The sequence below is a fragment of the Rhinolophus ferrumequinum genome, chromosome 21 (genome assembly GCF_004115265.2).
Source record: "Rhinolophus ferrumequinum isolate MPI-CBG mRhiFer1 chromosome 21, mRhiFer1_v1.p, whole genome shotgun sequence".
In the NCBI taxonomy this organism is placed as follows: domain Eukaryota; kingdom Metazoa; phylum Chordata; class Mammalia; order Chiroptera; family Rhinolophidae; genus Rhinolophus; species Rhinolophus ferrumequinum.
Genome location: NC_046304.1, coordinates 29,801,937 through 30,090,294, shown reverse-complemented (window position 1 = coordinate 30,090,294; position 288,358 = coordinate 29,801,937). Strand labels below are relative to the sequence as shown.

Below are 288,358 nucleotides of genomic sequence, written 5' to 3'. Positions count from 1 at the left end.
TGGAGAAGTGGTGAGTGTATTAAGCAATTTGTACTTAAATGCACAGTGACCCAACCCACTAATGAATCTTGTCCAATCAATATCTTGGGCTTGAAATCATTAGTCAGCAAACTACAGGGTTTTCACGCCAAATCCAGCCCACCATTGCTTTGTTTTTATAAATAAAGTTTTATTTGAACACAGTCATGCCCATTGACTTACATATTGTCTATGTCTACTTTCACTCCATGGTAACAAAGATGTATAACTGCTGCAAAGACCATATGGCCTGCAAGGCCCAAAATATTTATTCTCTGGCATTTACCAAAAAAAAAAAAAAGAAGAAGAAGAATTTGTTAATCCCTGCTCTAAGCAGTCAGATTACTAATTACCCTTCCCACGGAAAAACAAGAAAGAGGGTAAGAAGCAAGCAGAGAAGCAAGAGCATTTCCATCCTCTAAGCTCTCTCTCTCTTCTATTTCTTTTACCCCATTGGATTTAACAACCAAGCCTATATCCAATGAGGGGTGTGGCTTCCACCTTCAGGTTCCTCCATGGAACCAACCATCGGATATACATGGGTCTTGGTTTTCTCTCTTTTTCACAAAATGCTTTTAGTGAGACCACAGATTTTTTTTTCCACTTCTGTAAACTATCCTTGGGACATACACAAAGATTTGTATCATAATATTACTTATAATTGTAGACAACATTTGGAGGGAGGGAAGAAATGATACATACAACCATCAGGAAAGAGCAGACCCATGTTACATACCATTGAATAAAGTGTCTTATTCATATTAAAGAAGATATATCATACATTATTCATATTAAAACTCCAAATAAAAGAGTATATATTATTCATATTAAAAGTCTAAATAAAAGGTGGGATATAAAATGATGTAATCAGTGTTTTCAAAATTTTAAAAGCAAACACACATATGACATATATATATATATATACACACACACACACATACATACACACATACACATATGTTAAAGGTAGTTATTGTGTGATGTGATGTCTTTTTTGCACTTTCCAAATTTTCCATAATAAGAATGATTTACCTTTAACATATTCAAATGGCTTTGAGGCATTGCTTCAAGAAACTACTTGAAGGACCCAGAGTGGAATGAAGAAAGCGAAGCATTACATTTCCACCAAACTTTTGCAAACTTTAATTTTAACAAAGGGCTCCAGAGCTAAGAAACAGCTGAAAACCACCATTGTTTAGAGTCATCTCAAAACTTCTCTGTAACATTTTCTAAAACCTCCTCTTCTAGTGCATGGGAGGACAGGAATACATTTGGTCCTAATATTTGGATTAACAACAATGGAAGGTGCTGAGTCCAGACCCTGATGCTCAAATGTTTTAATCCCAAGGGAATGGGGCCAGACTGGTATACAACTCAGAAACTCTCGAGTATCTTATTAGGTTGGTGCAAAAGGAATTGCGGTTTTTGCAATTATTAACCTTTTAAATCGCAATTCCTTTTGCACCAACCTAATAAAATGGAGTGGGATCACAAAAACACGTTTCCTTTGTAGGCATCTCAAAAAGGAAGGGGCTAGGGAAGCTTATCACTTTTTGACCCTTGAATCCTTTCCCAGGACAAAGGAAGGACCATTCCCATGGGCTGTTATAGGTAGAAATTGTTATATCTAGAAAAATTCTCTGCGACAACTTTCTTGTCAGTTTCCATTTTCTCTCTATTTTCTAACTGTATTTTTCCCCTTTTTGTTTTTAATTTCCTTATGATAGAAGGAAAAAACTATGTTTAAGAAATAAACAAACAAAACTCTCAAGTGTTGCTTTGATTATGAGCTGTCCAGACTAATCCTTGGCAAAATCACAGATAATGAAATGCATCCTTTGGGTTGACAATTCGGTGTCACATAAAATTGAGAAGCAATTTGTCTCCACCACAGCTCTCCATGGGTAACTGCTGCCTCAGGAACATGCCAGCTATGCTGAATTCCATTTCCCAGCACTGGCTCATAAACTGACTTCAGTGACAGCCTAGGAAGGTAGGTCCTCCACTTTCTTGTAGAAAGCAAATACGTAAGACGTTGACCATGAGGCCAAAGCCAACTATTTCCCATTAGTCAATCATGATGAATTACTACCTGCACACACATACACACACACACACACCCCTTCCCTTAAAAACTCCCTTCCCCCATTCAAGTTTTAACAAACAGTTATTTTACTTTTTGTGAGTAGTCAGTGCTATACATTAGGATTTCTCTATACTGGTTATCTCCATATCCTGGGATCCTGGCACGCAGAGGAAGTTCAATAAACATTTGTTCAAACAACTCAGGTATAAATTAGCACAGGAGGTTTGGTCTGACTGACAAACATTCTCTAGGAGACGCTGCTACCTCAATTCCGGTCAAAAGTTAGTATCATGAATGAGCTTGCCCATGAGTGAACAGCACAAGAAAGAAAGAATCCAAGGCAGACAATACTCTAGAGTGCAAACAGGTGGGTAGAAGTGAGATGTTCCATCTAAGAATAGCAGGACTGCAGCTATTGGGTAAAGGTTCAGAGGGAGGAATCTGGTTCCTACGATGACTACTAAGGTCAAAGATCAGCGTCTTGTCTGAGGTGGTTCACAGGAAAAGGATTTGGAAAAAAAACAAAGAAATGAAGATAAAAGTGCAATCTCAGGCCTGTGCTTCAATACCTAGAAGAAATTACGCTAAGACTGTGTGGTCAGAACTGGTTAATTCCTTCTGCCTCGGGTCAAGCTTCTTCTGGTATTGGCGTGGGCCTGAATCTCCAAACAGGAATTATTATAGACCTAGAGAGAAGAGGGATGTGGAAGGCAGTAAAACAGGCAAGATGTGCCTCTTGCTCCATTAACATGGGGTACATTAACGTTTAGTTGGAAATTGTTTTATATTATTGCAGATAATCAATATTCCCTTAATTTATCATAGCTCAGTGGATTAATTCCATTAATTCCTTTTTTAAGGACAGCTTCATTTCTCATATATAGTCTTCTTAAGAACTAAACTTACATCCCACAGTGAGCTTGGTTTCTCAGAAAAAGCCCAGAACCTAGTAGGTACACGGACTCTAAGACTTGCATTAATTCCCTCAACTGGGAAAGTAGGTCAAATGTTTAATTTGGTTTCACAACAAAATATGAAAGTAGATATTTCATTCCCATTGTTACTGATGACAAAATTTAACCTTGAAGGAAGGCTATGCAGAGAACAGCTGCAGAGCTTGGATCTGAACCCAGACCTCTCAGATGCCAAAATCTACTTCTGAAATACTCCTCTAAAACTGTTGCAATCCTGTTAACTGGTCACTTGCAGTTTGATACTTTCAATTGAAACAGAACAATTTAAAATGTGTACAGGGAAACAAGCAAAGGAGCCGTATGCGAAAGAAGTCAATGTGAACTCCAGGATTTCCACAATCTCAGAAGGTATTAAAATAATCCATTGAGAAAAGCAAACAGGTTTCTCTCTCCCATCCCCAGCCTCATCTCCTTCTTTTTTTAATCCTAATGAGACGAAGCTTCATCACCCAAAATGAGCCAGCCATAGTTCATACTATGTATATTAATATTATTATAGTGTGTAAATATTTTATGTTCATCAGGGTGTTTTTTTTTAATTATTTTCATTATAAACACCTGAGATTGTGTTCTGTTTTTATATTGTCTTCAAAAAATAAATTTCATCTTTGTTAAACATTGCCTTAAATGTTACATAATGTTTCATTCTAATGGAGATGAAATGCTTTTAGAAATCAGTTCTGATATGGTTTGCATTAGAAAATATTGAAATATATATTTTTCGCTGAAGGTGCTAAAGAGACTATCACATGAAAATTCCAATGAACACCTGAATTTTAAGCCAATGGTAGAAAAGCTGTTTTTAGACGTGTGAAAGTTACCTTCTGTTTAGAAACAATGTTTTAAAAATCTCTTTAAGAAGTGAAAACAAAGAAAGAGAACAGAGAAACAGACATACCCTGTTTCCCCAAAAATAAGACCTAGCCAGATAACCAGCTCTAATGCGTCTGTTGGAGCAAAAATTAATATAAAACCCGGGATTAGATTAGATTAGATTAGACCCAGTCTTATAATGAAAATAAGACCAGGTCTTATATTAATTTTTGCTCCAAAAGACACATTAGAGCTGATTGTCCAGCTAGGTCTTATTTTTGGGGAAACACGATAGGAGGAATTTTCTTCTCTCATCAAAGGTATAAATTGATAAAGGCAAATATGACATCTCCTTAGACCCCTCACAGCATTAAACACATAATCACTGACAGTTTCTTGTAATGTTTGTGTGTATATCATCACATTAAAAATCTAATTTTTTTTTTTTTTTTTTTTTGGTATATGATGTGAGATGAGGATTTAAGGATTTAACTGTATACTAAGTTTACACATACTTGAGGTTTGGGTCACCTAGCCTGTTCATTGATCACTCTTTCTACCTTTGTGCTAGTAGCATACTCTTCTGATTATTGTGGGCTTATGGAAAAGAGTTTTGATAGCTGAGCATCACAGACATTATTCAGCTTTCCTTGTACTGTGACCTTCAGATATACTGATGACAAAACTCCAAATGCAGCCTGAGGAAAGTTATGCAAAATTTTCAGCCCTGATAGCACAGTTTCTTTCAGTTGGCAGTAGGCGGAGGGGAGATTTTGTGAAATTGAATTGTGCATTTGCTTTTTTGACCCCCTGCCGATATGTAATCTTCAACAAAGTGACATTTTGTTACTCCATTCAGATTGCTAATGTAGGAGAGATGTTTTATCATCATCATTCAGCTCCCTGGGATAAGAGCAGCACAGATTTATTAGTGATAGCAAGAGCAGAAGCTGCAGAACTCGCTGCTCAATTCTTGCCTCATAATTCTTGTAAATTTTCAGTCATTATTTCTTTTTAACTCATAAATTTGGTTTTAATGGAAGGGTCATGAAGAAGCTTCTGCTTTTCTCTTATCATCCAATGAAAGACTGTTTCCCAGGCTGGAATGTAAATGAGGGCACACAAACCTTGCTCTCTTATAATAGAATTTCTTGACCAGTGTTTTCCATTCTCTTCTTCCAAAATTATGAACATTTTCTATAACACTGTAAGATAGCCTTTGCCCTTATACTTACAAAAACTATAAATGGTGCTAGGAAGTCAAGTTTACTTTCTGGGCTTTCTAATAAACATTTCAGAAAAGAATCATCTCTCCCATAGGACAAGTCCACAGAGAGGCAACATGTGGGGACCCTGGCATGTTGTGACAGCTTGAATGTCACTTCCAGTGATATGTGTGACCATTCTTGTGGAAATAGAATTTCAGTGGTCAAAATTGACACCTGTCCCTGCACCCAAGTCTACCAGGAACAATTTATTTCCAACCACTTCTCCCATATCAAAAGGATATGGAATATAAGATTGTTTTGCATTATGACTCTGAGACTAGGAAGACCCTACTGCAAGATTTAAGGCTGTTTCTCTCATCTCTGGTGTTAACTTCTACAAGATAAGTTTGCAATGTTTCTTATGCTTAAAGTTATGCAATAATCATGTTTCAGGCCCTCCTCCTTCCCCCTTTCCCCTTCTTCCTAGGCTCTTAAGTCTTTTTCTTCTGATAGTCATGACCTAACATCTTTCTTCCCTGACCTCCAGTTAATTTTCTGCTCCCAAATAAACTTCTTTCACACTGCACACTCATCTTGCTTTCTACTGTTAATTTTTGTCTTTATGCTCATTTAGATTGAATCTGTCCTTCAAGAATGAGCTCAGGTAAAGCCATTCCTGACTTCTCTCACTCACACTGGTTGCTATTAAATGTACAGCTTGAACCACACTACTTTTTATTTAGTTTTATCTACTTTATAATACCATAAAATGTTAGAGCTAGAAGGGATGTTGAAATTATTCTACTCTGGGAAAAAAAAAAGAGTATAGGAAAATGGGAAGTATAATTAGCATCAAATAAGATACAAAGACGTACTAATGTATCAATAATTACAATTCATTAAATGAACTAAACTTGTCAGTTAAAAGATAGATTGTCCGATTGGATTTTTTTTTTCTTTAATTTCAGAAACGGCATAAAAATCGAAAGACAAAAAATACATATACCAGGAAAACACTTTTAAAATTAGTTTGCATAGAGATGTTATCAGACAAAATAAACTTTAAGAAAAAACTTTTATCAGTAACTGACACTACCATTGAGAAAATGTCAACTCATCTAGTTCTAAAGTTGTATCATCCTAATAAAAAATGCCTCAAAATGAACCAGCAAAAAAACAATAAAATTACAGGGAAAAAAATTTAAAAACCACCCTAATATTGGAATATTTCAACACATTTCCCCACACACACACACACATTACCAATAAGCCAAGGACATGAAAACAAAGATACTGAAGATTTGAACAATATAATAACGTGATTGATTAATGGACATATATAAATCAGCACCTGTCAATTTCAAAATATACATTCTTTCCATGCATACTAGGGACAGTTACAAAAATTAGCAGTTATAAATACTGACCATAAATTAAGTCTCAAAAGATTTCAAAAAATTGATATATAGATTGTTTTTCTACCACAATGCAATTACATTAGAAATCAATAATAAAAAGAAAAATTTAAGAATTTCCATACATTTGGAAATTTAAAATACCTCTTTCAATTAACTGAAAAGTTGGGGGAAAATCTTAATGGAAATGTTAAAATACTCAGGAGAAAAATATTACATATCAAAACCTAAAGTGGTATTTAGAAGGAAATTTTAGCTTTAAAATAAGCTTATATTAGAAAAGCAAAAGTCTAAAATTAATGAGTGAAGCATAATAAAATTAGAAATAAGTAATCAACTTAAAAGCAGAAAATAAATGAAATAGAAAACTAAGTCATTAAAGAACATCACTAAAGATAAATTCAACTATTTAAAGAGATAAGCTTGATAATTCTCCAGAAGATTAATCCAGAAAAAGAGACAGAGAGAAAAAACAAATTAAAATGTGATTAAAATTAAGGCATAACTATAGTTACAACAGAGATTTCTTTAAAATGCTAAAAGAGCACGGTAAACAATTTTATGCCAAACATTTTGAAAACTTAGATGAAATGAAAATATACTAGCAAAAATAATAATAATAACTTAACAAAATAGATTTGGGAAGTAGAATAGTTCCATAACTTCTGAAATCTTCACACAAAATCCACACTCAAGTAATAATACAGAAGACTTCCACCAAACTTCCAAGGAATACATAATTTCAAAATTATATAAAATCTTCTAGAAAATAGAAAAATAGGGAAACACTTTTTTAAGATATAATTTTTTCAAATGTTCATCAGTTTTTCAATTTGATCATGTGAAGAATTAAGAACTAGTTACACACTAGTCAGTTTGTAGTAACTCGCTGCCCTTGGAATTTCTTTTTATACTTCTTCATGTTTGCTTATCAATTTTATCTTTCTCCATGTTTACACATAGAAATCTGAAAGCACATTGTTTTGTTAAAGCGGCCAGTTTGAGGTATATAAGTCCCAACTCTTCAAAATAAAATCAAGGATTACAAGTTAAATCACAATTTTTTAGTTAAATTACAATTTTTTAGGAAAATAGAAAGCAATCACAATATTCTGTATCAAATCTTGAAAGAAATGATCGTGTCCCCTGTAAAGCAATCTAAGAAATCATAAAGACGATTGCAGAGTTGTGTGATCATCTAAAATTAAGTCATTTGCAACAAAAAATGAAATTTAAATTAAAAAAAGAAAACCAAAATTATGAAAATATTTGTAGCAAGTTGTTAATTTATCTTAAAGAAAATATCTGAAACCACCAGTAAATAAAATGGGCAATGGATAGGAATAGTCTACTCACAAAAAAGGAGGCTCTAATAAAGAAATACATGGAAATTGTTCAAAAAAAACAAAATAACAAAAAGCTATACCCATGAAGATAGTGCATTAATCTCTGTAACAGCAAATACTTAAAAACAATATATGTGTCTATGTAAATGATGGCACATTAAGTTAACAGAATAATGTAATATTATACTGCCAAAATGTTATTAAGCAGCTATCAAGAAAGATAATGATGAACGCTATATAGCACCATGGGAAGTTTTAATGGTATAATGTTAAGTAAAAGCAGATTATAAATCAGATCACTACCGTGTTTCCCTGAAAATAAGACCTAGCCAGACAATCAGCGCTAATGCTTCTTTTGGAGCAAAAATTAATATAAGACCCAGTATTATTATATTATATTATATTATATTATATTATGTAAGACCCAGTCTTACATATTATATAAGACCAGGTCTTCTAGTAAAATAAAACTGGGTCTTCTTTAATTTTTGCTCCAAAAGATGCATTAGAGCTAATTGTCTGGCTAGGTCTTATTTCCAGTGAAACACGGTAAGAACAACTAGAAAAAAATACAGAGGCTGCCAAAAACATGTGTACATCTTTTAAGAAAGGAAAACTGTATTAAAATTGTAATACTCAATATATACTGATAACAAAAGACGCATACAGGTCACGTTTGACTTCTGCAGCTGCAACAATGCAACAGGCATTGTTACCATCAGTGTCCAGACACTTCTGATTATGGCAAACTACTGCTGGAGGAATGTTGACCAAAGTGTCCACTTGTATACATTTTTTGGCACCCCCCCCTACCCCGGTATGTGCATGAGGAGTTGAAAGGACATCTGAAAACTAGGAAATCAATTATTGGATTAGGATAGTGGCATAGCAAGTGATTTATATTGTTTTAACTTCTTTCATTTTGTTGTAAAAGTTTCTTTATTTTTAAAGGAATTGTTTTAATGAGCAAGACATGATGCAGACTAAACTTTCAAACCCAGGGACTTTGGTGTGGACATTTATCACAGTGAATGGAATTGAAAGATGGCCATGTAGCTGCCAGTGGATTTATATAAAAACAATATCAAAGCATTTGGCCACACTAACATGCTTTTAGTAGCTAATCACTAGAAGTATTTTCCCAGAACTTTTTTCCCTTTTGTTTAATCAATCAAATTCATGTACAAACCAAAGAAACAGCAAGTGCGTTCTCATAAGAGATTTGACATGGATAATGTAAGTTCTGTGATTCATAGAGTGTAGCTACATTTCCTCAACAAGAATCTATTTCACAATTTGCCTGCATTCCAAACATTCCTTGAGATAAATTTTGAATTTTAATATCCAGATCACTTGACCAAATTTAGCCACAGTTGAAAACAACCAAGAATTTCTATTAAAGGTGATTTGATCATTGTAGCCCAAGGACACAGACATGCAAGAAATTACAGAACATATTTGCATTGAATTTGCTTGTTTTATGAGTATGACAGAATCTTTGCCAGCCCAGATCAAATTTCTTGGATATCATGAGAGGCTCTTATAGACCTTCTCCACTTATATTCTGTTTTCTTCTCACCACCTCCTATCCTTTCCGTCACCACATGGAAATCCATATAGGAAGGAAAGAAACTGAAGTATGGTAATAAGAAAGAAGTACCCTTAAAGTATAGGACACCCTCTATGTACGGAGAAGCTCCCCTTCACCACCATTTGACTTCCAGGGACTTCCATATATAACAAAGTATATGCTTTACACTTTATATAGTAGCTGCTTCAAAACTGATGGGGAGTGATGGCAGCCTTTGGCTTCAATTTTGAAAAGTAAATAACTCCTCATGAGATAATCACTGTTAAAATTGAGACACATGACAGTGACAATAACAGGTACGGTTTGTACCACAAGCAACACTACAGAATGCCTCTGCATATATTTCATGTAATTCCTGCAGCAACTTTGCATCCAAATAATATGCTTATTCTCATTTTACAGATGATAGAACTAAGGCTCAAAGAGATAGTAAATGAACCAAACTGTGGGATTTATATGTAAATATCTTTATGTGGAAAAGATGTATGAGTTATGTTTGTCCTCTATAGTTTTGATTCATCTCAACATAATGCAGGTAGGAAGCAGTATTATCAGGATTCAATGATAGGTCTTCCGACTCCAAATCCCATGCTCTTTTGCAAACAGGCATTGATACGCTTCTTAGGGAAGTGTGCCTTTTTCTGATCTTTGGGAAATGAACATGTACGTGTGTCAAGCTGTATAACAGGATAAATTGTCATCTGCAATCCAAAGCTGACTTTGGCTGCTTCTGTGTTTCATGGAGGAAGTAGAAAAGAAGGGTTGAGAGTGTGGCTTAAATCATACCAATTGAAAAATAATCTCCATACACTCATTAAGAGAAGGGAAAAAGGAAACTGAATCTTTTAAAGCCTCTGCCTGTTCTTCTGTTGCCAGTTCTTCTGTTCTGAACGGTTTAGATGACTCTTCAGTTTATTTTAGATTACTCTTCATTTTAGCGAGAGCTCATTAATGGGTCTTTGTATATGCAATAGTAAACCCAAACTCAACAAAAAGGAGGAAAGATCAATTATTCTGCACAATAATGTGAGGAAAATTTAATATAGGGAGAGAAAGGAGACTGTCTGCCAACATGGTAGACAGATTCTCAGAAACATCTAATACTCAGTATTAAGTTTTTTTAAGTTTTTGTCTGCAAAGTGATAATGCTCCATCATCCTGGACCTTCTCACAGGCTGCACACACATATACACTTGCAGATGCACAGGTATGCACATATGTGCACACAGACCTTGCATAAAGGATTTGAGGAGTAAACAAAGAAAAAAAGTTAAATTTCATGTTTGATTCACTGTATAGCAGAAAGAAGAGTCATAGGAGGTAAGTTGCAATTGGATTGAATCACCAATGTGAAAAGGTGACCAGGAGAACATAAGTCCCTGAGAATCTGTAAAAATGTAGGAGAAAGTATTAGACTTAGCTCAGAATTTCAATCTCAAAGGACAGGTTGACTTTACAACCTCTGGGTAAATAACACACTTTTATATAGAAAAGATGTGTATGAGTCTTCCATAGTTTGGTTCATCCATTTATTCTGCAAATATTTACTCAGTGCCTATCAGTTGCTAGGCATTATTGCTAGATACTAAGAATGTCCAGGGGAATAAGACATAGCTCCTTTTCTCAAGAATGGAATGGATTAACGTGAGAGAAAAAGAAGGAAAAGGACAATTTCAATTCAGTGTGGTAAGAACTAAGAAGGAAGTAAGTCACACTAGTATAAAAATATAGAGAAGAGACACCGAACCCAGCCTTAAGATCAAAAAGATTTGATAAACACTCCTCCTAGATTTTCCAGAACAAACTCAATTTCAAATAATTTGCCTCCAGAGACATATTTTAAGGTGCCAGTCCATTTACCCTGATAATGATTCAAAAAATATGGCCACCGCTTCCATAGTCTATCAGGAGTTGATCCATCTTTATATGTTTTTCCAGCTTTAAAATCACCTTAGAAGTACCAGTGCGTGGCAAAATAGAATAAGCTCACTACACAGCCTCTCTCCCACAGCTTACAACTAAAACCTCTGCACAGAATACAAAAAGTGAGTACCTAAGAATTCTGAAAAAATAAAGAGTATCAGAAAACTTAATAAACAACCAATGCAGTGTTGAGTTCTCTGACTTTTCCCTTCATTTTCTTCTTCGATTCCAGTGTAGAAATGCACAGTGGGCTTGAGCAGCAACAACACTGAAAGAAGCATCCTTTTTCTGACTAGAGGACCAAGAAAAGGGGCTCCTGTAAGCCACAGCGTATGCAAGGAAATCTCAGTGGGGATGGCTGTGTGCGCACCTGAAACACTGAGAAAAAAACCTTCTCTCTGGGCAGAGAAAATGAGGAAAAGGACGTTTGTCATGCAAAGAGCATAGGGGAATATCCCGGTTAAGTTTTTCTTTTTCCTCTTACCTCATCACCGCACAGGCAATCCCAGTTGTATAGAATTACAAGATAGTACAAGGGGCTAAAACTCTTAGTTTCTCTGGCAGGAGAAACTAATTTAGAAGCCCCAGGAGTTAAAGAGTACAAGCAGGGCAGGGACTAGGGTGTGGCAAAGTAGGCATAAGACATTAGAACAACAACAACAAAAAAAAATACAGAGCATAAATCTAAGTTCAAAAATTCATGAAAATGGAGTTAAAATATTAGCAAATCAAATTAAGCAAGATATAAAATGGATCATGACCAATTTTGATTTATCCCAGAAATGTAGGTGGTTTCAACATTCAAAAGTCAATTAATATAATTCATCATCTTAACAGACTAACAAAGAAACACCAAACAATTATTTCAATAGATGCAGAAAAGGCAATTGAGAAAATTTATATCCATTGATGATTTAAAAACAAAAAACCTCTCAGCAATTAAGAATGTATGGGAACTTTCTTAACCTTACAAAAATCATCTACAGAAACCACTACAGGTAATATCATACTTAATGGTGAAAGACTAAATGTCAAAATCAGGAAAAAGGTAAGGATGTATGCTTTCACCACACCTATTTAATATTGTGCTAAAAGACCTACGTAATACGTTGAGGTGAAGAAGAAGAAAAAAAAAGCAGATTAGAAAGAAGAAATACACTCCCTGTTTGCAAATGATATGATTGTCTATATAGAAAATCCAAAGGAATCTACAAATGAATTCCTAGAAATATTAAATGAGTTTAGCAATGTGTTAGGATTCACAGTAAAGATACAACAATTAATGATATTTCTATATATTACAATGAATGACTGAAAATCAAAATTAGAAACAGCACCATTTACAATATTACCAAAATAATAAGGTATAAATCTAACAAAACGTGTGCTGGGCAATGTGATGAAAAGTACAAAACACAGATGAAAGAAATGTAAAGAGCTCTAAAGAAATGAAGAAATACACCATATCCATGGATTGGAAGAGTAAGTACTGCTGTCAGTTCTCTCTAATCTGATCTATAGAGTCAATGCAAACCCAATCAAAATCCCAACCCTGTTTTGTAAGTACTGACAAGTAGATTCTAATATTTAAATGGGAAGGCAAAGGTACCAAAATAACCAAATTAATTCTGAAAAAGAAAAAAAGTCAGAAGACTCATATTATCTATTTTCAAGACTTAATATAAAGCTATAGTAATTAAGACAATTTAATACTGGTGAAAGAATAGCCACATAGGTCAACAGAACAGAATAGGGAGTTCACAAATGGTCTATTCATATGCAGATAACTGATTGTTTACCAAATTGCAAAAGGAATTTAATGGAGAAAGGATAGTCTTCTCAGTAATGATGCCAGAACAATGAGATATCCATATGAAAAAAAAGTAAACACAACCTATATCTTACGTTTATATAAAATATTAACTGAAAATAGATCTAAATGTAAAATGTAAAACTATGAACTTTTAGAAGAAAACATAGATCTTTGTGACCTTAGATTGTGCAGAGTTCTTACATAGGACACCAAAAGTCTGATCCATAAAAGGAAAAATCTTCATAAATTGTACATCAAAACATAAAATCTTTGCCCTATGAAAGACATGGTAAAAAGAAGGAAAACAACAAGCCACAGAATAGGAGAAAATATTTCCAATTCACATATCTGACAAAGAACTTGTAAACAGAATGCATAAAAAACCTCTTGAAATTCAACAATAAGAAAATAAATAATGTAATTTAAAAGTGGGCCTAAGATCTGAACAGATATATCATCCAGGAAGATATATCACTGTCAGATAAGCATATTAAAAAGTCGTCAGCATCATTATACTATAATGATGCTATACTATACTTCTATTTAGATGGCTAAAATAGAAAAAGCTAACAATGCAAAGTGTTAATAAGGATGTGAGCAACTGGAATTGTTATACAATACTGGTAGAAACACAAAATGGTTGGAAAACTGTCTGGCAGTTTTTTCTAATTAAACATATACTCATCATAATACCCTGCAATCTCACAGCTAGGTATTTAGCCAAAAAACATGAAAATTTATATTCACACAAAAATTTGAATGTAATTGTTTATGGCATCTTTATTCATAATCACCATAAACAAAATAACAGAGATGTCCTTTAACTTGTGAATGGATAACCAAATTGTGATGTAGCCACACAATGGAATCCAACTCAGCAGTGACAAAGAAGAAAGTATTGATTCACATGGCAACATGGATGAATCTCAAATGCCTCTTGCTAAGCAAAAAAAGCCACACTCAGAAAGCTACATAATGTATGATTTTATTATATGACATTCTGACCAGGCAAAACTATAGGCACAAAAAACAGATTCGTGTTTGCAACAGGTGGGAGCTGGGAGAAGGATTTGACTACAAAGGAGAAGTATAAAAAAAATTGGGGGTAATGGAAATATTTTGTATCAGGACTACGGTATTGGATACACAATTTTAGTCATTTGTGGTGTCAGATACACAACTTTATTCCTTTGTCAAAGAACTGTACACCATGAAGAGTGAATTTTACTGCATATAATTTTTTTAAAAAAACATCTTATAATATATACTCCTGAACACATAGGAAGGTGAAAGACCACTGACAGTTGACCTCTAGAAAGAGTTAATAGGAAACATGCCAAAACACCAAGTACCTAGATCATTATGAAAAAGTTAACAACTATGTTTTGTAAAGGCTTTCATAATGGTATATACTAAATTAACAGCCAGTGTTTCCATACCTAGTTTTCACCTTTAACTCAAAAAGAATGTGATCTCATCAAATGATAAGGCTCATCGTGCAGAGAGCACATTACACACGACCCTCTTAGAATCATTGTGCTTCTGAATAAAATATTTGGAGGCACTTAATGGAAAGGTGGTAAGTTCACTGACTTTGTTATTATTACCATAATTAAGGCAAAATATAGCTAGCTAAAAAGGTCTTGCCAAGATAATGAACATTTCTTAATTACCTGAGTCCTTGCAGCAAGCTAACTTTATGTTAAACTCAATTTCCCCTTGTCACACTAAACACTTAATCAGAGAGAAACTCATAGTGGAATCCTAGAATTTGAAATACAAAAGAAACTACAGGGATCACAGAACCAGACCAAGCCCCACATTTTACAAGCGTGAAATATAGTATTCTACCTTGTAGAATGTGTGACACAGAATTTAAACACTTAGATGATTGCAGATGGTTTTAGGCTAGAATCTGAAGTTTAAGATATCTGTATATGAAATAGGCAGAGAAAAAGAAATGACCTTAATGATCTTAAAATGTATTAATCTAGATTCGCTGATTTCTTGTGAGTTTGTTTTTAAGAATGTATGGATTTTGTTGGAGGGTTTTATAATCACTTCTAGTTTTGTAGACTTAGAAGCCAGGGTGATATTTTCTGAGGAAGAAGCAAGGGAGCTAACAAGCCCCACCACAATCCTATGCCCTCACCCCCCAGTCCAGCCCCAGCTTTGTCTACACCAAGGAGAGAGAAAAGGTGTGGTTTGTCAGGGTCCTAGAAACAAAAGCCCCAGAAGGAAAATGGCAGACAGTCTAAGAGCATATGAGATGACTCTATATATCATATTAATTTCCAATCTTTTCTTTTCTAACAGAAAAAATAGTATGTATCCAAAGGAGTGAGGGCACGGCCCAACGTGGCCCACCATAGGTACCGAATTTCCCTAAAACATTGTTATCTTAAAAATCCATGCAAATTTGCATGCTGCTCCGTAACTTTTTACTGATTATTTTAATACACAAATAAAAATTTCCACAAAACCAAAAATTACTCGTTTCTAGGAAATTCCCTAAATCTTGCTAGACATGAGCAATGGTTAGCTCTTTGTGTCATTCCCCCAAGCGCACATAATGTGATAGACAAAGAAATGTGATAAACTGTGTTATGCATATAAATGCACACTCACACATACACACACTACATGTAATTTGGTGAAAGTGAAATTTTCCTGGCCTGTGGAAGCAGAGGTCGGTCTGGCACACATGCTCACTCACACAAAAGGAATAACATAAAGACTGTACTTTACTCTGCAATGTTTAATCGTTTTCTCTCTTAAGGGAATCCTTCTTCAGTCTACTAGAGACCGGTCACCCTGCAAGATTTGTTACAACTATCAAGATTCACTCCATAAAATTATAAATTTCTTTTCCCAGAAGAAGTGACTGTGAGAACCTAAGAATTTTCGCAGATTAGAAATGACCCTGAATGTCGACACATCTCAAAGTCTCATCCATACATTTCAGGAAACAGAAAGGGGAGCATTAAGATAGGTTAATACTTTCCTTCTTAAAGAGAAAGCGAAAGGACATTTAAGAACCTATCATGTGCCAAGCACGGTGCTCAGCACTTTGCATCCGATACCTTGTTTATTCTCTATTACATCTCTGTGTGTCTGTGTTAACATATTTTCTAGGTAAAGAAACTGAACCTGGGGTGAAAGTCAATGCAGCAGTTTCACAGCGGAGGCAGGGCTGGAACATCCCGTTCTCCCTCACAGCACAGCCTATGTACCTATCACACCATGCTTTCTCCCTGGTTCTTCCACAAGAACACATTTGTTATCACTGCAGGTGAAATAATAAGCGCCTGCCCTGTGTCAGATTCTTTGCCTTCAGAACTAGCTTCAAAAATCAAGCTTGGCTAGGAGTCATTCAAAGCTGCCTGTCGTGATTGTCTTGCTCACATTTTTCGGAGATATCATTTTGACATTATCTAGAAGCATTGAAGATACACATACCATACGACCAATAATTCTACTTTTGGATATATACTCTAGAGAAATGCATACAAACGTTCACTGAGATCCCTGTTTAAGTATGTTGATAACACCCCAAACTGGGGACATAGCCCCAAACTGGGGACAACTCAAAAGTCCATCAGCAATATGACAAATACATAAATCACAGTAATTCACACAACTCCACTCATACAATGGCATACATGCAAAAATAAAAATACATTCATTAGATACATAAGTTCATCTTTCAAATAATGTTGAGCCAAAGAAGCAAGATGTAAAAGAATTCTTACACTAGAATTCATATTATATAAGACTTAAAAACATACAAAACTTAACTATATTATTCAGGAATGCATTCATAAATGGTAAAACAATTTTAAAAGCACAGGGGATTAATTACCATAAAATTAATTATAGAAGATACTCTAAAGGGAGAGAATGTAGTCTGATGGAGGAGTGCCTCTGTGGGTTGAAAGCTCTCATATTCCTTTATTTGGGTTCTAAGTACAAAGTATTCACTCTATGATTTTTATGTACTTTTCTATATAAGTGTTTGATTTCAAAATTGTAAAATGTTTACAAAATTAAACATTAAAAAGTTAAAACTCTTGGGAGGTCATTTTACACTACAATAAACACTGAATTCTAATTTCCTTACCTTCCCGCTCACCTTAATTTTTAGATGCCAAGAAGGTTGAAGTTGCAAATGAGAATAAGGAAGATAGAAATGAGAACAATCAAGTGAAGCACCTCCTAAAATTATTCAAACAATAAATGTAATGTAAGAATGTGTAAGAATTCATGTTTACTGAGTGCCAACTAATGTGATATGACACAAGCACACATATACACATGCAAACTTAGGATCGATACGAGCAACATATCAATCTTCTTTACACAGAGAAGGAAATCATTGTTAAGGTGATTGTATATTATGGATGCTTACCCACAAAGACCTCTAAGAGGTAAGTTTTCATCTGTGTTTTGAAGGTGAGAGGCATGGCTTGATCATGAAAGACAAAGGGACATTCACCGGGGGGAGGTATGTGACGCACATGTCACAGGAGTTAGCAAGCGTTAGCCAAAGAAAACTGAATATGGAAGATTGACTTGGCTGGAGCAGAGAGCCAAAAGAGTAAAGAGTATCAAGTGATATTTGCAATATAAATAGTATAAAAGAGAAGCGAGTGGGAAATACATATGTACATATAACAGAATGCATCAAGTCTTGAACATCGATAAGAAAAAGACAGACATCCCGAATTTACAAAATGCAAAAAAGATTTGAATAGATATTTTACCAAAAAAGGATATCAAATAGCCAATAACATGAAAAAGTGCTCACCTTAATTAGCAAAAATAAATAAACGAAAGCAAAATAAAACTAAAATGAACTACCACCACCCCCCCACTAAGTTGACTAAAATGAAAAAGATCAACAAGGCCAAATACTGAAAAGGATATGGACCGATGGTAGGCATGTAAATTGTGACAACCTTGGGAAATGTTTGGTGGTCTCTACCAAAGCTAAACATATATACACCCTACAACCCTATAATTCCACTCCTGGAGAGGCACTCAACAGAAATAAATGCTATGTCCGTCAAAGACTGGTACAAGAATGTTGATAGAAGTTTTATTCATGATAGCCCAAAACTAGAAATAACCCCAATGTCCATACACAGTGCAATGAGTAAATAAACGTGGACTGTTCATACAATGAAATACTAAACAGCAATGAAAAAGAACAAGCTAGTGATATACATAACCATATGGATGGATCTCACCGATACAATTTTACACAGGAGAAGTCAGACACTAACGAGTCCATGTTTTATGATTCCATTTATTTGACATTTAAAAAATGGACAGAATTTTTTCTATGATAGAAGTCAGAATAGTGGTTAGCCTTCATGAAAGGGAAACTACTGGGTGGGATGGAGATGGAGCCTTCTGGGACCCTGAACGTGTTCTATGCCTGGAGCTGCGTAGTAGTTACACCGGTTTACATATGTACATAATTCATTAATCTGTACATTTAATATCTGTATACTTACTGTATATGTTATGTTCTCAAGAAAAATAAATACAGGGACCAAAATAAAAAGTATCAAGTACAGTAATTTAAAAAGTACATGTCAGTCAAAACCAGTAAATTATTTCTTTTCCCATGAAGAATTAATGTCCCTGTCTCCAAATTTTTTATGTTGATGATTAAAATTTTATAAGTGAATTTTTTTAAAAACATTACATACCTTTTACTTATAACCCAACCATAAAACATGAGCTGTTTTTATTTATCCATATACATTTGTGTACACATTATTATATAAGGAGTCATTCTGGACACAAATCTTATACAGAAAGAAGTCAGGATTTAAAATCAGAGAAAATGATTTGATCTGGATGGGCATTTATTACCTAATCTCTCTAAATCTTTGTTCACTTATAAGAGAGAAGAAAAACATTATCTAACCTCACACAGTTATGAGAATTAAAGTAGATAAAGCACATTTATAAGCACTGCTCAAATGTTTGGTAATTTACATTAATACAGTGATCACAGTGTAGATACAATTCTGAACTCTGCTATACTCTTTTTCTCTATAATTAGCATTTCTGTGACATGTAATCTTCATAGCAGAAGATTTCCATTCTCCACTTTCCACTTTCTCTCTAATTCCCATTCTCCCCTCGTTTCACCAACAGAAACTCAGTTTTATTTGAAGTTGGCAATGTACCCAGCCTTGTGATAAATCATGATTGATCTAAACCAACCCTGAGAAACAGGTATCCTTCTTTCCCAGCCTTCCTTGCAGCAGGGGATGGGATCATGTGACTAAGTTCTGACAATGAAACCTAAAGGAAAACCCACTGGGGGAGGAAAGGGTTTTTCTGGGAAGGCATTCATTTTCCTGGAAAAAGCAACAGATTTTGCTGGCCTTCCCCTTCTCCCTCTTCTTCCTGCCTTGAATCTAGATGTGCTACATAGAGCTTTGGAAGCCACTTTGTGTTTGTGAGAGAAAAGTCTAAGAATTTCAGAGACATTAGCCATGAGACCACCAAGCCCCTGCAACAATTCATGCAGTCACAGACCCCTAGACACCTTATGATATAAGAATAATAAACTCAAGTTTCTAGAAGCCAGTTAGAATTAGTTATTGCAGTTGAAAATATTCCAGACTAGTATGATAGTTTTAATGCCTTTGAAAAAAATTATCAAATTGTTATAATTGAATGAATCATTTACTTTTAGCCAGAAATTTAGATTTAGCTCAACATTTACACACAGTCTCATGTGTTCCGTGTTATTGAATAAATAAGATGCATTCCTTCCCATGAAGGAAATGACTGTGTTTCTAATTTTGCACTATTAAAAAATTCCAAGCTGAAAACCATGATACATGTATTTTTCTTTGGAGTTATGTCCATAAGAAATGATTCTCTTTCTTTCTCTCTCTCTCACCCACTATGCTCCCTGGAACACACCCAGCTCATCCCAACTTAGAAAATCTTCACTAGAGCTCCTTTTGCCCGGACTGTTTTTCCTTCAGGTCAGTGTCTAGCTGGATTTCTCTTGTCATTGATATCTCAACCTAAATGCCACTTCTTCAGAGTGGTCTTCTTCCTGAGACACATAAAAGCAGTCATCCATCATAGATAGCATCCTGTTTTAATTCTTGGCAGAACTCTTATCACAATGTCACCTTTCTTCTTGCTTATTGATTTATTTCTTTATTCAGTGTCTGCTCCCTTACCCCTACCTCATGGCCAGAAGGCAAGCCCCATATAAGAACTTCATTTGTTTTGATCAGCTCTGTACTCCCAGTAGCTAGAATAGGGATTGGCAAACCACAGCCTGTAACCTAATCCATCCATCTGTTTTATAAATAAAGTTTTATTAGAACATGCCACTCACATTCATTTACATATTGTCTATGGCTGCTTTTGCGTTTCGAAGACAGAGTACAGCAGTTACAACAGAGACCAGATGGACCACAAACCTAAAATATTTGCTATCTGCCCTTTACAGGAAGTTTGCTGATTCCCCAATCTAAAAGAATACCTAGCACAAAGTAGGCACTTAATAAATCTCCAAGAAGCATTAAAATTTTGTCTAGAACACTATTGAGAAATCTTACTGGTTTTCCCATTCTATAGATACATTTTTTTTCCTAACGACATATCTAGTCCCATTTCCACAAGATTGTTCTTTACTAGAACTACTTTATAAACCATAATTCCACACCAAACTTCCATAAGGAACAACTCATCACCTTAGAATAGAGGATTAATGTTTAGCTAAACATACCCCTAATCATGAAGGCATGTCACTGGCAGACATCTAATGTCTTTCCCAAATTAACAGGATCAATCAGGCTCCCCTTGCCTTTCTTCATAGAAGCACTTTTGATCTATATTTGCCAACCCAAATTACACTAACTGTCAGTGAAATAAATTTCCTATCACACCCAGTTAACATTGTGTGATATATAATGTCAACATCATTGGTTTTCCAAAAAGTAGAGCACTTTTTAATTCAACTGTTTTCCATGCACTTCTTCAATCTCTGAAAGAACACTGCTCTGAGCCGATGTTAGGGAACCAACACCCATGTCCATTAAGAGTCACTGTTTTGTTTTTGTTTCTCAGGAATATAACTTCAACTATTTAATATAAAAACTTATTAAATGTTTAATACCCAGAGGATTGATTTGGGGAATCTACTTCCCATGATTTTTCTTTCTACTGAGACCTCGGAGTCTTCTACCAGGTGTATCCAGGGCAATTCTAGCCAACTTTATCTTTGGCAGAGCACAGAGATGGGCAGGGTTGAGAAAAAAGTTGTATGCAAAGAAGTTGTATTGTGAACCCTCTTCAACCACCACAGGATCTCTATCAAAACCCCTGGAATTATATCTCAGAGTTTCAGGGTCTCCTTGCTTCGAGATCTATGACTTATATCCCAAGCCAAACTTGCCTGTTCTGTAGTTCTTTTTTTAGAGTCTGCCTCTTTGACATCAACATGATTTATGCCTCTACCAAGTCCCTTCAAATTGAGGTTTGTTTGGTCTCTAGGTCCATTTTAATTCCACAATCTGTGGCCCTCAGGCTAAACTCACCCCATCCCCACATGAAGCCAGGTTCCTGGGTTTCCTAGTCTGTGAGATTTCGTGAGGGAATTACAATGGGCAAATAAATACAATAGAGATATGTGGGAAGCTTACCTAGTCTCCAAGAATAGTTTTGTTTATTGCAGAAGTCCGTTGTCCCATGTGGTAAAAGTAGTAGTCTCATTCTGCTCTTTCCAGAGTGGGAAGAAAACCAATGGAGAAAACTAACCAACACTTCAATCCCTGCCCTTTGTGCACACCTAAACCATGTACAACTCCTGACTGCCTATGATACAAGCTCCAGGTTCTTGAATGGCATTTATCACAATCATCACGGAAACCTCTTGTTTTATTTCTGGCTATGGTTCTCTTTCATTCCATTATCTCCCAGCTTCTGATCTTTATCTCCCATTTTCAGCTCTATTTATGTTATAAATATTGTACTTATGAAAATTAAAATATGAAAAATAAACAAATGAATAAATCAAGCAAGACATTTTCACTACAAAAGCATCCTCTGATGTACTAAAGAATTTTCTAGGTTTTTGTTCTTTAACTTCATCTAATGCACTTCCAATTGTATTGAATTGGAACACATTTTCAGGAGCATTTTAAATGCATAAAGTCAGAAAGAAAAATCTGTCCCACATATAGCATAAAGAAGATAGTCAATGGTATTGTAACAGCTATATAAGATGTCAGAGGGGTGGTAACTTAGGGGAAGGGGGTTATCTCTTTGTGAGGGTTGTAAATGTCTAACTATTATGTTGCTTTATACACCTGAAACTAATTAATATATATATATATATATATATGTATATATATATATAATGCACTATTAAAAAAGAAAAATCTGTCTCACATAATATTCAAAAGAATGGAATATATCAAAACAATGGAATCTCTTGGTGACTCCTTTCAGCCAAAATGAGCTATATTTCAAGAAATGTCATATAAAACTTCAAACTCTCAAAGTAGAATAAATCAATTAGTTGGAAAGATCACGGTCTTAAAAGGTGGTTGGTTTTTTGTCGTTTTATTGCTACTGCATAAATGCATGAGGTTTGAAACTATGATCTTTGATGACAATTCTGTTCAGTGTTTCCATCATTTCTATTTGGCATATCTACATGTGAGTGTATTTCTTTTCTGCTTTCTGCAGTTATTTCAAATACATCCCTAGATCCAATCATTTGGGAATAAGTTATCACTTGGCACAATCTTAGATCATTTTGGTATTTCCCAAAGTAGATTATTACATGGCTCACTAACACTGTGAGATGCTCTAAATCAAAGATAGGCATTCTGTAATCAAATATAGTTAGGAAATACCACTCTCTTAATCGGTACTTATGAAGTTCAATAGTAAAGACATCCGTGCTCTTCTCACTTGTACATATCATGCTCCCAATCTGACAGCTGGGGATAGGGCAGTGGCACGTCACATGACAAGAGTAACACAGGCAGGCATGTAACAATCTTCAACTGTTGTGTTGAACCTGACAGAGTTAAGTTACCACGTATTTTCCAAAAGGAATCAACTCACAGAAACTAAAATAGAAAATCACAGTAGCACTTGTAATAACGTAGGAACTGTCATTATTAAACACCAAAGCCTTTTTATATTATTTATACTGTCACCACAACAACCCTTCAAAATAGGTATTAAATACATTTTTAGATTAAAAATAAAACTGAGCCTGAGAAAGTTTAGACAAACTTTCAAAGCGACACAAATTTTAATAGCTGGGGTATGATAGTCCTGCTTTTTTTTTATACCAAGTTGCCTCTCATGTGCTAAACCTGTGGCTTTGGAATGGAAAAGTAAATTTTTGATCCTGTCATTAGGACATCTCAATATTAAAAATAAGCAAATAATCTCTTACAGTTTAAGTATTGCTTTAAAAATGAAATATGTCATCTTATTTAATCCTACCAATGACTGTGCACAGGAAAGGCAGATTTCAAATTCCCCACATTACAGGGGAAGAATCTCAGACTCAGTGATGAGACTTGTATAAGGCAGAGCCTGGACAAAAACCAAGGTTGTCTAATTTTCATGATTCCCACAACACTGCACAAAAGAAAACATGAGGTAAACACAGAAGAAAATGACTTTGGTTCCCATTTTGCAAATGGACAAAGGACCAGGAAAACCACAAATCACAGGGGGAAAAAGAAAATAAAACCAGTGGCACCTGTGATTATTATGGCTGAGAAAGAGTCACGCAATTCCCACGGACTTCAGACAATTGACGTGTAATAATTATCCTTCTGAATCCTTTACCACTTGGTCACCATTTCACTTTCTTTAGCCTCTGTTTCAAGGCCTCTATTTAAATATTTAAGTTATTACCAACTGAGACATTGTAGGAATAGAATAAACTTCTGTGGACTTATCCCCTGATTATTGATACACAAGACAACTTGGAAGAATCTGAAGGGCATTATGGTGAGTGGGGGAAAAAGCCTATTTCAAAAGGTTACATATTGTATGATTCTACTCCTATACCATTCTAAAAATGACAAAATTATAGTAATGAAAGAGTTTAGTGTTTTCCAAGGGTTAAGAATGGGGGGAGTGGCGGGGAGGTGGGGTAACAATGGATGTGACTGTGAAGATATAGCATGAGGAATTTCTGAGGTGATGGAGCCGTTTCTTGGTTGTGGTGTTTCTAACAGAATCTACATGTGATAAAATTGCACAGAACTACACAAGTGAGTGCACGTGAACAGGTGAACTCTGAATGAGCTCTGTGGATTGTACCGATGCCAACATCCTGAGTTTGATATTATGCTACACAGTTTGTAAGATGTTACTATTGAGGGAAACTGGGTAAAGGTACACAGAAACTCTCTGTATTATTTTTACAATTTCCTATAAATCTGTAATTCACTCAAAATTTAAAAAGAATTTAAGTTCCCTGATCTTGATGGGGGACCCTGCTGGATCCCCAGTGTCTATGACCTCACCAGCCATGCCTTGGGCAAATCTACTCTACTGTCCCCAAAAGTCCCCTCACCTCCAGGAGAAGTGGCAAGGACTCTCAGGGCTGCTGTCAAATGTATCTCAAATCTAATCAGGTCGTTTCTCTTTTTAAAAGACACCCAGAGAATAAAGTTCAAATTCCTCATTTAGCATGACATACAGGCTCATTATAATCCAAATCCTTCTTAGTGGGAAAACTTAGTTGGAAAATTTATTATATGCCCTTCCTCCATTCCCCCCAAAAAAGAAATGCTTTCATGCTTGTGATTCTAATTATGTTCTCTTCCTTCTTTCTGGAATGCCATGGTACTCAGCTGTCAGTCCTCAGCAGCCCAGTAGTATTGCTGGCAGCTGGGGATATGAATATCTCAGGAGATGTCTTGCCTCCCTCAACAGGCTCATAGTGGTGTGTTGTTATTGTTGTTGTTGTTGTTTTTGAGATAGCCTAGCTTTGCTCCCAACAGGCCTTGCAGCTAAGGAGCAGCACAGGGCAAGTCAAAAGCTCGACTCATCAACAGACCCATTGAAGGAGCCTCTCTCCCCAGCCAGGATTCTCAAGCCTGTGTCTTTGCCAAGTACTAAATCCACTGCCCCATTTTTTATAGCTATCCTTCTGTGAGTCCAGAAGCAAAGCCTAACCTAAATTATCCCCAGAGGGAAGCGTGTTGATTTTTCTCTCCCACCATTTCAGGTGTTTACTACCCACCAAATTTTCAAAATAGACATTAGAATGTGGCAATGACAAAAGGTAGCACTAAGATGAGGATATTGAAATAATAAATCAGCTAGACTTTGCCTATATGGGTTACCTCTGAGACGCTGAGAACAAACAGCTTAATTTGCATCACACAACTCCAGGGGTTCATGGGCATCCATTTCAGAAAAGAAAATAATATAACATAGCTGCAAGTTAACCCAATACATGAGCAAGGAGAGTAAGAATAAGCAAAGAAAGTCTGGTGGCATTCCAGAGCCCAGGACTACAGAGCCCCAATCCAGTCACACTGGTGTGTTTATCCTGAGGATTTCTGACTACCTTTATTTTTATTTATTTTTTTTTGCTCCTACCTTTCTATCCTGGTAACTAAGGCCATTGACAAGTAGCAGCCCTCCTGAAGGAGTGTACCTCCTTCCAACAAAGCTATTCTGAGAGGTTAATGAAGAGACACATCAGCATAACAGAGTGGAAATATATTTGTGAGGTCAATTCTTGTCCCACAGAGTACACATTTTTATCAGCTCTGAGCTGATTTTTAACTGAGGGCCACTCTGATTAACTTTATCTCTGAAAATCTCTTCTCATCATAATGGCACCAAGCTAGCTAAATCACCAAGCAATGCATATGGATAAGATAAAGAATTGTCAATCCTTTTAAATAATTCAGCAGCATATTAATCTTTGTGAACTTTGAGGAGCTGTGTTAATGTCAGCTTTACGTTGGTTATCTAGGACCACAGAATATTCAGGACATGTTTCTCACCTCAGGTAAAAAACTACAGATGTTCAGGTTCAAAACAGTGACATAGGATGATCTTGAACTCACCTCCCCCACCTCCACACCCCCAAGGACACACTGAATCTACAGCTACATATGGAACAATTTCCTCTGGGGAAAAAAAGCAAAACTAGCTAAGCAACGACTATGTATCAGGCATATGGGGGAAAAAAACACATCCGACGGGCTAAAGAGAGGCTGAGACAAAAATCTCTCTTTAAACCCCACCACAGCGAGGAGAGGCAATTCACAATTTGAGGAAACTCAAAACACAAAGCTTATCTCTAAGAGACGAAGGGTTTGAACCCCACATCAAGCACCCCAGCTTTTAAGACCCGTACCTGAGAGGAATCCCCAAAACATCTATCTTTGAAAGTCAAAAGTGCTCGCATCATCCACCAGAAACATAAGGCTATAAGCGACCTGAGAAAAAGCTCTTAAAGTACTCAAGCAGTTTGGACTCACCTGCCCCAGGGTCCAGCAGAGATGCTGCTGATGGAAAAGTGCACAGACTTTTTGTGAAAAGTCTTTATTTACTTACCCTAAACTGTCAGCCTGAGGGGCAGGCATCTAATTTCACACACACCGAGAGGCCAGTTGAAAGACTCTTCAGTGCTGTAGGACGGCAGGCGCCATCTTTCCACTCTCCCTCTGCCTTGGTCCAGCTGGAACTTATAACCTCTTCTGGAGGTCTGATTTTTGCAGCTGCCGCCAGAGGGGCACTTCTACATCACCTGGCTCTTGTTACTAGAGGCTTATACTTGCAGATCCCACAGGACTGTAACTGTTACCGGGAATGACGCTTTACCTTAGTTCTTATCTTTTTGAAGGAACAATTCAGTCAAGAAATAGAGTTTGTCCACGCATAAGACAAAAAGAAATTTATTAGTGAAAGTGAGTACACTCTGAGACATGGAGCAGGCTGACCTAAGAGAGGGAAGAAGCTTCCTTTCATTGTGTGCATTTTTATTTCTATGGGTAGAATTGTCTCTCCTCTCCTACTTCAGTATCTTTCTCTCTTTCTGCTGGCTGTCCCGTCCTCCTTTCTTGTTCCCAAGGTTGCTTCATAGAGCACAAGTGTGAATCCATCAATTACCCGTGATTTATTTGAGGAGCTCATGAAAAAGGGGCAAACTAGAATTGTATGGTCCTGAGAAACAGGATGGACATTCTGATAAGCGGGATGTTTTCCCTCCTTCTCTGGCATTTTTTTCTTCTTCCAATAACATATCTTCTTGGTAAGTAGGAGCAGCTGCAAAGGGCCTCCTAAGTGGGCCTAGTTCCCTCCTCCTCCTGCTCATTTCCACCTTTCTACCTACTCTATCATAACCAATGGAGAAAGAGTTCTCTCCCAGGTACCACTCCCAGGACACAGCGAGAGGGAACGTCTGAGGAGCCCAGTCTTCCTGTGAAAGAACCACAGTGGTGTAGGCTCTGAAAAGTGCAAGTGTGAAAGTTAAGCTGGAACATATGTAATCTGTAGCATTTGGAACTGGCCACACATGCTCGTCTGTGGGAGTAGGGCCCTGTTGTGAAGAACGAGGTTCTGAGTCTCCATTTCTTCTCAACCACTTTTCCCACCAGGTAACTAATAACCCGAGAGCTTTGCCCATAACACCTAAAAGAAAAGAAGTCAGAATTGCACACCTGAAATCTATGTAATTTTACTAACAATTGTCACCCCAATAAATTAAAAAAAAAAAAAAGAAAAGGAGAAGATATAGGTGTTGAAGCAGAAGGTTCAACCCCAGTGGGTATAATGGCTCCTGCCTTCCAGCTACTTAGAACTATTTCAGCCAGTCCAGTCCCAGACAGTGAAAGTCACTCAAAGAGATATCAAAGCAATGTAGATGCCTAGAAGTTATCTGGCCAAGGGGATGATCCAAGTTAAGATGTGTTTTAATATAGTCTATCTACGTAGATCAAAATACCAGATCTTGCAGAATCTGCTTAGAAATAAACGACCATAGAGCTCTTAGTCATTTTCTATTTCAGTCAAGTTACACATATTTTAAACTCTAAATGCTCCAACTTTATAATCCATTGACCTCTATCATATATGTGTAGACTTCTACGTAATTGTAAAACATTAAAGCCCCTTATTATTGAGTACAGACATACCTCAGATTATTGTGCCTCCCTTTACTGTCCTTCACAGGTGTTCTGTTGTGTTACAAATTGAAGACAAGGTCCTTCACTAGCAAAAAGATTAGGACTCACTTTATTGTGATACTCACTTTATTATGGTGATCTAGAACCAAACCCACAATACGTCTGCGGAACTCCTATATGCGATTAACCACTTAATCTTAATTTAACCAATTGAAGAATATTCCTAACAAAAATATTTTGATCCTTGCAAAACAGTTTAATCTAATTAATGGCTCAGTTGTACATCCCTTGGAAATGGGTTCAAAGTAAAATAAACCATGCTTTTTACAAGAGCAGCCCTCATTGTCTTCGTGAAGAATCGGCAGGTTATAGGTTCGATTACACACTATTGAATGGTTGTACCCTCAAATTTACCTGATGGAGAATGTTAATAAGAATTAAAGGCTTTTTAGTAGTAAGAATTGATCTATCTTGAGCTTTCTTTAAACATTGTCCTTAGGATGTGGCATGGTCCTCATGATAAGCAAAGGCTCCAAAAACCTTAAACTAGAGGATGGCAACCTGTCTAAGGCAGTATGAAAAGAAGAAGAAACATGCCCACAGGCCACAATCTATTGAAAACATCTGAAAATAAGATGCAGGAAAAAGCAATTTAAAAAAAGGAAAATCCACAGTGCCAGAAATGAGAGATTTGAGGGAAGGGATCAAAAGTCTGAGGTCAGAAGGGGGTTAGATCAGACAAATATTACGTCAGGAACAAGCAAGGAAGATCCAAAGTGCTAACTGAAAAGACTATTCAAGTGTCTGTGGCGTGCTTTTATAATTGCTCAGGTAGAAAGACGTAACCAGCTGGCTTAACACATCAGAAGTAGGCTGCAGAAGCTTTTGATCACACAGATGGAAACAGTGCATGGGTCAATCATCTTGAAATAGGTCATGGACTCTAAATGATTCTTCCAAGCCTTTGTCAAATCACCTCTGTGAAAAATAGATAACAGGGGAATGGGCTCTTGGCACCGTCAATTCAGAACCTAACCAATGTTTTAAAAGTTTAAGACTGTTCTAAACCCTCTACTTTAAAATTTATCCTTGGGATAAAAAGGAAAGTCAGGTGCCTTAATTTTCCCATCACAATGTTAACTCTTCATTTGTGCATCTCCCTCTAAAGTACATGGGTCTCCTTCAATCACTAACACAAAATATTTGTACTTAAGAAAGGAGATGCTGCTATCCACATCATGTTATATTCTACTCATCTAATCTCCAAACTCTTACTGAGATAACGGATATTCTAGAAAGATAGGCTAAGAGATTGCTAAGTATTTATTCCGCTCAATCCTATAAGCTTCATCTCTGAATCAAGTCAAATAGTCAAAAAAGCCATGTATAAGGATTATTATATTAGTTCCCTGTAGAAATGCCTTTACAGACCAGTTTATTAACATTATTAACATTATTGAGAGGATCAAAAATCTGTCATCTCTTGCAAAACTGCTATTGGAAACACTAGTATATTGTATAATGCATACTATATAAAAAATACCAAAAGCAAAATCAGTGCAAGGAAAATATTATATCCCCCGATAAACATGAAGTTTATTAGAAAATCATGGTGTTAAGGGTTTTCACCAAGACATCCAGGAAACTCAAAACTAACATTTTTGTACATTCTCCATTATTAATTTTGTATTCCTCAGCTGAACTTTTTTAGAAAATGATGGCATTGAGGTTTTCCACCAAGACATCCAGAAAACTCAAAATTAACATTTTTGTACCTTCCCCATTATTAATTTTGTATTCCTCTACTCTTGTCTTGTTGGGGGCCCTCTCGAGACATTTTTGAAAAACGGAAGTACATAGATTAGTAGATATTTGAAGTAAATGTCGGAATACTAAAAGTGGAGCAATAATTATACTTTCACTATTGGTTTGATTTTTTTTTATATGAGTGTATAACTCATGGTTAGCTTCATCTATTAATATTTGGTATTGGGAAAGTTCCTGTGGCAGAAACCATGCTATGCATTCACCAATTTCCACTTCATTTTCCTCTTCCTGGACATCCAGGAATATACTTGTTGCCCAAGGATAGTGTAGTTAAGTTGGCACTATATCTGTAGATCTTGACCAATGACATTTAAGTGGAACAAATGGATGTCACTCTAAGCATGACACTTAAAAATATTCCATATTATCTTCTTGCACTCTCTTCCCCTGGTTTAGCAACCCTAGAAATCATGATAAGAAAGCAACAGCACAAACCTTGGTCCCTGAGTGACTATATGGAGTAGTAGCCCTCTACATTCCCATGTGAACATTCAGTATAATAGGTAAATTCATTAAGCGGTCATTTTTGTACTTAATTGTAATTAATTGGAAAATGAATTAGTACCAATTGGTAATTGGTAAATAAATTAATTGTTAAACTTTTTTTTGATTTGGAATAAGTAATTGAGATTTCAGAGTTTTGTTTTGTTTTGTTTTGTTTTTACCATAAAGTCTGTTCTTTCCTGACTAGTTTCTGTGATATGTATAATTCACAGAACCCTCCATAAAAATTCCCACCTTTTACTCTTGGCTTGGATTGCTGACTCAACTACCTTTCTGCTCTATCATTCTGATGAACTGGACTAGAAAACATGCAAAATTATATGTCCTCCTCTTTATATCATTTTTTTTTAATTGTGGCAAAATACACATAAAATTTCCCATCTTAACTATTTTTAACTATATAGTTCAGTAATGTTAAATACATTCACATTGTTGTGCAACCATCACCACCACCCATCTCTAGAATTCTTTTCATCTTCCAAAACTAAAACTCTGTATTCATTAAATAATAACTCTCCACTGTACCCTACTTCCAGCCCTTGGCAATCACTATCCTACATTCAGTCTTATAAATTTGACACTCGGTAACTCATATAAGTGAAATCATATAATACTTGTCTTTTTGTGATTGACTTATTTCACTTGGCATAATATCCTCAAAGTTCATCCATGTTGTAGCATGTGTCCTTTTTTAAACTGAATGATATTCATTGTAAGTATATTACCACAGTCATCCATCAAGGGATACGGGTTGCTTCCACCTTTTGGCTATTGTGAAAAATGCTGCTATGAACATAGCTGTACAAATACGTCTTCAAAACTCTGCTTTCAGTTCATTTGGATAAATACCCAGAATGGAGTCGTTATAGCATATAATAGTATTTCTAGTTTTCTGAGGAAATGCCAAACTGTTTTCCACAGAGGCCACACCACTTCACATACCCAGCAACAGAAGTGCACAAGTGCTCCAATTTCTCCACATCCTCACCAATACTTGTTATTCTCTCTCTCTCTTTCTTCCTGTGTGTGTTATAGTTACCATCCTGATGGATATGAGGTAGTATCATCGCAGTTTTGATTTGTATTTGCCTAAGGATTAGTGGTGTTGAAAATCTTTTCATGTGCTTATTGGCCGTTTGGAGAAATATCTATTCAAGTCCTTTGCCTGTGTTTTCATCGAGTTCTTTCTTTTTGTTGTTGTTGTTGTTGAGTTGCCTACATGGTGTTTATAGCCCAAACCTTAGCAATGAGCACTTTCTTCATCCTTTTCCTTTGGGTCCCTTCAGAACTACTTTTCCCCAGAGATAAAGGCTTAGAAAAAGCGATTTTTTTCCTAAGATAAGCTTTCTCCTTATAGGCAGCTAAAGCTGGGATATTTATTTTCACTAAATGTAGAGACTAAAGTAAATTATATCTGAAGAGGCAAAACTTCTTGAAAAGTTAGAGCGTAGTGTATGTCACAATAAATTAATTGCCAGCAAGGATCTAGGCCAAAATGTGGGGACCTACAGTGAAAGAAAAGTGAGGCAAGATCAACCCAAGACCTGACCATTAAGGCCATATGAAGATAAGCTTAGTCCAAACAAAGATAGCTAAGTTGTCCACAGCACATTTTCCACAGGCTAGAGCTATTTGAGGTGCATTTCCAGAAAGTAATTAAATTCTTATTTGTCTAATTCAGGGAATTAAATCTGTCAATCTAAATCAGGGTGGGGATACCCTCCCCTAAATTGGATTTCTCTAGTGGCTGTACCACTTTCTTGCTTCAGAGAGACTCTCCAGCTGTTTCCATTTCACACCACCCAAGTACAAGTGTAGGAACAAACCTTTTCTCACCATGTCTACCATGACAGGTACTAGGGCTCCTCCCTCTTCTTCTGGGACCCTATCGTAAATGTCTTGGGATCTTACAAAATGGAGCAAGGTGATAGGTTATTCACATAGGACAAGTTGAACAGGAACAGAGCAGTCTCCAAGTACAAAAAGCATCTTCTCGCTGGACGGTCAGTAGACCATGTGCTAATGACGGGTAAAGAGGAATTCTCCCTAGAGGAGAAGGAAATAGAACATAGCCCCTGGGCATAAGTGAGGCACCATGGCCACTGGCAGGGAGACTGGATGATCACCCACACCATTGATGGGTTATGGTCACTTGGTGGGAAACACCACTTGCTCAAATAGGGTCTTTGAAGTATGAGGATTCTGACTCACCAAAAAATCATCCCTTCAGGTGGGCTCCCTTGATTTCAGCCCCAACAAACTTTTCCCCTCTTCACTTCTCCTAGATATCTCTCCCCCAGACCTGGAGAATCCCTTCTATGGGACTGGGAGAAGCCTGGATATTGTTATGCATTCTCCCTAACAATCTGAATGTGAAAAGCACTCTTTCCAGGACTCTTAGAACCTAAACTTAAGAAACTCAAAAGCAGAAAGGGGCATATTTTTTTCTGTACTTTCTGCTAATACATCCCTTGCCTGATAAAAGAAAGCAAAGAAAGACCTGTGTGTCTGAATGAGGGTAGTCAGCTGGTATTATATCCGAAAAGTAAGTCCACAGGCAATTACCATAAACATTTCTATTATTCACATCGCAATCAACACTTGAAATTTGGTTAATTAGCCCAGGAAGTAGCAGAAATGGGTCTTATTTCTGACATATGTAACATATTAAATAGTGCGATAAATGCTAGATATGGAACTCTCTGGGAAAATGTATTTAAGATATGTGGATTGGCTAAAACATTTTAGAGAGATGCTCCACTCTTGCAAGAACAGGCTCCTGACTTTTTCCCTTGCAGATGGCCCCTGTGGATTGATCCCTAAATGGCCTTCTATGAAACCTTACTGAAGAGGCTTCTATTTGACTGATGTCAACTATAAGATGAACAGAATCCTGCCTCTGAAACAATGCTATGTCTGCATCCTACAAGTGATGGACCAAACACCCTAAAATACAGTAAGTAGAGATTTTATGGAGCTTACACAGCAGGTTGTACAAACTGTTATGTGCCTTGTCCATAAACTGATTCTCTAAAAATTTCTGTGTGTGTAGTACAATATGACCTGAAACTTGCTTTCTTAAAAACCTGGCAGAGAGCTTGCAGGAAGTAACTAATCCTCCCTCATTTAAACTCCTTTGGAGGCTATATAAAGAACTTAAGTGTAGAGCATGACTAAATCAGCCAAGAGGGATAATAAAATACCAGAAAAAAATAATTCAGTATTATAAATGTATTTTTTTCTGTTACAGAAATTTTCCAGATTGTAGAGCATGCACCAAAGCAATAACTCACTTCTATAGCCGACAAGGGGTGGCACCAGGAATGAAAAGTTCCAGAACATATATATAGCAACTCAAAGTTATAAAGATGCTCCTCAAGTTACAATAGGGTTACAGAACAGAACATTGTAAGTTGAAAGTACTGTAAGTTGAAAATGCGTTTAGCACACCTAACCTACCAAACACGGTAGCTTAGCCTAGCCTACCTTAAATGGCTCAGAACACTTATGTTAGCCTCCAGTTGGGCGATTATCTGGAGTTTCATCTCAAGAGTAATTGCCTTCCTTTCTTTCTCACCAGAAGCAGCAGACACATACTCATATGGGCATTTTATAAACATGGTGGAATGAGAAAACACAAAACACAATAGTATCCAAAAACACTGGCAACACAGTACACTACGGAGTATCGGTTGTTTACCCGCATGATCTTACGACTGAGTGAGAACTGTGATTCACTGCCACAGCCCAGCATTATGAAAGAGTATCGTACAGCATATCACTAGTCCGGGAAAAGATCAAAATTCAAAATTCGAAGTGTGGTTTTTACTGAATGCTATTGCTTTCACGCCATCGTGAGTTGAACCATTGTTAAGTTGCGTACGGTCGGTATAGGTATATATGGTTAGCCATGGTATGTATGGTTAGTTATTACAGGTGGGAAAAATGACTGAGCTTTCTAATTTACTTCAGGTTTTCAGGAACTTTGGGAGGCCTGGGTCTTCGGGAGTGTTCTGTATATGTACTTGTGGGGAAACTAGGGGAGACAAAGGCAGGAAATAAAACAGAAGCTGACGGTATAGCAGTCTCCTTTTGTTAATAGACAGATACATTTTGTGAACAAATCAGTCTGTGAATGGATATATGGGAATCTTTGGCCAAAACTCAAGTGTGCCAACATATATATACTTCTTTGTTTTTCTATAACTGAGTTAAAATTCCATTTTTAGTAATCCTTCAACCAGGTGATTGTCATGTCCTGCACGACAAAAGTTGTGGGGAGTGAGGAGGGTGGCACAGGGTTAAGAAATACAGTAGCCAAGAATAGTGTGCAAGCGGGGTCAAGGGACTCCAGCCTCAAGAGCTGAGCCCCGAATTGGGCCAACGCATAGCTTTTATTAGTTAGGTGAGGAAGTAAAGGAGATAAAGCTTGTCAATCTCAAGATCTGTGAATCCCATACGTTATAATAGGAAACTGATTCAAACAAATTACCCTTGTCTGCAGGCAGCGGAACCATAAGTCTCAGGATGTACCTATTTCACCAAGGGACAAAACCTTTATGCATATGAATAGATGGAAAGCACATCACTGAGTCACTTCCCCTGCAGGTTGTGGGAAGGAATGCAGCCACAGAGGCAGAGGCTCTCCTTAGGCGGGGGGTGGGGGGGGCTGTGCCCACAACTATCGACCCTACGAGTTCCCCATATGGTCCCCACGCAGCTGTGTCTGGCTTGGGTTGCCCCCGCCCCAGTGGGGAATCTTACCTGTCATTGACTAGCCAGCCACTTTTTGGAGCTAAACAGGGAGACATAAGGTGCAAGCACAAAGGTGAAGCAAAGTCCCTAAAAGGATTCGTCTCACAGACTCTCTTTTCTTTAGGGGCAGGTATGAGGAGACAAGCAGGTAGGCTGCTGCGTGGCAACAGGTGATGAAAACTTTATCTCGGTTATTTTAGAGTGCTTCTTCTTTCCTCAACTTGTGCCAACTTCCAGGAAAATTACAATGTGTCAAGGTTTGGTCCTGTGATGTGGGATGCAGGGTTTACATAGATATGAATGTCTATGTTTGGATTCCCCTAGGAATAGATCTTGATACGAAGATTCCAGTGCCCATAATTCATTTGGAGCTGATCCCAGGAAATGTCGGTATGAGGGTGGAAAGTGAGATGGGGAAGGAAAGCAAAACAGCCGCTATGAGTATGAGATTCTTCCTGCTGGGGAATTCTGAGGGTAAACCAATCAATCCATAAATGGACATATAGTAATCTTAGAATTATCCCACCTGAGCACAGGAGAGGTTAAGTATTTGTATACCAGCTCCCATTATTCTACTGGCTGAGGGGTGGCTGCTGGGGGTGGGGAGTGAAACTAGTTCTCCAGCACTGCTCCAGGGACAGGCGAGGTGATGGGAACTGAGCTTTCTAAGGACCTATCTAGCCAAGATCACTGCCGTTTCCTCTCTGGGGACTTGCCAATGCTCTGAGATTCTATTCCCACAGAGTCTTCCCAGATACACCTGTCATTTTTTATTGAACTCCCCCCCCCCCAAATCAGGCTGAGGAGGTAGGTCAAGGTAGGGATGCCCCTACCCCTGCATTTTCAGGGACTGTTAACAGCTACCCGCACATTGCATTGCTTCGCAGACTTATTTCCACCTCCCAACCTATGGAATCCCTGTCTAGTTTCTCCTTGCCTGATTGCTAGCTCTGACTCATCTTGTCGTCTTCTAACTTTACTGTTTATGCTCTTGAAGGCAAGGCTGTTCTTTTGAAAAAATTCAGAAGTTTTTCTTGGCTTTCTTTTTCATTCCCCATAACCGAAGGCCATGGATCTAGTTGTCCAAGCAAGAACAAAAAGTAAACATACACACACATACATACCTTACACCAAAAACATCAGGAAACGACGACTGTCAACCCTGCTGATTGCTCTTTTGCTTGAAGAACATTTATTCCTTCGTTAAGGGTCAGTCTTCTGCAGACACCCTCAATTTGGGGACAATAAATTCTTTATCTGACTGCTCTATTTCAGGGGCTGTAACAGTATGTACTAACATAGATAACCCTGAAATTTCACAGGTCCTTCTTTTTCATCCAGATGGTGACCAGCACATCAATTTTATCTCTAAATGAGCAGAGTTAACCTTGTTACACTCTCTGGATTTACTGTTGGAGGTCTCAGTGTTTGTCCCTCCTGGTTCCAGATTTGCAAATGAGACAGAGCTGAGTGTTGTCTCACAGCTCATGCAAATTGGATGACAGGAAGGCTGTTGAGAAGGGAAGATGACATCATCTGTCTTGCAAGGGCATTGCCCAGATCGGCAGCCCCACATTTAACTTCCTCGTTTCCTTCCCGTGAACTAATAGCTCAGCTCACCATCCACAATATTGAAATTAAATTCCAGGTATAGTGGGGAGAGCCACTAGACTGAATCTGTCACTTGTTGCCTTTGTTATCCTGGGCTGGAAAGGTCCATACCCTGAAGGGTGGATTCTGCTGAAGGTTTAAGAAAGACTTTCAATGTGACAGATGAAATGGGGAATGTGAGAAAGCAAGAACCCTTCCCTGATTTTCAAATGACTTTATATTTCCACAAAATTTCCACAGCATTTTTCTCTTGGTACACAGTTCTTTGTTTTAGGTGTTCTCTTTACAACCTCGTTGGGGAAAAGGAAGCATATAATTTTTATTACAGCTTATATTCCACAGGTGTTAGCAATGGTAATGCAAAGAACCTTGATTTAGAGCATGTGTGCAAGAGATGAAACTAATGAGACTTTGCTAGTGGATTAGATATGAGGGGTAAAAAAAGGAGAGGAATCAAGGTAAATTCCTCAACTTTGGGCTTGAGCAATAATGTAAATCATTACAAAAGGAAGAGGCCATAGGAGACTTAGAAATTAAGAACTAAACTCCTTAGAAACTAGGGGGTCGTGGAAGTTGGTTATTACTGGTTTAAAAGATTCTGAGCCTTTTGAGCAGGAAGCATATTATATATTTGCGTGTGTCCAGCTACTAACATACTGGTTGCCATTAAAGATGTGTAGAATGTTATAGAGTCAAGCTCAAATAGAAAATTATATTAATGAGGGTGCAGGGTCAATAAATCAAAGAACTATGAATACTATCTGGCATGGCTGGAAAACCAATTCTTGATAAGGTGTAATGTAATTATCTTTACAATCACTAGCATTTGAGTGATTAACTGTCAGTTTTAGAGTACCTTATACGTACTATTTCAGTTATTCTTCCCAGACGCTATGGGGTAGGTCCTGTTATTATACTCATTTTACAGATGAGGAAACTAAGAGAAAAGGTATCCAAACTTGTCCAGAGTCACATGGTTAGAAGTGGCTGAGTCAAAATTGGAACCCACACTGACCATCAAGCCTTGGCTCAGAACCACTAGGCTTACTGTGGACCAGTGCTGTATGATATTCTTCACATTCTTGCCATTCACCACAAGTGAATCAAGAAATTCTGTGGAAATATGCCTCTGATGAAAAAAAGCAGAATTTCAGGGAAGGTAGATGACTCCATCTGAAGTTCAAGACATGGAGAGGTACTCTATGCAGGGCTATGCCCTGACTACTGTACTGGCCACAAGATGGCCCAGTGTATAGGATGGTAAACCATGGCCTCTACAGCTACATTTGGGGCAGACCTATCCACTCAATGGAAACAGTGCCTGCTCTCTCCTTTGGGCTAGTATCTCCGAGATGGAGACTCACAACCCAGGAATGCGTTTATATAGTTTTCCTTTCCTCACTATATTAGAATTCTCCAGATAAATTGAACCAATAGGGCATGTGTGTGTGTGTGTGTGTGTGTGTGTGTGTGTGTGTTTGTGTGTGTGTGATATTTTAAGGCACTGACATTCAATTATGGAAGTGAGTAAGTCCACTGTCTGCAGAATGGACAAGCAACCTGGAGACACACAAATAACCAATGATACAGGTCAAATCCAAAGGCTATCTGCTGGCAAAATTTCTTTTTGCTCAGGGAAGATCAGTCTTTTGTCTTACCATGTTTCCTCGAAAATAAGACCTAACCAGAAAATAAGCCCTAGCATGATTTTTCAGGATGACATCCCCTGAACATAAGCCCTGATGCGTCTTTTGGAGCAAACCTTAATATAAGACCGGGTCTTATTTTCAGAAACACGGTATTTGGGACTTCAACCAATTGGATGAGACCCCCCCACATTTCACAGGGCAATCTAGGATATTTTCCTACGTATTTAAACCTACACTGATGCTTCTTTCTTTGCACTGCTTTGTGCATAATTGCACCTATGCAGTTTAACACTTATTTCTTGTCTCTAAATCAATGTACAGTTGTCCCCTCTAATCTGCGGTTTTGCTTTCCTAGGCTTCAGTTACCATCAATCAACCACAATCCAAAAATATTAAAGGGGAAATTGCAGAAATAAACAATTCATAAGTTCTAAATATGCGCTGTTCTGAGTAGTGTGATGAAATCTTACACCATCTCACTCCATCCTGCCCAGGACATGAATCATCCCTTTTTCCAGCGTGTTCTTGTTGTATATACTACCCGCTCATTGGTTACTTAGTAGCCATCTTGGTTATCACATCAATTCTCACAGTATCGAAGTGCTTCTGTTCAAGTAACCCTTATTGTACTTCATAATGGCTCCAAGGTACAAGATTAGTGATGCTGGCAATTTGGACATGCCAAAGAAAAGCCATAAAGTGTATGTATGTATATATAGGGGAAAACATCAATTATATACACGTTTTGGTACTATTAGCAGTTTCAGGCATTCACTGGGGGTCTTAGAATGTATTCCCCATGGGTAAGGGGGGCTCCTATATTCCTCAGAACCACAGGAAGTTAACAGGGCTTCTGGTCACATGCGATTTGGAATTTATCCAGGTTTCTTTATCCCAGGACTTCTCAGAGCATTTAGTGTAAGTCCATTGAAATCTCTGAATACAATGCGCAACATTTCAAATTTAATTGACCACAGAACTCTTTCTAATCTAGCTCTCCCACCGTTAGCATTCTGCAGCACACTTTTTAGCAAACAACCTCTAATTGTTTTGAATGTGTCAGCCTTGTCTTTCAGGTCAAACCATAAAGTCTGCAAGAGTAGTGAAATAATTGCCTCTTTTGTAGTCCCCACAGCACCAGCATAGTGCAGGAAATAGAGCAGTTCAGTAAATATGTGTTGTTTCATAAAATTATCTTAATTCTTGAATCAGCGTATATTTTCCATTTTGGGGAGTGCCTGCTCTATGCTGGCTGGGTGCCATCCTAGGCACTAAGAAAACCAAAATTAATTAAATACAACCCCTGCCCTCAATAAACATATGGCTCAATAAAGAAGAGAGGCAAGTACATAAATACTTGGAATATTGCTTACTAATTATTATCATGTCATGTTTACAAGGTGTTAGGGTGAAACAAAGAAGGACATAGCTTCATGACAGGAAGCAGAAAATGGATGGAGAGGGAGGGTTGGAAAAAGCCCCGAAAGGTTGGAGACGGTAACAATTGTACTGAAGCTTGAGCATTGAGAAGGAATTCTCCAAAGAGGTCAGGGGTTAAAGGTCATTCCAGGAAAAAGCGAAAGGCATGTCCAAAACCATAGACATAAAAATAGCATGGCTCATTTACGGGTCATGAGAATTCTGTTTGGCTTAAGCATAAAATGCACGTGAGGATGCAGTGGGAGCTGGAGAAGAGGAGCAGGGGGAGGCAGGCCACGGAATGCCTGGTACCCTGCGAGCAGTGTTAAAATGTTGTAACTGTTCTTAAGGTAGTGGAGAGCTAGTGACAGATTTTAGAGGTCCTTGAAAGTGTCAAGGAAGTTACTGAGAGGAAGAGAAAGGGGGAACCGAGGGACCATATACTCAGTGCAGTTATTCCCAACTAGAGAACACTGCTGATGATAACACAGCATGAGGTCTGTGTTTCTTCTTAACTGAGACACATCCCTATCATCTTATTTTGATGATCCCATGATATCTGTATGATTGTTATGTCCCGTTCCAGGTAGACCCTTTTAGAATAATCATGTCCCTCCAGCATGAGGGATGACTACTTATATATTTGACTATTTAAAAAAAAAAGATTAAGTGAAAGCTATGGGGAACTATGAATGATAATATTATAATAAACAGATATCATTTGGAAACCCCATGAGATCTGAAGAAGAGAATTATGTCAACAGCATCCTTGGAGATATTTCAGGTTTATTGATTTTTTAAATTATTCTTTAATATGAGGGTATATATATATAAAAAGATGCTTTGGTTGAAGCATACTCTCTAAATTATGATTCTAGCATGTGGTAACATCAGTAATTAATGCAATTGCTCTTTAGGGAGAACTCAACATACGAAGATCTGACAATTAAGTTTGTGAACTTGTTCCAATGATGTTGCAAACCTTTTTTGATGTCAGAGGGATTATTCATTATGAATTTGTACCAACTGGACAAACAGTTAACCAGGTTTACTATTTGGAAGTGCTGAAAAGGCTACGTGAAAAAGTTAGACGACCTGAACTTTTCGCCAACAATTCATAGCTCTTGCATCACGACAATGCACCAGCTCACATGGCACTGTCTGTGAGGGAGTCTTTAGCCAGTAAACAAATAGCTGTATTGGAACACCCTCCCTAGTCACCTGGTCTGGCCCCCAATGACTTCTTTCTTTACCCAGAGATAAAGGAAATATTGAAAGGAAGACATTTTGATGACATTCAGGACATTAGGGTAATAAGACGACAGCTCTGATGGCTGTTCCAGAAAGAGAGTTCCAAAATTACTTTGAAGGGTGAACTAGGTGCTGGCATCAGTGTATAGCTTCCCAAGGGGAGTACTTCGAAGCTGACTGTATTGATACTCAGAAATGAGGTATGTAGCACTTTTTCTAGGATGAGTTCATAAACTTGATTGTCAGAACTTATATACTTTTAAACATGTTAAAATTTTTATATGATCCTTTAAGGATTCTTTTAGAATAAAGCTCTTAGTTGCGCCGCTCACTTGATAGCATAACTTGAGAGAAGTCTCTGGGCCTTGAGATGGTGCCCCTGTCTTCTTTCCTCTTCTCCCTCAAGCCCCACCGATTATCAATTAGTCCTCCCTGCATTGTACCACTTTATTATCCCATGTGCCGTGAGTGACCAAAAGTCACTGGTGGAGTTTTCAGAGCAACATGATTTCACAGAGATTTTTTCATTCCCTGCATGATGGAGTAAGAAATAAAGAAAATATGCCAGATTCAAAGAGGCTATAACCCATTTGCCATAGGAGTTGGTCATGTTGTGACAGCAGCTTTTTTCATGGGTACAGTACCGGGAGAAGGGAGACCCACGCCAGGAATGACAGCAGGATATGAGATAATTATTAGCTCGGGGAAAACCCTCCTAAAGGAAACAACGAAACGAAATAGGAAAACAGTCAAGCTCAAAATGATCTGATTGTTCCCACAAAGGCGACTAATAAAGGACAAAGGCCTGGCTAATCCCAAGGGCTCTGGCTTGAGAACATTATCAGGGACACAGGCGAGCAGAGGAGGCTGCTGCCCACCTGGAAAAACCCAAAGGGTGCCAGGTGTTCAAAGTCAGCTCTTCATCCTGCATCTCCAAGGGCGGCAGTGGCCACAGGGATCTCAGATCTCTTCCTCAGCTCTGCCAATTCAGGTTCTCATGTTTATCAACCCAAGGTAATCAGGTTCAAAGATTTTAGCACTCCCTAAGTATTTTAAGAGGTAGATTAATAAGTCCATATGTCATTTAGTTGACACACCGGCATGTACTAGGGGGTCCCATAGGGCTGCCTGAATGGCTTCACTCAGACCCCAAGACCTGAAAGTCTGGTTTTATACCATCAGCAGATCTTGCCCTGAGCATAGTACAGGGATTACTGTGATCTACATAACATGACATAAGCATTCCTGAACAACTTCAGGTTTTACAAAATTAATCTTAAAAATAACAAGGCTTATGCAAAATATGGGGTAAGGTCAAACCACTCAAGATCTGTGTAACTTTGTAACCCACGCGCTATGGATAACAAGACTTGGGACCTTGGGGCGGAACTTGGAGAACACAAACAGGCAGATCAGCAGGCTTGCAGAATGCCCCGTGGATACGAAAATGCAGCACAATTTCCCTGACAGCAAGGGATATCGGAGCTTGTGGGGAACAAGCTTGAAGATGGATGTGTGCAGATGTAGGCAGAGCTCCATGTGGAGGTTTATAACATTAGAATGTCTTGTGTGAGGCAAGTACAGGCTGTATAAGTACAGGGGGCTTTTCTAAACCTTCAGCTTTCCTGAGCAAGGGGGGCAGCACAGCAGGCAGTAGGTAAGAAGAAACGAGAATGTGGTGTCATGGAAGCCCAGAGGAAAAGTGTAACAAGAAGAGAAACGCCGACTGTATATAATGCTGTTCAAAGATCAAGTAACAGGAAATCTGTGGATCTGGCAACCTGGAAAATATATTGTTTTGCTTGACAAGAGCAGACATAGTGGAAAGATGGAGACAGAAGCCTGATTGGAATGAACTAAGTGGCGTATGTGTTATGGAGAGTGCAGAGACTTTAGACAAGAGGTAAAAGGGCCAGACAGTAAATACTTTAGACTCCGTGGACCTTAGGCTCTGTCACAACTACTCGACTCTGCCACTGTCGGGTGAAAGCAGCCCCAGATAACATAGAACCAAATGGACATTGCTGTGTTCCAATAAAATTTTATGTGTGGACAATGAAATTTGAATTTTATATAATTTTCACATGTCATGAAATATTCTTTTTTTAAAATTTTTATCCCAATGATTTACACATGTAAAACCTCTTCTTAGCTCGTGAGCCACACAAAAATAATTGTCAGGCCAATTGGACTGTAGGCTATGGTGTGCCAATCCCTGCAATTAACCATTCTTGAGAGGTTTACTGTGAATGGTGTTAAGTAGATGCCATGGGATCTATAGATCAGAAGAGCATGCAAGCTCCATGGAAGAAAAACATTTTCTCTCGTTTTCTAGTCTGTCTTCAGCTTCTAAGAGGGCTTAGCTTATAATAAGGGCTTATTAAATATGTGCTAAATGAATTATTTTAACCTGCATCTGACTATTAAGTCTGTCTACTTTCTACTCTATACTTTCTACTCTATCTCACTACTACACGGGAACACAGATAGCTCAAATTAGAGCCTGCAGAAGTTCTCACCAAATAATATAAGAATAACCTGTCTGTATGGGCTGTGACTTCTTCACTCTTTCTGGAACAGGAGTCAGACACCTGTCTGCCAAACTATCTGCCTGCTTACTTGGTCTCCTTGGCACCCACTGACATCCGCCTGTGTGCTCAGGCTTTAACTCTGCAAACTCATTAGAGACTATATGCCCTGTTCTTTGAATACAGCCCTGGTTCAGGGAGGAAATTCCCCACCTGAATTCTGATGTTCGTTTTCTTTTTCATGAAGAATCGTTTTAGTTAACAGAGATACCTACCTAGCTAAATGAAAATAACAAGGCTTATGCAAAATGTGGTGTTAGGGCAAACCACTCAAGATGTATGCAACTTTGTAACCCGAGTGCTATGGATAACAATAATTGGGACCGCAGGATGGAACATGGAGAACCCAAACAGGAAGATCAGCAGGCTTGCAGAATGCCTCAGTGGATACGAAAGTGCACCACAAAATAAAAAAGGTCCAACCAAGAAGATGTAGATAGATAGATAGATATAGACAGATAGATAGATAGATAGATAGATAGATAGATAGATAGATAGAGATAGATAGGCATAGATATACACATATATACATATATACACACATAAATATGCACATACCTACATGTACACAAATATATACATAGACACACATACATATACGTATTTTTTCTTTGCTCTGTCTTCCCCCCGCCCCCGTCTCCTTAGAGCCCTGTTATCTTGTCTTTGTCACAAAAGGCCTCTGAGCTGCTTTACTTGATAAGCCCATGAATGAGTGAGCCCTTCCAGACTCCTCCAGCGTCTCTGGCCACGATGCTAGCTAAGGGAGCAGATAACCCTGGGTTTGAGGAATAACAAAATTTTACTTGACCCAACAGCTGATCGGCTAAGCTGTCTGCTACACACACATCCAGGGTCTGTGTTTTCAAAGATCACTCGGAGAGGCAGAGCCGGGGAGAGTCACTGTCAGCCTAGAATTTCCACTACAAAAATGACACAAGGCACAAGTGCTCACGTTGCTTTCTCCCTCCTCTGAACTTGCATCGCTTGCAGTGTAAGCCACTTGGAATTTAATCACACAGTGCACTGGGCTATTAAAGCCCTCCGCCCAACTTTTCAGTCTTATCATTCTTTCCACACTCTTTTTGATCCCCTGCAGCCTATATTTCAGTCACACTGAATCTTCTGCTGTTTTCGAGCAACCCGTTTTCCTCCACTTTATTGTTTCGCTCGTTTTGTGGCCTACAACCTACCCGTCACCTACTTCTCCCAGTCCTCATTTCTTTCTCTCAAAGTCTTACCCATCCTTCAGGCTTTATTATAACTATCTTTCTTCCAGGAAGTTTTCTCAGGTGCCCATGGTGGTGGCATTCTCATCTCCAAGCCCCACTACACATTTTACTTCATTTTCTCCTGTATGGCAACATCTGCCACAGATAGTGGGTTTTGATGGAGCGAGCTTGTGCTCTAGTTAGACGAATGCAGTTCAAATCTTCCCTCTGTCAATTACTCACAAAGGAATCTTAGTGAAGTCAGCCTCTCTGAGCTTCTGTTTTTCCGTTGATAAAATGACTACATGTTTCCAAGTTTGCTTGAGTAGGATATGAGATCACTAATGGAAAGCACATGGCATAGACAGTTACCAGTTTGCCCCTTCATCCCACTCCATTCTGTAAAGAATGACTTGATCTACACAACTTCCATATTTGCTCCTACTCAAGTATTTCCCATAAGCGATCTGGCCTATTTTCTCAAGAGGAAAGTAACTAAATGGAAGTGCCTCTCACCATCCTCTCAAGTTAAACAAAAATAGAGTCAGGGAGGTAGAGAGTAGAAGGAATCCCGGTACCATTCCTTCTTCCTGGAATACCTGGAGAAAGCATCTGGTACCATTACCTATCTTTAAACAAATCAGAGTTTGTCACCTGGTAGCCATAGGTGTCTGCGCATGGACCCAGCCTACTAGAATCATTGGCCATTATCTGGTGCTAACATTCTAGGCCCACTAAACAGCTTTAGCAAAAGATCTTTTCTCTAGTGCATGTCCCTCCAGGGTGTTGGCTACACCTATAATCATGGCAATACTGCCTTGGTTTGTAACTAAAAAGAAATTCCTGAAAGAAAAAAAAGGCTTTCACCTTATCTGACAGTTCTTACATTTTTATGTTACCAAATCTTTGCTATTTCTGATCCCATCTTTAATTCTCGCTCACCTTTACACATCTCATTTCAAAGTGATGATGATATTGGAACAAGCCTCGCTTCTTCCATTTTGCAAAATGGAAAATGTAGAGTTACAATGGTGAGGACCAGAGGTTCCATTGATCTTCTCTACAATGACCAGTAAGATCTAGAAGCCCAGTTATGGAGTTCCTCGTCAAAGGGTAGGCTCAAGCTTGGCCTGTGGCCATCATTGTCAGGGCATGTCTCACCCCCACCAGACTGAGCTGACATGACACTGGATATGAAGTGCTTAGAGTCGGACATTTTAAATTTGTAATAAAAGAGAAACAAGGGCAGAAGGAGCAAGGCAGGAGTTGATAGCCCCACAAGTTGAAAAAAAAAAAAAGTGCTTTCAAAAAAGGAGATTTACTCAAGAACATGATCACATTGAAAAATTGAATCTCCTCAGGCAAAGCAAACTGTGTGCCAGTAAAGGTCAGTTATTTCTCCTCGATCAGAGTTGCTGCAACCAACTATTTGTTTTCAAGTGAGTTCTTTGATGTTTGTGTTTACATAGTCCCTCTCATGTAGGGAGACTACTAAAGGAGGGGAAAAAAAAAAAAAAAAACAGAAACATTTCCTATGACCCATGGTTGGGAATATTAAATGGTGCTTGGCTATGTAAATATGCTGTTTGTACTGGATTCAAAGTGCATTATCATTATCTTACTTGTCAGCTGATGTTGAAACACTTAGCCAAATGGTTAATGCCCAGAAAAACTATGTTGGACCTCCACAGCTGTTGCTTAAAAACAGGTAACGTCAGAATTTTTTTAGTAGCTCTTAACTTAACTCTTGGTCATCCAGCATGAAGTAAATAATGCCTACAATAGTCCCTAAATTGTAGAGCCATCATTGAATAGCAAAGGAAAAAATATACCAGGAACCTGCTTAGGTGATACCCTAAAGGAAGTTTAAAACTTTTAATAAGTTTGACAAAAGGCTAAGAGGGGATTAAGGGTTCTGTACGCAGTTCCCCTGGGGGGTGGGGGAGTTCCCCCACCAACAAGCAAGGCTCTGATGCCAGCTGCGTGTCCCACAATTCAACTCAGTTCTGACACTATTTACCTGAAGATACTGTCAGATTCCACAGGTTAAGGGCTCAGTCCGATATGACTGCCCCCTCCCCTGCCACTTCAGAAGCCAATCACAAGTCCAGTTTATCACCTGTGCTTGTCACCAACTGGCTATGAATTGGAGGTTTCAACAATCTTTGTCCTTGGGTTCCATTATTTCTAGCGTGGCTCACAGAACTCAGGGAAATATTTTACTTGGGAAGGAGCCAGGTTAATAACTATAACATCATATGTGCATCGTGTAAGGCCCTGCAATAGGGGTTATACATACCTCATACCATTTTATCCTCATAATACTTCTGCAAGGTAAGAATTATTTTCTCCACTTTATAAAGGGGTGGAGGCCCCAGGGTTGAATGAACTTTTCTGAGGTGACACAGCTTGTTAAGTGGCAGCGATGTGAACTCCATTTGTACAGTGCCTAAGCGAACGTACTTACCACCAAGCACCCCAGACTCCCCAGAAGGTCAGAGATAGGAGGCTTAGAGGCACACAAGGGGCCAAAAAAGCCAAAACCAAGAGTAGAATTAACACATCTATCAGTTGATGTGTAAATATTCCATGTAGTGATAGAAAGTAAAAAGTGAGATCTCACAGTTTGTCCTGGATTGCCTATGCATTTACTTCTACCCTTGTCTTCACGATCCCTTTAGCTTCATCCACAATCCCTGGTTTTCAGTATAAGTTTCTGTCTCCCTGACAGGTCTAGGAACCTTTCTAAACTCCCTTATCTGGAATGGTTATCTCTACCCTGTAAGATCTCTTGGTCCTACTGTCGCTGGCAGTTCCTATGAGATATACCCACTCCACCAGCCTACTTAGAAACTTAAGTACACAGATCAGCCCTGACTTCTCTGATTTCCTTCCACCTGCTGCCCCTGAACTCCATCCCTCCTAGCCCACCAGTGGTGTGGGATTAAGACTCAAGCAGGAGGTCACAGTGACCAAAACAACAGTAAAACTTTGGGCTAAACAAAAATTCCAATTCTAAGAAGACATTTTAATGATGGTGAGTTCAAAAATCTCTTATCCCTTTTTCTTTGGTCCCAAAGAGGCTACAAATCAGCCTTGTCAAACACCTATACAGATTCCACCTGTTAAGTGGCAGATAAAAAGAGCAAGGACCCTTTTCAGACACTCAGGATTGAGTGGAAATTTGCACTGCTGGTCTTCAGGCCATCACTGAGAAAACATTTTTCTCTCCGCCAGAAAATACTGGCAACCCTCCTTCTCAGGTTCTGTTTTCTGATTCAGTGGATGCACCAATACCTTTCTTCTTAGGACCAACCTGTCAGCTACCTAGCTCTTTCTGGTTTTTCCTGGATTCCACATTTTGCTCAGGAAGTGCTTAATTGGTGCTTTAATACTGGCTTAGTTCTCCCTCCATTATTCCCTGAACTCTGACAGCCCCGTTGCATTTCTCCCGTTTAATGTTTAATGCTCTGATGACTATTACTGATTAGGACTAAATGTTACCCTAGGATGCCCAGGGAATAAATGTTTTTATTAAGAGTACAAGAGAGGGAAAGCCATTCTGAAAAATAGAAAAGATTCCCGTGATTTCCCTCTTGAGACTCATTGAGCGCAGAGCAGAGCTGGCTTGTGGTTATTATTTGATCAGCTAGAGCTAATCTGTGTTGATGCCTCCTGCCAAGTCCTGCCATTTGTGTGTGATTTCTCACCTACTAATACATAATGTATAGATCTGAATATAGGCAAATCAATTATCCTGCTTCAAGAAAGCAAAGCCAAACTAATGGCAACATTAGCCTAAGATTTGAGGAAAATTGGAGAATTGAAGACCCAGGTGTGTGTATTTTATAAGTATGCGGGGAACTTTCAAAGAGACAGGAGGCAGGGAAAGGGGAGCAGAGAGCAAAGAAGAGAGGAAATAAGGGACAACATTTCTTTTCTTGTGGCCAAAATAACCTGGCTATTCTGTATAGAGAATATCTGACTGTAACAGCAAAGATTCACGTAAAACAACACCCCACCGATTCTAGGACTCTTGGCTTTCTTGTGTTAAATTATCAGATGCAAAAAGATATGTATTTAGCTCTATTGAGCCAACTGAAGGATTGTCATGAACAGATACTAGAGAAATGATAAGTAAAAGGGTGTTCTAGGGGAAGATTGTCTCTGCCATGATTGAATTCTTCAGTTACCAAGGAATCTGAAAATTGCTGGCACAGACATGGTGTCTTCATATCCATGGGGGGTTAGAGGATGTGAAATTAGAAGGGGTTGGGGATACTCCTGAAGTCTGGCTGAACAGTAAGTACTGAGGGCTTGTGACGCTAATTTAAATCCATCTCTCTCCAGAGATGGATTTTTAAAACTTTTAAAACATGCCCTATATCTTTACAGCTATTTACATGTAAAAATGTTCCTGACATGTCATTATTTTTCAGAAAATAAAGATTTTCCAGGTAAAGTTAATCCAGAATTGTATGACTTAAGATACTTGTCAGAAACAATTTTATATACCACTAAGAATTCCTCGTACTGAGCACAGTGACTAGTGTGCAGTAGGTACTTGAGAAATGTTTAAATGGAAAAATAGATGAGTGAGTGAACGAAGAAAGGTATCATATGCATTCAGCTAAAGCATCCTATATGCATGTGGGTGTAGGCCGATAATGACATTAAAATATTGTAAAGTTGTAAGAACATTTTTACAAACTTTTTAAATGACTAAGACCACCTTCCAATATTTAATAGTGAGTTACCTGTCTCTGAATGAAGCAGAAACCAGATGAGCACCGTATATTTGTGACTAGAATACAGGAAAGACAGGTCCCCACTGTGTGAGCTTTTCACTTGGAAAGTTATAATCTGTACAGTTGGTAGACGATTCAGCTGTATAACACAGTTTATGTAAGACTCAGCTATAGAACACACCATTAAGAAAATTCAAGTGAAGCAAACATCAGGAGATGCAAAACGGTCTGAGAATCCATTCCTGATGAGCGGGGGAAATTCAGGGTGGTTCGCATGATACCAAAAGCCAAATTTTCTCTAAAACAAATATTGCAATTACATGGTGGCCTGCAACACTCAGTACCTTACTTTTTGTAAGACAGAATACCCTGATGATGTGAACACAGACATAGAAATGAATACATTTTGATTCTACCACTACTAGCAGCTGCTATTTGTATTGAAGGCCCTGTGCTATGCACGTTGTGTGACTCATTTAACACTCAAAACAGCCTGAAGCTGTTTGTCATTTACCTCCATTTTATAAATGAGCAAATTGACGTACAAAAGGTAAAGTAACCTTCCTAGATAACATAGCCAGGATGTGACAGAGTTGAGATTTGGACCCAAGTCCATCTGACTCCAAAACCTAGCCTTTGATCCCCCAAGAACCACTGCATTCTGTTTTTAGAAGGATGAATGGATACAGAAAATTCATGTTTTGTTAGTTTGCATTAATCCAGACATCAATTTAACACATACCTTCATATCCCCAGTGCCTGCAGAAACAGGTCCTATGCTGGGTACTAGGGACATGAAAGTGCATAAAGCATAGTCCCTGCCCTTAATAAACTTATAATCTAAGCATGAGAAATAGACACAGGCTCAAGGAAATGTAACAGAGAGACCCAAGAGTTGTACTGGTGATACAACTGAGGAAGTAATTGCCTATGTTGGGAAGAAATCCAAATGAATATTTTTGCAAAGAATTATGCGTATTCCTAACTGGCATAATCAATAATAATATTAAGTACTGAAGTGAGCACAAAGTGTTATGCCCAATGATGTAAGTTTCTAATTCTGTTATTCATGAATTTTTTTTCTCTATAGAGCTCTATATGATGATGAAATATTTTATGAAATATACCATGTCAAAAATGAAGCTGTCAGGAAAGATGCCTTGCAAAACTGAAACAGAAAAGCAAGAATATATTTAATAACACAATAATAGTTATTTCTAACAATAAAATGTCACCATTTTGCTTAATTAGATTAGTCCCTCAGGAAATACAGCATTCTCCGTCATGGAGCGGATTCTGTCCTTATATAAAATAAAAAGAGAAAATGGCTGTGATTTTCAACATGTCATTTAACTACAGGCTAATATAGTTATAGATAAGTATTTTAAAAAGCAATATAGGTCAGAAAACATAAAATACCTTGTTGGAACAGAAAATAAGCTCATGGTATTGACTAGACAAAAGAACTCTCTGCCTACTTTAGTACCTAATGGTGAATCACATGCATAATGATAATACCTAAAGATGGCTCTATGAACAGAGAAATTCTCATTAGGAAAAGAATGCTGTGAATGAAAATAATTCTGTTTAGAAAGATTTATTTTATGTATAAGAGATTTATCTTGAACACATGTGCACAGATGTACATTTCAAGAAAGTTTTGAAGCCATGAAGAACTTCTCTCCAGGTTTTGTAAAGAATTATTGTCCTTATCAAAGAACATTGGGCAACAAATTCTTAGCTAGGCACAAAAAGCATACACTATCAAAAAAGTGTGATTTTTAAAAATCTGATTTCACCAAAATTAAAAACTTCTCCTTGAAGAACACTGTTAAGAAAATGAAAAGAAAACCACCAACCAAGAGAGAATATTTGTAAAACATATATCAGATAATGGGCTGATATATATATTCATACATCTCAATAATAAAAAATAACCTAGTTAATGATGGAAGAGATTTGAATAGACATATCATCAAGGAAGATGTACAGATGGCAAATAAGCACGTAGAAAGACGCTCAATGTCTTGTGTTTATTGCATACCTACTAATAACTAATAACATCATTAGTTGTTAGGGAAATGTAAATTAAAGCCACAATGAGATATTACTACACACCTATTAGAATGGCTAAATTAAAAAGACCATGCATTGGAGAGGACGTAGAATGACTGGAATTTTCCTACACCAGTAATTAGAATGTAAAATGGTCCACCACTTTAGAAAGCATTTTGGCAATTTCTTAAAAAGCTAAATATATACTAACCACATAACCCAACCATTCCACCTCTAGGTAATTACCCAAGAGAAATAAAAATATATGTGTACACAAAGACTTTTCTGTGAATGTTCATAGGACCTTTACTTATAATAGCCAAAAACTAGTGGGGGCCGGGGGGGATATCCATCACTGTGTATCACCTTGTGAATGAATAAACAACTGAAATAGTATGTAGCAATGAAAAGGAACAAACTCTTGATACCTGCAACAAAGATGACGCTCAAAAGCTTTATGCTAAGTGAAAGAGACCAGATTTAAAAGGCACATGCTCTAAAGAGTCCACCTGTTTCCCCGACAATCAGCTCTCATGCGTCTTTTGGAGCAAAAATTAATGTAAGACCCGGTCTTATAGTAAAATATTTTTGCTCCAAAAGACACATTAGAGCTGATTGTCCAAGTAGGTCTTATTGTCGGGGAAACAAGGCATTTATATGACATTTTGGGAAAAGGCAAAACTAATGTAAAAGAAACACATTAGTAATTACCAAGTCTGGTGGGCAGAGGGGGGAAGAAGATTGACTACAAAGGGGCATAAAGAAAGTTTTGGGGATGATGGAACTAACTATGGATATCTTGATTGTGGTAGTGGTTACACCACTGTATATCTGTATATGTAAAAATTCATAGAACTATACACCAAAAGGGAGTAAATTTTCCTGTATGCAAATTATATCTCAATCAACTTGACTTTAACAAAAGAATATACATGAAATACTTATGTCATTTACCTTTAAATTTTAGTAATAGAAAGCATTTTACACAACTTAGACTAAAAATAGAATTGTCACAGGTAAGAAATCATAGACTATCATTTATTCAACAGTAGAAACAAATTGCTACTTGAATTTACTCATAAATGTGTTTATATTTTTTTAAACATAATCAACCATGAGCTACTGAACCTTAAAAATTCCTCACCTATAAAAGAATGTCTATTAAACTGATTATAGGTTTTTCCATTACACACTTTGGAGTTAATCATTCTTAGCTAATTTTTGTCATCTTCAAAAAGCACCAAATTAATACTTCCCTCAAGGATTATAAAAAGCAGATATCTGAACTGGACTGATATCTGAAATGGACTCCACTGGTGACATTGCTGCTTTCTCACAATGAACAAAATACAGTAATTAGTAGGAGTGCCCTTCACGTAATTTTAAGGATTATTTCAACCTGCATGCATGACACGTTACCTCTCGTCTATAGCACACTCTCTAATGAGCAGTACTGAAAGAAGAATTACACTTTCAAGGGTGAACCTCCTGAATAACTGCCGTAAATGCACACACATGAAAGCTGACATCCGTGAGACGATTCCAGCTTACAGTGTGCAATCTGAAACTCAGCAATTGCCTCTGACTGACAAAGAGTATAACTTCATATTATTGTTTCTGAGCTTTCTGAAACAGGGTGTCTGGCTTGGCACATGATAGATATACTTCTCTCTCAGTTTATTTTCTTCTCATTGTATGGAATATTTCCCACAGAGAACTCACAAGGGGGAAATGCAGGAAATTCAGAGGAAAATGCTTCAGGCACTGGTGGAATGGGCTGATCATTTAATTTTTTTTGTAGAGAGCTCAAGGAGGCACTCATATCAAGGGAGGAACTGTAGCTGCCCTCCACAGCTGCTGGTGCTTAGCCTGGCACTAGGGTGACACATCCATACATCTTAATAAAGCACCATGCATTAATCTATTAGTAGCAACTCAAGGAAATACTCCAGGGGCCAAAGCAGAGTGGATATGTTGTAAAGACTAACAAGATGGAAGAGAGGAAAGTATTACAAAGAAATGTAGTGATAATGTTTTCTGTCCCACCCACACAAAAAAATTTCTATCTTCAAAATTAAGAAGAATGCTTCGTCGTAAAGGAATTGCTCTTGGAAGAATCGATGGGGTATGATGGGAATTGAAGGACAAGGGAGCCGCTCAAGCAAGCCAGATGTGTATTGAGGTTTTTTGTCCCTGCTGATACACGGGGAACCAGTAGACACAGCAACTGTCAGCTTCTACAGAATATCAGCAACAGGAAAAAAAAAAAAAAACACAAAAAAGCAATGGAGATGCAATTATAAGAAATGTTACTTAATTTTTAAAAGATGTAAAAGCATTATACAAGCCAAAGGTTGGGGAGACAGATAACAGCCAGCTGACTAGCTTCGTTCAGCTGTAGAGTCAAACCTGTTTGCATGCAATGGTTGAGGTCAACTGGACGGAAGTTACCAGCGGTACCACAGCAGGAATGCTGGGCTTAGAATCAAAAGATTTTCATTTGAATCTCCACTTCTGCCCCTTGCTAGCAGAGTGACCTTTGGCAAGTGACTGAACTTCTCTGGAATTAAGTGAAATAATGAATATGAAAGTGCTTGGCACTAGCAGACACCAAAAAGAGTGGAATTGTGCTTGATCTGTTCATCTATTGTGGAGATTTGAATGCATGCAGTTCAGCCTCATGTGATAAACATTTCTTTTTAAAATTTTATTGTAAACAGTTCAGTAGCATAAGACTCATCAGTCAAGATGTCGATATGTTTCTTGAGTACGCCCACCCAAGTGGGGTCTCTCTCTCCGTTGACCCACCTAAATCCTTAGCATATACTGCCTGCATTTTTGTGTACTTGCCGATAAATGACTTTGTAAGCATTCTTATGTCTGTTCATGTGTGCATGCCCTGTCTACTCAATTAGGATTATCGACTTATTGAGCCATAAGGCATTTTAGAAACGAGTTTAGACCAAAATCTTCATTGTACTGGTGGGAATATCAAGGTCCAGTGACTTCAGTGACTCAAGTCGTACATCGATTGGTGACTGAGTCAGTATTAGGAGCAAGTTCTCTTCACTCCCTGGCCAATGCTTCTTTCTCCCACATTCTCACCACAAACTGTTCTAAAAATAAGCATCTGAGGACAGGATCCAATTTTGCTGTTATTATTGTTTATCCCTAGAATGCAGTACACATTCATACAACCTAAATGAGCAGGGACATTTGAAACTTGATGTTTATAAATTGTTACATTCAGAATACCAGAAGTATTCTTCTAGTGATCAATTTATTCTGTAAATACCATTCTTTCTTCATAAGGTTAATAATGCTATTATAGATATCTTTATGGTTTATAAAACTTTTCTATCTATTGTCAGATTCCATCAGTTTGAAAATCATGTGGAAAAGTCAGAGTAGGTCATATGATCCCCATTTCACAAGTGAAGAAATGAAGGGCCAGAGAGGTTAAGTAATTTTCCTAACTACACACAGCAACTCACTCCAACCAACTCAGGTTTTCTGGCTTAATAATCTAACCTCCTCCCATTGTACTATGCTATATCACATTGATAGGTACACTTTTATAATAAAATATTAACTTCGAGTATTTGTACTGGATTGGTCAGAATTCTTTAGGATGTAAGTGACTAAAACCCAATCAAACAAAGTTAAGGTTTTTTTTATTTTGTTTTAAGGCAGGGGAGTGGGAGGGTTGGCAGGGGATGTGAAATACATTGGCTTAACATAACTAAACCATACTGTGGGGACAGAGCCAGGAGTGCAGTTTCCAGGCTCTCGGCCTCACGTGGAAAGGTGCTGGCTCAGGTAGTAAATGGCCATCAACTGTGATTGGATGGCCATCAGCTGTGGCTAGTTGGCCGTCAGCTGTAACCAGTGAGCCATTGGTCACTAATATAACTGCTGTGGCTACATTAGCAGAAAAATGGGGGCTGGCAAGAAGATGGTGGCTGAGCTAGCAAGAGCGGATTGCAGTTAGCAAGTGGGGTTGTTTGGCTGGCAGAGAGAAGCAGACGGCAGGTTGCAGATTGTGTGGCACCTGCTTCCTGTGTCTCCAACCCAGCCACCAGTGAGACTATAGCGGTATGACTTCCCTATCTATGGCTCCGTGGATGTTCCTTTTTGGCCTCACCATATCCTGCGTTCTTATGTGGGGAGCAGGACCAGAGACCCCGCCTGACACCACACATGACACATACGGAAGGCAAAAGTGGAGCAGCCTTAAGGAACAGCCCTAATTCTAATCTTCATAGTTTAAACAGCAGGAGAACGGGGGCCCGCAGGACAAGGATTTCCAGCCTCCTTTGGAAATCCTAAACAACAGCTCAGCTAGGGATCAGGGGTCAACCTGTATCATATGTTTATTTGTTAGAGTCTTAGACCAATCTTTGCATCCAGAATCTGTTGTCAAAACATTGGGGAATGGACAACTAGGCAGGAAAAAAACAGTACTTGTCTACCCATTGAACAATAACATTGGAACAACTGACTCTGGCAAAACAAGACAAACAAAATACCTGATTTGTGTAATTGGCTGCTTTCTATGGTGTAAATATTCCCACCATGGCTGACTTCAAGTTACCAACATGACATCAACCAGATCATGAAATTCCTGAAATTTTAGCAGTTGGTTCTTGTGAACCAGTAGGAACCAGACTTAACACACCACAGTCATGGAGCATTGGTTAACCATACTCAGACCTGAACAGGTCAGGACATCCATAGGAGCTATCACTTCATGGCAGGTGTTCCTTCCCACCCCTGGAAAGGAGAAACAACTCAATGTATTGACTATGTACTAAATGTCAGGCATTGGGCTTGTCAATAAGAGGATTAAAAGATATATTACCACCCTCAGGGATTTCATACTCTAGAAGGAAGACAGACCAACTAAAGAGTAGATGAAAATGTGAGACGTACTCTAAGAGAAACATCAATTCATTCCTTCTCAAAGAGTTATGATGCATGTATTAAGTGCTAAGTATTATGCTTACATTCAAATGAGAAAGCTAGACGGTTAATACAAAAGTCCTCATGGGGTAGAAGGAGCATAGCAGTAGAAAGTTAATAACAGTTGAGGTCGGAGAGGAGAGCAGGGGCCGTAGGATATGGAGCAGCTGTTTTTAAAGTGTGGCCCCCACACCAGCAGCACCAGCCTCACCTGGGAACTTGTTAGAAATGCAAATTCTCCACCACACTCCAGAGCTACTGAATCAGAAACTCTGGGGTGAGGCCCAACATTCTGGAGGTTGACTAGATCCCACAGGTAATCATGATGCATGCTCAAACTTGAGAACCATTAGTATACAGTTTTATAGATTAGATAGGTATTATAGATTTTAATCTAAAGTATGGGGTCAAACCACTAATGCTTCTAAGCTGTGGAGAGAGGATGTGTGACATACTTGTGTTTTTAAAAGATTACTCTCTGTGGCTTTGCAGAGAGTGGAACACAGAGATGCAATGAATTAGGAGGATTTTTAAGCCTATAAATTAGGGTATCTTAGATTAGTGTTACAGAGATTGGAGAAGGAGGAAAGTAAATAGATTTAGGATATGTTTTGAGGATCCACAGTACTTACTGATGTGGCAGGTGAAAGAGAGTAAGAAATCAAGATTAATGCCCATGTTTGGGTCCCAAGCAACAAGACAGATTGTAATGCCATCAACGGAAGTGAAGAAGATCGGAGGAGAATACTTGGGGGGTGAAAACCAAAAGTCCCCTTTTTGGCCATGTTATGTTTGAGATGGTGTGGGGACAGAGCCCCAAAAAGCAGTTTCCAGGCTCTCGGCCTCACATAGAAGGGTGCTGGCTCAGGTAGTAAATGGCCATCGACTGATCAAATGGCCATCAGCTGTGGCTAGTTGGCCGTCAGCTGTAACCAGTGAGCCATTAGCCATGAATATAACTGCCGGGGCTGGGCTAGCAGAAAAAAGGGGGAGCTAGCAAGAAGATGGTGGCTGAGTCTGCAAGTGGCACAGTGAGGGTTGAGAATTGTGTTGCTCCTGGTTCCTGTGTCTCCAACCCAGTCGCCAGTGAGAGTATAGTGGTGTGACTCCCCTACCTATGGCTCCGTGGGTGTTCCTTTTTGGCCTCACCATGTCCTGCGTTCTTATGTGGGGAGCGGGACCAGAGACCCCGCCGGACGCCCCGCGTGACACTTGGCGAAGTCGGCAGGATCCCCTGCACTACACATGGCGCAGCGAGCAGGGTACGGTGTCGGCCAATGCTCTCCGAAGGACGGTGGAGCAGTTTGGGCCTATGAACACTCTGTTGCAGGAAGACCAGGAGGAGCAGCTGCCTGAGAGCTGGACCCCGTGGAGGGGTGGGAAGACGTGGACGGTTCCCCAACCAGCAGAGGCCGGAGAAAGCGAAGGTTGTTGCGGCCCCGTGGGCTGGAAAGTGCTTGCTGAGGCAGCCCGGATGCAGGACTAGGGGTCCCAGGAGGAAACGCTTGCTGAGTCCTCCGTGGGAGCTGAGGGTGAGGTCAAGGTCATCCCTCACCCCCAGGACAGCCCTGGCGAATGACTATGGACTATGGGGAATTGCCTTCCATCCCTAATTTAATGGACCACTTGACTGTTTGGGAACATACCACCATGTAGTGGAACTGGCGGATGTTTGCTATTGTGTCTTGACCGGCCACCATCGAGAATATGTAAGCACCTTGACTGTGAGTCGCTATTGTTCCAGCACGGTACCCTGAGAGGCCCAGAGAGAGTGGCAGTGCCCTGAGAAACCCTGGCTGTGCCCGGGGAGACTAGTGGTACCCTAAGAAGTCCAGGAAGTCTGGCTGTGCCCAGGAGTACTGGTGGTGCCCTGAGAAACCCTGGCTGTGCCCGGGGAGACTAGTGGTACCCTAAGAAGTCCAGGAAGTCTGGCTGTGCCCAGGAGTACTGGTGGTGCCCTGAGAAACCCTGACTGTGACCAGAGAGCTTGGCTGTGTCCAGGAAATAGCATTCACCTCCAGGTTCCTCGCACAGGGCCCCTCGCGGAAGACGCTTGTCGCGTAGATTGTGAGGCGAGAGCCTGTAGGGGTGGAGTGTGGGGACAGAGCCCCAAAAAGCAGTTTCCAGGCTCTCGGCCTCACATAGAAGGGTGCTGGCTCAGGTAGTAAATGGCCATCGACTGATCAAATGGCCATCAGCTGTGGCTAGTTGGCCGTCAGCTGTAACCAGTGAGCCATTAGCCATGAATATAACTGCCGGGGCTGGGCTAGCAGAAAAAAGGGGGAGCTAGCAAGAAGATGGTGGCTGAGTCTGCAAGTGGCACAGTGAGGGTTGAGAATTGTGTTGCTCCTGGTTCCTGTGTCTCCAACCCAGTCGCCAGTGAGAGTATAGTGGTGTGACTCCCCTACCTATGGCTCCGTGGGTGTTCCTTTTTGGCCTCACCATGTCCTGCGTTCTTATGTGGGGAGCGGGACCAGAGACCCCGCCGGACGCCCCGCGTGACACTTGGCGAAGTCGGCAGGATCCCCTGCACTACAGATGGCTAATAACATTTCTACGGATGTGTCAATTAGGCAGTTTGATAGAAGAGTCTGGAGTTCTGAAAAAAGGACGCACAGATATGTTTTTGGAGTAATCTATACATTGATTGTGCATAAATTCATGGGATTGAATGAGGTCACCTGGAGAGAGTATATAGATTAGAAAAGAGGGTCCAGAACAGAGCCCTGGGGCATCTAACATTTACAGATCTGAGGTATGGCAGGGCCGTCAAAAACAAAAAGCAAAGAAAAGAAAGGAATCATCCATGAGAGGAGCAAGCTAAGAAACTAACTTTATGGTGTCATGGAATCAAGTGAATAAAATGTTTCTATAAAAAAAAAGCATCTGCTGCTTTGAATGTTGCCCGGGGAACAATTAAGATAAGACAAAGGAGTGACCGATGAACCATCCTAGATCATTGGAGACCTTGATGAGAGGTTTCCATGCAGTGATAGGAAAGAAACCACTGAGAATGGTTTGAGAAGAGAATGTGAGATAAGGGGAGGAGAGAAAGAGAACGTAACTCTGTGTGAAGGGGGACAAAGAAATGGAAGGATTAAGGCAGGTTTGCACATTCCAGGCACTGTGGTAGAGAGAGTGCCCGTCTCAGATAGTTTTACCACACATCAGACAAGTCGGGTAAGAAGAAAATAATACCCTGAAATCTCATCCATTACCACTGTGATAAATGCATAGAACAGAATAATGTTTACTGAGCACCTATGACGGGTAAGGTACTGTGGAGATATACAGAGAGTAATCAAAATGGAAAAATTAATGCAATGCACAGTTAGATGATTAAAAGCCAGCGTGTGATAACTCTACAGCAGAGGTACAAAGTGCTTTGGGATCAAAGAGAAAAAAGAATTGATTTTGTCTGAACTGTTCCTAATCTTCAAGAAAAACAGAGGATTGAGACTGTTTCATTGAAGGATAGAGAAGAATTAGCTTCTAATATAGAGGGGCTAGTTTGCTAGAGACTAAGAGAATGGCGAGTGAAGCTGTAAAGTGGAAACATATTTAGCTCCAATTATATTCCAAGGAATAATAACTAATATGTAATTTCTGACTTTTTAAATGTCTTTATATTTTTGTTCTCCATATTATGGAAAATAGAAGGGCTGGATAGCTGGAGAGAGAGAGAGAGAGAGAGAGAGAGAGAGAGAGAGGAAGAGAGGAGACAATAGGAAAGAAATGGAAATCTGAAAGGAAGGAAATATATTTATTGAGCATCTATTAGCCTATTACATGCCAGCCTTTGTTGTGATATTTTCACATCCATCATCTCATCAAATCCTTGGCCACCTTTGTTTCAGTACTAATTGGGAAACATTTACTCCTTGCATGGTTGGAGAAAATTACATACAGTGTCTTCTAAAAATGTCTCTCAGTGATTTTATTTCCTCTCCAAATAAATAAATAACAGATTGCATTCCTTCCACAGTTATTAGTTGGGCAACTATCATTTGCAAAAATCTTCACTGGAGGAAAACTATATTTTTCATTCAAAGGATTTTTAAACATTGAGAGACTACAAAAGGTAATCTTGCATAGTGGTTTCCTAGTCCAGCTGTACATCTGAATCTGGGGGAAGCTTCTGGAAAAGGTAGATTCCTAGACCCCACACCCAGAGATTGTGATTCTGTTGATCAGACGTGCAGGTAAAAAGCTGCAGTGTGTAAAAGATCCCCGGGTGATTGTGATGTGAAGCCACTTGTGGAAAGCACACCCTGACACAGGCAGTTCTCTTGCAATTTATATTTTCATAACATGGTTCGGTTATAATAAGATTGAAAAATTAGGGAACACTATTTGCATTGCAAGGATAAGTATTGATATAAAGAGATGGTGAGGAACTCACAGTGGCAGTAGGGAGAAAAACATCTGTCATCCACATGGTACGGTGCAAATGCTTTTGCTGACCTATTGCAGCTACTCTGTGTGACAGATCCTGAGCTTTATTTTGCAATAACAATGGATAAAACAAGACTGAAAGAGAGGAGTGTAAGAGATGCTCTGCTAATAAGGATGCTGGTGGTGAAAGAGAAAGAAGCCATTTCACTTGAGAAAATTAAATGCTGGATCTGCTCAGTAATATTTGAGGTTTATAATTACATGCTTTCTATAGAATCACCCTCATTGAAACTTTTCAGGAAAAATAATCCATTTTATTCCATTTAAACAGTTGTTTTGGTAAAATTTTTACTTTATTTTTTAAAAAACTTTTTTTTTACATAGCACCATAATTCTTTAAGTAGTGCAACTCGTATTTAATAGCAGACTAGACTGTAATCTCTGCCCATGAATAGGTATCACAACAAAAATGAAAATATGCAAATGTACACTAGAAGTAAACACCTAATACTGCTCAGGAGGTCTTAAAAGATTGGGACGACTTAAGCTGACAAAGTAGGGGGCATATTTTTAAAAAACGACTATTGCATTTGTTTATCTTTACCTTTGAGGTGTTAAAGAGAATTTCCACTATCTTTGTTTATTCTACAGTCTCACCACGGTACTAATTAGTAAGTTTTTCTTGAATGCTGGGAATCCCTCCTTATGTAACTCCAACTCATTCCCAAGAAGGTGTTTTTGCTAATAGAAATCCTGCTTGTGGAACAGCACTTGGATGGTTTGGTTTTCCTATAGAGGCGGGTATTGACAGGGACTCAAGGCTCCTTCCTTCTACCCAGACCCTCATCTGACTCCTTCCCAAGAAAGAGGCAAGGTTAGGGGGAAGACACAGCAGCCCTCAAGGGGCAGAAGGGCTGATCAGGGTGACAGACTGAGGGCTGTGCTTTTACGAGGTAGAATTCCAAAGTGTTAAAATGTCACCTTATTAGCATGGTCTTCGCCTTCTTTCTGTAGATTTCCTTTAGTCACCACCTACAGTCAGGACTGCTTCCAAATGTTAGGAGGCTAACCAGCTCTGTCATTTCTGATGTCCCCTTTTCCAAAGGGTAGGCCAGGATAAAACCAGGGCAAAGAGAGACATGTTTGCGTTGGGGCAAAGGGATTTTTTTTTTTTTTTTTTTGCACTCGAGCTCTCTTGGCATGGCTTTTTCTCTCAACAATGGGACCAAGTTCCAAAATTAGAAATAAACTTAGGGAGGAAAAATTGGCCATTTTTCCAGCTTTGGTTCTAGGTTCTTAATGAAGCCAAAGAGGGAACTATCTAGAGTTTCACCCTCTCTAGAGTTTTGCATTGAGGTTTGAGGACAAACGCTACTAAAAATAAAGTGTTGGTTTATTCTCCTTTACATCCATTGTGTTGATTTCATCCCAAGGGAGTTTGCTGAAGTCGTTCCAGGTGACGCAGCCCAATAACCTGCCCATTCCTTCTCTTTGGAGCACCCCAAGTCACCCTCCTCTCTCCAACAGAAAGCACAAGGCCAAACTAGGATCTGTGTTTTCAGTCTCTGTTTCTTTCCTTAAAAAATGCTACTCCAGGTAACTAAAACATTCCGGGTTGTACTTCCTGTTTTCTAGTAGCAAGTGTCTTAGTCAATTACTGACAAGACTTCAGGACCCAACACCTGCCTATTAATTTGCTATGACCCACCTACAACATCTGTCAAGTCTTCCCATGACTTAATAGGTCTGTAATTAAAATCCAGCAGCGAGCTTAAAAATTAATTAGGACAGGAAACTGCCATGTGAGCAGCATGGAACATAGCTTTCTTTGAAGAAAAGACAAGCTGCCTGTAAAACAAGGGTATACAGAAAGCCTTGGTCCTTCTCTGCATCGGTGGGTCCCTGAACTGCCTTTTTCTGATCTCTCACCTCATTGTAAAAGTGCCTACTAGGAGACTACCACATAGGGGGCATCAATACATCGCATTAACTGTCTGACTTGTTGCTACAAATATAATTTAGAGAGCCTGTTTCTCCCGCTTACAGGACAAAAGGAAAATTAGAGGGATCAAATATCTCGGATGCTCACACCTGGATTTTCTTCTTCAGATCTTCACACTCTGTGCATAGGGAGTTCTTTTAAGTTTTCTGGAGCCTGAGCTCACGGGCACAATGCTGAGGAAGCAGGATGGTGTAGTAGTTGCACGCCCTGGAGTCAAAGGTATCTGCGACGTACTGTGAGACCTCGGGTAAATTATCAGTACTCTGTGCCTTGGTGTCTATACTCTGCACATGGCAGGTTTGCAAATCTTAGGTTATAACGCGGTTTGGTTCCTGAGAGAATGATCATAGCAATGACATCTATTTTCACCTGCTCTCAAGAGGAGATAACGAAGGGACTCATATCAGTAACTTCACTGTCCTTTCAGACCTATAAGAAACAGTTCACAAAAGGAGAGTGCCATGTTTTATGCAAAGTTTGGCAATTGGCTCAACATTTTTTTTTTAAATAATAAATCGGAGAAATAAAATACCCTTCAGCATAGCTGTGAAAGGAGATAGATACAGCAACAAATCCCCAAATTCACCTCTTCAAAAATAAAATATCTTTCTACCTGAATAGCTGCAAAATTGCACCTCCTCTCCCATACGGTGGAAATAAAGGACAAAAATTTCTTCCAAACTCTGTTATTTTAAGATTGGCAGCCAGAGAGGGGGACCATAAAGCACTGTCAGAGATGACAAAGGTTGAATTAAATTCCAGGGACTGTTTAAGAGCCATGTGAAGGACTCATCTCGGGCCAGAGATAACTGGACATAAAAGTGTATCGATTAATAATGTAACCTTCCTTTAAACCCATTCCCAAGCAGCCCAAAGTCCTTGGCTGCACTCAGGTGAGAAATCTGAAAAGGTTTGCGCAAGATCCTCAATAGAAGTAACAACTGGAATAAACTAGACTTGTCATGGAACAGTTTCCAACAGATGGAGTCCTAATGCCTCGCTGAGCAGCACTGGAGGGTCTGAAGGGGATACACGTTCGTGCTTGTTCTTCATCAAATTCCCCCAGAGAAAATGTCTGTGCATTTCCAGGGAAGTTCGAAGGAGGCTTGCTCAATTCATCCAAGACTCGACATAAAGTATCAAACGAATGATTAACAGAGAAATCTCCTCACCTAGCCAATATTTGGTGATGAATATTTGATATACAACTCTAGTTCCCACCCTACAGGCACTGGAGAGTGTTTGCTAGGCTCTTTGAAGTTATCAGAAATAGAGATTCATGAAGGTTACCTCTAGCCGTGAGGATATACGCGGAAATTAGAACAATAGAAATCCCCCAGGAACCCAGCAATGGCTAGACTGAAGCTGGAATACACTTTAAAAACTCTTAAGATTTCTTTTTTTTTTTTTTTTCAGGACACTCAATTCCTAAGATGCAGTGTCATGTCAGAAATTCCAAAAATTTGACAACCTCCACCAATGGTAATCTCAGATTCTCTACTATTAATGTCAGTGGCCAAATACCCCATCCTCTACTTGGATATCATTTTTATATCTTTTGGTTTACTGAAACCTTCTGAGTAGTCTTGGCTCCTGCTGCAAATGACCGACCATTCATTCCTACTAACATTCATTCCTTCACTTATCACACGTTATTGAACTTGATCATACAGAGGCACAATATGAACTCCTCAGCTACTGAGAGAAACTGTCTAGTAAATAATTGCAATTCAGTCTAAGCTAGCTGTCATCTATTTATCGTCTATCTATAATTCATCTATCTATCTATCTATCTATCCATCTATCCTCTAACTCTAATTGGTACAAAGTTCTCATGCCAGGTCCTTTCCAAGCCTTCTTGTCACCTTGAAACTAGCTAATAGGTTTGCTACCCTTACTTCAGGTGCTTTCTTCTAGTCCAATCAGCTAAAATGCTAGAATCAAATGATTTAGAAGCGAGATCTGCAAAGTATGGCCCACAAGCCAAATCTGGTCTGCCACATGCTTTTTGTACTTTGCTTCATTTATATGTTGTCACTGGCTGCTCTCACACTACAAGGGCAGGCAGCATTGAGTAGTTGCCCGCAAAGCCTAAAATATATACTATATGGCATTTTACAGAGAGTGTCTGCTAATCGCTGATTTAGTATTAGGTTGGTGCAAAAGTAATTGCGGTTTTTGCAATTATTTTTAACCTTTTAAACCGCAATCACTTTTGCACCAACCTAATACATAGCCAAGTGTTCAAAGCAAGTAAATGGCTGTAAATAGGTTTTCCAAGGAAGGGTTCAGGAGGATAGCAGGGATTCTGAGGCATCTTAAGGAATCCTTGGGTCTGTATGCACACTATAGACTAAATGAACATGCATACATTCAAATGCATATAGATAATTTTGTTGTGAATAATATATAAATTAGTTCACTTAAACGTGATGTTTATCCCATACTATCTCTTTAGTAACTTTTTTTTTCTCTCCATGAATTGGAATATACCTCAAGCATATTGGGAAGCCCTGATAGAGATATGTCAAAACAGTACATGATCTGAAAAGCGTTTCTATTTAGCTCTGGAATGAAGTTCATGTTGTTGTTTTGCTCTGTTTTTGTAAGGAACACGGTTGGACATTCACCTTATAACTTGGGGCTGAGACTAAAATGATATCCTATGATTTCTACCACTTCCATCCCAGCCATTCTGAAACTCACCCTGATCCTTTTACGATAAGAGGCCACTGAGGAAAATAAATGATCACTAGATTCAAGGACTTGATGAAACGTGAAGTTTCTGTCCATCGGCATAAAAAAATTAACTTTGCCCACTAAGTTAAGAGTTCTTCTTTACTTGACAGTGGGCACATGGAGTGCAGACATTGAATTTAACCCCCTTCACATACCAATGATTCCTACCAGAGTGATTGGAGTATTTGAGGGGTCTCGTTCTGTGTTTGTAAAATGAACCAGTGACGGCTGCCATAGGTTCTCATAGCTCAGTCCGCATGGCTGACCCAGAAGGACCTTGAACTGCAAAGGCAATTGGGCACACCTTCCTAACTGCTATCACCCCAACAGAGATGGACAAGCACTTAAAGTAAAAGTTCTCCCTATAAAGGAGTCAGGGGCAGAGTTTGTGAGATCCAGACTCACTAGAGCTCTGGTCCCCTCCTGGTCATTGCACTGTTTGTGCTCAGGCCCTGCACTAACAGACCTGGCTCCAACCCTATCTGCCCAGACCTTCCACCTGTGCTGGCAAAGTTAGTCCCCACTCTGTGCTCCCATGATAATGTGTCCGTGTCTTTATTTACCACTTCGCCTGAATTGCAATGATCATTTATTAGACAGTTTCTCTCACTAGCTAAGGAGTTTATATAGTGCCTCTGTATGATGAAATTCAATAATGTGTGATAAGGGAAGGACTGAATGGATGCACGATCTAATAAGGATGTAAAATAGGTTTGAACCTCTCTTGTCTCCCTGACCATCTATGCTAATTGATCATGACACACTTCCTTTGCTGGACCCACCTGAAGCCTCACACCTTTCTTAAGGGTGTAGCCTCTCTAAGTGGCCTCTGTGTTTCAAAGTTTGCACAACTAGAAGTGTGTATTTGTCGTCCAGAGGTTCAAATCGCAGACCTGACTTACTAATCGGTTTCCTTTGGCCGCCACCTAATTCCTAATTGATGCATATCAATCTCATTAAACCACCACCTCCCCTAGGCCTCCTTTCTGCCTGCTGAATAAAGAATACCAGGTTTTACTGCCAATGGGAGACTCCAGGAAGACAAAACCATGAGCAGCAATCAGTGTGCTTCCCTGCAGAGCAGGTAGCCCTGAGCAGCAAAACACCCTGGAAAACACAGCTGACTGGAACTCCTGGAGCCCTCCTCCCTGTCCAGTGGCTCATTCTGCCAGAGTGTGGCTGCCCAGCTAGGCCTTTGGGAGAATGTGATAAGTTAATCAAGGCTGCCCTCTCATGGTTAAAACAATATTACCTGTATAAAATAAAATGCTTTCTATTTTCCACACACTAGAAATCCGGGGCACTCTGTGGAAAACATGAGTAACACATATCTTTTTAAAAGCAGATAATTTGAAATACACTGCAGTCAACTTCTAAGATAAAATTAATGATAAGTAAAATTGTAAGTATATACACTGTTTAAAAATCTCCTCTAGATTGAATTATCATCTAGACTGAATTATCATCAAGAATGCCTTACTGGTTCCAGAATTTAAAGGCAGATGAAATAATTACCTAACACTCGGGATTTCTTTCATAGGTGATTTATTGTAATGTAGTTGCTTTCTATAGCAGTAACACTAGTTCCATTCATATATTCATTAATTGAGCAAATATCTGTAAAGTAATACTAGAGAATTTCAATAATTCTAAGATACTCTTTTTTTTTTTTAATACTTTAACATTTCTGATAAATTTCACAACCTGGGATGTTGAAGGGGACCAAAAGTTCTGCCTTCTTAGGTACTGATTTAAAACTGGTTATGAAGAAACAAAAGACTCAGAAAGAACCTTTGACCTTCCCCACCTTTCCTGTCCAAGAGATTCCCACAGAAGAAGGAATGAGATCTTAGGATGTTCACTTTCGCCTAATTTGAATTAAGTGTGGTAAAACAGCAGAGCTTCAGGCTGGGGCCTGTTGGCATAGATAGCCCCTGTGTCCCACTGTTTCTGAGTTGCCCAGCAAGAATTGCCTGCCATGTATGTTCCTTCTTCCTGAACTGCATGTAAATCGACCATTCTCACTTCTGTAATCTAATACCCTATTTCCTCCTTTCTTCTCTGTCCAAAAATGACAACACCCAATGTTACCTCACTGACTCTGGAATTTACATGCTTAGGTGGATTCCCCATGCACATATATTTAAATTTTGATTTTCTCCTGTTAATCTGTCTCTGTTAATTTGATCATTAGCCCAACTTCAAAGGTGGGAGGAAAAGTATTAATTTTTTTTTATTTTTAGCCCCCACAGTGTGTTGTAATTTGTCGCCTGGAAGCAGCAGAAATGTAAATATAGTTGTAATTGCCTGGGCATGTGCAATCTGCTCATTACTGCTGGTGGCTGACAAGACAACGGCACCCCTTGATGTTTCAGTCCCAAATCTATTTAAGGACTATTTGGAGATGGAAAACAGTCCTGCTCCGTGTCTGAAAAACCTTTCATTGACACTTCCTGGTAAGATTAAGAAAGCACCACCTTCAAAACTTGCAAAACGGGTGTCAACAGCTTACTTAGGAGAAAATATTGGGAGCCAGTTGCAGAGCACTCTAAGAAATGCTGCATCTCCAAAGCCCATGATGGGACAAAGAATGACATGGTGCTGAAAAACACTTTGACGCAGTGATAGCCCTGAATCCCTGACGCAGGGAGTGAGTCAGAAGAGTTGGATCCTGTATGGGAAAAAAACATATCTTTGTTCATTTATTTTGCTTACATTTTTCTTCTCCTGTGTAAGAACAGGAGTCATATGTGCCCACAAAATCTAAGTCTAATAAGTCTCCAAGGGTTATTTAAATAAATATAAAATAAGAATTATAAGTGATAAGGAAGCAGTATGTCACAATTTAATTGGAAACATTTTATCTTTTAATAGTCCCTAAGATAATAGTACATCTTACAACAAAAGGAGTTTTATATTCATTGAACCACGGAAGGTACTAGCAGAATTGCAGTCACTGACTAATGCAGCGGTGAACAAAACAGAACTTTCTCTGCCCTCAGAGCCAGATGAGGTGGGTAACAACTACAAACATGCAAAAAAAGAAATGACACCATTTCCAATAGTAAGTGTTATGAAGACAATAAAACAGAATAATAGGATAAAGAAGGCCAGAGCAGACAGTGAGGCTTTAGTTGAAGTTCAGGAGAGTGCCTCTTTGTATCCTAAGAGGTAAGAGAAGAAATGTATTCAAGAAATAGGCAGAGGCAACTGTGACAATGGTATCAGGAGGGAAAATGAGGTGCGTCAGAGGCCCTTCCTTAGTATTGGAAAGACTAGGTCCTTTCAAAGGGACCTCACAGCTGGACTAATGTGGGTTGAAGAAGAATGGGAGGTGTGGATGTGGCGAAGCAAATGTGCACCATTGGGGAGTATGTCTGCTCTCAGGGGTTCAGAGAAACTGCCTCACGAGTCTTACGTGCAGGCAATGGAGAGTTAACCAGAGGGTATGTTTGGCAGTGTGAGCGGGGCAATATTAAGTCTTGCAAACAGGTAACAAGTAAACGAATAAATTACACAAAACTATTGCAGAGTATAATCAGTGTGATAACAGGCATAACCAAGGTGATGGGATAGACAGTAGGGAATGGGAGCCTACTATAGGCTTTGAGCTTTAACAGTGACAGAGCACCAGTGATACGCCAAGGCCGTTGTTAAAAGGGTTCAAATGTTGTGCCATTTAATCTTAAGACCCACTTTTTGAGAAATGTACAATTAGCTCCTTTGCTAGAAAGAACTCTTCTGAAAGGATGAGTTGCCTGTCAAAGGTCACAGTGATTGGCAGGGCAGGGATTTGAACTAAAGGGGACCAGACTTTTGCCACCCCAAAACTTTGCCTTTGGGGATGGTATTGATTTTAAACTGGCTATTAAGAAACAAAAGTCTCAGAAAGAACCTTTGACCCTCCCTCTTTCCTGCCTAAGAGATTTAGGTGGAAAGCCTGCTCCAGGAAGGGAATCTTAGCATATTCACCTTAGTATTAGATTGGAAGGTTCCTGGCAGGGGCCTGGTAGCTAGATGCCCCGCTGTGTCCCATTGTTTCTGGGTTGCCGAGCAAGAATTTGCCTGCCACGTGTGTCCTGCTCTTCCTCAGCTACTTGTAAATTGCACATTTCCTTAGAAAGCTCAGACCCATACCACGCTTTCTCCTTAGTCCATAATGGCATATAAACCTCAACTGTCAGATGTGTTTTTAGTCTCATTCTTATGGCGCCCCAACAAGCATTCACATAAACTTTGTACATTTTCTAATGTTAATCTATCTCTGTTAATTTGATTATTATCCCAACTAGAAGAACTTAGAAGGTGGGAAGAAAAGTTGGGTTTTTTTTGAAGCCCTCACAGAACCAAGTTTGACATCTAAATTAAGTGTGTCTGTTTACCTTACTGCCCGGCCCTTCTTTCAACATTCTCCTGCAGAAACCTTCCAGCTGCATTCTTCTTGGCCTGCCCTTCCCCCACTCCAGCCCAAATCCCACCTCTCAGGTTTTTCAGAGCCCCATTCCTACAAGACCTTTTTCCAAGTAAATTGTTCAACAAATCACACATTATTCATAAAATGCTAATAGAAACTAAATGTCTGACTGGTGTAATTCTAGTGGTGCTGATAGGACCTTCTTTTCCCAAGCAGGTAACACCTACATATTTAAATAGTGGCTTTTAGGGACATTTGCCAAACCTCAAAGGCTATTTCCTAATAGAAATTTCTACCACTTGGTAGGCTGAAAGGAGAAAATGATACCTAGTGAATATTTACTGAGCTTTATTATATGCCAAGCACCATTCTAAGTGCTATACATACATCATTTCATTATTTTTCAAAACAACCCTATCGATTTGGAATTATTTTTATCACCTGAGAGCTGGAATTTGAACCCTGGTGACCTGACTTGCAAATCTAAGCCAGATTTCCAAAGGAACACATAGGAATTAAACTACAAATCCCAAATGAGTTAAGTGTGAACTGGTTAGGTCCTGAAACCGACAGAAAGCTAGTTAGCTTAGGTTATAAACATACTGGTTTCCTTCGTTTATCTTCCAGATAATACTTTGGTTTTAAGCTTCAGAGGAATCCTTTGAGATGACAAATGTAACCAATGGTAACCTTTAGTCCCAGATCCCAATGGTGCTTCTTCATCATTGGGATGATGAGGGCAACTAATGAAAGCATTTGCATGGTTGAAAAGTTCATTATTGGAGGAAGGGTAAATGGTTAAGGTCAAATCAGTAAACTTCCATTTGGTATTGCTGGATGAGAAGAACTGAAATCGGAGGCCAAATGAGTCTGGAGCTCATGCTGCCTGCGCCGCTCAGCCAATAGACTGACACAGGAGTTGGCTCATAGAATAAGCGTTTATTATCAGAGCTCCGGTGGTCTGAGAAGGCAGCGGGTCAACACCTCCAAAAACTGCCTCAACATTCTCAGACCAGCCTGGGACATTTAAGGGAAAATCTGGACATTCCTCCAGAGGCTACGTGATGGTTCTGGGGGTCTGCATGGAGTCTTCCCTCTGGCGATGTGGCTCTCCAGTGTGGTCACCAACCCAGGAACAGTGATGACAGTAACCTGGAAAGAATGCTAGGCCATAGAGATTGTAATCAGTAAGCATGGGGTATTGTGATCATAAGCAAGCACAAGTTTCAAGGTAATTATCTAAAGCAAGGAACTGGACAGGGGACATTTCAAGCTCAAACCGCAAGGAGGGGGTTTTTCAATTGTTAAGCTGTAGGGCAGGCAGAGGTGAGGCCGGGGACATTGCAAGGCCTCTTTTGTGGGGATCCCATTCGGGCCCTGTTTTTGCACTAGGCTGGATGCCGCAGGTACTCCCCGAAATCAATGACATGATCTTGCTGTGGGTGCAGCAAGATGAAATTGGAAAAGGGCCGAAGCTTTAAAATGAAGCAAACCCAAATTCATCTCCTGATTCTGAGTGACTTTAGGCAATCAAGTTGGTAAAATGGAAATAATGATTCTTAGTTTATAAGATTGTTATGAGGTTTATCAGAGATAGCAAAGCATTTTGTACAGTGGCTGGCACAGTAGGAAGTACATAGTATTTGTTCCCATCACTCTTCCTGTGCCGTGTCCTCTCTCAGGTCTCTGAGTTTAGTGAAAGCCCACAGAGATGGAACAAAATGGCCCTTGGGGTGCAGGTTGGGGAGAGAAGCCCTTTCACGTGAAGCTGATAGAGGTGATCCCAAGAGCAGGAAGACAGGGAAGGCTGAGCTTTGAAGTTCATTTCCAGAATCAGGAGTTGCCAAGATTTAATATATTAAAAAATAAGTGGAAATAAAGTCAACATTTGTCTTTGCACATAATGGTTTTAAAAAATAATGGGCAAAATCATTGTATAAAAGAGGGTCAATTTTAAAGATAAATAATATGTCTTTAGATGCACAGGGTCTTGGTTGTTTGGGAAAATCCAAGCTTCAGTCCAATTTCATCCCTAAACAGTATTAAGGCTTATGCCATTTAAGAACTGATGGATTGAGCACTGTCCATAGAGGAAGGAGAGAGATAAAGAACACAGAGGAATCCGGAACTGACTGGAAGGAAAGAGTTGGGTATAACTTCAAAATTTTTTATTTGGGAAATTGTGGTACCATTAGCCCGTTCAAAGACCTTTAAAGATCTTGATGCCCTTGGTGCATCCCAGGCTCATTAAATCAGAATCTCTGAGGGTGGGACTGAAGCATCAGTAGTCTTTACAGCATCCCCTGTGATTCCAATATATCAATAATCACGCCCACCAAAACAAGTCAGGTAGGATATTGAGATCATAGAGGAAGGAGATGAGTATAGTAAGTGTAGCTATGTCGAGGTCAAGGTTCCAACAGGGCATCCAGGAGGGAATTAAGAACTGGAGCTCAAGATTTTGGAGAGCCATGCATGCATTCAATAAGCATCCCTTACGGCCTGTTAAGTGCCTGGATACCAAGTCTAACGAATAGGGTCCTATTTCCTTGAGAGGCTTCTATCTAGGAGGCAGCAAACAGATTGCTAAACAAAGAAGTAGAATAATGCGTTGTGAGTTCTAAGAAAGAAATCTATATGGAGGACAAGAGAGGAGGGCTCAGTTCTCTTGGGAGTCTTCAGAAGAGGTGTCATAAAGAAGGGCCAACAGGCAGGTCCCTGAGGAAAATGGAAAAAGAGGAAAAGTTAGACTGTGGACCCGTGGGGTGGCTTACTTAGGTTTAGCAGGCTAGGGAGTAAAATTAAGCCAGGTGAAGATCATGAGAAGTAGCAGTCAGAAAATAGGGTATAGGGTAGTCATAATATAGGATAGAAAAGTGACGGAGGCAAGAATGGCTCATAGGAGCGACATCACATACTACAGAAAGGGAAAATAAATAAGGCTGAGGAATGACTGATAGATGTGATGATCATATCACTATGAAAATTAATAATGGGGCAGCTGGGGTACAAAGTGGGTGGCATTTGGAACTGGAACCAACGGAAAAAGTAAAGGATAAGGAGAGGGCTAGAGGAAATACTGTGGGGAAAGTTGGGGGAGCACACTGAAATATTAAAAAAGAGAGGAGATGCCTGTAGTGGTAAAAGTTTGGGACTTAGGGTTAAGCCACTGGGTTGCATCCTTCTAGCCTGGAGCTGGAAGGCCTTGGGCTAGTCACTTCCCTTCTTTGGCTGTCATTTGTTTCATCTATAAGATGAAGGGGATAGAGACTATGATTTCTAAGGTCATATCCAGATCTGACAGTCTAAGAAATTTAGTGGTAAGAACAGAGTTAAATGAGAGAATGAAAAAGAGTCTTCACTGTGTCAAGCCTGAGGATGGGTCAACTTTGTCCTGCAGACGGGTACTTGCCTTGTTCAGTCGCCTCGTTTTCAGGTACATGACCTAGAACCCATTTATTGAAAAGAGTGAACTAGTCAAGGGCTCTACCCATGAGAGTTGCATATTATAAAGGGTAAAGTCACAGTTTCTGGAGTCAGACTTTCTTTGGATTTTCTAATCTGTAAAACTAGTTTCATAGAGTTATTACAGGATTAAAGGAGACACTGCATGTAGTGTATTTAGAACATACCTAGCATATAGTTCTAGAACAGAAAATATTAGCATTCTTGAACAAGTACAAAAGGAATAGCAGAACCCTGTCCCAGCAACATATCTGTCTGCCCCTATTCCTATCTTCTTCAGGCAGTCTCACTTTGAATCAAACAGATCTTTTTAAACAATGAGATGTCATGCTCACTGAGTAGATTCACCTACTGGCAATAATAGAGACTTCAGTATTAGGCAGCCATGATTCAAACTCTATCCAAACTATTTATAAGCTTTATTTTTCTTAATCTCAGATTACATATTTGCAAAAATGAGGTGAATGCTACCTGCCTCCAGGATTGTGACGACTACATTTAGATTTCCACTTCCGGCACTTAGTGTATTTTAAATGAAGGTTCTTTTCTTTGCTTCCAACTAGCATTATGACTTACATATAAATAAACGCTTAGTAAGTGTTCTTGGAATTGAAATTGTGGTGAAATTTTGCTCCTGGTATCCAGAAATTGAACCCTTGTTTCTTTCTGGAAGTCTGTCCCTTCTGTCCTCTTAACTTGGCTATGAATTCTACTGTCCCATTGTCAGACCAGATTAACATTGACTGAGTTGCTTTTCACCCATGGGGAGTAAGGGAATCGTGGAGAAAGTGGCAGAGCATGGACAGTGAAGGCTGTGGCCACCACAACACCCTTGCGGGAACCTGGGGAGAGAAAAGCTTCTCCTCAGGCATAGCTGAGATAGAACACAGATAGTACTCTTTAACCTGGTTCTGTTTACCCAGCCATAAGGTCCTAACTACGCTCCCGGGTGTCCTTTCTCCTGTTCTCAGTGCCTCAATCCCAGAACACCAGAAAATAAAAGCCAAAACAACCTCTCACATCAGAAGTATCAGTTTGTTACAAGTCTTTCTGGATGATTGGTTCCTTCGTAATTCTTATTCGCTGATGAAAGTCCACGGACACCAACCAGCAGCCCTAAAAAAACGCTCAAATTGACTTTCTCTTTAACGTTGCTTGATTGATGGGCTTCAGCGAAGACAAAATATTTTGCTAGAGTCTATGACGTGGAATAGAGATTAGGTTGATGATGTCACAAAGAGGTTTTCAACAATGTCAGCAGAGGCTGTCGTCATGACCAAGGAAGTTGATAAATGGCACCTTCTGAAAGAGCTACTCACCCTGGAATAGCAGGCGGAGAGAATAGTTACAGGTAGGACCAACCCTATTATGAGAAATAACATCACAACAAAAATAGTTCATTCTAGGTTTTAGACTCTCAAGTCACTTAGGTCGAGAAAAATTAAAAATGACAGAATTAGAGAAAAAAAAAGTCGCTTAGCCCCTTGACATGCATGGCAATTGGTTTTGACTTCTATTCTAAAATATGTAAGACTCAGGACATAAGTCAGACCAATCCTCTTTGATCTCTCGTCATCATTTCCAAGGCCAAAGAAGGGCGGTGGAACCAGGCCCAAGTTGACAGCAGGAAGCAAGATCAGGAGGCACAGGGGATCCAATACTTAGCGGCGCCATGTGGTCCCTCAGGAACAGGAGAGCGGCAAAGGACGCCGGCTCCTGAGAGGGCCCCCCCCCAAATCCAAATACATTCCCTCTGCCCATCCATCACCTGCAGCTTTAAAGGGCAAGGAGCACACCTCCCCTCCCGGATCTCCCCGCAAAGGTGGGGGTGGAAGTAAATATTTCTAGTTACTCGATTCATTCAGTGGTTAAATATTTATTTTGTGGGTGCCAGACACGGACCTAAGCGGTTTACGTCCCTAATTCTCACAATAATCCTGAGATCTGTGTTATTAATACCATATTTCTTTCTCTACAATGGGGAACAACAGGCGCAGAGAAAAGCAGCAATTTGCCCAGTAGGCGGCGGAATCAGAGCTGAGATCTCTAATTCCCAGGCTGTGGTTCCGGGGCCCCTAGCTCCGCCCGGGCGAGAAGTCCACCTGGGTCCCGAGCTCGCTCCCTGCGCCCCTCCCGCGGGCTCCACCAGGGGGCCGCCGCTCGCTCATCGCACCTGGAGTCGGGAGCGCAGCAGGTGCGCTGGGGTCCCGGAGCCCCGCCCCGCGGCCCCCGCGCCTGGCGCCCTACTCCAGGTGCCGGGCGCCCCGCAGCGGCCGGGCAAGACGCGCAGCCTCCGCCGGGAGGTCGGGAAGAGCTCGGGCGAAGAGGAGGAGCCAGGGACACCGAGCGGGTGGAGTCGGGAGCCCGAGAGCGGTGGAGGCGGATTTCCTGGGCCCGAATCTCTGGGGCTACCATGGCGTTTGGGAAGAGTCACCGGGATCCTTATGCAACCTCCGTGGGCCTCCTCATAGGTAAAGAGGCGCGGGGGAAGACTCCTGGGCAGGCTTTGGACATCGGGGTACCCTTCCCATTTGACTCCCTTGTCGGCCTGAGACGGACGGAGTTGGTCCAAGTTGGAGGAAATCCTTCCCCTCCCCCTGCAACTTTCCTAAGGCATCCGCATTCCACCCGGCCCCTTTGAGACATTTCTTTATGGCTGACCCTTTCTACTATCGCCCTCCTCAAAATCTACTTCCCTTTTAATGCCTCATGGGCAGTGGAACCGAACAGGTGAGCCACGCATGGGATTCAGGTGTGGAGTGTTTGGGCTTCTGCAAGGGGAGGGCATAGTTCTTGGCCAGGGTAAGGTTATAAGTAAAGTGCCCTCACTGGAGAGCACGTTACTGTTATGTCCGATGTACTGAGAAGGAAAAGAAGGGTCAAGGAGGTTAAGTGATGTGACCTCACGGTGAGAGGCAGGACACTTCAAACCGGTTCTCTCTGGCGCCCGGCCCTCACGACCTGAGTTACTTTTTCTGGGTAAACAAAGAGAATGCATATACAGGAAGGGGAAGAAGAGGAGCCATTTGGGGTCACCAGAGGCCTCTCAAAACACTAGGGACCACGCAGGTACCTGCTTAGCTCATTCTCCTGTGGCTGTACTCTGAATACCTAATGCAGAAGCCCGTGACGTTTACCAGCGCCAGCTCCGTCCTTTTTTGTTGTCCTTGATGCCCCCTTTGGGAACCTGGGGTGGCATCAGTGCATATTGATGCCACGCAAAGCATGATAATGTCAGGAACTTAGTGGGGTGAGGAAATTCCGAGAACCTGGTATGGTGAGGAGGCTCAGATTCGAAGCGTTTGGGCTACAGCCCAGTTATCTGCTGTGTGACATGGAACATACCCCTTACCCTGAACCTTAGTTCCCACGTCTTTTATGAAAGGGAGAATAACTCATTGAGGAGGAAATGCTTTCTAAACCGTTGCTGTCTCTATCCCCATTGGGTATTAAAATGAACCCTGAGCAGAAATGGATTCAAACTGCATCTTCACAGGCTGATTAAGTCTTTTTTTTTTTTAATTTTTATTGGGGAATACTGAGGAACAGTGTGTTTTTCCAGGACCCATCAGCTCCAAGTCAAGTCATTTTGTTTTGTTTTTTTTTTTCAGTCTAGTTGTGGAGGGCACAGCTCACTGGCCCACGTGGGAATCCAATCAGCAACATTGATGCTGTGAGCACTGCGCTGTAACCAACTGAGTCAATCGGTGGCCCCATGATTAATCCGCCCCATGATTAATTCTTTAATGTTGCAAACATTTACTGACTGCTAGCTATATGCCTGGAGCTGGATGAAGCAAAGGTCACACCTGGTCTCAACCCTCAGGGAACGTGCAAACTTGTAGGGAAGATGGACACAATTTTGTAGTAACTGTAGTACAGTCCCTTTACAATGCAAGACAAATGTGAAACACCCAAAACTTGTGCAAAGGGAGAAATTAACTGCCAAGGCTTTTGAAGGGTGAATAGGAGTTTACTAGGAAGATGGGAAGGTGGGAGGAAATGCATGGAATGAAGAGCAAGGGCTCTGGCAGAAGGAATAATACTAGTACATACCTAAACGACACAGGTTTGGTTAGCTTTGTCCATTGAATGCCGAATTCAAATAGTTCTTTTTTCTAGATGGGAAGCAGTGTCCCCAACCAAACCTATATTCTCCGTTATCCTTTTTAATGTTCTTTTCATTCCCCCTAGGACCTGGTATTTTCATGCGGAGGAATCTTCTTGTGGGAAAAATGTTAAGCTCATTCAGGTTGAGTGTTCTGCTACCCTTCCCAGATAGCATTTTGTATTCTCAAGGAGGATGTCTGGAGAAGGAAAAATACCTGATTGTTAAATGATGGCGTTGTAGGTACAGGAGCTGCCTGGTGCAGCCAGCTTTGGTTTGTACAGGTGCTGAGGGTGACCTTGCTCAACTGCTAAAGGACACGGTTTCAGGAGTTCTGATCTCTTTTTTTCTCAGCACCTGCCTCCCCCAGGAGAATAAATGATTTTAAAATGTAATCAATAATGTTGTAAAGATGTTGTAGGGTATCCGATGGACACTTGTCTCGTTAGGGAGACCACCTCAGGGAAGATGTGGATGCCTAATTACTGCACTGTACACCTGAAGCTGAAGCTGAACAATAATGAATGTCAACTACAAGTTTATATATATATATATATGTATATTTACAAAAAGCAGAGTACAGCATTAGGAATAGAGACAGTGGAAATATAATGGCTGTGTGCAATGTCAGAGGGATAGTGGATGGGGGAGGGGGTTTAACACTTTGAGGGGTATAAATGATAAACGTCTAACTTTGTTTTGTGCACCTGAAACTAATAAAAAAATAAATAAATAAAAATAAATAAATTCTAAAACTGGCATGAAACAACTTAGATTTGAATGCTAGTTGGACCTTGTACTGGTTATGTAGCCTTGCATACTTTCCTTATCATGTCTGAACTTCTGTTCCATTATCTCCAACAGCAGGTTAAATGAAATTACATAAGATAAAATACTTAGCACTGTGCACTTCACCTTCTGGGTGGCTAGTCAATATGTATCCGTCTGTCTCTGAAAAGCAGGCAGGCAGATGGAGCTTTAGTCAACCTGTCCCCCATGTCCTAGCCTTGCAGCCAGGTGTTGTGCCTGCAGTTTTTATTAATAGGTCACTCATTACTGTCGCTACAACAGAACTGTGAACTTGGGTTCTGATTGATTCCTGAATTACTGAGGATTGCTCAGAGAAAAAAAATCTCTTGCCCTTTGGTAATATAAACTTAATGGTACTTGCTAGCAAACTCCAGGCAGATTATTTCAGGAAGACCAGACATTTTTTATTCGGTTGCAGCTCAGAGTCAACACCAGCAATTTTTCTTTGCAGAAAAGGCTACATTTGCTGGAGTTCAGACTGAAGATTGGGGCCAGTTCATGCACATTTGTGACGTAATTAACACTGCCAATGATGGGTGAGTACAGTGTGTGGTTCTTGCATTTGCCTCTGATAAGAAGCATCTTGCAAACTCTTTAGTTTTCTTGCTGAACGAGTGCTTTCATCACCCCTTAGGTACCTGCTGCCTTTTGAATACATGTCAGGTTGACGTATTAAAAGAGCTGCTTGTTTCAGCATGTGGAATGTCTGGGAATCCATTATAATTTTTCTCTTTATCCTTAATAGTTTGGAATTTTATCTCTGAGGCTCAAATTCCTTGTTCTTTAAGAGATTTTTTTTTTAAGAGAGATTATTTTCTTCTTTAGGAATTCCCCCTGCTCTGATTGCTGATATTTTATGTTTCTGTAACTGAAAAATATTATCAAGAAGCTAGTGGACTCCTGGGCAGTTGTCATTATTGTAACCAAGAAATAATCTAGCAATTTTTTTTTCCTCTCTGTCACAAGACAATTTTTTTTCCTTAATGCCAGCTTGCCCATGTTCATACTGTGTTTTTAAATGACATACAATCTTTTGTTATACTTGTAAACTTTAAAGAATTGTTTTTTTAAAAAAAATTGTTTAGAAGGCCAACTATTGTGAATTTAGTCTAAATTACAGATTGTTATAAGAGATACAATTCTGCATTTTACTGTGCTTATTAAAGTGATAACTGATAGAAAAAGAGATTTAGTATAGTTATGTTGATGAAGAAAACATTACACTTCATTACTATCAGTGGAAAGTGCTTATGGTTAGTATTTTAAAGTGTTTATGCTTTATGTAATATTGTTTATCATATTTGGTTCCTTTGTGAACCATTTCTTCACTGATAATACTAATTTCTTCACTGATAATACAAAAGGGGAATCACAAAGAAAATTTTTTCTTCCTTCTAAAACAATATCTTTATTCTTTTAAACTTTTCCAGGAGTTCAATTCTAGATTTTATATAGGATTTTTTTTAGAAATATAGATATCTCTGTGTAATGTACTTTACAAACCATGTAAGTATATGTAATGTTATGTCATTATTATCGTATAAAAATACACCTATGCAAACATAGCAATTTGAAGGTAATATGTAAAAAGGACTGGTATCTTTTCTCAGTTTTATTGAGATATAATTGACAAATGGCATTGTATAAGTTTAAAATGTACAGCATAATGACTTGACATGTATATATATATATATATATAGCAAAATGATTACCACAATAACTTTAGTTAACATCCCTCACCTCATAGTTACAAAAATTTGTTTTCCTTGTGATGAGAATTTTTACTGTACTCTCTTAGCAACTTTCAAATATACCACACAGCAGTGTTAACTGTAGTCGTCATGTTGTAGATTACATCCCCGTTACTTGTTTATCTTACCACTGGAAGTTTGTACGTTTTGACCATGTCAAAGTAAATTTGACCCTCTACTTAATACTACATACACAGTTCTGCCTTTTGTAATACAAAATTGTAGCATATCAGAAGCCGACCTAGTTAGTAGTAGTTCCTTCTACATCCCCATGCCTATAGGGTGCTCAGGAAATACAAATAGTCTTAATCAAAATGGGTAACCTCCATTCTTTTGGAAATTACATTTCCTGTAAACTGGTCGTGTGCATTAATAGAGGGATATGGGTGTATTTCACAAAATGTAGTGCTTTCTAAGTAATACTCATATATAAATTTGTGTGTGTGTGTAACTGGTTAAAATTTAATTTTAAATAAACATTTTTTTCAAAACACATTTACATGAGTGATGTAGAGGAAATTTATAAAATACAGATAAATGTAAGAAGATAAAAATCCACAAATGCCTTCACCACCCAACAAAAAAGATAGTTAACATTTTGGAGTATTGATTCATAGCCCACTTCTTTGGCTATTAACATGTAATGAACCGTTTTTGCATGCCATTATTATTCCATTTAATAAGACATTTTGAAAAGCCACAGAATCTTTCTTAATAGGGATTACCACAATTTATCTTTTCAATCCCATATTATTGGATATTTAAGTCTCCTGTTTTTATCGTAAACAGTGCTGTAGTAAATATTTGATTCTAACAAGGAGGTAGGTACTGTTGTCTACCTAGATGTATGAGGAAACAGGTGTGAAAAGGTAAGTGTCACCCAGGGTCACACAGCAGAACCAAAGTCTGGGTCTTCTTAGCCATTCCTTTTTCTACAATGCATATTGCTTTTCAGAGACTGCTTGTTTTCAGCTATGCCTAAATTGGTCACGTCACTGTATTTACTGCTGTAGGCCAAAAGATGCAGTAAAAGCTTTGAAGAAAAGGATTTCCAAAAACTACAACCATAAAGAAATCGAACTTACCTTGTCAGTAAGTACCTTCACGTTATAGTTAAGGCTTTAGGATCTCTCAAGCTATTGTAACGTTTTTGATTCTAGGTAAGAAACATAAATATTCTGAGATAACAGGTTAGCAAAAAGTCATTTACAATATGAATTAAAACTCTTTATTGAGAATTGCAGAATTAAGAGAGTTTAGTTGATGGTAATAGCATTTAATTTTGTGGAAAGAGTGTTCTTGGAAAATGCGTTTTTCCTGGTCAGGATATAGGAACTGGTGGTTAAACATGTAAATACTGAGCTGATCAAGAAGTGTGTGTTAATGTTCCACACCGGGAGAGTTGAAGTCTTGAAAAATGCCTCCCTTTTCGCTTTGTGGTACACTGGAATACCTTTGTAGAATGCTGAGGTGCTCGCAGCTCATTAAGTTTCAACCAGGTTCTGCTGCGTAGTATATTTTGAAGAAAATTCTTTGTTGGTTTAAGCAATGCTGTGCGCCATATTGTCTGCAAATTGGTTATGGACACTTACTTCACCTGTTACCTTTTCCTCCATCCTCGGCCATATGACCTCTTCATTTACTTTGGTGAGTTGCCCTTTGTACTTTGATGTGTTTTGCAAGGCCTGCCTGCTGCCTGAGAGTGAGCTGTGTGGCTTTCTAATTTCTAATTTCTTCTGCATGCCTTTGGATCTCCACCAGCCCCAGGCCACGCATGGTTATGGCACTAATCAGCCAGCATCACACTGCTCTTTTGGGCTTTGGGAGTGTTTATCCAGAGGGCCATGGGGCAGAGGGGATCACAGCTTCTGTGTCCTAGTTTGCCCTGGAAGAAAATTTCTCACATCTTGCTTACCTGGAGAGTAACTGAAGGAGAAGAAATGAATGGAACAGGCTTAAGGATGCCATCACTGAAGAAGTCCTTCAAGTGGGGATCTGAGTATAGTTTATAGGCGTTTTCCTCCTTCACCTTTTTTTTTACCTCTCCCCTATCCTTTACGCATAGCAGCCATCCATGGAGGTCACAAAATAGAGGGAACTCTGGAGAGAGGAGTAAGACACTTCAGTTGGGCTATCAGAAAAATGGGTGGATGATGGAAATAATCCTTTGCTTGACACCTGATGGATCCTCTCTACCCTGTGAAGTAGTTGTACCCTTAACTCCCTTCATATGTGAAGAAACTGAGACTAGTGAGACTGTGATTTTTTTTTCCCCTCCAAGATTTAAGTGGTCTAGGCAAGATATCAACCAAGTCCAAGCTTATAAATCCCATGCCCTTGCCCCATACCACCTTGCTTCTCAGAAGGAATCAAGCCCCTTGCTGTGTTTCATTTGTGTCTTCATTTCCTTCATGCATGGTGCAGGACCCATGTGTTGACGGAATTAATGCTTTAGTGGGGGGGTCCCCCATCCTCCTACCTCTCCTAGTATCCAGGAAGACACAAGAGCTAATGGAAGGTGCTATAGAATTGAGGTAGAAATGCAGCTGTGGGATGAAATGGATCTGGGATATCTTAAGGCTGTCAAGGGTTAGGAGAATTGAGTAAGGAAGATAAAGGCAGAGGATGAATTTATGCCGCTTTCTCTATGTCAGCACATGGTACTATCTCACCTTCTTAAAGTTGTTTGTTCTCTAGAGTGAGTCTGTCTCTTTCTCTTGTACCCAGCCTACTTGACATTTCTGTGGTTGATGCTTATCCCTAGCCATGTCTTCTCCAACGTGGTTCTTTCCTTGTGAGCATGCACCAGGACCCTTCTCTGAGGAAGCTGCGTTATTCTACAGTGTTGTTTTTTGAGGCCCACCATTTCTCCTTGCGTCCCCACCTTTTCTTCTCTTCGGGTAGTCTGATCTCTCAAGCCTTACTATCAGCCAGCTGCCTGTTCTCCTTACCTGTTCCACCTCAAGTAACTGTACATCCTCTACCTTGGGATTTCCACACCAGTACATGAGAACAAGTGACTCTAAAACCTGTGCTAAAATAAGGGTGTGCGTTGCAGGTCGGGGGATCAGAATAGCCCTTCATTGTTAGGGTCAGATTTCACGGAGGTACCTACTTTGACTCTTGATAGCTTCATGCAGATTTCCCCAAGTTGTGTACTTAGTGGCCCAATGACCTCACCTCAGACTACTCATTGCATTGCCCAGGTAGGTGTAAAGCCTCAGAATTGACTTTAATGTTAAGTTAAGCCAGACTTGATTATGAGGGAATGAGTTGCAAAAAGCATTCTCTAGGGTCTGTCCAAGATAATTATATGTTTACCAATAAACTCTTTAAAAATGAATCCCCAAATGTGACATTTCCAGTTTGTTACTCTGAAGTGATGAGAGCCTGTCAAAGTCAGTTATACATGTTCCTTGTATCATCCGTCATTTGCGTTCTCCACGGACTTCTTAGCCTTGATTAAGTCTTTGATGGGATCTGACTAGACTGTGATTTCTGCCATCAGTTAGTGGAGTAGTTTTGTCAAGAAGCCAGTGGTTCTGTTATTTTAAAAGCATTTTGTTACCAGATTTGATAATTCTTTGCCAGAGGCTACCTTTTCTTGAAAGAGTCAATTGTGATAAGTCTGAGAAAGATACGGTTATTGACCAATGGAAAGTGGTTGAACAGGTTCCTGGGAATCAATTAATTAATAGGCCTTCATGGAACATTCTCTAGGCGATGAGCTAGGGGGGCTTCAGAATTAGTGTAAAATGCATTTATTTCTTCAGGAGCTTGTTGTAGAGTGAGCTCAGCCCCCAGGGTGGCCGGACCTTGGTGGTGTCTTCAGCTCTGGATGGCCCCAAAGTCTGGTTTACTGTGTTTGGTTTAGAAATTTACTATGAGAAGTAAAAGTACCAAATAGCTCTTTTTCTTCCAGCTTTCTGAAAAGAATACTTACGTCAGCTAATCAACTCATTCTCTCCTGATATGGAATTGCCCATGGAAGCAGATGATTAAAATAGTTACCAAGCTCTTCATGTACATTATATTTCATTTAAGCCTTACGAGAAGTCTCTTGGGGGGGAGGTGTTGTGCTTGTTTTGCAGGTGAGGAGACTGAAGGATAAGTGATTTGCCTGATCCAAGCTCAAAAGACCGGTGAAGCCCCAAGTCGGGTACACGTCTTAGTTTCTCTTGTTCTCTTGACTCCTAGGTTCTCTCTCCTGCCTGGGATTATGGTTTCTTGGTTGTCCTATTTCCAAAGAATAGGTAATTTAAACACAGTCTCAACAGGTAAATTGTAACAACGCCCAATTTCAAAATGTGTAAAAGCAACATACTTAATTTTTCCAACTTGCCACAGTAGATTTGATTGCTTAATTGAGTAGTCTGGGGGTGAGGTACTGGTGACATAATGGAAGAGGTGATGTAGAAGTAATTGGTCCTGAAATTCTAGATCCCAAAAGGAAAACACGAAGGGCAGGATTTGTGATCTCCAGATGTTAACATTCTCAGTGTTTCACGTTGACTCTGATTTTGTACAGGTGACCTCCTGGGGATGTTACCTGTTATAAAATCTTGGTGCTCCAAAGGTGACAATTGGTTGGTGATATACTGAGCAAGAAATTCACCATTCATTTTATAATTAAGGAAAGTGAGGCTTGGAGGCTACATTACCTTAGATTCCATAACCACTTGGATGAAGTATTTCTCTCAATTCCCATTGAACTAGAGGCATTCCTCTCAGCATTTCACTTAATCAAAACTCATAATAATGCGTAAGCACGAAGTCATTTGTTATTTACCTTTTCAACTTATCTTTCTCTAAGTCATTAACATAGATTCATCTTAGTATGTTTTGGGTTTTGCTTTTATTTTCCTTTGCCTTAAATGTTGTCCCTGTTTGACCCAGCCGCCTCTGGATTTTCTGATTGCCTTCTTAGCCACCTTGCCCTTAAAACTACAGCCCTTATACGTTCTTGTTTGCATTGCCATTCCAGAGACAGAATACAGAGCGTGATGTAAAGGCAGTTTCCAGGGCTTCTTTTCTGTAGGGATGATTATGCTTATCCTGGTCACGTTATGGTTTCTGTGACTTCTCTAACCCAAGGGATAGTAGCAAGGAAACGAGCGATTTAATTTGGTTTTTAGATTACTTTTAGAAATCCACTTTCAGCATGCAGTTCTTCAGTACCAACTAATTCTTAGCCTGACTTCAGCTCATGTTTCTTTATTGAAAATGTTCCCCGCCCCTGCCCCCAAGGCCACTAATGACCCCACTAATCAACAAACCTAGATGAGTGTTTCTCCGACCCTGTTCTTAACTGTTTGACAAACCCTCCTCCTGGAGACTCTGCCCTTTTTTGACTTGACCAACACTTTGTTCTCTTTATTTTATGCTTCAGTTTCTGTTGGTTGCTCCTGGATTGCCCTCACTGAGTTTTCTCCCGGTCTAACAGGTGAACCCCCTTATTGCAGCCATTTCTCCTCTCTGCTCGTCATAGGTGCCTTGATAACTCTCTTCTGGCCTAACACTTTCCTCAACTGGAGCTGTGTGTGTACAGCTCTAAGCTAAGCATCTCTACTTGAATGTCCCACCATCCATTTTGTCTTAGTCGTCGTGGGCTGTTATAACAAAAACACCATAGACTGGGGGCTTCCACAACAGATCATTATTTTGCACAGTTCTGGAGGCTATGAAGCCCGAAGTCAAGGTGCTGGCAGACCCAGTGTCTGTGGAGGGCCCACATTCTGGCTTGTAAGTGGTCATCTCGTTTTATCCTCAGTGTGGCCGAGTGAGCGATCATGTCTTTAGCCCCTTTTTATATGGGCACTAATCTCATTCATGAGGGCTCTGCCCTCATTATGTAATTACGTCTCAAAGTCCCCACCTCCTTAGACCATCACATTAGGGATTAGGGGCTTCAACATGAGAATTAGGGAGAGACACAAACTTTCAGTTCCTGGTACTTTTAAACTCAAAATATCTAAATTTCAACCCATCCTTTTTACCCTAGACCAGTCATACCACCCCACCCTATCCACTTCTCAATTGCCTTCCCAGCTGCCGTCAGTCTCATGCAGAATGACAGCCAGTTAACGTTCAGTCATCTTTTTTTTTTGACCAACAGCCAGTTGTTGAAAGTTCTTCCTTCATAATTCTCACGTCAGTCCCTTCCTGGCACCCACATACCCTAGTTTAGGCCTCTCTGCATCAGGCCTTACTAGTGGGTCCCTAACTGGATTTCTCCGTCATTCCAGGTTCTTTCACCCTCCCATTCCCTTTGTAGAGCGCTACTTGAAAACCTTTCCTGAACCTTACTTTCCACCATTAACCTTTCTCTCCAGTTTAGGATAGAGGGAGGTGTGATGATGGCAGACTGATCAGGACACTTAAGTGGTTCTTAGTGCAATGCCCCTATTCTTTCACGGCCACACAAATATCCCCACCGTCTGCATGATTCCCCTCCAGAGTTGATTTATCCTACCTCCTCAGGGTCCCCACTTTTACCTCATAAAGAAGACTCTACAGACCGAAGTGCTTAGTTTCCTCCCCACAATCCTTATGCCTTGTCACCTGTATATATATTTTTAATATCACTGACCTGTCTGGAATATAGCTCTGCACTCTTTTGTACTTTCCTTAACTATTTTTCAGAGCCCAGTTTAGAACCAGCCTTTTCCAAAGTCTAAGACCACCAGGCCCTACATTATCACATCTGTCTATAAAGGTCTGTAACTTAGGGTGATTATCATCCAGGCCAGGACATGTTTGACAGTGAAAGGGAGAATCATTAATAAAGCCAGGACGACAGGACTCGACCAGGACTTCCCTGGAAAAATTGGAACCAATGTGACCCTGTCTGTAGCCCATGGGTTTTGTTTACACGTCCCACTTATTACCTATGTTAGTATTAATGCTCATAGAATTGTGTCCTGACTCCCCGGGGCGTCTGTCCTCTAAGCAGTGACATTATACTTCCTCACATTTCCCAGAACCTAACATTTTGCTTTGTTTTAGTAGATACTCAGTTCTGCTTGTTAATTAGAATGCTGGTGGAAATCATTCCTTAGCAGTTTGTGTCTTATATTTCAGAGGTGACTTTGCCAAAGAAATTTAATGTTTAACTTTTCTCTCTAATTTAGCTTATTGACATGTGCATGCAGAACTGTGGTCCAAGTTTCCAGTCTCTGATTGTGAAGAAGGAATTCGTTAAAGAGTGTCTAGTTAAGCTGCTGAATCCCAGATACAACTTGCCATTAGACATCCAGAACAGAATCTTGAATTTCATTAAGGTGAGTCTGTTGTACGCCTTATGGGACGGTAAACTTCTGAAATTCGAGGTTTAATTACATACCCGTTGGTTTAGTGATCCCTTACAAACCTTTGATTGAGCCAGATAGCATTTTACCCTTCTACTTTTGTGTAATAATAATTGTTTGGCATTGGTTGGTGCTCTTTTTCTGAAGAATTTGTAGTCATTTTCCTACCCCACTATTAGTTTCTGTTTTATTCACGTCAGGTAGGAAAATGAGTGATGTGTACATTCATTTTGCAGATATGAGAGCTATGTTCTGGAGTCCGTAACTGAGTATTTTCAAAGTTATCTGGCAAAAGAGCTACTGATGCTATTTAAGAATATGTCTATTAGTTCTGGATTTAGGACAGGCATAAACAGTAGTATCTGTTCCGGGGTTTCATTAAAATATTGAGGCGTGGGAGTGTGATGATTAAAAATATTTTATATTATTTTTCCAGTCTCTGAAAATGTACATTTTGTCCTTGGCATTCAAAAGTAGCTTGCTTTCTGTGTGAGCCACATAATTGTCAAGCTCTCATTTTCTATCCCCAGTGTGAGAACTGTGTTTTGTTTTTGCTGCTGCTTTCAGACTTGGTCACAGGGTTTTCCAGGAGGCGTGGATGTAAGTGAAGTGAGAGAAGTGTACCTTGACCTGCTTAAAAAAGGTGTTCAGTTTCCTCCCTCAGATGCAGAGGCTGAAACAGCAGAACAAGAGGTAAGAGGTCCTTCTTTTACTCATGTAGAGTAAGATAGTATATTACGTGGGTCTATTCTCATCAAAAGGGACAACCCTAGCGCTATATTGCTTACCCAAGAGATGAATTAGTTATTAGAAGGATATTGTAGTATCTGATAGAATAACCGAGCCACAAAAAGGTTGGTGTTAGCTAGATCCCTCGGACAACAGCAAAGCCAGCACTCAAGCCTTATTCCTTGTCTATTTCTGTGTGATCCTCAGCTTCATTCCTCTCTCTTATTGCAGACTAGCTTTTTCCACATAGTGGATAACCGCTCCCAATTTTTCATGTGATACCTTTAGCTTTTTCAGATTAAAACCTGGAGAGGGGTCTCCCTGAACCGACTGGGGTCAGTTTCCTATTTCTGCCCCAATCAACTGAAGTCTAAGAACACGATGGCTCCAAATAGAAATCATGTGGCTAAGGAGAGGGCCGCTTTCAAAAGCAAGGATTGTTGCCTAGACAAAGGGTCTTTACCTTAGGTAGTCTTATCCTTGTTTATTATTAAACTGTGCCCATGGGACAGTTTCTAGATGTTCCCATGTATTCTCATCTTTGAAAATAACTTTCAACGTTTTGAACTGTAACACTTTGAATGGCTGATTGTAATTCACCTCCTAAGTTTCTATAAAGATAAGAAAACAGTAGAACTACTGTTTCCTTCTGTAGATTGCTGAGTCCTGCCGTGGTGAAATAAGGAAGTCTTCCGGTGTATACCAGAAGACTGATCTTCATGGAGGCTTTGTCCTGAGGGCTAATTCTTTTACTTGTGCAGGCTGTTCCTGGCCATTAGCCTTCTGCCCCATCCTTTTATTCTGCCCTTGAACCTGCTTACCATGCCCCTTTTGTTCTTTCTTCCATGCGCAGTGTAGTATAGCAGTGGCCTCGAAACTTGCTACTCAAAGTATGATTTAGGGTATAATCTGGGAGCACATTAGGTATATTTAACCTTAGATTAAATCGGAGTCTTATTTTTACAAGATTTCTCTCCACCGTAAAGTCAAGAAGCACTGGTCTCGAGCCCTGTGCTTGGGCCCTCCTCCCAAGGTTGTAAATGAGGCATTGAGTCAGGGAGGTGTTCACTGGTGGAAAAGGAGACGGTGGAGAGTAATCATTGACAGCTGTGGCTTAAAAAGACTGAACACGAATTGATTTACTGTTTGTTTTTAACAACCCCAAAAGAGGACAGCAGTACTCTGGCAGTTTATCTTGCAGACCCCTGATAAAAACTAAGCATTTTATTAAATATCAATTCAGTTAATAATCATAATGGCCACCTTTTATTGAATACTGACTCTATTTTGGGCACACCATTTGCTTAGTCCTCTTCTCAAAATGCTGGGCAGGTTGCACACGAAATGATTTTGTATACTCTGGGCTAATACCCTATAACCTGGCCTTTGGTTGAGAGAAAGTGATTGAGTCATTGGAATAGAAAAACTGGGTGTGGGGTGGTTACGTTAATTCAGATAATAATCCTTACACATCTCATTAATAGACTGCACAGGTCTCATCGAATCCACCAACATCTGTTCCTACTGCACCAGCTCTTCCTTCTGTCATTGTTCCCAAGCACATGACTCTTACATTGGAGCCAGAACAGGTAATAACAGCAACAACTGTGTTTTATTGATGACTTTTTCTAACTTCTAAGCAGTTAGTTTATAAACAGTTTGTTTATTCTTCTTAACATTATGAGGTGGGCACCTGTGAACAATGAACAACCCTCGTTTTGCAGAGGAGAGGGCTGGAGCTATGTGACTTTCATGGTTCAGTTCTAAGTGGACTTAATCCTGTGGATTCTGGCTGGTCCCGATGCCCAGGCTCTTAACAGTTGTGCTTTTGTGTCTTTGTGGAGGTTGGGCTGTGGGATGGATCTTGTGTCAACCAGCTGATCCCTGTTGCTCCTGAAAGGACTGTCCATATACCATTTCAGAAACCTCAGTAAATGGTAGCTAGCCTTATTGCTTGTCTTAATTGTGTCAAATGAATTACATGGACTAGTTTGTCTATCTCTGTTTATCAGAGGTCCAGATGAGCCATTATTATATGAAGCTCATTTCTGTTCTGCTCTCAGGGAACTATCACTGAGGAGTTTGTAGTATTTTTTGTTCAGCGTTCTATAAAAATCCATGTGATTACTTTCTCAGAATTTAATCCCAGGAAAGAAAACAAAAGTGTTTCTGTCTTGATTGTTCCTTCTCTAATACCAGGGAAACTGTAATACCTTCATTTTTTATTTTCTTTTTTCCCCAGTGGTTGCCAAGAAACCGAGGCTGACATTTTCCAATTTATCCTGGTTCCTTGTGCGGTCACCTTGGCCATTCTCCATATTGGTTCTAATCTGATTTCTTTTTCCCCTTTACTTTTTAATGTTCCTAAAGCATATGAGAGATCTTAAGTCCCGTTAGGTGACAGATTATACATTTGTAAAACATAGACGTACACTGATACGAATTTAAATATAAATTTTGAAAATATGAAATTCTACAAAAACGTTTTGTGTTCCAGCAAATGGCCCCTGAGAGAAGAAAACAAGGTAGCCATTCTTTATGTGTCACACGTACTGACTGGTGACTGACTGTGTTGCTTCCTACAGATTGGAAAATTGCACAGTGAGTTGGATATGGTGAAGATGAATGTGAAAGTGATGTCTACCATATTGATGGAGAATATTCCTGGATCTGAAAACCCTGATGACATAGAGCTTCTGGAGGTGAAGTATGATTTCAGAGACAAGCAAAGTGTCTCTAAATATTATTGTCTAAACTTAGAGCCTTGGAAGTGGAAGCCACCTTTACATTGTCTAGTCCATCCTCTTGCATCATCTATTGATTTCTAAACTTAACAAAAAGATGCAAGGATGTACTCTCCTTGCCCTCACGCAACAGATAGTTTACCGTCATTTAATCATTTATAGCCTGGGTCATATACAATCTCTTATTAGTCTCTAATTGTTTGAAATGTGTAAAAGTTGCCTCTGAAATGTGTAAAAGTTGCCTCATTGTTTGAATGGTTGCCTATTGAATGAATAGCCCTCCATTCAACAAACATTGAGTAATTACAATGTGGTAAAGGATATAGAAACGAGGAGGTTCTCCTAGGCCTCAAGGAACTTACGTCTAGTCAGCGAGATTGTTTTGTGAACAACAGTTTGATAAAGTGCTGTAGATGCTATGATAGAAATGTGTTTAGTGGGATCAGGGAGAAAGGTGAGGGTTTTTGGAAAGGTTTAGGTGAGGGTTGTACTCAGGCTGGAAAAAAAAAGTGGACAGTGCATTGGGACTTGTATCAGCAGGTGAAGAAAACCATGAGCAGTTTATTATTATTGGAGCGATAGCCCTACCAGACCTTTACTATGTCTGTACATCCGTGCATTTTACTTTTTCTCTCCGGTGGTTTGTTCTAACTATAATTTTAGATTTTAACACACATTTTAACAGACGAATTTTGGAAGCAGTTAGGAAAAAATCAGTTTCTAAACCTTCCTTCCCAAATAAGTTAAGAACCTTATTCTGTTCTTACTTTTCTCAGATTCCCACTCCATTTCCCATGTTGGTGTTATCTTTCCTTTAACTTCTCAGATTGTTAGTAAATAACATTTTTCATGATCAGTGCTTATTTGGGAAACAAGTTGCAAAGATTTCCTGGCTCAACATTGCTTCTTGTGCATTACTGCTATCTCCTTGAAATATTACTAGTGGTAAACTTTGAGTATTTGCATGTCCAAAAATGTTTCTTTGCTGCCATGTTAATTGCGAGTACTTTGGCTAGATAACAGAATTTTAGGTCCCCAATTTCTTTTCTTAAGTCCTCTGAAGATACTGCTCCATTGTTCTCTTACACCCATTGTTCTCTTGCATGTATTGATGCTGATGAGAATTATATTACTGATTCTTGCACATTTGTTTTATAATCTGCCTTTGTTTTTTCCTAGTTGCGTTTGAGATTTCTCTTTACCACAACATTTGTGAAATTTCACTATACTGTGATTGGGGATACTTGTACATATATGTGCATATGTGTACTTTCCCTTCGTATGTAGGCAAGTACTTGATAGGCCTATTTGCCTGTCAACTTATATGTATTTCAATTCAGGGGAATTTGTCAGCTCTTATTTGAAATATTTCTTTTCTACTGTCTTTCTATTTTCTCATGGAGCTTTTATTAGATGATGAAACTTCCAGTTATATTTTTCTTATCTTTTAACATTTTTTATACTTTCCATCTCTTCATTCTTTTGTGCTATGGAGACACTTTTGTAGGAAAGTGTCTTCATTTCATATACTGTTTCTCTGAAACTTGCACATCAGGTCATCTATTTAGCCCTTCTAATGAGTATTTTATTTCAACAGTTTTTTTTTATTTTAATGATCTATTTGGATTTTTATAATGGTTCTTTTTTCCCATGGATGTACTTTCCCCTTTTATCTTTCTAAGGATAGTAATTATTCTTAAAGTTGCGTTTCCATTTTCTCTATGGATTCTCCTTCCAAAGGAGATTCAGCAAATTCTTTTTTCTTCATTACCTCTTTCATTTGCATTCCTCAAGTATCTGCCCGGGTTGCTGATTGTGAGCTCATTTTTGCGTGAGATTCCCTAGCAGCTGGTCTGCATTCGCTATGACTGTGGTCATCCATTCCGAGGGGAAGACAACAGTTACTGCAGCTTGTGCTCGCTATTTTTTTTTTTTTTCAGAGTATGCAGGGTTGGCATGGGCTGATGCTGAGTGGGATATTTTGGTTGCTGGTCTTCTGAGTTGTTTGCGCTCTATTTTTCCTGGGTGCTACCAGCAATTGGAAATAATACCCTGTGTCTCCATCCCGAGCAGTGTTCATACCGGGGAACAGGTACTCCTGTCTCAAAAGCTATGAGGTCTCAAATGAGAAGAGAGGTGTGACCAGGGATTGTCTTGAGGTTGTTTCACTACCATACCTCAAACTAACTGTCTGTTGGCTGTCCCTTGTCCATCTTGTTCTGGCTTCCACAGTCTCAGCGTGGAGCATCCTTCATTTTCTTTCCCTGTTCTGAGGCACTGTGGACAGTTTTGAATGCCCTGGAGTCAGCAAACTGGCTGGGGGGGGAGGGGGTGCACATATAGCCCTTGGGCTGTTTCTATGCTGTCTTTGAACTCAGAATAGTTTTTACATTTTTAAAGGGTTTTTAAAAAGAGAGAGATCATTTCTCAAGCTACATCTCTGTAAGCCTACTTCCAGAGACCACTTGGGAATCAGACATACCTCTTAAGGAATCCCTCGCCACCCCTCCCCCCCCAAACCTCGCTACTAAAGGATTTGTGTTTGTGGTATCTCTCAGGTGCACAGGTATGAGAAGAGGATTGAAAACCATAGCTTGGAAGCGGAAAGTACCAGGTGCAGAGGAGTAAGATCTGTTTTGTACAGATTATTGAGGACCTGACGTGCTGTGCCAGAGTGGGCTTAACCCAGATGGCACTAGGGAGCCAGTAAAGGGATATAAGCTGAAGGACTCCATAACCAGATACAATTTTAGGAAGAATTCTCTGGTGACACTGAGATGATTAATTCTGGGGAAGCAAAAAACATCTCTAGGAAACAGTTTAAGATAGCATTTCCTATTCGCCTTCTGCAATATTATCTGGGGCACATGACATCTGTGGTCAAATACGTTTACGAAACAAATTGCCTACTGTATTTCTCCTCTCGGAGGGTCTTAGTATAATACAGAGCCATTAGTATAGTACAGGCTCTAAGAGTTTGTGTTTAATCCAACATTTACAAACTTATTTGACCAAAGAATCCCCATTTGCTGAGTAGCTATTGGATTCTTGGGGTTCTTAGCTTTGGGCAAGTCATTTATTGTCATTGGATTTAGTTTCTGTATGTAGAAAACGAAGAGTTCAGGTGATACTCTGTGAACAAAAATAATATTAACACATGCCGTATATATCAGAGGTTAAAATTATAGGAGTTGCTATGTGGTATCCTGTTTTAAAAATCCACAATTGAAGGCTTTTGCAGATATAAACTTTGTGACTCGTGATAGTAACAAGGATGGTAAAATATAAATGTCAAAGTAAAAGGGTATGGGGCAGATATTTTTCAAAAACGGCCGTATTCCACTTAAATACGTGAATCCCGTTTTGTATTTTCTGCAGCCCTGGAGTACACTGCAATGCCTTTGTGTGTCAGTCTTTGGGTGCAGTTATTTGGTTGGATTTTTCAAGTTTAATGCTAATTTGTTGGTTGCTGTTTGGACGCCAGAGCTTAGGGCTGTGTGATGCCTTGAATAGCAAAGAGACTTGGGTTATAAATCAACATTAGAATACTACTCATGGCCAGTTCAAGCTGAACGGGTTCTGGCGTAAGATCAGCTTGTTTAAGGAATGTGTAATTTTATTTTTCTTTCTGTGCTTTTCGTTAAAAAACATAGACACCCGATGTGGGGAGTGCTAGTCTTAAATTCTTTTGACACATGTTTGAATTTTTTTCTTGTAATCTAGATAACCTCCTAAAAGAAAACTATTTCTCACAACACTTCTGCGTTGAGGTTTTCTTCCTCTCACATTAAACAGTTCTGACACTAACAATCCAGAGTTAGCACAGACCCTCTTCCCCGCTCCCAGGTTAAGGGCTCAGTCCCACAAGGTTACCCCTTACCTCAGACACCAATCACAAGCAGTGGGTCCCCAAGGTTACTCACACCTCTGTCTGATTTGGCTGCACCTCAGGGGTTTCCACAACCCCCCCCCTCAGGCTCAAGAATTGGCTAGAATGACTCATAGAATCCAGAAAAGGGCTTTACCTACTATTACTGCTTTATTATACAGGCTGCAAATGAACGGCCAGATGAAGAGATAACATAGAGTGAGGTCTGGAAGGGTCAGGAGCTTCTGTCCTCATAGAATTGGGGTCCACCATCCTCCCAGCACCAGCTGTGTTCACAAACCCAGAAGCTGTCAGAACCGCTTTCTTTAGGGTTTTTGTGAAGATGCCATTATGGAGGTTCCTTTGATTTGATCATTGGCCATTGGTGACGAATGCAGTCCCCAGCTCCTCCCCCCTCCCTGGAAGTCAAGGATGGGACTGAAAGTTCCAACTCGCTAATCACAGGGTTGGTCTCTTTGGCAACAAGACTCCCTCTTCCAAGAGTTACCTCATTAGCATAGACTCTGTACGGTTGAAAAGAGCTTATTATGAATAACAATAGATGCTCCTCTCACCCCTACTGAGGAAGTTCCAAGCGTTTTAGAATTTCTGTGCTAGGCACTGGGGTTGAAGGCCCAACCTACCTTTCTTATTATATCACTATGTCATATGTCTCTGTGGTCGGTCTAAAATAATTGATAAAATCTATGGTGATTGAGGACAAGGAGCCTATCTGATACAAGGATATTAAAAATGAAATCAGCAAAGGTAGACTATGGAGAAACAAAGTAATTCTATAGTACATTTTCAGGAGTTTTCTCACCTCCATCTGAACTATTCAGATCAATGGAGTTAGAATCCCCAGAGAACACTCGCTCTGTGCCTGGTTTCCCCCATATAACCAAAGGGGCTTTGGGAGGCTTTGGCATAAACCTAGGGGGGGTCATTAGAAGGGGGGGGGAACATCAGAGTGGGAGGCAGTGAGGGCACCTGGCATTGGGTGTTCCAAGGGCATATTCTCAGGGAAGGAGTGCATCTGTAAAGAAGTGATAAAAGTATCCGGAGGCAACTTTGTGAGTTGTGAAACAGAAATCTGTTTTTCTCTCCCTAACCAGCTAATAACCACAGTATTTTCTTAGCTCACTAAAATAATCTGATCTCTTTATTCCCCAAATCCTGTTGAAATGACAGAAGAAATAAGCAAATAAGAAGGGACTCCCCCACCTTACAGGAGGGCCTAGACAGCATCAGCAGACCAAACTGAGAATATCCAGTGTGTGATAACGTAGGTGGGATCAGACCAGTCGAGGCACCAGCAACCTCACCCAGGCCAAAATGACCGTTCCAAAGTGACTTTCCCAGAGGAAGCCTATGCAAACCTCAAAATCGGAATAAGACTGGATGGGCCATGGAGAAGAAAACAGCTGTATCCATCCTCTGCTGCCCCAGCAGCTCACTTCAGGAGCAGGACACTTGTAGTGTCACTGTTGCCCACCAAAGAATGTCCAGTCTACAGAAAAGTTTTGTAAGAGTTTATTTGAACCCAGATTTTGAGGGCATGCCTGGAAGCAAACCTCAACAGATTGAGAAAATGCTCTGGAGAAGGAGAGTTCCTTTTATGCATTTAGAATCAAAGGAGAAAATGTAAGGAGGGCACAAAATGCACTGGTGGTAAATTAGGGAGGCAGGAGAAAGCAAAGGGGGGGAAATCGCTAGAACGCGATGAAAAGCAAAATGGAGAAGCACATATTTTTTTTTACATTGGTGGTTACAAGATAGTTAATTAATATTTACAGTATATAGAGATGGTATGGGGGGAATAAGATAGCAGTGAGGGGTTCTGTGGTCTCTTGCTCTGGTGGTTTTGTGCTCTGGTCCCTGCAGTTTTGCCTTTGAGGGGTCTAGAAAATAAAATTACTCTGATATTTCACAAGTATGTTACCCTAGATGCATAAGAACTATGGACAGGGCTCACTTAAGGTCAAGATTGACCTTTGCTAAGGAAGTTAAAGGTCTGGGATGTGACTGTCTGTCGTGGCCTGCCCAGTTCGGATTTATGATCAGACTGTCCTGTGATTCCTTTTGGTCACTGAACTTGGCAGGCCTGCCATGTGCCCTACCCCCCCGCCCTGAGCGTGTCAGGTTTATTCCATAGCCCATTTTTCGTTTACACTATTAAGGCCAGAGAGACGGGATTGTACTCCAGTCAACCGGTAGTTTTCAAGAGAATCTGGAACTTCCACAGTCAGAAGAAAAAGGACCAGCGCTCACTAGGGTTTTTAAAACATGGAAGACCGGGAGTCTCATTCCTAGAGAGGATGATGCAGTAAGGCTGTTAGAATTCTCAAGAAAAATACTTATTTTCCTTTTCTTCCTGAAAGCTGAGGCAGAGACACCGTTTTCCTTTTTTGAGGCTGAGGGGTTTATTTTGTTTCGGTTCTAATGAACTACTTATTCTACTACGCAAACCAACACTTCTGGCGCCAAAGGTGTGGGTATTTTTCTCACACTCACCAATTCTCCTGGGCCAGTGGGGTGTCCTACAATACAACTCAATCCTGACACCCTCGACCTGGAGTTACCATCAGATCAACAGATTAAGGACTCAGTCCCACAAGACTGCCCCACTTCAGACGCCCATCGCGAGTCCAGGTTTCCCATACTTCTGACCAACCAGCTGAAAACCAGGGGCTCCCATGACCTTCTCCTGGGGTTTGATAATTGGCTAGAATGAGTCACAGAACTCAGGGAAACACTTATATTTACTGGTTTATTGTAAAGGGTATTGCAAAGGATGCAAATGAATAGGCAGATGAAGAGGTCCAGAAGGGTTCTCAGGACAGAAGCTTCTGTCCCCGTGGAGTTGGGGTATACCACCCTCCTAGCACATGGATGTGTTCACCAACCCAGAAGCTCTCTGAGCCCTGTAGTTTATGCATTTTTATGGAAGCATAGGGGTTCAGAAATGGCCTCCTCCAAATGTGTCATTGTGGTGTGTGAATTATTTTGAGCCAGAGGCAAATCAAGACCCCGCAGGTTCATGAGAAACTTTTACCTCTCCCTCAAAGAATTTAAATTAGGGGCCTTGCCCATAATCAGAGTTATTACCAGAAATAACTTCTGACCTATCTATAGGGCAGGGCAAACATCTAATTACTGAACATCTGTTTTTTTTATCATCCTGCAATGATCTTCTTCCCCTTTGAAGCCCTAAGGCACCTTCTCTTACTTCATCCTTAGCTCAGGATGCTGCCAAAAAGTACCTCATTTTAACTTTCTGCCCGACTCTCTCATGTAGGGGGCATTCCTGTGTGTACGTATGTAATTAAATTAGGTTTTCTGTCTTTAATCAGTTTCATGCAGATTTTTTTTTTAATTTATTGGGGTGACAATTGTTAGTAAAATTATATAGATTTCAGGTGTACAATTCTGTATCACATCATCTATAAATCCCATTGTGTGTTCACCACCCAGAGTCAGTTCTCCTTCCGTCACCATATATTTTAGATGTAATTATTAGACCAACTGAGAGACCCTTAGGAAGGTAGAGGAAAGTGTCTTCCTCCCTTGCAGAGGTTTCATTGTATGGATGATCAATTATTATTAACTCTAATTTCCGGCTTCTCTCCCCTTCCCAGAGGATGGAGAATCGGCTGAAAGTTTCAAGCTTCTAATCAGGGTTTGGTCTTGCTGGTGACCAACCCCCATCCTAAAGCTATCCAGGAACCCACCGAGTTGCCTCATTAGAACAAAATGTGCTCCCATTACCCAGGGATCTAGGAGTTCTGTCAGGAACCTGGGGGCAGATTATCTCTATCTCTATCGATCTCTTTATATCTCTATTTCTCTGTCTATCTCTCTCTCTATGTCTCTATATATCTCTACATCTATATAGATCTCTAGATGTAGAGATATATAGAGGTAGATATATATAGATCTGTAGATCTATAGATAGAGAGATCGATCTATAGGGTCTATATAGCTGTGGAGATACATAGATACAGATATAGATAATCTGTTCAGGCACCAGGCTTAGACTCCTGCCTTTCAAGGTTATTAGAGATTGACAAATAGGTGCCTTTTGAGCCCTCATGTCTTGATTGCCTCTCATCCCTTTGGATCCTATTTGGTTTTCCAGCCTTTGAGGATTTCTCATACTTTCTTGAAAGTTTAGGCATGCCTGTTAAAATACTTTTATATTGTATCCAACATTTTTTAGGTATTTTGTTATCAGGAAGTTTTTCAGGAATCAAGTATAGTGCTGTGCTGGAAACCGAAAAGTATATAAGCTTTTTTATTTTTTTAATTCAGGTAAAATTCATACCACATAAATTAACCACTTTAAAATACAGAACTTAAAGTGTACACTTTGGTGGCATTTTGTGTATTCACGGTGTAACTGTTTTCCTGTATTTAGTTCTGGAACCTTGTCATCACCCCAAAAGGAAACCCCCATACCCACTAAGCAATCTCTCCTCCTTCCTATCTTTGCCCAGTCCCAGGCAACCATGTTTCCGCTTTCCATTTCTGTGGGTTTACCTATTCTGGACATTTCACATAAATGGAATCATACAGTATGTGGCCTTTGTGTTTGGCTCCTTTCATTTACTGGAACGCTTTCAAGGTCCCCCCATGTTGTAGCATGTATCAGAATTCCATTCCTTGTATAGCCCAATAATATTCCGTTGTATGGACATACTACATTTTATATATCCATTCATTAGTTGATGGACATTTAGGTTTCTACTTTTTGGCTATTGTTAATAATACTGGGAACATTCATGTACAAGATTTTGTTTCAATACCTGTGTTCATTTCTTTTGAGTATATACCTAGGTGTAGTGTTGCTGGGTCATAGTAAGTCTTTAACTTTTTGAGGAACTGTCAAACTGTATTCCACAGGATCAGCTCCTTTTTACATTCCTACGAGCCATGCACAAGGGTTCCAATTTCTCTACTTCCTTGCCAGCACTTGTTTTTCCCCGTTTTGTTTTTATAGCTATCTGGTGGACGTGAAGTGGTATCTCCTTGTAGTTCTGGTTTGCATTTCCCTGATGACTAATGATATTGAGCATCTCCATATAGCTATTTACAAGGTTAACCAGGTCCTTGCTTGAAACCCTCCAGTGGCTTCCCATTACACTTGGAATAAAACCCAACCTCCTTAACTCTGGTCACAGAGCCCTGGCTGACCTCTTCCTGCCTACCTCTCCTTCCATATCACATGCTCTTTTCCTCGGTCCATCTGTACCCGCCACCCTGTTGTTCCTTGGACCCACTGAGTTCATTCTTGCTGGAGAGCTGTTTCATCCTTGACTCTCAAGCCTCTCCCTGTCTTCTAATAGCCAGCTTTTTCTCGTCATTTACAATCTTAGTGTGTCACCTCCTCCGAGAGGTCTTCTGACTCCCCAACCTAAAGTCAGTCATTTTCCTGTCCCCTCCCCAGTTCATGCTCTACCTAGAACTCTGACACTTTTCTTGCGTGTTTGTTCAGCTGCCTTTGTCTGCTGGAATGGAAGCTCCACAAGACTTGTCTTATTTACTGTTCAGGTGCTGGCTCCCAGAGCAGTGCCTGCACTAATGTAGTCACTCAATAAAAATATCTTTAATCTTTATCCTTGGTATGAATTAGATAGAGACTTTACTTTCATTTATTTTTTTTTTCGATTAGATGGCTGGTTGCCCACATAACATTTGCTAACAATTCATACTGTCTCCACTAATACGAATATATTCTATATTCTAATACAAGGATGTCTTTCCAGAGGCTGTTCTCATGATTTGATGTTTGTCTATTCCCATGTTGGTATTATATCATACTGTTTTAACTACTCTGTGTTTTCATGTCTTATAGGGTTTATCAGTTAAAGAGAGGGCATACTCAATTTAAGTAATTTGAAGAGTTTAATCCAGATACTGTTTATTTATTGAGATATCACAGGAGCTAGTTCACTACCCTGGGCTGTTAACTAATAGCCCTAGCTATAAATAGGCAAGAGGGAACTTTTGCCAGAACCCAAAGGAAAGAATCATGTGGAGAAGGCAGCCTTGAGAATAGTGGTGCCTTTGGTGGAAAGAATGAAAGGAATAGATATCCAGACCTCACTTTCTCCCATTTCCTGCCAGTGTGTCTCGTTGGCTGAACCGAATCAAAAGCGAGAGGGCAGGGGACCTGCTGATGTGTTCTCTACAGGGCAGCCCCCAGGGCACAGAGCAGGCTGGAGAGCGTAGACAATGAATGTGGAGGACAACAAAAGGTGTTGAACACAAAGGAAAAATCTCCACTCAGTGATTCCTGGATTCTTTTTGTACAGCCACAGTGATCAGTGTCTTATGATGCGATTTGTTGACATTAAAACTAGCCTCTCAACTTGGAATTGCTTCCTGTTTTTTGCGTTGGTGCACCTTCTAGCAGCTGTTCTATTTATTTGGAACCTGTTTATCGACTATTCCCTTCCCTCTGAGCTCCAGTTGTACTTACTTGGAATCCCCGGTCTTCTCCAATCCATGCCCAACATTTAGACCTTGAAGCTCTGCTAATTAACTGAGCTCCTGCTGTTCCTTAGACTCTTAGGCAGTAAAACTATTTTGCATAGTAAACAGCTTTCCCTACCTGTATGTGCTTGTGGACTATAAACTTTCTTACAGGGTGGGGGTCGGAGGACTGGATTTCTCTTAGTTTGCCAGAGTGGTGTACAGAGATTCTGCGGCTGCATCCAGTCTAATGACTGCTGGATGAGTTCAGGGTGTCTGCTTTGTTCACAGGCATGAAATGTTGCTGCCTATGTTCTTGCCTTTGCTTTCTTGGCCTTGTGCACTGACTTGGCTTTGGACCACTTTAACCTTGAATAGCTGACTTTCTCTGGTACCTCCCGTTTTAGTCTTGTCTTGTGTTCGCCTAACCACCCAGTAGGACAGTGAAAGAAGAGAATGTTTTAGTCTCCTGCAGATTGAAGAGAGCTCCGATTTTGAAGGTATGACCAGAGAAAGCCTTACTCTCGTTTATTAGAGAAGTTTAAAGTTATGTTAATCTAAGAGTTGACCCTGTGAGAATAATTTGTAACCAGCTAAGGAAAAAACCTGAGCATAAAATAGAAGTCATCCTCTCCTGACCATTCATACTGTCTTTACTATTGCGAAACTTGTAAGGTATTTATTTAGAGTGGAAGACACTTTCTTTGTCATGGAAACCCTCTCTCTTCCTTTACAGATAAGGCTGCATATTCAGAAAGGGGTGGATTTGCCCACACGGTGGCAGGGGATGGAGCTGGAGTGAGAACTGTGTTCTCCTGAGCCTACGTTCTGTCCATTATACCAATTTATTTCTCATGTTGAACACAGGCTCAACTTTCTAGTATAGATGGCTGACCTACTGTCTTTCACGTGGGTATGTAGGAGCTCTCTAGCTAGAGTGGAAGCAGCTACAAGTCGGTAACCAAGTCCCATACTTCTAAATCCATACAACAATGCATATTTAGAGTATAGGCTTTGTACACTGAATGAGTTCATGAAATGTGTGTTGAATAGATTGATGCTCTTTGTTGAAGAATTAATAATTTAGGACCAAAGAAGGCCTAAGGAGTTACTGAAAACAAAAGCTTCCAGTAACCAAATGTTGACACTATTTAGGTGGGACAAAGTCAGAAGGGTTCTAATGAGTTAATGATCATCTTGAGGATTATCTTGACAATTTGTCATTCACTCAGCCATATGAGCAAGTTATGCTGAGAAATGGTCAGTTTTAGGGTGGGAGGGTAGTTTTTATTTTGAGCAGATGGAGATGTTCTCTGGGTCTCTTGCAGCCTGGGTGGAGAGGAAATATGTTTTGGGCTGATAATAGGAGTATTGCCACACAGACATTATTTCTAGAGAAAGCTTTCAAGTAAATAAACACATTTCTTCCTGTTTTCACTTTTTCAAGGGAGATAGTCCGGCACTTTTTATTGTTGGTGAAAGTGGGACCATTGCAGTTGGAGTTGAAAGTTGCAGAGGGATCTCCTTCCTTAATTCCTGAGCTCTCTGTGGAGGAGTAGCAGCCATCTGGGTGCCGGAAGAGGAAGCTCTTAATGAGCTCCTTTTTGTTTTGCTCCAGAGATGTTTGAATTGATTGTTAAATTCACTGTAACTTAGAAGCCTGCCTTTGCTTTGATACGGTGTAATGGGAGGCGATTCCAGGGGCTCAGTGATGGACATATGTACCAGCAGCTGTTACGGTTTTTGCTCACTCCCCCTGGCTTCCCTCGTCAACAGCCCAGCAAGTGCCTGCAGTGGGGAACTTCTGACCCAGCCGTTTGGTCCACGGTGCTTGATCTATGTTGTTTCCAGGTGGCTGGGCCCTCCTCTGAGGCAGACATCAATTGCAGAGATCAGAGTGGGCTGGCTTTTGAAGAGGTTTCTCAAATGCTGCTTTGCAAACCTGTTGAGAGATGCAGTGTTCCTTTCATGTTTCCATTCCATCTGTCTCTCGAGAGGGCAAAGGGAGGACCATCATGTGATCTGGGGCTATTGTTGTTGGTTGCAAATTCATTTCAAATTAATTTCTACATTTTTGTCACAGGCATCTAACAGCCATTGTATTTCTTTGATCTTGACATTGCTCTAGCAAGGCTGCCAGTGAGCGAGAAGAACCATTTCTGTACACTCAACGAACGCAAGAACAAAGGAAATGTTCTCCTTCATCATGGGGATTGTATAACATGCTGTTTTGAGCTCTTTCCTTTGTATAATATTGGGTCCTGGGTAGTGGCGTGAATATTCCAGGATCGTATTAATTGTCTAAGCTTCTAGTGATACCTCCTTACGTAACCACAATACATTTATTGACTACTCATTGTATGCCAGACACTTAGGGTTTCAACTACACCATTTCCTATTCTTAAAACTGTATAAGATAGTTGTTGTTATCCTGGTTTTATAGATGGAAGAAAAAAACAAAAAAAAAAAACCAGGCTAAAGTGTAACTAAATCCCATGTCGCAGGTGTATGTGAAAGGCCTTTGGTCTACTGAGTCTTAAGACTGTTTTCTCTGCTCCATACCAGGAGCCCAGCGCGAGCCCCATTTAGCCTGTCATCTGTCTTTGTTTTATTAGGATATAGCCACACCCATTTGTTTATATATAGTTTATGGTTGCTTTCCTGTGGGACTGCAGAGTTGGGCCCTTTTGACAGAGAACATATGGCCCACAAAGCAGAAACTATTTTAATATCTGGACCATTAAGAAAAAAGCTGGTTAACCCTGCTGATAGTGGCCACATCATTCGCCAATAGGACAGTTTTTCCGGCTGCATGTTTCAAGTATAAAACCCAGAATCTCTCATCTATCTGTCTGTCTCACGTTTTTCCCCTTTTCATTTTCTTTTCTAAATATTTTTGTTACGATTTTGTGGAGGGTAGTGGCTTTTACCTTTGAGTCTAAATGCCAGCTCGGAATGGTTTGATGTATTTATTTAGAGATTTCCTGTCAGGGGCCTTGTAATAGATTGTTTGAGATTCTAAATGGTTTTGTGAAGCGTCCATATTTTCAGCGGGCCTTCCTCAAGGGGAAAAAAAATCAGATAATGTAACAGTGTGATGATTTAGCAAGTTCTGCTTTCCTTTTGAAAGGGGAAACATCCCTGTGTTTTTACACGATGTTAATAAACTATGACATGGAAAGAGTCTAGCCAAGTTGGGTTTGAAGAAATATTACTATCAGTTTTATGCTCCTCAGGCTGATTTGGAGGTTTGCCACGGGGAAGGAAGTTGTAAGGCAGCAGTTTTCACATGTCAGTGTATATAAGAAACACTTGGGATGCTTGTTAAAAAACTGTAGATTTCCAGGCCTTCAGCCCCAGAGATTATGAATCAGTACCTCTGCTTTAGGTGCCTCTGGGCTTATGGGAAACAGCTGGTTTGGGGAGTGGAGCCATGGCTTACTACAGGGATGCTAGGTCATCCAAAGAAGGGTATTATCCATGACTAGTTTTTTTTCAATTTTGCTTCAGTTAATCTTGGAATATAATGTAGCTGTAAATATTAAATATTTATTCAAGTAAAACGCAATAGGAAAATCTTGGTGCTATAAATAAATGTATGTGAGGTACTTCTTTCTTCCACGACTACTAAGAATGACAATAGCATTCTGTGTTTCACGTAGTACTATTTTATCACTATAGAGTTCCTCACTATGCACGTCTCATTTGATTTTAATGTCAACCCTTGAGACAGATGTGCAAGATTGTATAATTTTCATTTATCAAATGAGAAAGTAGAGATTTTGAAAACAAGTGATTTTTTTTTTCCCCTAACAGGACAGCTAAGAAGCAGTCCATCTAGAAGTCCCATGCTCTGCTTCTAATTTCTAGCGCAGCATTACGTGCAGTGTACCAGTTTGTCCGGGTGACATCTATTTTGATTTTTGAGGAAAATCTTTTATAACTCATTACCTTCTAATAGGAAGGATGATTTGTCCGTAGTTAAATAGTTTGGTTAATCTCCCATAGGTGACTCCGGGTGGAGGTGATCACAGGTGTATACAAATTGGTGAATTCGTTGTCTTTATAGAACATTTCTAGCATGGAAGAAGAAGACATCTCTCTCTTTTCTTTGACAGAAACTTTATAAGATCGGTCGGGAGATGCAGGAGAGGATCATGGACCTGCTTGTTGTGGTGGAGAATGAAGACGTAACTATTGAGCTAATTCAAGTGAATGAGGATTTGAATAATGCCATTCTTGGATATGAGAGGTGAGCAGACCCTTCCTTCTCCAGTTCTGCTTTCACCACCAGTTACTCAGCATTCTTAACAGAGGGCCTATAAGGCGAACACTCAGGAAGACCAAAAACAAGTTCAGAACAAGGCCACCTTCCTCCTTGGTCTTGGCCTTCTGGGAGCTTATGATATGGTTTGCAAGATGAGAGCGTCCCCGGGCAGTGTTAAGCGCATTCTTGGATATTCTCAGGCTGCCGAACCTCTGCATGGGGCCTGGATTTTATTCACCTAATATTGTGTGCACTGAGCACATCATAGATTCTCAAATCAGTGAATGGTATAAACGAAGCATCTCAGTGAAAGTTAGGTTTATCCAAAGTGTGAGATGGAGAAGAATATGGAAAGAGAAGAAGGGAGAACATTTTATATGGAGAAAATAGTCTATGAAAAACTGGAGCAGCCAGTGAGGAAATTTTGTATATGAACATAGATTTTTTTTTTAATTTCCATTCAGAAAAATACCAAAGGAAAAAATTTAAATACTCATAACTTAGTCACTAATATAGTTTTTTTCTGAATTTTTTATAGTTGTGTTCCCATAAAGAACACATACTTTTGCTCCTCCCCTCGATTTTACATATTCACTGCATAACAAATATTTGAGTATCCTGTGGTTTTAAATGCTTTTGGGAAACCATTATTTTTAATAGCTGCATAATGGTCTGTGTTTCTCTCACAGTTCACTTATTAGGCATTTAAGTTGTTTCTAACTCATGTATTCATTCATGAAATTAGCAGCCTATAACTGATGGTTGATAGTCAAGTCTATAGTCAGGAAAACACCTTAAATCATAAATATACACACTTGGAAATCAAAATCAATGCATTGAAACAAAAGTACAGGTGGTCTGTTTGGTGAGTATCACAGCGGGACTTAATCCAGGTTGGGAGAATGAAGCTTCTATGAGGAAGTGCCATCTAAGCTGAGAATGACAGTATGAGTGGGGTTGACTAAAAATGGAGCAGAGCAAGAGGAGGTATGGTTTATGAAGCTATGGAAAAGTACGGATAGACCTGGGGAGAGAGTGTGCATCCAGAACCCAGCCCCAAAGAGCTGCAACGTAGTTTGATTGACAGGTGGCTTTTTCCTCAGTCTAAAAACGTAGCTCCAGACAAGTCTCCTGATCGCTTTCCAAACCTATCCCTAGGCCTTCCTATCATAGGAATCTCACAGACTTGGAGAGTCTCACACTTTCCTAGGTCTGTGTTTCTCAATAGGCGTGGAATTGGCATTTTGGGTGGGACAGTGTTCCCTGTCCCTATTCTAAATGCCAGCATGTTCTTCCTAAAGTGGCATTTTGAGACAACCTAGGGACACTGTTTCTGCTGAGAATTACTGGGAATATGTAGTTGCACAGTGGCTATATTTCCAACCAGCTGCTGAAGAATGATACCAGTGACAGAATAGTCCCGGATCAATTCTTGCCGATGATTTCAGACAAGTTGCTTAACTTTTCTAAGGCTTAGGGGTTTTTTTGGTTTTTTTTCCTCCTGTTAAAGAGGAAAGTACTACTTATTTGGAGGGTTTTCTTTTTTGTTCTTGTTTTGAAAATCAAATAAGATAATGTATATAGAAGTACCTACTGGAGTACTAGCACAGTGATACTCATTAAATGTTAATTTTTTGTCTTTCTCCTCCCCTTTAACATCCCACTGAGCCTTTTAATTTATTGACTAGATTTTCCCCCCCACCGATCACGAATGAACCAAGAGAATCAGTGAAGTAAAACCAAAAGCTACAAAATAAGCTCTTTCCTTCGCTCTCTCATATTTACTGCCTTTCAGAGACAGCAACCATTAATATGAAGTGATGACAAGGCTTCGGCCAGAGATGCGAGCCTCGTGACTGGTGTTCTCTTAGCACTGAGCAAACTCACAGCCCTTACCCTTTGTTTTCTGTGGTATAAATCTTTGTAAGTGGAAAAATGTCTAAGGAAAACCACATGGTTTTCAGTGGAATGCCGTCTTCTGGTTTTCATTTTGGAGAATTCTGTTAACAAACCGTTAAGGCCGGTGACTAAAAGCTTCCTCTGAAGGGAATGTGTGTTTATTTGGTCTAGGTATCAGGAGATTGGATTACTTCTGTGAACGGCTCATTCTGATGTAGCTTTGAACCATGTGTGCCAAAAGCAACTGTAGTCAATTGAGACAGAAACACTTAAGTCTTAAGATTCAGACAGAAATTCTTGCCTCTAGAAAAGATACTAGTCCTGTGTATTAGTTTCCTATAGCCACTGGAACAAATTACCACAAACTTAGTTCTTACACTGACGTAAACTTATTATCTTGCTGTTAAGAGTCTGAAATGGGTCTCACTGGGCTGTCATCAGGGTGTTAATGGCTACATTTCTTTTTGGAGGCTCTCAAGAATACATTTCCTGAACTTTTCCAGCTTCTAGAGGCCACCCACTTTCCTTGACTCGTGACCCCTTTCCTCCATCTTCAAAGCTAACATCGTGCGGTCAGGTCCATCTTACATCCTCCTAAAGTGGCATTTTGGACACCCTTAAGGGCATTGCTTTCTCTTCTGCTTCCCTCATCCACGTTTAAGGACCTTCGTGATTACACTGGGCTCATCTGGAGAGTCAGGGTAATTTCCCTATTAATGTCAGCTCATGAGCAACCTTCATTCCATTTGCCATCTAATCTAACTTACTCACTTCTATTGATTAACACGTGGGTATCTTTGGGAGCATCATCTGCCTATCACAGTCTGCCCTCTGTTGGCCAAAGGTTCCAATCCATTCCACCTGCAAAGTACATTCACCCTATTCTGACATCCCCACAAGTCTCCACTGGTTACATCCAGGGAGTAGGTGTGTAAATAGGAAATGGAAGTTTGTTACTCAACGCTTGACCTGTGAAGGTTGTCCATACCCAGAACATAACTACCTAGCATACAAGAAGCCAATGCCATAAGTACACAGAAGGAAAAAAATGTATATTTTAGAAAGGGAAAAACTTTAAACCCAAGTGCATGTTCTGGTTGACTGTAAGTTTTTAGACCTCTAAGTGGTTAGACTCATGGAATCAATATGTCCATAGCAATATAATATGTTTCTAAGGAAACTCTTAATTTGCATAGCATTTCCACATTCATCCACCTGTATTGTCTATTGATATCTCGCCACTGAGAATGACTTTTTGAGGAATGGTTCAAATGTTGTTATTCTCTTTCAGCAGGTGGAGAACTGAGGACCCAGAAGTCATATTCATAGTTATATAGCTACTTAATAATAATGACACTTGAACCTTGGACTTCTACCTTCAACTTCACTATTCTTTGAAACCTGTTCTTTTATGTGTTATTTAACTGCTCCTACTTTACGACCCTCCCAAGTGTATGAGCAGTGTAAAATTTTAAAAAGTGATAAAAGGTCAATATTTTTAGTAGGCATTAAATATAAAAATGAAGATAACTAGTGAAAATAATTAAATGTATTAGGATTTTTATAGGAAATTATAATGGCAAAATTGGAAACACCTTAAGTATTTGGGAATGATGAGAATAATTAAATATGTGATGTGTCCATAAGGTAAAATATGCAGCCACTAAACTGTATTTCTGAATAACTAGAAAAATGCTTGCAAAATAATTGAATTTGAAACAGAATTATGTAAAATACAATATCAATATCAAGTTTAAAATAGATTAACTTATAGAAAAATATGCTGGAAGTAAATACATCATAATGGTAAGGGACCATTAGATGATAGAAACGGTTAAGAACCATTTCCTAGGTGATGGAATTATTGTTAATATTACTACTTTTCCATTTTCTTGCAGTTTTCTCTAAAGGCATTCTTATCTCTACAAACTGGGAAAAAGTTATTAAAGTACTTTATTGGGAAATGAGTTGGGATGAGGCTGATTTGTCTTTGTTCCTAAATATTTGCATATTAATAATTTGTTAAATTTGCAGCATTTTCATATGTTTTCTTTTAAATACTTACATTTTGCTAATTTGAACAGGTTCACTAGAAACCAACAAAGGATTTTGGAGCAAAATAACCAGAGGGAAGACACCAATGTAAGTTATTAGAAAAATTTTTTAAATAAACAATTGAACATCATATAAATTGTATAGTAAGGATCAAGGTTTGTGTTAAAATACGTCTTAAAAAAGAGGAGACATTCACTAATGATTTGGAGTGGTTTTGGTGTAGAATATTTGCCTTAATAACTTGATGTTACTAAGTTATTAAGAAGGTCATAAGAAGATGCTCTAATTAAGGAAGGATACATATAGATGGTGAGATGTGATTAGTACTAGTGTTGCCTCCTGAATGGAGGAGAATTATCCTTCAAGATGCATCCAAATAGGATCTTCCTTTCTCCAAAGGAAAATTTGCGGGGAGAAAGCTGTGGTAAACCACCTGACACAGTTTTTCTAAATTATGTTTTTGTTTGCTTTATTTTAGACTACCAGTAATCCTTCTGCCCCATCCTATGAGCTTCTTGACCTAAGCCCCAGCCCTCCGAATCAAGGGGCCACTGTAGGGGAACTCAACGCCATGAATGCTCAGCTTTCAGACTTAAGTAAGTAAGCACGCGGGTCTTTTCGACCCGCAGAAGAGCTTGATGTGAAACATGTCTCTTTGGTTTCATGCTTTAATGCAACCGGAGAAGGACTGAGTCAGTTTGACTGTCGGAGAACTTAAATCTACTCTGAACCCACACAGTTATCTTTGGGTTTCTTTGCCATATCACAGCTATATCACAGGATATTCTTTGCCATATCACATCAGCTAAGGAACTGATGTAGATAGAGAAATTCAGGAATTATGAGGCCTGATCTGCATGGTGGTGAAATGTAGAGGAGAAAACACAGGCTTTCGAGTCAGAGAAGTCCAAGATGAAATCCCACTTTTGCCACCTCTTAGCCACCTAAACTTTGAGACTTTCCTACTTTATAAAGTGAGAACAGTGGTTCCTTTAATGGGTTTCTGTGAAGGTAAATGAATAATGTTTATAAAATGCATTGTAGGCTTAGGGTTACCTATCTTATCTAATTTGTTATCTCCTGCTATCCTTATTCCCAAAAGGTTTTGGTAAATTACAAAATAAGGATAGTGGAAAATGCTGAAATCCAGAAGTTTTTGCCAATCTAAAGTCAGTTTGTTTTTCTGTTATATTAGGTTTTCCAGAGTCAAAATACTCTTTGAATTTGTGTTTTTCTTATAACTTCATTTCTAAAATGTTAGCTGCTTGCTTATGTAGACCAGTGGGATGTGTGGAGTTCATTATATTGAAGTTTTCTTGAGTTTTTATTGGGCATTTTCAGAGGTGGGGAAATAATTATTCTCTTTGGGGTGTCTCACTTAGGATGGGGAGTTAAGAGTTTGGGGAGGTGAGGGTAGACCTCTGTATGTACAGTAGATTTTTACTTTTGTGGTTGGCAGAACAAGACATAAAATCCCTTTCATTCTGGATCAGCTTGGGACTTTAGAAAACCCAGTACAATAACATTTGTTACCTTTTCCATGTGGCAAGGAATTTCTCTCTTTCCAACTACTATATATGATGCTCTTTAATTTCTGTTTAAGGAAACTCCATGATTTTATGGTGACAAATATCTCCTCGCTTCAATTTTTTTTTTTTTTTTGTACTGTGGAAAATCCAAAAGAACAAATTACTGACAAAAGTGTTTTAAAGCCAACAAGTTCTATTTTGTGTTCTAGATTTCAGCTCTCCACGTCCCATTGTAACCAACAACTCGCAACCCAGTCTTCATCCACAGGTGGATTTGCTAGCCTCGGAAAATACAGAAACACCCCTGTAAGTATGTCAGTAATACCCCAGAACGAATACCATCTCATTCTGATTTCTCATACTTCAGAAAACATGACATAATAGGAAAAGTAGAGATTTAGGAATCAGACCTAAGTTAGAATTTCAACACTACTTCCTCCTAGCTGTGTGACCTTAGGTAAGATACTTACCTAGTGTGAGCCTTCATTTTTCTTCTAAGAATACTTCCTAGGATTTTCACAAAGATTCAGTGGGATGCTGTATGTATCTCCTAATACACCGTTTGGTAGATGATAAGCCTTCAATAAATTACCTCTGTTTCTGTTATTTTTAAAGTAGGAGCAGGAAGTAGAGGAAATACAATGACAAAGGAAAGGGAAGAAAAATGAGGTTCAAAATCATTAAGAGTAATGGCCACACCAATTACGGAGAACTTGTAATGTGCCAGGTGCTTTGCTAAGCTGTTTTTGTTTATTTCATTTAATCTTTGCAAAAGTTCTTAGGTCAGTGCTGTTACCATTATTCCCATTTTACAGGAGGAAAGGCTGAGTCTTAGGGAGCAGATGAACTCATAATTCACCAAAAAAGAAATACAAATGACCTGTAAACATATGCAGTAATGCTCAATCTCACTTGTAGCTACAGAACTATAAATTAAACTACACTAAGACTTTTTTTTAACATCACAGGTTGGCAAAAATGTTTGTTATGCTTTTTTGGCTGTGGAAAGGCAGATACTATCACAAAATTACAGTTATGAGGGGCAAATGGCAATATTTATTAAAATTATAAAGTATTTGCCATGGAACTCATTTCTATGGAATCTCATGGATTCCATTTGCCATGGAATCTCATTTCTAGGAACTGATACTCATTTATGCAAAATGGGGTGTTTACAAGATTATTCTTTACAACATTTGGACAGTAGCTAGTAATTGGAAACAACTCAAGTACCCATCAGTTGGGGACTAGTTAAATAAACATCTACACACTGTATTATAAAGCCGGAGGAAAAAGTAAATACTCTGTGTGAGGGACAGTCACCAGTATATTTATTTTTCAGTGAAAAAAGGTACAATGCAGTGTGTGTATACTATCCTGCATTTGTATGACAAAGTGGGAAATCATATATACAGTAATATTTGCATAAAGAAACACAAGAAGGATGCAGAAGCAACTAAAAAAGTGTGGTTACTGAAGGTCAGGAAGAGGCAGGCTAAAGTAGATAGAGCAAAAAAGAAACAGGAGTTGGATTTGCGTTATACCGCAGCCTATATTCTAATGTAATAGGCAATTCATTTCCGTGATTCAGATATCAAAACAATACAAAAAGATGTACAAGGACGATACTCGATCCCGTTCCACCCCACCCTTCCTAGTACCCCTCCCCTCACGTCACACCTGCTCCCACCCAGGTAACCACTCTGTTAGTTTCTTATTTATCCTTCCAAAGTGTCTTTAAAATATGAATATGAATTTTTTCTCCTTTATTAAATAAAAGGCAGAATACTGTATACACTGTTCTGAACCTTGCTTAGGGTTTTCACTCAATAACATCTTGGCTGTGTTTTTTATATCAGTGGATTTAGATATTTTTAAATGTTACTTTTCTGTATTAAAGAGGGGGTGGGACAGAGGGAGGAGAATGAGAAAGGAGAATCAAAAACAAAGTGTAAGGGCAGAAGAGTAGAAAAGAACAATTCTTGTGCTGGGGAATGATTGGGTGTCAATGGCTATCTCATGAGCCACCAGGTTGGGTCAGTACCTTAGGTTGGCTACCTCTGCTCTTGACTACATGGGATGTAACTAAATGTTGAAATGCAGAACTTCAGTGAAGTTGCTTCGTAAACAATGGGGTCCAAAGTAGCTGATTTTGTTTTCCTTTAACCTGCAAATCTTGTTGGGTAATATGAGAAAGAATAAATATATACATGAAATCCCATTACAAAAAAAATTCTATAAAACTCATAAAAAGATCAAATTCTAGCTAATAGCTGCTTATTTAATTGGTAATCTCGTGGATTGCATACTTGAATGTGCATAAAAATCACTTTGCTGGCTATTGAAAAGTGAAAAATTGCTGGCCCCCAGAAATTCTGATTCAGCAGTAGAAGCGAAATCAGTCACCCAGATGTTTTACAGTCTTGAGATTCCCCCCGATCGCCTGTGTTTGCAGTCAAATTTGTTCATCACAGAACAAATAAGTGATGGAATTAGTCATAACAGAAATGATCTTTGGAAAACAGTGATGACGGGATAAAGTCATAGGTCATATTTATAGTCCACTTCGTATCAGGCAACAGGCTAAGAAGAATAACAAATGCTTACTGATAACTTTAGTACTTACAATAGGCCTGAGGTAGGTACCACCTCATTCACATTTTACAAATGAAGAAACCAAGGCTAAGGAAGATTAACTTGTAAAGGTTACCCAACTAATGAATAAAGATTTAAATTCAAGTGGGTCGCAGTACCTGCTCTTTTTTCTTTCTGCACTTTAATTTTATTTAAAAAATGTCCTGACGGTAAAATTGACCATCCCCCCACTTTTTTGGTGTACAATTCTATGAATTTTAACATATGTATAGATTCATGTAACTACCACCACAGTTGGGATACAGAATAGTTCCATCACCCCAAAAAACTCCCTTGTGCTGTACTTTTATTGTCATACCCCCTTACCCCCAACTCTCAGCAGCCATTAATCTGTGCTCTATCACTGTAGTTTTCTTTTTGAGAATAGCCTCTAAATAGAATCTTACAGTATGTAATGTTTTTGAAAAGGTATAAAATTGGTGTTTGCCTTATGTATTTTGAAACTGTTATTAAGTGCATATGCATTCAGGATTGTCTTCTTGGTGAATTGACCCTTTTATAATTATGTCCCTTTGTCCCTTGTAATTTTCTTTGTCCTGATGTCTACTTTGATATTAATATAGCCACTCTAGCTTGCTTTTGATAAGTGCTTGTGTAGTATGTCTTTTTCCATCTTTTTACTCTGAACTATATCAAAATATTTGAAGTGAGACTTTTATAGATAGCATATAGTTGTGGCACACATTTTTATGTGTTCCCATAATTCCTATGTTTGATTAGACAGTTTCCATTTAATGTGATTAAATATTTGGATTTAGTTCTATCATTACGTAATTTTTCTTTTTTCTTTTTTTATTTATGTAATTTGTTTTCTATTCCCTTTGTTTGTTTGTTTTTGCTTCCTACTTTTGATTATTTGAATGTCTTCAGTATTCCATTTTATCTATTATGATTTTGACTGTATTTTTGTATAGTTTATATATGGGGGGGGGCGACTGGGTGCTCTAGGGATTGTAATATACATAATTTTTAAGGCCATTTGGGACCAGTATTTTACCACTTCAAGTGAAATATAGAAACCTTATCACCATATAGATCCCTCTTTTATATTATAGTGATCATATATATTACATTTATATATACTGGGGAAAAAAATACCAGTGGACAGTGTTAGAATTTTTGCTTGCAACTCACAAATATATCTTAAAGAACTCAAGAAGACTCAAAGTCTCTTTACCCAATAATTACCATTTCTGTTCTTTTATTTTTTTCTGGTGTAATTTCCCTTCGCCATTCTTTTAGAGCAGGTCAATTGGCAGTGAAAATCTCTTAGTTTTAATTCATGTGAGTATGTCTTTATTTCATGTTTGTTCCTGAAGGATATTTTCACTGGATAGAGAATTCTGGGTTGAAAGTTCTTTTCTGCCAGCATTTTAAAAACATTGCTCTACTCTCTTCTGGCCTAAATGGTTTTTAGTGAGAAACCTACATTTATTCAAATTGTTGTTCTCTATAGATACTGTGTTTTCTCTAGCTGTGTTTTCAAGAATTTTTAATTTTTCCTAATTTTGAACAGTTTGATTATGATGTATCTGGGCATGGATTTTTATTGGTTTTTCTGTTTTTGGTGTGCTGAGTATACTAATTATCTGTGGCCACCATAAAAAAGTTACCACAAACTGGGTGGTTTAAAAGCACGAGAATTTATTTTCTCATAGTTCTGGAGGCTAGAAGTCTGAAATTCAGCTCCCTTCAGGAGAAGAGGAGTAGCCATTTGCCTCTTCCAGATTCTGGTGACTGTCAGCTTTCCTTGGCTTGTTGCCTCATCACTCTTTTGGCCTCCACCCTCACATTGTTTACTCCTCTGTCTAAAATTTCCATTGCTTTTCTCTTAAGCTCACTTGCCATTGGATGTAGGGTCCATTTGAATAATACAGGATGATATCGTCATCTCAAGATCCTTAATTACATCTTCAAAGACCCCTTTTCCAAATAAGGTAACATTCACAGGTTCCAGGAATTCGGACAAGGGCATAAGTTTTGGGGAGCCACCATTCAACCTACTCCACTGAACTTCTTGAATCTGTTGGGTTTATGTCTTCCACCAAACTTGTGACGTTTTCAGCCTTTATTTCCTCAAATAGTTTTTCAGCACTACACACTTTCTGCTATCCTTCTGGGATGTTAATGGCAAGTTAATCTTCCTCAGCCTTGTCCTTCTTGATGACACAAATGTTTGATCTGTTGTCATTGTCTCATAGATCGAGGGTTCTGTTCATTTCTGATTCTTTCTGTTTTTTAGGTTGGATAATTTCTGTGTTCAGGTTCACTGACTACTCCTCTGTCGTTCCCATTTGGTTATTGAGCTCATTCTAAATTATAATTTTTTTCTATAATTTTTTTTCCAATTACTGTATTTTTCAATTCTAAAATTACCATTTGACACTTCTTCATCTTGTGTTTCTTTGCTGAGACTTCTGTTTTTCCATTTTCCCCCAAGTGTTTGCAGTTGCTTGTTGAAGCATTTGTGTAAGCATTGCTTTAAAATCTGAGACAATTTCAGCATCTGTGTCCTCATGATACCAACCTCTGTTGGTTTGTCTTTTCTCTTGCAATCTGAAAAGTTCCCAGGGCTTCCTATGTCTAGTAATTTTGGATGGTATATTAGACATTTTTAATGTTATGAGACACTTGAACTTATTTAAATCCTGTTCTTGAGAATGTTGATATTTTGATAGTAGTGGGCAAACAACCTTGTTAGGTTCCTGCTACAGTTTTAACCTGCCTTCTGGATGCTGGGGTTCCCATGCAGATAAGTCTTCAAAGCCTTTGCAGTGCTATCCAGATCTGTCTCACACATGCATCACTCAGTGGTCAGGCTGTGTGTTTGGTTCTGTCTTAGGCATCCTGACTGGGATCAGATCCACAGATACACAGATCCGAGGGTGAGCCTAGGGTTTCTTTAACAACTTCATGAGTTTATTTTCCTGAATTCTTCCCTCTTTGTGGCTTCTCTGGTCCTTTGCCTTACTGGGATGCCCCTTTTCAGTTCTCCAGTAAGAAAGCTGGAGGTTTACTATGCCGTATGTTTCCTTGACTGCTTGTGTCTGGGACAAATGGAGGCTCAGAAAGGAAAAAAGAAACACGTGAGGTTCACCTCATCCTCTGGGGATCACAGTTCTGTCTGTTGGAGAGGAATGTTCCCTTCATTCAGTTTTAAAACCCTTACAGGTTCTGTTCACCCTGATGTCACTGCAGCCACCTGAGGATTGCCTAGGGTTTGAGGTGTGAGAGACCAGAGAAGAGGAGGTGAAAAAGGAGTGAGGGATTTACACACTCTCTGAGCACACTTCTTTCTTCTTTAGTGAGAATGAGAGGGCATCTCCCGTAGCTCTGTCTGTCCTCACTGCTCACCTTTGTGTTTTAGGCTGCATTGCATTCAGTTAGGGAATAGCAGAGGAGAAAAAATGGTTAAGTTCACCAGTGATTTAGTGATACTCAAATTCTGGTCTACTTTCTCAGTCTGCCTGTAACTATTTACATTTCAGTCCTCAAATAGTTGCCCCCCTGCATTCTGTACAGGTTTCATAGATGCATTTAGTGGGAGAGACGGGTTGAAGTGTGTTTACTCCATCTTAGTCAGAACCAGAATCTTCCCTACTTCTTTCTATCCTCTACTCTGCATTACCTCATCCTTCAGGAAATGACGGAGTGGTAGCTAATCATGGAAAGACCGAAGGCTGTGTTTTTACTAAGTACTGTGCACACTTCTGCCTCTCAGGGTTACCACTGCCAAGTGCTTTGTCTTGACTCTGGTATTTGAGCATCATGACCTGGTGGGCACTGAAACCAGATGGCCATTATTATGTAAAATTAATACTTTTGTACAAACTGAAGGTACATTTTATGTTGCATTTTTAGACCAGGAAAGTCGTCTTACTTTTTGCGTTTATGTTCTCACTATACGGTAATCATGCTGTTATCACACTATCCTAGGTTTGCCCAAAGGACTGGCCGGAACGTCGCCTCAGGTCATACATATGAGAACGTAAGTAATGAAATCCTTCCCTGGCAGTGCACCTAGTCAGCAGGTGGCCAAAAAGGAACTCCTGCTCATTCATTCTCATGTCCTGTTCAATGTTTCATTATTTATAATGTGTTGATGTGGCCCTTATTAGGATTTTTTCGTCTTTTTAATCTTTTATTTTAAAAAATTATTCTTATTCTTCAATTACCATTGACATACAATATTGGTTTCATGTGTACAACATAGTGATGACACATTTATATAACTTGTGATCACCCCGATAAGTAACGCTCATGTGACACCATACAATGTTATTGTATATTTCCTATGCTGTACTGTACATCCCTGTGACTGTTTCTGTAACTGGCAATTCGTACTTCTTAATCCCTTCCCCTTTTCACCCATCCGTCAACCCCCCACCCATCCGATAACCATCAAAATGTTCTCTGTATCTATGAGTTTGTTTTTCAGCTTTCACATATAAGTGAAATCATATGGTATTTGTCTTTCTCTGTCTGACTTATTTATAGATGAATGGATAAAGAAGATGTACTTATATACAATGGAATAGAATATTACTCAGCCACACACAAAAAAATGAAATCTTCCCATTTGTGACAACATGGATAGATTTAAAGGGCATTACACTAAGTGAAATATGTCAGAGAAAGTCTTTTTAATCTTTTAAGATAGACAAATTGAGGCTCCCTTTTGTTAGAAAGAAAACTAAGGACCAGAATTCCTTTAGTGTTGTTTTTAGCTATCTCTACATCTTTTCTCCCATTCTCTTTGACAGATTTCAGACGGGCTTTCACCCTTTCCACTCTACTGGCATAGCTCTTGTCAAGGTCAGAAGTGACCTCCATATTACCAAATCTGTACTGCAATTTTCAGTCCTCTTACCTGACTTATTAGCAGGAATTGACAGTCAGTCACTTCCTCCTTTCTGCATATGTGGCTTTCAGATACCATTCATTTTTGGTTCTTCTCTTGCCTCACACTTCCATGTCTTGACTATCTCCTTTGCTGGCCCTCCTCTACTACTGTTTCAGTGTTGGAGACCCCAGGGCTCAGGCTTCAGATTTCTCTATCTACATTCATTCTTCCATGGGCTTTTGGTCTCTTTTCTTGAAATAAGATGCAAATTCTGACAACTTACAATTAGTATCTCCAGCTCATGCTCCTCCCCTAAACTCAACTCATATATCCACCTGCCACTTAGCATCTCCTGTTGCTGTCTTACCAGCTCCGGCTCCCAACCTGCTCTTCTTGCAGTCTTCTCCACATCAGTAAATGACCACTCCACTATTTCAGTTCCACAGGTCAAAAAGCTTGGAAAGTAGTGTTTGACCCTTTACTTTTTACCTTCAAAATACATCCATTATCCAGCCACGCTCAGCAGCTCCCTTCCTGCCTCCCAGTCCAAGGCACGAGATGGCTATTGTAGTGGTCTCCTAACGGTTGCCCTGCTTCAGCCTTTACCTCCCTCTCCGCTCCTCTGCCCACCACACACTCGTCTCACAACAGAAACCAGAGCAATCGTTTTTAAAAAGTCATGTAATGCTAGTCATGTGCTGTCAACCCACGCAGGATTCCCTTTCTCAATCCATGTTATGCAGTAAAAGCCTGAAATGTTGATGTGACCCCTCCCATTACCTCTCCAACCCCACCCTTCCCCCTTGGCTCACAAAGCTCCAACCACACTGGCCTCCTCCACTTCAGAGCATATGACGTCATGTCCTCTCCGATAATAACAGGGCCCCCTTCAGAGACAGGGCTCTGCTCGTTGACCCCCGTGGCAAGGTAGGTGCTTGTCCACTAGGATCACAGAAACATTCCCCCCCCACCTCCACCTCAGTGCCTCTTTTCCCTGTTACCCTGCTGTTTTTCTTAGACCAGATGCCATCGGATATCTGTTTACATTTCGTTGATGTTCTGTTCCATGAGGGCAGGGATTTGGCCTGTTTTATTTATTGCTCTATTTGTAGTGCCTGGCCTCTAGTGAGTACCCAGTATATACCTGTGCAATGAGGAAAATTACAAGAGATATTTCTAATAATGACTTAAACCTTTACCTCATCAGTCCTGTTTTCATGTCACCACCTTATGCCTTTCTATAGTCAAGATTTTTTTTTTCCTGTTTGAAATGGAGATTTTATAATCAGTGTGAAACAGTAGACTCTGGACTGAGCCATATATACCTGCTTATTTTTAAAAAAAAGCAACAAGGTTTTTTATAGTTTACGTTTTATATAGGAAATGAGGTGCAATGGGCATGAAGCCAGATAGAAAAACAGTAAATTTTGTGATTATTACCTGAAATTAGTAATTTTCTAAGTTCATAATTACTAAATCTTGTCCAGCTGAGAGTATATGGTCTTTGGAATAGTGCCACTTGGAAGCCTAGGAATCTAAATAATAATAATAATAAACTTGTTGTAGAATGCTTGTTTGAATTTGCACTGTGCTTTCTTCAGTTTCCGGAACATTCAAATTCAGTATTAAAGCCTGTTAGTCTACAGACCATTCCAGCCACACCATCAAACCAGGGACTGCCACCCTTGCCCGGCAATCATCCAGGTATTTGAGACTTTATTTGCATCAACTAAGGAAAAATTGTGAGAATATAGGAGTCTGCCTGAGATTTATGGTAATTATAAATAGATAGAGAAAAAATTAGAGCAGTTTATTTGCATTTTGAGTGAATTCAGGGCAAATACCATTATGACTGACATTAGGAGATTGTAAACATGCTTCTGTTGTGCTGAATATTGTATTTTGAACACTGAGGGTAAATGAACCTTTAGTTGAAGTTTGAAATCTTTTTGTTGTATATAGATTTGTTGCACTTGGGAGTAGCATTGAACACCAGTGTATTTATTTCTGGTTGTCAGTGTTTGTTAGGATCATAATGTTTGAAGTCTGAATCATAAGAATACTAATTGTGCATATTTCCTCGAAAAGCACAATGTGTATTTACCACTTTATTTTTTTTTGCCCTTTGCCTAAAGCGATGACAAAGAATGATCTCCAGCCACCCAATTACTACGAGGTAATGGAGTTTGATCCCTTAGCTCCTGCTGTCACTACAGAGTAAGTCATTTACAAGATGATTAATTTATTTTTTGTCTTGGATCCCTTTGGTAGCAGAGCTAGCAGGGCTTGTTTATACATTTAACTTTGTTTAGCTCTTGGCAGAAATTGATGACCTTATTAAAAATGACTTATGAGGTTTTATGGAAGCTGTTGCTCTTAATGGTCTTACCGTTCGCGGCCTAGTGACTGAAAAATAAAAACGCTAGCGTTGCACATTAAGAAATAACCGGAACCATTATGTGCATTCATGGATTCCTTGTAGATGCTTTGGCAGAAAGTCGGGTTCTCTCCAGCTTGAGAAGGGCACTGTTCACTGATGAATGACATAAGTAACACCACACTGACGGAGTATTTGAGCTGTTGACTACTAATCCCCCAAAAAACTTACAAGAACTTGTGTTTAGTCTTCATTACATACGACAGTGTGCTTAAAATGGACTAATAAAGCATTAGTGTAAAAGTTACTTAAAATCTTTAAAGCACCATTATGTATGATTTCATCGTGCTCAAGTGTATATAAATATTTCTGGGACAGTGGGCTCATTTGAACTTCAATATACTTTGACTGAAGGTTACCTCCAAAATTGTTAAAAATGATTAAAGCAAGTTTATGGAAATCATTGTTCAGAAATTGGCAGCCTGCAGGGTATATCTTGTCTACAGCTGTGTTTTGTTTGACTTGTGCACAATTTTAAAAATGTACTTAAAGATTAATTGCCAACAGTTAAAAACTGGGCTATTTCAAGAAATACATGGAGCTCTGGATTCTTTTAGAACCAGGCCTGCATTTTCCCACGTTAGCCTTAGGTTGGAGTTGAATAGTGGCGGCCTCCTTAAGACAAGGCAAGCTCTGTAGTCTACCAGACCCCACCTGGCCTCTTGTGTGCTTTCATTTGATCTGTTTGGCACGTGTTGGCATTTGAGGTTCTGCCCCCTGGTTTAAACCCGCAGTGTACTGATCCATTTTAGAATAATTAATGAGTAACAGGCTTAGGTGTTCATTAGATATTTTTTCCTAGCAAGACTTGAAATTTCCCTAGTTTATTCTGCTTGATTAAGTATCACTGAATGTATTAATAGTTTAAGGAATTAGAAATTGGTTAAACTAGTTATGCTGTTTGGAAACTGCATGTTTTTATCAATTTCTGCATCCAAATAGGAAGTGGAAAATGTATTATTATATGCCAGTTAATTAGGATTGTTGTAAGTAAATTGTTGTAAGTGCAACAGATACGACAAGTGAGATAGATAGTAAAAATCAGGAGAGGTGAAGCTTTGGAATTCTCTACCACTGTGCTTCTTACATTCTGGGGGGTAGGGTTGTCTCAGTTCCTTTGAAACTCACATGAAATCCAGGGAACATCCAGGAAAAAGCACAAAATCTTGCAGAAAAGTTCTAGGATTTTCACATCACTGGTTGTCCATGAACCCCAGGTGACGAATTTCTGCTCTTGCAGGCCATACAATATAGTATAAATAAAGATTGTACATATATACACACACGATTCATTCATTCAACAAGTGCATTGAACACTATTTTGCCAGGGACAGTGATTGAGACTTAATTTATCATGTTGAACAAGAGACATGTTCCCTGTCCTCGTGAAGGTTAAATCTAGTGTGGAGGCAGAAATTCAATCAGGCTAACAGGAAAGAATATGGTGACTTTACACGGTGTACAACCAGAACTAATTGAAATGAGGGTTAGAGAAAGCTTGAGGAAGTGACATTAATGTTGAGACCAGCAACTGTTAGTCGAATGACAAGTTTGAGAATCAGTGTTGTAGGCCCAGGGAACAACTTGTGCAAAGACCCTGAGGAGAGTGAGTTTTGGCACATTCAAGGAAACAAAAGCCAAAGCCAAGAGCAAAGAGAGCAACAGGGCACCTATTACTAGATGTGGAAATTGCAATTTGGAAAACAAAGAAGGGGGTGCACAACAGTGGTGAACATCACTGAGAGGACAAGTAAGGTGAGGAATGGAAACTAGATAATGCATTAAGTAATAGGAAACCATTAGTGATTTTACTAAAAGCCATTTTGGTACATTGATGGGGATAGAAGCCAAATTCCAGTGCGGTAAGAAATAAGAGATGGGAGTAGAGACAGTAAGGGCGGATGACACTGGAAACGTAAACATGAAGCGTTGCTGGAAAGTGGTTTGGCAGCTTGAGGGTTACTGAGGTGACTACTGTAAGTAGACATGGGATTAAGGACTGTATTGTTTTATACAGTGGGAGATGCTGGAACATCTAGGAATGATGAGGGGTGGGATCTAGTAGAGAGGGACAGATGAAAGGTTCAGTTCGGGAAGGGGGATAACTAAATGAGTCAAGTGTTTGAAAAGCCAGGCGTAGATAGGATCACAGAAGTAGACAATGGTGCAGATGAAAATACATTTGAAGATTCAGTAATGGGAAGATAAGGCAATTCTATATCAAGGCATTTATTAAGTAGTGAGATTTCTGATTGAGAATGAGAGGAGGGGGATCAGAGATTTGAGGGGAGTGAAGGCGGCTGCATTATTTTTGTGGAAAATGAAACTTATTACAGAAACATACTAAAATTTCTGAACCATGCTGGGGCTTCATGAAGTTGATGATCATGGCTTCATAATGCTGTGCTTTTTATGAGTTTTTCTTTAGCCATGTTTTGCTGTATATATCAATGTATTGTATATATCAATGTCATGTTTATAGATATATTTTGTAGCCACAGACATATAAGATATATAAAGAATTGAATGATACCATAGAAAAATTATATATTACCGTGTTTCCCCGAAAATAAGACCTAGTCGGACCCTCAGCTCTAATGCGTCTTTTGGAGCAAAAATTAATATAAGACCCGGTATTGTATTGTATTGTATTGTATTATATTATATTATATTATATTATATTATATTATATTATATTACATTACATTACATTACATTAAAGACCAGGCCTTATATTATAGTAAAATAAGACTGGGTCTTATATTAATTTTTGCTCTAAGATACGCATTAGAGCTGAAGGTACGGCTAGGTCTTATTTTCGGAGAAACATGGTATATATAAAATACAGAGATGATAGTTATACGCTAACGGTGGCTTGGGAGTTTGGACTAACTCCCAAGTTATTACTGTTTGGAGTAATAACATGGTTAAATAAGCTGGAAGGAATATTAACGTATTTTTTAAAGGTTCTGAAACCAGGAAAAGCTGAACCATTTTTGCTTTTTTAAAGCAGAAAGCAAACTGTCCAAATTTGAGCCACATTTTTCATTAAATCACAAGTAAAATGAATTGATTATGTAAAATACACATTTTTAAGATACATGGGAATTGCAACATTAGGATCTAAGAAAACTATAATGTAAGATTTAGGGTAGAGGTTTTTGTTTTTATTCACTGGTATACCCTGAACATTAGAGGGCACCAGATTTTTAGTTAAAGCCTTTGAAACTGGTTAGTTTAGTTAAATGGTACTTTGAAACTGATATATATAACCCTTTTGCCATGATGGCTTGTTTGTTTCAGAGCCATTTATGAAGAAATTGATGTCCATCAGCGCAAAGGAGCTCAAAGTCATAGTGATTGCTGAGGTAAAGACTTACACAAGTAACATTCCACATTCTACATGATTTCAGTGCAGTGGTCACTTTCTCTATTTAGTATTACCTTTCGTAAGGGCCATCTGAGTCTCTGACACTTTGGTGAGTAAAATGTACAAGTTTCTCCAAATCACTCAAATTCTAATGAACTATTTGTTCACTAAGGAAATCATCTTTGTGACCTTGTTAGCTAAAAACAATAAATCCTGGCAACGTAGAAGCAATGTAGAAGTTGGTTTATGTATAGAAGTATTATTGCTAATAAAAATTTTTTAGCACTGGAATCAGACATTGGTTTTTCATGTGCAGTTAATACTTGTTAACCGGGACTGGTAGAACCCATTCATTGTTAACTCAGGTCTGGATTCTAGTTGCGGTTCCAGTCATTTATTTATTACTGAATGCGTGGCCACCAATAACTTATTAACCTTATTTATTCCCCTCTACTGCCCCCTCCCCATGGAAACAGTACATTCCTGCTTTTCCTCTACCAGTACGTGCCTCTCCAGTTATTAAGGAAGGAGGAAAGAGAAGGAAAGGACGGGGATGGTTGACTACCTTCTGTTTATTCTAGGGAAAGTGAATGACCAGCTCACAAGCTGCGTTAGGGATACCAACTCTTTAAAAGGTAGACCCTGTCTAGCTTTGAGACCCAGAAGACAAGACCTACCGACACAGCAAAACCATGGTGGACATTTGTCCTCTGCAGTCATGAAGTTTAAACAGAAGAGTAACCGTTCCAGAGTAAGAGTTATGGTTCCTGAGAGCAGCTCAAGCTTTATCTCAAAAGAACTTGGTTTTTAACATATATTCACTTAAAACTTCAACAGAAGACAAATTCATCGTGCTGAGGCCAGCCAGGTTCATTGGAGGACCTTACGTTTCAAAGGCTTTCCTACATTTAGATCATCATCACACAGCTGTGAAAAGCGTAGATGGAGATTATTTTATTACAATATAATTCTGAATAGATGTAAATATGAAATGTGAGAAACTATTTTATTCAGGAAGAATATTGACTGCCTTCATTTAACTAAAATCAAATGTAAAAGTCAATTTGCACTTCTTTATACAGAATATTCTTGTTTAGAATTATGAATTATAAAAGCCTTGATACTGTAGTTTATATTTCAGGTGCCCTGAAGAGGTCACTGGACTTTACATCGAGTTGCTTTTAAATACAATTCTTTGTAATACTAAATGTTATTTTTTTTTCTTTTTACTGCAAATTAATATTTCTATTTGGAACAAATAATACTGGAAAACTTTCAGAATTGTACATTCGTTTATGTCATAAATTACAATGACAAGTTACTATTAAAACAATTTAATACATCTTTTTTACAGTTTGTTCATTGAAGAACTTCTGATGTCAGTAATCTTTACAATCCCACACTTAACATTTTAATATTCAGGGACTTGGAACCATCACAGGAAATGCTAGAAGCCTCGTAGATATTTAACGCATTTTATTTCATTTTGATGATACTGAAATTTCAAAGTACCTATTCAGTACTCTGAATGTAAATTGCTCCGTATCTTAAAGGAAAAACAGTCACATTTGAAATCAGAATGTAATCTTTGGGCAAACTATTAGGGCTTAGTGATTCCTCTTCCATTTTGAGCTTTTAAAAGTGACTCACAATGAAAGAAAGTAGTAACCAACTGTTTTAGAAATAATAAAAATGGTTACAAGTTCTAGAGCCTAAGACAACACGTGGGCATTAAAAAAAAAAAGAAAGAAAAAATCATTGCTACCAATACAAAGTGCTAATAATTTGGAAGGAGATCAGCGAATTATGCTGATCCATCAAGCCCATGCCTATATATATAAAAAAGAAACAAAGCAATTTATTTTAATATCACTTAACAAATTCTAATATGGTTTTGAACAGTCAGTCATACATTGTAAATAGGCATGTGGATTCCTTATGATAAAAACCTGAACCTGTTCTCTTAAGTAGGGTAAATTAGTTGGGGGAAAAAAATTCAGTACATAATATTTAAAATAGAAGGCATAAAATAGAATGGGAGGTATTATTGTAGAATATTTCTCTTCTGAGAAGACAATATACATGATTTTTCAAAAATCACATATTTGAAGGAGACCCTAGTTGCTGACTTCAATTATATCCTGGAACTGGCAACGTGTGCCCCTCCTTTGCTTCAAAAAAAGTATAAGAAAGGGTGATGAGATCAACATTCACCATTCTTGGATCTTCAGCAAATTCAGGATCAATGTAGAAAAACACTGGCATATCTACTTCCTCTTGTGGATTAAGCCTTTGTTCTTCAAAACAGAAGCACTAGAAGTTATAGAAAGGTATTTATTTATTAATATTTCTATTCTATTAACTACAATAGAAACTAATGGTTCAGTTCTTGGCTTTAACAAGCATACTGTTTATATAAATATAATCTTTTAGGTTCTGTGAAAGGGTAATAGCATCTTTTCATCTCAGATTGAGTTTTGCTTTAAGAATTAAGAATCAACAAATTCTCATCTTAAAAGCAGATATCCATTTGGTTCTAAACCTCTGCATAGCTGTTGTAAGCATTGGAAAAAAAACCAGTTTGAAGTTTAGAAGAAATAAATTTTCAGAAATTAGTACCCACTAAAACACTGCAGTAAATTTAGTACTAAACACTTGTATGTACTTTTATCAATCTATATAGTTTGCATTTAATTGTACCTGTATTTTATTGAAATACTGTCCAGCTTCAAATGGTACAACGTTGTATGTAGAAATTCCGATTACTGGTTTGTCAGTAGGATTCTTCGCTTTATAAAATGCCAGTGCCGTCTCTCCTGGCACTACCTGTTTTAAAAAATATATATATACATCAGCAGCACTTCAAGTCTCACACATCTTCTTTCTCTATTTTTCCTATCCATCAGACTGTAATACCATATCTAAACTAATGTTAAGGGTGTGAATACTACCCATGAACATGTGATTTTCACAATTTACTTGCACATGTCAGTGAAGAACCAATGCTCTATTCTGCATACTTAGTTATGGGCTGTCCTCTTGTATATCCGAAGTCTTCAATAATCTGCAAATTATTTAAATGTGTTCAAGGACAAGCCAAGCTTATAATAGCTCAAGCCTAATTTCTTAACACTTCATTATATTATTGAAGATTCTTTTTAAAAGGTTACCAACATTAAACTTAGCTTAGAAACAGAATAAATTAAACTTATAACCAGAGTAAAACTGAAAAGAATCTTTTTATTTAACCAAGCAGCACTCACGCTTTTTTTTGAGAGAGCAACAGATTAAATTGCCAGGCTTTAAAAAATCAATTGTCGAGGGATGCTTTGTCATTTGTACCAATTTAGCCACTGATACCCTGCATTCTATGTGATTGGAACTAATATTCAGAATCATAACTTATAAAGCTCTCAATCATCGAAGAGATTCAGTCCTGTTTACTAACCTGGAGATGCACTAATACGGGTTTATTAAGCACTAATAAGAGTCACAATTAAGCTTTTCTGGCTATTCCTCCATTCATGAAATCATTTCCGTTAAATCCTCTAGGATCCCATTTTAAGGGACAATCTTTCTGAACATGACTAGGATGATTACTTCAAAGGTCCTCACATGTATTTCTTAAGGGACAGGGATACTTTCAATGTAAATCAGTAAACTACTTTTCATTGTAAGCAATGATTTTCAACATTTTTCCTATCCTATCATCTATATCTGAAGAAAAGTCAACTTATACGAGTAGCATGACAGCCACTCCTAATCTCGATTACTTACTATAGACCCGAGAACTTCTTAGTGAATTCTTAATATGATTCTAATAAAAACATGACATTTTCTATTGTTCCAAACTGACTTTTACTATAGTACCATGTAAGTTAAAAGTATATGCTGGTACATTAGACGTAGGACACTGTCAAAAAGCAGTTTGGGGGAATAAAAGAATTACAGTAATGGGGTCTGTCAGTATTTTGAAATTAAGTTTAAATGCGTGTTTCCTAAATTCTGAAGCAGTTTAAGTGATGAAAGGAGTTAGTACACTGAAACAAGTAATCTTTCAATACCTGCTTTAATCACTTACATATATTTCCGTTTGCTGAGGTCTGAAGTTCCACTGGAGACTTGCATGCACATCTGCATTAAAGGTGACTCTAATGACGCGATCCTTAACAGGCACCATCTTTTCAATCTGGTCTGATGCATGACCTGCCGCTACCGATCCTCCAAGTCCAGTAGTCTAGATAAAAAAAATACAATGTTAAATGTTACTTTTAGGTGATAATCTATTTATTGGATAAAAACAATTTAATTTTGGTAATCCAGTAGGAGCCAAGTTTCACTGCTTCCTATGAATGATGTCAGTGGTTTAACCATTTTGGGGGTATCAAGGGCCTATATTTATTCAAGTCTTATTTTTTAATAATCACTTGGTTATCTGGCATGGTGAAAAATGAGTCATTTGGAAGACAGCAAACACTCCCCTGCTCAGAATATTTAGTTTAACTTTTCATTAACATGCTTATTGCTAGTATTTCATATCAACTATTGATAGAAATAAACTTATCTACAACCTTGTCATTTCAGTAAATTACATTTTCTACATTCTTGTCTGGTCCTTTTCCATATCGTAACTTTATAGCACAGATAAGTTTATAGCTTCATTTGTATAGTCTGCCTTTCTCAAGCATCATAAGTATTTTCCCCATGTTGGTCAATGTTTTTGTAATCTTTTTCTGTATTTTTTGGTATAGTAGCTTTTACAGATATCCATCAGTTAGAGAACTTGTTCCCTTTCACCACTGCATCAACTAATCATAAGGCATCAGAATCATCTGTGTATGACACTTTTCCCCTATATTCATCGACATTATTTACTTTATCATCAGAGATGCTTAAAAAAAATCCTCACTTCCAAGGTCATCATTCTTCTGATGCTTGAAGTTGCCAGAATTCTGGTCTCCAGATAATTAATCTGTTACTATACTAGGGAAAAAAACCACATTTGAGGCCAGGGGAAGACTCCCAGCAAAATATAGTATTACTATCTTCTACTTGTTACACAAGTCAGCTAGCTTCACTCAACTGCCATTTAACATTATTCAATTATAACCAGAGGGCAAGCCTTTATTTACTTTAAGAATCAGTATATTCTTCTGCCCAAGAGGGCTATAATGCTTAGGTTTTAAGATATAACTCCTTTTCCTAAAGAATTTGAGTCACTTGAATACAGATTCCTTAATGTACTCTTTCTGACAAGCAATCTTGGGATATAGATTCTTTAAATTTGTAAGTTTGATGATTAAAGAAATTAAACAAGAATAGAAAAGGGCACTGTAAAGAAAGTATGTCCTGGGCTCCAGTCTAGTTCTGCCACTTACTAGCTACACAAACCACATAAATCTTTACTTTCTTTGGGCTACTGTTTTCCATACTCATAAAACGAGGTCACCGTGTTAAGTGGTTTATGGAACCCCTTATTTTTGCCTCTAAAGTTGTTTCCAAAAGTGAAAGAGATGCTCTTTTGGAAATGTCACTAACATCCAACTGTGATTTAAGTTTAGGATCACAAATGACAACTTTTTATTTTTCTGGCCTGCGCTTGCACACGTGTGAAAAATATTGTTACTTCAGTTTGGGGCAGGATTTCTCAACTTTGGCACTAATGACGTTTTGGGTTGGATAATGCTTTTTGTTGTGGGGGGCGAAGGTGGGAAGTGTCCTGTGCAGTGTTAGAGTTTGGCAGAATCCCTAGCCTCTACCTACCAGATACCGGTGGCATCCTCCCACCTCACTTCGCAGGTTATGACAGCCAAAAATATCTTCAGACGTTTCTAAATATTTGGGGAACCGCCCTTGTCCCCCACGTGGTTTTCAGAGACCTATACTTGCTGTTTTGGATTCAGTTTAGCTTATTTAACCAATTGGTAGTTTTGGGATTCATGCTTGGTCCAGGCTGGCCTCTGACGAGAATTAATTCACATTCTACACTCATCTCCAGAAATCAAGCTGTTGCACTTTCGCACATAAATGCTATTAGGAGACTGAAAGTCCTTGTGACTTCTGTTTCAGCCATTATAGAAAATAAAGGTAAGTTAAGCTCCGCAAGCATGGGGGAAGTAAGCCAGGTACTAACCACACTGGCAGCAAAGATTCTGAAGTTTTTAAAATATTACTAATGCCTGACGCCCACTCCAAGACATTCTGATTTAACTGGTTGGGGATGTGATCTGGGTGTCAGGATTTTTAAAAGCTCACCAGGTGAGTCCCATGGGAACAACAACGTGGGAACCCCTCTCAAACACTGATGAACCCAATGTGTAGCTCTCACTGGTGGCAAGTTTTTTTAAACAGAAATTCCTGGCCCCTACCCAGACTTCCTAATCAGAATCCCCGGCTAGGAGAGGCCTGGCATGTCTACTTAAGCTCCACTGGTGATCCTAATGCCCAGTCAAAGCCTCAAACTACTACTTAAGAACAAATGAGAGCATATGCGATATAGGTGAAGTTGGCCTTTGCCAGTGGTTCTCAAACATTAGTTCGCATCAAAATCAGCTAGTGGACTTATTAAAATGCAGATTGCTGGGCCCTGCCTTGCTCCAGAGTTCCCGATTCAGTCGTTCTGGAGTTGGCTCAAGAATTTGCACTCAGATTCCCAGGTGATGTGGATGCTGCTGGTTCGTGGGAACACACTGTGTGAACGATTTAGTTTCTGAACTAAAAGGGACCGCAGGGTAAGCACATTCCAGTCATATATTAACGGGGGTGGGGTCCTAAAAGGCCTAAGGCGTGCCTCTTTGTATGGATAAAAAGCTACTCCCAGGTTAAAAACAAGTAAATCGCATATTCCCGTTTCCAGGGTTAACGTTCGCACAGAAACCAAAACCGTACGTGGTTCACAGAATGAAACGTACTAATATAAATTACACTGCCAAAGCGGGCACGCGTGTGAGCAGCAGGAAGGTAGGGCAGAGTAGACCGCTGGACACTTGAGCACAGGCTGCCTGCGGACCTCGTGGGTGAGCTATGTCTTAGGGATCAAGGAATTTCACTCTGCAGCGTGGTTGGTATAAAAGAACGATCACTCCAAGGGCTTGAGTTCTACTTGTAGCTTTGCCACTCCTTTCCTTGGTGACCTTGGACAAGTCACCTTTTGGAGCCTGTTTCCTCTTTGGCAGATAACCTGGGACACCCCTCCCAACATGACACCGCCCAGCGGTCAGCGCCGGCCCCTACCTGGCAATAGAGTCGATAAAGGGGCACCGCGGCATAGGACATCCCCAGCATGCCCACGGCGGCCGCGGCCACGTACGTGAGGACGGTCTTGTTCCGCCGCCGCCACTCCTCCTCCTGCGCGCGCGTGAAAGGGTTTGTGCTCTTCGGCCGCCTCGGCGCCTGCACGGCCAGGTCCCGGGCCAAACTCGGGCGCCTCCATGTCCCGACCGGCCTCAGCCCCCTCTCAGCACCTCCTGTGCCGCTCCTCCCCGGCCTTAGACGCGGCTCTAACCTCTCCGCAACGCCGGTCGGGGGCCCAGGGTGGCTCCAGCGCCAGCCACAAAAAGCGACGCGCCGCCATTCTGGACGCCAGAGCCCTCCCATAGCTCCCGGAAAGAACACCCGCCCGTCAGGGACGAGGGCAGATCTCGCGAGGGCTGCTCTGTCTCGCGATATCTGAGTTGAGCCTGCCGCTGCCTTGGCTACCAGGTTCCTCGGGAGGCTGCGCTTGTAGTTGAGCTACGGAGGCCCGGTTGCCAGGTTACGGGTAAGTTCGCGTTGTGCTTCATGACTGTTCCTCCCACTTTTCTTCCCTCCAGTTCCTATCTAACGTACTTTTAGGAACAACGCTTTCCATGCCCTCCGCGTGCATCCATCACCACTTGGGTTTGTGTCCCTGATTTTCCTAAACTCCATCAGCCTTTGTCTCGACCTAGCGGCCCCTAGCGGCCGCTATCCCGCGGTCCTTTTACCTGGGGTACTCGGACCGCTGGCCTGTTAACTTCCTGCCCTGGACCTGGGCTCCAGGGTCACTTGTCCCAGGAAGCCTTCCTGTGTTAACCACAGCCCGCTCGAACACTCACATGTACATTTTCTCAGCCCCTGGGAAGCGACTTCCACTGCTCTTAGGCCCCTTAACTACTTGCCCCGTGCAAATCACCGATTGCGGAGCTGGAGAGATGTTGTCAAACTGAAGTTTGTTTAGAGGAGAGTGACTGACCAGACCAGGATATGAGACTCATTTAAGAAAGGGTTGAAGATGTTCATCTTCAGTTGTCCCACAGGACAAACTAGGACCTGAGGGGAACAGACAGCGTAGCCGGTTTTGCTGTAATGGAAATAAGCATCTTTTTTAGGAACTATAAAGTAGTGGTTAAGAGCTCAGATTCTGAGGTTAGTAAAGGTTGAATTCATACTCGGGTCCTCACTTTGATCTTGTGTCCTTAGTCTAGTGATTTGACCTAAGACGTGACGACCTTATTTGTAAAATGGGAATCATAATAGTAAATGAGAATATTAATTATCACATGTAAGGTGATTGTCACAGAGCCTGAGGCATAGTAAAAAATTAATAAACGTTAGGCTTTTTCTAATGACCAGAGCAGGTATAATTATCCCAACTTGATGGGAGAGGGAAATAAAGGCCTGAGGACTTAAATTATTTTAAGTCATTCAACATGTGGGTCATTCATGATTTTAAGTCATTCAACATTTTAAGTCATTCACTCTTTACTGTGGGTCAGATCCTGTTCAACCTACAGCATAAAAAAAGTCAAACAAGATCATTTCTGTTCTGAGTGTACTTTCTTCTGAGGACGCAGTAGGTCATCAAGTAACAGATACGTAAGGGAAGTTCAGATCACAATCTGTACAGTGAAGACAATGGAAGAAGATAGTGAAAATGAGGAGGAGGAGGAGGAAAGTCAAGTCCTCCAAATGACGAGGTGACATTTGAGTCTAGTCCTGAATGATGATAAGGAGCTATCTCCACAGTGACAATCCCAAGTCATTCAAAGGCTCAGAGGCAAGAAAGAGCTAGATACCACTGAAGAATGAAAAGGAGGCCAATGTGTTCCAAGCATGGGGAGCAGGCAGGAAAGTGGTAGGAAATGGGGTCAGAGTAGGTATACAGGGGCCAGATCATACTGAGCCTTTCAAGCCATGTCCAAGGATTTGGATTTTATTCTAAAGTAACAGGAAGCTATTGCTGAGTTTGCAGCTTATAAGTGGTAATGAGCCGATGTTGGTTCTGTCGTGGAGAATGGAAGTGGAATAATTAGTGGGCAATTGCAGTAGTGCAGGTGAGTGATGATGGTCACCTGGAGTGAGTAATTGATTATCTTGTGACCACAAGGCCAGAAAGTTGCAAAGCCAGTAAAATCCAAGTACCTTCTGACTAAGAGTACTACTCTGGCACAAAAATCTCAAGATCCTATTATTCTACAAATGTATTTGCATTGTTTTATGAGAATGTTTGAAAATCGTTTTCATCTGTATCTCCCATAGTTCTTACACCAGCTTGTCAGCTCTTTCAAGGACAAGACGGATCGTATTTTTTAATTTCTTAACAGCATAGAATCAACCCTCACACAAATGTTAGTGTCAGTGAAAGCAACACTACATTCCCTCCAACATTCTTTTTCTCTAGACCACCCTTCCATGTAGCAGTAGGTAGCAGTACTTTTATGTCTGTCGTAGTGTCTTTGTCTTGGACTCTATTATTTTATTTTATTTTGTAATTACAAATGAAACTAGTCATTTCCAAGGTACAGTAATCTTGATAGCAGTAAAGTGGTTTGGCTGCAATTCTTGTAACTCTTGAGTGTGCTTGTGATAGTGCATAAATCATTATGACAACTAATGCTACACAGTGGGTCTATCTTGAATGGAAAGAAAACGCCTCAGGGCCAGGTTAGGACAACCCTGTTCTGCAGGTAGAGGTGTTGAATATGAACTTAAAATATCAGGGACTGGACTGCGATTTCAGACTTGGCACCTTTAATTTGTAATGCCATTCTTCAGCAGTAAATAATTAATGCTTGTGAACCCTCTGTAGTTAGCTATGATCATGTCTAATTTTGCATAGTAGGTTTGCATATGTTATTTTTCATAGAAACCACTTTGGGAGTGGGGGTTGAGCGAAATGGGTAAAGGTGGACAAAGAAAGAAAACAAACCATTTTGATAGTCGTACATGTTTTCTTATCTGATTATTGGTTATCAGGCTTTCTGAAGACTTAAGGGTTATAAAGATGTATTATTTTTAAAATTTGGTTTCTGATTTTTTGGCATTTTTAGTAGTTAATATAAATTAAGGAAATTGCAACTTAAATCTTAATATGTTAGTCACTGAGCTGTATTTCTTAACTGTCTGTTTGCCTAATAAAGCTACTGAACAACTGTTTATTTGGTAGCTATTTATTACAATAGTTTCCTTGTACCTAAAAGAGGAGGAGCAATGCATTTGAATAAATAGTAAGAACAAATGAATTCTAGTTTGCTTGAGAATACGCTAGATAATCACTGTTTCCCGATTCAATTAGTGCATACTAACGGCCTGAAGTTGCTTCAGTAAGTCTTGATATCCGAGTTTCTGATTTCCTGGCATCTTCCTTTAAGTGACATGTTTCAGGGGCCAAAAGATCTTGGACAAGTTTATATGATTGACAGATAAGGTGAAATGAAAACAGAGATCATTTGTCAAGTAAAGTTTATCAAGATCAGGGTGCATGACTTATGCAAGTTACACAAAGCCCTACTCTTTTAAAAGTAGGCTTAGTTGGGCTCTATACTTGGTTTAATTCTCTGCTGTCATTATCTTGAAATAATTAATTTTTTTGAAGGGGCCTTGCATTTTCATTTTTGTACTGGCCCCCAACATATATTATATCCCAAATGAACTGATTGACATTCTGACATAATTCAAGCTAAGCACAGTCAACCTATCTGGAATAAGCAGAGGTTAAAGTTAAGAGATAAGACAAAAGGCAAATTCAGGTCTTCGGAGAATAGTTAGGTTGTATGAAATAAGATCAAGCAGAATTCCAAACTCCTTACCATGGCCCTTAAGACCCTAGGTAATCTAGACCCTTCCTACTTCTCTAACTTCATCTCTGATCTTTGTCTACATTCACCATGCGCCAGCCACACTTCTTTCTAGTCTGTAAACACCCCAGGTTGGTTTTGCTGCCTTGAGACCTTTTCTCAGCTGGGAATATTTTGTCCCTCAGTTTTTCTCCTGGCTGACTTATTATTTGGATCTTGGCTAGAACACCATTACCCAATCTAAATTAGCACTCCTCTGTCCAGTCAAACTTGATCATATCACCTTCTGGTATCTGAAAGTTAGTTCATTTTGCTGTTTCTTGTTTTTTACTGTTTTTCTCCCGACACTAGAATGTAAATACCATTAGAGCAGGCACCTTGGATTGTTCCGCATAATATCACAAGCACTTAGCATAGTCACTGCACATGATTCTACTGAGTGCATGGCTGGTGGATAGGTGCTTGAGAACTGTGAGCTGTTGCTCTGATGAGGATCTCCTGTTTCAAGAAGTCTAAGACTCGTCTGAAGCACTTTTCTGGTGTTTCCCACAGGGTTGGGCTGTGTCACAGGCAGATGCTGTACGTCCATCCCCAAAGGCGAATGAGCAGCATTCCTGAACTGTTTAGATTCCTGAAAGAAAAAAAATGCACTAGTAGCTGGAAAATTGCCTTTGGGTAAAGACTAAAGGAGATAGTAAAATTACCCTTTGACTAATCTTTTGTATCTTGATTTCCTGAAACTTTAAATAAAGATCAATTAAGTAAAGCCTAGCCCACGTAAGAGAGTCATTCCTGATTTTGCCAATGTTCTTACACAACTCTAGGATTAGGTAAATAGCTCATGCTATCTGAGGAACCATTGATGTGATAAGATATACAAATTGTATTAGTTTCAGTAAATCTGTGCCTAGTAGGTTATTTATGACTTGTAGGTCACAGAATCCCAACAGATTGTTGGGTAGCCAGCACCATTGTGCCCTCTTCTCTATGGAAATGACCTTAATATAAAATTTCACGATTTTCCCACCCCTCGAACCGCTCCCAGATGACTTGACTGCAGACTACCCCCATCCCATTCACGGGGTATCTAATCCTAGAGATTTTAAAAAGAAACTTAAAAAAGAAAATTCTCCCTTCAAAAAACACTCGGGGACTTGTAATTTAGTAAACCTGGAATAGAATTTTTGATTCATAGAGCCAAAAAAGAACTTTTGTAGGTCATTTTATGAATGACCTTGTCATTCTACACATGAAGAAGCCAAGCAACAGAGGAGTTAAGTGGCTAATCAGTCACGTGGCTACTGGACAGCGGAAATGGAACTCAAACTTGGATATTCTAACTTCTAAACCAGTGTGCTTCCTGATGCAGTGCTCTTCCAAATATATAAAACCAGTGTCAAGGAGAATTCCAAAGTGCTTTTTTAAAAAAAATTTATTAATTTTATTTTTATTTTTTAAATTTTATTGGGGAATATTGGGGAACAGTGTGTTTCTCCAGGGCTCATTAGCTCCAAGTCGTTGTCCTTCAATCTAGTTGTGGAGGGCGCAGCTCAGCTCCAAGTCCAGTCGCCATTTTTTCAATCTTTAGTTGCAGGGGCCACAACCCACCATCCCATGTGGGAATTGAACCTGCAGCCTTGTTGTTGAGAGCTCGCGCTCTAACCAACTGAGACATCCGGCCGCCCCTCCAGCAGCTCATTGTCTTCAATCTGGTTGTGGAGGGCGCAACTCACAGGCCCATGTGGGAATCGAACCGGCAACCCTGTTGTTCAGAGCTCTTTATTGTTTTTAAACAGAATAATTTCAGGTGAAATTAACATTAAATACTGGAATTAAATTCTTCTGTTTATTCATTAACATTGTGAGTTTATACCATTTGTAACCCTTTACTCTCATATTGGTGGACTCTTTGGAGGGTAAGAAGGTACAAGCCAAAGTCAAGGTGCATTTTTAACTGAAAATCAGATTTTTTTAAAAAAATTTAACTTTATTAAGGTATAATTGGTTTATAACAAACAGCACATATTTAAAGTGAAACATTTTAGTAAGTTTTGACGTGTGTATCCATTTGTAAAACCATCACTACTACCTATTGTACTTGTGAAGAAACAGGTGTGAGAAGCTCTAGCAGCTCGAATTGGAACCAGGTCTATCTGATGTCAAGGTCCATGCACTAGTCTCTGAAGCCTGAGTTCTATCTGGGAAAACAACCATGGTGGGAAAAGTACACAATCTCTGTGAATCTAGATATTCATTTCTTTAATAAGAGCGTTGTGCTAAAGGATCCTAGTATCTTTTTCACCTTCAAGTTTCTGTATTTCATTCATATTTCTTAGGCAGAAGTGGCAAATCTCTATTCAAATATAATGTTTTAATTAAATGAAACTGCACTATTTTCTGTAATTTTCACAGTGGAGCTGTAAGACACATTAAAATAATACATCTTTTTCTTTTCATAGGAAAATATTAAAAAAGCTTGTGGAGTAATATGAGTCAGAGTAATATAGGATCTGCAGGGAGTCCCTTAAGATAGTTGGTGAGACAATAGGAATTCCTGTTTTCTTCAACAGTGTGTTGTATAATTATTTTGCAGATATTCTGACTATAAACTACCTAGCCTTGTGCTTACAAGTGACATTTCCCTCAATCTTTTATTATTATGTCGTTTTTAAGCTTATTAATAGTAGAAGCTATAATAGTTACCTAAAGCTAAACTGTATTCTTCATTTCTGCCAGAAAAGGCAGATTTTATACAGATGTAGATGTTGATAATAATATAGCTCCATCTATCCATCTAGAGAACTATCTTTACATTTCTCAGATTTTATGAGCAATGACTAAAATGACATAGCCCAATATATAAAATACATCTAACATCTACACGCAGGCACATATTATTTAGGTGCCAAGTGTATGTAATGTTTTTATGCAAAGTTTAAAGCAAATTTGACTGTTCTAAGACATGACAATTTATTTTCTACTTCTCCAATCTTAGGAAAAGAAGAATTTATCGATTTCTTCAAGACCTTCATTTACACAGTGGTTGAATCCAAGGCTACCGTGGTGGAACCATGAATAAAAATACGTCTGCTGTAGTATCATCCGGTCTACTTGAAAAGTAATTGTTAAGTTAAATTTAGTATGTTTTGAACTCTCATAGTTTGAAATATGAGAAATACCAATGAACACTTGGCGAAAATTTTATACAGCTACTGACCTGTGGTACAGGAGAGCAATAATGAGAAGTTGATCAATAATTACCTTTCAGTGTAGATCACCGTGTAGGACAAATTCTGCATCCTCTTTTAGAATTATTTTTACAGATTGCTTTTAAAAATTTTGATCTATTTTTTTTGAATATCTAAAATATTTTATAATTTCAGTATAAAAATAACATGAGATTAGCTTTTGCTGAGTAACAAAACACCCAAAAGTGCCTTAAAAAAAAACACCTTTTTTCTTTGTCATGATTTCATGATTAATTCTTCTGGTCTGCAGCCAATGATGAAGGGTGGCCTTCTTCACATGTTCTGGAGCCTCATCTGGGAAGGTTGAGGTCTCTTGCGACCTGGTCTCTCATCCTCCAGGAGGCTCGTTCAGGCTTTTTCATATGGCGGTGGAATGGTTCCCAGGAAGAAGCACAAGTGTTTCTCAAATGTCTATTTCCCTCACATTTGCTCATGTACCATTAGCTCAAGCAATTTAAATGGTCAAGTCCAAATTCAAGCTGTAGAGATACAGACTTTACTTTTTAATGGAAGGAACAGTAGAGTGAGGCATGTAGACAGGATGGGAAGAATTGCTAGCCATTTTGCGGTATGTAGCACACATATAACAAAGTATACCCAGAGAAATCTTGCTCTCATTCTTGTTCTCGACTCTGTGCCCTCATTCCTCCTTTAAATAACCACTTTTATCTTGTTTTTCTAAGTGTTTCATTTGCATAAGGAAATGCATATTCATATAAATATATATGTACATGTTATATATGTATGTATATATGCATTTACACACATAATAATTACATTTTTTTCCTCAAAGTGAATTGTTCTGTACAAAGTTCCACTATACATTAGACATTCTGCTCTTGCTTACACAATAAACAAGTGTACACCAGCCCTTTGACTCAGATTCACTGGGTCTTCCCTGGAAAAGGGTGTCAAGTCAGTTAAACTCAGGGTGTCTTTCCCTGATGCCTCCTCCTGGAAAGCTCCAGTCTTCAAGGGACACAAGCCAGGCCCAGCTGTGTGGTTTGCAAAGAGCTCCACGCACAGAGCTCCACACCTGGGACAGCACAGTTTTGTTCAACTGCTCAGGGCAAATCAAGCCCATGGTTAAAAATCACATAAGATGTCCCAAAACACCCAGGCTTCAGCTCCCAGGCTCCACTCACTGGCATATTCGTAACAAAACGGTAGCATATTGTATATACTGTTTTAACCTTGCTTTTTTTTTTTAACTTAAAATTATATCCTGGTAATCACTACATATCAGTTTATAAAGATCTTTCTCGTCCCTGTTATTACTGTCCAGTATTGTATCATGTGTTTGTACCATGTGTATTCAGCCAGTATTTTATTGGTGGACATTGGAATTGTTTGCAGTTTTTGGTGATTACAAATTATGCTGAAATGAATAACCTAGTATCAAGTCATTTCGTATTTTTTTGCCAGAGTACCTTTGGGATAGATTCCGAGACATGGGATTGCTGGCTCAGAGGGTAAATTTAGAGATTCCCAGATTCCCTTTTTAGGGGTCATTCCATTTTGCATTCCCACCAACAGTGTACAAGAGTACCTCTTTTCCCATAGCTTTGTCATCAGAGTATATCGAAGTTTTAAATTTATGTTGATCTGATAGGGGAATAGCAATACTTTTGCCTAGTTTTAACTTGTTATTCTCTTATTATGATTAAAGTTGAGCAGCAGAATTATTTTTAATAGCAAAAAAGTAATATAAATTCTTAACAATACAGAAATTTTAGATCGTTGCAAGTAAATACACAGCTGTGTTGACAATAAATACTCTGTTCGGATTAGAAAAAGAGGGATGCTTTACTGAAATAATATGTGCTGGAGATTATGTGTGTCCCCATTGAAGGAATTCACTTTTAGAGGTTACTGGAGGTGCCTAGTGAGGTACCTTTGTTCTCTCCTTCATCTTTCGCACTTGTAGGCTTCACTCCCTTGTGCTCTTGCAACCTAATGTCCCATCAAAAACGGGTTGAGTTTCTGAAATCCATGACAGTAGAACATTTTGGACCCAGATCTTTCTGCCTTCTTTGTAGCTAATTGACTATGCCATATTGACCAGATAGGCCTTCTGACTCTAGAGCTAAATTCAATATAATGCAACCCTAAGTGATGTGCTATATAGGAAGCAAAATATTAAAAAACAGGGAGTTTTGTAAGGTGTTTTTTTTTTCCTTTATTCTATTTTTGTTTTAATAATCTAACTTTTGAATAAGAGTTTTCCTAAAGATTTGCAGCAAGTCCTCAAATAATATTGTTTCACCCAACATTTTTTCATTGTAACATTTATGAATTGCCATAGGAATTTAACTCTTGTGTTGATTAGCCTATGAGAAAATGGGTTTCCTTATACATCCTTTCGCTTAAAATGGCAGAACCTATCAACAATGTAAAGTGAGGACTTCCTATAGTCAGAATTTCTATGGTAGAAACTAAGAAAGCTTTTTTTAAAAGCTATAATCATGTAAGATATGAAGTAAATCTTTTTTAAAGACCTGCTTCAGTTTTTTTATAATGTCTGAAGATAGCTGGAAGTTCTATATTCAACAGTAGATCTGAAGCAAATCTCATACCACATTTTGCCTCTGGAGTAAGACAGACTGGGTTCACTATTCTCCAGCTTTGTAAACTCAGGCCACCAAGCTCACATCCCAGATTTTGGTTCCTTTAGAAAAAGGAGGGATTTTATAAATACTAAATTGAATGGCATAATGTATATATATTGTGTAGCACCATATCCAGTACATAATATATAAGCAGGCAGCCCCAAGCTTCATTTCAGACTTTATTCACCAGTAAAAGTCAATGCTCTGACCAGAGTGTTCAGAAATGGAACGTCTTTTACAGAATTATTTTGACAGTTTCTTTTCTAATGGCATTCCCCTATGTCTGACAGAAATTGCAGCTGGAGCAAGTTCTTTGTACCAGGAAAATACTCTTTTTAAATTAAAAGGATAAGCTTTTTTTTTTTGAAAGTCAAATGGAAGTTATATTTATTTTGCTTTAAATCGCTGCAAACCTATCTTTTAAAGTCACTTACCTAACTCATTAAAATATTTAGTATTGAAATTCCTCAGTGTAGTCCAAAAATCAACTAAAGGTGTATCTTTTTAGTCACCTTAATAAATTTAAAAATATGTCTCAATAATATTTTTAAAGTAGTTTTCTTTGTTCTCCAAAGAAATAAGCATTATTGCTGTAATTTCTTTATGGTTTGTAGAGAAAATTAAAAATAGAGGTAAGAAAATCCATTTGATTGCCTTTGTATCGCCATACTTTTTATAATGTAGTTGCTAGTATGTCCTGAGTATTTTGAATTATCTAGATCTAAGAATTTGATTTAACAAGTAGTTAAAAGAAAAAGTAGGTACAGATCTCTATGCTAACTTGTGAGTACTAATTTACTTTATCTTAGGGATCCTGCCTTTCAGATGATTACAGTTACCAAGGAAACGGGCCTTGGTCTGAAGATCCTAGGAGGAATTAACCGGAATGAAGGTCCCTTTGTGTATATTCAGGAAATCATTTCTGGAGGAGATTGTTATAAGGTAAAAATGAAAATAAAAAAAAACAAAATGACTAGTGATGAGGTTTGTTTTTCTACTTCATCAATATATTTTTAATATTAGCTGAATATCCACTATGACCATTTCTCAGAAAGATACAAAGAAACTTGTAGGTAGACATTTTCCTTCAAGGAGCTTTAATCTAACAAATGAATATGAAATAAATATGAAAATAACAGATTTCATAGATTATGTATTTTTAATTATATGCTGATCAACTCATATCCTATATCTAGTTGAGAGAAATTATATTTGAAGACACGTTGGCTATCCACTGCTCTGAGCTTGGATTAAGTTAGATCACTTAAACTTGAACTACATTCATTTAGCCTCTCCTAAATTAAAAACAAACACCCCAAAATAAATAAAAACACTCAGCAGATGAAATTCACTCATTTCTGAATTTAAAGTAATTCTTGTTGAGTTTGTTAATTATGTCACTAATAGATTGCCCACGTGAGAATAGACTTAGAATCTGTGTGAGAAATTAGATTTAAAATTAAGATCAGAAAATATCCTTTTATAGGAATTAGAAAGTCTTGCTCTCCTTTCTAACATAAGAAATATGTAATTCGTGAGTTCCTTTTTGCTCTGGTTGCTGGGAAGCTCAGATCCAAACTTGAAGCACAGTACCAGCGACTTAGTTAGCACACTGGTTGCTCCGTTTGCATTCTCATTTCTCTTGGATTTCATTTGCTATTTTTGTTTTACTAATATGATTATATATGTCTTTTATCGAAAATTGCCTCCAGTACTACAGGATATTTCCTATATATTTATAGGATATAAATGTATTCTTTATAGGCTATAAAGAATTTAATGAAATAGTCTATTAATATTAAGCTGTATCGTATGAGAAAGGATTCTCTTATCATTGTTCACATTATTGTTTTATTGTTATTCTAGTTGTTTTGGTTGAATAAATAGTCCTAGTCTTACTCCCATTTTCACTCCATGCTCTTGTTTAGCAAGCAGTTTATCAGTTCAACTGAGGTTTTTTTCTTTGTTAGGAAAAAAAGCAGTTTCACTAATAACTTCCAAAACAAATAGAAATGATTTTAATTGTTTCAGGCTTGTTGAGATAATAAGGTATCTTCCAAGTATATGAGTTGTAAGTATTAGTACAATAAGTTTAGGGTATTATAAGGATATAGATTTTGGGCTATTGAATTTAAATTATTAACCAAATAAGAATATATATAAGTGCTACATTTAAATAAATTCAAACAAACAAAAAAATGAAGTTTTTCTTGTAAGAATTGAAATGTTTAGTACTAGTTTAGTTTTGAAGATGACAGGAGTATGTGTGTTCAGTATAAGTTATTTCTTAGACTACAACACTTGATATAATGGAATAATAGATCACTGTACCTCAAACGTGATAAAAATTTGCTTTTAGACAAATATCAATTTGTGCTTGAAAAATATTTGTAATTAAAGTATTAAGTTGATGGCAGTGATGCTGAGTGACTCTTTATCAGCTATCAGTGATAGCAAACTACAAAATTCTACCCATAATATATATTATACTTTCTCTTGTTTTCTTAGACTTACATTGTTTGAAAGAGAATTAAAAAGCAAAACCCTGATGGATCTAGAGAACATTATGTTAAGTGAAATAAGTCAGACAGAGAAAGATAAGTACCATATGATCTCACTTATTTGCGGATTCTAAAGAAAAGAATAAGTGAATGAACTAATCAGAAACAGTTTGGGAGACAATGAGGAAAAACTGAGGGTTGCTAGATGGGCGGGAGGGGTGGGGGGTGGGGGGGAGGGTGAGGGGATTGGAGGGCAGTCGGTGACCACAGGATGGCCACGGGGTTTGAAAATTAATCTGGGGAACATAATTTGGTGGTTACCAGAGCGTAAGGGGGTTGGGGGGTGGGGGATGAGGGTGAGGGGGATCAAATGTATGGTGATGGAAGGGGAGCTGACTCTGGGTGGTGAACACACAGTGTGATTTATGGATGATGTGATACAGAATTGCACACCTGAAATCTATGTAATTCTACTAACAATTGTCACCCCAATAAATTAAAAAAAAAAAAAAAAAAAAAAAGCAAAACCCTGTATGGACTATATTCTGTGTTTACCACTAGAGGGCAGCACAGAGTTATTAATGTTCTTTGGCTCTTCCTGGTCCTGTCCAAGAGAAAAAAACAGCCAAAATAGAGAAATGTGTAGAGGAGAATAAATGAGTTTGCAGTGCTTACATTTATTTTTATATACTTCTTCATGGTGGAGAGTTATATGCATATTTACTCTGCAAATACAAAGTGGATGCTATTTGATTTTAAAATATTTTTAGTTAATGGCATTTACTGTGTTCTACATACTGTTTGAATGTTAATAAATTCCTAATCTGCACAAAATTTCTACGTAGTAGGTATATTCACAGAGTAGGAGACACAGGCTCATACGGTCATCCTTATTAAGGATATTGAGCTGAGCAACTGTTAATATTTTTTAAAAGCATGAGTGCTTTAACTTGTTCTAATGTTAACATTATATTGTTTCAGAACTAACAATAAGGCAATCTCGAGCTTATAGATAGATTATATTCCTTTTATTTCCCTAAACTTCATATGTTAGGGGATTACTGGGACTCAGAAGGAATCTTTAATTAATTATGTTTAGCTGTCACCTGCCTCTCTCCCCGCCCCCACACACACATGCACACACAAATGTTTTCCACCTGGCACATATGAAATGCAATACTAGTTCAGTAACCAAAATATCATATTTCTTTGAAAAATATATTCAGAGTTCAACCGTTGGGATATCTTGAAAACCTATCCAGTTCAAGTAGGAAAGATCATCCCAGCTCTAAGAGCTAGAGGCAGTCTATAGGTTGAGAACAAATGGCTTAGGTACTGAATTAAGGAAATGTGAAAACTCCAAGACCCTTTTCACCCCACCAGTCAGTCCCTATCAGTTTGTAGTCCTCAGCGTTCTAGCTAACACCTTTTTCTGGTCTAGGGACTCCTTTGAGCTTCGTGCCCACGTATCCAATTGCCTTCTCAACATTTCCACTTGGATCTCTTTTTTTATTATTATTATTAAATGCATTGGGGTGACGTTAGTAAGGTAAATTATATAGGTTTCAAGTGTACAATTCTATAGTACATCATCTATATATTGCATTGTGTGTTCACCACCCAGAGTCAGTTCTCCTTTTTTTTTTCTTTTAAAGAATAATTTAATTCTTTTTTTTTCCCCCCTTCTTCCTGCCTCCTCTCCCCCACCCCCCACTCCGGTTGAAGCCATTGTTTCTCAGTCTAGTTGTGTAGGACACAGCTCCCTGGCCCATGCTGGTATTATGAGCCTTGTGCTCCCTGCCACCCCTGAGGCAGTCGGTCGCCGGTTGTAGGTCGCCGCTCACAGCAGCTCACAGCAGCTCTCGCCTGCTGCTGGCCACTCACGATTGCTGCCAGCCATTCACGCTGGCCACTGGCTGCTCATGGCAGCACACTTAGCTCACGGCAGCACACAGCAGCCCACAGCACCTCACACCAACCTCTGGCTCCTCACGGCAGCCCAGCTCCAGGGAGAGCCGTTGGCTGTTGGTCACAATCTTAGCTATAGAAGGCGCAGCTCACTGGCCCATGTGGGAATCAAACTGGCGATCTTGGCGTTAGGAGCACAGTGCTCCAACCACTGAGCCACCAGGCGGGCCCCAGTTCTGCTATCACCATATATTTGGTACCCTTTACTTTCCTATACCACCCTCTTCCCCCTTATCCTCCAGTAACCACTAAACTTGTTCGTGTCAATGAGTTTTTGTTTGTGTGTCTTGTTTGTATATTGGTTTCAATTTTATATCTCACATATGAGTGAAGTCATATGGTTCTCGATTTTTTCTGTCTGATGTATTTCGCTTAGCATAATAATCTTAAGATCCATCTGTGTTGTTGCAAATGGCAGTATTTCATCTTTTCTTATGGCTGAGTAATATTCCATTGTATATATGTACCACTTCTTCATCCAATCATCTATTGAAGGACACTTTGGTTGTTTCCATATGTTGGCCACCATGAATAATGTTTCACTGAGCATTGGGGTACATATCTTTATGTATAAATATTTTCAGATTTCAGGGGTAGATCCCCAGAAGAGGGATTGCTGGGATGTATGGTAATTCTATTCTTAATTTTTTGAGGACGCTCCATACTGTTTTCCACAGTGGCTGTACCAATTTACATTTCCACCAGCAGTGTATGAGGGTTCCTTTTTCTCCACAACCTCTCCAACACTTGTTGTTACTTGTCTTGTTGATGATAGCATTCTAACAGGTGTGAGATTGTATCTCATTATAGTTTTGATTTGCATTTCCCTGATATCTCCACTTGGATCTCTGAAAGGTGTCTCAAACTCAGCTTGCTGTGGCAAGACAGGTGATAGTCACACCACACCCTCATCTGCCCATCTCTTCCCAAACAGGGCCTTTTCCAGTGTTCCCAGGCTTGGTGAATGACACCTTTAATTTGCACAAAGTTGGAAAACGTAGTACCGTGTTTACCCGAAAATAAGACCTAGCCGGACCATCAGCTCTAATGCATCTTTTGGAGCAAAAATTAATATAAGACCTGGTCTCATATTATATTAAAATAAGACCTGGTCTTATATTACATTACATTACATTACATTACATTATATTATATAAGACCCTGTCTTATATTATATAAAAATAAGACCGCGTCTTATATTAATTTTTGCTCCAAAAGACGCATTAGAGCTGATGGTCTGGCTAGGTCTTGTTTTCAGGGAAACACGGTGGCATCCTAACTACTACCTCTCCTTTAACACCCATATTCAATTAATTAGCACATGCTGTTGACTTTTGACTCTCTGAATATCTCTTAACCCTCCCAGTCTTCTTGATCTCTACCGCCATCACCGAGATTTGCACTATCAGTTTTTATTAGACCTCACAATAGCTTTTTCTGTTCTTATGCACCATGCCTGTTTCCCTCCCCATCTACAAGGCTCTGTATAATATTACTTTTCAACTCCACTTCTCTGGCTCTCCATCTGTATGCTTCCAGAGTGGCATTCTTTCAGTTCCTAAAAGGGCTCCAGTTCTTTCTCATTTCATATACTGTTCCCTCTGACTGAGAACAGCCCCCTTTTGCCCCCTACTTTCCTATCACTCCCAGATATCAATTCAAAGACCACTTTCTGAGGAATGTATTACCTGTCCCCCCCCCCCCCCCGCCTCCCAGGCCACACCAGGAGTTTTATTCCTACCTGTGCTTCTCATTCCTTTCCTTCTTCATATCGCCTATCTCAGATTGTAATCATAAACTGATAACTGTGATTATTTTATCTACCCTGCCTGAACCACAAGACAGTTTCCTAAGTGCAAGGATTCTACTTGATTTTATTCACAATAAAATTCTTAGTCCCCAGTGTGGTGCCTGACAGATACTAATTGCTCCATTAATATTTATGAGTGAATGAATGAGTGATCCCATAGCCGTTCTGTCATCTTTCTGCGTGTTACTGATCTGTTGCCTGCTGACCTCACTGCCACCATCTGGGCTCCACACCAAGGTACCTCTCTTCCCTGTCCTTTTGTGTCAGATTCTGGCTAAGACTTTGAAATTTTCCAATGTTTTTGTTTGTTTCTTTGTTTTTCTCCTAGTAATGTAAGGAAAACAGGCAGGAATCATATGCTTTTCTTCAAACCTGATATATTATTCCCTCCCTCTCTTTCTCTCATCTCTTGAAATTGAGATGGGTCTTTCAATCAAGTCATAACGTAATAGGCAGCATTTTTTGTCTTAGTGATTCTTAAAATAATGGTATACCTTATATTTAGTGTCCTCTTAGATTTGGTAAATTCAGGATTTTTTTTTTTTTTTGTCAAAAGCCATGGATATAGACAAAAAGATCACAAAGATATAGATACTAATGGTTAGTCATTGTTCACAGAGGATTGAAGTGAAGCATATTTAACTTTCAGAGGAAGTCTATTTTCAGAATATGCTGAGCATATCACTGGAACTGGGACCAAGGCTTTTCAGCTAGATAGGACCAAGGCCTCTGGATGGGCAGCAGTAAAGAGACCAGTGCCATGGGTGGAGCCAAAGGGCTAGCAACCAAGGGTTCACTTTGCAACATCGCTCTCTTTCCTCCTTGCCATAATCATTTCTGTGAAAGCCACCTTTCCTCTGTTTCCTGGACCTTATTAATGTGTTGTGGACTTATTTGGACCTGGCACTATGTTGGGGAAAACAGCCACAAAAAGGACATGGTTCTGGCCAATTGAAAAAATTGGTGCTGCTAGTTTGGGAGTTGCTGAATTAATATGCTCTACTGGGAGGAAAAAAGATTTAGGGGCACTACAAGGTAAGTGCAGCCTGATAGGTGAGCAGAAGTGCTATTGGAGCAAAGAGAAAGGAACCATGAAGTAAATCTAGAGAGTTGGGGAAAACTTAGAGCAGAGATAATGTTCGATTTTGGCTGTGAAGTTTAAGTGAGAGTTCATCAGCTGGAGAAGTGGCAGGGTGGGTGGTGTCATTCTAGACAGAAATTAGTATGTGTAAAAGCATTAAGGTTTGAAGAACATTTTCTGAGACTAGAAGGAAGAATGTATATGGTGAAAAGGGAAAGTGGATGATGAGGAAAACGTAGGTTGTGCCTAGTTTGTTTTGCTGGGTTTGGGAAGTTAAGGAGTTTTGGGATTCTGATTCAGCTCACCTTTATTTAACACCTACAGTGCGCCAGGGTTTTATATATGTTATCTAATCATGACGCCAACTTTGTGTGAGAGATATTTATCCCTGTTTACCGCTAAGAAAATGGAGCCACGTGGAGGTTAAACAACTCGTTTAGATTCACATAAATAACTGGTATTAAAAGAAGGAGACCACCCGTTGACAGTTGATGACCATATGGAAAAGAAATCCAAAGGCTTGCAGGGGCTTTTCTGATTTAACGAATTAGATAAATCAGAGTCAGGCTGTATGTATGGTTCCTGATAATAAGGTGACATAGTATCTAGAAAACTACATCCATAATCATAACCTGAAATGAAGAGTATTAGTAGTTTTTCATAGACGTGTTTAAGTGGTCAGGAATACGTTATTATTTCACCATCTTTATAAATGTCAGTGTGAAAGAATTCAGACTCTGAGGCTGGCCATGTGGAGGTGCTTGGCACCTTGCCTGTCGTGTTGTGTAGCTGCTCAGTAACTGCTGCATCAGAATCTAGACAGTGTGGAAGGGGCCTCAGAAATTAGCATCTTCACATATACATTAATCCAGCTGGGGCAGAATTCACTGGTTTTGAATGCCAGACTTTTACAGAAATAGCTTTGTTTTAGTTTGCAGTTTCTGGCTTTTAAACAGGTTCAGAAATTCACATGATTAGCTAAGATTTTATTCTAGGAAGCAAAAAAAAAAACAAAAAAAAAAAACCCACTGCTGTGAAAACTTTTTAGAAAGAAAAAAATATATAAACACCAGAAGCCACAGTCGGAAGGCATTATTCTTCCTCTCTCCTCTGATTCTTGTCCTGCTGGAAAATGCTGCTTTAATGTATCAGTGTACTTTAATACATGTTCAGTTGCCTTTATGAGAGGTTTTTCCTCTGTGCTGCTAAACCTGTGCAGCGTGAGAGGAGAACGTGGGAAGTAGAAGGTCAGCCTAAACCCTCTTGTCTACCTCTATTCTCTGTAGCCTTTTTCTCCTCAACCCTGACAACCAACTGATTTCTATAAGAGACATAGATACAGGAGCTGCTCAAACAATTTAGAATTTAGTTCTGTGTTCCTTGAAGGAGACGGTACGCCTCCCCGTCCCCCACCTTCTCTCTCTCTCTCATTGTTTATGAACATCTAGCTAGCAGGTTGTAAAGCTCAAATTTGAATTCAGGTCTGTTTGCCAAACCGCGTGCTCTTTTCACGTCAGTCCACTGCCTCTGAAAGCTCCTGCCCAAATGAAAGACAGTTGAGTTGCCATCTGACTTATTGTCATCATTGTAGAATTTTCTCTTTTCAAGGAAGTTTAATAAAAGGAAGAAACTGTTAATGTCAAGAACATTTAGATCAACACAGAATAACTTAATATTTACTATCGATACCTCCCCATTTCTGAAAGAACCTTTCTTTCCTTATTCGTGACCTTTAAATGCTTTGCTTCCGTGAAGCAGGGCTTTCTCTATCCGCCGCCTGCCTTTTCCCCCTAAATTGTTGCCAGGCTTTGGGATACAAGTCAATAGTAGTATAGTCATTAAATTTCAGTTATAATCTACCTTGTTAAACTGGTTCTAATGAAGAATTATTTTGCAGATTCCAAATTTTCCAGAGCTGGATTTAATAATGACATTTATTTGATTCTATTAATTGATTTATATATTTTCAAATTAGATTTAAAAATTCTCTATTTCACCGTTACTTTGAATACCAGTTTTGGAACATGGAACCAAAATCTAATTCAACTCATTAAGCATGTTGTTGGGGCAAACGTCATGAGCTTTTTATTTTAGGAGACGGAAAATTTATTTTCTTATTTATAATATAATATTTGATACCTACAAAACGATATTGGAACGTATGTCTAATTTATGAAGCATAATAATAAAATGAACACTTACGAATCCACTTAGAGTTCCCCACTTGGCTTACAAATTAGAAAATGTAAGTATACCCCTGAAGCTTCCTGTGCACTTTCCCCGTCATCCCACCGTCCCTCCCAGAAATGAGCACACTAGAATTTTGTTTATTCTTCTCTAACTTTTATTAACTTATCTTTTTGTCCGTAGCAAAAATGTTGTTTCTCATGTTTGTTACCATTTCAACTTAACCTTGAGTAAATGACTGTCCTCAAACTAAAGTTCAGCACATTACATTGCACACTCATGTACGTAAGTGTCTAAGTATAGTCTGAATATACTTGATTTAAACGCATATGTCACCAAACTCTGTAATAAGGTTTGGGCCCAGGCAATACAGAGCTGTGTTTACAAAATCTTACAAAATCAGATCTTTCATTTTACTAAACATGTATAGTCCATATGGTAGATGATTTCTCCATATTGCTTAGTCTTTTCCAGCATTGCTATTGTGTTTTACCCCCATACATTTATCGAATGGAAGGAGAGAAAAAAATCATCTGTGAATATATGTAGCAACTGTGTGTTGTGTTCTCTAACTTTGCTAAATCACATATTTATAAAATCTAAATTAGTTTTCAAATTTCACATATTTTTAAATTAAATGGCCTGTTGGTTTAATTTTTTTATGATGTTTATAATTCAGAAGGGTCATAGGGTAATTATGCATTTAAACCAAAATCTAATTCAACTCATTAAGCATGTTGTTGGGGCAAACGTCATGAGCTTTTTATTTTAGGGGACGGAAAATTTATTTTCTTATTTGTAATATAATATTTGATACATACAAAAGAATATTGGAATGGATATTTTACACAGTATTTGAAATAACATGTTCCCATAACATTTTTTTATTAATATTTTATATTTATTTGTTTTCCTATGTCCTCAGTATTCAGCATGATAACACTAAATATGTTTTTAAGAAACAAAAATAACTATTATTCAGTAGTAAAGTAACCATAAATCACCACTATTACATATAAGGCAGTTTGGATCAAAGATCAGTTATCCAAGGGGTATATCTTATTAGATAAGATTTTGAAGAAAGATATTCCCTTGTATTTGTGGAATTTACTTAAATACCATCAAGGTGAAAATCTAACTTTTTAACCATAGAAGCTTCTTCCCTAATTATGTAATGCTTTCTGTCGTTGTATGAATGATAAATTCAGAAGTATCTTAGGAACTGAAAATGAAGAAAGCTCATTCTTCTTTTCCAGTTTGAATTAAGAGAACACCAATGAAGACTGAGAAACTAGTCTAACAAATACATTAAGTCTTGTAATTGATACGCTCTGTCTCATTCACTTTGGTTGGTTACAGGCAGAGCTGGGACTTAGCAAAGACAATCCTGGCAGCCAGTTAGAAATGGTCATTATTAGGATATAACTAAAGCTATATGCACAACCAGTTAAGCCTGAATCACAGGAGGGATGGTAGATCCAGTAAAGAAGATGTTTGATCATAAGCTGAATTCGGAGTAGTATCAACATAATTAAGATCCTTGATTGAATTTTCAAAAATTCTTACTGTGGAATAAATCCTAATGGTTTGGTGGGATGAAAGATGCAGGAATGCTCGGAAACTAAAGTGACTGAATCTTGTATTTGGCCTACTTTATCACAGAGTCAGAGTTATAGCTGTATCATAGTACCAAGCTTTTAACACATATCTCTTTCCTTGTTGTACCAGGTTATGTCTTCAAGTATTAAGAATTCCTTAGTGTGCAACTTTATTCAGGGTATAGGTGAACTATTCCATTTCAGTCACATATATTAGCAAACCAGGCTTTAATCAAAACTTTTTACTATTGAGGTTCTTTATCTAAGATTTTCCTTAAACTCTTTAAGACATTCTTCATTAAAACTTTGCTTTAATTGCGCCAATTAATTTTTTTAAAACACCCTGACTAGTTTCTTTACAAATGTTACTGTTTTTGTTAGGATGGACGTTTGAAACCAGGAGATCAACTTGTCTCAATAAACAAGGAATCTATGATTGGAGTATCATTTGAAGAAGCAAAAAGCATAATTACCAGAGGCAAGTTGAGGTAATTATCCTATTACAAGATAAAATGAGACATTTAGCATGTCTCATTAAATTAATAATTTAAAATGTCCTAAATACTTTAGACCCTAAAAGAAGTATTTTTTTAATAATATGTAAAACATTATCTTAGAATTCAATTGTACTATATCTATAAAGTGATTTCTTTTTTAATGCTAGGTCAGAATCTGCTTGGGAGATAGCATTCATAAGACAAAAATATGATGGCAGTCATCCAGAAAATCCATCATGCACATCCCTTTTACAAACTTCAGGAGAATATGAACCTCAAGCCTCAACATTTAGTCTTCTTTCTTCTTCTGAAATGCTAATTCCAAAGCTCTCATCCACTCCCAAAACTACAGATGCCATTTCACCTTCTTTTAAGATAAATGAGGTAATCTCATGTTTCTGTTTATTTGTGCAGTCCATAAACCCCCTATATGTTTATATATTTATACATATAGAATTATAATTTGGTAATGCAGTTTATTAATAAACTGATACTTCCTTGAAATATCTTTTTCCTTTTTTTCTGTTAAGATTTGTATGCTGTGCTATCAGTAAATATTTTAAGTCAGTGTGTCCTTTGCACAGAAAATCATGATCAGGAATGGCATCACAAAGATATGCCTAACCTGTTACTCAAAACTATGTTAGGAATGTCGTATTTATTTTCAGACAGTCTTTAATATGGTCTAATTCATTATTATTTCTGTTTTCTGCTTGACTGAAAACAGGCAGTCTTCCTTTTTGTTCCTTAGCTTTTTTCCTACACAGTGAGGCTAATCTTAACCATCCAGTGTAGGTGGATATTGTTCCCTCACACGTGTATGCTAGAATCTAGTTCACCCTCGTCAATGCACACAAAAGGGGGAGTTTCTACATCAAAATAAAATACAATTAATAACTAATTGCTATAGTATCCTAACAAATCAAAGTTAGGAAATATGGCGTATATTCTTTAAACCTGTGTTAGCTATAAAGTAAAACAGGAAACTCAGGTAGGCTTTCAGTCAGTGGAATAAAATTCATCAACGATAACGTGAGTTTCAGGAACATGCTAATCAGATACAGAGTATGAAATTTTCTGTCAGCCCCTTATACTTTTCCATTTGGGGTTATAATACCTTTTCAAAGACAAGGTACATGGCCTTTTGTTTTGTTGTCCTTCGATGATAGAGCCTAAAGCAGTTGTTACCTTTAATTCTGAATTGCTTTGTTTGAAGATGAATATATTTTAGAGGTTTTCTATTTTTGGGGCTTTGCCTTTAATCACTTTAACCATTCTTTTTATGATAACATGAGCTTCTAGTCTGGTCTTTGACCTACTTTAGAAAATGACATTTCATGTTCCTCATTTTCTTTCATAGTTAAAAACTGGATACAAGAAAACAGAACAGACTCCAATTACTTCTTCAGACAACAGCCCTACGGATATGTCTAATTTAGGTAAATGGACATTTAATTCCTCTTTCCTGTTATTTTTTTCAATTACTTTCTCAATGAGGAGTACCTAATGTGACTTAATAGACTTTAAAGGAGGATATATTATGCCATTTTTCCATCAATGAATAAAAGAGCAAAATGAATGTATTGTGCAGTGGTCCCTGTTAGAGTATGACTTTTATTGGAAATTTTCCTGAACAAAGGGTTGAAATTTTCAAAGATACATTATCATCACACTGTCTATGAAATTGTAATAATCAATGAACTGTTGAAACCAAGTAATGAAAATTCTTTTATAAATCAAGATTAGGTTGCCTTGCCCTTTTAGTGAAATGCTGGTGAGATATATTAAATGCACCTGTCAGACAAATTATAGAAGGGAGCATACCTTAAGAAAAGAAACATGTTTTGGTCTTTTTAGGAAGAGATTATATAGCTATAAATTAGAAGAATGGCAGTATTGTGAATTCAATATTATTGTTTTTTAATTACCATGAAAATGATTTCTTGATTGTTTAAAACAATAAAGGATTATGTAAGCAACCCATAAAAAAGAGATTTTTATCAAGTTTTAAAGTTTATATTGGCTCAAATATGAAAAAAAATCCCTCCCCTTAAATTATCTCCAAAAGTTAATACAACAACAACTAAAAGAAACAGTACTTATAGAAAGGAAAAGTTAATTACGTATGTCTAAATTATAATTCAAGTTATTACCGATGCATGTCAATTTTTAATAGCATTATCTAGATCAGAATTGCAAAATAAAGAAAAGGTAGCATAAATTACGTAATGTCTTAGTCCGTTTGGGCTACTATAACAAAATACCACAGACTAGGTAGCTTATAAACAACAAATATTTATTTATCTCGGTTCTGGAGGCTGGAAGTCCGGGGTCATGGTGCCAGCCTGGTCCGGGTGAGAGCCTTTTTCCAGTTGCAGACTTTTCATCGTATCTTTACATGGTGGAAGGGGCTAGTGAATGCTGTCGGGTCTCTTTTATAAAAAGGGCACTAACCCTATTCAAGAGGACTCCACCCTCATGACCTAAGCACTTCCCAAAGGTGCATCTAATACCATCATCATTTCAACATAATGAATTTTGCAGGGACACAAACATTCAAACAATAGCACATAACTACCATACTTAACAGGAATTTACACTAGATTCCATGGTAGTTTCCTATGATTTGGAGCAGTATTTGCTAATGGGGTAGTAGCAATCTTTAGCCATATACTCGTATAATACACCTTTTTACTTAGTGGGATTTGTTGACTTGTGGAAACTTTATTAGCTTTGTTTCCTTTACAAAATTAATTTCCATTTTCTTGATATATTGTTTTTATTTTATACTGGGAACCCATGTGAGAAAAAAAGACAAATGAAAGAAGCAAGCAATGGTGAGGAGACGTTTATGCAACATGTTCACAATTTTGAAAGTAATTGAACTACTCAGTGCCTGTGTTAGCCTTTTGTTTATTCAGGAAGCATTTACTGTGTATGCCGTATGTGTAGAAAACATAGTTCAGTAGGAATTATTAAGGAATTAGGATATTTTCTGTGAGGTATTAAATAGTATATTGTGAAATAAACCATGTGGTTATAAAAAACCTTCATTCAGATAAGAAAAAGAAATGTATGTGTGTGCAAGTGTGCGTGTGTGCGTGTGTGTGGTTCATTTTATCGAATAACTACTATTTGCCGTAGTCTGTGTTAACTAGAGCAGGGTGTGGGTGGTTTTTGTACTCTAAGGAGCATACTCTCTTGTGGATGAGTTACACATTTGAAAAATAGTAAAGCCGTGAACAAAGCGGACTAAGAAGAAAGTAGTAAATGGCTTGAGCAGTGTAGGGAAGGCACGGTGCTTAATCACCGGGCTCCAAATGGGAACTCAGAGGTTCAAATCTTTGCTCCCAACTTTTTCGCTATATACAGTGACATTGTTGCCTCATGGGATTGTCATGAGTATTAAGATCATGCATGTCAAGCGCTTAGCCTGTCATTGGTACACAGTGTATTTGCTGTTATTTTTGTTATTACAGAACCTGCAGACTAGAATGTAGTTCAGATAATATTCCCAAAGGCATGTTTTCAGAGCAGAAGTGAAAGCTTTCATCATTTAATTCACTGTTGGATCCTCCCCTTACCCCAAAAGCTAGTACATATTACAGGATTTGTCACAATATGCAGAATTTCTCGGCAGAAGCCAGGTATCATCCAGATCTTGAGGGAGGTGGTAAACATCAATTGAGAGATGAAGATAGGAGATCATCTAAGTGAAGGAAGCACCATAAGCAAAAGCAAAGAAATAAGGATGAGCGAGATGTCAGGTGACCCTAGGAGGCAGATCTGATAGAGCAGAGGGATCCTGGAGGAATGAAAACACCAAGGTAAATTTACAACAGTGACTGTAAGAAACGATGCTAGATTGTCAAACAGAAAAATAATTTAATGAAGAAGATATTTAAGTGAGTAAGCTATATGTCAAGTAAATATTAAAATCCCATTAAATCAGAACATTTTTCTAGGGTAGAAATAGTATTGACTTAGTCCCATTTTCTTACTTCCACATAAATGTAGTACGCCTGATCTTTCTGAAGGACAAAAAAGCAAAGTCAACTCTCTAAATTATCTCTAAGTAACTTATATACATTATGATATGTCTGTTATCAGTAGTTAATTATAGATTGTTCCCAAATTAGGTCCTTAACCATGACATCTAGCCTCCTTCAGGCAGTTGGTATTTATTCAAAAAATATAAATGTGTCTTAATGTTAACCTCAACAAAAATAAACTAAATGAGGTGAGTCTACCCCAGTTTCCATCTCAGAATCATTCCAAAATGTAAAACTGGTTAGAATTTTAAAAATCCACATAATACTTAAATATGTTTTTTAAACTATTCTATTAGAGGTATAAATTTCTTGGAGTCCAGAGTCATTTACTGTTGCCATAAGGTGAATAACGCATGAGCTTGTGAGCTAAGAGCATGCTAAAGACATTACTAAGCAAATCAGTAAAGAATCATTGCATGTAGAAATACTATCATTAACTTTAGAATAACACAAGCCACAGTAAGGTTTTTATAATTGAAACAAAGTAGTGACAAGGAAAAAATGTCCAGGGAGGATTCATGGGTTTAACCAAATGGTATTGATCTTTCCCTTATAAAACATTCCCTTTCTTCAGATAGGAAGAGAAGATCTAAGAGAATAATAAGCCATCCTTTGAAAAGTCTCACTCCCTCAGAGTGGAGCAAATACGGAGCTTAGGCTGGAATTGAGAGATACCACAGGCAAATGAGGAAAGCTGTGTATGGGAGCTTTTCAGATCAAGCTACGGTACCGGGAGTTACCAAAGCACGTAACTTTGATTTACAGACAGATCTGCCTAAGGTTCTGGCTCAAAAGTAAAGGTTTAGGGGAAGGTTGGCTGAAAGAATGTGAGATTTTGTTAAGCCGTGATTGCATATTACTAAATGGTGGATTGGTATAGTTTTACATTAAATCTCCCATTTAAATACAATCTCTCTCTGTTAATAGTCACAATACTTTATAGTTTTCTATGATTTTTGATGTTACCTTCACAATTCCTGTCAGGTGATTTGTTTTATTTTTCCTACTTTCCATATGAGAAAACTGACTATGAAGGATATTGACACATTTAAGAACAGTGGCTTGGGGAGACACAAGAAATTATGACCCTAATATGGTCACCTACTGGCTAGTTTCTTTATCCTCCGGGACCTTGGTCTCTTCATCTTTGGGCTGGGAATGATAACACCGCTGTCATTGTGGTTATAGTAAAGATGAGCTTATATATGTGTGTTAAATACCTAGTGCACTGCCTGGTTAAAAGTAACCATAAATGGTAGCTGATCTTCTGTTACTTCCACTGTTACACAGCAAACTTTTAAGCTTAGGGATAGGACAACAAGTGAGAACGCGTGCTGCAGTGTGCGTCCATGGTGTGTGTGTCACTGGGCCTCCCTGTCTCTCGCTTACCCCTCTCCAACCCTTCCACACACGTACGCTTGACCTGAGTAATTCAGCCCCGGGTGAGTCTTAGTCTGAAACCATAATTAGGGTAGCTTGGGTCCACCTCGTGTTAGTGTGCTTTAATTGTAGATCAGGCACCAAGTTGAAAGTCATTGTCGAGCCTCACAAGTCCAAACCTTAAAGATGAATAATAAAGTTTGACTTACCTGCTGTTTCGTCTTTCATACCTCTCAACTCCATGCTCATCTTTTATGCCACGCTTTAGTTTTGGCACAGAGTTTCTCTTAATGTTACCAAACCAAACTGAACCAAACCGAATGAGGGTCTGCCCGCCCGATGCACAGCAAAGCCAAACACTGAACATCACGGTTTGCAATGGAGAAATTAAAGCTGTTTTATTTGCAGGGTGCCATGCAAGGAGAACGGAAAACTAAGTATCGATTAAACCCCAAACTCCCCGATGACTTTTAATCAAGGGTTTTTAACGGCAAGGATTGAAGGTTGGGGTTGAGGGGAGCAGACTGGTATGTGGAAGGACTAGTAGTGAGATTTTGATTGGAGTGCTTTAGAAGTTGCTTGTATGGTAAGAGGTTTCAGCACTGGATCTCCTGTCCAACAGACGATTCAGTTCTGAAAGGGTTCAGGTATTCAAGTTCCGGTCCTTTGTTTCCATGATGGAGGGATGAGACTTTGGTTCTGGATGCACTAGAGGTCAAAGGTCCCTCTTCTGCACCTGCTTTTGGTCTGTTATCACTGAAGAGCAATTCAGTATCTTGTTAGAAACAGGATAGGACTGTTTTAAGCTCCTTCTACGGTTACATTAGGAGAAAAAAATATACAGATGGTATTTTTTATCCCATGGCCAACAATTAGGTGTAACAGTAACAAAGGAAAGTTTGTTGTTTTTATCAGAATTGTGAAAATTCTTTTATACTGAAATCAGTCTTTCTCTGCATTTGATTCCATTTGAAGCTAAAAGTCAGTAGCCTTTTTTTTTATGATCTTGACACGTATAAGCTATATTCAAGATTTTACATAGACTGTTAAGGATGTGTTAAAGGTTTAGAGGAAGACTATTTATTTTCATGTGTGCTTCTTATGTTCTTAAGAAAGAGAATGCAAATCATTTTGTACTTAGAGACAGATGCTCTGAGAAATTAAAAAAAATTAAAACACTGCATAAAGATGTGACATTTTAAAAAGTTTTTTCTCTTCCTCTTGTTTCTATGTAGAACTAGTAAAATATCATTTAAAAGTGTATTTAGAATACTGACAATTTAGATATAAGGATTGACATGAAGTACAGGAATTTATTTTCCAAACTTTGGCATATTAAAACAAATAAGGTTTTTCAAGTTCTGGTCCCAGAAGGCACCTGGTTTCTTATTCATGCAACAAGGACAAAGGCTTATCTAAACAATTAGAATAGATCGAGAAGGTGTTAAAAGAATGAGTGAGAGATGTATAAAACTCAACTCTTAAAAGTGCATTTATGCTACTTGAAATAGAACCCTTCTGTAAAATAAGAAATAGGACTTTTACTTTAAGAAGTTCTGAGTCTATATTATACTGTATGTGTAACCTTGAAGCAATTTGCATTTTTAGAGTTTTTCTGTAGTAGTTCCAGAAGTCCTGTAACAAAGCCACTTTTGCTAGCCAAAGAAATAGCATGATCTTTTTGAATTTCTCATATGATTTTACTTATTTTGGAAGAAAACATGACTTTTTACAGTTAGTAAGGCATTGTAATGACAGGGCAGTGGTAGGATGTATGTTTGTCTTTTAAATTACTATTTCTGTGGGACTTAATGCATAATTGGCCACTCTTTTTATATCATATCTTAGGGCTCAAGTGAAGCTGGTGGGTATGATACATTTTAGATTTAAAGAAAAAAAATCATGAAAACAAAAGTGAGAGCTGCCAACTGATCAGCCAGAATTATTTTTTGAACAGCAGGAGCCCAGAACACATCCTGTCAAATGAAAAGTTCTATTCCAATTAAATTCCCAATTAATGTGCACCCTGTTGTCTCTTAGCTGTTGCCCCTGCCTCGACTGATAATTACGGACCACAAGGAAAGAAGATTTCTCTAAATCCCTCCGTTCGCCTTAAGGCAGAGAAACTGGAAATGGTAAATACTTTAAATTTCCATTTTTCTTCCATAAAACAACAGCAAGGAAGTATTCTCATTCTTGGAGAAGATAAAGGACTGGAGCCATTCCTTTCTTTAAGTTATTTATTTGCAATCGAATATATGGCAGTTTGGATTTAAATTAATTTATTCATGTTTGAGTTGGGCAGCTGTTGTTGTTTGTTCACTAGGACAAAATAGAAGAAGTAAAACCTTTGTAACTAAATTGACATTCAAATTGGTCTGTTTCCTCTTGTGTAGGAATAAGACAAAGGTGATATTTTACAACATAGAATCAAAGGAAACGTGGAATAAATTATGACAAAGTGTAGTAGACTTCATAGGTAATAGCAATAAGTGCAAGGAAGTAATACTGCATTGTTCAATTTTTTAAAAAGTAAAGGGAAACTAAATCCTAAAGAACAAAATAGTCAGATGCTCACTATAAAGAAGATGGTCGCAATGTACTAGGCACTAAAAAAATTCTCCTAGGGAGAGAGCTTCTATATGTTAAAGAAACTTAAGATGATTAAAAAAAAAATTAAAAGTAGAAAAACATTTTGAAACTTGTTCTTGTCAGGTTACCTGGGAGCTGACAGCAAAAATGTGCTGTCTTTTTTTTTTTTTTTTTTTTTAATATAAAAATGGATATAGTGCTGAAGGTCCACAGCCTCTATTTTTCCTGTCAGATTTTGTGGATAATAATTTTTTACATTTTTGGAAGAGTGTTAAAATGCATAGCTAGAATAAATACACATTGCATTTATACCCATATTCATACCTTTGCATGATTCTGTAACAGTACCCTTTTCATTGCCAATTCAAATTTTACCCATTGTTCAAATTCTGACTCAATTCTAACTTCTTCATCCAGATTTTGCTATTACAGTTAGGGTCAGTATTGCATTTTTTTTCACATCTGTAAATCACTTTGTAGTTCCCTCTAATTTTTTGTTTTATCGACGAGATGAAGCTTCTTCACAATAATACCCTGTGTACCTACCACTGTTTAAACACCTGGTTTTTGCTCAGTTAAACTTTCCAATTAATTAAATACTTGAGATGTCTTCTTTATATTTTCAGAATCCTGAGTATTTTTTGCTAACTTGTACTCTCTTTTTAGTATTTGTGACTAAAACGTAAGTTCTGGCTAATGGCAAGGTTTACATTTGCAAAAAATAGAATGTTTAAGGTTGAAAAGCACATCTATTCATATCTAAAAATGAATAGTTATTGCTTTTTAATGATATTGCTTTAATAAACATTTCTGAACATTCAGGATTTAATGCTAACCATTGGTCTAGATAAGAAGAAAATTATCCAGCTGATGACTAACTGGCAACCTTTGTTCTTTTACTTGGTTTAAATTTTCCTAGTGATGATATATTTGTTTTTAACCTGATTAATTTTCTTAGAGATATGAAAAACATCTAAATTTATATTGATTCTGAGATGTATGAGTTGCTTAGCTATTGGATCAGAATTCCAGTTTTGGTTTTCCTTTTAGCCTAAGCAAATTGATTATTTTTGTAGAGAAATAAAATAGCAGTTTTACAACAAAAGAAGCCCACATTCTGTGTAAATTCAGCTTCCCTGCTTTTATTAAAAATATTTTTAGTGACTGTATTAGTAGAGCTTTCTTTATTTGTTAATTCCTTGTCTGAAAAAAATGGTTTTCCTCTTTCCATGAATACTCTAAAAATGATTTTTATATATTTTTAGATAATTTCACCATAGTTACCTGTAGTGATATATTTTTTCAAAGCATTTTTATAAGTACTGTGTCTCATTTGATCCTGTAGTTAAACTTATGTAGGTGTGGTTAACATAGCAAATAGAGATACAATTTATTATTTGGCTTGAAGACGGTGAATTATTGCACCTCTGAATACTATCTGTATTTTTGTACCTGAGAAAGATGCTTTGGGATACAGGTGCCATTTCACTGGTATTTACTTTACTTTGCCATTTCCATAACATTTGAAAAGCTACAGTAGGCAATGGCGTACCCAATGTCTGACTATATTTAATGAGATGTTCTTTGTTATTAAGTTGAGAAGTATGTGACTAATATCATACCAAAGTGACATTTGTTTTTTAAATTCATCGTTCAGACATCAGAAAACGTTAAGGACAGTTATTTGTCCAAGTAATAAATTTGCATTTTTTAAGGCTAAAAGATGACATTATTCAAGAAATTATTAGAACCTACTTTTTGATCAAAAAGAAATTGCTTCCAATTTAAATTCATGAGCCTAACTGCATGCGTATTCATCTAGAGTAAATTTTAAATTCAACAAAACTTTCACCTATCACGAAGTTTAGCTCTAGATCAATTTACACTATTGTTAATCACGTTTTGCAACTATATTATTACTTAATATAGTAAGAATCACCATGTATTGAATATGTTCTGTGATAGATGTCTTATTTGCATTACTTTTATAAAATTGTTTTTATATCTTTATATGGAAATATCAATCATACACAGGAATGATTATATTATACTTATACAATTTAACGAATAACAAACACATATGTACCCACCACCCAACTGAGAATGAGAACTTTTGACATTGCCTGTGTTTCTTCTTGATCAGATATACCTCCCCTCTCCACAAGAAGTAACTATATTCTAAATTTTGAATTTATCACTTATATGTTTTAAAAAATTAATTACTGAAATATTGTGAGGTCAAAGAGTTTGATTACCTTCAACTTTAACTTGAGGTGTTGCCAAATTTTCACTTCTGTTTCTCCAGCTCCTAGAAAAGTGAATTGGAGTAATTATAAAAGGCCATCAATCAGGGAATGGGAAATAAATTATGATACATTCACACAGTTGGATACCATTTCAAGTTAAAATAATTGAACTAGTTTTTCAGATAACAATATTGAGCAATTGTGTAACAACATTGAAGTAAAAATACAAATAATTTGTAAGATCCTTTTGTCCTATACTGTTCATGTAAAATTTTAAATGATAAGAGTACTTATTATTAGGGGATGCATGTAGTAATGGCATCAAATCATGGGCAGGAAAGATACAACTAACTTAGGATGGTGCTTCCTGCTGAGGAACAATGGAGAAAGCTTTCAATTAAGTCTACAATGTTTATTTAAAATAAAATAAAAAAATATATATATATGTATGTGTGTGTGTATATATATTTTTTTTTTTTTGAGATGACCAGATCTATTACGTAATCGTCACCGCCCATGCATTTGTAATTATCTTCTTTATAGTAATACCAGTTATAATCGGAGGCTTTGGCAACTGACTGGTCCTTCTAATAATTGGTGCACCAGACATAGCATTTCCCCGTATAAACAACATAAGCTTCTGACTCTTACCCCGCTCCTTCTTACTTCTACTGGCCTCATCTATTCCAAACAAATATTAATGAGTATTTGATGAAAGCAAGTATTGAGAAACCTAAAGTTGAGAATGATTATTCCATGTTATGCAAGGCAAATTTTTATGACCTTGTAGACACGGTAGGTAGATGATGCTAGACTACGCTCTGGACTCACTTTTGAAGGAATCTCTCCTGATGTTATCCCTTCCTCCTGTCTCCTCTCACTGTGCGCAGCCACCTATACATTACCCAGTTTGTTTCTGCTATAGTGTATCCTGTACATACGTCTATTAAATTACACATTGCACTAATGACATTTGTTTACATGTTATTCACACCCTCGAGACTGTAGTAGCAGCTATATCTTTTTTGTGTGTCCCTTTGACAAATAGCAAGCACTAGATAAATATTTGGTAAATGTAAATGATGAGTGACTGAACAGATTCCAATGGAAAAAGAAATTGATAAAGGACAATTACCAGGATTAAATTTTACCTGTGTTTTAAATTTTGATATGATTGATACAGAATATGTTCTTGCCAGAATCCAATATTAGGGTATCCAGTCAGGCCCTATGCATTAGTCAAGATTAGGTTTTGCTAACTGGTGAACCTAAAATAACAGTGGTTTCCATTATTTCTCTCACACCAAAAAGAAGTCTAAAAGAAGCTAATCTTACTGGCATGGAGATTCTACAGTGCCCCAACTAGCTTTCTACTCCACCATCTTGATTGAGGTAGCTCATGAACCAGGATGTCTACTTGAGTTCCAGCAACCAACCAACCTTCCTCCCTCCACCCCTCCCTCCCTTTCTTTCTTTTATCTTTCTCTCTTTTTTTTTTTCCTTTTAATTAATCCCAAAGAAACAAGGAAGTACCGACAAGAAGTACCAACCCCTACTTTTGAAAGAAAACTTACTTCCCGCAAGTTCCTTACAGTACTTTGCCTTATATCTTCTTGGCCAGTTCATAGTCACACGAAGCTGCAGAGGGGGCTAGGAAGTATGTTTTAGCTGTGTGACATTATTTGTAGCTAAAAATTATGGTTCTGTTGCTAAAGAACAAAGACAGAATGGACATTGGAGTTCAACTAGAATCACCTATGGGTGCTTAAAAGAGAAGGTAAAAAGAACTTTTCCAGAGAAAGCTTTTTAGTTTCCGGAGAAAGTTTTAGTAAGCCTAGTCATAAACAACCTAAAAACTAGAATATTTTGTATTTAATTCAATTTCTACCAACTTTAGTTTGGGTCTCAAGTATAAGATATTAACAAAATATCCGTATTTTAGAATATTATTTATAGAAATTAATGTTCAATAGGATTAAGTAAGATTTCCTTGCTATTTTTCTTCTTTTATATCACATATTTTAAACTAAGAAAAAGTTTGATTTTTGGTTCTAGGGCTATGCTTATAAATTTAGGATCAGCCGAAGTGCTAGCCTTGGGGAAAAAAAAAAAAAAAAAAAACTGAGATAGTGGAAGAAGCAAGAAGCTAATATTTTACAGAAAATTAATCCATAAATAGCAGAGTTTCTTTGGGCATCTAATTCTGGTTACTGTTCCTGATATTGATTCTTTTCACTGGGTTATAAAATAAAGTTGTGAAGAAAAGTTTTATGTAAAGAAAAGTTTTAGTCTTTGAAGATTTGAAAAATTGCTTCACATGTGTCATTTTCCTTCCAGGCTCTAAATTACCTTGGTATTCAGCCCACAAAGGAACAACACCAAGCCCTGAGACAGCAAGTGCAAGTAGACCCAAAGGGGACAGTGTCTTTTGGAGGTAATATTAGGTTCATTGTGTTGTATCATCCCAGAAACTCGGTTGAAGCGTTATTATGACCCATTTTCAGTAAGAGTGCCTGTTCTTTAGAAGGACAGAGAGACAAATAAGACCACATCTATTTCAAGTTCCTTGGTTGGTGCTCTAAAAACTCAGCTAGAATTACTGGTCAGCAGAGAAGAGAACTTTCTTAGAATATTTCAGCTCTAAAATTTCATCATTCTATCATACTCTTTTTTAGTTTTTACCTACTGCATAAACATTGCTTTAGTAATAACAAAAAAAAAGTTACAAAATGTGGAAGTCCTAGTTCTACAGTAAAACTGGAATCTTTTTTTCAGCTAATATGATAAGGCAAGTATTTTTATGATGCTGTATGATTATTCTTATTAAAAGTAGCATAATTTTGACATACTTAGTTGACGTTATTATAACATTAAGCCTTCCCACTATTGGGAATTTGATGGTTGCTCAGTAACTGATATTGTAAATAATACTATATTTACTATCATAGCTTTTTTTTCTTCTTTTTCTTAGGATAAATCTCCACAAGTAGTTTAGACTTTTGATATGAAAACAACTTCTGATAAGTTGTTTTCCAGAGACATTTTACACATGTATTCGTTCTGCCACTCATACTTTTTGTATATTACATTTTTTGTATCCTTGACAGCATTAGGTGTTTAAATTTTTTTCTTACGCAGTAGACACAACATTGTATCATTTTAGAGGAATCTGTATTGCTAAAAAAAAAGAAATTCACTTCTTGATTTTGAAGTGATAGAAAAAAGATATATTCGCTCCCTTCTCCTCTTGCAAATCACCTCAAAATGGATAAAGATAACAAGAAACAGAATTGCATGTATCCTATTATGAAACTACAATATATGAGGACAGAAAGAAGATGTGGAAAGTAAATGAATCAGTGATCAGAGTCAGGTAAAGCCTAAATGTCTGAAGAGGTAAGAGAACCACAATGGAGAATAAGCTAATTTGTCCCTGAAAAGTCTTAGAAATTCAAATCTTCAGGTATTTCTGAAGGCTAGGTGAAGGCAGGGCATTTATAACAGGGTTGTTAGAAATCTGTATAAGGAGCAATTATATATGCTGTTCCCTGCCCCCTCTCAACCAATCCAGCAACTACCACTCTCTTACACCAGCAGAGGAAAATAAGTATATTCTCTCGAGAAATTAAGTCAGAGAGGTTTTGACCTATAGTTGTCAGCAGCCCAGGGATTTGGGGGAGTATATGGTGCGTTATCACTCACAGCACACACCCAGATTGCTCAGTGAAATATGCAGCCATATTTACAAGAGATTGTAAAATTCTCTCTGAAGAAGCTGAACAAAAACATTTGCTCAGTGGTGAAACCCACCAGCTGACAAGGCAAGTTATGCACCCAAAATTTCCTATCAGCACTTTGGTGCCTAATTCTCCTTAAGTATGAACTCCTGACCAAGGGTCAGCTGACATTTGGCGACATCCCCCAACATAAAATATAGAGCCCCAAAATAAAATTTAAAAAAAGGAACTCAGAGAAAGGGAAATAATTGAAAGAGCGAAAGAGAAGTTCAGATAAACCATAATTAACATCTTTAAAAAGATAAGCAAAGATAAGGCATCCATGAAATAAGAGTAGGGTATTGTAAAATAGAAACAATCAGAGAACATTAAAACAATCCTTGGAAATTAAAACTATAGTAGCCAAAATCAAAACATTTGAGGATAGATGACTAGGTCACACTCCATGTCCAGAGATGCTTATAGTTTGCTGGGACTACATCAAGCAGTTATAGAACAGTCAAGAAGATATGCCTTTGAGTCAGACCTTAAATGGAATCCTTTTCTGCTACCTATTTGTCAAGGGGCTTTGGGAAGTTTAGCACCGAAGTAAAAACTGGAGAGGATAAAAGGACCTCCCTCAGAAAACTCTGAGGATGAAATTGCAAAGCACTGTGCCTAGCATATAGAGGCTTTTCATAAATGTGAGCTGCTGATATTATTATTGTTATTAAACCTCAAGTTCTTCCAGCTAGAAAAACTATAAATCATAATACTGTCATATGTTTCAGAAGAAGTTCTACTCATAATTAAAATTTTGGAGAAATAGCTGTGCCTGTGATATGTATTTGCTTTGTTATTATCCTAACTGTTTTATTAATTTCAGCATTTTCTCTCTATTTTTTAAAATATTTTTATTAAAATATAGCTATCATACAATATTAGTTCAGGTGTACTGTCTCTTAATTTTTTAATTTGAACTTCTGTTTCTCTGTCACTTGAGTTAATACTATTTTAAGGTAATTTGTTTAAAGAAGTTAAATTTTAAGTATTAGTCATAACACATAGCTTCAACTTCATATAGAAATTTATTTAGATGAGGTTAAATGCTGTGTTCTTCCTGAAAAAAATGTGTTCCATTTTAGATTTTGTCCAGGTTGCCAGAAACCTGTTTTGCTTGCAGTTGGATGAAGTAAATGTTGGTGCACAGGAAATTTCCAACATATTAGATTCACAGGTAGAGTATGCCCTACAGAATGGTCTCGATTGTACTTAAATCATACGTCTTGAATGTGATATGTCATATATGTGGGCTTTTTTCATTTTTCACTTTTTATATTTATGCAAATAATACATGCTTCTTGGTTAAACATATAAAATACAGATTAATTTAAAACCAAAAACAGGATTCCATCTTGATCTCTATTCTCTTCTGTCATTATTCCCCCATGCTACTCCCAACTCTAAATTTACCACAGAAAAGTACCCATGTCATATGTGTATCCCCTCTGAACCATTCTCCTGTAATCAGCATCCAGATCAAGAAACACAACATTACCAGGACCCCAAAGCTCTCTTACCCCCATATTTCTTTCCAATTACTAGTGCTCTTTCCTCACCCTCTCTCCCAATCAAGGTAATTACTCTTCTGCCTTCGAACAACGTAGATTGGTTTTGCCTGTTTTTGTACTTTATATAAATGGAATTATGAAGTCTATTAACTTCATAAGTCATTTCTTCTATAGAACTTTGACATTTATATTGTCAAATCTTTCAGTCCTTTTCATCATAGATTTTTGATGTTAAGGAAGGTTTTTCCCAATTTTTGTTATATATAATTTATGTATTTAATTTACTCAAAATTTATTCTTGTCTGTGCATGAGGTAGGGCCCCAAGTGGATAGCCACTTGCTCCTTTTCCCACCATCATTTATTTAATAACCGTCTTTGTCCACTTTTGCCACAAATTTAAAATACAAACTTTATCACATACTACATTTCTATCACGATACACAGATCTGTTTCTTGACCCACAACTCTGTTCCATTGATCCATTTCTCCATGCCAGTACATTATGATTTAATTATTCTAGGTTTATAGTTCTAGGCTCATTGTTATCTGGTAGGTTAAGTCCTTAATTCTTTTTTAACTTCTTAGTTTTGATTTTTCTATATGATTTTTAAAGTCATTTTGCCATGGTAATAAAATTAAATTGGGACTTTTAAAAAATAATTGGAATGGCATTGACTTTAGAGGGTGGTTTGGGAGATAATGAACGTGGTTTGTTTTTCCATCATTTAGGTCTTTGTTGATGTTTTGGAAAGAAAATTATAGCTTGCTTCATATATGTCTTGAATAGTTCTTGTTAGGTCTGAATAGGTATGCTATAGTTTTTATGCAATTAGAAATGGGATTTTATTGTGCCATTATATTTTCTAATCAATGATTAGTAAAAATACTAATTTTTGAATGGTTATTTTGTGTGATGGCACTTTAATATTCATTGTGATTGCTTCTTGGATCCTTAGTTTGCAATCTTTTAAACATTTTCTAGTTATATAGTTCCCTTTTGGTTACCAATTTCTAGTTTAATTTTCACTGAGGTTAGGGGCATAGTCTATTAATATATGGTATTGATTCTTTGACCATAGAGCCAGCATATAGTCAATTTTATGAAATGTTTTCCATCTTTTGAAAGCACATAGTCTGCACTTGTTGAGTACAGTGCTCCTCATATGTCTGTTAGGTCAAGGTTGTTAATCATGTGGTTCAAATTTTCTGTTTTCTTGAAATTTTCTATTTCCTTGCTCGTTTTTTTGTCATCTTTTACTGTCAGTTATTAAGAGAAAGATTTTGTAAAATTTCCCTCATTTTGTTCTACTAATATTTGCTTTACATAACACAAGGCTGTATTGTTAGGTATATACAATTTTAGAATTGTTATATCCTGACAGGATATTGAATTTCTTTAGAATGTTTCTTGCCTTAAAATTTACTTAGTCTAATCATGTAGCTATACTACGTTTCTTTTGGTTGGTGTTTTGGTTGGCTTTCCAATGATTATAAGTATTTTTCTCTTTTAAAGAAAATTGTTATATAACTTTTTAAAATATTCTAATGGGATCTAAATACTATAGTTTTTGATATTCACAACCATTTAATTAAAATAAAATTCATGTATAAGTTCTGATTCTCAGAAATTTATCACCTTTCTTTTTTCTCTGTTAACTCTTGTTTCTATTCTATATCACCCTAGAATGTTATCCGATATATTATAATTATAAGATCTTTCATTGATCACCCTATCATTTTGCTGCAAAAAAAAATTTAGATAAATTAAAATGTATTTGTTTTAATTTACTATGTTTATGAGTGCTTACATATAAAATTTTTCTTGTAAGAACTGAATAGTAATTATACTTCTTGGTACACAATTAAGCAAAACACATAAATATGATATAAATTTTGTTCAATTATTTTATAAAGGTAATTTTTTAAATATAAATTCATATTTCAATTAATGGAAGAATTATTTACAATCCAGCTCAGTCATTCATAAGATTTCCGTATTTGCATGGACATTTCTGGACTCTGCTTCTTTATTTGGCTTCATACGTCTTAATATCTGATAAGACATACCTTCCATCTTCATTTTTAAGTATTGCTTTGGCTAATCTTTTCTCTTATCTTGTCCATCTAAGTTCAAGCAAAAAATCTTGCCATATTTAATTTATAGATTATTTTGGGAAGAATCAACATCTTTATAAATTTAAATCTTCCTGTCTGTGAACATGTTTTGTCTCATTTATATCTTCTCTAATGACATATAAAATACTTTTGATATATTTTTTCAATACAGGCTTTATTAATCTTTTGTTAGATTTATTTCTATTTACCTTACACTTTTTTTGCCATTATATTAAATGGCACTTTTTAAAAAAAATTAAAACTCTATTTTTTAGAGCAGTTTTAGGTCCAGAACAAAGTGAGAGGAAGATACAGAGATTCCCCATATGCCCCCTGTGCCCCTCCCGCCCCCCCACGCAAAGCCTCTCCCATTATCAATATCCTGTACCAGAGGGGTACATTTATTACAACTGATGAATCTACACCGAGAGAGGAAATCCCCTAAAGTCCATAGTTTACAATATGGTTCACTCTTGGTGTACATTCTCTGTGGGTTTGAACAAATGTGTAATGACATGTATCGGTCATTGTGGTATCAGAGTATTTTACTTCTCTAAAAATCTCCTGTGCTTCATCTATTCATCTCTGCACACCCCCACTCCCAAACCCTAGCAAGTACTGATCCTTTTATTGTCTCCATAGTTTTGCACTTTCCAGAATGTCATATAGTTGGAATAATACAGTATCTAGTACCTTTTTCTGATTGGCTTTCTTCACTTAGTAATATGCATGTAAGGTTCTTCCATGTCTTTTTAGCACTGATTAATATTCCATGTGGATGTGCCACAGTTTTATTTATCCATTCACCTACTGAAAGACATCTTGGTTGCTTCCAAGTTTTGGCAGTTATGAATAAAGCTTCTATAAACATCCCTGTGCAGGTTCTTTTTTTTTTTTTTTTTAAAGATTTTATTGGGGAACAGTAGTGTGTTTTTCCCAGGACTCATCAGCTACATCCAAGTCAAGTTGTTGTCCTTTCAGTCTTAGTTGTGGAGGGTGTTGTTCAGCTTCAAGTTGTTGTCCTTTCAGTCTTAGTTGTGGAGGGCGAAGCTCAGCTCCAGGTCCAGTCGCCGTTGTTAGTTGCAGGGGACACAGCCCACCATCCCTTGCGAGGGTTGAACCAGCAACCTTGTGGTTGAGAGCCTATGCTCCAACCAACTGAGCCACCCGGGAGCTGAGCGGCAGCTCATTGACTTCATTCTAGTTGTAGAGGGTGCAGCCTGCTGACCCATGTGGGAATCGAACCAGCAGCCCCGTTGCCCAGAGCTCGCGCTCTAAACAGCTGAGCCACCCATCCTCCCCTCTGTGCAGGTTTTTGTGTGGACATAGTTTTCAACTCCTTTGGGTAAATACTAAGAAGTGCAATTTCTGGGTCATATGATAAGAGGATGTTTAGTTTTGTAGAAAACTGTCTTCCAAAGTGGCAATACCATTTTGCATTCCCACCAGCAGTATATGAGAGTTCCTGTTGTTGAGAAGGAGAGTTCCCAAAGATCTAGTTATTTGGAAACTCTCAGCAGATCACCCAGTTTTCCCAGAATTGAGACACTGATTTATCAGAACCAATTCTGTAGCATTTAGGGTAGGAAAACTAAAGCTGTAAGAGCACAGTTTTCTTCCGCTGATTCGGGTATTATGTGTTTATCTGCCTAATATTGATGAAATAGCATTGTTTTCTTACTGCCAAACAGTTCTCAGAGCTACCATACCCACTTTTGCTGAGCAAAGGGTGGTTTATAATGTAAGTGAAGTGGGGAATTCAGAATACTTTGTATGAGCTTGCAGAGCTTTCTTAGCAGCTGCAAAGAGGTACTCGTGCTCCAAATTAGCAATTTACTTCCTTCTTACCAATGTGATTTTTGGCAGATAAGAATGTATTCGATCTGTGATACTCTGACAGCAAAAGCACAGTGCTGGTGGTAATTGTGCAAGGTCTTCTGCGTGCCAGTAACGTGCTGTTTGTAGCTTCAAGTCAAAATGTTGGACAATAGTTATGAAATTAATTTATAAGATTTCCTTTGTTGTATTGTGCTTTTCAGCACACAGAAGATATCCTCATAAAGTGTTGGCTTTCCTTTTTTTTCACTTGAATCCACAACTTTACTTTGCCACACTCTCATATAGAATTCAAACAAGTGTCAAAGCATTACTTACATTTTCTACATCATCACATTCTTATTCAACATTTAATTCTATTTTGTTAACTATTTGGTCACTAATGGGTCATGTACCACAATTTGGAAAATACCGTAAAACTCACTACTTGTCAAGCAGATCACCAGAAACGAATCAAAAACATCTCACTATTTTATGGTATAATGGTTAATATATATTTTTTGAGTTGATGAACAGTATAGTGCCTCATCTGAAGTTTATCAATTGATCTGTGGTTGATGATGCTGACAGTCTGTGAAGGTAGGGAACTTCCACTACGGTTACCCCCTCAACCATCTCATCACAAACAATAGAGGCAGAGTCAATAATCCGTTAGGGATGCTTGTTTTTTACTCATGTTTCCCCCTCTTTGGCTTGTCTTTTCCTTTATTTTTTATAAATATTTTTACTGAAGCATATTCGACAAATAGTGAAGTGCAAAAATCTCAAGTGTACAACTTGATACACTTCTGTTAGTATCTCCTGTGTAATTGCTACTCGCAAGTCTCCTTCCTGCTGAGTTCCCAGTCAGCCGCCGCTCCCACCTTTATTGTGGAACCACTCTTCTGACTTATGTCAGCAGAGATTACTTTTGCCTGTTCTTGAACTGCATAATAAATAGAATTGTACAGTATGTATTCTTTTATAACTAGCTTCCTTTTGTTTGACTCATAAGATTTCTTGAGATGCTTTTAGGAAGAATTGCTGAATCAGTATATGTCAGTTCTACTTTTGTTTAAGTTGACAAAAAAACTTTTGGGTTTGGAATAATATGGCATTTAGAACCAAAAATATAATTCTCTTACAGTGATTCTAATCATCATTGCTATGTAAAAAATTTACACAGCGCTACACCTGCTGCTGGCACAAAGTTACACACAGCAGAGGGAAAGTTGGAGCCTACATTTACAAGTGTTCTAAACTGAGAACAGCAGACTGTGGGTCACCGTAATATGATGGGTTCACCACACTAATCAAGTTACATAAGTGGATTATTGTAAAAATCAGAGAGAACCCTGGAAATTCCCTAATGTAAACTTTTCACATTAAGGAGCTAAATCAATTTAGTGGATTGCAGCCACCATTTTGACAAGTGAAATAGAATAGAATGGAAAATATCAAAGTGCACTGTATGTGAAAAGAATGAGCGATGTTTCACTCATACTCGGTAACGATATACTCGTAAATGGTATTCTTCACTATGTGTGGCGGTAAATCCGCTATAGCCACTTCACCGTGTACTCATCTGTAAAATACTGAACATATATTGAAGAACTATAACGTGCATGGCATTGTGTTAGGTGCTCTGGCACCTATTAAGATAAATGAAACTTGAGCCTATCCCTCACAGAATTTAGGGTATAGTGCAAAGAAAGTCATGTGCACAAATAATTATAATTTAAAAATGCATTGTGCGATAATGCCATAATAATAAAAGCTTAGGACATTGAGAGAAGATTCATAATGGAGTTGGCATTTGAGTGAATTTTGAATGATCAATAGGATTTTATTTGCTCAAGAGGTGAACAAAGAGTGATGAGTACTAGCATGAACAAGAACAAATATACATATTTATAGATGTAATATATATTCTCTGCTTACCATCACTATGCGAGGTCAGACAATTAAGTCTGTGAATTCATCCTAGAAAAAGGGCTCACTGCTGAGTATACCTCATTGCTGAGTACCACTACGGTCACCTTTGAAGCACTCCCCTTGGGAAGCTACGCACCGACACCAGTGCCTAGTCCACCCTTCAAAGCGGTTTTGGAACTCTTTTTCTGGAACGGCCATCAGAGCTGGCTTCATATTACCCTTGATGTCCTGAATGTCATCAAAATGTCTTGCTTTATCTTCAGGTAAAGAAAGAAGTCATTGGGGGCCAGATCAGGGGAGTAGGGAGGATGGTCCAATACAGTTATTTGTTTACTGGCTAAAAACTTCCTCACAGATGGTGCCACGTGAGCTGGTGTATTTGCTTAATTCAAGAGCCATGAACTGTTGGTGAAAAGTTCGGATCATCTAACTTTTTCACGCAGCCTTTTCAGCACTTCCAAATAGTAAACTTGATTAACTTTTTGTCCAGTTGGTACAAATTCATAATGAATAATCCCTCTGATATCACAAAAGGTTAGCAACAGCATTGCAACAAGTTTGCGAACTTAATTGTCCTACCTCGTATTTACATGTATATACATGTATATGTGTATATACACACACGTACACACACATATATAGTGATACTAAGAAGAGAATAATCTACTTTTTAAAAAAGATAATCAGGTACATGTAGGTCAATGAAGGAAGTTAGGCCTGAAAGGGTAAATATTAAACTTAGATTTTTATACTTTACTAATAGTCAGTGAGGAGCCATTAAGCGGAATAATGGCATGATCAAGGTGATATTTTAGAAATAATAATCTTATAATAGTGTTGGTTATCTTGGAAGGGAATGAAACTGGTGGTAGGTAGTCTTGTAGGAGATGAAGAAGAGTCCAAATATAGAATAATAAATAAAGGAGGGGGTATAGTATGGTCAGGTAACTTGAGGAAATACAACAAGTTATTAAATTATATTTCCTTTTGGGATGTTCAAAAATCTGATTAGCATGTGGACAATGGCCATAGATACACAAAAGCAAATGGATCAAGACAAAAGAAACCAATAATGTTTAGGAAAAATATTTCTCCCCAAACTTGAAGAATGACCCCTACCTCTGCTATTCTAAGACTTTGAAAGCAAATCTGAGTTTACCATATCCATTCCACCATGATTTTTGTTGAATAGTTAGTAAACATCACAGACTCATGGCAGCTCTCTATGGGAATCTTGGAATGGCCATTAGGTGTGACACCTTAGGCAAATTACTAACCTTTTGAGCATGTTTCTTCATCTGTAAATGCAGACCAGGTTACAGTAAGGATTTAATATTGAATATATATAGTCCCTATCAACATATCTGCACATAGTAAGTTCCCAATAAATGATTGATATTATTTGTATTGTCTTTTTCTACTCTGCAGTCAATCGCTTCCTCTACTTCATCCTTTAAATTATATTTTCTGTACTTTGTTTTTGGTTCTGTTATAACTTCTACATAGAAGATGGCTGTATTTAGACTTGGATTTTTGCCTGTGATAAGATTGTCATTGTTTTGTACCTTGCAATTAGCTGTCAAAGAGATCATATTAAAAGTAAGAGAAATTGTCAGCTCTGCTATTTTTTGTTGTTGTTATTCACTTGTGCGTGAAATATTAATATTATCTTCAAGACACAGGTTCTGTGCAGGAATAGTTTTGAGCCACTTGGTTGTTACATTACATTTTGTTAAAACAAGACACAAAATCAATTAATATACTTTCCTGGGTTTACAAACTATCTTGGTTGATAATGTCCAGTGTGTTGTTAGCCTCAGAAACCGTGTACTTGGAGTGAATGTCTTTAGGGAATAGTTTATGGTGATAACTCACAAAGTCTTTTTAATACTTTGCAAACACACTCTTGGAATTTGGACTTTTAAGGAAAATTATAGTAAATAAGAATCATAAAGATGATAGCAGTATGTATACCTTTTTATCATCTAAATTCTAAGTAACAACAATGTAAGGTTAAGCATAAATTAATGAAGTTATGACAGATTACTTTAATATTCTCTTTAATCAAATGTCTCCAAAGTAAGAAACTGAACTTTATTTTGGAATGCAAAAGCCTAAGGCTTGTCAGAAAGAATTTTTCTGTTAGTTCTCATAATTAGCATCTAAAGCATAATTTTTCTCTTATGTTTTAATGTTGACAGCTTCTTCCCTGTGATTCCTTAGAAGCAGATGAAATGGAAAGGCTTAAGCGTGAAAGAAATGATGCCTTGGAAGAAGTGAACACACTTAAGGTAATCTCCAATTTAGCATCCTTATATTTTCTTTAGAAAAAGAAAAAAAGTTAGTGTTGAATTCTGAAGTACTGGGGCTTAATTTTATTTTTAATTAAAGAATATTAATATCAAAATCGATATTGAATATTCATATCAAATAATTTGATATCTGTCTTCAATTGACATTTATAGAGTTAATTTTTTAGTTTGTACACTTTTTTTTTTTAAAGATTTTATTGGGGAAGGGGAACACGACTTTATTGGAGAGCAGTGTGTATGTACTTCCAGGACTCTTTTTCAAGTCAAGTTGTCCTTTCAAGCTTAGTTGTGGAGGGTGCCATTTAGCTTCAAGTTGTTGTCCTTTCAATCTTAGTTGTGGAGGGCACAGCTCAGCTCCAGGTCCAGTTGCCGTTGCTAGTTGCAGGGGGCACAGCCCACCATCCCTTGCGGGACTCGAGTTGTTGAACCAGCAGCCTTGTGGTTGAGAGCCCATTGGCCCATTTGGGAATTGAACCGGCAGCCTTCGGAGTTAGGAGCATGGAGCTCCAACCGCCTGAGCCACCGGGCCGGCCTAGTTCATACACTTTTTATTTATATTTCACAATATCCATGTAAGATTCAGTGTGAATGGTGGTTTTTACTCATACCTTCTGATCTGGTAACTTCTCACCCAATTTTTTGCTCACAGTTGGTGGCAAGATGAGGAGCCAATGAAACAAGCCATGACAATTTTGAATCCTCAGATGTTCATTGGGAAATACATTTTCTCACATGTTCATGGGCATGTCTCAGAGACATCTGATTTTGTGAACGTGATTTGGAATTAAGGCAGTATGATTTAAGGGAAGAAAAAACACGCAATGTCCCAAATATACTTTTAAGATTTTGGTTCTCTTTATATATTTTCATTCTGTGTTTAGTAGACCATTAAATTTAAATTATATCCTAATTTTTACAGAAAGTCATTATATTTTCCAAATTTTCAGGAAAAGCAACATAACTATTTGATTTACCATTAATTCCAGATAGGAATATGTTTTTAAATTATTTTTCATTATCTTCTTAAATAAGTGAAATTCTATTTATTTATTTTTATTAAAGCAAATTCTATATACGCATAAAAAGAAAGAAATTTCCTTGGTACCTTAGTGTTTAAATTCCAACCTCTAGAGGAATCCATTGTTAAACATATTTTGTTTATCCTTTTGGAGAATTTCTCTAGATAGCTAATAATATATATTTTTTTAAAATAAAAGTGTGTGTGTGTATGTGTAATATATTTTAACTATATATTTTAACTCTTACAAAAATCATACATTGCACACTTTTTTACAACATTTTTTTTTTTACAACTTTTTTACAAAATCATACATTGCACACTTTTTTACAACTAGCCTTCTTTTCTTTTTTTAATATCTTGGGCAACTTTTCAGGTTAATTTACACAGATCTACCAAATACTGCCTAATGGCTCTCCTGTCATCAAATGGTTCTGTCCTAAGTTATTTAGCCAGTTCCTTAATGATGAATGTTTAGGCTATTTTCAGTTTTCCATTATTAAAAATAATTCTATCATAAATAGTTTTGTAGATGTATCTTTGCACAATTGTACAATTGTACAAATTGAATAAATTTTTGAAAGTGGAATTGTTTTATCAAAGGATATGGACAAATAAAATCTTATATATATATATATATATCAAATTCCCTTTGAAAAGGCTTTACCAATTCATGTTTCTTCCAAATGTGTATGAGCATCATTCCATTAGTAAAGGAATATTTTATGTACTTTTTCTTACAGCTTTGAAACCACTATCTTTCCACAATTTTTGGTATAACAATTAAGAATTATGAATTTAGGTTTTAAAAATAAATTGACAATATTGTCATCATGTCCTCTTAGAAAACACCTCCAAGTGTTGTACTTTGGTAAAATAGCATTGTTATATAATTTATCTCTGCATAAACCATTAAATCTTATGGTTCCTCAGAATTTTCAGAGGTTCTCAAATCTTTTTCATTTGCTTAATGTTTTTCATTGCTAAATTTAGTGATATATTTGTTTCTTATTTGAATAACAGATTAATTATTAGAATTGTAATTTAAAACTGTATTCATGGAACATTTAAATAACTCTTCCCTGAGTAGCTGTTCGATAAATCAATGTTCACACTTAAGTTTATGAAATGTATTTGAGCATATTCTAATGTGACAAAACCTGAAATCTCAGATAAAACATATTCTGTACTCTATAATTTCCTTTACCTGAAAATCTAAATTTCCTTTACCTGATACATATTGCCTGAGCTATATATATACGTATATCTATTGGCTGAGTTTGTTTAGCTATATAAAGGAGTGAACAAAGTAATAAGTATTTCATCTGAGATAACATTTGTACTTTGAGTTTTTCTACTTGTATTATACACACACAAAAATAGAGGTTGTTAAATGAAGTTCATAGAGTATTTAGATGGTCTCTTATCGCTTCCCATTGTCTTGTGACATATCTAATCTTTATGTCTGATTTAAGGTACAAATAAAAATGAAACCAAGATAATTTGATGCTAATGTCTAATTTTTATTTTGTGAGGATGATTTTTAAAAGTGCTCTGAGCTTTATTTAACTTAAAGCCTTTCTGCAGAGTCACATTGCTACTGCTTTGCAGAGCTGAGTGAAAATAGATATATTTCCATTTACAAATGCAAAAAAACTAGGACACGAAGAGTGAAGGTGACTTGCCAGAGAATAAAAACACAGGTGCCAGCAGTTTCTTGGCTCCTGGTCTGTGGCAGATTCATTAGGTTGCTATATTATATTAATCTTCATATACCTTCATTTCATCTCTAAGACAAGAATGAGCTGAAACACACTGGAAAGCAGATTGCTTCTTATAAACATTGCAGTGTTGCCATGAATATTTACCACTCAGTGTAACCTTTAAGCAATTCCTCTGTTCAAGTTTGTAGTAAAACGGGTCTTAAATTATTCTTAGTATTTGTGGTTTGATCAATAAAATGTGGATATATTTATGGTGTACGTAAAATTGAACATTTTAGGATATATGCTTAATTTTAAGTTCAAAGATGATAATATTTGATTGGCATGATTAATAGTATTCTACAGTAATAACTATTATTCCATATTTTGGTTACATTCATTTTTATGGATGAACTTCCAAGAATAAGCTAAATTTGGAAAATAATAGTCAGCTCAGTTTTATATGTCCTCTTTAGTGTAGCAAGAGGGATTTCTAAGTTATAATAATAATGCTCTTCAATTTGGAAACTCTTTGGCAACGATACCTGTTACCCAAAGTTTAGTTAGTATTTACACATTTTGATCCTGATTGACTTATTTTGAACCTCAGATTTTTGAGACTTGACAATATGGCTAACTAAGATAACAGAATATATTTACATCACAATTATACTGTAAACAATTACTTTTAAATGGTATGTATAAAGCCAGAAAAGTGACTAGGAACCACATTTTCAGATTGTAGCACTTGGATGTTTGGGGAATTTGAAACAAAGCCCTAAAAATGAAACTCATTGATACCCTCATAACAAGTTATTAATTCAGTGGTTTTTAAATATAGGAAAAATTGTTTGAATCAGAAAGACAAAGGAAACTATTGACAGAAGAACTCCAGAATGTGAAACAAGTAAGTGCGTGTATCGTACATATGTGGTTTGTGTGTGTCTGAGTAAATATGTGAGATATAATTATAAAGTAATGATGCTATATAATATCCTAGGGCTTATAGATATGAGTAATATAGCTTAAAATAGTATAAATCTTAAAAGCAATCACTTGCAGAGGCTGTGCCTGTTACAGCAATAGTAGCAATAGCTACTATTGCTCAAAGAAATGTTAAAATTCCTCTTTGAAATTACTTTCAAAACTAGATCGCTATGCACTGAAATGATCATTTTCATTGCTTTCCTATTCTTTGTTCCTTTCTCTTTTATTTTTCCCTTTTCTTCTGTTACTCATACCTCATATTATTAAAGATAAAAACAAAACAAGCAAATGAATAACCCTCCAAGGCAGAGCATTTTTACTTTTTTAATAATAAAAAATAAAAATTTATTTTCACTTTGCATCATTCTTCAAAGAGTGTTAGGTAGCCTACAACAAAACAAATACAATGACATTATGAAGTAGAGACACAAACAACAAACAAGTAAAAGAATAATAAGAATAGAAAATTTAGAGAACATTGTTAGAGATCAGTGGCAATCACCTGATTTTGAATCTCTCCAACATTATTACCCCAGAAAACATAAAAAAGACAGAGCAAATAAAACCATACAGGACCCATCCCTTCAATATGAATACGTGACAGAGAACACCACACCCTTCAAAGTACATATAAATAGAGTAAAAAAGTCCAACGAATTCCTACAGCTTGCCTGCCACTGAAACCTGGGGTACAGAGAGCAGAGGAGATAAGTCTTAAAAACTCTGAAAAAGAATTAGGGAGAAACAGCAATTAGATTGAGTACAAATGAAGTCACCCCCAGAGAAAGAAAATGCAACAATTAACACCAAAATACTTAACATAGGTCCGGACTTGGTGGTTCTCAGGACTCGAGAAAGTGTGTGCAGCCAGAAGCGGCAGCCTTGAGAGTCATTGCTTCTGGGGGGAGAATCAATTAAATAGAGAAGAGTTGGTGTCCCTTGAAGATTAGGAAATGAAGAGAAAGAAGGACATAAGAGGGGGAAAGGAAGGATCTGGCAGAAATGAAAGGGAAACAAGACTACTAAACCTCTTCCACTTACTCCCTACCACAAGCCACAACATGATCCATAGAAGAAATTGCACAGAAGAGGGTGCTGTTGAACTGAGAGCTCTTTCTACAAAGGAGAAAAGAATAGGAAAATAAATCTGTCTCCATCATTGCAAAACAACTGTAAAAACCAGACGGTATGAATTAAAGCTTTCTCCTGATGAAAACTCTTCAAAACAGTTCACCCACAAAGCTGATGAAAACTGTAACACAACACTTTAAATTCAGTTAAATATCCTGAAACAAGCATTGGCATTAAGAAAAAAACAAATCAGAAATTTAACATGCACCTAAAGGTAAAAAATACATCAAAAGGTATTCTTAGAGGTGTTTATCACTCTCTCCTGTATCTTATCCACCTGTGTGGCTCCATGTTGTAGATAACAAATTTCGTTGTTGTGTAGCTTATCCTTCCTTTGATTTCTTTTGTAAAGATAAACAGATGTGTGTTTTAATTTTTCTTGTTCATAAAAGATAGCATATTATATATACTCTTTTGTACTTTACTTTTTTAACTGGATAATACGTCCTGGAAATCGCTCCATATTATTTAAAAGAGATATTCCTTATTCTTTCCTGAGGCGGCATACCATGTTTCCCCGAAAATAAGACCTAGCCGGACAATCAGCTCTAATGCGTCTTTTGGAGCAAAAATTTTTGCTCCAAAAGACGCATTAGAGCTGATTGTCCGGCTAGGTCTTATTTTCGGGGAAACACAGTAGTACTCCGTTACATGTATATACTATAGTTTATTCAATCAATTGTGTATGCTTAGAGATTCAGGTAGTTTCCAGTATTTTCTAATTATAAATAATACTGCGATAAATACTGTGCATGTGCATTTTAATATTATTGGAGGTGTATCGTTAGGGTAAATTTCTAGAAGTGAAATTGTCAGGTTAAAGGGTAAGTGCATATGCAGAAATGCTAAATTTTCTTTCATTGGGGTGTACTATTTTGCATTGCCACTAGCAATGTATGAGAATGCCTGTTTTCAAGCTGCAACTATCCAATATCAAACTTTTGAGTGTTTGCTAATCTGATGGGTGAGAAATTGTATTGGCATCATTTTTTTTAATAGCTTTGTTAAGGTAGAATTTACATCTAGTAAAATTTACTAATTTTAGATATATAGTTTGATAACTTTACTTAACCCAAGGTCACAAAAGTTTCTTCTAGAATCTAATAGTTTCAGTTTTTATGTTTAGATCTACAATCCAGTTAGTTTTTGAGTATGATATGAAATAGGGGTTGAGATTCGTTTTTTCTTATAAATATTCCTGTATTCTAGAATCATGTAGTGTAACAAGCCCCTTTCCCCACTGAATTGTCTGTGAGGTTTTTTCAAGTATCAAGTGACCGTAAGTGTGAGTCAGTTTCCACTAGTGTCAAATTGCTGTTAGCGCCAGGTTAGTATTTGTGTATATGGATGCAATTAAGTTTTGCATATTAATTTTATATTTTGCTACCTTGTGAGTTAGTTTTACCATTGATTCTTTAGGGTTTTCTGAGTTACTATTATATCATCTGCAACCAGATACTTTTATTTTTCTTTTCTAATTCACACGCCCCTAATTGTTTTTCTAGTCTAACTGCCTTTTCTTTTTTTGTGCTATTTTGATCAGGTTTAGGCATCAAATGTTATACTTGCTTCAAGAAAAGAATTTGGAAATTTTCTTTCAATTTTTTGATACTCTGAAGCCATTTATGTAGTTTGGGGATTGATTGGTTAATTTCCTATGTGAAACCATCTGGCCTGGACCTTTTCTGTAGGGTAGTTTCTAAATAACTTTATGTCTCCTATGGAAACATGTCTGTTGAGCTTTCTATCTCTACTGAGGTCAGTTTTGGTAAACTATATTTTCTAAGAAAACCTTTTAATAGGTGAGTTAATCTTATTCATGTTCATTAAGATGACTGTTATGTGCAGTCTCAATTTTGTATATTGTCTTCATTGAAATTATTGTGTATATTATGTTTACTGCCTTACTTTACTTCGTGGGTCCCATTTGCTTTTTAAAAAATATTATGTTTGTATTTAGGAAGGTCTGTATTTTCATTCTATGGGTTACCTTTGTATTACTACTTTTTATAATGAAATCCTCTCTATTCTTATCTAATCTTTACTATTTGATGTCAATTTTACATGCTATTCATTGACTACTACCCTTACACACAGAGCAATCATATTCTATTTTTCCCTTATCCTCTCATTTTTTAAAATAAATTGTACCTTTTGCTTTTTGCCTGACATATGTTTATAAGTATTCTTTTACCCATGAACTCACTTTCATTTTAAGTGAGCTATAAAATAACATATATGAAATGCTTAATGTTGGGAAACTCTTGACAAAGCTATTCCAGAGAGTTTGTGTCTGATGAAACTCATCCTGTCCTGGAGTCCTCAGGGATGTTATATGTGTGTGTACAGCATTCCAAACTGTATTTCTATGGCCTTCATATCTGAATGTCAACCTGGCTGCATACAATATTCTTGGTTTAGACTTTCTTTCCTGTAGTTTCTTGAAAATGTTGTTCCACTAACCTTACTTTGTATGTTGTGTTGAGAAGACTAGCCTTTGTAATTATTTGATCTTTTTACTTGGAGGCACTGTGCAGTTTTTCTACATCTTTAAAGTCTAATAGTTTTATTGGATATGTCCTAGAGTTGATTGTTCCAGATCAAACTACCCCAGTACACAATAATAATTCAGGCCATCTTTTATTCCTGGAAAGTTTTCTTGGATTATAGTTCTAAATATAAATATTCTTCAATTCTTTTGATTTACTTCTTCAAGAAACTCTTTTATTTCTTTGTTTCATTCTCATTTTCCTGGTTTTCTTCAGTGCCTTTTCATTTGAACACATTCTTCCTTGGGCAACTGTAATTTAGTTTTCATTTCTAATATGATTTTGCCTTCTCCTTTTCTTTCTTTCCTAAGCAACTTTCCTTATCAAATCTCATTTCATTTCTTCCTTTTTTTTGGTCAATTTGTATTCTAAGTTTTTTAAAGACCAGACTTTTCCTTTCATACCATGATTTTCATGGTGTATCCTCTGCTTGGAATGCTCTTCCCTTTTTATGTCTGGTCTCGTTCATGTGTCACCTTCTCTATAAAAGGTCTCTTTGTCCCTCAGCCAGAATTAGATTTTCTTCCTCTAAATCAAATGGTTAAAACAAATCATTTCCACCTCTTTCTCAGCACCTAGTATTTCTTCTTCTATTATTTATAATAGTGACCATAATACTTCTCGAATGCTATATGTTATATACATTTATAATATTCATATGACCTTAATTAATACTTCTTAAACTCTTGTGAGTGTAAGAGATTGAGACTTAGAAAGGTGAATTCGTTTGCCCAAGGTCAAAAGCAAGAGGCAGGGTCAGGGTATAAACTTACACAGTCTAACCCAAAACTTATTATTTACTGCACTACCTCTTATGCAAATTCAACTTTTATCATATAAGATTCTTTCTTTAAATTTGTCATCTATGTCTCATCTTCTACTGAATCTTATTAAATTCTAGTACAGATTAGTCTTAGATTATTTGTTCATGTAGACCTGACCTTCCTTAGTACAGAAACTAATCCATTCAGAGACATAAAAACAGGAGGGCCTTATATGGAAAAAGTAGGTATTGCCAGAATAAGAAAGCAGAAATGCTCTTTTTCTTTATATTCATGTCTTAATCATCCCATAATGTAATTATTATTTTTTCAAGTATGCTTGATATTTTAAAGCTTTTAAGTTCTAAGCATTTAGGAGAAAAGAAAATATTAATTAAATGTAGGGAAATAAAACCAACCCTCTAATGTATTCTACATGTAAAAATTAACAAAGATTTATAAATGTCCATTTTCAGGAGGCAAATAAACACTAAAATGTAGCATACAATACAGGCAATACAAGCTGATAAAGGTACTGAAGATACAGAAATAAAAACTAAAAAGTCATACCAACCAAAGTACAAAAATACTTAATAAAATGGGGGTCTGAAAGTCGGCCAAAAAATGGAGGTCTTTTAAAAACGTTTTGTTTGGAAATGACTTCAAATGTACAGAAGAGTTGAAAGAATAGGAAAAGTATGAAGAACATCCTCATACCTTTCACCCAGATTTACGTAGTTCACCAGATTCACCCTTGGCCAACATGTTCATGACTGATAAATAAAACATTCTTGACACACCCATTTTTTTCTTAACCACTTGACGGAAAGTTACATACATTACCCCCTAAAAACCTCAGTGTTTCGTAAGTATAATATTCTTTTATGTACCATACTAAAGATACCAAATTTAGGAAATTTAACATTGATTCAATACTTTCACCAATACTGTTGTATTCTAATTTTGTCTATTGACCCAATAATATCCTTTATATCCCTTTCCTCATTCCAGTGCAGGATCCAGTCTAGGGTCAGGTATTATATTTAGTTTTCACAGCTGTTTAGCCTCTTTTAATTTGGAACCTTTTTTCACCTTTCTTCTGTTTTTTTCATGGCGTTGACATTGTTGAGGAATACAGTTCCCACAAACACACACCATACACCTTTTTGAAAAAATAAATTGTCCCTCATTTTAGGTTTGTCTGATGTTTCCTCATGGCCAGATTCAGGTTATGCATTCTCAGCCATACTACTATAAGGTGCTCTTTTGTCCTTTTCAAGGTATAACATTGAGAATTACGCATGTCCGTGTGATACCGATTTTTAGCACCAGTGACGGAGTTGTCTGATTTCACTACTATATAATTATTATTTATCCTCTTGCAATTAAAAAGCAGTTTCTAGAGCGCTACTTTAAAACCATGTTAATATGTAAATATTCTGCTCTTCATCAAAATTTTCCCCTAGATTTAGCAGCTGATGGATGATTCTAGTCTGATCTAGTCTTTACTAAAACAGATGCAAAATGCTAATTTCCCAAATCTGGCAGCTTCTCTGCAGTTACCAGTCAGCACTCAACAGCCTATAACAAGCAAGAGCCCTCCTTTCTTCTGATTAATTAATCTATTTACTAATGGCGTGGACTCATGAATTACTTATTTTTCAAAGGTTTGTAATTCATTACTGTGTTTAATTATTTTGGTGCTCAAGTACTTGCAGATTTGACCAGTGGGAGTCCCTTCAAGCTGGTTTCTTGTGATATGCTCCCGTCATTTTGAGCACTTTTTCATTTTCTTGTATTACATGTTCCAGGCTCATCTTGTACTTACCCTCCCGCAGTCCTGAAGTCAGTCATTTCTCCATGGATCCTGAATTCCTTTAAATGGAAACTGGGATCTGAACACTTAGATACACTATTAGGGTGTATGCTTCTTGGTTCTTTCAGTTCCAGAGCTAGGAACACACACATACACACACAAACACACACACACATACATACACCTGCACACAAATATATCTACAAACATACATATATATATATACACATGTGCATATATACGTTCATATGCACATATACATATATATACAGTATTTTAGAAATGATGCATTCACGATGGTATTTTCCAATTCCAGTCCAACCCACAAAATTCTTTCTTAACTTCATTCTAATTTCTATGTCTTTGCTTTTTCTTTGAGATTCTAGCCCTCAACAACAATTAACATATTTGCTGAGACCGATAATACACCTTAAAATTGTTTCAGAATTGCTTTGATGATACCCCTAAAACAATAAAACAAAACGAAACAAAACATACTAAAAAAGGTTCAGGATTTGTTTGCAACTCTTGTCCAACTCAACCCCAGCCTGTTAAAGACTGAACACAAATACTGTGTTCATAAGTTACTTGAATTGGTTCTTTTGTTTCCCGTTAGCATGGTTATGGTATTCACTTGAAATACAAATATATTCATTTATTTCAGTTTGCTTATAGTTTTAAGTTCATTTTCCATTTCCTGTATTTATTGATTCTTAACATGGTTTTTGAATCTGTAGCATGTTGAAGTCAAAATAGGCTCTCATCGTTGCTAACCTTACTGTTATTTGTTAATATGTTTGTCTTTGCTTCTAAAATGTGATAATATCTGTCTTGTAATTTGTTCATAGAACTTGACAGTTTAAGAGCCTAAAACTGTCAGGAATATAGTAGGTTCCTAAATATGTAATAGTTTCGATTTGTATTCTTTTATCTTCATTGCTAAAGTTCCAGGAACATCAGGGAAGCATGGAGAGATGCAGTGTTAGGAAATGACATTTGGGGGTACTTTGGGACCAAAGCATATAGAAACTTGAATACCAATCTAAGACTTTAGACAGTGGACTTCCATTGAAGATATTGACGGAGGTGGCGGGTGAGGGGATGGGATGTGGGGCGGGGTGGTGGGGGGCAGAGTGATTAACTTGTTCCACCTATAATCTGACCTCTCTCTTTCCTTTACACTCCACATCCAACTTGGTCCTACTTCTAAAAAATTGCAGTACTTTACCACTTTTCACCCCTTCCATCACTGGTCTAGCCATCATCATCTCCTGCCTGTGTTGCATTTATAGCTTCTAACAGATCACCGTGCTTTTATACCCCCCAACCCCATACAGTCTAATGTGAACACAGCAGCCAGAAATATCCTTTTAAAACTTAAGATAAAACTCTCGAGGACTTTCCATCTCACTCAGAGTAAAAGCCAAAGTCCTACAAGTTGAAGCCTACAGGTAAATGTCAAAGCCTGCGAGAGTCTGCTTGCTCTGCCGTACGACCCCCCCACACTCTTCTTACAGCAGTTCCTTCACTTCTTACTGCTCTTCCCACCTCTCCTCCCCTACTACAGCTCCAGCTTTTTTGACCTCTCTGCGTCATGACCCCACTAACACTCCAACTCTCACTGTGTGTGAAGCTTTTTGGTATTATTGATTGTTTTCTTACATGTTATATACTTGTTATATTTTTGCCCTTTATATATATCCCCCAAATACAGGGTAAGCTTCATGAGGGCAGCTATTTTGATTTGTTCTTTGATTTATCTTAGAACAATAACTGACACAGAGTAGTTGTTCAATAAATATTTGGTGAGTGCATGAAGGCATGAATGAAGAATAAACTTTAAGAAGATTAATTAATAGCAATTTGGGAAGTAACTGAAGAAGAGATAAAAGGCTTTTGTAATAGTCTAGACCAGCACTGTCCAATGAGAAGTATGATGAAAGCCACTCATCTATTGTTAATATTCTAGTAGCCATATTTTAAAAAGCGTTAAAAAAAACAGGTAAAATTATTTTAAATATATTTTGTGTTAGTCTAATATATTTAAGACATCATTTTAATTAAAAATTTATTAATGAGATAGTTTTACATTTTTTCATACTGTATCTTTGAAGTCAGTATTATTTTACGCTTACAACACGTCTTAATTTATACATCAAATTTTCACTGGAAATACTAGATCTGTGTTTAGATTCAACAAGATTTACAGTTGAAAAAATAGGTTCAGATACCCAAATGTGCCAATAGTTTAAAAGTTTCCAATAACTGAAATGAATACCAAAAATCCTTTAGTTTTAATATTTACATCCATATTGACAGAACTTTTCATGTTTTTAGAAGACTTTGAGGCAAAATCATTTCAAAACTACATCTTTTCAACTTGATATTATTAACATCAAATTCAGAGGATTATTGCATATATTGAAAGCAATTCTAAATTTATCAATATTAACTAAGTATACTCAAAAACTTTTAAGTTTTTGGAGCTAATTTATATGGCACTATCAATAGTTATAATCTACATATTGATTTATGGTAGAAAATATGTAAAATTATTATTGATTTATATTATGAAACATTTCAATGTGAGTATAAATTCTTATACTAGTATAGCTTCACAAATAAACTTTCCCTGTCCTTAGAGCTTCAGATTTAGCTTATTCATGTACAATATGATATTGGTAATAAAATATAAGTCACACTGCCATTTTTGTCTTTAATTATTGAATATTAAGCAAGTATTCTTATTGTTCTAAGAAAATCTTGAATGGAATTCAAAGCACAGTAAAATTTTATGACACTCTCTACAACTCAGCCAAGGAGCAATGTCAAACAATATGGGATCATAAAATCCATTTTCTTCTAAACTAGTGAAGATTCATAGAATTTGCACTTATATACTAAGTACGGTTAGCAACTGTATCCATGATATTTTTAATATAGTCAGCTTCAGGAAACTGAGCACAGATTTTTTTCAGTATTTATCATACAATGGAATGAAACAATAAAGAAAACAGTCTCTTTTTTGAAAATGTCAGTAAATCTGAATTTTTGGTCCAACATACATAGCTGGAGCACCACCTATTATAATAAAATCTTTTCTTAATTATCCAGCTGAAACTCTTCTTTGATGCAAAAGAGTTAAAATATCTATGTCACACTTCGATTCTTTTAGGCTGCAGATTGACACCTTTTTGTGGTAAATTTGGAAGTCCTTTTAAGACAGTACGTGCCTGAAGTATGAATTGAGTAGTGTCATATCTCCATGGCTCACCTAAAGCTAAGAAAAGATACTTGTAGTTTTTCAAATGTTGAATCAATTAATCATTGAAAGTTCTTGAATTCTGTGGGTATTTGTTGTGACTTAATTGAAGATCTTTCATTTTTTATAAAATATTTTCTTCTCATCTTTTATCATAATTGAAATTAGCATGTCAGTCTAAAAATGTTTTAATCTTTATGCAGAAAAACCTAAGCCATTTTATAGCTGGCCAAAGGTACAAATGTTGAACATTTACTTCTGATTTCAAGTGACTAATTTCATAGGTTCTTATTTGACTGTTCAGAGAAAACTTCTTAAGAAATTCACCACGCATTTGCACAAATCTCTTAACATTATTCACTTTTTATATGTTTAAAAACTTTTTTCCACAACAAACAGCTTTATAAATTGCAATTGCATTCATCATGAAGTTTGCAGTTTACCTTCTTCTAGTCTCATTTTATGATCCTGGTTAAATAACTAATTCATGTCTACTTTATTCTGCATCAAAAATATTATTGTATTTTAAATTAAAAAAAATTTTTCAATACCTTCTTTTTAAAGACAAAAATAATTTAATTATATTCTAATAAAAATAAGTATTTCAATTTAATTACCAATTATGATTTATATATGTATTACTGTAATTCATGCTGTTTATGTAAAATATGCAGAAAAGCACGCTGTTACATTGGTGTATAAAAAAATTTTTGAAATTAATTGATTCATTAACAGTAACCAGATCAGTGATGCGTTTACATATATTCACATGACTCACATGCCTGACACAAACACCACAGTTCAACAGTATAACGCACTGATTAAAGCGAAATAGAATTACACCAAAACATTGAAGTTTTGTGTAATGGAAGAATATTTTACACTTCTTAAGTTATCTAATTTAAATGCAAACTAATTAAAATTAAATAAATTAAAATTAAAACTTTAGTTCTTTAGTCGACTATATTTCAAGTGCCCAATATGCTGCCGCGTTGCCCAGTGCAGACTTAGAACTCTCCATCCTTGCTGCTCAGAGTGGCTCAGGACCAGCAGTGTCAGCAACGCTTGGAACTTAGAAATGCGGAGTCTCAGGTCTGACCCCACACCTACCGAACCAGAATCTGCATTTAACACGTCCTTGGGTGATTTGTATGCACCTTCAAATTTAAGAAGTGCTTGTCCAGATAATAGACAATGGAGGATTTAACTGCTGGTGGCAACAGAACTATACCAGAGGGGTCTGTATGAAAGGGAACGTGAAGGTAAGGTCTGCCAGACTTAACAGTGATAGAATGTGCAGTAATAATCAGAGCAGGTAAGGCTTTGTAACTGGCTGATTGAGAGTCTGCAATGGTGCAATTAACAAAATGGGAAAAACGAGATTGAGAGTAAAGATGTTTTACTTCATAGTATTATTTAATGTATGTCTTTTGGTTTTACCAAAAATAATTCGAAATATATGTATATGTCTGTGTTTACAAACCCACATGCATGCATACTAATATAACTATTCATTTTAGAAAAACACATTTGCAATAAAAAATATACCACCCCAAATCAACCCAAAACGGTCCTTTTTTTTTTTTTAGCATACTGACCATACCTACCATCAGCTTCTCCGATGTATGTACAATGTCATTATTTCAGTGATATGGACTTAATGAAAGAGTTCCTATGCTTTAGTGAAAATACCTCTCCACTTTTTATCTTTTTTCACAATTATCAAAAGGGTCTTTAAAATTATAGGTAGAAAGTAAGTGTGTGTAATTCTTCTCTTAAAAATTTTTAGCACTGAAAACTTGAGTTGTGTGAAATTTGGCAAAATTTCTTCACCTCTTTTTGGTATCTTTTTGAAGGTCTTGACAGGAAATCAGTACAATACTAATAATTGCACCATATAAGTCCTTTGAATACATAGGTAACGTAATTATTAAAACACTACTACACTGGTTACCAAAGGGAAAAGAGGACACAGTTTGATATCCTTTGTTCACTCACTTACAAACTTTTAATTGAATTCTTTTGAAACAGTAGCTTGATCCTAAAAACATAATAATCTTCCCTTTTGCAGGTACATTAGCTACTTTAAATTATAGAAATTAATTTACCTTTATTTAATGTAGTGACCCAAAAGAAAACAATGAAGAACAAAGAGAGAGGGAGAAAGGGGGAATTGGAAAAAGGAAGGGAGAGGGAGGAAAGAAATATAAAACTAAAGAACAAGTTGTTAAGGGATCCTTTTTCACCAGAAGTATTAAGTACATTTCAACCAGGCATGGCTACCAGAATACTTTACTCACTGTTTTGTAAAGAATTGGCTGTCCCGTTCTCTAAAATCTTAAGTATTTTTGATGAGTTTTTATGCCTTACAGAATAACCCAACTTTACTGTTTAAAATCATGAGCACAATTTCTGATGAAATTACACTTCTTGTTATTTTTTTCTTCAAGTTCTAACAACTTTTAACAGGCATAGGCCGTCTTCTAGCAACTTCCTTTGATCAACAACTTTCTCAAACCTGCTCTCACACTTAAGTTGTTTTTAAAGTTTCTTTCACCATAGTGTTATGACCTAAGGCAGCCGTGAATTGGTGAACAGTCCAAAGCTAAAATAGTTAGCTTGCCTGAACCAGTCTTTGCCCTAAAGAAACATGAGAAATTGTTCATTTGGCAACTTCTCTAGGTTCAGATAAGCCCAGCTGTAGTTGGCCTCACCTGTGCAAAGGTTGGATTGAATGCTTGCGGAGGGTATAAAGTCTTGCGGCAGAAATGTAAGGTCAAAGCACAGGATTCCCTGTGGACCGTTGAGATTGAACATGAATTCAGTTATAGCTGATGTAGCTGGCCTATGAGCTATCTTGGCTTATGGATTAAACAACAAAGGAAAGTTTAAGGACAGGACAAATACACTATCTTTAAAAGGAACAACAATATGTGATTACTAAAGAAGTATTCATGTTTTCACACTTTCAGAGATTGTGTTTCTTTGTACATTTGTTAAAGAAATAGTAAAGTCTTTAATTTTTAGAGCTGATATGAGTTGCCTCATATCAGCTTTAGTGATCTGAACTTTTTGTAGTATTTCAGGATACTTTGTCTTTCGTGATCTGAACGTTTTATAGTATTTCAGGATAGCGCTAGTAAATATTCTAAAATGCCAATTTTATCTCTAGAGGGAAAAAGAAGAAAAATACATATATTTGGGTTGTCAGTCTTTCCTTTTCTAAAAGGGTACTGTATGTAGTAAAATGTTCCTACGTTTCTATTTCAGATGTTCACCTGTGACCTCAGGATATCAGCATTTTTTTCTATTAAAAATCCTCTGTACAAGGATGCCTTATGGTACTCCTTTATAGCCACAGCCACCTCCTTCCAGCCCCCCTTGCCTAACACCTGGCAACCACTAACCTGTTCTCTACCTTTATAATGTTGTCTTTTCAAGAATGCCATATGAATGTTATCATGGGGTATGTCACTTTTGGGGATTGGCTTTTTCCACTGGACATAATTCCCTTGGCAATATTGTATACATCCAAAGGTTGTTCCTTTTTATCGCTCAGTGCGTATAAAACTGGTGAAACATGATTAACGCTGGTGGATTATATCCGTGAAGTTTCCTGGTTGTGATAGTCTGCTAAAGTAATGCAAGATATAACCACTGGAGGAGACTGAGTAGAGTACAGGGAAACACTGTATTGTTTCTTACAACTGTGTTTAATCTGCAATTATCTTTAAATGATTTTTTAAAAGAAAAGAAAGCCTCTTGGTGAAAAGAAATTATAATGCTCTTATAATGCTGGACAGCCATCTGAGTGGAGAAACTTCTTAGACAAAGTTGGTTGGATTTATTTTTCAACATGAACTCTCTCTATGGGAATCAAAAAATGACCAGTGCATGCTCCAACATTAGACTTTGCCCAAGAAACTGCCTAAATTAAAGGCAGCTTGCTTGGAAAAGGAACACGAGGACAGCCAGTTGGCATTCCTGTTTGCACAGACACCAGCCGTGTCTGGTGATTCCTTGGAGGTGCATGTAGCATCCTAAACAAGCATTGGCAAACAGATGCCTATTTCAGAATCCCCATTTCCAAATAGCAGTTCCTTTTTAATGTAGAAGGATTCTTAGCATTTTTAGAATTCTGAGAGAAGTTTTATTATCCTAGTCATACCATCAAATCCATTTTAATTGTGTTAAATTAATTAGAATCACAGAATTTTCAATGTTGGAGGAATTTAGAAGGGAAGTGATCTTATTTTTCATAGAAACCTTGCAGCTCATTTGATTACAGTATTTTCTGTAGATGGTTGATTTCCGTGTAGTTAGAGCTGATGTTAGGGTTCTGGGTTCCATACCATGAGCCGTTTATTTTCTGGCTGTTCATGGACCCCGTTCAGCATTCTTATATCAATTGTTTCACACATACCTGTAGTAACTTACAAGGAAGACGTGGCAAGGGAATTTAAGAAACATTTATTTAATGCTTATTTTGTATGGATGCACTGTGAAAGCTAGACATACTGTCTGCAAGGAGCTCTCAGTATAGTAAGAAAAAAAGAAAAATAGAACAAAACCATCACTTCCAACAAAGCATTTCAGAATAGGTATCCTATAGCTGGTGAGTTGTCACAGGCATAATTGAGTAGGCATTACTCCCTCTAATTTTCATCATTTAACTAAAAACAAACAAAGACAAATCTCTAAAATTCCATTAATCAGTAGCTAAGAGAGCACCTTTCTAGGGTGTATTTTCAGCATCTCTGTGTTAGAGCAATACATATTAATTTGGCTGACAAACTAGTAAATTTTACCCAAGGAGGAAGTAGTGATAAGGCAGTTGATACTATAAAACTCTTATCTTGGCAGTTTACTATGCGAGAAACACTTTTGGTATTCTTACTTCAACATGGGACTCATGACATTGTGTTATATGATTTATTCGCAAGCTATTTTAGAATTGAAAACAAGACTTCTCTAGCAGTACCTAAGCCTACATATATAAATGACCCTATTTGAAAATATTATACTGTGATTCATTGTCATCCATGTTACTTACCAGAGATTGTCTGTCACCGTGGGTTTCAAATTGTGAATTCCATCACATTCTTCAATATGGAAAGCAGCTGATTTCCTGATATGGTTGGAAGTGACATTCTGCCCTCCTGACCATATGCCCCTTATGTTATCTGTATTCCCTTACCATTCCTGCTTTTTCTTCTTCACTTCTCTTGTACTCTTATTTAATGCTTATTTTCCTCCTTTTCCCCACGTCATATTATAAGATCTCTTTACGTTATAGTTATTAATCCTATTTGTACCAAGTCTTTCACAGATGTTTTCACCTATATGTAAATTGCCTTTGTAATTTTTTCAAAGTTTTTAAAACACAGGGGTTTTTGTGTTGACAAATCTTTTTCTTTGTGATTTCTCCTCTTAAAAAACTTTTTAAAAGTTCCTTCTTAGCCAGATTTCAGATGCATATTTACTTAGTGTTCCTCCCATGTCTGCCTGTATTTAACCCATATAAGGAATTATTTTGTTTAGATTATGGTTTGAGATGAAGTTCTACACTTTACACTTCTTTCCCCAATAGCTTGTCACAACCACATACTACTGTTTTGTGATATCTCTATTATCATAGATTAAATTGTTATATAATGTAGAGTCTGTTTGGGGCATCTGGTCTTTCCACTTTCTTTGTCAATAAATATTTATTGGGTGGATGAATGTTTTATCTAACTCTTCTTTGGCCAGTACCAAATGCCTTAAGTCCTTGGGTCATGTCCCACCTTCTTTCTTTTCTTTCCTCTTGTTATTATCTTTTTTTTTTTAATTTGCTTACCAGTTCTCACTGATTTTTTTCTTCCAAATCAATTTAAGAGTCTTATTTATTATTTAGATCTTATTATTAGGTTGGTGCAAAGGTAATTGTGGTTTAAAAGGTTAAAAATAATTGCAAAAACCGCAATTACTTTCGCACCAACCTAATATATCTAGATTCAAATTTAGAAATCTTGGTCAATTTCCTCCAAAACAAATAAAATTTGGTAAAATTTTGATTCTGACTGGATTAAACCGCTAAAGGTAAATTTGGAAGGAATACGTTTCTGTTTTGAAGCAAGATTTCCCTTAAAACTCAAAGTTCAGATGAATTCTAAATGTTTAATAGGTGAAAAAGTAGTCTTTGAGGTGTGTCAGGCTTCAATGAACAGGGTTTAAACTCTGATTAGGAAAAGAAATTTCAAATACCATAAATGTTCCCTTTTGGTACATTTCTAACCAGAATTATAGAAGTACAAAAATAGTTTTTTCTTTCATGTCAATCTTGACTAAACCAGAAAATACATGTGAAGGGTTTAATATATTGTCAAAACAGGGTTTTAATAGTTAATAAATATTTATATTGTAGACAAGTTCATATGGTAAAATTTATCAGATAGATGTACTTCTATGCCTGGCTTTGATTAGGGACTTCTGTTTATAAACACAGATTGAAAATTGTTTCTTGGATTTTCTTTGATGGTTCAGAAGCAGAACTCAAAATTTTGCACCTTTTGGAGAATGAGGCAGCTGCAGGTGAAGAACTTGACAACTCTTGGGATGGTTAATTAGAGCTAATTATAATTTGATTGACCTGCTTTTCCTCAGAAAAGCTTTTGCAAAGTGAGGATTTTGCCTTTTCATACAAACTAAAAAAAATCTTTGTTCTGTGGATTTACAAATATATATCATTTTTACACGCTTTACAAAGAAATGTTACCACATAAATCATAGAATCAGGGATATGAGTGAGGTTGGAAACACTTTTGGTATTCTTACTTCAACGTGGGACTCATGGGACCTTCAAGATTATATAGTCCTTGAGACCATCTACTATATTAATTTATGACAAAAAATGTAATGTTAGGGAAATATAAACTAGCGTGCGTAATTTTTAAATTTTTAAATTGTTTTAATCTAATAAAAAAACAAGAAATAAATTGTCAAACACAATAAAGTGTAACTGTCTTTTTTCAACCTTGATATTTTTTTTGTTTCACTTGGCTTTGACATAATCTCATTTGCTTGATAAATACTATAAAAGGATTTTTGTTTAATTTATATATAAAGGGAGTTTAATAAAATAAGTTGTTTTTAATTATGTGGTATTTTTCATATCATGATTTATGATTATTATAATTATATAAATGAAATATAGTTCTATTAATAGTCTCATAAAGTTGAAACTTTATTTGTTTGTTTGTTTATATGTTTATTAAGAAGGGCGCAGCTCACAGTGGCCCACGTGGGGATCGAACCGGCAACCTTGGTGTTATTAGCACCATGTTCTAACCAACTGAGCTAACCGGCCACCCCCTAAGTTGAAACTTTTTATGAAGGACTTTTCTATGAAAACTTCTTACCTAATGAAGTTCTCGAGGGCAATTATTATAGTATGTGAAAAACAAAATAATCATTTTCACTGTTTTTCAACTCAGTTATATCTCATGTTTATGTTAAGTAAAGTACCTTTTCATTTTAGGTAGGGTTTTTACTTTCAGACAGCATATAGCATATGTTTTAATTTGGGCAGTCAAGACCCTTTGATTTTAGAAAGTTAGGTAGTAAATATTTAATATTTTAATGACAGTTCAAGATAGCAGTAGGAAATACCAAGTAGAATGTGATTAATTACAGACAACAGATATTATAAAATATAAAAGGAGGGAGAAATTGTATGCTGAAGTGGTCTGCAAAGATTAGAGAATGTAAAATCTGAAGTAGATTTTGAAGGACAGATGAGAACTGAATAAAGAAAAAGTGGGACAAGTGTATACACTTAGTGGAAGGAATAATGTTCTCAAAAGCATCTTAGAGGCATGAGAATTTGTGCTGGGAAATTTGTAAGTTAATATACTTGGATACAGTAATCATGTAAGATTTGAATGTACTAAGGCTGGAAAGGTTGATTTGGAACAAGTAGTAGAGAACCTTGAAGCATGGAGATTGAGGATCTATTTTATCATGTACCGTTACATCATGTCCCATGTACTTAAATTTAACTAATGTGGAATTGAGCAGTACTTTAGGATAATAGATCCTTCAGAAGTGTGCAGGATACATTATTGTGAAGAACACAGGTGGTCACTTACGTGATTTTTGTAGTACCTGTGTGTGAACTGATAAAAGACATGAAGTAATGTGGTGGTGAAAATGGAAATTAAGGGATGGCTGCAAGTATATCATAAATGAAGACTTCACAATGCTTGATACATGGTTAGGTGCTTGATACATGGAGGTATGCATGGAGGAGGAGTAAGGAAAGTGAAAGGAGAGAGCCAAGTATCAGAGGCATATGTAAAATTCTGTGGATTAATTTTCTCCCCCAGAGGTGTCCATGTTTAAGGAATGAGTTGTAGATTCATTTGTGAACCTCTGCAAATTACTTTGAGATCATCCATTAAAGAGAATATTATACCTATTTTACTAATTCCGATACCCAAGTTAAGGAAATTGGATATAACTTGCTTTTAAACACTTTTCCTTCAACAGCCGTCTTCCTGTAGTAACCCTTAATCTTTTTCACAAGCTGTAATGGGACCTAGACCAAGAAAGGTTTTCCAGTCAGTGACTGTAGGAAGCTGATAAGAGAAGTATTCTTTCAGGCTCGGTAGCATAAGTTAACATTACACTAAAACATATATCTCTTTGCAGTCTCCTTTTTCTCCTGTCAGCCATTGACATTTTGAAAGATTTACTGATTAGCTTAAAAATTACAGAACTTCTAAGGCTAATGATATGCCATCCTAATTACAGTGTGCAACTGCTGTTAATGCTTTTCCCGTCTATTTTAGGGAGCCATTACAACTCATAACTAGAGAAGAAAAGGTTTTACATGATTGTTGCTAACATGAAAAAAGACGTACATGTTATGCTTCAAACAACTGCTCTAAATTTCAATAACTGATATTACTACTAGAGCGCCTTATTGAGGGAAAGCCCTTAATAAATTATCTAGTCTCGTTCTCTAATCGCATAGGTGATGATGTATAGTTTTCAAAAGCAGTAAAGAGGAATGGGAAAAAAACTGTAACAAGAACTGAAATAGTTTGTTCAACCGTCTTGTGAGAGTTGCTTTGATCCTGTGAAGTAGGTGGTGTTACTTCCCATCATACAAATGAACAAACCGAGTCTTAGAGAGCTGCACAGCCAGAAAATGAAAAATTCCCAGATCTAAGATTCTGACCTAGGTATACTTCATCCAACGCTCATATTTTTCATTTTATATCATGTTGCCTCATGGGGAGGAAGTGCTGTACGTGGAAAAACACATACCATATTGTCTTTCATCTGAGCTTATACTCCCCTTTGTGTGGGTTTATAAGGCCCTTTGTCTCAACACAATCACATAGCCAACTTCAAAGTATTTGTAGGCTCTAATGATTTTCATTAGTTTGAATTATATTTTCACAGAAGAATCTAGGTGATTTTCCTTGAAGACTCATTGTAAAATTGTGAGGTGGAAAATCCTCATTTTACAATGGAACAGTGTGAGTTGAAGGCATTTCCTCAGTGTCATCAAAAAAAGTTAAGTCAGAGATTTGACTTTGTAACTCAGGTCCCTTTTAGTATATTTGCTTATAATGCTTAGTATTGCAAAGCATAATACTTATGTCGATTTTTCTGATTTACTATTCCATCTTAGTTTCTCTTTTATTTTCTAACTTTCTAAGCAGAATTAATCTTTACCTAATACAAAGTAAATCAGTGAACTGGCGTAGTATTCACCCTGATGGGATTTCAGGCTTATGGTGACGCAACTGGGAAAATTCTGGCTCAATTGTTACTAACATAGGAGGCTTTACAGTTAGGTATTTATTAAAAGACAGCCCAGGAAGAAAAGAAAAAATGAATTTATGTGATCCCGTGTTGCTAAATCTGCTGCTATCTTTTCTTTACTGCTTTCTCTAAGAGTCATCATTTCAATGCACTAATCTTTTAAACAGCCATTCAATGGGAATTGCGCTGGAACTTTGCTAAGGGGTCACATGTACCAGCCTGACAGTTAGTTATACGTTTACAAAAGAAATAGCATGAATTTATTCAGCATCAAAACCTCTGCATCTTTTACCACCCAACTGCACTTCACACTGTATTACCATCAGTGCACTATCGTGGCTACATAAATTCCATCCAGATTCTTCATTTAATTAACCAGCATTCTTTGAACAAAAATAAAAGTGCTGTTTTTATAGAGGAATAAAAGCTCCATGAAGTGAGTGTGAAGGAGACAAATCATCAAATTAGTTATTCTTCATTGCAGCTATGGAGAATTCTCTGCCCCTCCCCTTTCTCTTCAGCAACAATATATTTTTTTCTAGCTTGATGGAATGGAAAATGGAGAATGATGAATCCATGTCTAATGTTTTTGAGTAGATTGTGTTGGCCACATCCTAAGGCTCGTGCAGGGTTGGGTACTGATGATATTGTCATCTACAGGTGACTTTTCTTTCTTTTTTATTTTTTTTTTTAGCATTTTCTATAATTGGAGAGGTACTTTGGCATAGTAGTCAAGAGCATGAGCTTTGTAACTAAACTGCTTGGGTGCAAATCCTAGTTCAGCCACTTATTAGGTTTGTGATTCTGAGCAAGTTACTTAATCTTTCTGAGCTTCAAGTTCCGATCCATTAAATGAAGATAATAATAGACATCCCTCACATAGCAGTATGCGGGTTAACTGAGCTGATCCAGGTAAAATCCTTAGGGTAGTGCTGGCACGTACTAAGCCATCACCTCTTGTGTGCACAACAGTCTGATGTGAAAGTTGAGCGGTGACACTGGTGACTCTTGATCCCCTGTGCTGAACTGACTGATGTGGCTCAGTAAATGTCCTTTCATTTCCCCAGATATCTCTTTCTAAAAGTACCCTTTTATTACTTTAAACATAGACAATTACTTTAAACATAAAGACAATTACTTTACTTTTTTTTTTAAAGACAATTACTTTAAACATAAAGACATAAAGTTGTTTGCATCAAGGATCCAGTAGCCGTTGGTTGGCCACATCTCTCCATCTTGCATCCTACTGCCAGATTTATTTTTTTAAAGCACCGTGTTCTCATATCCATTTCGGCTCAGAAGACTTCAGGACTTCTCCAGATACCAGCTCCTTTGCCTGTCATGCCGTTTCCTCCATAGCCCAGTCCTTCCCCTTCCTCTCCTCAACCTTTTTGGACCCATTGCTCCCTTATGGGAAGCATCAACTCAGTCAAAGTTGATCTGGCGTCCTTTCACACATGTACCACCTTCCTTCTCATCTCTCTTCCTTTGCTCACATTGTTCGTTTGGTCTGACCTGCCCTACTCTCTTCCTCTACTTATCGAAGTCATACCTACGGTTCTAAGCTGAGCCAGGAAAGGAAAGGTATCTTTTATCCCCTTTGTATTTTTTATCACATAACATTGATTGTCCAGATGCAGTAACTGCTAAGTAAACGTTGTTAATGATGTACTATCAGTCCTGTTAGCTCTACTTTCAAACTACACTTGGAATCTAACCACTTCCCGTCATCTCCACTGCTGTCATCCTCATGCAAGCCACAATTACGTTTTGTCTGTCCCCTTCCCCTTCTCCCCACTCCATCCTTGCCCACCCCCTGTAGTCTACTCTCAACACGGCAGCAAAAGTAATCCACTTAAAATTTAAGTCAGATTCTATCATTTCGCTGCTCAAACCCCTCCAATCCCTTCCCATCTCACCCTGAGTAAAACCACCGTCCTTACCATGGCCGACAAAGCCCCCTGAGATCTGTCACTGCACCCCAACCGCAGCTTTGCTCTTGCTCCTGTTAACACTCTGCCCTCATGTCCCCTGCCACACTACTGCTGCCACACAGGCTTCCTCGCTGTTCTCTGAAGATGCAATGCACAATCCCATCTCAGGACCTTTGCGCACACTGTTTCTTCTGCCCAGCAATCTTTATGGGCAGAGGAAATCTTCATGACTCCATCCTTCCTGTAGGTCTCTTATCAAAGGTCTTTTCAATGAGCTCTTCACTGATAATCTCTAATTTACCCTCTCCCCAAACTTGAGTGTAAATTCTGGGAGGTAGGAGGTAGGATTTTTTTGTCTATTTTGTTTGACGCTGTATTCTTAGTACCTAGAACTTGACACAAAATAAGTACCTAATAGTTATTGAATGTATGAATGAAAATTTGATCCTTAAAAATATGTCCATATCCCTAGCCCCCCCTTCATTTCAATTGTACTTAGGCTTGAACAAAATCAAGTGTCCTATAATAGCTCCAAGAACATTAAATTAGCCATAGTTGAATATTAGCCATGGCAATTGGAGCAGAAAGTTCCATTGCAGATAAAAGAGACTTCTGCATCAAGTAAAGAAAAAGAAATGTCTTACAGTATAATAAATGCCATGTTAAATTATATTGGTGTCCTGGAGGACTGTCATTGACCCAGCACCAAGGCACATTTTCAGAGAGCAAGTGGTGCGCTACGCCATCTTCTTCGTCAGGTAGAGAACATAGCTAGTATGTAATTTTATTTGTTTGTCATCTAGTGGCAGAGTAAAATGGTGAAAAGAACAGTAAGGTTGGAGTCAGGCAGACCTGGGTTTCAATTCTGGCATTACTATGTGTCCTCGGACAGGTTATGTAACCTCCCTGAGCCTCTGTTTGATTACGTATGAAATGATTTTTAATAATTCCTTTCCCTCAGTGTTCTAAAAGTTAAATGAGAGAAGAAGACACATGAATCACCTGAGGCATACCGTGTGTTTATTAAAATGTCTTGTGAGCATTGCATCCTGTAGAAATAGCTATGTATTTTGCTCCTGAATTCTATAATACCTTTTGGCTTAAATCGAAAAGGAAAAGTAGCAGTTAGACTGATGTCTAGGAGTCAGCTCTGGCTCCTGGGGCTTGGACCCCGGAGAAGTCCCACAATACTATAAATCTCTCAACAGTATCTGATGAAGCCGCAAGAACCTTCCTAGAACATAAAGCCTTACCATGAACTACTTGAGTTTTATGGATGCCTACTCTTTTTATCTTTTGAACCAATTCTTCTTCCGTTTTCCATTTTCAATTCTCTTCTGCTTCCCTTATTTTCAAAATGTCATGCTAGGTGTGTGAAGCTGGAGATTCCCTACTGAAAATTGTCTAAGAGGAAGGAAAAGGAAAAGGAAGATCAAGCAGCTACTCTGTATAATAAAATAACATGAATATTAGTTTTCAAATCGAGACGTGAGGAACAGGTGTATATTGATTAAGGTTTGGGATTATAACTTCAGGGGGAGGAAAATCTGTTGTTTAAACCACTGGACTAGTTTTACATGTTTTTTTTTTTTTTTTCCAATGACATCAATTTTGAAATCTTTAGGAAGCCAAAGCTGTAGTTGAAGAAACAAGAGCCTTACGAAGTCGGATTCATCTTGCAGAAGCTGCACAGAGACAGGCGCACGGAATGGAAATGGACTATGAAGAAGTGATCCGTCTGTTAGAGGCCGAGATTACAGAACTCAAGGCTCAGCTTGCTGGCTATTCCAACCAAAATAAAGTAAGCAAAACAGTCCCCTCTTCTAGTTACCATGGTTTCCTTGCCGTTGTCATGTATCCTGTTTTCATTTTCTTTTCATCTGCACTTCTAAACTAGGTCAGTGTTTTGTCTTCTGTCATTCAGTGATAGGATGATGTGTTGTGATGGAGGTGATGTGAAGCTTGTGAGCCTCCCTTTATTCAGATAGCTTCGGGAGGGGAGAGCATGCACTCCAAATTCATGTGGGTCGTTGGTCAGCATTGTACAGCTCAGGCATTAAGTGGTGGAGCTGTTTAACACCTAATTGATGACATTGGTGTTCTCCTTTTGTTTCTAAACTTGCTAATTTGAAAGAAGAGCCTAGGGATGGGTTTGCTCTTTGATTAAAACACTGAAGGAAGTGTGAAAATTAAATAATTTTTGCCCAAGGCCTAAGATCATTAATAGAAAAAAACTGAGTTTGAATTTGGTAGCCTCCAATTTCAATAGCAAAATATTGAATACTTTATACAAGGCAATGTGAACTTTTTTTATGTGAATTTTTTATTGCATGATTTTTTTTTTTACATAATACGTACTATATCCATTGAATGCCATTCAAAAAGTATAATAGATATATACATTTTTACCTCACTGAAGTAAGGTAGAAAATTAAATAAATTGAAATAGATATTTTATAACTTCATAGAGTTCATTTATAAACATAATAGGTGTTTGTGTCTCTAATCCAACTAGCTTTAAGAGAACATAAAGCAAATTTGAATTATTTATGTCTATTTATTTATACATAAATGGATTAAATACTTTAACTATGCCAAGTGGAAATGAAACCAGTTTAGAAAATCTGAAATTTTCTCAGGTTAGCAGTTAAGAGTTACTAATCTGTTTCTCACATTTGTCCACTTAAACCAGTTCCACAAGAAAACTGCCACCCTTTGGTGCTAGCGCAAGGCCAAGGGGAAAACGTTGCTTGAGAAAGCAGCAATTCTTAGGAATATTACATACATTTATTATTTTTGACCCAGTACTTACATTGTGAAAATAGAGATATGTGCTTATTTCATGTAACTTTAACATGATTCTAAACAAATATTTTGGGAATGATCAGAATCTTGAAAGTACTTTTTTTATATAACTATAGTTATTTTGGAGGGAAAATCAGTCTTTAAAATACTTAAAAAAAATAATACAACATTCAAGGAGTTCACATGAATTTATTCAAATTTGTTTTTAAAGTGTAGGTTATTTGCAGTTCTCTCTTCCATCTCCTACCTGAGAAAGTATTTTTGTCCTAAGTTGTCTGGTAATAAAATTAATTCAGTCTCTCTCTCTCTCTCTCTCTCTCTCTCTCTCTCTCTCTCTCTCTCTCTCTCTCTCTTTTAATTGGAAGGGGAACAGGACTTTTTATTGGGGAACAGTGTGTACTTCCAGAACTTTTTTTTCCAAGTCAAGTTGTTGTCCTTTCAATCTTAGTTGTGGAGGGTGCCATTCAGCTTCAAGTTGTTGTCCTTTCAGTCTCAGTTGTGGCGGGCACAGTTCAGCTCCAGGTCCAGTTGCCGTTGCTAGTTGCAGGGGGCACAACCCACCATCCCTTGTGGGAGTCGAACTGGCAACCTTGTGGTTGAGAGGACGCGCTCCAACCAACTGAGCCATCCGGGAGCTCAGCTCAAGGTGCCGTGTTCAATCTTAGTTGCAGGGGGCGGAACCCACCATCCCTTGCGGGACTCGAGGAGTTGAACCGGCAACCTTGTGGTTGAGAGCCCACTGACCCATGTGGGAATCGAACTGGCAGCCTTCGGAGTCAGGAGCATGGAGCTCTAACCACCTGAGCCACTGGGCCGGTCCTTTTTTTTTTTTTTTTTAAAAGAAGAGATGGTAGACTTGGTCATCTTAACGTTTTCCAAACCCAGTTCCAGTGGAGAAAGAGAAGGAAACTTTTTTTGTTGTTTCTGATTCCTTGAAGAAACATAGACCAAGACATTAGAGGATTGATAGGCAAATATTTTTTTTTAAGACACAGATTCTTTTTGTAACAATCTTTCTACTTTTCATTATAAATTTTCCCTTGTGTAATCCATTTATTTACCTATTTACCTTGTTTGCTTTTTCTTTTATTCATCTCATTTTTAAGAAATAAAACATTATCAATACTTTAGACTCACAACGTCCCTCTCTAATTATGTCCCTCTCCCTTGCCCTCAGAAGTAACCACTTTCCTAGATTTAGTGTTAACTGTTTTCTTGATAATTTTACGACCTATGTATATATCCCTGAACAATATGTTGTTTAGTTTTGCCTGTTTATCAATTTTATATAAATAGAAATCAACTATTATTATTCTGACTTGCTTTTTTTCACCCAACACTTTGTTTTTGCAATTCATCTATTTGAAGTTTATAGCTAGTTTATGTCTTTCCTTTGCTTTTTTGTGTATGCCACTGATCGGGTATACTACAGTGTATTTATCCATTCTGTATTTGATGGACAGTCTAATTGTTTCCATTTTCTTTTCTTATGAACAGTGTTGCTAAACACATTTTTTTATATATACCGGGGTGCCAGAAAAATGTATCCAAGTGGATGATTTGGTCAACATTGCTCAAGCAGTAGTTCCCTGTAGTCAGAAGTGTCTGGACACAGATGGTAACCACTTTGAGCACCTCTTGTAATTGCAGAAGTCAAACATGACTTGTATTCATCTTTTGTTATAGGCATATATTGGGTATTACAATTTTAATAGTTGTTTTTTTCCTTTCTTAAAATGCGTATACGTTTTTTTGGCATCCTCTGTATATCCTGCTCTACTCTACATATGCAACAGTTTCTCTTTGGTTCATACCTTGGAGTGGAATTGCTAGGTTGCATGATGATTGTGCAATCAGCTTTACTAGGTAATGCCCAATTGTGTTTGAACCAATTTTTACTCCTACCAGTAGTGAATGAGAATTACAGTTTACCCCACATCCTTGATGACACTTTGTTTTCCTTTATTTTTAATTTTTATCAGTCTGTAAGGTGTGGTAAGTAGGTCTCATTGTGGTTTAATTTGAATTTCCTTGTTTAGTAATGACTTTGAGCTACTGATGTGCTGGGATCAGCCAGCTGGCACTGGCTCAGGAGAGCTAACTGTGTACCTCGCTTCTCAACTCCGTATTTATCGACATTAGGTTGGTAGCTTGAAAACAGCCATGATGGTGTTATTTACACCCCCAAATGCTATAAACCAGGGCTTTGCTCCCAGCCCCACATAGCCAGTGGAGAATATATTTATGTATTTATTAGGCGTTTGTGTTTCTATGGGAAATGCCTCTTCATATCCTTTAGCAGTTTTTCCATTGGATTATCTTTTTCATGTTGATATACAGTGATTGTATGTTCTGGTTACTAGACCTGTAATGCACTGTATGTTATAGAAATCTTCTGAATTTATGGCTTGCTTTTTCACCCAATGGTGAAATGAACAGCTGTTCTTAATTTTCATGTAATCAAACTTGATCAATTTTCCCTTCTAAAGAATGTGTCTTCTTTAGAAGTCCTTCCATTCCCAAAGATATAAAGATATTCCTTCATATTTGCCTCTAAAAGTTTTAAAGTTTTGATCTTTCTGTCATTGGTTTTGTGGCATCATGTAAGGTGAGGATCCATTTCATTCTTTCTTCTAAATGAGTAACCTACTACACCAACACCATTATTTCAAAAGCCTATTCTTTCCTAATTGATCTACAAAATCAGCACTGTCTTATCAAGATTTCATGTGAGTGGATCTTTTCGAGGGCTCTATTCTCTTTTATTTATTTATTTTTATTCCTGTGCAAATAACACATTGTATTGATTACTATATCTTTTACAGTTAGTCTTGAGATCTAATCACCCTGCCTAGTTCTTTTTCTTTAAACGTGTATTGGCTACTTGACCCTTTGATCTTTGATATGTTTTTAGACTCAGTTTATAAATTCAACTGAAAGAAAAGAAAGATTGGCCTTTTTACTGAAAATGCATTTAATATATAGATTAATTTGGGAATAATTTTCATATGTATCATTAAGTCTTGATTTATAAACTACCGAGACACAGAAAGGTTAATTGCATTGTGGCCAGAGCATCCAGTCTGTGGGATAATAACAGCATCTGTTGAGGGTTGTTTCATGGCTTATTGTGTAGCCAATGTTTACATATGCTCCAAGTAAGTTTGAAAAACACTCTGCATTGTTTGATGTAGTTTTATTAGAGACCACTAGATCAGAGTCATTAATTGCGGGGTTCAGTTGTTCTCTAGTCATATTAATTTGTCAGGGAAGTGTGTTAAAATCTCCCTTGTGGTTAATGTTCTTTATGTATTTTGAAGTAATGCTTTTAACTGAATACAAGCTTGGAATTATGTTCTCATCCTTTTATGAAAATGTTGTGATTCTTCAATCTAGCATTCTTCTTTTCCCCTTAATGTTTGTTTTTGATTGATATTAAAAGTTATGCTGGATTTCTTTCGGTTAATATTTATCGATGTATTTTTTTCCCATCCTTTTACTTTCAACTTTTCAGTGTCCCTGTATTTTAATTGTGTCTATGGTAAACAACATGTAGTTGGATTTTTTTCCACCATCTAACTAATTTTTGATCTTAGATTAGAAAGATTATTTCATTTACATTCTTTTATTTGCTAATGCACTTGGCTTCATTTTCACCCTCTTAATTTGTACATTTTGTCTCATGTTTTCTAGTTGTTTCTCATTTCTTGCCTTTTTGGTGGGGCGGGGGGTTGGGTTCAGATTTCTCCTGTGTTCCCCTCCCCTCCCATTCCATTTATTTCCCTCTGCTGGTTTAGAAGGTATACACTCTTTTTCTAATTTTTAATGATTATCTTAAAAATTTTAACATTCCATTTTAACTTAAATTATAAAACTAATCACTAGCTTTCCCCCTTCTTCTAAAAGCACTTTAGAACATAAATCCAATCATCACTTCCTACTTAATTTCTAATTTTGTCAGTATTTTATTTAGTTCTTTCCTGACTTTTAACACCATAAATTAGATACTATTACAATTTATTTTGTGTAGTCACCCTTTGTTTAGACTGCCATGTTTACCATTTTCTATGTTCGATATTCTTTCTTGCTCCTCAGACCTTTTTGCTTGAATTATTTTCTTCCTGAAGTACAGCTTTTAGAAATTTGTTTAGTGAGGATCTATTGGTAATAAACTCTCTCCATTTTCGTTTGTCTAAAAACGTCTTTATTGAACTCTTGTTCTGAAAATATATTTTTGCTACATTTAGAATTGTTGAGTTGGCATTTTATTTCTTTCAGTATTTTTACTCCATGGTTTCAGTAGCCGTCAATCTGTCATTTGTTTGCAATCTGCTGTTTCTTTTTAGATGATTTTAAAATCTCTTTATCTTCAATGTTCAGCAGCTTGACTATGTGTTGACTTAATTATTTAGATTCATTGAGCTTCCTGATCTGTGGGAAAATGTCTTTGCCTTTTTTAAAAAACCCTAAGCTGTTATCCTGAGCTATTTTTCTTTCATTCTTTCTGATCTCTCTTGTATAATTCAGATTGAATATATGCCAGATCTTCTAACTATTTTCTTATCTCTTCTCCTTTTTTTAATATTTTCAATTTTTATCTTTCTGCACCATTATGAGGAGTTTGTTTACCTCTGTCTTCCAGTTCACCTGTTCTCTTTCCAATTGTATCTAATTGGGTAGTAAACCATAAATTGAGTTTATAATTTAATTATGAATACATTTTTACTTTTTAGATTTTTTTGTTATCTGATCTATTTTGACAGTTTCTTGTCCCTTTATTATGCTTTCAATTTCTTCTAAATTTTAAAAACATATTAAATATTACTTTATATTCTGTATATGAATCACTCCAGCATCTTTTGTTTTTGTAGGTCTGACCCTGTAATTTGTTTCCTTCAGCTGACTTTCATTTATGGTAGCTTAAATATCAAAATGTTCTTTTGATAACAATATATATGAGAATTCCTTGAGATTTGAGTTTAGAAAATATCCCTTTAGGAAGTTTTATGTTTTCTTCTAGTAACCTGGGATCGATTTAAACTAAATTTTCAGCTTATGAATTTACACACCATACAAGTAACATAAATCCTGACCGTAAACCTGCACGAGGTTAGCAGTTATTCAAGGGATACTTTTTTTTTTAATCCACTCACCAGAGTGAAAGTCAAAATGCTGTTCATCCTATGAGTTTATTTGCCCCCCGTTTACCTATTAAAGTTCTCACATTTGTCTTTTGTGCCTGAGGAAACGCCAAACTGTAGGCTTCTAGAGATCAGCATATGCCTTCAGAGCAAATTATGCTGCAGTGCCCTCTTAGTCCAGTGGGTCACTTCACTCAGCATTGCTGTTGCTGTTTCCGTGGAATTCCTTTACTGCCAACAGAACCCCTTTACGTCCTTGCCAGCTCATCTTTACCCTGGATTGTAATATATTAAATATATATGTTGCTGAACTCAAGGAGTTTGCTGCTTGGGGTGTTCTATCCAAGAACAAGACATGGTTGTCGTTAGGTAGTTTGATTTATTTGCAGCAAGTAAAGGAGACAAAGGATTCATATCCAAAGCTCTGTTTCTGTGTAGGTTGGTTCAGTCATTGCTTGTATATACTATTTGGTTAATTACATGTTGATTTTTTTGTTGGCAGTTGGCTAAACTTATCTGGATTTTGTTAATTACACATTGATTTCTTCTTTCCAATTGGCTAGTCTTATCCCATTGAGTTCTGGTGAAGCTTATCCCATTACAGCTGCATGTGTAAAATATTGTGCTACGTTTTAACATTTAGCAGGAATAGTTTTTAGTAAGAACCGCCCAGACCTTGAGACCCTTGTCCTAGCTAACATATATGTATATCTTCAGCGGTTTTGGTTGTGCCACACTGGTAAGGGTTTCTGTCAGCATTTGGTAAACCATGTTGCCAAAAAAAAAAAAAATGTAAATGAATTTAAATGTATTTCATTGTAGGAATCAATAAAGTTATATGCAGCTTATCTCATAAAATTTGCAGTATCCCTGTGCAGTTTAACTTTTAAATAGGCCATTAGTTAAGGGCCATCCAAAATTAGAAGATACGTATAATAAAGAGAAAATAAATGATATGGTAATGTTGGGTACTAGTTAATAAAAACTGAGAATAGAAGCCACTAATGTAAAACCAAAGAAATATGTAAGATGGTCTTTTTGATATCTCTGTCCAGGAAAGTGTTCAGGAGTTAAGAAAGAGAATCACAGTACTTGACTGCCAATTACGAAAATCGGAAATGGCTCGAAAAACTTTTGAGGCATCGACTGAAAAGCTTCTTCATTTTGTAGAGGTAAATTTTCCTGTCACATTACATTATGTCCATTTTTAAGAAATGTACAGACAACTGACATACAGATAAATGTCAGAGTATTTGGTGGCTTAGTGAAACATTCTCTGGGTTCAAAACACTTAAAGTCAGATTTAAAATTGCCTAGATAATGAAGACCAGCTAATATACAGATTGTTAAGAGAACTGATGAAGACAGGGTAACATGATCCCAAATACATAGAATGTTTTAATGAACACTTTCCTAAAACTATGATACTCTGTAAACATTATTTGATAACTTTACCATATAAAGAAATGTTTCTATAGTTGTTATATTTTTTGAGTAGAATTGTAGGTTAATATAATTGATTACCCCCCCCACATAACAGAAGAAACACCTTTTTAATCGGTTGAGGGGGGAGGTTATGAATATTAATTAAGCAAGAAAAGACATTTAAAAAAATCCATCAAACTTAGGTATCTCCTTCACTATCTTGTTTGTTCCTAGGCTATTCAAGAAGTATTTTCTGATAATTCTGCTCCTTTATCAACTTTAAGGTAAGAAAAATTAAGTGCTTTCTGCAGAGTATGGCTACCAATTACATTTTTTATCTGGTAATTGTGACTGAAATACTAAAAATCTCTTAGTCTTAAAATGCTACATAACTCCTATTCTATACTATTTTTTAATGTCTCGTGGAAGTAGATACAAAGACGTGGTTTTTGACCCCATCTCTCTGAAAGAAATCCCTGGAGTTATGTAGCAAATCACTGTAACCTAGTATTCTAAAATTGAGATAGGAATCACCTATCTTGTCTTTGTCAGGAATTCTGTAAAGATGAGATGAACTGGAAGTTCGTTAGCCTCTGGTATATGAGTAAAAGTTACTATACTGGTAACAGGTTCACTGCTAAAGGTCAATCAGCACAGGCTGATTAGTTGGTATGGCAAACAGAATTTTATAAAACATGCTCATGTGATCAGTTTCTTTCTTTTTTTTTTCAGCATTCAGTAAACCTAAAGAAATATATTTGGAGAATACACCTTGATTTTGTTATTATTCATGGATTGTTTCCAATTTAAAATTTTTTACTAGGAGCTATGAACATACTAATAAGATTTATTTATTTCAGACTGCAAGTTTATGATCATTTTGATACATGATGAAAGACATACACAAAAAACCAAATATTCCCATTTTTACGTTTTCAAAGCAAGGTTTTCTTATAATAGCTGACGCTAGCAATGTATTTCTACATCTACAATGTACGCTTGCAGAAACATGGGAAAATTCTACTTTTTACTACAAAAACAGCAGTTTAATAGGTGAAGATGATTCATTGTATTCTTATTATATTTTAGGTTTCCACAGCATTTTTTGAATTTAGAACAGTATCTACAGCAGTATACTTTTAAATTCATTTTAACGTGATGCTTTATTTCTTCTAATGAAGGAATTTGACTTTTTTTAAACTGTCATCCATGGTGCTTATGATGTAACATAATTATGTGAATTCCACGATGATTATTTTCAGTAAGGATGTTAAAATACTCAGCAATCAGATTCCTCTCGTATGAATTAGGTGTGTCCCCTTCTCCCAACCCCAAGGTGTCATTGTGACCTTGAATTATATTTCACAAGTTTGGTATTAAAAATGAAGGTTAAAATCACTATTTAAAGGCCAGAGCCTGCCCTTGCCTTTATAAAACTGGTTCATGGAGAAAAGATAACTTTAAAAAGCAAACTTGATTAAGCAAGTCTTCACCATGTCTTAGAAAGTTAAACACTGGTAAAATTTGGTTCAGTCTTTTTTAATATACTGTGTCTTCTGTAGTGGATATTGACCTTGGTCATTCAACATAGAACAAAGGCTCTATATTTGAATTTGAAAATTGATGCTTTAATTTCTCCCTGTGATTTAATACCATTATGCTTAAGAAGATGGATTGTAAGTAATGATGGTTTTGTCATCGGTTTAAAATGGTCTCTTTTCAAGTAAAAGTTTTAGCATAGTGACTTTTTTTTGCATTAAAACCTTTCATTTTTAATTATATTAGAATGCATTCATTTCAGGTGCCATTTACATTTTTCAAATGTGATACAAATGCTCTAGGCTGTTTCAGATTTAGGGACAACAAATGGAATTTCTTAAGAGAGTATTTCAGGAGCAAGATTACATACTAAATTTATATTTAATATTGCTAGAAGTAATAGTGAATGTCCTTTTTAATCAATTTGTGCTTATGTGCTTAATTTGAATTTTTACAAAAACGAACTGAAAGGCTATATCACGTTAACATAACACAAGCACTCACAAAATAAGCCCAACAAGTGATTTAGGAGGTGGCCCATTCTTTCATTCCTTCCTTCCTATATATGAGGTCAACCTAATTTTTAAAATACTCCTATTTGTTATACAATAAAGAATTGAAAACAGAAATATTGTTTTCTGTGAATTACTTCCTTCATGGCTGTAAGAATACAATGTTCCCAGATATAAAAATTTGTTTGTACAAACTTCTAACTAATAAGAATTCAGGTCTAGCAAAGATAGGTGTTATTTATTGTGTAATAAGTCCAACTTTATTTTCTTGCCCTCACAGTGAAAGAAGAGCTGTGTTAGGCTCTCTGACTTCCCTGACGCTGCTGGGGAGGAATAGCCGGGACGTCCCAGCAGCCCTGGCACTCGAGTCTAAGGAACTCGTCAAATCCGTTCGTGCCATACTTGATATGGACTGTAAGTTTTCTGACATCTTTTTTTTTACTCTTTACAAAATAATTCATTTAACAAAACAAAATAAGAAAATTTCAAGTTTGACAGTTGAGTTTGGTGAAATGTATTGGTTTGACTACAATAAGATTGATAGGTAAGCAAGGAACGATCTTTCTTTTTTTTTTTTAACTTTTATTTATTTAAGTTTGTTTTTCCAGGGCCCATCAGTTCCAAGTCACATACCAGTAGTTGTTTCAATCTAGTTGTGGAGGGCGCAGCTCACAGTGTCCCATGTGGGGATCCGGCAAACTTGTTTTTAAGAGCACAGCGCTCTAACCAACTGAGCTAGCTGGCCTCCCCCGCGATGAAACTCTTAACGCTCTCATTGGAGGGGGAGAATATTTGCTTTATTTACAGAAGAGAGCTGATTAAGACATGTTTTTGCCCGTACTTCCATCCAAAGTCTCTTCGAAATGGAAGAATAAAAATAAATCCACAACAGATTTGGAAACGGGAAGGGTGGAATCAGCATGGAGGAATTTTTGAATAATACACAACAGATGGAATAAGATTGAAGGTACAGCCCAGCTGAACAAAAGACCCCAAAACACAATAAATATGAAAGACTGGACTGCTCAAACAGAGAGTTAAGTAGAACCATGGAAAACCCCCATGGTCACAGACAGGGAAAACCAGGAACAGATCCTAGGACAGTCAGCAGGGTCATTAATTAAAGGGCTATGGAATGGCTGAACCCGTTCCCTACTCTTCAGAGCTGCTTACTCAGGCATTTACTCCTAAGCTAGGGCCAAGAGAATAGTCTCTTAAGGAAACGCATGATCTGTCACTAGATACTGCCAGAGTCACCACTGGGCTAGAAAGAGAAGCAGGCCAATGCTCTAAGTAACTTCCAACATCCCAATAGATAGGGAGATCCTTGGGGAAAGCTTAAATAGACTGGACATTTCCATCCTTCCCTCCTGCTGTCTCCAAGCACTTTTGCTTCTTCAGAGATTTAGACTCCCTTCTTAGTTGTTTGTTTTTCTGTCTCTTCCGTGGATGTCTGTCTGTCTGCTGACTGTCTTTGTGCTGACCTTTAACATTCCACTATTCCTCTAGTTTGCCACTCCTAATCTTCCTGTGCTGGGGGCCGGATATCAAATAAATATATAGAGATATAGCTAAAATTCTGTGTTAAGTATCAAAATAATAAGTTTTAGTAAAGTCCTGGGTAGTAAATAGATTGACTTGGTGTAGAGTAATATTCAAAGATCCTTTGGGTAACTTTTGACTTCAACACTGTGCTACAGAGGGTTGGAAACCATGCCTCTAATAATTTATGCCCCAGCTTAATTTAGGTAGTGTTTTTTTTGTGTTTTTTTTTTTTAATTTTGTGTAAGCTATTACTTTTTTAAAAATCAGATTACATTTCAAAAACCCTGTAAGAACTCTTTAACATAAAGAAATTTTAGAGGTTTCAGGGGGGATGAAAATAACCACTCCGAATGTATTATGTATAGTTCAGAATTTTATATATTAATATCAGACGTTTTTAAGTGAGGGTGGGAACAGTGGCGGGAAGCACCTGCACAGACGTAGCCCTGTGGACACCGTCATTAATGTTAATTACCTTGCTAGCGTTAACCTTTATATCTGTCAAACATGATTATTCAAAGAAAATATTTGAAATTCAGCAGAACATCTGTGGAAGAAAAGTGAAAAATTCCATCTGCACTTTTTTATCCGAATGCGAGATTATACATACTTTGCTGTTTAAAACTAGCAAATAGTTTCTATGTTTTCTTTTTTATTTAGAAATGTAATCACCAATGTTGGCATATTTTCTAGTACTTTCATAATTTTACATGACATAGCTTTTTAAGTTTGATAATGGAGATAAACTCAGCTCACTTTTCTTTCTCTGTATGCAGTGGTGTTTTCTATATATATAATGAAAACCAGAAAATTATTGAGATGAGGTAGATAACTCACCTGCAGCCTTCACCTCATTTCCGTGTCCATGGCTATCTGGTTATTTCAAGTTATGATTTAAAACTTTCTCTTGGGTAATTGCCTGCACTTTCTTCTTAGATGTTATACTATGGGATTTCCTCAGAAACAAGAATAAGATTTCCCCGGTCTTACAGCTGAAAACCAGCCTCTAAGGAATATTTGCAAGACAGTTCTGAATCTTTTTAGGATCATAGACTACACTGAAATCTGGTGAAAGTCCTCTTCCCAGAAACATACAATTATACACATTTTGCATCCATTTTCAGAGTCATTATGAACCCCAACTTAGGAGCCCTGATGTAGAATCGCAGAGAACACGAGTGTTCTCCATCACGGTAGGCGTGGCCACCCGCCCTCCTCATAACACCTCTCACCAAGGAGGAGCGTGGGAACCACAGCGGCAGCCTGGGGCAGCAGTGGGCGGCTCTGTGAACTGTGCTCCGCATTCTCTGACGTTCCCTGGAGATGCTCCAGAGAGCACCCGACTAGTCCTCAACGTCATGGGGCAAATTGCTTAACCTCTGGGCCTGTTTCCTCATATAAAACATGGAGATCATATGGAAAGTGTCAGGAATGGAGGACTAACTGAGACACACGTCAAGTAGCTCACAGAGTGCTTGGTACCATAAGATGTTCCATAAATGCACATTGCTGGTGCTGCTGCTAATGCTGGTCGCACATTATCATTATGATTGAAGCTCATTAATTTAGATGTACTTTTCCTCTTTGCTAAGCCTTACATATTGTCTAAGGCTTCTTCCAACTCAGATACCTTTGAAAATATGGCAAATGAGAGCTTTTCGTAACATATAGCATTCAATATTATTGATTTTTCAGTTGATGTCATTATCACAGGAAACTGGCTAAATGTCTGAATCAGCCCCTTATCTTTCAGTTGTTTATTGGTAACTGTCAGGAAACTTGGGTCTGTTCTATTACATTACTTCCATTGAAATAGCATGTAGATAGAATAGGCATTTTCATCAGTATTGGAATCTCTGGAGGTGCTTGTATTGATCTCCATCAATATTTACGTGGTCGATATTGTAATGCTTTCATGTAATCTCTGCTTGACTGACATCTAGATTGACAAAAATAATTCTGTAACAAAAGCAGGAAGAGGCAGTACTGTTTTCAAAATGCATAATAAAAGAATCTGGCCAGATAATCCCAAACGAGGTGTTTAATAAAAAGAGAACTTATTGACTTCCTGGTAAATTGGCAGCATAAATAAACACAAGCATCTACTTTCCTTCGAGATTTCCATGGACATGATAAGTGGAATATAAAATTAGGGTAAAATCTTCAAAAGTACTAGCAGTTACGGGCAAATGCCCAAAACTTTGCAATACAGGACCCCATAGAAGAAAAGCACAAAGGGCCAATTTGTTATTCCGTCTGCTGAATAAAAGTAGCAGTTACGCAGATCACTGGAGGAACTCTGGCAGGAGGGCACTTCTGGATGCATTCTAATTTGGAGAGGTAATGAATAAAGTGAGAGACTGGCTGGGGGATAGCTAGACTCTTTTCACTCTTTTATCTCTGTGAGTCAATGGCATTTTTGAAATTCTCAGGGTTCACACAATTTCTGTGTCAAGCAGAAGGCCAACTGGGGTTCAGTCCTTTAGGCAGCACAGATACACTAGATCTGTTACACACTGGGGCACACGGGTAGCTTTACATGTAAGGGGATCCCGCACAGTGGCTTCTGCACCAAATGCCATATTGCTGTGCACAGCCACCTCTGGTCCTGGCTCGTGTCTTACTCCCCTCAGACTGCTGCAGCATCCTTGGACTTGCAATGCAAATGCACATTGACCAGCCCACGGCCTGAGTTTTGAGAGGGTAACTCCAACAACTTGGTTGCCTGTCAAGGCAACCAGGGGTTTCACTTGTCCTTTTGAAGGTCAAAAACCAATTCTGAGTAGTTAGCTCTCTACGTTTAAGCTTTCGTACAGAGAAATGTACCACACACACACACACACACATTTCATCCAAACTCTTATAATATAAACAAATATATACGCAAACAGCAATATATGATTGAAAAAGTCCATAGTATTAAAGCAAGAAAATATAGCTGTCAAGATTAAGAATAGACTTTGGATCAAGATGGTAGAGTTATCTCATGCCAAAACCTCCTCATCTTGTTCCTTTACTTAAAATGACATTGAAATATGTATTTGTATGTTTAAAAGATTGAAACCAAGAAAGGAATGCACCAAAACAGAGGATAAGACTATAATGATCAATGTGCTGGAGGAAAGGTTTCTAACCCACAAGAGTCCAGTGAAGCCTGAGCAAAGGAAACAAGGATTCTCCCCATAGAGAATGCCCTTTCTTTTCTTAAGTTACTCATATATTAGGCATTAAAAAAAAAACAAAAAAAAAAACAATCCCTCCAATTTAGGAGCCACCTGGGCATACAAGTACCCTGTTTCCCCGAAAATAAGACCTAGCCAGACAATCAGCTCTAATGCATCTTTTGGAGCAAAAATTAATATAAGACCTAGTATTATATTATATTATATTATATTATATTATATTATACCCAGTCTTATATTATATTATATAAGACCCGGTCTTATATTATAGTAAAATAAGACCGGGTCTTATATTAATTTTTGCTCCAAAAGATGCATTAGAGCTGATTGTCTGGCTAGGTCTTATTTTCAGGGAAACACGGTAATTAAAATGGAAAGGAAATATTCTCATCTACTACAAGTGGGAATATAACTTGGCCCAACATTCTTGGGAATCAATTTTGCAGTATATAGCAAAGGCTTTTAAATTATGTATTTGAAAAGTTTTTTTGAAAGTTAAAAAAAACTTTGTAATGGTCATATAATGTAACTTAATAATCCCACCTGTTGGTGTATTTTGCAAAGAAAATACATTTGCATAAAAATGTATATGTAAGTCTTTTCATCACAGCATTTCTCATAAAACAGAAATATTCATGCTCAGCTGTTATTGGTTGCGTAATTGTGTAATTTTTATTCAACCATTTGAAAATAAGGGTGGACTTTTACTCACCAAGTAATGACCTTCCGATTACATATATTGGTCTATGTGAGCCTCCTGCATCAAGTCGGGTGTTCCTGTCTGAAATTAGCAATGTTTTAACTTTTAAAATTAAAATGTCACTAATATCTGCTTTTTGTCTTTATATCCTAAACCTAATTAGAAGTTATTTAGGCAGATGGGAAAAGGTTTTATGAGCAAAAGGGGAAATGCAATACTGCAAAATATGAAAGGCCTTCATAATTTTTCTTTAAGATCCAGAACTAAGACTTGATTTAGCATCTTCTCACTGTTCTTATTCTAGGTCTCAAAGTGTCATCATTGCTTTTCTTATTTCCCCCACAATACTTTTTATTAACGAACATGAATTTATCAAAGGAAGAGCCATATATTTTTGGTGAAAGTAAACTATATTATTTAGAATGGACATTACTTCTCCATAGAGTCTCCATAAAATAATCATGCTATTTATCTTTCTTCTGGGATTTGAGAAGATGTTCCAAGCAGAAGCACATGTCATTCTGATGCCATTAGAAAGACAATTGCACCTGTTTTTATAAGGCAGCCCTATTCTCTAGTCACTTGATTATTCAGAACCAGATAATAATCACTGTCAATATTTGTGGTGTCTTACCAGTCAAGGAAAATGGTAAACTCACATATTCTTTTGTATCATTGCAAACTAAAAGTAGGTCACAGCTGTAATGTTCCATTAAGAAAATATATCAAATTTAATCTTGGGTGACTTCTGGAAGAGAAACTACGCTTGGCTTGTTTAATTTTGTTTTAAATAGGCAAATTATTATTAGCTTCAAGAAAAATAAGTAATTTCTTAACTGATACAGTTTTATTTCCAGGGGTAAAAAAATGAGAGATAAATGTATCACTCAAGAAAAGGTAATTATTTAGATTCATTACTTTATTCTTTCCTGAACTATTGAGTATCTATAGTGGGCCAGATCCTCACCTAGGCACTGACATAACAGCAAGAAGAAAGCCCTCACCATCAACCGGCTTCAGTAAATTGTAAGGGCAGAGAGATGGATAAACAAGTTAGCAAAAAAAGTAAATAACGATTCCAGACAATAATGACTATTATGCATATAATAAAGCCAGGGGACATGTAAGCGAACGTAAGTAAGTGGGGATGCTACTCACTCCTCTTTTAAAAGGTGACGTGTGAGCTAAGATCCAGCCAGGAAAAAAAATCTGTGGGAAGAGCTGCTGAGGCCAACGACCAAAGCTCTGAGGTAGGAGCAATCTTGACATATTTGAAGGACAGAACGAAAACCTGGGTCTCTGATACATGTGAGCAAGCAGCAGAGTCACATGAGGTAAGGGTGGAGATGCAGAAAGGAGCCGATGACACAGGGCTTCGAACACCATCCTAACAGTTTGGATTTTATTTTGAGTGTCATAGAAGCCATTGACGGTTTAAGCAGGAGGGTAACATGACTGGATCTACATTTTTAAAGGTCATTCAGACAGTGGTTTGCAACTGGACTGTCAGAGGAGCAAGAAGGAAGAAAGTAGGGAGACTAGTTGGCTGGTGCAGTGATTGGTGTGGGAGAGAGTAGCAGCTTGGGTGAGGTTTGGCGTAACACAGAGCAAATACTCATTTTTAAAAAGCGATTTGTAGTATCTCAGTGTATATACCATCTGGAACACCTGAAATTCGGCACGAATGTTTACCCTTGTTACTCATGTGCATGTCGGGTCACGAGTCACCGGAAGTCCAGAAGCACGAAGCAGTTGCCGGTCGTCATCACGGATCTTAGACCTCAGGTTTCCCTGGTGCTTCTGCTCATCAGTTAACTTGGGCATTTGCCTTTTTCATTAAACAAATTCCTGAGAATTGAAGTGCTGAAATTACTTAATTACACCAAATCTGTAGTAACCCTCTACTGTTCTCTATTGGTACGTAAGAAGCAAACATAATACAGTTCGTCAGTCACAAAAATCAAAAAGCCACCATGTTTCCAGTGTTTAGGATACACAGATTTCTAGTGGGAATTAATCCCGGAGCTATCACATGGTGTGCATTTTCACAGAAGATCATTACCAGGAAAGTATGTCTGATATATACTTTAATCACATGGGCTGCCAGCAGCCATAATGTATGAAGGCATAGCTAGACAAGCAAGACTTAATTTCTCCCACGAGACAGGAATATTGTTGTCAAGGGAATGGCAGGATGTACAGTATCTAAGATATAATCAAGTGTATAAGCCTGTACACCTTACTACTAACCTGGTGAAGAGATTATAACATAAAATGACTTCTAACACGAAGGCAGAAAAATATAAGGACAGCTTAAAAATTATAGAAGGCATTGATGGTAAACTGTAGTAAATTATCTCTCATCCAAAAAGTGAAACTCCAGTTCCTTTCATAATCAGAAGTGACTATAATAACGGAATGTCTACAGTGTAGTTCGTGTTTCCATCCTATCACTGGATAAGCAAAATGTGAATGATGGCAGAAAGAAATATTTTTCCTCAAGGTCTGAGAATGTCCTCAGCCAAATTGAATACATTTTTTGGGGTTCATGGAATAGGTGTTCCCCAGAGGTCACGTGAGGGCAACGTATTAACAACACATCTCAGAAAAGACAGCCGTGGTGTGCAGTTAACACCCCTCATGATAATATGATAAAATAGTTCAATTTAGAGGCTGAACTTCCTGCCTTCCACAACAGAATATCAATATTACTATTACAGCTTATATATTTTAAAATGATAATGCCATAGGTACAGTTTTTTTAAATTTTATCAGTTTTACAGTTGAAAAGCACTATTTTACATCAATAGGTCTGCACAGCAACCCTGTGAGATAGGCATTATTATTTGTAGTTGAAATGATATGAAAAGATCAAGGCTCAGAGAACTTAAATGATTTACTTAAGTCACACTCTTGGAAAAGACAGTGCCAGACTCAGGTCTTCTAATATGAAGTCCTGTGAGTCTCACAGGGGTGTGGTTCAGTCGTTCCGTCACAACTGAATGGGCTTTTTTTTCTTTTTCTTTTTTTCCTTTTTGGAGCATAGAAAATGACGGAGTGTCTTATGTTCTGTGGTATCTTAGATTTGATAAAATATGATGACTGCGTGGAGTCTTAGCTACCTGTCTCTAAAGTAAGAGTACAGTCTTCATAAAGTTGTTTCAAGAATTAAGGGGCCTGGTATGAAAGTGCTTTCTAAATGTGAAGCACTATGTAAATATAAGATTATGTTTGGAGTTTGTTTTTTATTTTAATTAGAATCATTGACCAAAATTTACCTCATCGTAACTAATTTTCATGACTTCCAAATATTCAGAATAAAGCAGCAGATTGCACTCGTTCAAGAAGCTTTAATAATTTTCAATCGTGTATAGGAGATACCTAACTCTGTGATATGTTGGTTTCTTGGGAAATCGGATTGGGAGAGCATCTGTGTTTTTGTTTTGTTTTTTAAACATCTGTACTGTTAGGTCTTTTTAAATTTTTTTTTTTAGAATAAGCATTTGTTACTTCTGAAATTTAAAACATCTTTTAAAAGAAAAAACAATAAGCATCATGGAAACCACACAATAAGAAATAAAAGCTCTCTTTGGAACCATTTACAAAGCAATGCATAAAGAATAATAAATGTTCCTAGGTAAAGATATTAAAACCGAGGATATAGAATCAAGAATTGAATCTTTAATAATACTTTTCTAAAATCTGTGACCTTATGGACGTATCCAACCCATATTACCAATTAGATTAAAATGATTAGGTCTTGGGACTACACAGTGTCATTGGTGTTTCTCATTTTTTCTGTAATAACTCCCAAATACCAATGAAAGTTAAAGTAGGTAGAGAAGAGTATGGGGAGTGAGACAACCTTCTTGGACAAGATCTTTTAAACCTTAGGTAAATGCTTCCACCTCACTTTTGCTCCGTTTATAAAATGGAAACCATGAACACGTTACATTACAGGATAAAATGAAGTAACATTTATGAAATTGTCTTTAGTTTTTTACATAAAAATTAGTTGTTTGTACTCTTAATGCTACTTTATCAAAAAGATAAGATTCATTTTTTTACTTGTAGAGAGGCAGAATAGTATAGTAAAAAGACCATATGCTACAGGGTTCAAATTCCAACTGTATCACCTAGTAGATTTGTGCTTTGGGGGTTCTTTAAGCTCTCTGAGTCTCATTTTCTTCATCTATGAAAATGGAGATATCACCAACTCATAGGATTTTTATGAGGATTAAAGATAATGTATCTGAAGTGGCTAGCTTATTAAAGATAATGTTTATAAAGTGACTCATGTCTGGTAGGTACTCAATATATATTATCATCATAATTTTCATTGTTTACTGTCATTATGTAAAAGAAATATTCTGTCCTTGCAACCTAGTCCAATATGATAAACTATTCTCTTCCATCCACATCTTTTTATTCGGGGAGTGGGGAGAGAGCAGGAAACCTTGGAAGGTGGTGAAAGATTTCTACTAATGTAGATTTATATAATCTATCATCATTAACTTACTCCACTGAAAACACATAAAAAACCATGTGCAAAAACTGCTGGAAAACACATTGCAAAGTAACATTTCACTCTTTAAAGTAGTAGTAAAATTTGGATAGGAAACCCAGCTTCTACTCAAATTTATTTCATGGACATAAAGTTTGAAATAATATAGAAGTTTATGTCTAATTGGCAGCCTTAAGGGGTCTCCGTATTTCTTACAGTCTTGTATATGGAGAGGGGAGGCCTTGCTGAACTTGTGTAGAAGGTAAAAACACTAAAATTGCCCAGAAATAGTTACAAGTAGCCACCAGGTCACTGCAAAGCTTTAACTAGACGTTCACAGGCATTTCACCATATGAGGAAGGAGTAAGCCTTGTAGATATCTGGAAGAATATTCCAACAGCAAGTGCAAAGGCCCTGAGATAGGAGAATGCCTCATATGTTTGAGAAAAACAAAAAGGACAGTATGGATGGAGAGGTGCAGCTCATTGTATCACTTAGTCCTCTCAGCCTAATTGTTTGCTTTCAGAATGGTCTTTCCTTACCTCCTAGCTAATGTTGGCTTTCTCTCTGCTTCCAGATACTCTGTTTTACTCCCCTGTTTTATTCTCTCCTTAGGACTTAACACTATGTATTTTTTGTTTACTTCTTTATTGTCTATCTCCTTTATTAAAATACCAGCTCCTTGAGAACAGCGTTCTTGAACATCTTTTTTTTTTTTTTAAGATTTTATTGGGGAAGGGGAACAGGACTTTATTGGGGAACAGTGTGTGCTTCCAGGCCTGTTTTTCCAAGTCAAGTTGTTGTCCTTTCAATCTTAGTTGTGGAGGGTGCCGTTCAGCTTCAAGTTGTTGTCCTTTCAGTCTTAGTTGTGGAGGGCGCAGCTCAGCTCCAGGGCCAGTTGCCGTTGCTAGTTGCAGGGGGCACAGCCCACCATCCCTTGAGGGAGTCGAGGAATCGAACTGGCAACCTTGTGGTTGAGAGCCCGTGCTCCAACCAACTGAGCCATCCGGGAGGCAGCTCAGCTCAAGGTGCCGTGTTCAATCTTAGTTGCAGGGGGCGGAGCCCACCATCCCTTGAGGGAGTCGAGGAATTCGACTGGCAACCTTGTGGTTGAGAGCCCACTGGCCCATGTGGGAATCGAACCGGCAGCCTTCGGAGTTAGGAGCATGGAGCTCTAACCTCCTGAGCCACCGGGCCAGCCCCGATCTTGAATATCTTGTTCACAACATTTTAGGTAACATCTAGAACAGTACCTGGCACACAGTAGGTGTTCATGAGATATTTATATTTTATAGTTGTGATTAAAGTCTATTTAATATATGAATGTTTAATATGTATGTTTTAATATTATTTCCTTGGGAGTGAATTTAAAATAATGAGGTGCCGTTTTTATTCACCAGCGGGCCATATTTTAACAATAGTTACTAGTCTGTAGTACACTGTTGATAGATGTTTCTCAATTCATCTCTTTTGGAGAACAGTTTATCTGTTTCTCTAGGAATCTAAAACGTACCTTTTCAGTTTCACTTCTAAGAATCTATTATACAGAAATAAACACCCAGTCTTATGCATGAATCTAGTAAACAGAAAGACCCACTTCTGTATACAAATAGATGTCAAATAGTCAATTCCAAAAATATTTGTTTAGTATCTGTGTGTCAGACACTAAAAGAGAGGCCACGTGGAGGATGTCCCTGTAGTGGAAACCAAGCAGTGGTACCCAGTCATGAAGTAGGTGACACTTGAAGAAGACCGGAATGAACTCTACTTGTACATGTAGAGCCTACCGGGGGTACCCCACTAGATCCTCTGGGACTTTCTGACCAAAAGATTTTCATAATGATCACACCTTTTTTCAAAGCCCCAGATCTGATCGAAGGGGAGTAAGACGGCAGGCAGTTTCGTGTACAGAACGCCATGAACGTGAGTGAGGGTGATGCACCATAACGAACGGTAGAGATGAAACAGAGAACCCAAAGTTGGTCTGTAAGAGTGGACCTCAGGCAGCTCAGGCAGAAAAAGCATATGAGTGATGCACTCTCAAAGGAGATCGTTAACCAGTGTATGCCAGGCTGTTGTAATAGTGAAGCACTTCAACTCTTGTATCATCTGCTGGAATTGTAGTTCTACTGAAAGAATCTAAAGAAGTTGTGAGTGTTTAATTATGTGCATATCTGGACATATACCACAGATTCCATGAAAGCAGTTTATCTTGTGTTGTTTTCCTTTAAAGTTAGGTTAAATGGATTTGTTCTCATGTTTAGAGAGCATGGATGGGAATGTGGCTTGTGGGGCAAGACATCTTAAAAGTATATACAATTACTCACACTCTCAGTAGGGAAGAAAAGGTAGAGGTATATACAGTTAAGTCAAGGGAAGATTCACAGAGCTCTCTGAAGAGCTTAGATGTTTAAACAAATACACAAAAGCTGGATGAAGAACAACCTAGAACTAACAAGAACTGATGAAAATAGTGGCAGGAATGTTAAAGCCAGGATTAACTTAAGCTTTTATAAAAATTAAAGATGAGAAGATCTATATTTGAAGCAGTAATGAAGAGAAAGAACACTGAGTGTGTTATATTATTATAAGTATTATTATAAGTATTATTATAAGTATTATAGAGGAAAAATTCTACATAAGGTGGTGGGCAGACTCTGGGTGGTCTTCGTGATCCTTGCGTCCTAGTGTTCATGACCTGTGTCATCCCCTCTCCTGGAGTATGTGCAGGACTTGGGATTTCCTTGGAGCTCATAGGTGCAGCAAAGGTGACAGGATGTACATGATAACATAACATAAGATGTTAGTGCCCCTTTTGCTAGAGTCTCTTACTTTTTCCTGGCTTCAAAAAGTGAGCTGCTCTATATTGGAAGACCCACATGAAGGCAGCCTCAGGCCAACAGCCAGGGAAATTGACACCTTCCATCGATAACCACAGGAATTGAATTCTGTTGACAATAGCAAAACCTTCCCCAGTCAAGCCTCAGATGAGACCACAGCCTATGGGACCCTAAGTAGAAGACTCAGCTAAGCCTCGCCCAGACACCTGACCCACAGAAACAGTGAGATAATAAAATATACATATGTTATTTTAAGCTGCCAAGAGTATTATAGTTCATTACACAGCAATAGAAAATTAATGTCATGAACTACTGCCGTTTGCTTCTCTCTTCCAAGCTGAGAACACGACATTCAAATTCGCAAGGCTAGAATTTTCCCTGGGTTAAAAAATTTCCCTGTTTTAGAGTAAGAAGCACAAATTTCATTCTTGAGCTTTGAAAGAACTTTGGGAATCAGCCTTCATACTGTGCATAAGATGACCCCTTTCTATCTTGCCCACCTCTTTGACTCTTCTATCCAATCAAAGGAAATTTGGGGGAAATAGAAGGATTCTCCTTTGCAAGCTTAATGAAGACAGACCAGCCTCCAGAAGCCTAACGTAACAGCTACTGTTACGTTAGAAGTGCTGTCACAAATCTCCCTGGGAGAAGTAGCTCTCCCTCCTCACCATGTGCTGTGTCTCGTCCAGCTAACCATCCCCAGTGCCTGTCACAGTGCTGACACTCGTTGATGCTCAGTGACTGTTTGATGAATGAATTCCTTATCAATTTACCTCACCCATAAATCTAGTAAGAAAAAAGGAAACACACGCTTCCCTACAGTGCTGCTTTTCGTCCTTAGACTTTTGGGAATGAAGAGGCAAGTATGACGTTTATTTGTGTGCAGGGAAACAAATGAATGAACGCTGAGAACACAGAGATGAGTGACTTACTTCTTGTAAATAAAAGGAACCTTAAAAAGCCTAATATGAATACTGATGATGTCATAATTCTCTCTTTTTTTTTTCTTCTCAATCTATAGAGCTCTGTTTAGTTTTATCTGAGGCACATTCAGTGTTGGTAGATGCCAGAAGCTTAATTTTCTGATTCCAAATAATACTGACATAATGGACTCGTTTGTTATGTCTCCTTTCTCTATCTTCACATCACATAAAAGTACAAACCTTTTATTACCTGACAATAATTGAAATGCTTTTATATTTTATTCATTTTATTTTTGGCTTCCTTCTTTGTAGACCCCTAGTGGCAACAATTTTAACATTATTCATTCCTATTTGGTACATTGAATGCCTGGTACATTGTACCTCATTACTAGCAATTTGTGAATTCTTTATAAATACTTTTGTTAATTTATTCCTAATTGCCTTTTTGGACGTTGCTGATGACAGAATGCCCAAAAGATTTGGTTTCATTTATATAACACAGAAGCAGAAAATGGGCAAAAATATGTTCTTCATTGCTTTTACTGTTCATTTCAGAAACTTGGTAGTATTTTCATCTAAACTAAGGAAATGAAAGGATTTCCGCGCATAATGTCATCGTTTACGGATTAGGAAATTACATACCTGTTGAATTGAAACCTTCATTTTAAAAAAGTGAATCGATGAAAAGTGAAGGCATGCTCAAGTGGCCATGCGTATTGCCTAAAAATGTGGTTAATTTTTAAACATTTAACAAGTACTGTATTCCTTCTCCTCTGTAGCGTATTCTCTATGGTCTTTAACACATGAAACAGACCACATCAGTTGCCAAGTCAGAACTCTGCAATCACCTCCCATCACACTTAGAATAAGAGGCAAACTCTTTACCTGGCTTATGAGGTTCTTCATTCCTGGCCTGGCTAGCTGCGTGAGCTCACTGTCTTCCCTCTCTTGCCCTGTTTACAGTGCACCTGCCACATTGGTCTTTTTGTAGTTCTTCAAACATGCCACACTCATCGCCACACTCATTTCCACCCGTTTGCTGTCCACCTTCCTGGGATGGTCTTCCTTCAGATCTTCCCAAGACGCATGCTTTCGTTCACTCAGGTCTGTGCTCTAAAGTCATCTTTTGAAAGAGGCTTTTCCTGGCCACTCTGTATAAAATACTAGCCCCCGTCATCACTACCAATCACTCATGATTCCTCTATTCTACTTTGTTTTTCTAATAGCACTGATTGCGACCTGGAATCGTATCTGCCCCCCTAGAATATACAATACAGGAAGGCCAGGTTCTAACTTGTCTTGTTCACCACTGGAACCCCAGCATCCATTATAACAGGTGTTCAGTACATGTTAACTGAATAACTGCATGAGTAAGGTCACAGAGGTAGATTGTTTGTATAGGACTAGACAACAGTTGAAGAGAAAAACAAGAAAGAGAAGTAAAAATGACATGCATTTTCGAGCCAGGATTATTGCAGGGTGGTAGAACTCTTAAAAGGCACAAGGAACTCAGAAGGAAAGACAGACTAGGGAGAAAAGACAGACAAGTTTGACGTTAAACATTAGAAATACTGGTAGGCATCAAGAGGGAGATTGGGAGAGAGGTCAGGATTGGAGATGTTGTTTAGGGGATTCTTCATGTAATTTTGAGAGTTGAAGCCCACATATTGCAGAGAAAGGGTGTAACAGGAGAAGAAGTCCTTTGGGGACAGCTCAGAGGAAGAGCGGTCAGGTTGCTAGGAGTAGAAATGAAGATAGGTTATTGGGAAGTTTAAAAAAAAACCCAGGGAGAAGAGAATTTCAAGGAGTGGTAAGCAGTGCTAAATGCTGATGACAGAAGGACAAAGTGTGAGAAATGAATTGGCTGTGATTGTAAACATTCGTGACCTTTGAGAGAGTAGCGTCAGTCAGTTGGTGAGGGCAGAAATACATTTTACATCAGCACTGCCTTGAATACTAGTTTAATCTTCTGTGATTCATAAGGCATTTCAGTCTCTTAGGACCTCATGGTCGTTTTGTAAATATCAGTGATGTAACTCTGTACTTTAAAAGGTGTGGGATTGAAGGTGGCCGGTTAGCTCAGCTGGTTAGAGCATTGAGCTAATAACACCATGGTTGCCGGTTCAATCCCTCCATGGGCCACTGTGAGCTGCGCCCTCCTTAAAAAAACAAAAAAAACAAGAACACAAAAAATGTGGGATTAAGGGAAAAAAGGTATAGGAAGTTAAACTGAACCTATATTGATCCCACGGCATATGTTAGAAGTTACTTAGTTTGAACAGATTCCTTCCTGTGTCCACGTTTCTGTGACTTTGTAGTGAGGGATAGCATGTGCTCTGCTAGCTGCTAGCAAAGTGTCATTCACATGTGTGCATAGTTTTTCTGAAATTGAGACGTGCCAAGGTAAAAAGGAAAATGTTAATTAGATCAGCCATGTTTTTATTTTATTGTCCACTGACATAAAAATGTGGTAAACTTTATTTTTAGTATATGTGCTGCGGAAGCAAGCACTAAACTTTATTTTTGTTATTTTGAAAAGATCCGAAAAGAATGAATAAGCAGGAAAAATTGCTCATGATTCACCCCCAAGAGACAGTCATTATTTACATTTTGAGTTAATTACTTTCAGTCCTTTATTTCAATTTTTTAAAACTTCTAAGACTTTTATATATGTGTATATGAGTATATATACATATATGTGTACACACACACACACACACACACACACACGAAGTTGTCGAGTGGCTCAAGGAGCAGCTTGCCTGGCTTCAAATCCCACCTGTGACTGTTATAACCAACATGAGCTTCATACATTTCATAACCTCTGTGCCTTAGGCTCCTTGCCTGTAAAATGTAGGAGCAACTAATTCTTTTATAAGCTTGTTTGTCCTAATATCTGGTATACAAAATGGAGTTTATCGCCTACGCTTTGCACCTTTCCAATCTTCCCTGTTCTATTTTCCCCCGACTTGGAAGAATTTGCGTTCCTTGTGTCATCTTATCTGCCTTCTCCTGATGTTTTGTACTTTCGTCATCTGTCTATGCCAACATTGCTTACAAATATGATCTCCTCTCCTGGAGACAGAGCTAATACGAGAAACTGAGGACTGTATATGTGTCGTAATGACTTTAAAGTTGGATTGCACTGTGCCCCCACGTTAAAGTCAAATGTGACCTGGATCTGTTCTGAAATAAAAAAGGATAATAAACTAATTAAAGCATTTGATTGTCTGTATCGGAGTTATTATCCTAAAAAGCCATTAACCGTGCAGTGATAATCAAATGACTGGATGGGCTGTTAACAGTAATATGTCCCTTAAGGGGACATATTACAACTGTGTGTGCTGTGTGCACACGATTGTGACAGAAATGCTTCTAAGACTAGGGTAAATGTGAACTATTTAAGTAATAAAGGACCCAAGGGAAGACAGTCTCCTTTTGTTTACTTCAGGAAAGGATTAGCATTTATTTTCAGTATCTTTAAAGAACAGGGAGATTAAGAAAGATGGCCTTGTTAGCTTCCTGGTTAAAATAATTGGTCAAATAGCATCCAGGCAGAACATGGCCATAAAAGATGCAGTGTCTCTCTCTGGGCTCCATGGCGGAAAACAAAACTAAGCTCTGAGTTCTCCCCATTGAACTCAGTGGGTCCTTTCGGGATGATAGTCATAGTTCTCATATTTCCCAGAGCCAACCTTGATTTTGAGTGTTTTGGCACTCTTTCACTTACTCTCCTGGCTTGGGGCTCAGAAAAAAATAGTTGGAGTATCTATAATATTCTTTCTTTGTGAGCAAGGTTTTTGTCAACCTTTCTTTTTGTCAACCTTTGTTAGCCTTTTTTGAAAACATCTTTGCTCTGTCCTAGTACTATAATATAGGTTGTTATCTGAACATAGATCTATTTTTATTGATAAGGTACAGGCAAGGTTCTATGAAGTGCATTGCTATGCTTTGGGTTGGAGAGTTTTTATAAACATCAAAATGCAGTTGTTTTATTGCTTGAGAAGATGGTGAATTGACATTAACTTAAGGAAACAGACTCTGCAGGTTTTTCTAAGTATCTTGCAGTAAATCAACCTTCAAAGACTTCCTTAGGAAACACATTGGCTCTTTTCAAAAATATAAATGCAATTCATGAAACATAGTTCTTAAATCATCTAGCTCTTTTTTCTAATACAAAGATAAGAAAAATATGTCAATATGTGATATGACTTCCTAGAGGTTTTAATAACAAAAAGTTTGGACATTCTCAATCCAACAGTGCTGTCAATTTCATAGTTTTTTTGTGTGTTTTGTTTGTTACAAGTTGACTTAAGTGAAAGTCGCATTTGTGTGGCATCTTGACTCAGCTCATCATTTTGAAGTTTTCTTTTAAAGAGTGACTAATTATGTACTTCTTCACAAATAGAAGTGAAAATTTTGTACATGTATTTTCTGAATTTTTAACTAGACCCTGTTTTTATTCTTTGGAACAGAAACCATTTTTCGTTTTCTCCTTAATGAAGTGCAGTGACACAATTATATTAAAATAAGCTGTTCACTAAAATGTTTGACTCTCTATCTCATCACAGTTTATAAAAATTTATTTTTTTATTTTAAGTTCTTTTTTGTTTTTCAATTACCGTCGACATTAAATATTTTTAGTTTCAGGTGGACAGCATAGTGGTTAGTCATTTATATAACTTACAAAGTGATCCCCCAGATCAATCACAGTTTAAAAATAGTTATTTCCTCGGCCGACTTTTGCCAGTAGGAAATCTGAAGCTCCGATGTCTAAAGCAATGGCAAAGGAAAGCAGACCTAAATAATGAGAACATTTGTTAGCATGTAGAGCTGTCGAGATGTCATCTTCCAGCACCTTGGATTAGTTTTTAAATTTACAATTCAGGAGTCAAATCTAAACTAATCAGAAATGATTTCTGTGCTAGGTTTAACCATGGTGAGAAATGCAACAGTAAGACTTCTTCAATTCTATTCTGAATTATTAACAAATACTTTAAGTTTCCTACCATAGTCTGGGAGTTCAATATAGGAGTGAAGACAAACTCCACACAATAATGCTTTGTTTGATTATGTGTATTTAAACGGAAACATCTGAGTTACTTTCTTACATTTCAAGGAGTAAAATGTTTAGTGAAGCATACATATTTATAAACATAATTTTTTAAATGCTCAATGGATATAATGTCATGTCCCAAAGACCTGATAAATGCTCTCAAAACGTTGTCATGGAGTGTATTTGCATTTGAGAACGAAGCTTAAATATTTTATTGTTACAGTATTTCATGGTGTTTGTGTTATTTCCAAATACCATTCGTGCGTAAATCACAGCACACAGGTATGTGTTTACCGTAATACCACATTCAAAAAACCCATGAAGGCCAGCTAAACTGTTAGAATTGGGCAGGGCAGCAAGTATGCTCTCTTTTCTGTGACATGTCAGACTTCCCCATCTTACCTCAACTACCTAATGGTGCTGCGGAAACTTAATTGGTATTTAAAACAGTTTTGAGATTTCCAGATAAAAGATTTCACGGAAGCACAAATTTTATTATCTGGCTTTCTGTCTAGTGGTTGCTTTCAGTACACACTGACTATAAATTTCCTCAAATATGAGGGTAACATGTTAAGGCTGTGAAGAGGTCAAAAATTATAATTATGGTTACAAGTAATTATCATGTAAATTAACCAAATGTAATTACAAAGCAGTTAATTGTTAACTTTTGTTTAAACATGATTTTCTTCTTTGAGTGGAAGGCAAGAAAACATTGGGCCTTTGTGTTCTTCTGTTATAGCCGTGCTCTGTTATGTGACCTAGATTTCAAGTCTCGGTAGTATTTCCTGTACAAAACCAGTGTATTCCCTCTCTGCACACCTACCACTAATAATAAAATATGAGTCAGCTACATAGAGGCACTATGTCTGTAAGGGTTTTAATCAAAACCTTTTATTAGTGAAAAACAAGTACATAGTGCGATTACAATGCAGATGAGCTAATAAGCTAAGTATAATTAAGAATCTTTCTAGAGGGAAATTTCTCAGGAGGTAAATATTTAAAGATTCTTTTTTTATTTTTTTGGCTATCCTAATAGTTGCCTAAGTTAAACTTTCTTTCTTTTTTTTTAAAATTAGTTTCAGGTGTACAAAACAATGTAATAGTTAGACATTCACACCCCTCACAAAGTGATAACTCCCCTCCCCCGATGTACTACCCATCTGACATCATATATAGCTGTTACAATACCATTGACTCTATTCCCTGTGCTGTCCTCCACATTTTGCGACCATATATATATATATATATATATATATATATATATATATATATATATAATTATAGTTGACATAACGATTCACTCAAGTTTTTTTAATAGTTTGCTTTTTTGCATACATAATTTTCTTGTTTCTGTGTCTGATGTAATCTTGGAATTCTTGGTAGGCAGAAACTGTGACTCTTTTACTAGATATTGTACTAAACAAATATTTTTTTGATCTATTCAAAGAACCTTTTCTGTTATTACAATCTACTATTGTAATCTCACTCTTTCTTAATGAGTATTTAGACTCTGGAAAGCAGGCAGCTCTCCAGTTCTGTCATATAACAAGTGATGCGGCAGATTTCAGCCATAGTATATAGCCTTTCCTCTTGGTCCAGCCCTTAGTATAGAAAACACTAGTTGTGAAATTTTTCCTTTGTGACTCATTCATATTTCGATGAGAGAGGTCTTAGGTGACCATTATGCTACAACATTACTGTCAGGAAATTGAACACATTTAAGGTGGCTTCACTGAACATGCATCACGCGATTTCCCAACACTGGCCTTGACAAAACAGCACAGCACTCATTTAAGAATTATGTTTCTTAAACATAGGTCTCTCCAAATCGGCTGTACAGGTAGTCAGAAACTAAAATGATAGTTTGAGCGATATCTAAACAGCTGTATTACAAGGGAAATACGGGCTCACCTAGCTGTTTCCAAAGGTGCAGATGTTTATATTATGTGGGCAAAACAACTGAAAGATTGAATGCATTTGGATTGTTCCCATGGTCTCAGAATATTACTGTAATGCATTCTTCTTTAGAGTCTATTCTTAATCATAGCAGCACTTCTATTCCTCCCTTCCCTCTCTTCCTATGTGTCAGACATTGTGTGCTGAGTGGCGAAATAAAACAGACATGGCCTTCTTGGAGGATACATTTGGTGGGGAAGTTTAATTATATACTTACAAATTATGGTCAGTGTTCTCAAGAACAAGAATAATGTGGTACTTCTTTATTCAGCAAACATTTCAGAGGGCCTGCTGTATGCCAGGCATTTTGCGAGGTTCATAGTAGACAGGGATGAATGAAACATATTCCCTATCCTCGGAGAGCTTATGGTTTAGTCGGGGACAACAGACAATAAACAGGAAAACCAAGAAGTAGGTAATTTCACGCTGAGAAAGCGCTATGGCTGGAGTGCACATACCGCTGTGATAGAAATGGAGGGATGATAAGGATGGTCTGTCTGCATGGTAGGCTTTAAAACTGGAAAAACGACTAGGAGCCAACCATCTAATGAGCAAGGAGAGAGAGCATTCCAGGCTGAGGCAAAGAGCTGCCTACTCCGAGAAATGAAAGAAGGCCAGAATAGATTCGTTTAGTGAAATAGGGGAAGATTTCAGGGAGGATCAGCATTTGAGAAATAAAACTTAACTTTGGAAAAATGAGGGATCACATGCCCGTGAAACATCTCGTTGGAGATGTTACTGAGCAGTTCCTTACACTAGTTTCGGAGTCAGAAGAAAGGGCTGGGCGGGCCAAACTGGGGAGTCATCAGCCTACGCAGGGGTTTTTAAAGCTGTGGAGGTCATGAGACCACCTAGGGTAAGAATATAAATAGAGAAAAGAAGGGGATCCAAAGATGACTCCTAGAACATTTAGAGGTTGATAGAGAAAGAAGAAACTAGACTAAAAGGGAGTGGTCAGAAAGATAGATGGAAAATAAGGCAAGTGTAGGATCGTGGAAACCACGAAAAAAGGAATGGTTTTAAAAGCATATGGTTTTGAATAGTTAAGTAATTGTCCTGGTTGAGACTACAATTTTTTAAAAATTATTCTCAATAAATTATAGAAGATTCCATAGTCATTAACATTTTATTTGTTTATTTAGAACCACTTTCTTCCAAAACTATCTTAACCAGTTAACCAAGTCCATTCTCTGTGTGAAGCATACTACTGAGCCTGGGTGATGTCTGCTCTTGTCTTAACAGGCCTCTCTCTAGTGCTTCCTGGAACTTAACTGCTACCAGGGAAAATGTGTATCCAAGTAGGTTGTGCTTGTTTCCAGAGTGATTCAATCCAGTCATAATTGCTACTAGAAATTAATTGTATAATTTGTAATTTGATGAAATGTGAATGTGGGAAGAAAAAGTTGTTTTTACAAAAACCAAATGGAATGCTCTAGAGAGATTTCATAAAGGTGAGCTAAAAATGCTATTGATGGGATAGACATGAGGGAGTGGTCTGTAAAATATTGGAGGGAAATTACAAAAGTCTAGAAGAATTCTCCTCTTGGATTGTTTCATAACCGTTCTTAATTCTCAATCCACTTTAAAGAAACCGAAACTGGAAACGATAGCTGATGCATTTTGAGTGTGGTTTCTGCAAAAACAATACAGAACCCTAATCAGAGGGCTCATCAACAAAGAAAAGACTTTGACCTAAGAAAGATTGACAAATGAATATATATTTATATATTTTGTTTTAACATAAAATACATAAATACAAGCATATAAAATAAAAATATATCTGCTACCTTTTATTTGAGATATATATGTATGTATGTGTGTGTATACATAGATATATATATATATATATATATATATCTATGTATACACACACACACACATATTTATTTATTTATTTATGTACCTTAACTGATGGTTAATCTTAAAATGATTGTAACCAAGTATCTTTGTATCAAGTTGTAGCATATGTCAAGTGATACAAAGATCAACTTTAACTCAGCCCGTTCAGTAATATTCATTACTAAAATATATTAATAAGTTATTATTGAATAAATGGAATCTAAAATGTAAGTATATTCCTTTTCTTTCATGGTTTTGATATCTAAGTACTGCCAACAAGGAAAATTAGTCCTTGGATATTTTGAGTTTTCTAAGCATATGCACCGACCTAGCCTTTGTATTTCTCTGCTTTATCATACTGATAAATTTTAACAATGTATTTGATTACTCATTAAATCAAACCAACATTATAATCTCACTTTTATTTTTAATACATAACCACAGTTAAGGTTACTAAAGCATACCTCTCAAGTAGAAAATATTGTACATTAAAAGGGTTTCCCCCCTTATTTTGTGAAATTCACTTTTCAGTTAATTTCAGATCTTTCCCAGGATACTTAGAAGACATGAGAAAGAATAATTTTTTAATACTGCTACATTTTAAATCAGTTATACTGTTCTATACATTTATCTGCAAGCATTTAATTTTTTATCAATTATAGTATTTCCAAATTAAAATTCCATATTCAGTAATCAGGTTGTCAGTGATCAACATGGGATGGCAAGTGATTAAAGTGGGTGAGTCATAAAATAGAGTATAATAGAAGACAGTGACCCAGTGGGGGACAAGAGAAATGAAGTTTAAGATTCCTAGGGTTTATAAATTAGATTATTAAAGTAGATTTGGTTTACTGGATTTTAAATACATATATTTTCATGTACATACAAATGTCTGATAAACAAAACCAATGTTCATGATCCCTACCTATAAATAGTCATATGCCATTCTGTTACTTGTGTGTGGCTTAGGAGGCAGCTTCCATGCTAGCACAAAGCTCTGAGGCAAGATTATTATATATAGCATCAGAAGTTAAGTCTCTGGGCCATCAGAAAAAACAAGAAGACAATTTTTGGCTCAGTTCTGAGCAAAAGTTATGAGCAAGAACTGGGACAGTTAAACTTATCCAAAAACACGAAGTCTTGTATTTCTCATCACTACAGAGCTTGGAAAAATCGTAAATGAGTTGTAGATATATTGAATGAAAATGGGACTACTGAAAACCCCATCTACATATATGGCTGCTGCAGAGCATTGAGCATTTTGTGCAATAAGCAGAGGTCAAGGGGCCACGTGGGGGCTGCAGTACAACTGACTGGATGCTCTGGTACAGGACCGTGTTTCCTAGAGCAAGAAGTGCCTGTTTATCATTTCTGCAGAGGGACCACTAGCCTTGCAAGCTCTGTGCCCTCAGAGTTCCATCAGCTCAGAGGAGGCACTATTTTCTAGTCCTTGCACACAGAGGGAGTACTGTTTTCCACCCAGAGTGGAAACTTTTTATCTAGTTTTTACAATGTCACCACAGGCAAGCAGCGGCCCGGTTTTTATGTTAGTCTTCCCTTCTGTTTTCTTCCTTCCCACACTAAGAGTCTGAGTCAACACATGAAAGGAAGTGAATTAATTATTCAATTTTGAAAATTATATTTTGGAACCACGTATGTCTGAGGAAGACTCAGAACCCTCAGGGAGCTACCAGTCTATGGAAGGAGGGGAATCAAATAATTGGGTAAATTATCATAAAGCGAAGTTGAAGATAATTAAGTATTTTATGAATGTACAAAGTGCTAATAACTCAGAAGAATAATGAGGGAAATTGTGTTAAAATCAGGAAAGCATTTATAGAGAATACAACATTAAAAATTTGGCTCTGAGAAATTTTGAATGACAGTGATGGAACTAAAGGAAGTTGGGGTGTACGGCAGATAAAGGAAAACAGTCATAATTTAAAAGCAGTGCAAGAATTATGATATGCAAGATTGAAAGAGATAGCTCATTTATCCCATTATAAGCAACCACAGTCTTGAGAAAATATGTCAACATGAATTATTAACTATATACCCATTTGCACTGATACTCTAGGGTCCCCAAGGTCTCAGATACACTCATTCTGACAAACCTGGTACCTTAGTATCTTCATTAACCTAATCCACTCTCCTGTTGCCTGTCTTTTTGGTTTTCTTATCTATGCCAGACTCAATGTTTGCCCGACCAGGCCTGTCACATTAGAAACTGTAAGGTTGGACATTTGCTTTTTTAGCCTCCAGCAACTGGTGGTAGCCACACAACCCATTTCTGGCCAATGAGATATAAAGGAAGGTCTGCTTAGGAACCTCTGGGAAAACTTTTAATTGATGGATAAGGACCCGTGGAGCTAGGACCACCTCTTTTTCCTTCCTGACTTCAATGTGGATATGACATCTGTAGCTCCGGAGGCCTGTTTGCAAACACAATGTTACACTAAGAATGCTGGAGTAGAAAGAAAGAACCTGGGACTTTGATGTTATTGTTAAGCAAGCTCCAGGCTCCTTAAAAATACACTCGTGTTTATTTACCCCCCAGTTGGGTGATCTGTCACTTCCACCTAAAAGCTCTCCTAATATGACAAATTTTCACTAAATCTCTCCAATATTGCTTTTTAAAAAAATCTGTAGCTAAGTCTTACTTCTTGGGATATGAAAATAAAACATGGTCATTGCCATCAAGGAACTCATGTTTTACACAAAAGAATAAGTACTGTGATAGAAACTGGTGCAAACCACAGAAGAGGGGAAGATGAACTCTGCTAAGGAAATTGGGGGAGAATGCACAGAGGAAGTACCATTTAAGCTGGTTCTGGATTTTGAGCAGAAGTTTACAAGGCAGAAAAAAAAGGAAAGAGTTGGTAACAGCCTGTGTAAATACAGAGATGAGTGAAGGAGTGTGGCCGATGCTGGCAAAAGCAAAAAGTTGAGAGTGGTTGGAACATTTTAAGTTTACTTTTTTTCAGGTATGACTGTATTGAAAAATGAAGGTAGATTTTACTCCATGCAGCTACTTGGGTAATTAATAGAGGGTAGTTAATTTAAATTTCACCTGGTTTGAATTTATAAAAATATTAACAAGAGCCAATCAGAAGTTTCTCTCTAGATTGTAAACGTGCATATATAGATAGATGTGTGTTTATGTGTGACTGCCTAAGCAAATCAAAATATTAAAACTAGAAGGGGAATACCTAAAGTAAAACAAGAAACCTTTAAGCACATTTGAAGGGTTTATTTAACTATAACTACTTAAAGTTTTTAGTTACAAGTATTTTATCCAATCATTAAAATATCCTTAAAGGTAATTATCTTAAATCAAAGTGTACTTGAAAGTAGGAAACTAAATTTTTTTAATAAAAAAATCTCGTTCAGAGATTTCACTAATTTCTTTGTGTCACTTTTATTTAAATTTATGAGTTTGTTTTTCTTGTGTTATTTACCTCTCTTTTGTTGTTGTTGTTATCATTAATTAAAGCAGATACAATTTTGAAAAGTTTGCTCAAACTCCAGTTCCAAAATTTGCATTGTGCAGGGGACCTCAAATTCCAACACAGTGGTTGGATAACTTCTGTGTGCCAAAGTACTTATCTGGGTCGTCAAATGTAGCAGCTTTTCTTCTTGTTCAATAACTTGTTAAGATAATTAAATGAAGGGGAAAAGAACCAATTTGGAGCCCTATTAAAACTAAACATGACAGTATGAAATTAAGGGGAGAGTTCACAGAATTGGAACCTAACTTACTTGGAATGGGCATCTACATCACTCAAATGAAAACAAAATATATAGAAATAAAAATGGCTGTTCATAATGGCTCATAAATATTCCATTCTGAGTTATCAGAAATCATCATCACAGAAATCATCATCACGAGAGATAACTTTCACATTTCTTAGCTTATGATAGAGATGATCTTTACTAAGTGCTGCCCACTGGCAAGAAGGGATAAAAGACAGCTGTTGTGTAGAAATGAAATACTGTGACCCAATGTTATCAGAATAGACCAACTGATGCCTGCAGCAAGCAGCAATAAACCAAAAAAAAAAAAAAAAAAATTAAGAGAGAAAGAGAGAAGAATAGGATAAAATGAGAAATATGACTTGAAATTCTAGTGGGTAGTGTGCTCCTAACTGTACTCACTGCTTCCTGGTTTGTGGTAACTAAAAGACCTTTCATTTGATAATGATTGGTTACTACTCCTAGTCTAGGCTACGCTAGGTTGGGGCAACCTAAACATGTAAGAGCCCAGGTCAGGTCACCATGGGCAGATACTATCAAGGGTGTTTGGATAAAAAGGTAAATGAGGACCAATGAAAGGAACAGCATTATATGGGGAATCTGAGGAGTAAGATGGAGGTCTAAATGATAGGCCAGGCTGTGAGGTCTAGAGGTGTGGAAATTGAGAACTAGATTAAGAAATTGAGTCTGCAGATAAGGTTCAGGCCTTGCTTTCACATCATGCCTGCTTACAAGCTATTTTGGAAGACATGTTATGGAATAGCCTCTAATAGTGAGATATATATATATACATATACATATATATATATATATACACACATATACGTATATATATATATATATATATATATATATATATATATATGGTGTTTCCCCGAAAATAAGACCTAGCCGGACCATCAGCTCTAATGCATCTTTTGGAGCAAAAATTAATATAAGACCCGGCCTTATATTATATTAAAATAACATATATGTAATATTTTATATAATATATATTTTTATATATTTTTTATAGTTTATATAATATATATTTTATATTGTATTATATATTTCATTGAATGTATTATATATAATATATTATATATATTTTAATACGATAAGAAAAACAATAGGATGAAATTGTTTTAGAAACACTGTTTGCCCTCCAAACTCGCAACAGATTTACCCAAAGTACTGGATTTAGCCCTCCAAACAAATGTATTTTTATTATACTGATTGGCCGATTTTATTTTTCTATGTTCAAGCTCTTAAAGAAGAGTACAAAGTTACCTATATGTAGTCAAGCTGAAGTAATTCTGTCAAGTAACCTAATTTACCAGTGTGCAAAATGTGGATCCATTTTTCTAGCTGTATGAGTCATCTTGGGCAGCCCTAACAAAATACCACAGATTTGGTGGCTTAAACAACAGAAATTTATTTTCCACAATTCTGGAAGCTGAAAAGTCCAAGATTCAAGTACCAGCAAGGTAGGTTTTCTTCTGAGGCCTCTTGGGTTGTAACCAAGCACCATCTCTCTGTGTGTCTCACAAGGCCTCTTCTTTGCAGGCATGGCCAGGGAGGAAGAGAGGGGCGGGGCGCTGTCTGGTGTCTCTTCTTATAAGGGCAGTAATCCCATCAGATCAGAACCCCACCCTTACGACCTCATGTAACCTTGATTACTTTTTTAGATGTCCCCCAAATACAGCCACACTGGGTTAGGGTTTCAACCTGTGAATTTTGTGGGGGACACAAACATACAGTCCATAACAATAGCAAGCTGTTAAACAGGCAGTAATTAATAATGGCGAGTTAATACGCTATTTACATTTGAAAGTGAAGTCTGAGTACTTTTGACACCCTGCACAGAAGTTGTTCTTTCCTTTTAGCATTATTTCAGGGTGGCCTAGAAGAGGATCACTAGATTAGAAATTATGTTACTGGCTTTCCCAATCATTGACTCGATGACAAAGCTTTTTAAACTCTTCTGCTGTCAATCTCCAATTTGTCATATCAGACAATTGAATAGAGAATTCCTAAAATCTCTTTCCACTCAAAAATCCTATGATTCTGAGAGTTCCGAGTCCAGTATGACTGAGGAAACTCCTGACAGACTAACCATCCTGCAGAACCCAATTGTAAACCCTGGGCAAAATAGAAAAACAATCACCTGAAGATTCTGGAAATTAGTCAAAACTTAGAAGAAGAAACTAATAAGGCACAAGCTTCTTGTTTATTCGACTTTCATGTTGAGGACAGGACTTGGCTGGGTCTAGAGTGAGGCAAGCAAGGCCCCCTACATACCTCACTCTTAAGGAGGCACTCGCTCTTGGGGGCTCACTCTGCGCTTGCATGTGCCTTAGGGTTAGTGCCTCCTTGAAAGTTTGCACCCTGGACACTTGGCTTGCCTCACCTGATTCCAAGACCTAGCAGGACCCATGGGGCCTTAAAACTCTGATAACCTATAGAACTAGAAGATGAAGTTTGAGACAGTCACTACTGCTGAAAAAGTGAGGGGGGAAAGCCCAGAGAGGAGACAGCCAGATACAGAGTCCCCCAAATTCTGTGCGTAAAGTCTGTGGCTGACCCCAAACTACACAAGCACAAGGAAAATTGCAACAAGCCAGCCAAGATGGGTGGGGGGAATAAAAATTGAACTGAGATTTGTACCACGATATAGAGCCTAAGAGATAGAGCTCATAGCTTGAATCCAACCAAGTACATTTCCTGCTAAAACAAAAATATCAACACTCTTCAGAGTAATATAACAGAATTCAGAGTTTCTACAATACACATTCATGAATTCCAGAGTATAAACCAAAATTATCTAATGTAAAAAAGAAACAGGAAAGTGTGACCAGTCTCAAGAAAAAAGACAATGAGTAGAGACCAACCCCCCAAAGACCCAGATATTAGAACAAGGACTTTTAAAGTGTTTATTATAACTGTGCAATGAAGTAAAGGAAACTGTATTCACAGTGAATGCAGCAAAGATAGAATACCTAAGCAGAGAAATAGAAATCATTTTTAAAACTAAATGGAAATTATAAAAGTACGAAATACAATATTTAAAAAAATTATAGCAGTGGTACCCTCTGGAGCAATGGTAATAGAAATCAACTGGAAAGGTAGCTTTCTGAGATAGTTCAATATTTTGATAGAGTTTTGGTTTACACAGGTGTAAACATTTGTCAAAATTCAGTGAATGTACACTTAATATTTGTGCATTTCATTGAATGTAAACTTTACATCAAAGGAAAAAATTCTGGATGGACTTTCCAACTGAAGAAATCCCTAAATCAGAGACCTGTCTAGAGCTGGACGAAGAGACTCTGGTACATGACTATTGTCTGAAATTCATTCAAAAGTGCGTATTGAGTGAACATATCCATAGTGATGAGCATTCCAGGTAGAAAGAACAATATCTGAGCAAGCATAGAGGAAAATAAGTCAATAGCATGTTCTAGGATACAACTCGGTGACTAAACAATAGTAGGCTATTGTGAATAGTGCTTCTGTGAACATTCACGTACATTTCTTCCTGTGAATATGTTGTTTTGAAAGGGTCTTGAATGCTACACTATGGATTTTTTTTAAATTAAGTGGTATTCAACTATACTGTGAGAACTAATATTCTTTGCAGAAGTAAAAAAGCAAAGTTCAAATGACTTATTTGTGTTTGTAACTCTGCTGTAATCAGGATTGAGTTTATCTGCACACATGAAAGCTATTTGAAAATTTTGCCGGCTCTACTGAGGTGTTTTTATTGCTTTTCTTTAAATCTTTTTCTTTTAATGCTTTTAGTAAAAATTTAAACAAATCTTCTTAAAGACAACTCTCCAAAAGAAGTTTTGTTTTTATGATTTTTTTCAAATTTAGCCTGAAAGTAATATGAGATCCTTACTAGATTTTCAGATTAACACACTTTTTTTTAAAAAATTGACAGACAAGAATGTTAACAGCAAAATGCTACACGATGAAGGACTAGTGATGTTTAGAATTGCATTATTTTTCCTCAGGGTAGGAAATATAAATGATCTTGACTGAATTTCATCTGCTCTGTGACTAGCGTTTCTAACGTTGCATGTCTGTTGGTCCTCCACTATCCTGTTGTCAAAAATCCACAAATAACAGTTGTGCAAATATTTGTAAGAAGGTTCCCCTAGTGAGTACAAAGACCTTATAACAACAATAAAATTTCAAGTACGTGCAGGGTTCACTGAACCATCAGCCTTCACGGGAGACAAATTGCTGCAGTCAGTAAACAACTATTTTTTGAGTGCCCAGTATGTGTGTGTGTGAGGCACTGCTCTGGATCTGGTCCCCATCCTACCAGGCTTTGGATAGTAGGCACTCAACAAATGGGAGTAGAAAAGGTGTTGAGTCAAGTTTCTGACAGGCGCAGGGTCTGGGCAGGTAAAGAGCCAGAGGCATGGCCACGAGTGTTCAGGGGTTACTGAGCCGGGGTTACAAGTGTGAAGGACATTTTGACCAGCTCTACCAGGGATAGCATGGATGGGATTCCAAAGCAGATTGAGACGTGGCATCTGGGGATTTGAGTCCACCATCCCAAACCCACTTACACCCACTTTACCTGCCCACCTTCACTGTGCCAAATTTAACCTGCCATAATCCCTTTTATGTTCTCTTTCTCTTTCTCTCCCTCTTTCCCTGTCTCCCAGTTTTTAAAACTATGGTCTATAATTATCTACACTACCAAAAGATTTCATAGCCAATCTAGTTAACAGCAGTAAGCATTTTAAAAATTTCTATCATTTTTTCCTACTTTCTGGCCTCCACATTCCCTTGCCTGCCTTCTCCTTTTCTTCGCCTTTCTTCTTTTTTAATTATGTTCTCTCCCTGACTACAGAATGAAACATAAAACCTTTTTTTAGTTTTCTGTATTTATTGGGTGGGAAAGTTTATAATTCCATGATTAAATTGTTGATTACTTTGATGTTTTATGCATGTCCTTTAAAATGAAATTACTCACGAAGTTCTTTTTATTTGTATGTGGCTTTTGACATATTTTTGTCAGTGACATTTCCCTTTCTAGGGACAAAAAAAAAAAAAGTGCCCTACCTCTGATTTAGACAGTATATGAAATAACTAATATGAGCATTGTGGTAGGCAGAATTCTAAGATGGCCCCCGAAATTTCTGACCCATGGTACACACTCACCTTCCACCAGTTATTCAACCAAATACTAACTAGGTTCTGCTGGGAATAGATTTTGTACATACCCTGTTTCCCCGAAAATAAGACCTAACCAGACAATCAGCTCTAAGGCGTCTTTTGGAGCAAAAATTAATATAAGACCCAGTCTTATATTATATATATTATATTAAAGCCAGTCTTATATTATATAAGACCAGTTCTTATAGTAAAATAAGACCAGGTTTTATATTAATTTTTGCTCCAATAGATGCATTAGAGCTGATTGTCTGGCTAGGTCTGATTTTTGGGGAAACACGGTATTATTAATTGACCTCAAGACAGGAAGATTTTCCTGGTGGGCCTAACCTAATCACATAAGCCCTTCAAATCCGAGTCTAGAAATTGAAGACTGAGAAGTCAGATTGGAAGCCTGAAAACGCTAATGACATGCCATAGAGATATTCATGAAGTCACCTTAAGAGATACACTAATTTGTTTGTCAGTTTGAATTTAACATTTTGACCTAGGTAATGAGTTGCTGTTCCTACTTCTTAGATCCAGTCTAAGCGCCTGTCACGCTCAGGAAACCTGTTACTTGCAGGCAAACAGTAATGTCCATTTTGGATTACCCAACGTATTGCTGTTATTCTAACCAGTGGAAATCAAGTTTACCTGACAGCTGCTTTACCACCACTTGTCACTGAATCAGGTCTGAACAGAGTAGAAAAGAGAAGGTGCAATTCATTTTTTCCCCATTCTAATAGGTCCTTTAATTCACGTTCACCAACCAAAGACCCATTAATATCTCTGTTATTATAATAACAGAGTGCATTAAGAGGTCCTGTTTATTGTGTACACTAAAAGAAATTAGCAAACACACACACACACACAGCCATCTCTTTAAGCTGATTATGCAGAGAAAGATCTCACACTCTAGGGAGGAAAGCTTCAGCAGTTTTATGCTGAATTATATTAGTGCGCAGAACGAAATCTAGTGTATGTTATTGATTATAAGCGAAACAAACCTCAACCAGATCATTCCCCAGCATTGTATAAATGCCCAGAGACAACTGCCAAGGAAATCCTACATTTTCGTCCTCAGTCTCGGCCATGAGATGGGAGTAAGCAGCGTATAAGAAAGAACATTTAAGCTGGCAAGTGTCTGGACATCATAGTTCAAGGAAATGACTCCCTGATTTTAACTGGAAGTAAAAGAATTCCAACTGTAAGAATACTGAGTTTTGCATCTGTTGGGAAGAGAACTGTAGAAAATGAATTAGCTTTTTGCCTCCTCTGAAGTGGGTATTAGTGTAGTATTTATTTGCCCAAAAATAGTGACAAGATAAAGAAGACTATGACCAACCAAATAATCTTTAGGAATAGTTTTACCATGTTGTTCTTTTAATATATTATAGCTTTTAACCTGCTCAATGAGTGACTTCTAACTAGAAATAACTTGCATCTAATAATGTCAACATTTCGGCTTCTGAATTTGAGACATATAAAAACGTATTAAACCTTCCTTCCTACATTATATATGTCATTTGCTTTTTGGTTTTTTGCTTCTTCAGATGATATATGTAAATAACCATGTGATGATAAAATCAAGTCATAGGTCTAAAATTTTGTCTGTTAATACAGCGTTTATGCACGTCTAATTTTAAGGAGTGTTTTAAAGCACAATTCAGGGAATATATATAGTTTTTAAAGAAATTATTTAGAAATTATTTTTATATTTAAAATACTGCATTAGTTGGTTATTTATAAATTACAACTATCTCTCAGTATAATAGATTTTTTTCCCATAGGAAAATTAGCTAGTACTTTTAGAATTGGCACTGTAGTTCAGACCTACAAATTAACTTGTACAATCGTAAATCTAACAGAAGATGTCTCTAAAATAGACTGCTTTGTGTTCAAGCCTAAAAATTATTTCAGCTCCTTTCAAAAGAGCATTTTCCTGGGCAATAAAGCAGAAATTGAGGTGTTGGGAGTTTTGTTTTCTTCTTTTGGTCTTCAAAAAGTTAGGCAAACGTATTATTTGACCATTTAAAAATATTGATTGTTGGCTACGCAAGCAGGAGTTAGAGAAACGGAAGCAGCACGACACTAGCTAAGAGCTGTAGCACCAGATTGCCTGCGTTCAAAATGTGCTGCACCATTTATTAGCAGTGTGACAGGGGCAAGTTACCGAAACCTCTCTATTCCTCAGTTTCCTCTCTGTAAAATGGGGTTAATAGCACCTATCTTAAATGGTTGTTATGAGGATACATTGAGTTAATAAAATGCCTAGAAGAATGACAGGCACACAGAAGAGTCTGTGTAAAGATTTGATGAATACATAGTTTATTGTTAAGGCAATGATTCTCCACATCATTAAAGGCTGATAACAGTTTCACGTAACCACCCACTGGACAAAATGGTACTTTTATCCTTCAACTTTTGGAGCTTTCCATCTATTAGGATAAGAAACTGAAGGGTGGTGGGTTCCACAGTGGTTACGTTAGAACTGGCTAGTACTGGCTTGCAAGGATTTTGTGAGCTGATTGGAAAACATAGTCATTATTAAAAATTGAAATGTTTAAACTGAAAATTATATTCTATTGAAAGAAAAAGTAAGACATACTCAAAACACACCACTTACTGTTCATTTTCCTATGTTTTACTGTTATTTTTGTTCTTGAAGTTATTTATGCCTCTCGTATCTGGGAATACGATATAGTGTACATGGTGTACTTCCTCTGTAGTCAGTGACATAATGGCTTGAAGTCAGTCATGTAGGAGTATTTACACCATGGAAAATCAGCAAATGCTACAGATTAGGGCCCCCCCCTCTCATGCGCTGTTGTGAACCATTTACCATCATACCATTTAGTTGAGGGTCAGAGAGTCCCATTACGTTCTGTTGTTCTTTTGCTGAATATTATCATGAGTGAAATAGAGACTAGTTCCTTTCCTGTATAGAAGACAGGATTGTAAAAAATACGCCTCCACATTAATAGAGATTTCCCCTGCAGATAATTAAAATACTTTTCCAATATTAAGCATCCAAGTTACTTTATATTTCTAGAAGCGTAAGCGATGAAGAAGGAACTGTTCTTTTCATTACTACCAATAATAATGGCCTCCGTTGTCTATTACTGTATGGCAATATATTACCTAATGAGAGTCTCGTGATAACCCTAGAAGCTCGGCAAGATACCTGCTATTAGGACTACAATATGGACGAGAAAGTGGAGATTCCACGAGGTTATTACTTTCCCAGGACTATTCAACCTGTGATTGAGGAACATTATGTATAGATTCATATTTTCTGACTGCAAATCAAGTGACAATTCCACTGTGATGAATTTCTTATTCTTTAGTGAAGGCTTATTGAGTTAGATATCTCTGTCTCTCTCTCTCTCTCTCTCTCTCTCTCTCTCTCTCTCTCTCTCTCTCTCTCCTCTCTCTCTTTTCTCTCCCCTTTCCCTCTCCCTTTCTATCTCCCCCTCACTTTCTCTCCCCCCACGCCTCTGTCTCACTCTTTTTAACCCTACTCAAAGTATTATATGCTAAAAGTTAAATGTATTTGAGTTTTTATAACAATTACACTAAAATTTTTCAAATAAATTGGCCCTCTATTTGAGCTCTATCTGCGATTGATGGTGTTTTCTTCTCTATTTTATTCTTAATATTTTCATTCTCCAGATTCTTCCTTATCCCGGCACCTGCCATCATTCATGTGAACCTTTACTTTTCAATTCTTTTTGTCCAATGACCTTTTTCACCCCCACTTTACTATTCCTACCACGAACCTTGGCATCAACAGGTTGTCCAAGCTCCCAAGTCTCCTACTCAAAGCTCCCACTCGTCTATCTCACCACAGGTTTACTGACCTCAATAAGATCTCCTCTTAACTGTCCTCCACTGTTGTTCTTCTCATTGAGCTTGAAGTTTAGGGTCCATTATTCCAGTCATTCTTGCACAGTCCCTCAATTCACTTGACCCACACTCCTTCCACCACAGCATTTAACGAGATTCCAAGCCTCAAACACTCAGTTACGCACCTTCTACGTAATATACACAAGTCATGAGCACTGCTCCAGCTGTACAGCCATAATTCTCTCGATTCTACTAGATCTTTTAATGTATAATTTTAATTATTTTGAAGTTCAATATTTTATCTATCTCCGGATCTGGTTGTATTGGTGGTTTTGTCTTTTGACAATGGATTTTTTTTTTTCTTTTCTCTGTGTCTCATAATTTTGATTGAATGTCAGACATTGAATGTTCCAAACTGTAAACACTGAGACAAATATTATTTAATCCCAGGAATGGGTCTAGCTCTTCTCGGTTAAGCCGTTAGTGTGTGTGGGTTACTCAGTCTCATTTGTAGGTAAGCTGGGTTTGCGTTTTGTTTCTAGAGTTCACCACAGACTCCAGATTCCTCCAGAGTTTGTCTTCTGTGAGTTCTGGAGTGCTGGAGGGCTTTTCTCAGTGTTCCAGCTCCATCCTCAGTGGGCAGCAGGTTCCATGCTCCAGCGACACAGTGCATGTTTAATGTTTGCTCTCTTGCCTTCCTCTAGAAGGACACGGCTGTTGCTTTTTATGCAGTGCAAGGTTAGTGCTGGATGTGGGATGTGAAGGGTCGCGGACAGGCTTCTGGGCGTTCCTATTCCAGTCTCTGCTTTAGACAGGGCCTGTGCACCCGAGTCTTAGGACTGGCACTTCCTCAGCCTTCCTATCCCTCCTCAGTGACAAACAATTCTCCCTCCTAGTCCATGCTCAAATGGGTCTGTCAGAGTCTACTTTGTGTCAGTGCAGGATTTGAAAGGTTTTCTACCCTTGCCCCTCCAGTGACTTAGGCGTCCATTCATGGTGAAGACATCTGGTTTTCTACCAGCCACTCCCCACCCTAAAACAAAGGAGAGTTTCCTGGAGTCATGGCAGGGACTAGGGGTGTGATGATTTGTTGCCCCTCCCCCAGAAACAGATAACTTTTGCCTCATGCTACTTAGTTCTGTCCAGAGTGTGGATTCTCTTGCTTCTCTGCCAGCAGTAGCCGGCTGTTCCTTTCTAGCAGAGGAGAATCTGGGGCATCTGCAGGTTTTATGCCCGTCCCCTGCAGCAGCTGATCACCATCTGGTACTCACGCAGGGCCCAGAGTACAGTGGTGTGCCTGCTCCACCCTCGAACTTCTGCAGGCCCTGCGAGAGCCTGCACCACCCACGGGGCTCTCTCAGGTCTCCTGCCCATCCCACCTCTTCCCCCCCACCCCAGTCTTTCTTGTGGACCAAGAGCTGTTTTAGGGAGAGTAAGCTCTCCTTGTGTCTAGGGCTCCCAGGGACACTAAACTATCATGCTAACCCATAATCAGGCTTTACAAGTTTGTTAATTTATTAGGTGTTTTCTTCTTACCCACTTTTATGGCAACACCTGTTCTTCCTGTGCTCTTCCAAGAGAGAAAGAGTTTCTGTGCCCCATCTTGTCACCCTTTGGAATTCAGTTCACCTGAGTGTCAGCTCAGGTGAGGAACTCAGTCCCTGAGGCACTCCAAAATATATATATTTTTAAAACTTGTGCAGCTTTTCCTCACATATGGTGGAAGCAGCATTCTCTTGCAGTTTTCTTCATCTTAAACAGGAGCAGATCTCCTGCTTCCTTTTTAAGAAACTTTCAAACAATTTTAACATGGCCTGCAAAACCCTGCATACACATATTTGCCGGTCTGTCCAGCCAAATCTTACATCACTCTCCCCATCCCTCACTCACTATGCTCCAGTAACAATGATCTCTCGGGTTCTCAGTTGTGCCAAACTCTTCCCCAGCCCAGAGCCTTTGCACATGCTGTTCACACAACCTACAGCACTCTTCCCCATGTCCGTACCTGCATAACTCCAGCCCTTCCAAAGATCCTTCCTTGATACTACATTCCCCCCTCCACCCCGCGCCCCGAATCCAAATTGGTACATAAATTACTTCTTCTTTCTTTTTCACAGCTGAACAATAACCCATTATCCAGATATATTGTTTTAATTTAATCAGTCCCCTTTGGTGGTTATTTAGATTATTTTTGGTCTTCTGTTTTTACAATTAATACTGTACTGAAGCGTATCTACAGGATAAATACCTAGAAGAATTTCTGGATTAAATGGTACATGGAGCTAGTTCAGCATTGTGGTTGTCAGGGCGCTATCACCTGCCAGCTGTATAACCTTGGGCAAGTGTTTAACCCTTTCCTCACTCGTAAAATGGGGATAACAATAGTCCTCTCTTCAAATTGTTGTGAGGCTTGGTGAGCTGATACATGTATTAAGCTTAGAACAATGTCTAGCGCATAACCACTCGATAAATGTCAAGTTATTAGCATTTAAGATTGTAGATCGTTTTGACCCATAACTATGTTATCAATTTATGCTTCCATCGGGATGAGAAGGCCTCTCCATACCCTCAGCACAGCGTCTTGTTAAACTACTTTTTCATCTTTGCTAACATGACAAACATGGCCTATCATCATTGTTTAATTCGTATTTCTCTTCTTAAGAGTGAAGTTAAGCATATTTCATATGTTTCAGTGCACTGGTGTCCTGTATCCTGACTGTTCCACGTGTTCCACAGACTCCTATTTGTCATTGAGCTATTTCTTACTGATTGAAACTGTTCTTTATGTAACAGGGAATTTAGCCTTTGTGTTATGAGTTAGTCTTTCATAGTGTTCAATACTTGTCCTTCATAGTACTTACTCCTGTTTTTAATGATGTACTTATTTCTGATTGTTTTTTTAAAGCTGAAGATGAAGGTCCATGTTTATTTGTTCATCATTGTATATTAAGCACCAAGTAACATGCCAAACGCCTGATAAATGATCAGTAAATTTTTAATGAATGGGCCAAATATGACAAAAAGATTCTTGGGACATACATAGATTGGTAAATTGGAAGGGATCTATTTTGTATGGGAATATGATGAGTTTGGTTTGTGATGTGTGAGTTTTAGGTGACATCCAGTATTCACAATTGAATATACATGATACTTTTATTTGGCAAGATACTCATAAAGATTTTGGAGTCATCAGCATGAAGTGGTTGATTGGAGAAATATGATCTCTGGAGGAAAGAATGTTATGTGAGGCAAACACTTCCAATCAGAAACAATTTCAAGTGATTGTAGTTGTCATAACAATTTTAAAACAAATATGAAGAAAAAAGAAAAAAAATAGAAGTATTATATATTTGCAAGTATAAAGATATGGGGAATAAAGAAAAATTTAATGTCTTGGAACAAGAACGATTATTGAAGAGTACTTAAATAATGTTATAATTATGCCCAAATTATGTATTTTGAAGAAAAGAAAACCTTTACTAATGGAAAACTGAGTCTATCATAATCATATAAGCTTGTGGAAATCAAAAGTGCTCTTTTTTATATAAAGTCAGCTATTTGGCTTATCAATATATGGTGTTTTTCAGTTTGTAATTCGACATTGGTTGGTTTTGATTACTGAACTATCACAGAGAGATAGTTACTATAAATTTAGTCTCTGAGTCTACGTCTCACAGATTATATTAACTGCATGAAGAAGAAGAAACCATTTAGTCTTCTAAAAAGAAATGCTTATTTTTTCAGAAAAGAATGTATCCTAAAATAAACTATACATATTATTTAATTATTTAATACACAGGAATATCTTAATAACTGCAGTCATCAAATAACCATTTGACTTAAATGGATATGACGTGTTACCTTTAATACGTCTGTTGTGAAGTTATAGCCCTTGTTTAATAATTGTTAGAAAAGAGTCAGGGCAGGAATCCTAATCTGATGGCATAGGAATGTGGTATCTCAATATCAATCTCAATTTTCAAATGATCCCATGGATTCAAAGATACTATCTTTAAAGTATATGGTGGTTTTTTTTTCTTTTCATTAAAGTCTGTGAATTGAGAAATTAGAAATACGGATATAATTATGCTGGATCGACAAATAAATCATTTAAACAAAAGTCATAGTCACATTAGAATGACTTTCAACTTAACTTTTGTCTGTCTTTGCCTTATTGATCAGAAATCCTGGTATTTCTGGGCATTTTTTGCCACGAAAGCAAGGTTTTTATGTACAATCATCAGATTCTTCCCTGCTGGTCGGGGCTTGTCAGTGATGAATGAAGGACCCTGTAACAAAGACGCCAGCAGCAGCCGTCTGTCACAGTCTGTGTGACTGAGCATGTGCTGGCAGTGGATACCAGAGATGGATATAGTGTCACTTCAGAGGCTTTTAAGAAGCCAGTCAATTGCTTATGCTGAGTTCCCAGAAGTGCTTATTTTCTACTTAAAGCAGGAACATTTATGCGTTGAAAGAAAAGAAAATCCTAGGTGGCCTGTGCTAATCTACGAAGGAAATAGTTACGAATATTGCGCCAGGGTCTTATTTTATACAATTTGTGTTCATCCAAGACTGGAGATAAATATAAATTAAAGCTTGTTTTGTTTTCCTTAGTTATAAAAACAACATCCTTCGAGCTGTTTTGAAAGAATAGTCTCTACAAAGCATGTGGCTATAGAGTAAGGTTTTATTTCGTTCAAATAGTTACTGTTCCTACATTTTGCTCTGCCTCTTGCTGAGACTTGGGTAAATGGAAGCCAGTGGTTTGTTATTATAGCTCGGTAGCTTCCTAAAGAAGTAGGCTACCTGAACCATGGAATCTATTCATCTATCTTACACCCATCAAAAGAGCCATGATAAGCCAGTGTCAGAGGACTGATCTAAAAGGTCAATTACAATCCTTAGCAGTACTCAGGGATGGAGTGGAGGGACGGAAACGATGGTGTGCTAGGGGCGTCTAATTGAAATATAAGATAATGTCACTGTCACAATATAGGCCTGTTCTCTTGGTATGAAAAGGACGAAAACTTACTCATTTACAGAAATCTGGCCAAATAACCGCTTGCTTACTTCAATCCACATCTCTTTATAGCTAACTAGCTATTCTCAATCCCATTACAGAAATGGAAGCTAAGCTTAGCAAATTGGCTGTTTATGTTTAGTGAACAAAATTCTTAATTAACAAAATAAAATACCGCAACCCATTGTACATCACTGCTAAGCTTTTAAACTTCATAAGGAATTTTGTCTTGTCCAAAAGTTACTTTCAAACCCATGCTGATCTGGCACTTAGGCACCATTCCCCGTGGAGCTGAGTGAAAGAATGTAAAGGCAGCCAATTAAACTTTGAAGCAGAATAGACAAGCAGAGGCCATCTTGTCCATCCTTTTGCCTCCAGGCAAAAACCATCCCCTGTGCCAAAAATGTTTTCTTGAATCCTGCTGAGAAAAAAATGCTCATCACATGTAAATGACAAGTCATAATCCAGTGAATGCAACTAAAGTAGATTGTTAACTGTTCAGGACTGATTTATTGTGTTCTAAAGATGCTGAGTCTGAAATGCTCATATTGAATTGTTTGAGATGCTGCTCACCTGAATTGTTTTAATTCCTCCTTTCTAGAAAATTATTTTGTACAAGAAATGTACTCGAATAATTGTAGAGATGTAGGACGTGTATGTCCAGAAATAAAGTCCTCTTTATCATCTTATTAAAGGTATTTTTGGTTTCCTTTCACTCTAGGTCTACCTTACGGGTGGGAGGAAGCTTACACAGCAGATGGAATCAAGTACTTCATTAAGTAAGTACAAGCATCAACCACGGAAGCAATTTTTTCACATCTGGAGAGAATCTGGAAGTTGCAGAATACTCAGCAAAACCAGGAAACTCTCTTAGAGGTTACAAAAATTAGAAGCAAGAAATGAAGCCTCACCATTTTTATTTCATGTGATTTAAATGCTAATATCAGAGATCATTTGCGTGGGGGGAAAGCCTAGTAATAATTTCAAGGGAAACATCCAAAAATTGGAACAGGATAATCATTTGAATTTAAATATTAGCTGCCTGGATTCACTTCCAGTTAAAAGTATTAACATTTATGAAAAGTTAATCTAATGCAAAATCCACTTAAAACTTCTAATTAATACTAATAATAATTAACCTTTTAGTGCTTTACACTGTACATTCATCTGCAAATAATTTTTTGAGTGTTTGCTGTGTGCCAGGCAGTGTACCATGACTTGCAGCTATCATAGTGAAATATGCTAACTAGTTCCCTGAGATCATGGAATTTACGTAATACGTAGTAAGGAAAGACAGGAAATAAATAAGAGATAAATGAGACAGTATATGAACAAACCTTATCTCAGTGGATTCTCAGAGCACCCTTTCAGGTACATGTACCTTATTTTTCCTAGTCGATAGATAAAAAAATAAGACCCTAGACTAGTTGCCAAAAAATCCATAGTCACTAAATTACCAAGCCAGAATAGAATTAAAGTCTTCTGACTCCAAGATTCTTTCTGCTATACTCGACTGTTGTTGATAGAGACCTATCTTTGAAAGCCTGAAAAGGAATACATTTCCTAGCTGCTGGAGCAGTTAGTTTTACCCTGGACAAAGCAGTCTGGTATATTCCATTGTGTTCTGGGTAATTCCTTTCATATCAGAGTTAGTGTTAGAAGGGTTAAAAGGGGACTCTCTATCTGGAGTCCCTTTCCTCCCTTGTAGGACCTTATAGGACCTTATAGGACTCCCTTATAGGACCTTTTTAGCAAATGCATTTGGGGATAAAAGGGCAGATATGTCTTTGCTCTGCTTTCAAATGTGCAAGTGTTTTCCAAAGCAATATCCAGATTTTGAATTCTCAAGCTGTATGACTTTACTTAGGTTCGTACATCTCTCTTCACCTCAGTTTTCTCATTATAAAATAAGGGAAATATTACCTACTTTATAAAGTCATTAAATGTTAAATACCTAACATAGAACTCTGAACATAGTAGATGCCCAGTAAATACTCATAAATTTACAATATGGAGAAATTGTCATGGTAAGAAGAAGAAAACACAAAAAATCACGTGACCATTAAAAACATAGAGAATTAAAAAGCTTCATATTTGAAAAAGAAAAACCTAAGGAAAAACTAAGGGTAAACGGCCAAAGTATTGTCATGATGTACTTTTTTCTTATGGTCTCCAGCAAAGAGTAACTAATAAAGCAGCGTTGTAGTTTATAACGTGTAGGGAGAAAGGGACTTTTGGAGCAGAGAATCCAGGAATTCCATGCATAGTTTACGTTTAGCACTAGAATAGGTTACTGTGCACACCCAGAATCATAGCTCTTCTGGGAGGAAAGTGGCACTCCATGTGCTGTGTTAACTATGTTTAGTTCCTGGAAGATTGAATCTCTGTGCTGTAGGGGTGGCAGGAAAATGAAAAACCACATTCAAATTTGCATTGGGTTTCTTTCTCATATTAACTTTGTAATGAATAAGGGAAAGGATATCAAGGGGAGAGCATTTACTGAGTACTCGCCGGTGTTGAATACCAAGCAAGCATATGGCAGGTGTATTTTTCTATGCATTGCATCTTTCATTGTGGCAAGTGGGCATTGCTTGGCTCTCATAAGGATGGTATTATGATAGAGGTGAGCTGCTTCCTGCCGTCAGGTGTGCCTATCTCCTAGAAAGTCCCCGAAAAAAATGCCCTAGCAAAGAAAGACAAACTAGCATTCATCATTAACTGTGGTTCTGAATTCAAAGGACTTTGGCAAATGTCAGTAAATGAGTCTGGAGTCTGGGGGGAACTCCTTTACCTAAGCTTAGCCTTAGCCGTCTGTTACTATATCCTAACCCAAAGGTGAGTGTCAGTGTCGTATAAGGAAAGGATACTCAAGGCACAATCACTGACTACCATGGAAAAGGAGGGAGTAAGAGATAGCCCCCCAAAGGGTGAGTGTGTCCCATTGCCTGGTACCCAGCTGGCTTTAGCCACTGTCCCTTGCAAATTGGAACGGAAGCCATGGGGTGGGCTCCTACTATAAGGGAGAACAGGATCCAAGGAGAGGAGAGAGAAGAATGAATAAACAAGGCCTTTGACCACCCTGAGATCTAACTCACAGACCCTGTGGAAGGAATAGAAAGAGACACTACATTTCTGTAGTCCACTCCACTAGTAGAAAATATATCCCTTAGACCCATCCGTTCTTTCATTAGACCTTAAACTCGACTCATAGGAAAGCAGAAAAGAGATAATAAGATAGATTTGTTTCTCAAAGGACAATGGTGGGTATCATTGTCTCACCATTACAGTTGGAGACATTATATGAAAAAAGCTAAACTTTTCAAAGCCACGCACTCATAGTAGTAAAATTACAGAGCTATAGACCCGGGGTGGTCTGGCTCCAAAGCCAGCCCCGACACACACGCGTGCGCACATGTGCACACACACACACACACACACACACACACACATCCTTCACCATCTTCACCTCCTTATTTTAATATAGTATTTACATGTGATGAAAATATTTTAAACAGCTCTTAATTTAAATAGAGCTCTATATTTTACCCATTTTAAAATAACAGAATAGAAACTTAGTTCTAAGAATAGGTAGTTATCTCCCGGAAATTAGAAAGGTCAAAGAATAAAGATAAGAAAATCTAACAGTATACCAGTCCTTCCTTTTCAGTCCTTCCTGAAAATCTAACAGTATACCAGGACCCTATTCCCCCAGACCGGGTCATAATATAATAATATAATATAATATAATATAATAAATATAATATAATAAAATATAATATATATAATATATAATACTGGGTCTTATATAATTTAATATAAGACCAGGTCTTATATTAATTTTTGCTCCAAAAGACGCCTTAGAGCTGATTGTCCAGCTAGGTCTTATTTTCGGGGAAACACAGTATCAGGAAGGCCATATGTATCGGGGAAAGAAGTACATGGGCCTTGGATTTGGAGAAACTTGGTTCAAATGCTGGTGTCTCCAGAAAATAGCTGAATGACCTTGGACACGTGTTCTTAATCTCTCTGAGCTTTAATTTCCACATTTATAGAATGGAAAGAATATTAGCGCTTCAAAGGGTTCCTGTCAAGAATGAATGGGCTTATGTATGAAAAGAGCCTATCACAGCACCGGACCCAAAATAGACACTTTCAGCAAAGGTGAGCACTCCTCACTGCCCCCTCACTCTAACATTTTGAGGTGGGTTGCTTCATGGCTCTCAGCTGCATTCAGATAGGTGGTGTTGCCAGATAAGCAAACATCCACTATACGTCTTTCTTGGAACATTGTTTCATTTTTCAGCTTTTTGTTTTGTTTTTTTTAATCTTTATCCTCCACTACCCAATGAACATTAGATTCTGGATAGCCTGTGTTAGCTTTTGAGGCAGGAGTGGTTCATTTACCAGGTAAATGTACTTTGGAGGCAAGAAATAATAAGTAATGAACTCAGGTCATTGCCTCTCTCACCTTTACTTAAAAAGAACAATGACTGAAATCACCCTTCCAGAACACCGGAGGACATGATGGGCTCTATACATGTAATCTTTTCCTTGAGATTGACATCTGTCACTGTCTTCCCAGAAATTGAATTGTTACATCTGATGGAAGCCAAGCCTCAGGCAAAGCAATAACTGTCAGTGCTGCCCCAAGAATGCCCGGACGAATATAGTCCTCATCGAGTATTCCTATCCATCCACATGTCCATTGCACAGCTATTAATATTTTGTAGTCACCTACTTAAGTTCTGACGCAGGAGAAGAAAGCATTTCACCTGGTGTAAACAATTTATTAAAAGTATTGACATTGCTAGAGTGTTTCGTAGAATTAAAAACATGTCCGTCAATGTGTGTGTGTGTGTGTGTGTGTGTGTGTGTATACATATGCATTCAAGGGAAAACTTATTTTCTCCTTAGAGAATTGCAGCATTCTTAAGTTGAATGATAAAATGTCAGTTATCTTTATGGTGCTATAATGAAATTGTCTGATTAATCATTTTTCTACCCAACTTCTTACCTTCCCTTTTCAAGTTGTATACTATTCCAGATTTATAGTAGTCTTCAGTATGATTCCACTTTAAAAGTTCATGTACTTTATATGTATGTTACATAATTTAACAAAATGATCATGTGAGTTACGTTTGATAGGGAAAGTGAATTTAAATATTACAAATTAGACATAGCTGCTACATTGCTTTCATTGTGCTCTTTTATTTTTTATTGAAAGATTGAGATTAACTATGGTCAATGATCGTAATTGTATTAATTCTCTATTGCTGCATAATAAATTTTCCCCAAATTTTGCAGCTTAAAACGATAAATATTTATTTTCTTACCTAGTTTCAGAGGGTTGAGAATGCAGGTGTGGTTTTGCTAAACCATTCTGGTTCTCTCTCTGAGTTTCTCATGAAGTTGCAGTCAGGTTAGCCAGGGCTGGGAATTGAAGAGCGGCTTAGTGGGGTTGGAATATTTGTTCCAAGCTCACACACCTGGCTGTCAGCAAGAGGCTTCATCTCCTCACTACAACGTGGACTTTTCTCCGTAGGGCCATAAGGCTGTTCACAGCATATATTATTTCTACGTATCATCTATACATCTGTATAAACAATACAAAATTCTCAATATCAGATACTGGCTTCAAATGTTAAATTATACTTTGGTGATTTTTCAAGCAGGTATAATCATTTGCTTTTAAAAGTTACTTAAACTTGACTTAGAATTCCAGAAGCTAGCAGCCCAGTGGGCAAAGTTTCGCCATATTAAGGATTCATTGCCACACAATGTGAATAGTACAAGACTGCTGAGGAAGCAGCTTCACCGGGCATTCATATGTGTGGCTATATGTTCACATCACATCCTAAAATTGGAGATATTGCTCCTCGTGTTATAAAATCTGTTCTCTATTGCATAGGAAGGATTATCCTTACAACATTACAGATGCATAGCAATAAAATCTAGGGAGTCTGTGATTTCTGAATAAAACAAGGTTTCTGTCTAAAGCAGAGAAGGCAGATTTCAACTCACTGACTCAAGTGCAGTTTCGATAAGAATTCTGCAGCCATATTCAACCTCACTGATGCATTCCTTGGTTGATTAGAGATGTCTGTTGTGGGTGCAGGGGGAGGGAGCAGGGAATAGTCATGTGGGACGCATGCCACATCCTTGCAGTCTTGGGTCTTCTAGAGCATACTCGTATGCTCACACAGGAGCTCTGCCAGGATGAACAGTGATAAAGCTAACAATAGGGTGGAATAATGAAATAAACAATGGCGACACCCCACCCCCAAGTACTTACGAGATAGTTGGTATTTAAGAGCTTTGTTTTTATGACCCTAAAGGATAACTGATTTCTAGTAGACATAGTTTTTCTCATTTCTCTCGTCAGGGTTCATTAATGACTCTTAAATGATTGTCTGAATGTGGGGTAGGACGTCCCAGTAAGTTGTTCCCAGGTAGGGAAGAGTGTGGATCATAGCCTATATGTGAATAAACTTGTCACTGTCAGCCTCGTATATTAACTAAAGACTTAAATATCAGTATGTTATCTCATTTAAAAAATAAACATAGAAAACACAAAAGAGAAAAATCGGACGTTATGTTTTCTTACCCCCTACCTTTGTTTAGCAAATTGAACATCTCTTCGATAATTCTAATGTACTTAAAAATTCAGAGGGTGGAGAAGAAGGGACAGTTTCTGGATCGGAAATTAAAAGCTACTGTTTTTGACTTTTCCTAACTCTGTGTCAGATTCTTTTAACTCCACTTTAGTGGACACTGTACTTTCAGGAGCCCTCCTACAGAAGACCTCATTAATTTGGCTGCTTTGATATTTGAGGAGTTAAGAAATACCCAGTGACAGACTACTAAGGTCTGACTGACTTGACGAGGTGTCAGGGTGATTTCTGTGCACGTTACTAGATAAGGAGAATATGTGTAGGCTCCTCGCTATCTTTTGCGTGTACTTCCTTTTCTCATCCAAAAGCAAGGATAGTGGTTTGTATCTCTCATGATTGTTTGAAGAATTAATAAACTAAGCGGTGTACACCCCTAGCAAAATACCTGGCACATGGTGGTGAGTGATGGGCAGATGTTGGTTTCCACCTCCTTCCTTATTTTATACTATTGCTATTTGCCAATGAGGGAGTTTTAAATGACAACATTTGTACAGCTGCAAATAGAAACCAGTAGCCAAAACCTAGACTTAACGCCACTTTCCGGCCTGAGTCAGAAGCCCTGTGACAGGAGCAGAGAGGTTGCATTGCTCAGGAGCCTGAGACAGCTTGCTCTGGGTTTTCTATAAATATCTAGGAAGGGGTGTCGCAATATGAAGCACTGTGTGAGCAACTGTCATTTAAACACAAGGCCAGCCAGCTGGCTGAGGTTATTCAGAATGGCAAAGCCCAGTGAAATGAATAAAACATCCAGACCTAGACAGCCATCATCAACTCTTTTCCCCCAACTTAACCAGTGACAGGTGCAACTGAGGCATGAAGCCTGTTTTTTTAGCATTTCACTGGGACTGTGTAAAGTACTGTGGAAATTCATCCCCTTTCTGAGCTTATACCGTGTTTCTCTGAAAATAAGACCTAGCCAGACCATCAGCTCTAATGCATCTTTTGGAGCAAAAATGAATATAAGACCCGGTCTTATTAAGACCGGGTATAATATAATATAATACCAGGTATAATGCAATATAATACCAGGTCTTATATTAATTTTTGCTCCAAATGATGCATTAGAGCTGATGATCTGGCTAAGTCTTATTTTCTGGGAAACACGTTACTTTTATTTAGCCAGATGTAGAATTCTCTCTGCCTCTACCACCCTTTATTTAAATTTATCAACAAATGCTAAGTTTTTGGTGTAACACTTTCCCTTACAGATTTGGTTGCTGTATTAGTCTGCTAGGGCTGCCATAACAAAATACCACAGACCGGGCGGCTTAAGCAAGAAGCTTATTTTCTTACAGTTCTGAAGGCCAGAAGTCCAAGATGAAGATGCCGTCAGGATTTGTAAGGCATCTTTTCCTGCGATGTATAGCTAGCTAGCTACCTTCTCACTGTGTCCTTACATGGCCTCTTCTCTGTGTGTTCATGGAGAGAGAGAAATCTCTGGTGTCACTTCCTCTTCCTACAAGGACACCAGCCCCTTGGACCTCACCTCTATTGCCTCATGTAACCCCAAATACCTCCCCAAAGACCCCACCTCCAAATATCACCACATTAGGGGTTAGGGCTTTAATATATGAATTAAAGGGGGTGGGAGCACAATTCAGTCCATAACAGTTGCTTCTCCCTTAAATTATGTTCCATAAGATCTCTAGCACTTTCTTTTTCTTCATGCAATAATCTTCATTATAATATAGCATATAATCGTTACCAAGTTTTAGGCAAATTGCAAGAATTAATCCAAACCAGTGCCTTTTCCCTTAGTCCCTAGTCTTTAGTGGAAAAAGCAGCTCAGGGAAAGGGGGAGTGTGGTAAGCAGAATAATGGCTCCCTGAAGCTGCCCACATGCTAATCCCCAGAACCTTTGACTATGTTAAGTGGCAAAGGGGCTTAAAGATTGCAGGTGGAATTAATGTTGCTAATCAGCTGAATTTAAAATAAGGGGTTATCCTGAATTATGCAGGTGGGTCCAATGTAATCACATGAGTCCTTAACAGTGGAAGAGGGAGGCAGGGGAAGAGTTAGAGAAAGATGTGACTATGGAAGCAAGGTCAGAAATGTGCTGTGTTGCTGGCTTTGAAGGTAGAGGCCACAAGCCGTGGAATGTGCGTGGCCTTTAAAAGCTGAAAAGAAGGAAATAGATTCCAGAGCCTCAGGAAAGGAAGGTAGCCCTGCCAACACCTTCGTTTTAGCTGGTAAGACCCAAATTGGACTTCTGAGCTACAGAACTGTAAGCCAGTACATTTACTTGTGTTGTTTTAAGCCACTGCATTTGTGATAATTTGTTATGAGATGCATAGAAAACTAACACAAGGAATTGGAGATGGAGGGAAGAGGGTGGACTTGAATGTGTCTGTGGGGACAGAGCCCCAAAAAGCAGTTTCCAGGCTCTCGGCCTCACATAGAAAGGTGCTGGCTCAGGTAGTAAATGGCCATCGACTGTGATCAAATGGCCAGCAGCTGTGGCTAGTTGGCCGTCAGCTGTAACCAGTGAGCCATTAGCCATGAATATAACTGCCGTGGCTAGGCTAGGAGAAGAGGCTAGCAGAGAAAAAGAGAAGAAAGGGGGAGCTAGCAAGAAGATGGTGGCTGAGTCTGCAAGCGGCACAGTGAGGGTTGAGAATTGTGTTGCTCCTGGTTCCTGTGTCTCCAACCCAGCCGCCAGCGAGAGTATAGTGGTGTGACTCCCCTACCTATGGCTCCGTGGGTGTTCCTTTTTGGCCTCACCATGTCCTGCGTTCTTGTGTGGGGAGCAGGAGCAGAGACCCCACAGTCCCCGCCTGACGCCCCGCACGACACTTGGCGAAGTCGGCAGGATCCCCTGCACTACACATGGCGCAGCGAGCAGGGTATGGTGTCGGCCAAAGCTCTCCGAAGGGCAGTGGAGCAGTTTGTGCGTGAGTCTGAGGAGGACCAGGAGGAGCAGCTGCCTGAGAGCTGGACCCCCGTGGAGGGGTGGGAAGACGTGGACGGTTCCCCAACAAGCAGAGGCTGGAGAAAGCGAAGGTTGTTGCGGCCCTGTGAGCTGGGAAGTGCTTGCTGGGGCAGCCCGGATGCAGGACTTGTAGTCCCAGGAGGAAAGGCTTGCTGAGTCCTCCGTGGGAGCTGAGGGTGAGGTCAAGGTCATCCCTCACCCCCAGGACAGCCCTGGTGAATGACTATGGACTATGGGGAATTGCCTTCCATCCCTAATTTAATGGACAGCTTGACTGTTTGGGAACATACCACCATGTAGTGGAACTGGCGGATGTTTGCTTTTGTGTCTTGACCGGCCACCATTGAGAATATGTAAGCACCTTGACTGTGAGTCGCTGTTGTTCCGGCACGGTGCCCTGAGAGGCCCAGAGAGAGTGGCGGTGCCCTGAGAGGCCCTGGCTGTGTCCAGGAAGCCGGGCTGTGCCGAGAGAGAGTGGCGGTGCCCTGAGAGGCCCTGGCTGTGTCCAGGAAGCCGGGCTGTGCCGAGAGAGAGAGTGGCGGTGCCCTGAGAGGCCCTCGTGTGCCCGGGTAGACTAGTGGTACCCTAAGAAGTCCAGGAAGTCTGGCTGTGCCCAGGAGTACTGGTGGTGCCCTGAGAAACCCTGGCTGTGCCCGGGGAGACTAGTGGTACCCTAAGAAGTCTAGGAAGTCTGGCTGTGCTCAGGAGTACTGGTGGTGCCCTGAGAAACCCTGGCTGTGCCCGGGGAGACTAGTGGTACCCTAAGAAGTCCAGGAAGTCTGGCTGTGCCCAGGAGTACTGGTGGTGCCCTGAGAAACCCTGGCTGTGACCAGAGAGCTTGGCTGTGTCCAGGAAATAGCATTCACCTCCAGGTTCCTCGCACAGGGCCCCTCGCGGAAGACGCTTGTCGCGTAGATTGTGAGGCGAGAGCCTGTAGGGGTGGAGTGTGGGGACAGAGCCCCAAAAAGCAGTTTCCAGGCTCTCGGCCTCACATAGAAAGGTGCTGGCTCAGGTAGTAAATGGCCATCGACTGTGATCAAATGGCCAGCAGCTGTGGCTAGTTGGCCGTCAGCTGTAACCAGTGAGCCATTAGCCATGAATATAACTGCCGTGGCTAGGCTAGGAGAAGAGGCTAGCAGAGAAAAAAGAGAAGAAAGGGGGAGCTAGCAAGAAGATGGTGGCTGAGTCTGCAAGCGGCACAGTGAGGGTTGAGAATTGTGTTGCTCCTGGTTCCTGTGTCTCCAACCCAGCCGCCAGCGAGAGTATAGTGGTGTGACTCCCCTACCTATGGCTCCGTGGGTGTTCCTTTTTGGCCTCACCATGTCCTGCGTTCTTGTGTGGGGAGCAGGAGCAGAGACCCCACAGTCCCCGCCTGACGCCCCGCACGACACTTGGCGAAGTCGGCAGGATCCCCTGCACTACAGTGTCAGGTTTGGAACTAGGGGATTTATATATGTTGTCTCTTAGTACACTGTTGAGATGGGTATTAAGCGTTTCTAGGTTAGGAGACTGAGACTCAGAGTTTAAGTAACTTTCCCAGAGATACACAGGTAACCAAGTTAGTACATGAGTGTCATGCAGGGTGTTATGCGAGGTCTCAGCTCCTGCTTATGGTGAGGCCAAAAAGGAACACCCACGGAGCCACAGATAGAGGAGTCATAACACTGTATTCTTGCTGGCGACTCGGTTGGAGACACAGGAAGCAGGAACCACACTACCTGCAACCTGCCGTCCACTTCTCTCTGCCCCCCAACCCCACTTGCTAGCTGCAATCCACCGTGCTAACTGCAGTCCGCTCTTGCTAGCTCAGCCACCATCTTCTTGCTAGCCCCCATTTTCTGCTAGCCTAGCCACGGCAGTTATATAGTGGCCAATGGCTCACTGGTTACAGCTGACAGCCAACTAGCCACAGCTGATGGCCATCCAATCACTGTTTATGGCCATTTACTACCTGAGCCAGCACTTTTCCATATGAGGCCGAGAGCATGGAAACTGCACTCCTGGCTCTGTCCCCACAATGAGCAATCTGGAATTTCAAACCAGGTCTGCATAGTCTGTACAAGTGAGCCTGGTCTGCACGTTAGCCCTAGCTCTGCTACTGTGTGAGGAAAAGGTACTGGAATTATTTTAGCCTCAATTTCTTCAACTGTAAAAACTGGAGAGAAAAATAAGGTCCATGAGATTTGTATGAAAAGTAAAGTGGGAAGTCGGTATGAAAGAACATGATGTGTATGTATCTGATGTAGAGTCTTCTCCAGCTGCCGCATGCCTGAACATTCATAGTACTAAATGAATGATCTAGGAGATTGAGGGGGCTAGAGGTCTTCTTGGGTCATACCTGGCCTTGGTTACTTATAAGTATCAGCCAGGCACTGTGAAAATCTCTGTCCTTCTGTTGGGTGTCAGGTGCCTAGAAATATGGCTTTGGCTGCATTCAGAATCACTTCAGAGGCTGAAAATCCCAGTGTGGTAAGATCACCTCAGTAACGGTTAGGGAATGAGGAGCAGGGTGAACATTACTTACTATCATGTTTGTCTCTGGTAGCATTTTATACTCTAATAATTAACACAAGATTGGTTTTGCTAACACTAGTATTTATTTGATATAAATAATTATCTTAAAGCCTGGAATTTGAGTGAGCTACTTAGCAAATAAATTCTAGTCAAAATTGTTTGAATGATCATAGTGATTCATTCAATCATTACCTACCACCAAATGTGTGAATAGACCTTTTCAAGTCACTTGGGTATGAGAATATTGGTGAAGAGGGCTAGTAGTACTCATTGTTTGGTGTCTTTTAGACTATTTAAATAAATCAAATGTTTTTCCTGAGAAAGCTGGATTTCTGTACACGTATTTCTGAATCATTTAGGGCCAGTCCACTGCATCGTCACATCTAAAGGCTGTTGCGTCTGATACTCAATTATAAATAATGCAACTATTGTAGATTACAAAGTCTACCACTTTTGAGCATTTGTTACTCGGTGATATAACAATAGTGATATATCAGTGGAACGTCTAAGGGATCCATGCATCAAACATTTATTGACCCCCACTTTCTGTGATCCTGACACAGTCTGTGAGACTATAAAGATGAGTAGGTCACTTCCCTGCCTTCCAAAAAAAGCTAAAAACCTAATGGGCAAAGCTCGACATATTAAGAATTCATTGCCTCATGATGTAAATAGTGTAAGACTGCCAAGGAATCAGGCCTCACACAAGTACTTCTTATTCGTACTGAATCAAATTTTTATGAATTTCGTGGCAAATGCTTTAAAAATGCTTTAGACCTATAATCTATAATCACTGAATTAACCAGTGAACAAATCTTTAATTATTTCATCTTGTAAAGCTAAAGACTCCTTTTCAGATGGTCATTTAACCCATCCCAGAACCTCCATACATAATTGTTGTTGAAAACAACAGAGCCTCTGAGAGGAGTGCACCATAACAGTTAAGTTCTCAGAAGTCAGACTTGGATCCAGATTCTGGCTGTAATTCTTACTAGTTTTACAACCTGGAGTAAATTATTTCACCTCTCTTAGTATTAGTTTCCTCCTATATAAAATGAAGATAGTAAGTATAACTCTTTCCCTCCTTTAAAATATACTAAGGTTCTAAAAGACAGTTAAACCCATTTATTGGCAAATCCAAGGTGGCTCCTTTGGAAATAATCAGTATGTGAAGTTCATGGGACAACTATGAAAGTTGATGGTATGTTTGGTTTTTATCTCATGATATTTTTACTGTAATTGAAGGTTTCTCCTTTTAGCACTCCCTGTCAAGTGGCTTTTGCACTTATGCATTATTGAGTCAATAATACTGATAAAACACCTCACGACTTCAGAGATGGTCTCATAAGGAACCCCTCAAAGTTCCTTTGTGGTTTTTAGTATCTTCAATTCTCTAATAGAATATGCATATTTATATTTTTGTATTTTCAGTGTCATCATTCTAACTTAGGTAGAAAAATAATTAGAATAACTATAAAATTGGTTGAAATTTTGTGTTCCAAATATTTTAGTTTTTTTAAGATTTCAAATTTGTAATTAAGAAAAATACATTTAGTCAGCTGTTTATTGAACTCATTTGATTTGACAAATTAAATGAAAACCTTATGACTTGTATTATAATTCTTACTGTTTTAATAAGAACTTTAAAAATTAAAGCAGCTCCTCTCTTTCATGCACTTCTATTCATAAGGAGGAATTTAATGTGGAAACTTTGGCAATGGTCTCGCCAAACTTGTTTCTAATTAAATTTAGTTTCATTAACTTACATTCTCACAGTCTTTTGATTCTTGACATATATTTAAAATAGCATGAAACTGTATTCATTGCCGGTTTTCTATATTTTAGAAAGAACAATTTCTTTAGTTTGTAAAAGTTGGACATATATTTACTGGGAAAGTAACGGTCATGATTTCATCTTGATATACTCTCTTGCTTGACAGTGATTTAAAGGGACACTATCTTCTATAACAAATCACCAACTTCCATTGTCTTAACGCTCACATACCAGCCAGTATTGGGATTCCTGGTTGATGGATGGCTTCTTTTGAGTTTGGGTGGTGATTTTGAGACCTCAGCACCTTCTAGCTCAGGGCTCTGCCATTTCCTAGCACCCCAGTGTGCTCTGCATTCAGTCAGTGGATGAGAGGCAGACTAGAGAAGGCACCCTAACTTCTTAAGAACCTCTGGCCCACAGACACATACATCAATTCTCTCACCTTCCATTGGCGGGGAATAGTCACGTGCTCACATGAGGATGTAGTGGGAGCTGGGAAATGTAGTCTCTGCTAGGGCCACTGCCTCCCGGTGACTACAGTGTGGTAACAAATATACCAACTATAAAATTCTGTATAATTGTTTATATAGGTACAGTGTGTAGATACCAGTGACAGTAGGACATGTTCTTTGAGTTCTTTTGTATTTTTTTATCCAATCATGTTCAATAACAGCATCAATTTTTAACAGTTACCCAGCACTATAATCTGTAACTATAGAACAGTTTCTTTGAAAAATTAATTGCATCAGCTTTGAACCTGGGATGTTTTGGCTTCTGTATAAAATTACCAGCAATCTAAGCCTTTGTATATTATTTGAAAAAATGTAATTAATATTTCCATATTATTTTTTCAGGATTTTTCAGTATTCTAGTTTTGCAAGTGTAGTGACATAGCAATTTTTTAAATTTTTATTTTTTAATTGCAGTTGACATTCAATATTATTTTATATTAGTTTCATAGCAATTTTTTACATTCTTATCCTTATGTAGTATTTTGCCATAGCTTTGTAGTCTTATAATATAATTTGATATCCAAGATCTAAAGATTTTTTTAATTACAGCCATGCACCACATAGTGATGTTTTGGTCAATGATGAATTGCATATATGACAGTGGTCCCGTAAGGTTATAATGGAGCTAAAAATTTCCTGTCACCTAATGTTGTTGTAGCCATTGTAATGTTGTAGCCAACATATTACTCACGTGTTTGTGGTGGTGCAGGTGTAAACAAATATTACTGTTTTGTGTATTTACTATACTTTTTATCGTTATGTCAGCATTGACTTTTTCTACTTATAAAAAACAGTTTGCTGTAAAACAGTATGTTGTGTTCCTCTGACAGCAGCCTCACGCATCTCCTGTTTACATCTCTTGATCGCATCATTGTTTTCTTGCATTTGACTTAATTTTGTATTGTTTTGTACAGTAACATGCTGCATAGGCTTGTAGCCTAGGAGCAATAGGGTATACCATATATAGCCTAAGAGTGTAGTAGGCTACACCCCTAGATTTGTGTACCTGCACTCTGTGATGTTCGCACAATGACAAAATCACCTCACAATGCATTTCTTAGAATGTATCCCCATCGTTAAGCAGCACATGACTAACAGTGCTTTTTTAAATTTCAAAAGATATCTGATGTATTTTTATAGAAAGTGCCATAAGTATGTAATAAAAATAAAATTTGTTTTAATGGGATCCTGCTAATACTTGATCAGTGCCTCACTAGATTTCCAAATGCCTAATTATAAAATGCTCAGAGTGTTCTGAGAAAATATTCAGCTTGATTTTAGGGATATATTTCCAGAACTATGTAAGAGGGAACTCTTTATATATCCGTGGAAACAAACTGCCTGAATTTTCTCTTACACATGTTTGAAATGGGTACTTCATGTTACTAATCTTTAATCATTCTCCTAAGCATTGCCTGACAAGATACATGCTTCCCATGTAATCTTTGGCTTGGTGACTTTTTAAAATAATTTCATTGACACGATTCACTTTTTGTTCTTCTAACTCGTTTTTAATAGGGATTGTTTTTGAAGTATAAATTTTTTATTGTCATTATTACTTGCAGTTTATGGGCAGTTGTAAAATTTTCTAGTGTTTTCAAGTCACGGGTGCCAGAAACAGATTGAATTAACGTATAAATATATTTTATTTGTTCTTATTTTGTGGTTCATATGAATTTTATATGCATAAGATTACCTCCCCCCACCAAAAAAAGGACCTTGGAAGTGAATTACTTTGGCTCATTATTCTGCAGCTTTATCTTAAACATGGTAAAATAATACTTGCAGTTTTGCTAAATCCACAATGCTATACAAATAGCGCCATCTACAATGGAAGATTAACAGAAGGACCTCTTTGAGACAGTTATAAGAATGAATTTTTACAAAACTTGTGCACTTTATCTTTCAGCCGCTTTTCTCTTAACATGCTGTCCTAAATTTTCATTTTGAAAGGAAGCGTTTTGCATGCTAGGAGTTAAGAAACATACGGAGAGTAATTATAATGAAATTTAAATAATTCACTTACATTTCTTTGCCAATAAAATAAAGCATGTTCTCTTAGGTTTTTTTAATAAGCTCTAAAATATGTCTTTCAATTTACTATTATTATAAAAGAAAAAACTCAACACTGTCATCTTCCCAAATCAAATATTAATGTTTTCCAACAACAGATTTGGCAATCATTCAGAGGCAAGCAGTTTTAGATTTTCAAGTATATCCTAACTGCTGTTGATTGCTCTGCAGTCAGGTCAGATGCATTCTCTGCAGGAACATTTTCAGAGGTACTGTATGTTAAGAAAGGGAAGTTTTCATTTTTCATCGTCAGCCTCATTTATTTTCCAGACCTCTGAATTTTTCATACTAAGCAACAGCATCTCACTTTATGAACCATGGGGTCTTTACTAATTAAACAGAGTCAACAAGACTGATTTATTCGCTCTCTCTTCAGTTGAATTACCAAGCGCACAAATCAGAGAGGAAATATTTCTAACACTAAAATGTTCTCCAAGCCAGTAAATCTGGGATTATGTCATCACACTGGTTATGGCAAAGTTCTTTAGTTACAGTGCCCACTAGGACATAAAATTGAATGATACACACAAATGCCCCATTGCAGCATCACAGGAAGAATTCCAAGTTTTTCTTAACAATAATCAGAAAGCCCTAACTGTCAGTAAAGTTAGCCATGATCATTTATTGAATATGTACTTTGCCAGGCACTATACCTGCTTCACCTGAGTTTTAGAAGCATTGGCAAGGGAAGCTTTTAAAGCAGACCCGGGGTGGAATATGTACTTTCCGCATAGAACACTATCTCTCTGTTGCTTTAGTTTTATTTTTTCTAGTGCGTAGCTGTTGTAATTGCATTTTTGGTATTTAAGTGTGTGTTTTTAAAACATGCAGGAAAGCATGTTGTGAACCTAAGATTAATCAGTTAATATTTTATGGCATTAGTTTTGTATTTGGAGTAAGGTCAGATGTTGATTTGTGTCTTACAAGTGCTTGATGAAGGTTACGGACAAGGATGGCTTTCTGGTGGAACTTTCTAATATTCATTGTTCGGAGTCTATAACGACATTTTTTTCTTAGACATTTTGCTTTTGATTATTTTAAATGATCCATCTGACGAAATGTTCATTTATGGGCAGTTACAATATTTCAAGCATGAGAATTTTTTTTTGTTTTAAGTCAGATAGGAAAGCACGCATCTAGATTTATCCCTCAGGTAGTTGTTCCTGTTTTTCTCCCTTCCCACCCTCCTCAATTAGGGAACAGTGTAGAAGAGAGAGGATTTATAATAGTTTAAGTTCTCTTCTTTGGGCTAACATGTTGTAAATGTGCTGATAAACATTAAAGTGTGTATATATATACATATATATCTATACCAAGATTTTAAAATTAGCAAAACTGTCTCATCAAGCTTTTTTCTTTCAGTTTTAAGCACGTACTTTGTAAAGGATGATGTGTCCTCATTTCACCTTGCAGTGGCATTCTAGCCCACTTATGTTACACTCATTAGTATTTATTTAAAACCACTTTAATTTAGGCAGCTTTCCAGCTCTGTAAAGGCCTTGAAATGAAGTTAACCTGTGCAGAATCAAATGCTTTAGTAGGTTTAGCCTCCATAATTAGAAATTCCATTAAACCATTTTAGAGGTAATAGTAACGTGGATTACTATCAGGAGAGTGATTCTTTGTACCACTTAGCCACACTCTGAGTTTCTGAAACTATGAAGCTGACTGGGCCTCACCACCTTCACGTTGATTCTTAAACAACTTCAACTCTTTCATGCGATCGTGAAACTGTCAATAGTCTTCTTCTATGGAAAGATGCGTTTTTAATACTTAACAGAGAAGCTGAACAATTTACTTAGGGGGATATGGGTAGAATTTAGAGTATAGGATTGAAAACAAATCAAATCTGGTAATGACAGTGAAAGTGACCATTTGGACTAAGCCCAGCATTTTCAGTTATTGTCAGCAGCAGCCAATACAGCAAGTGCAATTATGTGGTAATTCCCAAACTGTGCTCTGTAAAACACTGGCCCCCTTCGTCTGCTAATAGGGGCATGTGAATTTGGGAAATACCACGTACTCTTGGAGAGCCATAGAACACAGTAGTATATTTTAGGCTCCGGGAAGTCCTACAGTAAAGAAACCTACTTAACTGTGTTTAACCTAGTGTATCTCAAACATATTTGACCATAGAATTCTCTTCTTCACATAACATTTATTAAAAACCCTTGGAACACACTTTGGAAACTGTTACCCTGTAACGTGGGAGATACTTTCAAATCCACAATCTTATTCGAGCCTCAATCTTCGTAAGTGCCAGTTCAGAAGGACTTGCTCTACAACATGACATTGTAATGTTGTAGTGCAACACTGCTTCTGAGGTTGAGTTTGGATAGGAGGGCAGGGGCCCCAAACTGAGCTAGGATGGGTGAGGGCAGTGGGGTAAACCAGGGCTAGAAAGAGTATCCAAGGAAAAGAAGCAAATCATCCTAATTCCAGAAACTGTGTCCAGCACGCAGGAGCTTGCCAGATTGTAGTAGATTTAGGAGACTCATCCAGCCAAAGGCTGGGAGTTGGATACTACATCTGAGAAACACTGTTCCCCAGGTTGGGGCATGCCCTGTGATGTTGTTTCACCATATCTTGTGTATGTCCTTCCTTACCTCTGCTTGGGTTCTTCCCTGAAATACTTAGTGATTTGTTCCGAGAGCATGTTAGACACCATAAATTCAGAGATAAGGAAACATAGGCCCTGCCCTCAAGGAGTTGCATATGTAGTAAGAAGGCCTGAAAATAAACTTTTATAAGGTTGCTTAATATAAGGGGAGGCCGTGGGCACAGATTGGAGGAATCTAGAGGAAGACTTGTTCTTTAGAATTAGTAAGAGTTAACTAGATTAATGAGATGGGAGGAAAGAAGATTGTACGAGAGAAGAAAGTATTGTTGAAGTAGATAAAAAACAAGCCATTTCATACTATAGAGTAAGTACCGTATTTTGCCATGTATAATGCGCTCTTTTTACCCAAATTTGTGAGGGAAAAATAAGGATGCACATTATACTTGGGTAGCAGTAATTCCGTATCTATATAAATGTTTTTAATTCTTTTACTTATGCTTATGAGTTAAAAGTTAATTTCTAACTCTAGAAATTAATAACGATATCCGCATGCAAAATAATACCCTGGGATACGATAATGGGTTTTGTTGAACTTACAACGAACTTGCAATGATGAAGAGTTCTTGGCCTTCTATGATGCTCAAATATCGTAAATTTTACCAATACATAAAATTTCTTGTACCATAATATGTTAAAAAATAAATGCTAAAATTCCTTAATAATACAAAAAAAAACAAGTACTTAAGTGTAAACAAATAAAAATCTGAATTAAAAAATTAAAACAAAAGATTTTTTTTCCCTGAAAGTTTGGGCCAAAAACGTTGGTGTGCATTATACACAGCAAAATATGGTATTTGATCCAGAAGGCATTGGTTGGCACTGAATTTTTAGCAAGTGAGCAACAGTGTGATTTGTCATTAGAAAGATCTCTTGGCTGGAGTGGAGCATGAATTAGAAAAGAATTAGAATAGAGGCAGAGAGACGAGCAATTTCCGTGACTTAGGCTAAAGTATCGGAAAGGGAGAGGAAGGAAGAGGTTTCAGAGATGTTACAGCAAGATGGTCACAGGACTCACTATGAATGTCAGGTAAGGAAACGTAAGGAATCAAAGATGAACATGCTCCTGCATTTCCTTTTACCCAAGAAGAAAAAAAGAAGTGGATTTTGCTGAACCTTAAAATATGTCTAAGACTTATTCAAAGGATTGGATCCCGTTCCAATTGCTTCCTATGACAAGGGACTGCAGTAGGGTAGAAACCGTGTCACTAGGATCGGGACTTGCATGAAAGGGGAGAAAAGGACAATCTTCCAGGTTGTAATTGCCTTCCTTGTTCTTCTCAAGTCACGTAACACAGACTACATCCTGGATCCATCCCGTGATGAGTGCTCTGCACCTGTCTTGCTCAGAGGAGAACGAAGAGGAGTGCTCCAGAGAACTGCCTGACCAGAAGAGTTAATGGTTTTCTGTAGGAAGCTGAGCATCACGGTCTCCTGGCATCTCAGTCTACACAGATGACTGAGACGCGGGGGTCTACCATAGGAGTAAAACACATTACTTGGTGAAGTCGTGAAATGGAGACTCTGGATTTAGTCTATTTTTGTAAAACTTTTTATATAACTATATACATTTATAAAATCAGTTACCACTACAATAGCTCTTTAAAAATAATCTAGTCATATTTTTTGAAATCATATATAATTTGATTTTTATATTATGTACATATACTTTTCATATATAATTAGATATTTGTAATTTCATATACAGTTCTTTATAGATGTGATACAGTGATTTTTATCATTAAGACATGTTGGAAAATCGTGCAGACATAGTGAAACACTTCATTTATTTGATAATCCACTAACCTTTTTTATCTGTCATAGGAAAGTGATTTCAGAAAGCTGTGGGGTTTAGGTTTGTTGTTTTTTTTTTTCAAGATCACAGACAACTATCTCACAGGCTACTGAATACAGCCTACATTTTTATGGAGCTTTCTAATTTACATCATGATTTTCAGACCCTGTTTTTATTTAAACCATACAGCACGCCTGTGAAGCACATCCAGTGGGTCATTTTTCTTCTTGTTTTTCAGTTAGGGAAAGAGTGGTTCAGAGAAATGAGGCACCTCGTCCCGGAGCTGAGACTCATACCCAAGTCTTCTGATCCCATGCCCAGTGTTCTTTCCTCTGCACCCTGCCGTCCCAGCAGAGGGAGGTCACAGCCCAACACACAGGGCACCTTGGTTCTGTTGATGCAGCTGAGCCCCACAGCTGTGCTCTCCACTAGCCACAGAGATTCTGAAGGCACCTCGCAGTCACACATGGCCCCCGCATAACCCCACTGTTCTCCTATAAACCCTTCCCCCTTCTTTACCTCCCAACCCTCACCAGGTAGGAGCATGGTCTTGTGATACTTCAACAGGCTTCTTGCAGCAGCTTACATATTTTTCAAGGTAAAGGGGCTGGCTCACATCAGGCCTGCTTAGGTTGCCCTAGCCAGCGGGAGTGTGTGGGGGGAGCTGGGGAGGAGAAGGGCACCCAGCATCTCCTCTGCTATCAAAAGAGAGACATCCTGGACTCTCTTCTGCTGCGAGTTCAAGGCTGACCTCATTATTGCTGGTCTCACCCTTCCCACTAATTATACATTTGATTTGATTTGATTCGATTGTAAGGATGCTACTAGACAGTTTCTGGCAGGAATGAGCCATTAACTTAGAGTGCTCAAGATTTTCTCTCCGTTTAATGATTTAAACCTGGGTCTGGGGAGGGGGATGGAGGGGGAAAGAAGTCATTTTAAATGTCCTGGACATTAGATACCAACTGAATAATAAGAAGGCACTTATTCTTATCCACTGTTATATTTTTAGGCACTATGCTTAGAAAGAAAATAAGAATCATTAGTTAATCAGGATACCTGTTCCCAAACCATACCTGGTAACACTGAGAAGCTACTGTCTGTCACTCTGGCCTATTCTTTTCTCTTCTCCCTGCTCCCCCTGCCCCAATATACCTCTTCCTCCTCTTCTTATCCTCTCCTTCCTTCTCTTGCTCTCCCTATCTTCCTCCCCACCTTTGACATACAAGTAGAAAACAGAATTCTGAACCTGCAGGTTCTGGAAGGAACCTTGAGGATCATCTGATTCAGTGATGTTCAAACCTTTTTTGGTGAAAAAAGACTTTTTTTTTTCTTCAAATGAATTCTTATACAGAATCCCAATATATGTAACAGATTTTTTTTAAATATTGCTGCTCTGCTTGAAGCAAGATGGAGTCCCAGAACGTCTGTGCAAACCCGGAGCTCCATAGAATATCGTGTAAGAATCACCAGTCCTAAGAGTTTGCACAGCAAGTTACCGGTAGTGGCCAGGTCAGGAGCAGACATAGATCCTAAGGCTCCCACTATACTAAATTTCATATGGCGTATACTATAGATGTGTATTGTAAATATATCTATACCTGTGATGATGAATATATGTAGGATTCATAATGTATGTCTTGAAGGTCACATCCACGCTGATAGGTAGTCAGTAGCCATGAGAAAAGTTTCAGAATGGCTGGAGAAGACTTGTGTTTCACCTGACAGCTATTGGAATATTAGGAAGCTGCAGGGAGACAAGTTTTGAGAGAAGCCCGTGATGGAGCTCTTTCCTTGTGTCCGCCAGAGGTAGTGAGCTTCTCAAACACCTGAAGTTACTTTCATAAATTAGTAATCTATAATTGTGAAAGTGCAGTTTTTGTTGTTGCCAAATTAATGGTGTGAAATCTCTCTCCAGCTTCTGGGAGTGTTTCTCTAATTTGTTTCCAGTGAGGAAACACAGAGGAGATGCTAGAGTCGCCTGAGATCAAGGCCCTCAGGCACCCATTTCCCTGACAGACACCTCATATGTTACCTTTGCTGTTTTGTGCCACCTTCCTCCCTGCTTCTGGCAAACACTGAATGGAAAAGGCCTATAAGAGTTGTACTATTATTTATTAAGCATTTTGTGCCATACCTTGGGATTGGCAGTTTGCATATATTAGTTCATTATCTTCTTAAAACACCCCATGAGGTAGGACCTATCCTCACCTTATTTTGTAAAGAAGAAAACTTAGGTTTAGAGAGATTGCTAACTTTTGCCTGACAGCCATACAGCACTTAGGCGTAGAAGCTGGGGTTTAAGGCATGTTCTGTGCAGAGCTGCTTAGCTTTCGTGGTGCATAATGCTTGGGGCAGAGATGGGTCAGTTTTAGAAAGAGGCAGGTCCCGGTTCAGTGCAATAAGGAACTTTCTGGTAGTTAGTGCTCGGGGAAAAAAATTCCCCAGGAAAAGTGGACACGTTGTCCCAGGGGTGTTCAGTCACTCTGAACTCCTTACTGTGGCAGTGTGACTGAGGAGGTTCAGGCTCGGAAGTGGCTGGACCTTTGAGCATTCTCTGAGATCCCCTCCTCTTTATGCTTCTGTGACCTCCAGACCAACAGATAAGTGCCCTGAGAGCTGCGCAAAGAAACATGTGGTGGGGACTCATTAAGAATCTTTTTTCATTGCCAACAGAACCCCACATTGTTTTTTGGTGCGTTGACATTTACATAGCCAGCCTTTCTTTCATATAAATCAACCGTATCGGTGTGGTCATTGTAAACTCTTCTCCGTTGACCTGCTGACTCAGATTTTAGGGTTAGAACATCTCGATGTCCTTGTGTCCTCCCATCTCACTTTACTAGAGTGACCAGGCTTAGCCATCCTTATTCATTCTCAGAATACTTCCTGAGCTCCAACAATGTGCCAAATAAACACTGTATTAGGTACTAGGGTGAAATACGGCAGGTAGCCAGCCACTTCCTGGGCTTTGCTTGCTGTTAGTTAAAAAGTAGAAAGCTTCTCAGGTGGCCAGAATTGAGCAGCTTCTCTTTAAGTTTTTGAATTTTAAAAATCTATTTCCATTTTAAAAAAAACAAATAGGATAAAATTGAATAAAGTGAGGGGGGAAAAAAAGCCCATCTCACTTTCCAGACGTAATATCATCACTAATATTTGATAAATATTTTTACTCAAAGGAAATCAGCTTTCTTTTGACTTAATGTATTGTGATTACGTTTTATGTGAATACATAGATCAATGTTATATTTCAAATGTCTGCATAAATTTGTATAGCCAGCAATCTATTAATGAATGTTTAGGCTGTTTTAAGTTTTCTTCTGTTACTAACAATGTCTCAGTGAACATTCTTATATTTATATTCTTATAGCATTAAATCCTTTTCCTCATATATCGATGCACTCTTGTACCAATATGTGTAGACTGGGAATACATTCATAAAAGTAAATTGCTATGTCAAAGGTATGTTTATTTTAATTTTGGTAGATATTCATAAATTTTGCTCCATAAAAATAGAACCAATTTACACTACCACTAATAGTCTATGAGAGCTTCTTTTCTCTTTATTACAGGACTTTCTTTGGTCCTTAGACTGCCAATAACTTTTCTGATTGTTTTTGTCCTTAGAAGAGTAGCCTTCTTTCCATCATTGCCTAAAGACCTCAACTTTGTCATTGTTAGGTTTTAGTTGTCTTTTCGCAGAGACTGACTCGCCTTGTAGAGGGGAATCTAGCATTGACTAAGTCACTGTATGTGGAACACGTCATTACTCTCAGCTTTTAACCTGAAAATATTTACCTTTCCCACTTTATACATAATGGTGATAAAAACCAACTCTTAAGTGAGCTCACTTGGGCCAGAGCCCTTGGAAAAGTGCAAAGCACAATACAAACACACCTGCATGTTCTTTGAGTCTCAGTCTCCCCATCATATAAGAATGATTTTAATCCCCTGCGTCTTCCCAAACCAGTTCACCTCAGCATCCATTTCCTGAGCACCTGCTAAATGCCTGACAAGACGCCAGGTCTGGAAGTTACTATGCTGACTAGTACAATTGCCTAGTACTAGTCAAGAAGCTCATAATCTGGGTGGCTGGTTAGCTCAGTTGGTTAGATCATGGTGCTGATAACACCAAGATTGCCTGTTTGATCCCCGCACGGGCCACTGTGAGCTGTGTCTTCCTTTAAAAAAAAAAAAAGCAGCAGCAACTCAAAATCTAAAACCTTTTCCCTGTCTTTTTTTCCCAAAAACCTTCTATTTTTCCTTAAGAGTAAGAAGTTAGGGTTTGTTTAATAAGAACCCCTGAAGAGAGCCCTTTATCACTCTCTTAAATTTGAATAATTGTAAAATAATATTAACAACACCCCTTGACCAGGAATAAAAGACACTGTATGAAGGGCCGCTCCAATAATAAATGCAAAGCAGCTGTAAAAATATAGAGTCAAATGATACTTTCATAAAGTGCTTTCAAAATTAGAAAATATTATTCTTTATCTAGGGGGAAATGGGACATTTTTATTTTCTCTGCTAAGTGCAATGCAATTTCTTCAAAGGTCAACTTGAATTGTACACTATATACGAGAACAGAAAGAACGGAACTCACGCCCTCCACTGCATATAACTTTTGAGAAGAGAAAAAGAACTTGAAACAGAATATGCCTGTGGAGCTTAACTTTAGAAATAAAATACCCAAAGTGTTTATCTGTAACCATCCACATGTAATACCATTGTGCCTACATGGTGATTGTGTAAATATTAAACGCAATTCTGTACTTGTTTTCTTCATATGACTTTTTGCATTAACTACATAGTACTATTAATACTACTCTTGTTGACTTTTTCTTAAGTTTGATTTTCACTCTTGGGGTCTGAGGGAAAGTGCAGTCAGATTAATAGCTTGGACCCCCATCCCCGTATCACCAGATGATTTTTTATTACTACCCTGTTTATTTCTTTTACATTACATATCAGCTGGTAATGATCTTTTGCTTATCGTCTTCCTTCATAATAGGGGTAATAGTGGGAGTAAGCTCCGTGAGGGCAGGGGTTTCTCTCTTTTATTTACCCTGCTATCCTAGGCCTCTAGCGCAGGGCCTGTCACGTAGTAGGTGTTCAGTGCACACCTGCCAAATTGGATGTGTAATGTTCTGTCCATAACTAAGACTTAGTTCTCATCCTTAACTCTCATGCCTTTATATTCATTTATTCCCTTAAAATACTTACCAAGAGATCCTAGATGCCAGACGCTTTCCTAAGTACTAGGGACAAAATGCAAAGCAGGCTTTGTGGCCCTACCCTCCATGTGATTCATATTTTATGCAAAGGACATTCAACTTAAATTAACTAAAGCTTTTCCATTTATTTTTGTTCTGCCCCTTCTTTATCCCGTGTTTGAACTTCTAGGCATTTAATGTTCATTGCCTCAAGAAAGAGGTGTGACATCAGAAAGCAGAGGAACACATGTTCTTTGAGTTTTAAAGGTCTGGCTCCTTAGGGAACTGGAAAGGATCCATGATTTAGATGAAAGATTTGATAATGAGGAAAAGCAAGGCTTTCCGACTCCCTATCTTGAAAATAATTCCCCTGGCTGTGGGAGGGGAGAGAGACCGCAGACGTTGGTGGGGCTCAGAGAAAGGGGCAAAGGCCCCACCTCCTGGGGGCGGCAAAACCCCAATTATATTTGTTAGTTCTGAGAGCAGAGGAGACCCATTCCTCACTGTATCCTAGAGTGGAAATGATGTCATGGTATGTCTAGGGAGATGAGGCCTTGGACGAGTTTCAGTGAGCTTCCTCCAGCCAAATATCCAAACTGGAAAATCAGATTGATTTCCATGAACCCGAAAGGATTCTAGGAGTAGCAGGAAGACCCGCTGGTCCTGAGTGAGGATGTTTTTTCATTCAATCCCCACAGCCTGTCTCGAAACCCAGTTTGGACAAAGACATCAGACCATCCAAACCCAGAGTGCCTCGCCACTAGATAAGCCTCCCCGAGTTTAACAGTGACTCCAAAGAATGAAGGGAACTGCACGTTGGCTGAGATTAGTGTTGGTCAGTTTCTTCCCTACTGATGTTTCCTTCCTCACACAGGGAGCTCGTTTAGAGTAACACTTCTGCCCCATCTCTGCCCCACTGCTCTCAGGCAGTGACTTACTCCGTGAGCTTGGGATAAAGAACAAGACATGTACTGTTTCTAGAACATTTCTTAAATACATTCCCTTTTCTCTGCCCCATGCAAACACTGCCTTTTCATTTTTCAGGTCGTTCTCATTTATTACCTGGATGATTGCAGTGTAGGCAATATACCTTCCTACCTCTCTACCACCCCTGTCTTCAGCACTCTCCCCACCATACTTCTGTTAGAATTAGCTTTCTGAAGCACCAGTTTGATTCTGGTGCCCTCTTGCTACTTTTCAGTAGTTCCTTAGTATTTGCCATTCATTATCTGATCCCTTCTACTTTCTTTCCAGCCCCATTTTTCATCCCCAACTGTCACTCAGATAGGCTGCTTGTTCTGTCTCGGGAACTTCAGCCTCATTTCCTCATCAGATTCCTTCTCCTTCTTTAAGACATCACTCTTGATTCACCTCTGTGAAGATCGGGACACATGCTGCCTTCCACATGCCCAGCCGTGGGCTCTGTGGGTGCCCCCTCTGCATGCCCAGCCTCGCTTCCCACTTGGGGGCAGTGGGAAGAACTTCCACCCTAAGAGGAGTTGCTGACCTGTTTGTCCAAAAACGCACTAGGTGACTATATTTATTTGCTAATTCATTTTTATCTGGTGAGCTGGGTTACTGAGTCTTCAAAGCTTCCAATCCGGTCTTAGCCTCTCCTTTGTGCTTCCTCTCTCCATGTGGTAACCAAAATCAGAACTCTGGTTAAAGCCAACCCCTCGTCTCTCACTGTGGCTGCCCCACTTAACAGCAGTGAGGCAAGTAAAGCCGGTGGAGCTGGCAGGGAAATGGGAAGGTAGGCAACCGGCTCAGTCTCTTGTTTCTTATTTGTCTACTGTTGCATTGGGGTGTTTTTATCCAGAACTCGGGGGGGGGGGGGGTGAGAAGGTTAACGGGGAGGAGCCACACTCTGAAATCCTGCCTCAGCCCCCATCACTGCAAACCTCTTAACAAAGCCTCTATCACACTATATTGGCAATTAATTTGGGCAAGAGAGAGACGTGTATGTTTCTCCTACTAGACTGAGCCCTGTAAGTCAGAGTCCATATATTATTTTTTATCTCTTGCATAAGACATGGCATAGTAATATTCAATAACTATTTACAGGCTAAATTTAAAAAGTGATTTATTGTTTTCAAAAACTCTTAGCTGTCTCCTGCTTCTGGCAAAGAGAGACAAAGTGAATGAAAAAGAAAATGGGTTGGGAGTTTAAGCATGTCTGCACTAACTAGTTCCAACGTTGGAACAACATAATGGATTTTGTTGAAGGAGGAATGTGTGCTGCCTAAGTTTGGCCATCACACTGTATGATTGCAGTGGGGGTGGGGATGGTAAAGCGCATATTCAAACATTGTTGATTTGCGGAAGGTTTTGGAAAAAATACAACAGGATGATTTTGGTATGAAAGGGTAGATAAAGCCTGAGAGCAAATACAAGGTTAGTGCATTTCCAGGCAACCGCGTTCAAACTTCTGTTCTTATAGGTTAATTAATCATGTTGCTGAAGAATTGATTTGGCACAAGGGAGCTGTTTATTGCTACAGTACTCTGCAAGTGCAGAAATTATCCCATCTATAACTAAGCCCACTGGAATTGCTTCACTCTTGCTGTTTCACAGTGGAGAAATTCATCTTTCATCAGCAAAATATGGGAAGGGAAAACAGGAAGACAAAACAAACTGGGTGGGTAATAAAGCGACCTTGGTATATAGACAGTTCAGGTCACGTATTTCTCTGGAACAGAATATGAAAAAAGATGTTTGTGAGCAGATCCTAGCTCTATATACTGAGTAGTTTTATCATTCAGGGAACTAATCCACGCATTTAATCTAATGCCAGCTTTTTATATTTGCATGGTGATCTCATGAGTTATATATAGTTCTGTGATCACCATGAAAAAAAATGTAAAAATTTGCACCAAATTAAATGCGTAGAGTACCTCGCTGAGTGGTAAAAGTGCTCAAAATAAGGAAAATCCAAAGGAAATAGGATGCGTGTGTATGTGGGGTGTGTGTGTATCACACACACGCACACACATATACACACTTTGGAGAAACAAGAAATATTTGATAGACTAAAGTCTACCAAATTTTAGGATTATGACCAAACTGGTGGTTTCTTACTAACCAACGGAACCTCTACTGTCATAGATGGTGACAAGTCTTTGCAGTTAGGTCAGTTTTTCCAATATTGCTAAGATTGCTCATTGATTATATTCCTTCTGTCTCTTTGAGTACCATATTCCTCATTAGTACTTCACCAAATTTAAGACTCCATCACTTATAAGATTCACCATTATTTCATAGTATCCCTAACTATGAAAAAAGGCATTAAAAATATAACATAGTACTTAGAATGTCTGTCTTATGGCCCTTTAAGTAAATCTAAGAGATTTTTGAACATATATTTTCATCATGTGTTTATATAAAGGAAAATGAAATAGAAATAAATAGTGATATTCCTGAAACGTCTACATATTTCGAATGGAACTCTTCTGAATCTGTTTTGAATCAGAGTTGCCGTCCACATTTTACACAGTAGCATCCTTCCTGTCATCAAAGTGAAGCATTTCTCAGAGAAGAGCTCCACTACTGTTTCTGGGATTTTCCCCTCACATCTTTGACATCTATTCTGCAATTTTGATGTTAGCATTTTTGGATCTTTTCGAAAGGATTTGATAGATTTTTAGATAACAATCAGGATTCATATTCCTTCATCAGATAGTCCTTAAATGCTTTACTCACTGCAAATGGAAGGAGTGACAGTCCACAGGAAAAACAACCAGGTTCATGCATGCACAGGCAGACAACTATATCATGGTTTCCCAGCCAACAGCAACGGTAAGATATCATTCGTTGTAAGACACATCTTGTAATACGTTTGGTTCCCTAGAAATGAATATTTGTGTGACTTAGGAAAAAACAGTAGGAAGATGGAGAAATAGGACCAACAGAAAAGTAAGGGGGGAATAAATAGACAAGGGTGTGATGTCAAGCAAAGCCCATGGGGAGAGGGGCAGGGGCGGGGGTAACTTCGCTCAGTGCCACAGGGGAGCTCTGGGGACAGTGCAAGTGCTACCTCAACTGTCCAAGTAAGAAGTCAGGGAGCTGTAGTATTTCTAGCCCTGCAGCGTCAGCTCTTGGTTAAGCATGGGAGGCCTGGGAGGGAGACGTAAATTTCCAGGTACCATTGGCTCTACATAGGCAAGAAGGATTCTTGCAGCCCTCCAACAGAGAGATGCAGGTGCTGGATGTTGAGACTGAAAGCACACAGAGCTGATGTTCAGGAGAGCAGTAGAGGGATCCAAGAGCACTGACAGTGTCTGCTATACATCCCGATTTCAAAGACATTTACATATGAAAAATGTGTGTCTTAGAACTGATGAAATACGGTATTGAGGATCAAATTTCCTTGTACATGAGTCATCCATAGCATCCTTAAAATTGAGTTAAAGACGAAATGCCTTAACAGATGAAAACAGAATGGCCTTTCTGAAAAATTATTTAATTGAATCAAAATAACTTGAAAAGCTCTTCCTAAAAATCCTAACAGAAAATACTTGGAAGAGATCGAGTGATTTGTCCCTCCACATTCAGGGAGTTGAATGTCTAAGCTATCCAAGACAGATAACTCTGTATTACTTACTCTGTGGAGTGAATCTTTAAAAAAGCGGTGGACGATTCAGACTCACTCAATCATCTATTCCAGTGCTTAGTTCCTTGCCAATTTCAAAGAAATTGGAAACAAACCTTCCCACCTGTGATAATGAGCCTTCCTTAGAATGATTGATTAATTACTTAAGATATGTATTTAAGTATTTCTAAAGCACAATAATATTCTATGCTAGGGTACATGACAAAGCTTTCTCAAGTATTCCTAGGGCGTCTGTAAATCACTACAAACTTTCTGGAAAACAGTCTTGGCATATCTATCAAGAACTTTTAAAATGTTCAGACTTTTTGACCCTGTAGTTCTACTTCTATGAATTTATCCTCACAAACGGTCACAGTTTTAGACCAAAAAATACTGTATTGAAAAGATTTCCTGAAGTATTATTTAAAATAGAAATAAATACCTGTGTGCCTCAAACCAGGGTAATGTCTAATTAAAATATGGCATCTAACCTGATGGAAAATGTTTAATAATGGTTAATGACTCAGGGAAAGTATCACAGTATAACATATAAAATTCTCTACAGCGAACATGTATTTTATAAGAAAAAGTAAATGTTTCCCCTTACATTTTTTTAGAATTTTGCTTTAGAACTCTGTTTACAATCTGGTGAAATTCATAATATTATAGGGGCTGGAAAGATGAATATTGGACTGTGTCCATGAATGAAGCCTGACCTTTTTATTTTCAATACTCAAACTGGTTATTGTGGAAGCAAAAAAAAAAGCAGATTTGCATTTAATATATGTGTCAGATTCACTGCATTTGATGCTTGTTCGGGATTTTTTTTTTTTTCCTTGCTAGAAATGCTTAAGTTGTCACAGACATGATACTTCTTTTTTCATTCTCTGGGGAGGACCAGGTTTGATGGCAGAGTAAAGACTGAGGTCCTTGCTGCTATTGTGGGTGTCAATTTAAGTATTCCTGGGTGGTATCGTTGAGTGAACTGCAGGGCACCTCGGTTTGCCATCTATATCTTGTCATCATGAAAGATCCAGGCCCTATTTTTCTCTCCACTGAAAACATTTGTGCAGTAAAAATAGCAATGGATTTCTAGCAGAGTTGATGCATCATTAGGTTTTAACCATTAACTCTTTGTACCTAGAGCCAGGTCTGCAGTATTCTTCCTTTAGACACGGTGCCTGGTGCAAAGTGTGCCCCCAAAACATTAGGCGAGCTGCTAGATAACTTCTTTGCAGGCAGCACAAACTCTTAGAGTCAATATGAACTTGTAAATTCCTCTAGTCCAATGATCTTACAAATGAAAGTATCCTTTTAAAGCAAATGAAAGCATCCTTTTAAAGCATGGCTTTGCTCGGATATTCCTACCAAGGAGGAAATTGCTAACTCCTTCAAAAAAATTCTTGTTTTGCCTAAAGGTGATTTTTAAAATTCTCTTCTAACATTCAACTAAGATGATTGATTTACCAACAATAAATGACCAGTGAATTAGTCTCCTCTAGTGAATTTCCTTTGCTGACCTCCCCACCGGAGACTCAGCTGGACTCCAGACCCTTTTGAACACATCCCATCATGGTGTTTTATGGTCCATCTGAATACACATAATAAGATATGTGGTGCCATCTACATGGCAAGTGTACCTCCTATCATGTTGTGGGTTGACTTGTGTCCCCCCAAAATTTGTCTGTGAATCCTAACGCCCAGTGCGTCAGGATGTGACTTTATTTGGAGACAGGCTCTTTACAAAGGTAATCAAGTTAAAATGAAGTCATTAGGGTGGGCCTTAATCCAATATAAGGACTAATGACCTCATAAAAAGGGGGAATCTGGAGATAGACACCTGGGGAGAAGACCATGGGAAGACTGGAGTTTGATGCCACAAGCAGCTACCTGAAGCTAGGAGAGAGGTCAAGAACAGAACCTTCTCTAGTGCCCTCAGCGGGCGCGTGGCCCTGCCAACACTCGATCTCTTGGCTCTCACCTCCAGAACTATGAGACAATAAATTTATTGGTTACGCCACTCAGTTTGGGGTACTTTGTTCCTACAGTCCTAGCTCACTAATATACCCCCCCACCCAGAACTACCCCTTTTAAATAAGAAAAACAGTTATATTTATAGTATTAACAACCCTGAGTGATGGTATCACTATTGATCATTCTTTGTAGATGTGAGTTCTTGTCCTATTGAGATCAGAAGTCAGCTCTCTTGGAAGCATGTCTGAGAGTCTTCTCTTATGGAGTGAGCTCACGAGACCGTGGGTACCATTTGACCCATCTGCTTAGTAGTAAAAACAACCCTCCAAGTGGCCCATTTGGGTGATGGCCAGGCCTGATATGTTAAGAGACCCATGGCTGCACAGTAGAATTACCTGGAGAGATTTTAAAACTCATGAAGTCTAGCCAAACCCCCAGACCCATTATATCTGAATCTTTGGGCATAGGACCCAGGCACCAGTGTCTTAAAGATCTCCAGATGATTCCAGTTTGTAACAAAAGTTGAGAATCCCTGTCTTAGTTTGCTGTGGGATCATAACTAAAACTTTCCAGGGAGAAGGTTGCCAAAAAAAAGTTACATTCTTGGGTGCACATATTCTTATAGTCACAAAATTGAAGCTGCAACTTCAACAGTGCTTGCAATCAGATACACGCACACATTCCAACTGCATGATTTCCTTTGATAACTTTCACTTATTGCACATTTTAAGACCGCCCCTAAATCCCCCCCCTTTTTTTATTGTTAATGATAATACCTCCTAATCACTTTTGTATACAATTTAAAGTTTGCATCTCATGGTAACCTCATGAAGTAGTCGGGGTAAGCATTTCTGTTTTGCATATGAGAAAACTGAGGCTTAGATAGGGTATGTAACTTTTCCAAGTCATATTAGGGTTATCAACTTGTCCCAATTTCCCTGGGATTTTCCCCATTTTAAAACTGGAGGTCCCACCTCCCAGGAACCCCCCTCAGTCCTGGACACGTTGGGGTGGTTGGTCACCCTGCACCTACGGCAAGAGGTGGAAAGGAGTCCAGTTAGTTACCTGCTCTTAAGGACAGTAAAGCTTGTGTAAGCCAGCCCCTCCTTTCGTGGGGAGAAGAAAAGACTTGGGTAACTCTCCAGAACCCCTGATGGAATTCCTTCCACTCTTAGAAAGATATTGAGGGGTTGCCAGGGCAAAAAGAAAAGAAAAAGTGACTGTGTCTCCTGCCAAGTTTATGGTACATTCCACGGATTGGAAATTCCCAGACCACAGAGCAGAAAGCTGTGTCAGCAATGTGGTCTGTTTCAGTTTGTTGTTGCGTTGTTATAGTTTTGGTTTATTTATTTAATATTTTGAATAATAATCCAGAAAATTGACTTTTTTGAGAGTGTACAATTCTATGAATTTTGACACATACATAGATACATTTATTTGACCACCACCATAAAGAAGCTACAGGACAGTTTTATCACCCCAAAAGCTCCCTCTTGATATCTTCTTATAGACACAACCTTTCCCACCCCAAATCCTGGCAATCACCTCCAGTTCTTTATAACTATAGTTTTGTTGCAAGAATCAATTGTTTGTTCATTTCTTTACTGAGTAGTATTCCGTTGACCGCAGTTTGCTTATTCATTCACCCGTTGAAAGACATTTGGGTTGTTTCCAGGTTTCCATGATTATGAATAGAGCCCCTATAAACATTCATGTATTAGTATTTGTTTTTCAACTGTGGTTTAAAGACACCAAAGCCATAAAATTTGTGTATGAACTTAAGTGTTCAGTTCTCCAGGGGAAAAACCCAGAAGCATGATTGCTTGATCATGTGGTGTACTAGTTTTCTATTGCTGCCATAACAAATTACCACAAGTTTAGTGGCTTAAACAATACAAATGTATCATTATCTCACA

At 37.9% G+C, this 288,358-nt stretch overlaps 3 protein-coding genes across 8 annotated transcripts; 2 read left to right on the top strand and 1 right to left on the bottom strand.

Annotated features, from left to right (window-relative positions):
• Positions 1 to 76,224: 76,224 nt before the first annotated feature.
• Positions 76,225 to 126,585, top strand: TOM1L1 (target of myb1 like 1 membrane trafficking protein). Of its 3 annotated transcripts, none has more exons than XM_033089641.1 (16): positions 76,225 to 76,423; positions 79,322 to 79,406; positions 81,635 to 81,713; positions 87,752 to 87,901; positions 88,496 to 88,621; positions 90,142 to 90,246; positions 91,243 to 91,359; positions 105,862 to 105,995; positions 109,994 to 110,051; positions 110,443 to 110,560; positions 111,703 to 111,799; positions 118,085 to 118,136; positions 120,593 to 120,695; positions 121,127 to 121,208; positions 124,732 to 124,796; positions 125,380 to 126,585. In XM_033089641.1, exons 1-15 carry the CDS (start codon positions 76,366 to 76,368, stop codon positions 124,793 to 124,795), a joined length of 1,428 nt encoding a protein of 475 aa, XP_032945532.1. In that variant the 5' UTR covers positions 76,225 to 76,365; the 3' UTR covers position 124,796; positions 125,380 to 126,585. The 3 variants fall into 3 exon arrangements, with proteins under 3 accessions (XP_032945532.1, XP_032945533.1, XP_032945534.1); XM_033089642.1 differs by lacking the exon at positions 76,225 to 76,423 and adding an exon at positions 78,985 to 79,206; XM_033089643.1 differs by lacking the exons at positions 76,225 to 76,423; positions 81,635 to 81,713.
• Positions 126,072 to 132,520, bottom strand: LOC117013015 (cytochrome c oxidase assembly protein COX11, mitochondrial). Its single transcript, XM_033089645.1, has 4 exons — positions 132,032 to 132,520; positions 128,880 to 129,035; positions 127,499 to 127,624; positions 126,072 to 127,111 (listed from the first exon to the last, which is right to left on the bottom strand). Exons 1-4 carry the CDS (start codon positions 132,392 to 132,394, stop codon positions 126,929 to 126,931), a joined length of 828 nt encoding a protein of 275 aa, XP_032945536.1. The 5' UTR covers positions 132,395 to 132,520; the 3' UTR covers positions 126,072 to 126,928.
• Positions 132,440 to 279,446, top strand: STXBP4 (syntaxin binding protein 4). Of its 4 annotated transcripts, XM_033089637.1 has the most exons (17): positions 132,440 to 132,557; positions 138,830 to 138,952; positions 142,501 to 142,633; positions 153,218 to 153,324; positions 153,501 to 153,717; positions 154,694 to 154,772; positions 160,806 to 160,900; positions 165,941 to 166,037; positions 168,465 to 168,556; positions 176,958 to 177,047; positions 180,631 to 180,696; positions 203,670 to 203,846; positions 211,047 to 211,163; positions 211,651 to 211,700; positions 213,748 to 213,881; positions 254,504 to 254,561; positions 274,158 to 279,446. In XM_033089637.1, exons 2-17 carry the CDS (start codon positions 138,906 to 138,908, stop codon positions 274,270 to 274,272), a joined length of 1,674 nt encoding a protein of 557 aa, XP_032945528.1. In that variant the 5' UTR covers positions 132,440 to 132,557; positions 138,830 to 138,905; the 3' UTR covers positions 274,273 to 279,446. The 4 variants fall into 4 exon arrangements, with proteins under 4 accessions (XP_032945528.1, XP_032945531.1, XP_032945530.1 ...); XM_033089638.1 differs by lacking the exon at positions 132,440 to 132,557 and having other exon boundaries at positions 138,853 to 138,952; positions 142,517 to 142,633; XM_033089640.1 differs by lacking the exons at positions 138,830 to 138,952; positions 142,501 to 142,633 and having other exon boundaries at positions 132,487 to 132,557.
• The last annotated feature ends 8,912 nt before the right edge of the window (positions 279,447 to 288,358 follow it).

Bases quoted from the DNA above. Each gene is read 5' to 3' on its own strand.
- TOM1L1 (XM_033089641.1), top strand. From the start codon at position 76,366: ATGGCGTTTGGGAAGAGTCACCGGGATCCTTATGCAACCTCCGTGGGC. The intron at 88,622-90,141 runs GTAAGAGGTCCT...TCTCATTAATAG, and splicing joins CTGAAACAGCAGAACAAGAG to ACTGCACAGGTCTCATCGAA. The intron at 111,800-118,084 runs GTAAGTATGTCA...ACACTATCCTAG, and splicing joins GAAAATACAGAAACACCCCT to GTTTGCCCAAAGGACTGGCC.
- LOC117013015 (XM_033089645.1), bottom strand. From the start codon at position 132,394: ATGGGAGGGCTCTGGCGTCCAGAATGGCGGCGCGTCGCTTTTTGTGGC. The intron at 129,036-132,031 runs GTAGGGGCCGGC...TTTTTTATCTAG, and splicing joins TTTATCGACTCTATTGCCAG to ACTACTGGACTTGGAGGATC. The intron at 127,625-128,879 runs GTAAGTGATTAA...TTTTTAAAACAG, and splicing joins CTCAGCAAACGGAAATATAT to GTAGTGCCAGGAGAGACGGC.
- STXBP4 (XM_033089637.1), top strand. From the start codon at position 138,906: ATGAATAAAAATACGTCTGCTGTAGTATCATCCGGTCTACTTGAAAA. The intron at 138,953-142,500 runs GTAATTGTTAAG...ACTTTATCTTAG, and splicing joins TCATCCGGTCTACTTGAAAA to GGATCCTGCCTTTCAGATGA. The intron at 160,901-165,940 runs GTAAATACTTTA...TTTTCCTTCCAG, and splicing joins AGGCAGAGAAACTGGAAATG to GCTCTAAATTACCTTGGTAT.